Source organism: Carex rostrata, chromosome 29 (assembly GCF_964058835.1).
Source record: "Carex rostrata chromosome 29, lpCarRost1.2, whole genome shotgun sequence".
In the NCBI taxonomy this organism is placed as follows: Eukaryota; Viridiplantae; Streptophyta; class Magnoliopsida; order Poales; family Cyperaceae; genus Carex; species Carex rostrata.
Window position 1 is genome coordinate 3,113,776 of NC_135946.1, and position 265,746 is coordinate 3,379,521.

General features: G+C 32.9%; 13 protein-coding genes and 2 long non-coding RNA genes across 33 annotated transcripts; 6 read left to right on the forward strand and 9 right to left on the reverse strand.

Annotated features, from left to right (window-relative positions):
- Positions 1 to 9,346: 9,346 nt before the first annotated feature.
- LOC144546454 (oryzain alpha chain-like) lies at positions 9,347 to 14,905 on the forward strand. The gene is made up of 6 exons (XM_078294991.1): positions 9,347 to 9,674; positions 10,068 to 10,339; positions 10,681 to 10,916; positions 11,334 to 11,474; positions 13,579 to 14,028; positions 14,550 to 14,905. The coding sequence occupies exons 1-6, from the start codon at positions 9,496 to 9,498 to the stop codon at positions 14,655 to 14,657; spliced, it is 1,386 nt and encodes a 461-aa protein (XP_078151117.1). The 5' UTR covers positions 9,347 to 9,495; the 3' UTR covers positions 14,658 to 14,905.
- A 1,368-nt stretch (positions 14,906 to 16,273) lies between these two features.
- Positions 16,274 to 20,231, forward strand: LOC144546278 (putative arabinose 5-phosphate isomerase). Its single transcript, XM_078294838.1, has 4 exons — positions 16,274 to 16,803; positions 17,253 to 17,593; positions 18,150 to 18,373; positions 19,823 to 20,231. Exons 1-4 carry the CDS (start codon positions 16,509 to 16,511, stop codon positions 19,977 to 19,979), a joined length of 1,017 nt encoding a protein of 338 aa, XP_078150964.1. The 5' UTR covers positions 16,274 to 16,508; the 3' UTR covers positions 19,980 to 20,231.
- A 1,858-nt stretch (positions 20,232 to 22,089) lies between these two features.
- On the reverse strand, positions 22,090 to 24,144 carry LOC144546387 (protein IRX15-LIKE-like). The gene is made up of 3 exons (XM_078294923.1): positions 23,387 to 24,144; positions 23,084 to 23,295; positions 22,090 to 22,566 (listed from the first exon to the last, which is right to left on the reverse strand). Exons 1-3 carry the CDS (start codon positions 23,954 to 23,956, stop codon positions 22,317 to 22,319), a joined length of 1,032 nt encoding a protein of 343 aa, XP_078151049.1. The 5' UTR covers positions 23,957 to 24,144; the 3' UTR covers positions 22,090 to 22,316.
- Positions 24,145 to 31,424: 7,280 nt separating this feature from the next.
- LOC144546069 (uncharacterized) lies at positions 31,425 to 32,319 on the reverse strand. The gene is made up of 2 exons (XM_078294609.1): positions 31,963 to 32,319; positions 31,425 to 31,637 (listed from the first exon to the last, which is right to left on the reverse strand). Exons 1-2 carry the CDS (start codon positions 32,317 to 32,319, stop codon positions 31,452 to 31,454), a joined length of 543 nt encoding a protein of 180 aa, XP_078150735.1. The 3' UTR covers positions 31,425 to 31,451.
- A 2,979-nt stretch (positions 32,320 to 35,298) lies between these two features.
- Positions 35,299 to 65,664, reverse strand: LOC144546152 (putative disease resistance protein RGA4; the record flags this gene model as incomplete). The annotated part of the gene is made up of 2 exons (XM_078294678.1): positions 65,271 to 65,664; positions 35,299 to 38,424 (listed from the first exon to the last, which is right to left on the reverse strand). Coding segments are annotated over exons 1-2 (3,426 nt in total), but the record flags the coding sequence as incomplete, so codon positions are not given.
- A 1,862-nt stretch (positions 65,665 to 67,526) lies between these two features.
- On the forward strand, positions 67,527 to 68,195 carry LOC144546153 (uncharacterized). The gene has a single exon (XM_078294679.1). The coding sequence runs from the start codon at positions 67,527 to 67,529 to the stop codon at positions 68,193 to 68,195; it is 669 nt and encodes a 222-aa protein (XP_078150805.1).
- Positions 68,196 to 83,180: 14,985 nt separating this feature from the next.
- Positions 83,181 to 214,783, reverse strand: LOC144546455 (putative disease resistance protein RGA4). Of its 18 annotated transcripts, none has more exons than XM_078295011.1 (8): positions 214,346 to 214,783; positions 208,844 to 212,509; positions 208,682 to 208,755; positions 208,483 to 208,591; positions 207,262 to 207,449; positions 207,009 to 207,177; positions 206,779 to 206,895; positions 205,746 to 206,051 (listed from the first exon to the last, which is right to left on the reverse strand). In XM_078295011.1, exons 1-2 carry the CDS (start codon positions 214,643 to 214,645, stop codon positions 208,904 to 208,906), a joined length of 3,906 nt encoding a protein of 1,301 aa, XP_078151137.1. In that variant the 5' UTR covers positions 214,646 to 214,783; the 3' UTR covers positions 205,746 to 206,051; positions 206,779 to 206,895; positions 207,009 to 207,177; positions 207,262 to 207,449; positions 208,483 to 208,591; positions 208,682 to 208,755; positions 208,844 to 208,903. The 18 variants fall into 18 exon arrangements, with proteins under 18 accessions (XP_078151131.1, XP_078151129.1, XP_078151128.1 ...); XM_078294999.1 differs by having other exon boundaries at positions 207,262 to 207,434; positions 208,483 to 208,575; positions 208,844 to 212,515; positions 214,346 to 214,782; XM_078294997.1 differs by having other exon boundaries at positions 208,483 to 208,575; positions 208,844 to 212,515; positions 214,346 to 214,782.
- On the reverse strand, positions 88,299 to 96,417 carry LOC144546457 (disease resistance protein RGA2-like). Of its 2 annotated transcripts, none has more exons than XM_078295013.1 (2): positions 95,985 to 96,417; positions 88,299 to 91,528 (listed from the first exon to the last, which is right to left on the reverse strand). In XM_078295013.1, exons 1-2 carry the CDS (start codon positions 96,273 to 96,275, stop codon positions 88,304 to 88,306), a joined length of 3,516 nt encoding a protein of 1,171 aa, XP_078151139.1. In that variant the 5' UTR covers positions 96,276 to 96,417; the 3' UTR covers positions 88,299 to 88,303. The 2 variants fall into 2 exon arrangements, with proteins under 2 accessions (XP_078151139.1, XP_078151138.1); XM_078295012.1 differs by having other exon boundaries at positions 88,299 to 91,534.
- On the reverse strand, positions 106,686 to 107,976 carry LOC144546154 (putative F-box protein At4g22170). The gene is made up of 2 exons (XM_078294681.1): positions 107,855 to 107,976; positions 106,686 to 107,772 (listed from the first exon to the last, which is right to left on the reverse strand). Exons 1-2 carry the CDS (start codon positions 107,974 to 107,976, stop codon positions 106,686 to 106,688), a joined length of 1,209 nt encoding a protein of 402 aa, XP_078150807.1.
- Positions 114,850 to 117,937, forward strand: LOC144546380 (uncharacterized). Its single transcript, XR_013508757.1, has 3 exons — positions 114,850 to 116,233; positions 116,887 to 117,011; positions 117,801 to 117,937. It is a non-coding gene; the product is annotated as an uncharacterized LOC144546380 (long non-coding RNA).
- LOC144546084 (disease resistance protein RGA2-like) lies at positions 131,956 to 136,336 on the reverse strand. The gene is made up of 3 exons (XM_078294618.1): positions 135,973 to 136,336; positions 132,011 to 135,427; positions 131,956 to 131,967 (listed from the first exon to the last, which is right to left on the reverse strand). The coding sequence occupies exons 1-3, from the start codon at positions 136,261 to 136,263 to the stop codon at positions 131,956 to 131,958; spliced, it is 3,720 nt and encodes a 1,239-aa protein (XP_078150744.1). The 5' UTR covers positions 136,264 to 136,336.
- LOC144546490 (uncharacterized) lies at positions 140,265 to 142,437 on the forward strand. Its single transcript, XR_013508796.1, has 3 exons — positions 140,265 to 140,637; positions 141,291 to 141,415; positions 142,205 to 142,437. It is a non-coding gene; the product is annotated as an uncharacterized LOC144546490 (long non-coding RNA).
- Positions 167,353 to 171,146, reverse strand: LOC144546086 (putative disease resistance protein RGA4). The gene is made up of 3 exons (XM_078294619.1): positions 170,740 to 171,146; positions 167,534 to 170,342; positions 167,353 to 167,378 (listed from the first exon to the last, which is right to left on the reverse strand). Exons 1-3 carry the CDS (start codon positions 171,016 to 171,018, stop codon positions 167,353 to 167,355), a joined length of 3,114 nt encoding a protein of 1,037 aa, XP_078150745.1. The 5' UTR covers positions 171,019 to 171,146.
- A 20,949-nt stretch (positions 214,784 to 235,732) lies between the features above and the next one.
- Positions 235,733 to 237,894, reverse strand: LOC144546155 (heat shock 70 kDa protein 4-like). Its single transcript, XM_078294682.1, has 2 exons — positions 237,681 to 237,894; positions 235,733 to 237,369 (listed from the first exon to the last, which is right to left on the reverse strand). Exons 1-2 carry the CDS (start codon positions 237,892 to 237,894, stop codon positions 235,733 to 235,735), a joined length of 1,851 nt encoding a protein of 616 aa, XP_078150808.1.
- Positions 237,895 to 246,572: 8,678 nt separating this feature from the next.
- On the forward strand, positions 246,573 to 253,255 carry LOC144546156 (heat shock 70 kDa protein 4-like). The gene is made up of 4 exons (XM_078294683.1): positions 246,573 to 246,780; positions 249,831 to 251,330; positions 251,545 to 252,353; positions 252,491 to 253,255. Exons 1-4 carry the CDS (start codon positions 246,573 to 246,575, stop codon positions 253,253 to 253,255), a joined length of 3,282 nt encoding a protein of 1,093 aa, XP_078150809.1.
- The last annotated feature ends 12,491 nt before the right edge of the window (positions 253,256 to 265,746 follow it).

The window sequence follows — 265,746 nt, forward strand, 5'->3', positions numbered from 1 at the left end:
TGAGTTCATGTAATTAAATTAAGGAAGTCAACAAAAGGATAAAGCAACAACAAGCCAACAACCTAAAAACACTACTGGTTATATATATTTTTAGGAAGCGTCTAATTGTCCACAGCCTTTTGTCCACCATTTGTCCACAGCTTTGACTTGCGCGAATACTGTAAAATTACTTCTACATGTTGTATAATTATACAATATATCACATAAAATATATCAGTTAATCACAAAACATCTAGCAACTATTTGAAGTGGTCCCATGATAGTTAGAAAAAGATTGCAACTTGTACAACAGGACAAAATAAATGTACTTTCAAATTGTACTTTCGGAAATTACAGTTATAGGAAGTTATTGGCAGTTAGAGTTAGTTATTAGTGGTTATTAGCGGCTATTGGCAGTTAGAGTTAATTATTAGCTTCCGCACTGGGTTGAATCTTGTATACTGTAAAATTGAATCTTGTATATTGTAAAATTGAATCTTGTATACTCTAAAATTAAATCTTGTATACAGTAAAATTTTCAATTGAATCTTACATACTGTAAAATTGAATCATGTATACTGTAAAATTGATTCTGCATAGTAAAATTTACAATTGAATCTAGTATACTGTAAAATTGAATCAGCAGAACTGTAAAATTGAATATTGGATACAGTAGAAATTTCAATTGAATCTTGTATACTGTAAAATTGAATCTTGTATACAGTAGAATTTTCAATTGAATCTTGTATATTGTAAAATTACAAGATGATACTGTAAAATTACAAGATGAATATTGTAAAATTAACAGATCAATACTCCATATCACCTATCTATCATCTCTTTTCTCCATATTTCCACAAGATGAATACTGTAAAATTACAAGATGAATACTGTAAAATTAACAGGGGAAAAACTGTAAAATTAACAGATCAATACTCCATATCACCTCTCTATCATTTCTTTCCTCCAGATTTCCACAAGATGAATACTGTAAAATGACAAGATGAATACTGTAAAATTAACGGGACAATACTATAACATTAACAGATCAATACTCCATATCGCCTCTCTATCATCTCTTTCTTCCAGATTTCCACAAGATGAATACTGTAAAATGACAAGATGAATACTGTAAAATTAACGGGACAATACTGTAAAATTAACAGATCAATATTCCATATCGCCTCTCTATCATCTATTTCCTCCAGATTTCCACAAGATGAATACTGTAAAATTAACGGGGCAATATAGTAAAATTAACAGATCATTATTCCATATTGCCTCTCTTTCCTCCAGATTTCATTTGAAATGCTAGATCTGTTACTACATAGAATGAAAAACAACAAATTCAACAAAAATAACTTACTAGATTTGAATTTTGCCGTGCTCTTCAACAAAAACAATTTCTATTCGATCGCACTCCACGATTGAAGGTTCCATTGCGATCATGTATAAAAAACAAGATCGAGTCAGTAATCTCAATTAAAATTGACATTGCAAATGAAAAATGAATGACATAATCAAAATTTCAGTGACAAATCTAGCATTTCTTCAGTGACAAAATTTCAATGACAGAAGCCATCTTTCTCACCTTTCTTCAGTTTCTCTGTTGAGGATCTGAAGATTGTAGAGCAGGGAGGAGAGAAGCGATCGCGACTACTCCAAGCAGTACAGATCTGACCAGTGCCAGTTGTGCGCGTTCATCCCGTCGGGGCGGGCGCTCCTCCATGATCCATCCCTTGCCACCTTCGTCTAATCGCGTTCATCCCGTCGGGGCGGGTGCCTCCCGCTCTCTTTTTCTTTTTCGGTCAATCGAAAAAGAAGAGAGAAAGAGAGATCAGAAAGAGAGAAAGAAGAGAGATCAGAAAGAGAGAAAGAGAGATCAGAAAGAGGGAAAGAGAGATGAGAAAGAGAGAAAGAAGAGAGAAAGAGAGATCGGAAAGAGAGAAAGAGAGCTCGTTAGAAGAAAGTGGGGGACCGACAGTTAGAATGGAAGTTGGATAAGGTTGTGGACAGATGGTGGACAAAATCCAGTGGACAGAAACATTTTCTCATATTTTTATATATGCACTTGCTACATGCTATTCAATTACCAACTTGGTATAAATTAAAAAATTATAGAGTTCTGATTAACACCCTTAAATATTTAAGGTGATTTTTTAAAATGTGGAGATCATGCCTTCATATTCTATTAATATGGCCATCGATCATAAATGTCAGAAATTTACAAAATATTGAAAGAAAACAAAATCAAAGAAATGAAAAACAGACAAAAAAAATAAAGAAAGAAAGCAATGAAGAAAAGAAAAACAGGAAGCAATTTTTTTAATAAAAAGAACTTGGTGCCTTACAAGTTTTACAATGATTTAAATTCAATGACGATTTCATTTCTAATTTTTAATTATCATGGGAGACCATTTAATTTGTTATTACATGGAATTGGGTTATATATATTTTTTTAAAACCTTCGCAAAGACTGCGAAGTCATGGGTGATACTATTTATTTTATATTAAATGATCCAAAGAGAAGTTAGCACGTTACAAACATATAAGAAAAATTAAAATAATATCTACAATCATATTGATCTTAGTTTATATGATCTGAAATGAGCAAATAGAATTTGTCAAAAATAATGATCCAATGAAATTAGTACAATTGGAGAGGATGATAGAATTCACAGCATGTGGGATGGAATAAGATCACAATTACAATTATAATTATAATCAAGCAGTAGCAAATTACAATTTTGATTAGGAATTTAGAATAATGATAAGATTAGAAATCTTATCTCTCCACTTGTCATTGCTACTTTAAGATAGTTGTGATCTTCTATGGCGTTAAGTTTATAGTCACATGTGCAATGAGTTTGCTGCCAGCTTTCACAAAAGCATAGTGATAACTTCAGAATTCAGAAACAATTTGGCAAGATTTAAAATTGGTATATGAATATAATGTGGATATAATTCAAAAATAGTTTGTTTTAATAATGTATATAAATATATCAAATTTATGAAGTTTTGAGGAAACAAAACGAACTTTAAGAACAATTTGTTTAAAATTCGTCAAATTCGTAATTCAGAAAATTTCAAGAAAGGAAGTTCACAAATCCATTTAATTTATTCGAGAATATATATTATAATTATGCTCAGGAAAAGAAACAAAAACCTACTAAGAATTTGCAAAAATATAAGCAAGTCAAAAAGATTTAGACAATGGTGATATGTCATAATTAGAAGAAAAAATAATACATGTTGTAATTTGGTGACTTAACTTTTATGAGTTTATCCTCTTCATGACCCATGACATCAAATTTATATGAGCATATGCTGCAGAGAATCACAGCTCTGAATATTACAGATTAATACTATTACAGATCCACCGTACAAACTTTAGAGGCAATAATTTAATGGTGTCTCTCTAGTCTCTATGCTCATGAATCATTCATCTCATTCTCTCTCTGCAAGCAATAATATAAGTGGAAATGTCATTTATACCCTTCTCTGTCACCTCTTCAAACAGCAGAAATGGGTTCCCATTCATTATACCATCTAACATATGAATTTTTACTTTTTTATCTCATGCTTATATAGTCACACGTTATACTCACATATTTTTAGATTGAGAAGGGATCAAGTTACAACAACTATTTTTTACATTTTTAAAGTTCAAATTGTTGATCCAAATCGTTAGATGTGATCTTCATAATAAAATGTATTTCCATACCAAATTTTACATTTTTTGAAATTTTTTTACTATTTATTAAGATGGATACAAAATTCAATGGTCTGAATTTGACTAGTTTTTGTACTCATCTTAATAAATAGTAAAAAAAATTTCAAAAAATGTAAAATTTGGTCTCCAAGCATATTTTATTGTAGAGATCACATCTAACGGTTTAGATCGACGATTTGACTTTGAAAATGTAGAAAATAGTTGTTGTAACTTGATCCCTCCTCTTTTAGATTAAAAGTTTATTCCAATTTTTATTAGAATTTGCTCTATGAAAAACTATATTGTTACGGTTAGGATGTAATATTGGACTACATCATGTGGCATGTTAAATATTTATTGTCATTTATTATTTGTCTAGAAAAGAACATTAGTTGCCTTTTTATGTTGAATTGTAGGATGTAAATTTGTGTCATGTCTTCGTTTGAATTATGTGTTGTATCATGTTATTATCAAATTAAATTTTTGCATGTCGTGTCGTGATTAAAATTGCAAAAATAGTCACTACATGTTCATCACATTGTGATCAAATTTAACGTCTTTTTTCAAATTTTAAGTTTGTTTAAGGAAGAAAAAAATCAGAAAAAATGTCAAAAAATGCGAAATAACTATAAAAAAATTGTATAATAAAGAAAGAATGTTGTAAAAAAAAAATTTGTCCAAACTTAATTTGTTGGTTTGAATAAATAATGATGTAAATTTTACATTATTTTGGTCCCATACTGTGTCATGTCCCCTACAATGTCTCGCTTTGTCATTATTTTTAAAATATAATCATGATACACAAATAGACACAACACGTGACACATTACTATAATGTGTCATAACATGTTTGATCACGGTGTAACTTTTTATATCCTATCGACTTGGTTTCCATGTGGAGCCTACATGACAGTGAAATACCACAAAAATTCAAGGAAATTAAAGCCTCCTTATGTTCAAGGGAATCCAAAGAATTTCCTTTTGGAATTTTGCCAATGGATTTTGGTTTATTTTATTTTTTCAAAATGTGGGGCTTAATTGATTTTTTTGTGCTTCTTGCACTTAGGTCTAGGTTCCATATTTCTTGATAAAGACAGTATGATATAACCAAAAAAACAGACCAAATAAATAATTATTCATCAGTAAATACTCTTTACATGTTATTTTAAGCCGGGTTTATTTTTTCATTTGTCATCTTTTTATTAGTTCACTATTCATATCTTGTAAATTTTATTCTGATAAATATAAAATTAAGTGCATATAATCAGGGGCGGATTCAGTAAGAGCCAGAGATAGTTTCTCTGGGTCGATTTTAAATTTTTATGGGGACCTATAAATCTTCTTTGAAATTTTATTTGTATCCATTTTGGAATTTTGATTTGTAATTAGAGTGAAATTATAATAAATTTCTTGAATTCTCATTGTAATTATTAGGATTAGAATTTAGAGCATTGAAAATTAGAAGTCATAATATTGAAAATTATAACTCAAAGCATTTTTTTTTATCTAGTACCTGTTTAGCTAATGAGTTTGAATCCAATTCGCTATTTTTTTTAGCTTCTTTGACAAAAATCCTCGATAAATGTTTTTCTCAAATTATATGCATATAATATACAATTTTTTTTATCAAGTACGATCCACATGTTTAAATTTGTGCAAATTAACATTTCTACGCAAGAATGCGATGCTTTTTTTGTGATGACAAATTTAAAATGAAAATGTCTTTAACAATTGTTAGCAACACTCAACATTTTCAACCACATAATAAAACAATAACTCCGAATCTCATATTCTTTGTTTTTTTTTTTTGTCTTGTTTACTATAAAATATCTCAGTATGACAAAATTATACGCGATACGCTACCAGAAAAGGATAATTGGAAACTATTAAAATAATAAATATTTTTTTAAAAAAAGAAGTTGAATTTTGTGCAATGATTTGGTCAAAAAAATCAGGTAACCCAAACAGGAAAATTTATAAATAATTACAATAATGGGAGAATTTCATGTATACCCCTCAAATACATCAAAATTCCGTATCCCCTCTAAACTTCATAATATCATACTCACCCTCTTAAAATTCAAAAACTGACAAATTTATCTATTTTATTGTCTTTTCTATTAAAACTTATTTTAAATTTATAAGTTACCTATTTGACCCTTTATTAAAAAAAATATAAAAAATATGTAGTACGTTAAGAAAAATGTCAGTCTTTTATTTAATTGGTTTTTGAAGGTAAATTTTTTATTTTTCTATTTTTGACGCATACAGAAAGCGTATATCTATATGTCACCGTGTATACGTCAGAAGTAGTGAAATGAGCCATTTACGTCGGAAAATGGACCAATTATAAGATTGATATTTTTCTGCTACATATTTTTTATGTGTTAAATAAAAAGTAAAATGGATATTATACAAAATTAAAATGAATTTTAATAAAAAAGATAATAAATGGTTAAATTTGTGAGTTCTTAATATTTAGAACCGTAATGCGATATTATAAATTTTAGAGGACATAAAACGTAATTTCTAATTTTGAAGGGGTATACATGAAAATTCCCCATAAAATAATAAACCAATGAGAGGAAATGATGAAGGAATGGGAAAAGAGGTGAGAGAATGGACCCCTCGTGCTTGTCGCTTTCTCTTTTATTTTTTTCCTCTCTCTACATCGAGCCGAATCATTTATTTTATTTACGCTCTAACGGACCAATAGTGAGATGCCACGTAGCAGTGTGAGGTTCCGTCAAGATTCAGAACACTGAAGCACGGAGCAACTCCGGGAAGAATCTTTTTCCAATGAATTCTCATTTGAACCCGGTGCACGGATTCATGCAACATTTTTGTTACTTATTATATATTACAATTTATAGTTCAAGTAATTAATCTAATTAACAAAAAAAAATATTTTTCGAAGATAACTTCTAAATCCTTGAAGAATTTTGTTGAGTGAAATTGAAATTTTCAAATTATCTAGAGAATATTTTTAACAGCTTTATTTTTTTACTCTACTACTGATGTATGATCAAACGACTAAGTAAATAGTGAGAGTAGTTAAATTATATTGTGTTCTACTTCTAAAATCTCTTCACCATATAGAACAAGTTTTTAAAAAAAATTTTGTCACTTTTGCTATCTATAATGTATGTATCTGAAGGCCCGACTTCTACATATTTTTATATAAAAATCACAACTGCCCCAGTTTTACAAATTTATTTCATTTTCCAAGTTTGTTGGGACAGAGAAGAAGAAATGATGGAGAATTAATGTCAAGAATATATTAACAACTGTGACTTTAACGTCAAAAGTTAGTCAAAAATTAAGAAGTACAATCTTATCTTTGTTTTGACTGTGACCCATTCGTCTCATGCGAATACAATTTATTACAATAATAAAAATCAAAATATGAATACACAATCAATTCAAACTCAAATCTTTATTATCAAAACAAAATATACAGAAAATGCACATTTATGTCTAGTATCTCTTATTCAATCCAATTATTTTTGAAAAGTATATAACTAATTAAAGATTAATTCTTAGTTAATATGAACTCATAATCTTTTTATGGGGAAGATAAAAATATACATCACCATAAACCAAATCACTGAAAAATACATCTTGTAAATTTGATTCTAAATTATTAATTCAATTATTTGATTGTTTCATGAGAATTTGAATTCAAACAATTTGTGTATAAAATTGGAGAGGATGGTACACCATGTCCACGGAGATTCAAAGCTGGAGAGAAGACCTATCATCTAATCTAGTCCACCACTCAATCAGTAACAATTAATTAAAAAAAAAACTTTCTGATAATATTTTAATGAAATATAAGTTCTTTCTGTACAAACTGCACTTGTCAGAATAGTGGACCAGGAATTAATTTATCAAACTTTTTAACTTCAAAAAGTAAAATAAAAAATGTTTATTGAGGCAACGTGCAAACATGAATATATTTTCAATTTTTTTATTTTTAAAAATATAAAAGCAAAATATGAGAAAGCATATAGATTATTATTTTCCTACCACATCAATCTCATAATATTTGAATACAAAATAATAAAATTTATTTATTTATTGAATGTTCTAAACGGACCGAATCAATTATTTTTTTATTTTTTTATAAAATAATTCAGTTCCTTCCATGTGATATTTTATTTTTATATTTAGAAAATATTTTATTTGTGAATATCTCTTAAAATTATTTATATATATCATTGTCAGAGCAATTTTATATAAAAGGGCTAGGTTCATTTTGTGGTTGCATGTGGTTGGTTCACCTCTTTCCATGTCATTCCCTTCTCAGTTTCTCATCCTTTTCAAACCTTCATCTCATCTCCATTTCATTCATATTTATCCTCTCCATTTTCATCACATCGATTGACATCAAGATGCCGGCAGCATGTCTCCATTTTTAGGAGAAATGGACAGAAACAAGGGATATTTTTCTTTGCTTTAAAAAACTATTTAATTTTGTCAAACAAGGCACAATCATGTGGCAGCTCCATCTAACAAATTAATAAAATATCTCTGCATGTCTCCATTTCTTTTATTGGCTACTAATTATATTATATTATATTAATAATATAATTATTTGCTAAATGTATATATTTATTTTAAACATGTTTGGTTCTAAATAAAACCTCTCTCAGAAAAATTAATTAAATTAGTCAAGTAATTAATCAAAATAGCAGAGCCTGCTCAATTTCCCATAATAGTGTTACCATTAATTCATACCAATAATTTTTACCAATTTTGCATTGATTTGCTAAAAAGTTTAATTTTGTATTTTGGATGAGAATTTCTAAAGACTTGGTCCATAACACCTTCATAGGGGAAATTTGAAATTTCGTATTGTAATCTATAACAAAATAAATAAAAAAAATCTTAAACTTATTCAAGTCTCTCTTAACACTACTTAATTAATTTTTGTTTGAGAACATTTCAAATCAAATATAATCATGTTTTAATTTACAATGAATATTATATAATTAGGAGGTACCAATAATCTTGAAAATTGTCATAAATAGAGTATATCAAATTCGGATTGAATTGCAAAAGATTGTAAATAAATAGTTCCATTGTCATGATTAATTAATCCATACATTGTTCTTTTGAAATTTATTAATATGATTTTGAACAAATACATTGTTCCATACATTTTGATGATCTTGAAAATAAAATTTTAAAAGGTAAACAAAAGTTACAGAGATGTTGTGGAACTTTTGATTGGCTGTGTATCAATTTTCATAAAATTTAGTGTCATTTGATGAAAAGTAACAAACTTGCATCAAATCACGTTAAATATTATGTTTTTAAAAATAGAATTTTAAAATTGCAAATCATTTTTTAATACTACTCTTTAGAAATATTTGCCAATGATTCATTCTAAAAGAAAAAAAAAGTATCTTTGTAATAAATATCTACCTGTTATCACATGTTTTTAAGGGTAAATAGATTAGCAGAGCATCTTTAACTTCATGCAGCGCACGAACTATAGAACCAAGACGACACTACATATGGTTAGTGCGCTGCATAAAGTTGAAACTGCTTTGTTAAAATATTTACTATGTTTCTAACAGTACGCGTCTACAACGTGTAGTTGTAGACCAAGCACAGCAACAAAAAACCAACTCAGCCAGATTCATTGGTCATCCAGTGAACCAAAGAGAGAGAAAATCTTATCCTACCTCTCCTCCATTTTTCTATAAAAAGAAGCTCTCTTTCTTACTCCTGCAAACCTAACCCCCTCAAAAGTTTTCATCTTTTGATCTTCTTCTTCAAAGATCCAAGAAGGAAAAATGGGTTCTTCCCCATGGCTAGTTATCTCTTTGCTTCTCTCCCTAACTGTAGCATCTCTCTCTGACATGTCTATTGTGAGCTATGGAGAGAGAAGTGAAGAAGAGATCCAGCGTTTGTACCAAGCATGGAAAGCACAGCATGGAAAGTTGAACAATGCTCTAGGTCAAGATGACAAAAGGTATATATATTTATATAATTAGTTGTTAAATTCTTAGATCCTTTTTAATTTTTTTGTGGGTTTTTTTGGTTAATAAGAAAACCAAAGAAGAAGAAAGATAGACCATTTTATCTATTTCATGTGTTATAAATATAAAAATATTCTGGTAAAAAGAATTATTTTTTGTAAATATATTTTAATAATGGAAAATAAATAGTGCTAACTTTTTCTTTGCCACTTAGTATAGTAATTGTTCTAATGGCCTCTTTCATATTTTAAAAAGAAAATAGTGGTACCCCTTTTTTCTTTCTTTTGTAGAAAGAAGTACATGTGTTACTTTTCTCCATTTCTATTGATTTTTTTTTCATTTTTCAAGCTAATATGTAATAATTGATTTTTACAAATTGAAATTAGGTATGAGATATTCAAGGACAACTTGAAATATATCGACGAGCACAACGCAGCCGCTGATGCCGGTGTGCACTCATTCCATCTCGGGCTAAACCGGTTTGCTGATCTGACTAACGAAGAGTACCGGTCAACATACCTTGGTACAAAGCCAGCAGGTACACGTCGCGGTAAGGTCGGTGACCGGTACAAGGTGCGTGAAGGCGAGTCTCTACCCGACTCCATTGACTGGAGAGAGAAAGGGGCTGTTGCTGAGGTCAAGGACCAAGGCAGCTGTGGTTAGTAAACAACTTTGTTTTTCATTTCTTTGGAATAATTTTCTCTAAAGTAATCTAGTCTCTCTTGATTTAAACTGAAATAAGGTAGAAATTATGAAAATTGAAAAACAATAATGATCATAATTTCACCTTTTCTCAATTATTAGTAAGAATATCATCATTCATTAAACAATTGTACTGACATCCTTTGTAACAACCTTTTCGTAGCAAACTAATCCTTTCATGAAATAATTGGTAGGTAGGAGATCATATAAAATCAATATCAATGTCATAATAACTTGATTCTTTTGCAAATTAATCATTTATTTTGAATCTAGTTACTGATTGATTTTATGTTACAGGGAGTTGCTGGGCTTTCTCAACAATTGCATCGGTTGAGGGAATAAACCAAATCGTAACGGGTGATCTGATTTCGCTATCAGAACAGGAGCTTGTCGATTGTGATACTTCCTACAATCAGGGATGCAATGGTGGTCTCATGGACTATGCTTATGAGTTCATTATTAAAAATGAAGGTATCGATACCGAGGAAGACTACCCCTACACGGGTTATGATAACCGTTGTGATGCCAACCGGGTACCTTTCATTTTAACTTCATTTAATTTCTTTTCATTTTTTGATATACATTTAGATTAATGGTGTTTGAATTGAGAACCCTAAATACATAAATGTAGCGATCACTATTCTTCAAAATGATCCATGAGAATGTTATTATTAATTCAAATATAGAATCAAGATTAACACTAGAATGTTAAAATAGTCGATCTGATCTGTTCAACATGATTTTCATGTATTTGTAGATTAAATTTCACATTTCACATTTTCTACCTATCTAAAAATAGTACAAAAATTCTGATCTACAAGTACATTTTCATATGATGATCATATGGAACAATTTACATCGATTGTTTAAACCTTAAAAATAAAGATATTGATCATTACTCTTTTAAGTTGTAATGTCTTATCTTTGTTCTTTATGTTTGTTGTTAACAGAAAAATGCGAAGGTGGTTACGATCGATGACTATGAGGATGTCCCGATTAATTCCGAGGCTTCTTTACAAAAGGCCGTTGCAGGCCAACCCGTTGCGGTTGCCATTGAAGGTGGCGGTAGGGCATTCCAACTCTACTCTTCGGTGAGTCTCAACACTACAATTTTGTAAAATAATTATCTTACAAATTTTGCATCATTCATCTCTTTCATGATGAACTTGATATTAGAAAATTATTATCCTTTTAGTGGCCAAAGAAGATTAGGTCCCTTTTCAGATATTTTAGGTTTGTGAGATTCCATCTTTTTTAAAGAAAGAGGGGACCAGGACAAGTGGGGGGGTGTGACACTATCAACATGGGCCCACAAAGAATAACTCAATTATTGATATGAAACAAATATTTTTTAATTTAGATCCAAATAAAGTCATACCCGTCCTTGGATCTAGGGGTGCAAACGGATCGGATACGGATCGGATAGTGGTAAAACCATATCCGTATCCGTTTTTAATTTTCGGATATGGATACGGATCGGATATTAGACGGATACGGATCGGATAGCGGATATCCGTAGATATACACATAAATATTTTTATAATTTATGGTAAACTATATGGTATATATCTACTATTCAGATACGGATAATTAAAATTCAAAACCATATCCGTATCCGTATCCGCACGGATATTCGGATATCGGATATCCGTATCTAATTTTCGGATACGGATGCGGATACGGTCGGATAATATCCAACCCGTTTGCACCCCTACTTGGGTCCCACCTAGGGGTGTAAACGGTCGGATACGGATCGGATAATGGTCAAACCGTATCCGTATCCGTTATAACTTTTCGGATACGGATACGGATACAGATAGTCTCGGATACGGATACGGATACGGATACGGATCGGATGTTAAACGGATACGGATACGGATCGGATTTCGGATGGATACGGATACGGATATCAATATAATTCGGATAATTAAAAATAAAATACTAATGCACATTCTAGTAAAAAGTAATATCTAAATATAACTTTTTGCGAGATTTAATATTTTTCATAAGTTCGTTGGTTACAAAACATATATCATGTTAACAAAATAATAGGTACTAATCATGTCATATTGTTCATCAAAATGTACCAATCTAAGCTGAATAACATTCTTTTTATCCATGTAGGATAAACAAAAACTAAAAATGTTTTAAATCATCTGCATCAACAACGCCAATTTCAGACTTCTTCTTCTGAACCAACATCTTCTGCTTCTACTTCTTCAACAAAATCATATATTGATGCTGTGTGGCCTATATATATAAATAATCAATCAGAAATATACATGTAGATATAGTTTAATAAATCAATTTACTAAAAAAAAGAAATCATAATTTATGTACACATTATTTTTGAACCAGCAACAAGTATAGTTCTTTTATTCTAATTTATTATACAATTAACATAATTTATACATACCACTGTTTTTTTTTATTTGGCACAAATCGAACCTTTTGGTTTTGTTCAGAAATCATGCCCTATTAATCAATCTTAGTTGATTTCGAGATGAACCAAGCTGTTAGAATTCAAATGGAGTAAATATGAAGATGGTTTACCTTTCGAAGCTTGTAGAAGAAGAAAAAGTGAGGTCACAGTAAAAAGTAAAAAAAAAGGAAGGCTATAAGAAAACAAATATTAAAATATTATTTGTAGACCAAAAGTCTAAGGTTGTATACAGTAGAGAACCAAATTCAACCAATATTTGAAACCTTATTGTAATAGGCCGGTGGAGTTTGGGCCGAGTTGAGAAAATTCGGATATCCGAAATAAAGAAAATATCGGATACGGATAATTATCCGTATCCGGATCCGTATCCGACTTCATATTTGAAACCGTATCCGTATCCGTTAAAAAAGTATCCGAATCCGGATCCGTATCCGAAAATATCCGTATCCGAATATCCGAATCCGCTATTTTTCGGATTCGGATCCGGATAAATCCGGATAATATCCGATCCGTTTACACCCCTAGTCCCACCACAGTAGAAGTGTCCCCCATGATATTTTTTTCATTAATTATGATAGGTGTAGATAATTACTCAATAAAATATCAACATATCATACAAATAAATTATCTTCTTTCATTAATTATGACAGGTGTAGATAATTACTCAATAAAATATCATCATATCATACAAATAAATTATCTTGTACCTTTTACTGATTGACCAGTAAATTTTACATTTTTAATCCTTCCAGGGTATATTTACTGGGTCTTGCGGCACGGCACTTGACCATGGTGTGACCGCAGTCGGATACGGTAGCGAGAACGGCAAGGACTACTGGATTGTGAAGAACTCGTGGGGTTCATCGTGGGGTGAGTCAGGATACATCCGCATGGAGCGTAACATCAAGTCGGCCTCAGGCAAGTGTGGTATTACCATGGAAGCATCCTACCCGGTCAAGAACGGTGCCAACCCGCCTAACCCGGGCCCGTCTCCTCCTTCCCCGGTCATTCCCCCAAGCGTTTGTGACAACTATTATTCTTGCCCCGAGAGCACCACTTGCTGCTGCATTTATCCGTACGGTGGGTACTGCTTTGCTTGGGGATGCTGCCCATTGGAAGGTGCTACTTGCTGTGATGACCACTACAGTTGCTGCCCACATGACTACCCGGTTTGCGACCTCGAAGACGGGTTATGCCTTATGGTAAGTTTATATTATACTTTTTGAGTGAGGTTATGGTACTATATATGCATAGCGTGGATTGGTCGGTACTACGAATCCATATCTTCAATTTTAAAGTCTGAATCGATCTGAACCATTCATCGTGATCTTCATATGAATATTTTTTTAACCAAATTTTACATTTTTTGTATAATTTTTTTACTATAGTTTTAGATAGCTAGGTAGAGAAAATCACCACTTTTGAATGGTGTAAAATCTTTAAATCAGGTGATTTTGAACCTATTTAAAAAATAGTAAAAAGTTTCTAAAATATGTAAAATTTGCCAGCACATTTTGAAAGTACTTTGAAAGTGAAAACATGCCTCCATAATATGAACCAAAGTTCTCTGTATATAGCACCATAGCCTAACTCTTTATATTTCCTTTTAGCCATGGTACATACATTCTAATACAGGCCTTTTACCAGTATGTACATTTTGTATACTGGTATTGGTCAATTATTAAGATGTTTCAGTAACACTTTTATTTATCATGATAAACAGGGCAACAATAAGAACACCCCGCTTCGCACGAAGGCGATGACACGCATGCCGGCAAAACCGTTCTGGGCTTTCCGTCTAGGTGGAAACAAGAAGGTGAGCAGTGCTTGATCAAGTATAGCGACGGCACGATCAAGTCAAGTCGGGCAACTCGGTTCACGGTTTAATGCATATATACACCATTGATTTGTTGCAATTCTTTGGTGTATAGATTCAATTTGAAAAAGCCATAGACTTTGGTCGCTTTGTTGTTATTTATTTATTCAGGAAGTTTCATGTACATATAACTAAATTTGCCCTGAATTTAGAGGGGAACACAATTTGGTAAATTTGCTTTCAACAAAGATTATATTTATGTATATTAGTTCAGAATTTGCTTCTTCTATGCATCTCCATTTACACAAGTTGTGTTTGTTGTATCATTTGTGTTGATCCACATGTGGCTCTTGACATTAAAAAAATTTAATGGATTGGGGTAACAAAATATTTGAGTTTGTATTCCATCTCTCCAATTTAGGGCTGGCAACGAGTCGAGCTGAGTCTAGCTAGGGTTAGCTCGTGGCTACAAGCGAGCCACGAGAGAGTTTGTCACAGTTCGAACTAAAAAATTGCCTTGGGGCTCGTTTATTTTTGGGCTGAATCAGAAACGAACGAGTTTTTTACCGAGCGAGTCATGAGTCGTGTGCCCTTTTTCCATCCGGATGGCAACGAGCTAAGTTAGACGTAGATTGTGGCTCGCTCATTTCAAAATCAATGAGCTATAAAATAAGCGAGCTAGCGTCACAGCTCGAATAAAAAACGAACAAGTGTTTTTTCCGAACAAGTCATATGAGTCATGTGCCTTTTTGCCATCCGGATGGCAACGAACAAAGTTAGACATAGTTCGTGGCTCGCTTGTTTCAAAATCAGAGAGCTATGAGCAAGCTAACATTAAAATTCGAGTTAAAAAAAATGCCTTGTGGCTCGCTCGTTTTCGGACCGAGTTATGCTTTTAAATCGGAACGGGTTTGTCTCTGTATCATTATTGTGTAGCATTCAATATCAAATATAATGATCGATTTTCAAAATTCATATAGAGGAAATTTTTTGGTAGTAGTGACGAATTTTATAAATTTTTTTTTTTTTTGTAATCTAAGTTGGATTCTGAATTTTTGATAATTTAGTAATGATTTTTTAAAAAAATTCTCACGTGTATATGAAGATGATTCATGTTGTAATCAGGATAGCTACCCATTTGTTCCTAGATCCTACAAGATCAGACAAAATTGATAAAAATAAAATGATTGATTGTGAAAATGCAATAGCTACGTGTCCCAGCAAAACACGTGACTATATTATCTTTTAACAGAGAAGTTTTGACTTAATGCAGCGTATGAATCATATATATAGTGCTTTATTTTATAATATATGCGCTACATGAAGTTAAAAACACTCTGTACATAAATTTTACCCATGGCAGGCTTACTGTACCCTACCATGTGATCTCCACCGTTTGCCGGATGGCACCACACCTCAGACTTGTGGTCTCCAGCTACCAACACATTTTACTAATTTCTACCTACTATCTTATTCATCATCTGACGTGTCCAACGAGGCAACTTAAGATGAGGCAACGGCACTTCAGTAAAAAGTCGTAGAAATGATGCGTGCCTTCATGCATCCCATAAGATAACGAGAGACAGCGCGCTTTCACCTCTGCTGATCTCCGCCATTCGTACATCCATCCTGGTCCCTCCCCATTCCCTTTCAATGGAAAGCACCAATCCGAACCGACAGAAACCCAAACTCCAGCTCAGTGAGGCATTTCATCGAACACATCATGGGCTCCTTTAATGTTCGTGCGGATTCTGATCGGACGGTCCGGATCGAAACGGAAATGTTATATTAAATTCCTCATTCCCTCCATGGAAAGCAAGAATCCGTACCGGCACAAACTCATTGAGGCATTTCGTCGAACACATCATGGGCAGTCTCTCATCACCAATTCCCCCTCTGAAACAAACCGCCATTACCTCCTCCGACCTCTCCTTGCTGTTTGAGACGCAGCGGAGGCACCTCAATGACTTCTTTGATCGACTTGACCTCTCCCAAGCGGCATTCTTTGCCAATACCTTGTTGAATGCGCCTGGTGCCGTGTTCTTCACTGGAATTGGGAAATCTGGAATTGTTGCCCAGAAATTGGCTCAGACGCTGGCTTCTATTGGCCTCTCTCGTGCTTCTTTCTTGTCTCCTGTGGATGCATTACATGGAGACATAGGTACATTGCAAAAGAAATTTTGACCCAATTATAGCACCACCTTTTATTGCCTGGTAGTAATGAACTAATGATACAAGCTGGTACCAGTACATACCATTGTCTGACAAGGCCGGTACTGTATGTACTGGTACAGTACCAGTACATACCATTGTCATGGTGAAAATTGCATTTTTTTGTAACTCATCACTATTTAGTTCATAAAAGTTTGGGCTATAGTGTGATATTTGTAGGCCCAATTGGCCCTCATTTAACTTAAATTGTGCAAATTATACCAAACAGTCAAGATAAATCACCAACTGTCAAAATTATTTCTCTTTCTATCAGCATATGCTTAATGCTTTGTTTTAAGGTATAGATTTTGGATTCAAATTATACAGTGATACTCTTTTTAAATCCAGTATCTTTCTACACATTACTTAACTACCATAAAAAACTCGAATTTTTATCAGGTGCGATTTTTGAAGGCGATATTATAATCCTGATTTCAAAATCGGGCGCATCAGAAGAGCTTCTTGCGCTTGTTCCCTGTGCGAAAGCGAAAGGTGCCATTCTAATTTCTCTCACCTCAGTTGAAGGAAACCCTCTGTCAAAACTATGTGATACAAATGTGCACTTGCCGATACAAGGCGAAATATGCCCTTTCAACCTTGCACCGGTCACGTCTGCTGCTGTGCAGATGGTTTTCGGTGACACAATTGTGGCCGCTGTCATGGCTGCACGCAAGGTCACACGGGATCAGTACGCAAAGAATCATCCTGCTGGAAAGATCGGCAAGAGTCTGATTTTTAAGGTAAAAGTGGTTGCAAGCATTGATTACTGTCAACGATTTGCAATAACAGACAATAATTGGATGCAAGATCTGGTACTAATATAATTTTGGCATTTTTTATAAATATTAATTAAATTTAGAATTTCAGATTTTTGATGGGTTCGCTATTATTTATTCATAGTGCAATCTGATTGATTACTCTCTATGCTGTGAACCATGTACAGAAACTTCTTAGTTTTTTATTTTCTCTTGACTTGAATTTTAAATATTCTTCCAAGTTCTATAGATTGGCCATTTTCATTTCCATTCATATAATATTTTCTTTTGTCTTTAATTGCATTATTTATGTGACTTTATTAAATTCTAAACATAAGTTTCTGGTGCTGCTGGTAAGAAACCAGCTTTGCTACTCAAGCAATTAAGTCTTTTGCCAGAACTGGTTAGTATAGAGAAAATTAATCTGGAATTCCTTCTGGGAATGTGCTGTTTCAATACAGCCATGACACCAGCCAAACCTGTTATGTTACCAGTATTGACTGAGCAGTACTGAAAATAAATCAATACATAAATTGTACAGGTGAAAGATGTGATGAAGAGGAAAGAAGAGTTACCGATATGTAAAGAGGGAGATATGATAATGGATCAATTATCAGAGCTCACTAGCAAAGGATGCGGCTGTTTACTTATCATAGATGACTTGTACCGGTTGATCGGTACATTTACAGATGGTGATTTAAGGCGTGCACTAAAGGCCTATGGGGCCGACATTTTCAACCTCACTGTAGGTCAGATGTGCAACCGGTATGCTTAGCTGTGTTCCCTTTAAATTTAAACTTAGGTTTTGTGTGGCAAATCATATTTAACTGTATTTTAGTAGAAAAACAAAATGTATATACTTACAAGTGAGGCTATGGTATTATGCATAGCGCAAATTGGTCCGTACTATGCATTAATATCTCCATTTCCGAAGTTCAAACAATCAATCTGAACCGTTCAATATGATCTCCATATGAAAATGTACTTGCACAACATATTTTATATTTTAAAAAAAAATTACTATTTTTTTAGATATGTAAATATCACTAGACAATCTAAAGACCATTCAAAAATAGTGATTTTCTATCTATATAATAAAATAGTAAAAAAAATTCTAAAAAATATAAAATGTAGTATGCAATTACATTTACATATAGAGATCATGTTGAACGGTTTAGATCGACAATTTGGACTTACAAAACGAAAATATTGGTCCATAGTACGGAGCAATCTGTGCTATACATAGTACCATAGCCTCACTTTTTATTTACTATAAAATAGTCAGACCAATTATTTAATTTTTTTTTAAAGTATGATTATTAATTGATGGAATCTGAATAAGTGTAGAAGACTCATGAGTCAGTAAATTCTTGGTCGTACTTTTTAAGTTTTAAAAAACCAACTGCTTTACAAAATTAAATATGATTATGACAAAGATAAGTGCTAATATTTTGCAATGCTCTTTCATTTTCAAGTTAGTTGTTTGTGCATTTATACAAGCAATCATGAGAAAGAAAGAACAATACCAACTGATGTAGCAATAGTGGGTCATTAATGAATGTACCTTTCCCAAATTCATGTTTCAAAGGTTATATAATTATATGTTAGCAGATAACTTCTTGAAAGTTGGTTGAGTGAAAGATTAAAACCCAAAAGAGAAGTAAATGCACACATGTTCTAAGCTATGCAGCCTTAATTAACAATCTCCTTAGGTGAAAAGTTAGAGCAAGTAAAGAAAACAAGGGGAATTTCATGTATACCCCTCAAAAACCTCGAAATTACATATTCCCCCTCTAAAATTCATAATATCATGTCTTTGGAAACCAATCAGTTATAAGACAACCTATTTCTTACACAAACTACATATTTATTTTTTTTAATGAAGGTAAAATGGCTACTTTATGAATTTAAAATGAGTTTTAATAGAAAAGTTAATAAATTGGATAAATCTGTGTGTGTTTTAGATTTAGAAGGGTAAATATGATATTACGAACTTTAGTGGGGGAAATACATAATTTCGAGGTTTTTGAGGAGTATAGATAAAATCCTCCTAAAAATGAAAAAAAATAATTTGAACCAAAATAAACTTGTTATTGTTCAATCACAATACTATTGCAGTTTGTCTCTAATCCTTGATGAAATTCAAAAATGAGTTCCTTTCCACTTTATTTTTTTTTCCTCTAAATTTTGTTTTCATTTATTGTACCTTGATAGGAACCCGAGAACAATAACAGCAGATGCAATGGCTGTGGAGGCGATGCAAAGGATGGAGTCTCCCCCTTCGCCGGTGCAGTTTCTTCCAGTGATCGACTATCAAAATGTTGTCATTGGCATTATTACTTTGCATGGTCTCGTCTCTTCTGGCTTGTGAAGTAACCACCACCTCCCCCCCCGCCCCCCCCCCTCCCCTCATTCTTTGTAGGTTGATTGATTCTATTCATGTGTACTTTAGTTACTTTTTTGTATCATTTCTACGGTTTGTAAGTGAGATGACTGTTTCTTGTATTTTCATCATTGCCATTTCGGTTTCACCTTTGCTTGTTGTACATTAAAAGTCACTGTTGCCTTGTGTAGTATTTTCTTTATATTTGAAATCAAAATGTTCTGATAATAAAAACCAATGTTATATATGTTGTGTTCAAGTTTTCATTGTGTAAAACTTAATTACATCTCTATTTTATTTTTGGGAGTTGGGAATTGGGATGGAATTTGATTTGGTGAGTAGATTGAATTAGATATAACTAACCCATCAAACATAAAGAAATGAATAGATTGGGACCAACGTCACTAAATTTTCAAATGATTGTGACAAATTATAACACATCCTTAACTGCATGTCTGGTGGTACCAATCATGGAAAATGATACATGTCTACTTGAGTTAGATATTCTCTTTGGTAGGGATGCTAATTATGTTTCAAGCCCCTCAGAAAAACAGAGAGAATAATACAGAACAGTTGTCACCTAAATCTGACCTGAACCGGTACCGACACGCCCCTAGAGATAGGTACCAGCTGCGATAGTCCGGTTCAGGACAGTGTAACTTAGTTTGATGAGCTTCAGGACTGTCTGATCTGCTTTATGATCCGTGTGTTCTGCTTTAATATTTATGCATGATTGCATTTATTTTCGTGTGCACGGATCTTAAAGCAGATTAGACAGTCTGGAACCTGTCAGACCCAAAAGTAGGTCCAATGCTCATCGGATCAGACCAAGTAGAATGAGATCTGAGTTGTTAGTTTTAATCTAGCATGAATCTCAAAACAGATCCTAAATTTATAGGTGTGGAAGTGATAATTTGTGGAGATCCACATGATTTTATTTTTTTTTTTTTACTTTTTGTGGTGGATAGGTTAGCAATATTCCAACCATACAGACATTCACCTATGCAAGGCAGGTAATATGTTACTTACAATAATCCAAAGATACTGGTAAAAGATAGCTATCACATGTATTTAATATAATTAAAGAACTTGAAAGATGCTCCCAATAAAGAGAACCTTTTGTTTCAAGTTCAATCTATCCACCCCTCTAAGTCAATTCCTCTCCTCACCATTTCTCTCCATCACTTTCTTAGCAACTTCTCCGATTTGAAGTGTTCATAGGTTTGATTTGGTTAAAATAGAAATTAATAGGTAAATTAAACTTTTATTCGGTTCACAAAAACACAACGAACCAACCGAATTTAAATTATCAACTGAAATAAATATTTTTTGTTAATTTTTTTATTCTTTTTTTAAGATGGATTTCAAAATATTGTTTGGTTCGGTCTAACACGGTTTTACACCGAACCAAACAATATACATTATGTTGTAATTTTTGATTTTTTTAAAATGTTTTGTTCAGATGGATGACAGGTTTAAAAATTTCGGTCGATTCGATCTAACCAGTTTTAAAAGTTTTTAAACCGAATCAAACTATTAAACTAGTTTTAAAAATAAACCGAACCAATTTATTTAACCATAAATCCGAACCATTTAAACCGAACTCTCAGTTCGATTTAAAACCGATTAAATTGGACCCAATAAACACCCCAATGATCAACATAATTAATACTAAAAATATCTTAAAAGTACTTTTATTTTGGATTATTAATAGGAGCTACTAGACTACTATACAAGTCCAATACGCATCTCTAATTTAAGAGACAGCGCATGAAACAAACAGTTGTACAAAGTGTGGAAACCGGCCTAATTTCAACAAAAAAATTCTCATTTAATTTGATACTAAATGCCACTGCCAACTGTAAAATATATATATATATATATATATAATTCAACCAGACACACAGTACTTTTCCACTGAAAATGTGGCCCCACCCATGTAAGATCCTGACTGCACAACCACCTACTTGCTCTTGGGACCCACCACCCATGTTATCTCCACGTTTATTTTCTCCACAAATAAGCGACAACACTTTTCATATAAGCCCTCATAATTAGTATCTTTTGTTTTTTGGGAGAAAAATACAAGAAAATGTTCCTCATTTTCCAACCTTCTACTAAGAGAAAATCATGTATGCTATTAATATTTCATAGTGATACTCAAGAGAGCTTTCCTATATTTTGTACAGGGAAAGAGTGTTTCTAGATATATTTTTTCTTTTGGATAATATATGAAGTATTTTTTTAAGTTCATGGAACAATGTATAAACCATATTTTTCAAAAGAACAAAAATAATAAACTAACAAAAAAAAAACTAAACATTTTTACTTAGTAATAAGAGGATGCACATTGGTCTTGTCTCTTAATCGACCAATATTAGCACCGTCATCGGTTGTGTTGACACAAAATGCATCGCGAGACCCGCCACTCTGAATAATGAAGTGGCCGAGAGAATGTGTGCTACTCTCAGCCCTGTAGTTTTCTTCGCAAAGGAACTCACGAGCACATATTTGCTCTAACTCAAATTGATAGTCATGTATAACTACTTCTGTCTTACCACCGTCACGTCTCGATCTGTATTGTACAACATAATTGTTTTAATCTAAATTCAAAAGTATACAATGCATGTATGAAATAATTGATATTTGAAGGACCATAATGCAAACTTCATTTTTCTTTTTCTTAACTTTGATGCTTTCATCTTTGTGAACAAAATAAGAATATTCATACAGCAATAAAAACCCATAAAATGCAATTGTAAGATATATATATTTATACTAGACATGCGCCGGCATCTGAATTTGGTCAATGAACTCAATTTAGCTATCAAAATAGAGGTCCAAAATTTAAAAATGTGAATTGCATAACATGTGCATTTTTAAATAATGAAACAAAAGGCAGCACTTTGTCAATAAAAAACCTAACTAATCAAATCATCAATGTGCTAGCCACTAAACACCAACTAGTAGTTGTTCAATAATTGTACATTCTTTCTTTTAATTATGTTGAACCCACTGGTTGAAACCTAATTCTACACACGCTATCTACTAAATAATCAATGATTAATTTGTTTGAATAAATTGATACAAACCTTGCCATGACAGCAGATGAGAAGATGGATGCGGTACGGCCCGGCGATGTTTGCAACCAGCCGCTGGGACCGTCGATCAAAATTATGTCCCAATCGACGTCGTACAAATGATTTGGTAGATCATTAACGGCTAACCGGCATTCAGAGAAGAGAAGATGCTGAATCGGCCGACAGTCGGTCGCTCGTGTTGCACGTGCAGTAGAAAGCAGATCCTACAAACACCAAAACGATCTCTAATCAGAAACAAAATTTCTATGGCAGCATTTTAATTATTTTGATTTCAATACCAGTATATCAAATTACCTGGAGGTCGCGCACATGGGTTGTATATGTCACGTCATACGCCTCCATACCCGGATGCCGGGGCTCAAGATACGCGATATAGTATTGATTCTCATCTAAAAACACCGTTCGGCCGCCTGAATTCAAGGCGATCCATAGCGGTGTCTCAGTTGATACACCGAAAACCAACAAATTGCACGGGCCACGTCTACGTAGAATGTTTGCCACGGCTCTAATATCGGTCTCCGGCATGCGCACCGTGGAATTTGTGTTGGATGCATAATGAATGAGCGCTGCAATCACCGGTTCCGATAGAGGAGATGATTGTTGGGAAGCGGTGATTGTGTTTGTTGCGGTGGTGGTGGCGAAGATGTCGGTGGATTGAGATGAATTGTAGGGAGAGGAATTAGTGGTGGCGGTGGAGTAGAGGAAGGTGAATAGAGAAGCAAAGGTGAAACAAGTTATAAATAGCAAGATAAGGAGGCGGTGATGCGAAGCGAGGTACGAGAAGATGCCGTTTGACGAACCGGAAGACGGTTTATGGAATGGATGAAAGAGGATCAATTTTGGTGTGATGTTTGGATTTTTCATGCTTTGTTAGAGAAGAGAAGAGAATTGTGAGATTGGTGAGAGAGAGAGAGAGAGAGAGGGGGGTATATGATTGTTGGGTATGGATGAAATGTTGAAGTGGTTCTTTGTTTCTAATATCTCTTTCAAAGGAGAGAAGAAGAGGTGTGAGAAAGGAAAGGGGAGTTGAGACTTAGAGAGGGATAGACAAACCAAGGGGGCGAAGGCTGGGTCTATGAATCTATCAAATCATCATCGTTGCAGATTGTCTGAGATGCTTCTAGTGTGGCTACATGTGTGTCACAGTTTTTTTGAGATAAATACATGGATCTAATCTTCCAAATTGTAATGACCATGAGGATCTCCATTCATGTTTCGAATCCACAACTTTTCATACAGAGAATGTTGTTATTGTTTTTTTTTTAACAAGATAAATTTATTTATCTAATAGTATACACCATAAAATATTAACTAAAATATCTAAAATACATAAAATACAAAAACAATAGCGCCAGTAACATCAAAGCTTACCACTAACAAATTAATTACAACCAGAAAATACATATAATAAAATTGAAAATCAAAGCTCGGCATAATACATATCTGTATAAGAATAATTCGGTGGAATAAAAAGTTCCTAATTCGGATATAATTTGAAAATAATTTAGAATTATACATTGAGTATGGATCTGAAATTTTAGTCCCACAAAAGAGGAAAATAAATATTGAAAAAAGTTTATAAAATTCATGAATAATTATAAAAAAGTTTGAAAAAACAAATAATACACTGATTGATTCGCTAATAACTCAAATCCAAATTATTCGCAAATAATCTTGTTAATGTGTTGAAAAGACCTTTAGTTTGTATCTAGTGACAACATATGAGAGATAGAAGTCACACATTACAGGAAAAAAAAGAGACACAAAGGATCAGTAAAAATAAAATAGGTCTAACTAATTAGTTGGTTTTGCATTTATTGACTACACGGACATGCTGTTACCTAGTTCTCCATTTCATTAAACACTGTAACTATCCATTGCTAAATTGGGTACTAATATGGTGGGTCACTGGCCGTACATTTGGAATCAAATGGAGAAGAAAATGGATACAAAGTCAAGCACGAGTGCGACCTGTTCCAACTCGGATTGAGTCTTCCCCTGTATTTTGGATTTTTTAGGCGGTTTGGTTGACTCATTTCCTAATTCCTCTCCATTTCTATTATTTTTATTTAAATATTAATGTAACATTTAAGTCATTTTCCTTAAAATATATTCCTTATGTTAGGCCATTTTTTTTTTTAAAAGGAAAAAATAGTGTAAATTTTGTAATAATTAAATGATTATAAATCTTTATTTTAGATGTGGTTTTTTAGGCGGTTTGGTTGACTTATTTCATCTCCATTTGTGTTAATTTTATTTAAATATTAATGTAACATTTAAGTCATTTTCCTTAAAATATCTTTCTTATGTTAGGCCACTTTTTTTTTGGAAAAGGAAAAAAATAGTGTAAATTTTACAATAATTAAATGATTATAAATCTTTATTTTAGATGTGGTTTTTAGGCGGTTTGGTTGACTTATTTCATCTCAATTTCTGTTAATTTTTTTAAAATATTAATGTAACATCTAAGTCCTTTTCCTTAAAATATTTTTCTTATGTTAGTCCAACTTTTTTGAGAAGGGACAAAAATATTGTAAATTTTGCATTGTTTAAATGTATTATAAATCTTTTGGATTTGATTTTTTAGGCGGTTTGGTAGACTTATTTCATCTCCATTTCGGTTAAAGTTTTTTAAAATATTAATGTAACATCTAAGTCATTTTCCTTGACATATTTTTCCTTACCTTAGGCCAACTTTTATTTTAAAAGGAAAAACTATTGTAAATTTTGCAATACTTAAATGTGTTATAAACTTTTATTTTAGATGTGGTTTAGATAAAATAATTATGAAACATTAAAATAAAATTGTATATTATGCAATAGTTATTTGTGAATTTTGTAACAATTAAATGTTTATTGAGGGTTGAGGTTTTTGTCGAAATAGCTTTGGACAAAGTTTTATCCAAAATAGGGTATACGCAGACGATTTGGATTTACGGAATCATTTAAATTTATAAGTTTGAAATTTGTTCGCACAAATCTCAATGTAGATCCGACGGTCTAACTCCTTTACTTTTGGTCATTTTTTTAATAAGAAAAATCAACTGTGAATTTTGACATATCTAAGTGTATATTATTGTAATCAAATATGTATTTTTAGATGTTATTTAGACAATGAGTATGATAATTTAACATAAGAATTGTGCATTTTAAAAATAAGTATGAAATTTTAAATAATTGTTGACAATTGTGATGTGTTTTGACAGGATCGAAAAATAAGTCCTGAAAATTCACATTAATTGTTAAAAGCAATCAAATTATGTTTTGACATAATTAAAATGTGTGACAATTATCAATAATTATTTCAAAGTTTATTTTGCAATAGTAAAGTATGCATTTAAAATGTGTGAAAAAAGTTACAAATTTTTTTTTTAGTAAGTTTGTGAAAATATTTATTGAGTCCATAAAATATTTTTAAATGTGTAATGATATTTTCAAGTGATCTTTCATCTGAATTTAAAATATGTGATTTTTCATACATAATGAATTTTCTTTAGCTATGCACCAAAATCTAATTTAAAAAATATATATTTTTAAATGTGAATCATGATAAACCCTAAACCCTATACCGACAGTTTCTATTTATCCTGTTTGTTAGATGGAAATCCAACTAATTAATTTAAAATAGTACAATAAAATAATAAGACTGTTGGATTTGAATATTTATTTGGTGTAACAATTGAACTAATTAATTTAAAATAGTACAATAAAATACTTGATAATTATCAATTATTATTTCTAAGTTATTTCTAAGTTATTTCAAAGTTTGTATTTTGCAATAATAAAATATGCATTTAAAATGTGTGAAAAAAGTTACAAAAAAAATATATTAGAGTAAGTACTTGTGAAAATATTTATTGAGTCCATAAAATATTTTAAAATGTCCACAAACGATCTTTCATTCAAATTTAAAATCTAATTTAACAAAATAACATTTTTAAATGTGAATCTATGATATATACCGACAGTTTCTATCAATCCTGTTTGTTAGATGGAAATCCAACTAATTAATTTAAAATAGTACAATAAAATAATAAGACCGTTGGATTTGAATATTTATTTGGTGTAACACTTGAGAGCAGTGGGACCCACAAATTAGAAAAAAGCCTTAATTCAAGCAGAGAATCTCCTTTTCACTAACTAAAATTTAGAAAGCAAACAAAAATATTTGTTAGGAAGAAGAAAAAAGCTTTGCTAACACGCTATTTCCATCACAAGAAATGTAAAAACAAAGAAAAGAAAGCAAGCAAAATATTTGATTAGGAAGAACTTTATAATGAGCTGATAAATTTCATTTATACCCCTCAAAAACTTTGAAATTATGTATTTATTCCTCAAAAGTTCATAATATCATATTTATCCTTCTAAATTTTCAAAAACTCACAAAATATATCCATTTTATTGTCATTTTTATTAAAACTCACTTTAAGTTCATAAAATATCCAATTTATCTTTTATTGAAAAAAAGAAAAAAAAAATATGTAGTATGTTTCTGAAAATTACCACTTTTCTAATTGGCCGGTTTCGGAAGGTAAATGGGTAATTTCTCTACTTCTGATGCTTGCACAGTGACATCTAAGTATATGCTTATACTTGTGGAAGCATCAGAAGTAGATAAATTACTCATTTGCTCTTGAAAACCATCCAATTAGAAGACTAATTTATAAAATATTGTTCTTGAGTTTTTTTTAATTAAAAATATAAATTAAATTATGGTTATAGAGTAAAATTATTCAATAAGAGAAAACAATATACGGAAAAAATATATAATATAATTGGGTCATGATCGATTCAAAACAAGATATTTATTTTGTAAATATTTAAATTAATAAAAAACCTAATTTTTTATCTAAATAAAATTAGGTCATAGTCAAATGGTCTCAAACTCTCAATCCTCCACAAATCATGAGCTGCATAATACAACCTGAGCTCACCAAACCATGTCTAAATTAAAATATATATTTTTTTTTTATCTTTGTGTTTCCCCATTTGCAAATTAAAAGACAAATGGAATAAAATTTTACGGTACGGAATGCCCCAAAAGACGTGCAATATCAACATGAGATGGTGCTGCTTTTTGTATGGTGGGTCATTGGTGTAGTCAAAAGAAAAACAAATTATATTGCTTTCAAATATAAAGTGATATTTTTGAAATTTATTTATTCAGAACAATATTTTTTGTTTTGTTGTAAAATTTATTATTCTTAACAATATTATGCTTTCAACTATAAAGTATTATCCTTGCAATTTATTTATTCCTAACAATATTTTTATTTACTTGCAATTTTTATATATGTTGAAATACTTTTATTTTGTTGTAAAATTCGAAACAATGTTTATGTTTTGTTGTGATATCCTTGAAATTTATTTATTCGGAACAATATTTTTATTTTATTTTTTTGTCGTCAACCAACAACAAAAAAGGCAAAAAAATAAAAATAAAAATACAAAGGGGTTTAAAATTTATGAGAAAAAATGGTTGTTTGAAATATATCACCAACTATGACATAGAAAATCAAACTTATGAAAAGTGTAACATGAAACAAATTTGCTTAAAATAGAACGTGGAGTGCTGATTGGGGATGATGGCAACATGCTATCAGTCAAAATAAAATAAATAAAAAGCTTAGAATTGAAGACATGCAACTAAAAAAGTAAAAATTAATTTATCTCAAATGCAACAATCAAGGGGAGAAAAGCACTTTAAAATTGAACACACTCATTATATATACACCCACAACTTTTGCTAATTGATCCTTCCAATTTTCTCCTTTTTCTTTTATTGTGGTCCTTTGTTTCTTTTGATTGAAATATCATCTTTAATTAATTCCTTTTAGTTTCTTGTTAAAGGGTTGCATGATTGATATGAGAGATCTCTTGTGATGTTTATTGGTTTGGTTCGGTTAAAATTCATATAAAATAGACAAATTAAAATTTTATTTGGTTTTTAAAAATACAATCGAACTGACTGAAATAAACTTATCAACTGAATTAAAACCGAATCAAACAAACCGAACTAAATTTCAGTTTGTCCGGTTGAACCAAAATAAGAAAATTAATCATAAAATTTTTTTTTGTTAATTATTTTGAATTTTTTTACGATGAATTTAATAATTTTGTTCGGCTTAGTCTAACCTGTTTTAAACTGAACCAAGCAATATACATTATATCGTAATTTTTGATTTTTTTTTTAAATATTTGATTCGGATGGGGGACGGTATTAAAATTTCGATCAGTTCAGTTTAACCGGTTTAAAATTTCTAAACCGAACCTAACAATTAAACCGGTTCTTAAAAATAAACTGAGCCGGTCCATTTAGCCAGAAAACTGTTTAATTTAAACTTTCTCGGTTCAGTTTAAAACTAATTTGATGTAATGAATTCTCAATTTTAAGTGGTGGAATACCCACCTACCTAATTAATAAACAAAAAAAAGTTTCTTCATCAATTATGTCAAAGTCATCAAAAGTGGTACCTGACATAAACAATTCAAAAGCATATTTGATCCTCTTCAACTAATTAGTATAATTTAATTGAAAGCCTCAAAACAAATGACAAATTCAAATACAGTAAAGAAAAAAAGTGGAAAGATGTTGAACTTAAGGGGTTTTTTTTTTGTTTAAGTAAAAATGACATTAATTATACTTGATTTCTTCAAGATTTTTTTTCAATCTGACAACTTGTGGTCCATTTGTTCGGAGGAGAAAAATTGGTAGATATTTTTTTCTTGAGATCTGATGGCGATTGTTTAACTGATAATTATTTTGTTCAACAAATTTTATTTTATTATTATGAAATCTTTTTACCTTATTATTAATTATTTGATTGATTGTCTCATATTTGATTTGTTTTTTTTTTTTATCTAATTTAGTTAACTAAATAAATTAAGATTAAAGATTTGACGAAGACATAGTGACGCCTTAATATTTTTTTTATTAGATTTGCTTTTTGGAGTTCGCATGGGAAATATAATTGGTCTGATAGAAAAAAAAAAACTGAATTAGTACTAATTGATTATAACATTTTCTTAATATTTAAGTTCAATAAAAGGACATAAAAAATTATTAGATCATGAAATCAAATTCAAATAATTATTAATACTTGTCTTGCTTGTAAAGACAGATGAATATTTAAAAAACATACATGTTTAACTTGATGTAAAATTTTAAACAAAAGATGTATACATTTAAAAAAAAATTAGCATGTTATAATGAGATTTTTTATGAATAATTAAAGTTACAAAGATTAATATAATAGAACTGAATAATTATACAAGTCATGAGTTTATCATACCTAGTTTCTATGGTGTATTGATTTATCATTATTTATCAAAATTAATGATTTTAATTGTTAAAGAAAGTATGCCAAATAGCGGTGTAAACGTAGCGAATTCGGAGCGGATAATGCTAATACTGAATTCGTATCCATTATTCAATGAGAATATACGAATATGCGTAACAAATGTTACAATTTAAAATTAAATCTGCCTTAAATGGATACAGATATGGAGCGGATAATCCACAAATATAAATTCAAATACGAATATGAAACGTATAATTATCAGATAATCGAGTCATATGAATAATCCACTCAATAAATTCACTTATATAATATAATAGAAGTATTAAAATCAACACAAACTTTTTTTTTTAGCAATGCAAAAAAGAAAAATAAAATGCAAGACAAAGAGAAGCAAGATTGATCCGGACCCCGGAGTCAACTTAGTCCCACAAGGAGATTAAAATCTTAACATGAGGCCTTTACATGTTAGGCCTTTAAAGGGTATTATTATGATAATGGATTCTTTTTGTTCTGGATCCGCTTCGTTTTATTGTTTTTCTTGTTGATATTTTTGACCAAAAAAGATAAGAAATTTTAGCCGTTTGTTTGACACCGTATGCGTATGTTAATAAAAATTGAAAAACAAAGGAAAATGGGGAGAAAAATGCTGAGAAGTATGAATTTTCAATTAGTTTGATAGATAGATTGATTTTCAATTAGTCTGAATTTTCACTGTGGGCTTTCATTATGGGCCTTAGGCCCATATTTATTAAGTGTTATCGCCATCACTGGATTTACATCTTTTCTAATAATGAATTGGGTTTTGGTTTAGAAGAATTTTGGACAAATTTTATTTGAAGTCAGATCTAAACTGTCTGATTTGAGTTAAGATTCGTACAAACAGATTTAAAAACCGTGCGAATTTTAGGTAAACTTAACTTACCAGATTTTAAGAAAAAAAAATTGTATACACCAACGGCTATGTCCATATGCATACTGTACCTACAAGAGCTAGCAAAGGAAAATTTAATCTTTTATATATATCTTATCTATTTTATGTCTCAGTACAGCCTGATCAACTAATAATGTCCCTCATCGATCATCTGATACGCCAGATTTACGCAAAGCGAAATCTTCTGATTCAACTCCTTGTTCCTTCGCTTCAACAGAGACGACAACCTCCGGGTCGCGAACTCGTTATCACACGCGTCGGGTATTTTCCACACGTCACTAGCGGCCTGATATGCCTCCTCAAATGATGACACCTTTATATTTTGAGAAAACAGTCATTTTGTGCTCAGCTAAGCTATGTTTTGCTGATATATTGTAGAGCGGAGTAGGTCCGGTGACTTACATCAGATTTGATGGACTCCAACACTGTCTGATTCACTTTAAGATCCGTGCATCTTGCTTTAATATTTGTACGCACGAATCATAAAGCAAATTGGACGGTCATGAACTCCATCGAGCACAATAATAAGTCTGATGCCCATCAAACTTCAAACCTACTATGCTCTAGATATACAGAACTGTTGGGTTTTAGATATTATTACTTGTTAGGCAGAAAAACTGAAAAAATAATGATGATACCTTTAACATGGCCTTCACACTCTGCAAATCGATAACCAACATCAGATACAACTGTTCGCATTGCGCAAGCGGTTCGCCCTGAGGTGAACCTGAGTATTGCCCTGCCATGTATCCTGCATTTCTGTTTGCTGAAGTGGCCGCGGCAATCGTTGCATCAACCGCTACTATTGAGAGGTCTTTTCGGGTGTGGGATAGGACACCGCGTGGGTCCGCGAGGAGGATCGATTCACATGCGTCTGGAGATGGTGTCTCCTTGCATACGGTATGGATTAGTTGTTCGTCGGCCAAGGTGTTTCGGAGGGACTCGAGGAGGAAGATTAAGATGACGAGGCGTGTTAGGTGGATTGTGTTTATCATGGTAGAGATAGCTGGGGAAAGAGTACTAGGTTGCCTTTGTATTTTCATGCATGCTATAAATTGTTGGTTAATATTAGAGAATTTAGATCAATAAATTGCATGTTTGTGTTGGAATGTATATATATAAAAAGGTGCTCAAATTGTGTCATGTAAAATAGGTTCTATTTGGGTGAGCGACTTTATTTTATTGTAAGATCATACTTATGTTGTGATATGACCTAGCTGGAAAGCAGCAACCGCACCAATTCAATTCACAGTTTCTCTATTTTAAATAAATATGTCATTTGACTACAAGATTAGTTCCCTATTGAGGAATAAAAATTGTACTGTTATCAGTAAATCTTCGGCTGGTACAGAAGCTCACTGTCTACGATGCTCCACAGGGACCCTAATTTTGTACCAGAATACTCAAGTAACTTTCTGAAAGGTACAGTAAAAGTTTTTTGTAATATATAAAAACACTGAAATAAGCTTGTCAGAAAATGTAGAGGGTTTGGCCCAGATAATAACAATTTTTTGAGCAAGGGAAATATTGCCTGTAATAAGTAATAACTGGGTAAAAGGGGAGCATCCCTTTAGACATGGCACATGATAAAATCTCAGTCGAACAATTTTTTAAACGGGTTACATACAAAAGAGGATTCTGAAATCAGACCAGATTAAAGTAAATGGTCCGAATCAGTGACGAAGCTAGGAATTTTGCCAGAAGTAGGTGAACATACATAGAAGAACATACATACATGCAAAAAAAATTTCAACATAACAAAAATTACAACATCAATTAAAATAAACAAGAAGTAGAGCTAATATAATTGAACATCAAAGGTTTCAACTAAATCAAAAGTTTATAACAAATATTCTTTGACATAAAAAAACAAGAAATATATTAATGCTACATAATCAAGTCAATGGAGGAGCTCTACGTGTCTTCATATTTTGATATCGTTGCATAATTCGTTCATCATCTACCTCACCAAACAAATCTTTCTCAATATAAGTAACCAAACAATCATTCAAGAATTGATCTCCTATTGAATTCCTTACTCGGTTTTTCACATGATTCATTTCCGAAAATACCCCTTCAAACTTAAGTCCCTTCTTGTAGTATTTGTCCATTTTCTATTGACAAATTTAAAGAAAGAAAACCATAAATCAAAACATTTTATACATTACAAATAAAAAATCACAAATTGGTACATATTCAAGATGCTAAGCAAACAATTTCAGCAATAAAAAAAGTTGCTACAACAATTCAGGTTCAGATTTTCACCACATCTTAATTGGGGGTATTGATATGATCTTATTACTATTATTATTAAATCAGGGTTGGCTGTAAACATTAAGGCATTGTTTGCAAATAATACATAATACTACCATATTTGCCCTAAGATACAAAGATGTTTTAGAAACTTGCAAACAACAGGTGACCATTGAATCACTATACTGTAATATAAACATAATTCTTCTAATTCCAGTAACTCCTTGTTTCTTTGCAAGTGACCCCTTAAAAATGGCATGCAAAAATCATAATATCATAAATTACTAAATACCTCAGTGCAACTTACAAGAACACATCTACTAGTGGTTAGTTTTTGTTTTTGTTTTTTGATAGTTAATTTGAAATGTTTTTGAGATCTTTCTGAATTTTTTCTTTGCTGGTACATTTTAAACAATTCAAACAATTCCATGTAAACAATTCAAGCAATTCAGAACCTATCAAAAATGCTCTTAAAGCCTTAATTAATTGGGTTTAAAAACTGATTAGTTCCATATTTTATTGCAATTTATGAACATAAGAATCTTGTGTGACCAAATTGAAAATAAATTTGGTTTAACACAAAATTATGATTTGAATTTAAATTTCAATTGTTATGAATATTATACCTGTCCAAAATCTGTCTGACAGGGATGTGAGTTGGCCGATGAAGGGGCAACATGTGCTTTGCAACCTCGGCTCAAATCTAGCGTACTTCATGCTTCTGGCGCATGTGCACAAAACTATCTTGCCTATCGACCTCCACCTGTTCCTGACTGTCAATTTGATGCCTCAAGCAGGATTCTGTGTATATAATACCTAGAGCATGTAAAATGTCAATTTTATACTTATATTTACTTTAAAATTAATTTAAATGCTTACCATGCACGTTAATAGCATTGAAGAAAAGAAACAACTGGTAAATCTCCATCTCATATAGTATTAATCGAGGATCCTAGCAATAGCAAATCTGCAAGGTAGAGAATAAATTTATATGAACAAACTAACAATGTACAGAACAAATTTATAATTAACTTATTGTCGGAAGTAAATATCTACAGAAAAGAAACACTTTAAGATAAATTACTAGAGTGAAGTCAATTAATTGTTAACTCCATCAATCTAAGATTTGCGCCGATAAGATAAAAACTCGTGTTTCTATTAAGGAAAACATATCAGCAAACTAACAAATGAATGGGACGAACATGATTTTTTCTAGAACAATTATATTTATGACAAAGCGTACCGATGTTACCAATGCTTCAGTCCCTGCAGTTGATGAGTCACTCAACATCTCTCCACAAGACATGGGAAATCTTTGGCCAATCCTCCCCATCAGGTTCTTGGCATCGTTTACTCAACATAGGGCAATAATGTATTCTTAGTTCCCGCAGAGAATTTGGCAAAACTGGAAGTGATGCAATAGCAGGGCAGTTTCCCAAAGTGAGGTATTGCAAGATACCAGGCATGTCAGGCAATGATAGCAACTCATGACAATTCCACAAGCTTATCCTTCTCAGTGAGGAGAAGTTCTTCATAGAACAAGGCAAAGCTTTAACCTCACAATCATCTAAGACTAAGTTATCCAGTGAGGTGAGGCACTTGAATTCATCTTCATTGAAGAATGCTTCGTTTGACCTATAAATTCTTAAATCCTCCAAATTAACCAGTTGACCTCTCGAGGGCAACTTACCAAGCATGCTAAAGCTGCTAATTCCAATTTTCTTTAAGGATGCCCATGCCATATCACCACTGGAGAAGTTTTCCTGCAAGGCGAAGCATTTCTCAACATTCAGCGTCTCTAAGACCAGCATGTTTGGGTAAATCAATTCGAGCTCACGACAGCTTTTTATCTCTAGTTCTTTTAGTGATGGAAGATTTGTTAGTTCCATTGATTTTAGTTGTTCACAGTTACTGAAAGTGGCACGAGAAAGTGACTGCAAATCTATAACTTGAAAGTGTCTAATAGAATAACAATCAATGATTTCTACAAATTCCAGTGAAGAGGGAAGAGTGCCCCTGCCTCCTCCTGGAATCTCTAAGCAAGGGCAGTCCCGTATGTATAGTTCTTTTATGGAGACAAGAGCATGTAGACCTCCAAGCGAAATTAAATAGTCACAACTCTCAATAATTAGGCAATCGAGCACTGCCAGTTGACGTAAGACCTCCTTTGGAGGGAGGACTGTGATTGTTCTTATGCCATCTAAGTGGAGGGACTTGAGGCAAGTGAGCTGTGCAAGGCAATGCATTAAAGCCTCGTCAGTAATGTAACAAGAAGAAATCCTCAATATTTCAAGGCCTGGTGGTGCGACCAAAGGGTATTTCTCTTTCTTGCTATAAATATACTCCACTCTCAATTTTATTAATTGGAGATGTGCCTCCCAGATACCATCTGCGGTTATATCTGCTCTTTCTATGTTCATGGCAAGCACGCCAATATTGTTCACTTTGCCATGGCTCTCCCTTTCTATTAAACTCCTCAGCTGTGAGCACTCAATCGTTAATTTTCTCCTTGCACAATCCTTTATATCAGGTATGGTTTCTTGAATAAATTTAAACTGATAATCTTGCATTGCCTTCAGAATCCTCACTTCATAGTCACCTTTTTGCAGTTCTTCCTCATAGATGAACACAAGCGACCAGCACTCTCTTATATATAGTTCCTTAAGCCTCGAAGGAAACACAGGGAGTTTTGTTAGCTTGGGGAGTTTTTCTATGGTTATTTTGTCCAAACATGGAAACAAGGTGCTGATAGGTGGAAGCACTTCCAAGGAAGGACATTCCTTCAGTTCCAGAGATATCAAATTATCATGGGATCCTTGTTGAAACATCCAAGAAGGTGGCATTGGTGACTTGTAGCCTTCTATTTTTAACTCTTCTAAATTTGAATGTGGTTCAAGGCCCTCAAGGACTTCTAAGTGTGCATTCAAGTTTCCATCCATAGCATCATCATCACCCCATTCAAGTGAAAGATGCTGAAGATGTTTCTTATCCTTCAGATGGGCTTTGGTGGCTTCCCCCCTATTTTTTATATTCTTCAAATCAAGAATTTTGAACCATCCTGTGATCTCATTTAGGTGCTTCAGTTGTGAAATTTCGAACCCTTTCTCATTCTTCACCCTGAAATCGTGCAAGTTTTGAAGTGAGGTTAAATTGCCTATTTCAGGGAGTGTTGAGATTGCCTCTCTAGAAAACATATCACATTTTATGTGGCGTAAATTGGCAAGTTTGTTTACGCCTCTTGGTAAATGAGTAATCCAAAAATTCAGGCATAATGTTTGCAAGTTGTAAAGTTTTTGGACTGATGTTGGTAACTCCGCTAGTGATGTTCGAGAAAGATCCAAGTAGCGTAAAAGCACTAATTCTCCCACAGAGTTTGGAAGTTTTTTAATGCTGCACTGGCAGATTTGTAGTACACGAAGTTTTGAGAACTTTTTTATCTTCTTTAGAAAAGAATTTATAACATCATCCGTAACCGGGAAAATAAAGATAACACTACGCAGGTTCTTTAGTTGTTCAACACTTATGATATATTCATTGAAGCTTTCACCCTTAATGGATAAATGGCGAGCAACCAAAGGGATTTCTCTTAATTTACCATCTTCTATTCTGAAACAATCGTCCCTGGAAACTCTTTCAGCTAGATCATGAAATAAATCATGCATGCCAATGAACCCATATTCTCCTTCTTGAAAGAAAAAGACGGATAACAACTCCTGAAAATAATCATCTCCTACATCCTCCATCCTCATACTAGAATGAATAAAACCTTCAGCTACCCAGAGCAAAATCAGGTCTCTCTTGTAAAACCGATAACCTTTAGGAAATATGGCACAATAGGAGAAGCACCGCTGGATCGGTGCATCCAGGTTTTGGTAGCTCCATAAAAGTGATTGCATTGTATCACTTAACATGTCTCTTTCCAAGGCATCTCTCCAGAACCACTCATTCAAATTTTTACATAGACGACTGCCAACTGCTTTTGCTGCTAAAGGAGATCTGTTTAGCTTCTTGGCAATTTGCTTCCCTATTCTTTCTAGAGACTCTAGCGAGCGAGTACTATTTGGATCTAAACCACCAAAAGCATGATGCATAAAAAGTGAGATAAAATAATTCTCCTCAAGGTCTTTTAGAGGCATAATCTTTTGAGGGAGCAATGCACATGGCATATTTTTGGTACGGCTTGTTACAAGAATTTTGCTGCCCCTCTTTACACTTGCCAAAGGAGCAACAAATTGCTCCCATTTCTGCTCATTCATTGTTTCATCCCACCAAACATCATCCATTATAACCAAAATCTTCTTTGAATTAATTGAATCAATGAGAAATTCTTGCAGGATATCAAAATTATCTAAACATGGGCACTCTTTTTTCGAGGCACCTTCTACCAAGATCCGTGTATGATGAAAGAGATCAAGTCCACGGGTCATAGAAAGCCATATTCTAAGTTCAAATTCAGCAGTTACTCTTTCATGGTTGTAACATAACTGGGCAAGGGTAGTTTTACCTGCCCCTCCAACACCAACAATAGAATAAACCGAGTAACTCCTAACTTGACTGGACTCAGGTTCAAAAGTTACCGGCTCCAACAATTCTTGTAATAGATAGTCACAATCGGCATCTCGCCCGAAGATACGTAGGGGAGGTTTGGAGGTTGTCACCATGGGTTCTTTAATTGAGTTCTTGGGATTGATTTTGACTTGACTCTCTAATAAATCACGAAAATCCTTGGCCTCCAAAGCAATCTTTTCTAGTTTGTTGAGGCATTGTTTTAGCTTTTTCTCTTCGGTGGATAGGATATTCAAGCTGCTAAGCTTGTTTGAAATTTTCTTCATTGTGGTTCCATCATTCTTCACCTTATTAAAAAAAATTAAGCAAACTTCAATTCATAGAAGGAAAAATCGTAATCGGTCACTGGACCGTGGAATCGGAATTGGATGAAATGGTTAGAATCGGCCGAATCAGATCGAAAACTTGGATTTTTTGACAGAAGATTGTTTTCTTTTTGACCGAATCGGATCGAAAAATCCGATTGGAAACACAAGTATATTGACTTATAGTATTTTTGTGACAAAAACTGTGATCACAAATCGGTTGCTATGTTTAGACCTGAGCTTCATTGTTGAATTTTGGTGAAGTATTTTGGGTTTATCCTAATCAATTCACACTTCACCTTGCACAACAACTAATATAATTTCAAAAAATATAAATGTAAAATAATAATTAGAAAAAAATAATGTTAGGGCCACATCTACAAAAAAAAAAAAAAAAAAATCCACTAATATAATAAATATAAACATTTAAAATTGGCCGATTCAAAAATGTCACGTAACAGGCTCAATATTTATTAGTATTATATATTGTTGTTGTTGTTTTTTCTTTTTTTTTGCAATAAACAACTTGGTGTAACGGTTGTAGTAATTGGATATTATAATTGTATATATGTATACCTCACGCTAATAAGTGTTTATTTCAGAACTTTGTTTGTTAGAAATAGCGAAATTTTTCTTATGATATGGGAAACTAGAGAAGAAAATTAGTCACGTCTAGTAACGTTACGTCACGTCACGTGTGTCGATTACGTGACTTGACTCGCATGTCGCGTGATGTAACCATTCGTGTGATGTGACTGTATTCAAACGAGTATTACACATCACGTCACGTAAACCAATCACATCACGTCACGTGATCACATCATGTCACGTCACGGTATAAAACATGTAGTACTGGTTTCTTTTTTGTACGCTTAAGAGTATTTAGGTTTGTTTCTAGTGTATGTTGAATGATACTGGTACTCATATAATGCTGGTTTTTATTTTCTCTAGTTTAGTAAAATTAATATTTGTAATTTGAATTTTTAAAATAATGTCAAATACCCACACGACATTCCTAAAAAAAATAAACACTTTGCAATATTATTTACTCATTTTAGAATTTTTAGAATTTTTCATATTATTTGATATCTTTATTTTTCTGAGTTTTCAACAATTTAAATTAAAATATAAAAAAAAGTTTGACGCTACTAATTCATGTCACGTGTGGTTACGTCATGAGTGATCACGAGGTGACCATACTTGACATGACCATTCGTGTGACATGACTGTCCCCCACTATTTTAGTCACATCATGTCACATCATTTGAAAAAAAATAATCACGTCACGTGACCAAGTTACAATGTATTTACCATGTCACGTCACGGTGTGTCACATATTTCATTCTCTATTTGACACTTGAAATTTATTTGAAAATTTTGTGGTTGGAAATAGAGAAATTTTATTTTTGGTGAGGCCCACCCGGTAACTAATAGCAGATGGTTCGTCCGGATGTGGTTCACTGTGAATCAAGCAATATTCTCCATACAAAACAATAAATCACTTGTAGACCATGTTTATTTCATATTTTATAATACTTAAAACTTCTTTCTCTCCTGCACTATCTTTCTTCTCAAATCCCCTCAAGTTCGACCAGCCATGAAAAAAAAAGTGGAGAATAAGCCCATTTCCTTCAAATTGATCTGAAATCGTGAGAATCGGTCTGATTCGGACAGAACTCAGCTGATTCCTGTACGATTTCACTGATTTTCACGCAAAACTTGTCTAACCGTGTAACTCGGTAAAATATTGTCTCGGCTTGGTCTGATTCTGATCGAACTCGGCCAATTCCAGTCTGACTCGACCGAGTTTGCAGACTATGCTAAATTGTGTACTAATTGTTGTCCATAAGTGTAAAATAAAAAAATTTAATAATAACACTCTAATTTACTGGTTGAGGAAAGTACCTTTTGTTGGAGAAGACGGGACTTGTAAAAGTCGAGCGCATCCTCCGCCTCATACATGGCATCCTTCAGCCGTCTCAGCCACTTCTCCAAGTTGCTCTTGCAGCCGTGCTTCTCAGCAGCATCGATCACCTCTTGGAATTGAGGAAGGATGGTGGCCTCCAACTTTTCAATCCGAGCAGCCACGTCCATCTCAAGGTAGGAGAAACCCTGGTTGAGGAGCTTGCTTATGATTGGAGATGCCACCCATCCTGCGATGGACATCCCCCAGCTTGCTCCTCCCAGTGCCAACACCTCTGCCATTGGCAAGCGAGAGAGAGAGAGAGAGAAGAGATTGGGAAGTAAGGTGAGAGATTATGAGAAGAAAAAAGGTGGATGAAGATCACTGGAGTCTTTTGACTATTGAGCCGAGTAAGAAAAAGAGGTGATTGAAGATCTAAACAGTGTTCCAAACCAAAGGAGTTGACGATTAGAAGAGGAATTTTTTTCATAAACCATAATTAATTAATTCAATTTTACTGAACCAGTATGATTGCGTTTTTTTTTTCAAAAACCATAAAGACTGAATTGGCAATTCGGTCTGCCCCTTTTTTTCAGTTTTTTTAACTTTCCGCATGTGGCTGTTCGTGTAATAACTTTTTCCTACAGACCGAAATGGCTATTCGGTCTGTGAGATTTTTTTTCCTCCAGACCGAAATGGCCATTCGGTCTGGTTTTTTTTTGTTTTTTTTTTAAAATATAAATATTCTTCTCTCCCGGCGTCTAATAGAAACTCATAAACTTCTTCTTCTCAAACTCTTCTTCCATTTTCAGCTGAAAATCAAGTTTCAACGAAAGATTGTGTTTTTACAGATCAGCCTCTTCATTGTGTTGGTAGCTTTCATTTAAAGATTGTAGCAAGTTTTTTTTTTCAATTACGGTCATAATTTAGGTTGTAAAATTAAAAATAATATCGACGATTGATTGTGATTGAAATTGTTTGATCCACCTATAATTATCCTGCTCTTCATCGAGCATTCCTGTCAAATTGGTATTGATAGTGCAATAAGATGCACTTCTCCATTTTTATTTAGAACCCCCTCAGCAGTACTCGTATTTTTATACGAGGTCAATTAAAATATATCTAACTTTGAGGCAATTTAGATGGCAGCCACAACCCACTCTCTAATAGTATAAACATCAAACTTGTAAATATCAATGACAAGTGGGACCCACTTAGAATAAACAACACCCTTTGTAAACTTAATCCAGAATGTCAATATCAATCAATCTGTTAAAAAACTATGGCAGCCGGTCTGGAGAATTCAATTGTCAAGACGCTCTGCTACTTTCGGTCTTCAGAATTAAATTATCAGACCCCCTGCTCCATTCGGTCCCATGAGTTGTGGGATTTTCTGTGGCCGTCTCACATCAAAAGTTAAAAAATTAGTGAGACCGAATTGCCAATTCGGTCTGAGGGAAACGCATATGGGCAGACCGAATTGCCAATTCGGTCTTTATGGTTTTTGAAAAAAAAAAAACAATCATGCTGATTCGGTAAAATTGAATTAATTAATTATGGTTTATGAAAAAAATTCATTAGAAGAGCCACCGTAAGTTGGTACTGGAGTCTCCTGTTTTGTCTGAACTCGAGAGTATAAGAGACTAACGCGTGTGAACGGTAGAAAGTTGTTCGCATGGTCAAAAAACGGGCATGTGAATGAATCGGGATCCAACGGCTGATATTCGATATACACTTTGCTTTCTGAAGATTCGTGCATATAAGCGCATCTTTCGCAGTCGCACATTTCCGATGCTTATTTTTCCAATTTCTTAAAGGCGTAGTTGGCATCTTGTCAGAGCATTTATTAATAATATATTACATATGCATTACCCCTCAAAAACTTCAAATTTACTTATTTTATCCTCTAATGTTTAAAATGACATATTTTCCCCTCTAAACTTCAAAAACTCATAAATTTAACTATGTTATTATATTTTATATTGAAACTCATTCTAAAATTTTAAAATATCCATTTTACTCTTTATTTAAAGCATATAAAGTCCATCAAACTCAAATTTAAATTTAAATGGTTCATCTACCGCACGATCCGCGCGTATTGCATTAAGATATGTGCATAATGCTTCAATATTCGTGCTGATCTAGCATGCACGGATCTTAAAGAAATATTGATTCATGCGCATCGCATTAAGATATGTCACATCGCTTCAATATATGTGCGTGTTCGCATCAAGATTCGTGCTGATCTTGCGCATGTAAATTTAAAAGCAATTTGGACTATAGAAAAATTGTTCAGATATAAATTTGAGTTTGATGGGTTTTATATGCTTTTAACAAAGAATAAAATGGGTATTTTATAAATTTAGAATGAGTTTTAATATAAAAGATAATATGAGTATTTGAAGTTTAGAGAGGGAATATGTAATTTTGAAGTTTTTGAGAGGTATACGTGATATTCCCCTTGTATTTTTGTAACTAGTGGGTGATGCGCACCAAGGTTTGTATGTTGTGGTTTTTTTTTGAGGAAAGTATGTTGTGGTCAATTGTAAAAGGAGTCACTTGACTCGCTTTTTGCTACAATCAACAGTGATTTTCGTCATATGCATGTGACTCTAAGTCAAAATTTTGAATTTGATGCTATTTATATTTTTGTATCTAGTGGGTCATGGGCACCAAGGTTTGTAACTTTGTATGTTGTGGTCAATTGTAAAAGGAGTCACTTGACTCGCTTTTTGCTACAATCAACAGTGATTTTCGTCATATATTTCGAAATTTTAGGGAACTGATGACATGGCAGAAATTTTCATCTTTTTTTTTTATGTTATAGATAAAAAAATTTGGCGCAATTTGCAAGTTGCAAGACAGCAAGAGTTCAATTGTAATAGTGCTTGATATTCTGTATCCGAATCTGTCTTAGATTCTAATTTTTAATATCCTCCAAAAAAAATAAAAAATTACAAAGTTGCCCTCGATCAAAAAATTTGGTGGTCCTATTCCATTTAGTATTGCCAAAATTTTGGGCAGTTCTGAAGGTAATATGATTGCCAAATTTCTAGGGGTTTTGACTTCTATCAATACGTGGGTAGGGGTCGGAAATTTTACCGAAATTTTTATTAGTAGAAAAATATGTAAATTGTTATAAATTGTTAGATATTATTAGGAATTTTTATAAATTGTTCCAAAAATTTCAGACTTTGCTCAGATTTAACTATCTTCTTATTAAGTCAATTAAACATCAAAATTCAGGTTAAAAAAAATACCATATCTTTTTCAGATTTGCCGTGACTTATTATTAAGAGAATGAAATATCAAAAACCAGGTTCCAAAAATAGTATACTTTGTTAAGATTAACCGTATCTTGTTATTAATCCATCCAAACACCAAAATTTAGGTTCCAAAAACACCAAAATTCATGCTAATATTGGATATACACTTTGCTTTTTGAAAATTCATGCGGCATAGGCGCATCTTTCGCAGTCGCACATTTTCCTATGATTTTAGCTGTTATTTTTCCAATTTTTTTAGGGCGTAATTGGCATCTTGTCAGAGCACTTATTCATAATATATTAATAATATATTATATATGCATGTGACTCTGAGCCACAATTTTGAATTACATGCTATTTTTGTTTTCTTATGCAATCCAGTGGGTCATGGGCACTAGGGGTGATTAATGAGCGAGCATGAGCGAGTTAGGGTATGCTCATGCTCGCTCATTAAGTAAATGAGCGAGTTGTTAATGAGCGAGTTTAAATGAGCGGATAAATGAGCGAGTTGTAAATGAGCGAGCTTTTAATGAGCGAGTTATGAGCGGCTCACGAGTTATGACTTATGACTCATAACAAAATTATATAGTGTGCCCACGCATAATAAAATTTGTTAAAAGTCATCATAACAAAATCCAACAAATTGTCATAATTCATTTAAATGAACGAGTTGTTATGACTATTACTTGTTTTGGGATTTAGGCGGAGGTTTTGGTTCTGCCGATTTACAAAAAAAAAATGAATATGAAACTATGAATATTAGTATATTACACACGATTAAATGTTACATTGTGCTCACTATATTACACAGGATCAAATATGAAACTATGCTCACTATTTATCAATCTTAATGAGGCAAGGTTGATGTTACACAGAATTACATAGGATTAAATGTGGCAAGGATTAGATGTGGCAAATGCTTAATGAGCGAGTTATGAGCGAGTTGGGTCATGCTCATGCTCGCTCATTAAGTAAATGAGCGAGTTGTAAATGAGCGAGTTTAAATGAGCGGATAAATGAGCGAGTTTAGGCGAGCTTTTAATGAGCGAGTTATGAGCGGCTCACGAGTTATGAGCGATTTACTCACCCCTAATGGGCACCAAGGTTTGTATGTAATGGTCAATTGTAAAGCGGGTCACTTGACTCGCTTTTTGCTAATATCATAGTCACAAGATTCCTGAATAATTCGTTTTTTTCATAATGACTAATCAAACATCTAATTATTCGGTTTGACCAAACTTTGACTCAATTATTCGTGAATTTTACAAATATTTCTGAATTATATGAATTATTACCGAACTTTTCTCGAATTTTTCTCGAATTTTTTATTTTTATTTTTACTCCCTTGTGAATTATTCTCGAATCACGAAATTTTAATCTTGCCGAGCCGAACTCGAATTATTCAATTGTGATTATATTTGCTATAATCAACTGTGACTCTCCACCAATCACTACAACAGAATAATTTTTTAGCGACCGGTATCAGCGACCGGTGCTAACGCCGGTCTCTGATAGTCATTTTTCCCCAAAAAAAAAGAAAAGAGAAAAATCAGCGGCGACCAACACTTTTCAGCGACCGGCGCCATCGCCGGTCGCTGAAAGTTTTTTTTTTTTAAATCGCTGGAATTTTTCGCTGAAAAAAAAGGCGCCAGAACCCTTCTTCTTCTCCGCCAAAACCCTAGCCTCCCCAAAAATTTTCTCCTCCGCGCCGTCTCCTCCTCCTCGCCGTCTTCTGGACTCACGGAAAGAATCCAGCCTTCTTCTCCGTGCCGTCTTCTGGACTCCCGACCAGCACCGGCTGCAGCACCAGCCTTCTTCTCCGTGCCGTCTTCTGGACTCACGACCAGCACCACCAACGACTCGCCCAGACCGCACGCCGTGAACCGACGACACTGGTATCTTCTCTCTCTTTTCCTTGCTGATTTCTTTGTTTGTCGTGATGATTCGTAGAATTGGATTTGATAAATCGAGTGCGGATTGTTGATTTTTCCGACACGATTGAATTACTTGATTTTGGGTGTTACGCGGCTTTGATTCTTGTAACTCTGTCTCTAATTTTTGTTGCTGCCGTGTTGCTTGTGTGGTGGCAGTGTTGGTACCAATGGTACCCGTCCAGTATTGTAGATTGTATAAAGCAGTGGGTTTTGGTAGTTATAATTTTAGTCAAATAAATAGCTTTAATGCATGTAAGTAGGATTTTGTGTCAGTTCAATTGGATTTAAAATGAAGAATCGATGGTTAAATTGAAGAATCGATGGTTAAAATACATAAAAAAAACATAAATGATCCTAAAAACTCTAAAATTATAAAGAAAGGTCCAAAAGTCCATGAAGGAAGACTCGGATCGCGAATCTGAACCCACGATGGGTGAAACGAATCTATAGATTGGTTTCCTTTCGGCCTTTGGGCTGTGGAGTTCCTGTCAAAATTTCAGCTCAATCCGACGGACGGATCAAAAGTTACGCCCCTTTTTGTGAAGCATGCGCAGGACCATATTGCATCAATCGGCTTATCGTTTGAAGCTGAAATTTCTCGCAATAAGTCCTCCTTGATTGATACCCTTTATTAATTGGTGTTACTATCATTTGCATTTGTTAGATTCATGGCCGATCATCATGCTCGGAGAGAACTCAATGTGTGTATATGTATGTCATAATTTTTTATTTATGTTATATGATATCATGTTGTATGTCAATATTGAATTGTTGTACGATATTTGATATTAAATTCAAATCAAGCTATTATGTATGTTATGATTATTTGATATTATATTCGAATTGAGCTATTATTTGATATTATTGTTTGATCGATGTGAATGTGGAATTATATGTCATTTGTTGTCTTATTTATGTTATTTGATGTAATGTTGTATGTTGAAATGTCATGGAGAAATGTAAATAACAAAATATAAAAAAAAAAATGTTGATATAAGTATCAGCGGCCGGTATTTAGGTATCAGAGACCGGTTTCACCGGTCTCAGATACCTTTTCCTGACGTCAGTAAAAACAACTGCGACCAAAACATCTTGGTCGCAGAAAAATTATCAGCGACCGGTGACGTCATCAGGAGGGTATTTGCGACAATGCTTTCAGCGACCGGGGTATTAGCGACCGTTTTGATTTTCTGCGACCGGCGCCTATACTTTCTGCGACCGGAAAAACGGTCGCAGAAAGTGGGATTTGCTGTAGTGAATATTATAACCACTAGTGGACAAATTGTTGATTGTCTAATTGGAGGAGTACCCTCAATTAATGTTATCATAATAAGGCCAAATGCGAGCCTGACTTAATGGTCTACTTTCCCAAGGTAAAACATATAGTTACAAGGTGCTAATTAAATAGAATGTATATATTAAGGCTGCGTGAGAATTTCTCAGTATGTTTTTGTTGATGAAGAAATCTTCAATGCTGGTTGGCTCTTTTTCCAAACTAAATTTTAAAAAATAAATAAATCAAGTTATTTAGATTTTTTTTTTTAAATAGACAAAATTTTACGAGACACAGGAACATTGATACATTTATTGTATAGTTAATTATAATTGCTATATGATTATTCATGATTTGCAATAAAATTGATTGTGAAAGTCTTTTTCTTTATTTTTTTTACGATTATAAAATATAGCGTGAATTCAAACAATAACATAATAGACAAGCACTATAAAATGTCTTTTACATAGATCTTATAAATGCGGACTTTAAAAAAAATACACATCATCTCGAATTTATATTTTAATATAAAAAGTACTAATAAAACTATAAATTAATGTACTGAAAAAAAAATATAAAATATCAAGATACATTTCTGAAAAATATTGAATTTCTAGACCGTATAGGCTAAATTGTATCCAGAAACGACTTCTAACATAATTATTTTTTAGAAACAAATTTGATATTTGTACCGGAAAGTGTGGAGTGTCTTGAGAGACTTTAGGTAGGATATTTATAGATTGTGACAAGGATAACTTCTTAATTAATTTCATTGTGGGACTAAGGAAAATAAGCCACCAGATCAATATTATGTTAAGTCGTGAATTATAATTTGCTAATATTATATAATTGTATACACCATATCTTGTTCAATGTACCAAATCTTTTTAAATGAATCAAATAGAAATTTTTTTTTTGTAAAATACATTTTTACCCCTTTTTGTATTAAATTGAGTTAAAACTTTCTACTTTTGTTATATAAAAGCGTACGTTTTAATTATTTGTCTACATTCTTTGTTTTTCTTTTTTATTTATAAGTGAGTTGTGTAATGTAGAAATTATAAATAATAATAGTTGGCCCAACAAAATCCTAAATACCCAGGCCCAATAATAGGTTTCATTTCTTCAATTCAAAATTCGTGCTTATAGTCACATTTTCCGATGATTTTAGCTGTTATTTCCAATTTTTCAGGGTGTAGTTGGCATCTTGTCAGAGCACTTATTCATAATATATTAATAATATATTATATATGCATGTGACTAGGGGTGATTAATGAGCGAGCATGAGCGAGTTAGGGTATGCTCATGCTCGCTCATTAAGTAAATGAGTGAGTTGTTAATGAGCGAGTTTAAATGAGCGGATAAATGAGCGAGTTGTAAATGAGCGAGTTATGAGCGGCTCACGAGTTATGACTTATGACTCATAACAAAATTATATAGTGTGCCCATGCATAACAAAATTTGTTAAAAGTCATCATAACAAAATCCAACAAATTGTCATAATTTATTTAAATGAGCGAGTTGTTATGACTATTACTTGTTTTGGGATTTAGGCGGAGGTTTTGGTTCTACCGATTTACAAAAAAAAATGAATATGAAACTATGAATATTAGTATATTACACACGATTAAATGTTACATTATGCTCACTATATTACACAGGATCAAATATGAAACTATGCTTACTATTTATCAATCACTACTAGAATTTCCACTTTTTTCAAGGGTAGCATCTGTATTTTCAAGGGTAAGAAGGGCCCTTGGAAATAAAATTGAGTTTGCTGACACATTTAACTATTTTCAAGGGTAGTCCCTTGAAAATAATAGCGCATGAAAATCCCTGATGCCAACCCTTGAAAATGCTTATTATCCACCCTTGGAAATACTTTTGCACAACCCATAACCCACTAAACAGAACGAATACTATATTTTATTGAGAGCCCATATTATTTCCAAGGGACTACTCTTGAAAATGATTTGGTAAGTCTGTTTATACTATTTTATAGTGAGACCCTTGGAAATGCTGGAGCACAATACCCTTGGAAATATTTTATTGATTCAATTTATATTATTTTATAGTTAGACATATTATTTCAATGAGACTACCGTTGAAAAAGTTTAGTTCCTATAGACAATAATATTCCTGTTTATTTGAGATGCCGCTTTAAATGTTCAACAAAAGTAAATCATAGCAACAAGCAATATTTAATTATTATATGATCAACAAACCGTTTTGTGAGTATTTAATTCGAGTACGTCTTAAAATATGGCATTATTTTGCATTAGAGATATTTGAACTAATTGGTATAACAAAGTTTTGATCAGCTTTTCAATCTTATACAATGCTCCTCATAATGTACTTATAATATATATTGCCTGGTAAAAATCTCAAATAAATGAAGGTATTATAAAGCAACAATAATTCACATGGTGCTCCTATGCATACAAAATTTGCCCAATTATAAAAGAGCTGAGCACTTAATTATTTTTTAGTATTTGACCAGAAGAGAAATTCTAATCAATTAAAGACATGATATATTTGCTAAACATTCTTTTGTTCTAAACCAAATAAAACACATGACATTATAGTTACTACCATTTATAATGAATTCTCAAAGTCTGACCTCATGAAATGCAAAAACTGGTACAATAGTACGTGTTGCTGGTGCAGTACTTTCCTGTACAAAACCCCAAATTCAACTCATTTAGAAAATCCATAAAAATGTGAAATAAATCATGGTAAAAGATCTTAATATCCTGAGAATTTTGGTACCAAGAACACTCAATTTGGAGTTGTAGTTTGTCCTGTGAAAATTATACAAAACTGGTTGTCAGAAAATAAAAAAACTGGTACAGAACCAAAACTGGAACAAAACTGATATTGAGAAAAACTTAAGTTTGGCATAGCTCTAGGCAATACAATGAGTTCAAATAAATTGTGGGTGCAGATTATGACTTCCTGAAATTTTAGACACAAAAAACATCCAATTTGGGTCTATGGTTTGTTCTACACAAAAATAACAAAACAACATGTCAGAATGATCCAAACTGCACCTCACAAACTAAAAAGTGATGAAATAAATTATTAAAATTATTAAAAATATTAAAAAATTAAGGAAAACATGCACATGTGTTGTATGAAGGTCTTTGGATAAGTTGTGCATACATTTTTGTGATAAAATCATCAAATTGAGGATCAAGGACACTACAAACTGACCCATAGTACATGTTGCTTTTGCACTGTGTATTGACACATGAACTTAGTACGCGTCTCACGCTCAATCCAGTAGCATAGATGCAAAGATATTAGTTACTTCTTCTTGCTAACTTTTTGAAATTGGACAATTCAACTCTATCTTGAGGTATTCAAATCCAAGATTATTATCACTGTATACACTTATCTTCAACTAAGATACTTTTTTCCGGTAAGAGAAGAACAAAAAAATTACCTGCATGCGGCCAGCTGTATCAACAAGAACAACATCTGATTTATTATGAGCAGCTTCTTGAATAGCTTCTTTAGCAACAATTGCCGGATCCTTTTCATACCCCTTCTCGAATATAGGTATCTGTCAACTGTGCTATGGGATTGCTTTGTTATATAACAGTCTTAGAATATCTAGCTACTATCTAACAAAGCAATCCCATAGTACTGTTGCCTGCTGTGATATGCAATCCCATAGTACAGGCACCACTATGCCATGATAGCACAAGAGCAGAATTTGCCACTGTAACTGAAATAACAGAATGAGCTCAGTGTCACTTATTATCTCTAACAAGAGCTCAAGTTTGGTACCAGACATGGAAATGACCAGATCATTTTTAAAGCACCGATATCCTTTGTTTATTTCTGATAAATTTCAAGTTTTCAACCATCCAAACAAAGGGACAAATCAAACAAAGACATGACTCTCTGACTTCTTCATACCAACAGAACCAAAGCTGCGGAAGAGTTTGTAAACACGAATCAAGATTTAGTTCTATTAAATCTAGCTAGTTCGGTTTGATCTTATAAGAGGGGAGGAAAAACCATTATTACTTGCAAAGTTTTCATTACTTGCAAAGTTTTCAATACTTGACTTAGTATACCTACAAAGCAAGTTTTTTTTATCCATTAGACATATTATTGAGAAAAAAAAGGGGCAGGTGTTACAAGATAAAAGATGGGCATGCATCATCTGACGGGTGCTTTTCTGCTCTTTGATGATTCTTCCTTTTAGCATGAAAATATAAAATTTAGCTTTAATTAAATAATAAAAAATGCAATTCAAATGAAAATCTATGTTCCTTTATTGAAAATGACATATAACCTTACTGAAGAGATGCAAAAATTTACTATACATCCTGAATACCAGTACATACCAGTAATAGACCTGATTTTAGTTTCTGACCATCACATTGCACCAAGACATATGAGCAACTTATTGCAACAATTTCACTTAAACCAAATAACTTAGGCGCAACAGTAACTGTTCTTGCAAGTGACATCTCCAAAAAATAAAAGCAAAACCAACTTTTTCAAACTTCTCAGTTTAGATTGTATTGTGGCTGAGTTTGGATTAGGCCATGGTAACTAAATTTCTATAGGACCAATGTTTGCTAGATTTATTTTCTTAAGTGCTTGTAGCTCATTAACCAGTCATAATTTGTACAGGAGCAAATCTTGTACCAGGCCTACTCTTCAACATTAACATACTCATTGAGTTACAAATTGATTTCTTACCAATTTCAGTCTTGCTACTTGCCGAACTGAACTAAAAAAAAAACACCCCCCCTGGTGGTCCTTCACTGGCATTAGTTGGAATCAAGACTTGTTTAGAAAGCAAAAGAATTTCAAATCCTGAGTTGCTTATCTAGCCTCAGTACACAGTGGATTGTTTTAGTTGAACGAATTTGTCCAAAACATTCGACCTTCTAAAACAAGAAAGACACTTTCAAGATGATAAAAGGGTGTTTGCACAATTTATTTTGCCATTATTGCAAATAATGCCTTATATTTATTATATTTGCACTAAGAGCACTGTAAGAAGCAAAGACATTGACTTCACCAACCACAGAGTACTGTAAGAAGCAAAGACAAGTGGATTAAGACCTTGGACTACAAATTTGAAAGGGGATTGGTTCAGTTCATATGAAAAAAGGGAGAGCAATTAGTTATTTTCTGCTACATAGGAGTTATGTTTTTAGAAATTATTTTAAATGATTAAGTTTGTGGGCAATTAATTTGCAAATAGGTCAGATCGATTAGCAAAGATTTCATCGTAAGACCTAAAAAAAGATTAATTATAATTAGTAAATCTGAACTGTTCGGATTAAGACTCTCTCAATTCTTTTTTTAATGGCAGCATATAAATCTTCAGGTTTGATTTCTCCTTTTCCAATTGTCAACCCATCAATCGGTAATTTGTTCCGGTTACTCACAGGAGCTGCATTAAAATTAATAAACATAGATGATTATATTAAAAGAGAACGAATTGTCCTGATATATTTGAGATACCATTATCATCTAAGTTTATTTAGACAAACACGTAATAGGAAGTATTGAGGATTTACAAAACGCAAAATACAAGAGAGGATGGAACTAATCGGTACCTTTTTGCGATGGGGAATTAACGCTGAGAGGTGGGAAGGCGGGTGTCTAGGGTTTGGATCGGAGGCGGAATTTTAGAATTGGCGGGCACCAAAATTGTCTGGCGCACAGTGATACTAACTTTTAGCGCCGGGAGATGCATATTTCGTTGTAGTACACGGTGCTGAACAATGGGACATGATTGTCAGAGAAGGAAGAAAAGGTACTGAAATGAATTCTTCGGATGGTGGGACATTATTGTCAGAGACAGTAGAAAGAGCGCTGGAATGAAAAGTGTGGAGGGAGAAATGAAAATAAACCTAAGTACGGCACAGAAAAAATTCGGAGTCTTGTTAAACTAAAAATTGGGACCCAACTGTCATTGAAGTGATCTACATAAAAAATAGTGACTAGGATTGTTAAATGGAAATGTCCATTAATAATCAGGATGGCACAATTTTAATCAAACGGTTCAGATTTACATATGTTTATAACCCTTTGATGTTTTGATATTCCGTCGACTTGATGGATAGGTAAATAAAAATAAATTTTCATCAAAATTTGCTGCAGGAATGTATATGCAGTGCTCTTTAATTTCAACGGTTCCGATCGACCAACGGACGACGCGTTTACGTGCGCCTTCATTAACCCACAAAGCAAGAGTATATGTTTCATAAAACATATACTCTTGCTTTGTGGGTTAATGAAGGCGCACGTAAACGCGTCGTCCGTTGGTCGATCGGAACCGTTGAAATTAAAGAGCACTGCATATACATTCCTGCAGCAAATTTTGATGAAAATTTATTTTTATTTACCGATCCATCAAGTCGACGGAATATCAAAACATCAAAGGGTTATGAACACTTCACATTAGATCGAAGCTCAAACATAATAAAACTTCAGAATTTTTATGTTGGTTACGTTCAATTTTTCCCCTTGATCATTTTAAAACAAATATGGAATAATTTAATTACAGATCAACCGTTGATTTCTCACGTGAAAATGAACGGTTCATATATATTTGTTAAATATGGAGGGGTAAATAATAATAAAAGTTTATAAGATGGACAATTATAACTATGATTTGGTTATATAAGATGTAAATAATTTAATTTAATTTTTTTGGAATTTTTTTCATATTATTTGTTGTACATGTATTATCTAATTAGTAAGATCAAGTTTTGAGCCGTCAGATAAGTAATGAAGGGCCATGATGTCTTAATTTTAGATGTTGTGGGTAGGGAGTGCCTATTCTCCGAGGTAACATAATATTTCTGTTTAGATCCGACCTTAAGTGATGTACAAGATCTTTTAATATTTGTGCATAATAATGATCAGATGGCGCCGATCTAAACACAAAAATCACGTTACCTCAAAGTTTGTGATTTCTCCCAGTATATGCAGTACAAACTACTACTGTATGAACACTTATACTCTCTGGACTTAACGCCTCCTCTCCACTACTCTCTTTACTCTCAGTGAAAAACCGAGCACGAGCGCCAAAACCCTAAATTTTTGGCTTCCCTCCTTGAATTCCCTCTCAAAATTATCTCCTACTTTTAGAAAATATCAGGTCCTCTACAGCAAAGAACCTAAAACCCTCACTCCCAAATCACCCCGCTCAGTCGTCTCGCTTCCTTTCTTCTCCTTTTAGACCCAATCCTTCCAAACCCGCTCAGATCTCCCTCATCTCATTCAATCCGAACCTTCTCCCAGATTGCACCGAGACACCGCCTCCTCTCCAGCACAATAATCTCGCTTATTTCCTTTATTCTTGGTGCGGTGTAAATCAGGTAAAGGGTTTCATCAAGCCAACAGTAGCCGTGAAGAAAGTACCAGGTAAATTTTGGTCTTATCATGCATCTATTAGCACTTGTAAAATGGTGAAACTGACTAAAGGGTAGTGCATGATTTTGTTTCATGATGTGATTTTGGGAGCTTACGAGCCATACTATAGGAAGGAAGGAATTACTTTTGAACTGTCAGCTATTAATGGTAAATAGATAGTCCAAATAAATTTTCTTCATTTGCCCCTTTTCCAGAAAATTGAAGGCTATAAAGAGATGGTCCAAGTAAATTGCTTTAGGATTATAGTACATGTTAATTTTTGACAAGATTGTGACGGAGTAAGTATTCTCAGTTGGTCAACCCCCCACACCCAGAATTTCATATTAAAGCCTCCATTGAATCCAAAATAACTAAAAAAAACTATACAAGCGATTCAGTGGACTATTTTCAGAGAATGTCTCTCAACTTAGTTTTTATTTTTTTTGTCTTTCTCATATTATTTCCCTATTTCTCACATTGTATCAATTCCACATTGGTTTTCATTATTAGGCACTAAAAACTGAATAAATGGTGAATTGCAGTGCTGAGGGGCTAATGGAGGCTCAATTGGTCATAATTGAATATTATTGTAGCCTTTGCCATATTTGCTAATATGCTACTATAACTGCTTGATTTTAGCTCTGGTCGAGTTGTTGTGTGCAATATTCATCTCCTACATGGGGTACGTATTTTGGATTTACTTTTTTGTTGGTATCCTTGTTTCATCATGTCAATTAGGGCTGCAGTTTGCTTGTGGAAGAGATGAATGCACACTTGGTTTTACATGCTGGCCTTATACTTGACTTCTATATAGGTGGCAATAGAATTAAGAGTGAGGCTATGGTACTATATATGCATAGTGCATATTGGTCCGTCCTACGGATCAATATTTTCATTTTTAAAGTCCAAATGTCAATCTGAGTTATTCAACATGATTTCTATATAAGAATGTACTAGCATGCAAAATTTATATTTTAATCCTTGGGGGATTATCTTTTGTATTCTTGGCATTTGTTTGATTAACTAATGTTGAATTGAAAACTAACTAATATTTTGGTTTTAGCTGAAAAGCTTTAGTTCGATGATGACAAAAAGCAGTCCAGATTCATAAGCAAGTTAATGAACTTAAGGTACTTTCATATATACTTGTAGTTATTTATTCTATGCTTTTGGTGCTTGTAGTATTTATTTTTTTTATTTTTTAACAGGATCTTACCGATCTATTAAATTTTTCCACCTTTTCATACAATGACTTGCTTTTTGAAAATATTTTGCTAAATGACTTGCAAGGTAACCTTCCTCTCTCTTAAGTATTTTTTTTTTCGAAATTTTTGGCAAAGGTTGTTCCTCCATCTAAAGTAACTTCTCATTTTTTAGAAGTTAAAGCCTTAGTGATGTTTCACTTGTGCTGTTAATTCTCAATTGAAAAAATGCAGGTTTTGCTTTCTGACAATCCATAATTGTAGTTGTCAATTAATAGTAACTTATGCTTTTTTCATATTTATTATTTGGATAGGTAAACTTTATTTCATAGATTTGAGTATGGCTCATACAGTTACAGAGGATACGACATTGAGAATCATTTCAATGAATATGCTGGTTTTGATTGCGACTATATACAACCAGTAAGTTCAAAAATAATGATGAACTTTCTAGTCTTTAGCCCAAAATTAAGAGGCTTTATTTGACAATTAATGATATTTGTAACTCTGCTTTAGATATCCATATAAGGAGGATAGTTTTGTCCTTTTTCAAAAGGTATCATAGATTATATATCTTTTCAAGCCTGCTATTTTTTTATGATACTGGTATCAATATTGCTTGCCTTCTCTTCTATTTTCTATTATTTAGACATTGGTACAGTACAGGTACACTGATACAAATCACTTGATTAAAATTGTGAAAATGACGAGACATTGGTACAGTACCAGTACAGTACAGGTATGCCAATTTCTGAAAATGTTTCCTACTTTGGTTGCTTAATCAAGTTTAAACTAGTATTTCATTATACCTATCCTTGCTTGTATGACCATAATTATATGCAAAGCATTTTTTATTAATTCAAATTGCACCTCATATCATTATTGTATTTGCATTGATGCCTACTAATTGTGTTTGTGATCATCATCGAACATTGGTTTATCTTAGCAATTCTAGTTTTAAAATTGCATATAAAGTGGTTAATTTGCCTCAAACATGTTGAATTAATTGAAAACTAGCCTCTCCACAAGCAGTTGATGTAAAGAACAAAAAACTATTATTTGGTTGACATCTAGTTACTTTTTTTATCAAATTTACACTAGCAAGATGGTCAAGTTAAAAACACAACATGGAGTGATAATAATGAGATTCATTCTACCATAATTAGATACTACTTTGACAATTGACACACTGATCATTATAACCAAAGATACCCAACAAATTAACCTTGTCAATCTATTGTCTGTTTATAATGGTATGGCCATGTTAGTCCTGGGTACCAACATGTACTTTACATCCAATATTTTATTTATTATTATTTAATTTCAATTATTGAAATTTTAGCAACTGAGATTTAACTTATACCTTCTACAGTGAGGATAAGTCAAACTATATGTCCAGGCAAAACTTGCCATCGTCCATGATAAACAGCAGCAAGGTAGAGTACAATTTTTAGTAACTTATCACATTTTTGCAAAATACATTTCCAAGCTAATAATAATAATATAATTCTCATAATTTATTTTCTTAATATTGTAGGTAACAGACTCGATAATTTCACATGGATGCTCACATGGATGTTTTCTTAATATTGTAGGTGGCAATCTATCTTCAACTTTAACCAGACCTTTTAGTGTCCGAAAGTGCACATTTTGGTGAATTTACAACCTCTAACATATCAAGAAACTAGGTGGTAACTTATTATGTGAATTTTTGTTAACTCATAGCATAGTGGGTATATTTTGGGTATATTAGTAGTGTGCAAGTACACAATACTGTGTTGTAAAGGGTTTTTCACTTTCTTTTGATACAATGTGTTGATTATGCTATGTTAATGATTTATGCTTATTAAATGTTTTGCAATCTCTTTTCTCAATGTGTTTTTTATCGATTTGTAAGATGTGTTATCAGTTTGAATGAGAATTGGGGATTGTAAAGCAATATTGGGTTGGTACCGGGAGAATAATCCAATGAAAGCATTCTGGTACAAAAAAAAGGAGGCTAGTATTTTCAGAGGTATTTCCATGGAAAAAATGCACGAACCCATTCAAATAATAGCACCAACATCTGACCAGGTGGGGCCCACTTTTGTTGGCCATGAATTTGCTGGGGTGGGTCCTCCATAAACTGCCCTTGAAAATACTCAAGTGGGTCCCAGGGGTGTCACCCTTGGAAATGTTCAAGTGGGACCCATGTTCTCTCCCCTTGAAAATAATCTGGTGGGCTCCACGATGCTTCCCTTGAAAATAATCTAGTGGGCTCCACGATGCTCCCCTTGAAAATAATGTAGACAGAAGTCAAATTTGAAAGTATTTCCAACGGCCTTTTTTTCAAGGGTAGTCTCTTGAAAAAAGCTAGAAAATAGTATTTCCAACGGTCTCCTTGGAAATACTGACTATTTTCAAGGAGGGTATTATCAACGGTAGTATTTTCAAGGGTAGCGCTTGAAAATGGCGATTTTTGGGCTTTTTTCAAGGGTAATCTCTTGGAAAAAGCCATTTTCGGGAGCATGAAAAAAGAGTGAATTCTAGTAGTGAATCTTAATGAGGCAAGGTTGATGTTACACAGAATTACATAGGATTAAATGTGGCAAGGATTAGATGTGGCAAATGCTTAATGAGCGAGTTGGGTCATGTTCATGCTCGCTCATTAAGTAAATGAGCGAGTTTAGGCGAACTTTTAATGAGCGAGTTATGAGCGGCTCACGAGTTATGAGCGATTTACTCACCCCTACATGTGACTCTGAGCCAAATTTTTGAATTAGATGCTATTTATGTTTTCGTATCCAATCCAGTGGGTCATGGGCATTGGTCACAAAGGTTTGTATGTAGTGGTCAATTGTAAAGCGGGTCACTTGGCTCACTTTTTGCTATAATCAACGGTGACTCTCCACCAATTATATAACCACTACTTCACTAATTGTTGATTTTCTAATTGGAGAATTACCCTCAATTAATGTTGTCATACTGTTCTATATATATAGTGATATTAAAAGAGGAGGATCCACATACACCCTTTTTCGATAGCATCAAATTACAATCTATATTTTCAAAGTTTAAATAGTCAATCCAAACCGTTCAACATAATGGATATATTAAAATGTGCTTGCAGATCAAATTTTACATTTTTTTTGAACTTTTTTTACTATAGTCAATCCAAATTTTAGATGTTTTAAAATAGATATTTCTTTTTATGAGACACATGCACGTGTTTATACATTTCTTTTGTACCGTAAATTATAATTCAGACATGTTTATTCATGATACGAAAAATGTGATTGTGAAAAGTTTTCTTAACTTTTAATATTGATGATTACAAATTATAGTGTGAATTCAAATAATAACTGGATACACGAACAGTATACAATGTCTTTTACATACATCTTATAAGTGTGGAATTTTAATATTATGTAAAGTCATGAATTATAATTTCCTAATATTATATAATTGTATACACGATATCTTGTTCAATGTACCAAATCTTTTTAAATGAATAAAATATCTTGTTTCCACGATATATAATTGTATACACGATATCTTGTTCAATGTGCTATATAAATTTTTTTAGTAAAATACATTTTACCTTTTTTTGTATTAAATTGAGTTAAACTTTATACTTTTGTTAAAAGCGTACGTTTTAATTATTTGTCTACATTCTTTTAATTCTTTTTTATTTAGAAATGAGTTGTGTAATGTAGAAATTCCAAATAATAATATATAGTCAGCCCAACAAAATCCTAAATATCTAGGCCCAATAATAAGTTTCATTTCCTCAATTTATTACTCATCTTCTTTCTCGTTTTCAACCAACTAAAGTTACATAAATAGACACCACTGCAATGATATTTATCTCATCGTTTGTATTTTATATATGTTCATATAATCTTTTCATTTCACATTTGGTTTCACTTATTTATTATCTTTCACAAGATCTCAAAATGCAATCTATGTACGAATAGTCAAAAGAATAAACATTACACCTTGATGTCATGCTCTCTCTGAACCAATGAAATCTTACAATTGTTAACTGCTGAAGCAACACTGAAATGAATCTATTCATCCACTGAATGGAGAGGCTTTTAAGAGTCAGCACCAATAGCATGAGAGTTTTTATTAACGAGTCAAAACAGTAATAAATGTTTCGTTGATTTACCAAAATTATATTTAATATCATTTTGTTTTGTATTTTCAAGAAGATATTTTATATATATATTTTACAACAAACTCCAATAAGCCAAAACTAATTAATGGGCGGTGTCATATATTAGTATTTTAACAGAAAGCTAATTTGACTATGTAAACATATATTAGTATTTTAATAGAAAGCATCCAGGCTCTGTCCCACAATCATTAATAGATGGCCATGAAGCATACATTCCTTATTTAAACAGAGAAGGCCATACAAGGAAAACAATAAAGAAAAATGGCATCTACTCTAGAAGAAAAATTTGGTAGTACTGTTAAGCTCAAGTTCATCCAAACTGAGAGTGTTCAAGTTCTTGCATCCAATTTTGGTGCCTCATCTAGTAAGGTACCGGATCGGTACATCATGCCTGGATTGAGACCGATTCAGTTGCTGAAAAAGGCTTCTTTGAGCTGCCCATCATTCATCGACCTTGCTAAGCTGCGGGACCCCCAGTTTAGTTTGGCAGAGATTGCAAAGATTTTCTTAGATTATTTACTTTTGGAAAATTGATTCAGGGATTCGATCGGTGAGTATGTAGTATAATTTGTTTGTGCTCAACAAATTGACGGGCGAGCTATTAGAGGCCATGTCAAAAGATCTTGGGATTGCATCACACTTGCAATTTAATTTGTTCAAGGGGCAACCACAACTAATGAGGATGAACTACTATCCACCATGCCCACAATCCAACTTCTTGAGTCGATCTCTATAAAGCAAAGAAAATTTTCAATTAAAAAATGTTGAAAAGCAAGTAACACATATTGGCATCCGTAGCATCTTCAAAAAACTTAATTAGATGAACAATCTAGCTACCGATCGGTTTTCGCGGCATCTTAAAAAAAAAATTAATATTGGTATCGTTTTTAGAGAACTCAATCAATAGAAAAAAATGATACAAATTGAAGGCTTGATTGGTATGTGAAAACCATCGAGTGTTTGTCTTGCATGACCAAATTGAAAATAAATTTGGTTTAACACAAAATTATGATTTGAATTTAAATTTCAATTGTTATGAATATTATACCTGTCCAAAATCTGTCTGACAGGGATATGAGTTGGCCGATGAGGGCAATATGTGCTTTGCAACCTCTGCTTGAATCCAGTGTACTTCATGCTTCTGGCGCGTCAATCACCACCTGTTTCTGACCGTCAATTTGATGCCCAAGCCACACTCTTTAATATAGAACGTAAAGCATGTAAAATGTAACAATAAAAATATTAATTGTTACAGAACTATAATTTTTTTTGTACTTTTATTTACTTTAAAATTAATTTAAATACTTACCATGCACGTGAATAGCATTGAAGAAAAGAAACAACTGGTAAATCTCCATCTCATATAGCATTAATCGAGGATATTAGCAAATAGCAAATCTACAAGGTAGAGAATAAATTTATATCAACAAACTAACATAATAGAAATACAGAAAGAAACACTTTAAGATAAATTACCAGAGTGAAATCAATTAATTGTTCTCCATCTATAATTAACTCCATCAATCTAATATTTGCTCCAAAAAGATCAAAATTCGAGTTTCTTTTTAGGAAAACATATCAGCAAACTAACCAATGAATGGGACAAACATCATTTTTTCTACAACAATTATATTAATGACAAAATGTACCAATGTTACCAATGCTTCAATCCCTGCAATTGATGGGATCACTAATTTTGTCAATCAATCTTTCTCCTCCTGACATGGGAAATCTTTGGCCAATCCTCCCCATTGGGTTATTGGCATCGTTTACTCAATATAGAGCAATTACATATTCCTAGATACCGCAGAGACTTTGGCAAAACTGGAAGTGATGCAATCGAAGGGCAGTTTCCCAAAGTGAGGGATTGCAAGATATCAGGCATGTCAGGCAATGATAGCAACTCATGACAATCCCACAGACTTATCCTTCCCAGTGAGGAGAAGTTCTTCATAGAACATGGCAAAGCTTGAACCTCACAATTAAATAAGGAGAAGTGATACAGTGAGGTAAGGCACCCAAATTCATCTTCGTTGAAGAATGCTTCATTTGACCCGTTAATTATTAAATCTTCCAAATTAACCAGTTCACCCCTCGAGGGCAACTTACCAAGCATGCTAAAGCTGTTAATTTCAATCTTCTTCAAGGATGCCCATGCCATATTACAACTGGAGAAGGTTTTCTGCAAGGCGAAGCATTTCTCAACTACCAGCCTCTCCAAGACCGGTGTGTCAGAGTAAATCAGTTCAAGCTCACGACAGCTTCTTATCTCTACTTCTTTTAGTGATGAAAGATTTCTCAGTTCCATTGATTTTAGTTGTTCACAGTTAATGAAAGTGGCATGAGAAAGTGACTGCAAATCTATAACTTGAAAGTGTCTAATAGAATAACAATCCCTGATTCCTACATATTCCAGTGAAAAGGGAAGAGTGCCCCTGCCTCCTCCTGAAATCTCTAAGCAAGGGCAGTCCCATATGAATAGTTCTTTTATTGAGACGAGAGCATGTAGACCTCCAAGCGAAATTAAGTAGTCACACCTATCAATAGTTAGGTGATTGAGCACTGCCAGTTGACATAAGACCTCCTTTGGAGGGAGGACTGTGATTGTTCTTATGCCATCCAAATGGAGAGGGTCTTGAGGAAAGTGAGCTGTGCAAGGCAATGCATTAAATCCTCGTCAGTAATGTAACAAGAAGAAATCCTCAATTTTTCAAGGCCTGGTGGTACGATCAAAGGGTACTTATCTTTCTTTCTATAAATATACTCCATTGTTAGTTTTATTAATTGGAGATGTGCCTCCCAGATACCATCTGCGGTTATCTCAGCACTTTCTATATTCATGGCAAGCATGCTCATATCATTTACTTTGCCATGGCTCTCCCTTTCCATTAATATTCTTAGCTCTGAGAACTTTTCAAATAATTTTCTCAATGCACGATCCTTTATATCAGGTATGGTTTCAAGAATAAATTTAAATTGACAATCTTGCATTGCCTTCAGAAGCCTCACTTCATAGTCACCTTTTTGCAGTTCTTCCTCATAGATGAACACAAGAGACCAGCACTCTATTATAGTTAGGTCCTTAAGGATCGATGGAAACAGAGGGAGTTTTGTTATCTTGGGGAGTTTTTCTATGATTATTGAGGCCAAACATGGAAACAAGGTGGTGATAGGTGGAAGGACTTCCAAGGAAGGACATTTCCTCAGTTCCAGAGATATCAAATTATCATGGGATCCTTGTTGAAACAGCCAAGAGGGTAGCACTGGTGACTTGTAGCCATTTATATCTAATTTTTTTAGATTTGAATGTGATTCAAGGCCCTCCAGGATTTCTAAGTGTGCATTCAAGTTTCCATCCATAACATCATCATCACCCCATCTAAGTGAAAGATGCTGAAGATGTTTCTTATCCTTCAGATGGGCCTCTGTGGCTTCCCCCCTATTTTTTACATTCTTCAAATCACGAATTCTCAACAATCCTCTGATCTCATTTAGGTGCTTTAGTTGTGAAATTTCGAACCCTTTCTCATTCTTCACCCAAAAATCGACCAAGTTTTGAAGTGAGGTTAAATTGCCTATTTCAGAGAGTGTTGAGGTTGCCTGATATCCAAAACTTTTTAAGTGTCGTAAATTCACAAGTTTGTTTACGCCTCTTGATAAATGAGTAATCTTGGAATTCAGCCTTAATGTTTGCAGGTTGTAAAGTTTTTGTATTGATGTTGGCAACTCTGCTACATCTGTTTCAGAAAGACCCAAGTAGCGTAAAAGCACTAATTCTCCCACAGAGTTTGGAAGTTTTTTAATGCTGCAATTGCAAAAGTGCAGTACACGAAGTTTTGAGAACTTTCCTATCTTCTTTAGAAAAGTATTTATAACATCATCCCTAACCGGGTCAATAAAGATAACACTACGCAGGTTCTTTAGTTTTTCAACACTCGTGATATATTCATTAAAGCTTTCACCCTGAATGGATAAATGGCGAGCAACTAAAGGGATTTCTCTTAATTTACCGTCTTCTATTCTGAAACAATCGTCCCTAGAAACTCTTTCAGCTAGATCATGGAATAAATCATGCATGCCATATTCTTCACTATATTCTTCTTTGCCCACTTTTTGAAAGAAAAAGATAGATAACAACTCCTGAAAATAATCATCCCCTACATCCTCCATCCTCCTTGTACTAGAATGAATGAAACCTTCAGCTACCCAGAGCAAAATCAGGTCTCTCTTGTTAAACTGATAACCTTTCGGAAATATGGCACAATAGGAGAAGCACCGCTGGATTGGTGCATCTAGATTTTGGTAACTCCATAAAAGTGATTGCATTGTATCAGTTAACATGTCTCTTTCCAAGGTATCTCTCCAAAACCACTCATTCAAATTTTTACGTAGACGACTGCCAACTGCTTTTGCTGCTAAAGGAGATCTGCTTAGCTTCTTGGCAATTTGCTTCCCTAATCTTTCTAGAGACTCTAGTGAGTGAGTACTATTTGATTTTAAACCACCAAAAGCATGATGCATAAAAAGTGAGAAAAAATGATTCTCCTCAAGTTCTTTTAGAGGCATAATCTTTTGGGGGAGCAACGCACATGGCATCTTTTTTGTACGGCTTGTTACAAGAATTTTGCTGCCTCTCTTTACATATGCCAAAGGAGCAACAAATTGCTCCCATTGCTGCTCCCATTTCTGCTCATTCATTGTTTCATCCCACCAAACATCATCCATCATAACCAAAATCTTCTTTGAATTAACCGAATCAATGAGAACTCCTTGTAGGAAACCAAAATTATCTGAACGTGGGCACTCTTTATTTGAGGCACCTTCTAGAAAGATCTGTGTATGACGAACAAGATCAAGTCCACGGGTCATAGAGAGCCATATTCTAAGATCAAATTCAGCAGTTACTCTTTCATGGTTATAAAATAACTGGGCAAGGGTAGTTTTACCTGCCCCTCCAACACCAACAATAGAATAAACCGAGTAACTCCTAACTTGAATGGACTCAGGTTCAAAAGTTACCGGCTCCAACAATTCTTGTAATAGATAGTCACAATCGGCATCTCGCCCGAAGATATGTAGGGGAGGTATGGAGGTTGTCACCATGGGTTCTTTAATTGAGTTGGTGGGATTGATTTTGACTTGCCTCTCTATTAATTCACGAAAATCCTTGGCCTCCAGAGCAGTCTTTTCTAGTTTGTTGAGGCATTGTTTTAGGTTTTTCTCTTCAGTGGATAGGATATTTAAGTTGCTACTGAGCTTGTTTGTAATTTTCTTCATTGTGGTTCCATCATTCTTCACCTTATTAAAAAAAAAATTAGACAAACTTCATTTAACATTTACGATGAATAAAAATTGAGCAAATCCAAATAGAAAACAAATTACCAAATTTAAACTAAAAGGTCTGTATGATTTTTAGCATGGTTTCGAACCAATGATGTTAATCTGGAGCTGCTGCTCAAACCATACATTACAGATCTCGGAAAAAAAAAAAAAAAAACTCGGTCTAAAATTGCTTGAATCGGCTGGTTCAACACTGTTCAATGTGGTTTTTCGATGGAAACTTGCAATCCGCATAAGTCGGTTGAAAATCGGCTTGGTTAGGTTCAATTCTGGTCTGACTCGGCCAAGTTTGCAGACTATTACTCCAGTTGTAAATATTAAAAAAAAAATTAATATAACACTCTAAGTACCTTTTGTTGGAGAAGACGGTACTTGTACAAGTCGAGTGCATCCTCTGCCTCATACATGGCATCCTTCAGTCGTCTCAGCCACTTCTCCAAGTTGGTCTTGCAGCTGTGCTTCTCAGCAGCGTCGATCACCTCCTGGAATTGAGGAAGGATGGTGGCCTCCAACTTTTCAATCCGAGCAGCCACGTCCATCCCGAGGTAGGAGAAACCCTGGTTGAGGAGCTTGCTGATGATTGGAGATGCCACCCATCCTGCGATGGACATCCCCCATCTTGCTCCTGCTAGTGCCAACGCCTCAGCCATTGTAGTACAATGTTACGTTTATTTCTTTTCTTTCAATTGGCAAGAGAGAGAGAGAGATAAGAGGTTAAGAAGTAGTGATAGATTATGAGAAAAGAGGTGACTGAAGTTGTGAGAGATTATGAGATAATGAACCTGTAACTGTAGATAGATGATAGATCAATCAAAATGTTTTACTATGTATTCAAGTAAAAACATAGTGTACCTTTTGGTATCAGGTGAAAAAATGTTTTAATTTATGCAACGAATAAATGTCTTGCATTCTCTGTATCCGAATCTGTGTTAGAGACTTAAATGGTCGGTCCACCTGACTGGATCTAAATTCGTAAATGTGAGGCTTGGTCCACGCTTTTGAGCAATGTTATTTGAATCAGACTAGATATTCACCTAATAAAAGTTTTAAATCAAAGATTCACTGGTTGAATCAATGAGTTAATAGGTTCGACCGTTGATTTTTAAATACTTGTAATAGAAATATGTTTTAATATTAAAAAACTAAGATAGATAAAAAAAAATGAAGTCTATTTACATTCTTAATTTAAAACTTAATTATTATTCCTAGATATATTCTAGAAAGAGAGGGACCCAACATCAAAATGGTCCAAAAAAGGACCACGAAACATGAAACCCAATTCAAAAATGAAGTCTCAATCATTTTAAGACGGGGGAGAAGGGGCACAATCCAAGCCATACACATGTCTGTGGTCTCAATGTAGTTTGGACAGGAACAAAAAAGACAAAACCTCATATTTATGTCATGTAAGAGACAACCTTACTTGCAACCTCTTACAACCACCTTTCTCTCTCTCTCTCAAAATCACACATACATATGAAATAGTTATTATACATTTATATATTAATTGAAAGTTTATCCTCCACAATTAGCATTCCACCATTTTATTTGTTTATATGATAAGTTTACTATATTATACAGATATATGAATTTAGGATTTTTCAGTACCAAGTTTAATAAAAATGTAAATAATATATTAACACTATTTTATTTGTTTATCCGTGATTGACTATTTTATAATATCTAAAACATATATAAGGGTCTTTTATAAATATATATATATATATATATTAGATGAAGTAGTATTAATTTTTGGTGACATATGACTAAAAATCACACCCCTGTACAAATTTGATAATTTTTTTACTGTTCATCGAATGACTTAATTTGTTTACGGGGTACATTTAAAGATATTTGGTGAAAAATGGAATGATTTTCAAATTACACGAAGAATCCACAATCAATCTATAACGAAAATAAAAATACAATATATATTTTTTTAATTTTTTTTGTACTTTATTTGAGAAAGCAAAATTAAAATTGTCAATTTAGTCCAATTTTAATTAATTGATCCTAATACTATTTCTAATATATAAGAACAAAAACATAAAATACAAAATAGTTATTTTTGTTGAAATTAAACTACTACAAGTTGAAAACCAAATAAATGTGTTGAAGTCAGCACCAAAGAGGCCCAAGCCCAATTAGATAATTACAAGATTGATCTAGAAACTACTAAAGAAAATATCTTGTAGTGTAAGATGTAGGAAAATCTAGAAGAGCCCAAAAATATCTTAGGTCTAGATGTTTCTTTGGCTCTCATGGAGCAAGTATAAATAGGGTGCCTTGCTCCTCATTTTCACCATCCAAGCAAGAAAACAATCTTGGATCATATAAGTAGTAGAGTGTTGTAGTAGTTTGGAGGTGTAGGATAATATAAGTAGTAGAGGGTGTAATCTTGGATGTTAGATTATTAAGTAGTAGAGTTGTAAGAATATCTTGAGAGAGTAATAAAGTTAGTTTCAATATAGTGTCCCTACTCAACAAAGTGGTATCAGAGCCAGGTTAGATCCTGTTGGCAAGAAGGTTCGGATAATCCGTTGTTGTGTCGAAGGTCCTGCTGATTAGGAGGTTTGTGTAACCCCTTAGTACGTCGTGGTGCCGAAATGTCAGATTTGAGTGGCATGAGTGGTTTGATTGAGAAACTGAATAATTATAATTATAGAGACTGGCGTACGTGTATTAAGTCATATCTGCAGGGGCAAGATCTGTGGGAGATTGTCGGTGGCGATGAGATCGAACCACCACCAAATTCGATCCGAGCTTATAAGAAGTGGAAGGTGAAGGCGGGTCGAGCGTTATTTGTGCTGAAGGCTACGGTGGACAAGAGCCTGCTATCTCACATTGAAGATGTGGAGACACCAAAAGAGGCATGGGATGTTTTTGCCGCGTTGTTTTCAAGGAAGAACACAAGTCGGCTGCAACTGCTCGAGAGGGAGCTGATGAATATCTCCCAAGGTGACAAGACTGTAAGTGAGTATTTTCTTAAAGTAAAGAATTTGTGTAGGGAGATTGAGCAGCTAGACGCCAATGCGAAAATTGGCGAGGACAGAATGCGGCGGATAATCCTAAATGACATGAGGCCGGAGTACAGCGCCTTCATCACGACAATTCAAGGATGGGCGACACAACCAACTCTGTTGGAACTGGAGAATTTGTTGGCCAGTCAGGAAGCTCTTGCCAAACAGCTGGCAGGTTTGACGGTAAAGCACGAAGAGGAGAAGGCTTTGTATAGTGGTCGACATGGAGAATCGAGCAGAGACCGGTATCGATGACAACCTGAGACGGAGAAGGTTTGTCATGAACAATGCAAGAGGTGTTCATGTTCAGGGGGAGCTCCTAGAGGCTAAGAGGATAAAGGAGCCGATAGCGGTGAATACCGGAGTAGAATAGTGGAGTGCTACAATTGCGGACGACGAGGGCACTATGCGAGAGAGTGTCAGTTCAGGAAGAATGAAGGAAGCTTTGCTGTGACCACGAAGGAGAAGGCAACAGAATAGGTCCCAAGTGAAGAAGAGTGGGACACAGTGGCGGCTGTTGCGATGCAGTCGGTGGCCGACGTAGAGGACGTCGAAGAGGCTGGTGAGCCTGAGGATGAGGAGATCGATTTTGAGTCATGGTTCTTTGAAGAACCAGTTGAAGAATCGGTCAAGAAGGAGACTGAAGTTGTGAGGTGCGCAGTGGCTGATGAGGAGAAGCCACAAGAGAGCACTGAACTGGAGGCCATCACCAAGGAGAGTGATGATGACAAGACGACACAGAGGAGTGTTGTTGTTGCAGAGAAGACTGCAGTACAAGAGTTTGTGCAAAAAGATGGAGCTTGTCAGGTGAACCGTCGAGAGAAGAGAATTCAACGACGACTTGTGCCAAGGCAGCGTGAGAAGAAGATTTCAGAAACTTCTTTTGTGAAGATGACTATTCTGGAAGATCGACTGCATATGTATGAACAACTTCAAGTTCAGAAAATTAAAAGAAACGACAAGAACTATGATGATCCAGATAAACGGGGAGTACCGAAAAATAAGACAACATCAAGTTGGTGCTGAGGGGGAGTGTTGAAGTCAGCACCAAAGAGGCCCAAGCCCAATTAGATAATTACAAGATTGATCTAGAAACTACTAAAGAAAATATCTTGTAGTGTAAGATGTAGGAAAATCTAGAAGAGCCCAAAAATATCTTAGGTCTAGATGTTTCTTTGGCTCTCATGGAGCAACTATAAATAGGGTGCCTTGCTCCTCATTTTCACCATCCAAGCAAGAAAACAATCTTGGATCATATAAGTAGTAGAGTGTTGTAGTAGTTTGGAGGTGTAGGATAATATAAGTAGTAGAGGGTGTAATCTTGGATGTTAGATTATTAAGTAGTAGAGTTGTAAGAATATCTTGAGAGAGTAATAAAATTAGTTTCAATATAGTGTCCCTACTCAACAAAATGTCCCTGGAAATCTTGTACTGTTTCCAATTAATAGACTATGTAGGTTTTGAAATTTTCATGAATCCAAGTTTATTTTATCAATGGTTATAACATGAACTCAGAAGTTAATAGAACTAATGATAAGATACAAATGGACACATCCATTGTTACAACCAATGGACAGCAGCCTCACAAGGCATAACGGATGACTCAGGAAATAAATCAGAAAAAGATACTCACTGCCTAGATAGCGCATTAGAAATAAATGTAAATTAGATTTTCATAATAACTCAGATTGTTATATAAAGGTAGGAACAATCTCTTGTAAATCAATAAATTACAATGAGTGAATAAAATCAAATTTCAAACTTATCTTTCTGTTTCTTTCTATTTCTTTCTGGTACAAAATTTGGAGTCCTTGGGGAGCATATATATTTCATAGACAGCGAGCTTCTGTACAAACCGGAGATTTACTGGTAACCATGTCATTTCAGTTCCTGAACTTGTTGATATGCTTAATCTTATCAAAATATATTTCAAAAATATACATGGTTATAGTAATACTATTTGTACAATTTGCCATATGTTTGGTTTTATAAGACCGAAGCTCATCTATTTAAGGCCCACTGTTGTTCCTTTCTAATATAACATTTGGCCCAATTAACCAATTCATCAGGAGGCCCAACTAATTGATGAAAGGAAACCTATTATATGAGCCTGGATATTTTGGATTTTGTTGGGCCGACCATTATTATTTATATAATTTTTCTACTTAATTGGACTATGACCTGAATTATTGAATAACCTGATATTTAGAATTTGAACACAGCCTTATATAAACAACTCCTTTCCAAATAAAAAAAAAACAAAGAAATGCTACTAGACAAATAATTAACATGTACGCTTTTAACTAAAGTGGAAAGTTTTAACTTTAATATTAAAAAAAAGATGAAAATGTATTATACTGAAAAGTATTTATTTTATTCTTTTAAAAAAAATTGGTAAATTGAACAAAATCTGGTGTATATAATTATATAATATTAGCAATTTATATTTCATGACTAAACATAATATTGATCAGGTGGATTGTAATTTTCCTTAATTAGTCCCACAATAAAATTAATAAAGGAGTTATCCTTGTCACAATCTATAAATATCCCACTTCAAGTCTCTCAAGACAGTCCACACTTTCTCATACAAATATCAATATTATGCTTAAAAATAATTGTTTGAAGTTTTTTCTAAATACAATTTTGCATGAACAGTCTAGGAATTCAATATTTTTCAGGTTTTCCATCTCTAGAAAGGTATCATGATAGTTTATATTTTTGTTTTCTTTTCATTTATTCTTAGTTTTATTATTTATACTATTCTAAAAAATCAATTCGAGATGATGTATAATATTTTAAATTTTCACACTTATAAGATATATGTAAAAGACATTCTATAGTGTTTGTGTATTCTCTTATTGTTTGAATTCACACTATATATATAGTTTACAATCATAAAAAAAGTATTAAGAAAACCTTTCACAATCATGTTTTTCATATCACAAAAAAAATATATCTGAATTATAATTAATGGTACAAAATAAATGTATAAACGTGCATGTGTCCATAAAAAATTATCTATTTTAAAATATCTAAATAAGTTGTTTTTTTTTAATTTAGTTTGAAAAGACTCCACTAACTATACAAAAACATAAATTGCATCTAATTCAAAATTTGGGCTCAGAATAACAAGCATATACAATATATTATTAATATATTATGAATAAGTGCTCTGACAAGATATGTTAAGGAAAATGTGCAACTGCGAAAGATGCTATATCCCGATTCATTCACATGCGAACATGCTAAGGAAAAGGACAAACAACTTTTCTACCGTTCACACTTCACAGTTCACACGCGTTTATCTTTTATACTCTCCAGTCTACAACAAACAGGACACTCCAGTAGTACAAACTTACGGTGTCTCTTCCAAATTCCAATCGTCACCATCTTGACCGTTAATTTGTCCGTGTATATGATATCCAGATGCTACGATCTAAAAGGGATTATAGGGTCCTATGATTCTAAATCCAACCTTTTTTTTGTTTTGAGATTTGTGCATAAAAAATAATTTTTATGGAGATTCGTAATACTTAAAAAATGAAAGGTTGGATTTGGAATTGTAGGACCCTACAATCCCTTAGTATCGTAGCAGATTTATTTCCATGGAGAATTGAAAAAAATATCAATTTCCACTTCCAGGGTCCCTCTCATATTGGAATTTTGGATCAAAGAAGACTAAGAGTCAAAAAGGAGAAATTAAATTTAAATTATCGAGATGCTCGGGTCCCTCGTAATGCGAATTGGATCATGAATGCTACGCTTTTCATTTCTACTGAGTCATGTAAACCTTTGATAAATAAAATAATTTTGGTTTCATGAAAATTTAAAAACTTTGGTTACTCTATTAATTGGAAACTATACCACTTTATTAAATTTCAAATACACATTACTTTTATCTTTCGTAGAGATGACTCCAATCTGCGATTCAAACTTAATCTTCATCTTTTATCCATAGTGTTGTGCTTTTATGAAGGTGAAATTGTTGGTTATTGTTCCTGATACAGTAAATAGATAACAAATAATTACGGCTGACAACACTTGAGGTCAGGATTTCTTAATTTGTTTGTTGTTTAGGTCGTTTAGGCATGCTAGCCAGTCTAGTCATGATTTGGAAATATGTTTTATGTGAATTATCAGTATTGTGTATATATTTGTTCAGTACTTACAAGTTACAACAGTAGTCATGATCTGATTTGATGACTTTGGTTATTGGGTTTAGGGTTTAGGGTTTAGGGTTTAATTGAGACAAAATGATTACCTGAAACCAGCTAAATATATTATGAAATAAGATTTTCTTGCAAAGGATAACTTAACAAGTGAGAAACAATTGTGCCAGCAAAAAAGGTTACGGCATTTACATAACTAATTGGAATCCAATGGTTATTATGCAAACAACTCCTCTGTAATACATTTCTGAAAATCACAACCAATAATGATAAACAATATGAAGATACTAACAATTCTCAAACGTGCCGACCCTGTGTCAAGGATTAGGAGCTAGCCACATTGGGGCAACATATTCAAAGGGGGAATTTTTGAATGAATAATATCTAGCCAAGTTTTCTGTAACCAAGTTATAGATTTCTATACAATTCCATTGAACCCAATCACCGCTGGAAACACTGAGTGTGAAGTAGATAGGATTTGGGGTAAGTCCTGAAAATTGTCTAGGATCAATAACCACCGGAGAATTCTGACCAATAAATAATGCAAGAAACAGAACATTTCAGAAGGTATTGACGAAATAATTGCTTTCATACTTCATAGTCCAATTAAATAGAAAATATATAAATAAATAATAATAGTAGGCCCAACAAAATCCTAAATATCCAGGCCCATAAACGCACGAAGATTAGTTAGTTGGGCCCAATTTTATATTAGAAAGGAACAACAGTGTGCCTTAGATAGATGGGCTTCATAACAACTGGCGAATTTTGGCCTATAAAGAATGCATGGTTACTAATATGCTTACACTTGGAATAAGTTTCCAGGCGCCAACATTTCTGTTACACATTCCTTCCACCTTCTCTCTCTCCCATTGTAAGAGCAACAATTCTCCATTGAAGTCCACTAGAGACTTGTAAGTACCTTCAATTATTGGAACATGATGCTGAAAGTGAACAGTCTCTATAGATTTAAATTGGTCGGCGCCGCTGTTCTTTGTGATCACCTGTTTGCTTAAACCTTCCTTTTAGATTTAAATTCCCCACATACCTGTTGTTGTTATTGTAACGGTGTGTGGGAGATTGATATGAGTTGTTAGCAGGTTTGTTGTTGTGTTGGCATACCACCGTCATCCAGCCTTATTCGGTTGGAATCACCCTTTTTCTACCCATTTTTTCACTAGCTCTTGTATCAATTATACCGCTTTGAGAAGAGTTTCCAATATCATAAATAAAGTTCTTGATAAGAAATAAAAGCCACATTACTTATAATTAAAACTCTCAATAATAATTTTATTAATGTAATAACAAACTAGTAAAATATTCTAAACAAAACAAAATATAAATAAATTGAATGATTTATCAACATTATTTGGTCTAGTGGCAAAGGCACATCGCTTCTATGTGAGAGGCTGTGTTTGAAACCCGGATGGGATAATAACAAGGATATTAAATAGTTTGGTGGCTTGACTTTGAACTTTACTAAACAAAACAAAATATGAATACATTGAATGATTCATCAAAATAATTTGTTTTCAAAATTATGTTTATTCAACGCATAATTGAATACTCTTTAAAATGTGGGTGCATGGACATGTCAAATCAATTATATATGATACCATTGTTTTGGACATATTTACAATTCATAATCAACATTTATTTAGCACGATTTATAATTTAACTTGTATAAAAAAAAAAAAGTGAAATTAAAGCTAACAGGAAAAACGAACTCCTATAACTAACAAAAAAAATGAGAATTTAAGGCTAGTCACCAACCTTTTGTGAGGGAACAAGAGTGTAGCTGGTGCCGATCGGAGAGATTTTTGAATCAATTGGTGGAGATAAGTGAGAATTGTAAATCAGTTACGCCGAATAGAGAAGTGTGTGAAAACAGAATAGTCTTAAATTCAACACAATAGTTGTTATCCAAAAAAAAAATGTCTGAAAGGCTAGAAACCAATACCATAGAATTTAGCCTAAAAATTTGCGCGAACTGTAAAAAAATTGTGATGAATATATAAAAGACGTTTACAAATGTTCCTCTAATGAATATGTAATTGATCAGAATAAATTAATTTGGAAACACTTATTATTGACTATACTATTGATCATTAATAATACATTAAATTGTTTTATTGTCATCTGTGCATTGCTGCATTGGAAAAAATGTAGCTAGCAATAAACATTATTATTACTCTTTGGAATCGAATTCTGGACATCTTTTGAGGCGTCTGTTCGTTTAAATTCAACCAATTTTATCTTCCACAGAGAGTGTATATAGATTAGATTAGAGATTAAAATTGTCTATTGTCTACCACAGAATCATTTTCTTTTCAAATAGGATTTTGATTTATAGAATAAAAATTAAGGGAAATTTTTTGGTGTACCGATCAAAACTTTCAAAATAGCCAATTTCCCCATAAAAACATCTTAATATCCAATATACCCATATAGATTAAACATTTTTTTCTTCTATACTCATTTATTCATTAAATCTATTATTTAGTTATTTAAAAATTAAATAGATAAATATACCCCTTCTTTTAAAATGGAGATGTCCTTTTGAGGCAAGGTTGAATTGAACATGAGAAAAAAGTGAATAGACTCTTCATCTTATTTTTTAGGGTATGGTATTTTTAAAAATTTCGAGAATGAGGATAGGCAATCTAATTTTTTGAAGCAGACCAATATATTTATACTACTTCATACCCAATTTTAAAATTTCAGGTCCCCACTGAGCGGAAGCATATAGTATATTGTTTTTTTGTTTTGTTTCGTGTATGAAATAGTAAGGAATATTATTATTTACAAATCTCGGATAGTTTAATTCAGGAAGAAATACAATCATAACATCATATCAAAACATATTTAATATTGGGTTCATTATACTTGCAACAACGAACGATCATATTTGAAAATAAAATAAAATAAAAAAAGCAGCAAGAAATGTGTACATTTTTTGTTATATTTTAAAACCGAAATTTTTTCATAAAACTATAAGTTGAAAATAAAAATTATCAAACATTCCACCATCAAAAAGGTCATAAATTATAATTAATATACTACTAATAATTTTCCATCATATCACTACAGAACACAGTTTTGTAACTACAAATTCTCATACAAAAGTAAAAGGGATACATGACATTATTAATATATAATAAGTCAGTTCGTCAAAATTCTATGAAATATTAAACCATGCATAATTTACATTTTTGGAAAATAGAAATGCATGCAATCCAAATAATTATAAATTGACATCCTAACTATCTCTCACGCTTGATTTATTGTGACATTTATAGGGAGCTTGAAACGACAGAGTGAGCACGTGTTGTTCCTGCTGAGCCACAACACGATCGAATTTCTGTGAAAGAGTTTGTCGCAAGGCAGCTTTGTAATCTCTGCGTCATCTTGCATAACCATCTCGTTCAAACAGGAGGAGATTTTGGTGAAGATGGTGGAGGAGGAGGAGGAGGTGCTGAGGATGGTGAAGGTGAGATTTTATCTACTATAGTCTTTATAGTATCATTTATGCTATAATCTTTAGTTTTTATCATCAAAACAGGAGGTGCTACTAAAGAAGATTCTATCCACAGTATTGATCCAACGGAGCTGCATGGTGGGGGTGGAGATAATGAAGAATTCTATCCACAGTATTGATCAAACGAAGCTGTGTGGTGGAGGTGGCGATGATGAAGAAAATTCTATCCACAATATTGATCAAACGGAGCAAACTGTTCTGCCACAGGAGGCACCATGGCTCCATTTTCGACAGCCTCAAGTTCGCATTTCTGATCCACAATTTAAAAGAAACTAATATCCTCAAATCAGCAATGCGAACTGGAGGCCGTCGGAAACGGAGCCATGGTGCCTCCTGTAGCGGAACAGTTTGCTCTGTTTGATCAATATTGTGGATAGAATCTTCTTTATCATCCCCACCCCCACCACGCAGCTCTGTTTGTTCAATATTGTGGATAGAATCTTCTTCATCATCCCCACCTCTACCACACAGCTTCGCTTGATCAATACTGTGGATAGAATCTTCTTCATCATCCCCACCCCCACCATGCAGCTTCGTTGAATCAATACTGTGAATAGAATCTTTTTTCAGTAGCACCTCCTGGTTTGATAATAAAAACTAACGATTATAGCATAAATGATACCATAAAGACTATAGTAGATAAAATCTTACCTTCACCATCCTCAGCACCTCCTCCTCCACCATCTTCACCAAAATCTCCTCCTGTTTCGGTTGCATCGGCTTCATCACCTCCTCTTCGAGCGGCACCTCTAATACGAGCCATACCTAACATTCGCAAAACACATACGCTTGGTAGTAAGAAAATAGTGCTATGAATAATTTAAAAAACACTTTCAATCAAAAATCCTAAACCTATAGCAAATGGCTAAAGAGCTAGTTCACCATGCAAAGTTCATCTTTAAATCCAAAAACCTATATCTCAAGGAAGTTCAACATGCCAATGTACATAGAGCTTATAATATATATTAGAGAAACAAATTCCAACTTACTTGTGTGCGATATGATAAATCCTTCATGTTTTTCTTTTATCACTCTAACAATAATAGCTCATGAGCTCCTGAACTTTATTCACTTCAACCTGAAACAAGGTATTACATATAAGAAACTCAGAACAATCAAAAGAAATTAAAAAATTAAATTGTCTTAGTATAAATATAGAAGAAATAAAAATGTAATATACAAGACTATGATGTTGTACCAGTTAATAACATTTCACCTTTCTTTCAGATTCCTAATTTGTACGTAAACTAAATTCTTTCAGACTATAATAATATACAAGACTTCTACATTGCTTTATTGACCCTTGCGCTGAACATCTTTTTCTTAGAAAATTGCACAGTCTGGTATATCTATGTCGTACGAGGATATATAATATAAAATTTGTACGATGATATCTGATATAAAATTCAGAAAAGAACAGAGAAACATTTACGAGCCATGAAGGTGACAATCTAACAAATCAGAACAGAAATCAGAAAAAAATAACTGAAATTCTTTCAAAAGGCTAAAGATTCTGAGATGAAATCTTACATATGAGAGTCTCAACGGTGTCATAAGGAAACACAAATATGGAGAACTAGATAAAGCACAAAGGAGAAACGATGCTCGAAGTGTGAAGTGTGCAGCAAAAGGGATTTTTCTCGAATCTCAGAATTTTTTTGGAACTTAACTGTGAAGTGTGCAGCAAGGGCTTTGGCCTTTTTATAACCTGATGCATTTATTATATTTATGGTTGAATGCTGTGGAACTCACAATTTTTTATTTTTTTATTAATGACAAGTCAAATCTCCAGCTTCATTGTATATTTTATTGTATATTATCACTAGACAATATTTGTAATTCCCAATTATAAAATTATTACTGGAATTGAACATAACACGTTGAATTACACTAAATGATGAAATTAAACTATAATTATATTTTTATCAACCATTTTAACACCTCCAACCTGACAAAATTCAAAACTGAAAGTGATTAGTCATAAATATATATAGCACTAGCTAAAAGTAAGATTTTTCATAATGTAAAAACGTTTACAAATGTTCCTCTAATGAATATGTAATTGATCAGAATAAATTAATTTGGAAACACTTATTATTGACTATACTATGGATCATTAATAATACATTAAATTATTTTATTGTGATCTGTGCAGCGCTGCATTGGAAAAATTGAAGCTAGCAATAAATATTATTACTCTTTGGAAAAGATGAAGAATATGAGTGGGTTTCAATTAAGGACGATATATTTTCTCTGTTTATTGGAAAAGATCGAGAGGAATTGAATCCTGGACATCTTTTGAGGCGTTTGTTCGTTTAAATTCAACCAATTTATCTTCCACATAGAGTGTATATATATTAGATTATATTATATTAGACTAGATTAGATTAGAGATTAAAATTATTTATGATCTACCGCACAATCATTTTGTTTTTAAATAGGATGTTGATTTATAGAATAATAATTAATATTGCCCATTCGAAAGGTCACCTATGAAATTGTGACCGCTAGTGTGAGCACATTAATTTAATTGCAGGGATTATTGACCGTTCATTGCTTTATTTTCCAAAGCTTTTCGTTTTTATATTCTTTTTTTTTTCTAATTATGCGTGCCAATTGCATATGGAAAAGGCAAATTGCTTTTAATGGGATATAATTACTTGTTAAGTTCAATTATTTCAACCATTCTACTTTGTTGATTTCTATACATAAAGAATATACGAGCCCCAGCAAATATTTTGTAATAATAATTAAGTTACGTTGCTCCACGTACGCCTAATTTTGTGACAAATTCTTAAGAGGAAAAAAAAAATAACTCAGAGCAACAAATAGTTCACCACGAAGTTGGTTATTATATTGCTATGTCTTTTATTTATCATAATATTTTATGGGTCAAACTGAAACACATGATGTAAACTCTTGTATTTATCATAATATGGGTGTTTTATTGATCATAATATGGGCCAAGGCCCAAAATTCACTTTCTAGATTATTCATGAAATTACCCAACCAACTTATATTGACGGTAACAAAGAAAATAGTAGAATATTCCATGTAAACTCTAGATGAAGCATTAGTAAAGTCGGTAGAACAATAGGAAGAATCTAGATAATTCACCCCACGGTAAGAGCATTTTCTTTTCCACTATACAAAAAAGGAAATAAATCTGTTTTTTATTCCTTGGAAATAACAAGAACTGTTATTCAGATCCACGTTGATCCTCGTTGAGATTTGTGTACGAAAAATTTCCTTCATTCAGATCCACGCATGAAAAAGTTTGAAGAAACAATTGGAATAGTGACAACAGATTTATTTCCATACCAAAAGTTTGTTCTCCGAAGGAATAATTAATATTTTCATACAATAGTTTATCGTTTTCATATTTTTAGAAAGAAATTGTTTAGTAACAACATTTTAATGTGCTAAATATATAGCCTAGCTAGTCTATTTTAGAATTCTACGAGTTGGAAATAATAGAGATGTGTATATATTTCCGTACATATAAACAAAAATGATCCACATCTATCGGTTTTAATCCATTTACAGAACAAGAGTATATATGGAAATTTACAAAATTAGATAACAACTTGTGTTTTATTAAATATAAAGACGTGCATCTTTAATAATTTTGAGAGCTGAGAGAATTAAAAAATGTTAATAAAAAAAGTTATTTTTCCCTTCCAAAATGAAATAACGCTTCTGATAGTGTTTCCTAATTTACTAAATAATCAATTCTTTACAAAGAAAGTTATTTAATAGAGCTGAATATTCGAAAATAAGCACTGGAAAGGCTGAGTGCATGAAATTAAAAAGAAATACTAGTAATTACATCTACATTTGTAAAATTTCATTTGTTCTAAACTCCTTGGTAAATAAAAATTTCATCTGTTCTGAACTTAATTAATTCTCGTACCCTTTGCATCCTAATTTTCATTACTCTTTATTAACAGGTCTATTGAGCCGAACAATAATCGAGAATATATATACACTCTCAACAATATAGGTAATATTACTTAATAATATTGAGATCATGTTGGTTAGATCAATTGTTGGATCAAATTCACCTAAAAAAAATGGCACGCGAAAATATTTATTCATTTGCATATAATTTGATCTTTATTTTTGTATATGTACGCTACAGGTGAAAATGACCCCTAAAAAATGTACAGTAAAATTACATTTCAAAATTGAGATTTCATATAAGGAAAGGATCACCTGTTCTCTTTATAATGCACTCAATATTTAATCATTTCAAAATTGGCAGCCTAGGGCCAACATACTTACATGGAAAGATCGTGCCCGCATGTCAGTTTTGCAGGGTTATCGGTATGGTGATCCAACTCCACTTTCGTATGTTGATAGAGTGCAACCAGAGCCATCAGATGAGGCTGAGGTTCTGATTGTTTATCATACAGAACCACTTTCGTATGTTGATCCCTAACACTAACAGAGTAATTCAGAGTGGTGGCCCTCCTGCAGCCCAACATACGCTCGAGTTCGTGACTTGTGTCCTTTTTTTGGATGATGATGTGAAAGAATGTGTGATCTGTATGAACGAGATGGTTACGCAAGATGAGGCAGAGATAACAAAGCTGCCTTGCGATCAACTCTTTCACAGAAATTGCATCGTGTTGTGGCTCAGCAGGAACAACAAGTGCCCACTCTGTCGCATCAAGCTATATATAGATGTGACAATAAATCAAGCGTGAGAGATATATAGGCAGGATGTCAATTTATAATTATTTGGATTGCATGCATTTCTATTTTCCAAAAATGTAAATTATTCATTGTTTAATATTTCATAGAATTTTGACGAACTGACTTATATATTAATAATGTCATGTATATATCCCTTTTACTTTTGTATGAGAATTTGTAGTTACAAAACTTTCTTCTGTAGTGATATGATGGAAAAATAGTAGTTTCATTATGAATTGTAGATAAATTATTAACCAGCTATTTTTGTTGTGATTAGTAATTGGGTGAAATTTTGTTCACTTTTTAAAATACATATTAACTCAATACCAGTTCATTGAAATAACCAAGAGAGTACAAAAGATATTGATGGAGTATCCAAAATTAGATGATGAAAATAGAAATGACATGACAACCAAATGGGATGAAGTTTTGGCAATTAAATTACGATAGCAATTGTTCCTGTAGATATCAGCTTTGTCAAAACATTACCTCAACTGTAAAAATACCAAGAACTCGGATTTTTCTATAATTGAATAATTTGGACAATACAAACTAAACTAATGCTTACTGTTTTATGCCATTTCAAACAACTCTATGCTGTTTTTGATTTACTCCAATATCACAAGAAAATTTAGTCTTTCTTGGAAAATAATATTATTTATTATTAATTAATATTTAGTTGCATATATTATATGCACTTGAGCTCTATTAGTAAAATTTTATGTAAGCGATTGCATTAATGATTAGGGTTTATAAAGTAGAATGGAGTCATCTAATTGGGAAGCCTAACCTAACAAATAAATCATGCATTTGTTGTCTTCTACGTGCCTCATAAATTTTGTGATTAGTTGTTGCTTCTATTATTTTGGTTGGTATATATCATGCATATTTCACGACGACTTCAAAATATTGAAAAATATTAGTGTCGGAAGATGAAACTTGCCCTTCCTGACTTCATTTTTTTTTAAATATGGTTCTTTCTATATATTTTGTAAAATCATTATATTTAATATTAGAAAAATTGTAGAATCGATCATGTCTCACCCTAATTTTTTTTTCTATGATATACTTCTATTTCTTTGCTTTTCTCAGAAAAAAAAATATAACAATATACTAATATTTAAATTAAATATTAAATTATATCACTTGAAAGGATACCTCCATTGTTTTAAGAAATGGAGTGCATTCTCGGAGAGAAAAAAGATAACATATTTGATATTTAGATCCAAATAATGTGGATTCAGATCAAGATCTTGTGACATTAAATTGGTAATCAACAATATATACATTAACTTCAAATGAATCTTTTGGAATATGTCAGGTATTGTTGTAATAAAATGACAGGTCTTTGTATATGTCATTTTTGGAATAAATTAAATGACAGGACTTTGTATATGCCATTTTTGGAATAAAATAAGAGGTATTGTTGTCTTACGTACATGCATTTTTTGATTTCGGTAATCTTTATTTGGGTAAGTCAATAGATAAGATAGAATTGGACAAAAATTAGAGCAATCTGGCGTCTGGGGTCATGCCCAATTTTATATTTTTTGTATGACAAATTAAGTTTGGAAATAATTGCTATTTTCCACCCGCTAAAAGTTGGCTATACTATTTTTTTTATCAAAAGTTCGTCAAAAATGAATTGAAAATGGTTTCTATATTTAGAGTATAAAGTCATATATAAGTAGAGATAATACTAAAGTAGTCTTGTGTTCGTGATACATCGAGTGAATCTGTGAAGAAAGGTGATTTTGATTCTTGTCTCATAAGAACACTGTTACTATTCGCAGGTGATCAGTTCTTCCATAATTTTTATTGTTTTACTTTTTAGTCATAATTGTTCGTGTCCTCCATTTTGAACCTTGTTATATCAAATTAAAATGATAGGTACTTCTATGTTTGATTATTTTCAACAATAATTCTTCTCTTTTATCTACATAAAAAAAGTTGTTTATAATATTTATAGTTTGATGTCCGGAAATTTGCCTTTTTATTCAAAAAAGGAGATCAATATTTAAATCTGTCCGTAGTTGCAAAAAAAATAAAAATAAAAGAAATTATGCAAAAACATGCAAAATATAAAAACTGTATTAATTAGTTTATTTGAAAACAAAGGTTTCTCTATAGATCTAGCTTTCGAAAATTATCAAGTGTCTCATTCATTCTAATTCTAAAACACATTTCTAGTTTTGAGACGATGCAGAACCACACTACCACCTACAAAGTCCATACTGTTTGGTTCTTCTACCGAACCCATCATCTGTTGTAATATTTCAATGGTTCTATACGGAAATATGGAACAACAATCTGAAAAATTTATGTAGTATAGTTTTATTTTTTAAAATAGTATTAAAATATGTTGAAATTTGTAATATAATATGGAAAATTCATTTAACTCACAAAACAAAAAATTGTGGTTTACTTGATATTAAACAATATTATTATTTTATTTTTGCATTTCTAACAAAAAATAATTGCTTTCATCAAGTTTGTAAGAAAAAGAACATTTCAGATGGTAATTAATGACGAAATAATTGCTTTCATAGATCATAAATTGGTACTTGCTAATCCACTAAATATCAGGTCATACTCCAATTAAATAGAAAATGTATAAATAATAATAGTAGGCCCAACAAAATACTAAATATCCAGGCCCACATAAACGCACGAAGATTAGTTAGTTGGGCCCAATTTTATATTAGAAAGGAACAACAGTGTGCCTTAGATAGATGGGCTTCGATCCTATAAAATTAAAGCAGGGTCCCATTGTCAGATGGCTGACAAAAAAAAAAATAATTAAAATACAGGGTACATTTTATCATTATTAAAATCAACTGGTTTATTCAAAGGTCCCCAAATTATCAATTTAGCTCACATCAGTGACTTTTAATAACGGCACTCACATTAACAACAACCACAAAACATTAAAGAAAACATCATATTTATATAAAACAATAATACCATTTGCATAAAAACAAAACAAAACAAAACAAATTGGGGCATATAACATCATCGAATAACTGGTTTTCAGCTTGTATACACACATGCTGTATAACTATAAGTTCAGTTGCGAAACATCATCGAGGAAGGAAATCACGCTGTCACGAGCCTATTTGTTGCCAGTGAATGTGAAGCAAGTAATTATTTATCCATTATTTCTCTCAGTATCATCTGCTACATGTCCGTATGGTTGTTCTTGCTGAAAAATCAATCAAAAAATTCAGGTGAAAATCGGAGAAAAATTAAAGAGGAGAGAGTGTTACTGAGATAATTGGAGAAATATTAAAGTCAGATGCATCTATAAAGTTAGTATCAAAATTGACATAATACATACGTCAGGAGAACCAATTTCCTACGACATAGAAAAAGTGTTGACACTGCAACAAAGTAGATATTTTTTGTGAGGGAAAAAGCGCATTTACGACGGTCGTCTGTCGCAAAAAGAAAAAAAACAAAAAATGAGAGTAGTCCGTCGCAAAAAGTCACTTTTTTATCCTCGCGAAAAGTGTCTCATTCTTGTAGTGTGAAAAGCAACACATAGTGGCATCCGTAGCATCTTCAAAAAAACTTAATTAAATGAACAATCACGCTACCGATCGGTTTTCTGTAGCATCTTAAAAAACCAAACTAATTAATAGTGGCATCGTTTTTAGAGAACTTGATCAATAGAAAAAAATGATACAAATTGAAGGCTTAATTGGCACGTAAAAACTGCCGCATGTTTATCTTTCGTGACCAAATTGACAATAAATTTGGTTTAACACAAAATTATGATTCGAATTTAATTTTCAATTGTTATGAATATTATACCTGTCCAAAATCACGCACAGGGTCTCCTCTGGGATGGAAATAAAAAAAATTCTACGTCAAGAGTAGGCAAGACCATTTTCCAGAGATAGGCAAGACCAAAAAATAACCTGACCCAAAAAAAAAAATGGCCTCCTCTTGACCGGGCTGTTGTGGCGTCACCTTGAAGATCTGTGAGGCATAATTTGACTAATCAAATTCCTGTTGTGATGACTGCCTCAGATACATGTCAGGTGGCAAAACCAAATGCGAAGGCTTGATTGGTATGTGAAAATTCGCCACGTGTTTGTCTTGCGTGACCAAATTGAAAATAAATTTGGTTTAACACAAAATTATAATTTGAATTTAAATTTCAATTGTTATGAATATTATACCTGTCCAAAATCTTTCTGACAGGGATGTGAGTTGGCCGATGAAGGGGCAACATGTGCTTTGCAACCTTGCCTCGAATCCAGCGTACTTCATGCTTCTGGCGAATGTGCACAAAACTTGATGCCAAGCAAGACTCTGTATATATAGCACCTAGAGCATGTTACATGCCCGAATTTTTTATAAATATCCAAAAAATAATTAAATGTCAAAAACTAACCAAAGTTGCGTAGAATTTTGAAATTTATCCAAACCGCAAATTTTTTTTGTGGTAATTCAGTCTAAAACCGCAAAAAAAATTGCATTTTATAAAAAAAAAGCCAATTTTTTTTTTCATTTTTCATATTTTTTATTTAAATAGAAATATTTAAAATTTATTTTTTTTGTACTGAAATATTAGATATATTTATTTGAAAATAAATGAAATACTATATAATTTGATTTATTAGAAATACTGCTACAAATAAACCGGATCAACATTTTTCATGCCGAATTTTTTTGCGGCTGTAAGAAAAATTAATATATAAATTTCTTTATGAGTTATTGGAAAAAAATAAAAATGCTTGGATTCGGAGTTATTGATCCCAGTTTAAAAGTCACTTCTAGGTAATACATAAAATATTGCGATCCTTCTAGTATATTTAATTTATAAAGATTTGTATCTATTTTGAGAATTCTTTTTAATAACAATAATTAAATAACTAAATTTTTATTTTTCTTTCAAAATAGATACAACTTTTTATAAATTAAATGTACTAGATGGATGACAATATTTTTTATATTTACTTAGAAGTGATTTTTGAATTGGGATCAATAACTGAGAATCCAAACTTTTTTTTTCCAATAACACATAAAGAAATATATTAATTTTTCTTACAGCTGCAAAAAATCCGGCATGAAAAATGTTGATCCGAGTTATTTGTAGCAGTCTTTCTAATAAATCAAATGATATAGTATTCCATCTATTTTCAAATAATATATTAAATATTTCTAATATTTTAATACACAAAATAAATAAATTATAAATATTTCTATTTAAATAAAAAGAAAATCTGAAAAATGAAAAAAATTGAAACCGTAAAATTTTTTTGTAGTTTTTTTTTCTTTGAAAAAAACCGGAATTCCAAAACTGCAATTTTTTTTTGCGGTATTAGACTGAATTACTGCAAATTTTTTTTGCGGTTTGGATAGATTTCGAAATCCTGCGTAACTTTGGTTAGTTTTTGAAATTTAATTATTATTTTTTGGATATTTAAAAAAAATTCGGTAAAATGTAACAATAAGAAAATTAATTGTTACAGGACTGTAAATTTTTTTTGTACTTTTATTTAATTTAAAATTAATTTAAATGCTTACCAGGCACGTGAATAGCATTGAAGAAAAAAAACAACTGCAACACATAGTGGCATCCGTAGCATCTTCAAAAAAACTTAATTAAATGAACAATCACGCTACCGATCGGTTTTCCGTAGCATCTTAAAAAACCAAATTAATTAATAGTGGCATCGTTTTTAGAGAACTTGATCAATAGAAAAAAATGATACAAATTGAAGCCTTGGTTGGCACGTAAAAACTGCCGCGTGTTTGTCTTTCGTGACCAAATTAAAAATAAATTTGGTCTAACACAAAATTATAATTCGAATGTAATTTTCAATTGTTATGAATATATATTATACCTGTCCAAAATCACGCACAAGGTCTCCTCTGGGATGGAAATAACAAAAGTTCTGCGTCAGAAGTAGGCAAGACCAAATTAAAAATAACCTGACCCAAAAAAAAAAAAAATTAGGGGTAGGCATTTTTACATACTGTCTTCGCCTCTAGTCTGAATCTAACCTTATCCTGTGTATATTTAACGCATGGCCTCCTCTTGACCGGGCTGTTGTGGCGTCACCTCGAAGATATGTGAGGCATAATTTGACTAATCAAATTCTTGTTGTGATGACTGCCTCAGAAACATGTCAGGTGGCAAAACCAAATGCGAAGGCTTGATTGGTATGTGAAAATTCGCCACGTGTTTGTCTTGCGTGACCAAATTGAAAATAAATTTGGTTTAACACAAAATTATGATTTGAATTTAAATTTCAATTGTTATGAATATTATACCTGTCCAAAATCTTTCTGACAGGGATGTGAGTTGGCCGATGAAGGGGCAACATGTGCTTTGCAACCTCGGCTTGAATCCAACGTACTTCATGCTTCTGGCACATGTGCACAAAACTTGATGCCAAGTAGGACTCTGCATATATAGCACCTAGTGCATGTTACATGCCCGAATTTTTTATAAATATCCAAAAAATAATTAAATGTCAAAAACTAACCAAAGTTGCGTAGAATTTTGAAATCTATCCAAACCGAAATTTTTTTTTTGTGGTAATTTAGTCCAAAAGCGCAAAAAAAAATTGCGGTTTATAAAAAAAAAAAACCAATTTTTTTTTTCATTTTTCATATTTTTTATTTAAATAGAAATATTATATTTTTTTTATTGAAATATTAGATATATTTAATATATTTTTTTAAAAATAGATGATATACTATATAATTTGATTTTTTAGAAATAGTGCTACAAATAATCCGGATCAACATTTTTCATGCTGGATTTTTTTGCAGCTGTAAGAAAAATTAATATATAAATTTTTTTATGAGTTATTGAAAAAAAAATAAAAATGCTTTGATTCTGAGTTATTGATCCCGGTTTAAAAGTCACTTCTAGGTAATACAAAAAAATATTGTGATCCTTCTAGTACATTTAATTTATAAAAGTTGTATCTATTTTGATAATTCTTTTTAATAACAATAATTAAATAACTTCAATTTTTTTTTTCAAAAATAGATACAACTTTTTATAAATTAAATGTTTTACTTAGAAGTGATTTTTGAACTGACATCAATAATTGAGAATCCAAATAATTTTTTTTTTTCCAATAACACATAAAGAAATATATTAATTTTTCTTACAGCTGCTAAAAATCCGGCATGAAAAATGTTGATCCTAGTTATTTGTAGCAGTCTTTCTAATAAATCAAATGATATAGTATTCCATTTATTTTGAAAGAATATATTAAATATTTCTAATATTTCAATACACAAAATAAATAAATTATAAATATTTCTATTTAAATAAAAAGAAAATCTGAAAAATGAAAAAAAATTGAAACCGATATTTTTTTTTTGTGGTTTTAGACTAAATTACCGTAAATTTTTTTTTTGTGGTTTGGGTAGATTTCGAAATCCTACGCATCTTTGGTTAGTCTTTGAAATTTAATTATTTGTTTGGATATCTATAAAAAATTTGGTAAAATGTAACAATAAGAAAATTAATTGTTACAGAACTATAAATTTTTTTGTACTTTTATTTAATTTAAAATTAATTTAAATGCTTACCAGGCACGTGAATAGCATTGAAGAAAGACAACTAGTAAATCTTTGACCAATATTCCTTGTTACCCGTGAATCTCCACCTCATATAGCACTAATCGAGGATCCTAGCAAATAGCAAATCTACAAATTAGAGAATAAATTTATATGAACAAACTAAATTTATATTGTCGCAAATAAATATCTACAGAAAATAAACACTTTAAGATAAATTACCAAAGTGAAGTCAATTAATTGTTACTCCATCTATAATTCACTCCATCGATCTAAGATTTGCTCCAAAAAGATAAAAACTCGAGTTTCTGTTAAGGAAAAGATATCAGAAAACTAAAAAATGAATGGGATGAACATGATTTTTTCTAGAGCAGTTATATTAATGACGAGAAAACGTACCGATGTTACAAATATATAGGGGTTTCATATATATGTCTCTTCCGGACATGGGAAATCTTTGGCCAATCCTCCCCATTGGGTTCTTGGCATCGTTTACTCAATATAGGGCAATTAGATATTTCTAGATCCTGCAGAGACTTTGGCAAAACTGGTAGCGATGCAATAGCAGGGCAGCATGACAAGGTGAGGGATTGTAAGGTATCAGGCATGTCTGAGTAAATAGTTTCGAGCTTACAACAGTTACTTATGCCTAGGAATTTTAGTGATGAAAGATTTCTCAGTTCCATTGATTTTAGTTGTACACAGCCACTGAAAGTTGCACGAGAAAGTGACTGCAAATCTATAACTTGAAAGTCTCTAATAGAATAACTGTTGAAGATTTCTACATTTTCCAGTGAAGATGGAAGAGTGCCCCTGCCTCCTTCTCCTGGAATCTCTAACCAAGGGCAGTTACATATGTGTAGTTCTTTTATTGAGACAAGAGCATGTAGACCTCCAAGCGAAATTAAAAAGTCACAACTATTAATAATTAGGCAATCGAGCACCGCCAGTTGACATAAGATCTCCTTTGGAGGGAGGGTTGTGATTGTTCTTATGCCATCTAAACGGAGGGACTTGAGGCAAGTGAGCTGCGCAAGGCAATGCATTAAAGCCTCATCAGTAATGTAACAAGAAGAAATCATCAATTTTTCAAGGCCTGGTGGTACAATCAAAGGGTACTTCTCTTTCTTGCTATAAATATACTCCATTCTCAGTTTTATTAATTGGAGATGTGCCTCCCAGATACCATCTGTGGTTATCTCAGCTCTTTTTATATTCATGGCAAGCACCCTCATATTTTTTACTTTGCCATGGCTCTTCCATTCCATTAACCTTCTTAGCTCTGAGCACTCTTCCAATAATTTTCTCCATGCAGGATACTTTATATCAGGTATGGTTTCCAGAATAAATTTAAATTGACAATCTTGCATTGCCTTCAGAAGCCTCACTTCATAGTCACCTTTTTGCAGTTCTTCCTCATAGATGAACACAAGAGACCCACACTCTCTTATACATAGTTCCTTAAGGCTCGATGGAAACAGAGGGAGTTTTGTTATCTTGGGGAGTTTTTCTATGGTTATTTTGCCCAAACAAGGAAACAAGGTGACGATAGGTGGAAGGACTTCCAAGGAAGGACATTTCCTCAGTTTCAGAGATATCAAATTATCATGGGATCCTTGTTGAAACTTCCAAGAAGGTAGCATTGGTGACTTGTAGCCTTCTATTTCTAGTTTTTCTAGATTTGAATGTGGTTCAAGGCCCTCAAGGACGTCTAAGTGTGCATTCAAGTTTCCATCCATAGCATCATCATCACCCCAATCAAGTGAAAGATGCTGAAGATGTTTCTTATCCTTCAGATGGGCTTCGGTGGCTTCCCCCCTATTTTTTATATTCTTCAAATCAAGAATTTCCAACGAACCTCTGATCTCATTTAGATGCTTCAGTTGTGAAATTTCGAACCCTATCTCACTCTTCACCCTGAAATCGTCCAAGTTTTGAAGTGAGGTTAAATTGCCTATTTCAGGAAGTGAGCTAAAACATTCAAAGTGTCGTAAATTCACAAGTTTGTTTAGGCCTCTTGGTAAATGAGTAATCTCCCAACTCAGCCTTAATGTTTGCAAGTTGTAAAGTTTTTCTACTGATGTTGGCAACTCTGCTACATCTGTTCCAGAAAGACCCAAGTAGCGTAAAAGCACTAATTCTCCCACAGAGTTTGGAAGTTTTTCAATGCTGCATTTGCAAAAGTCCAGTACCCGAAGTTTTGAGAACTTTTCTATCTTCTTTAGAAAAGAATTTATAACATCGTCCGTAACAGGGTAAATAAAGATAACACTACGCAGGTTCTTTAGTTTTTCAACACTCGTGATATATTCATTGAAGTTTTCACCCTGAATGGATAAATGGCGAGCAAATACCGGGATTTCTCTTACTTTACCATCTTCTATTTTGAAACAATCGTCCCTGGAAACTCTTTCAGCTAGATCATGGAACAAATCATGCATGCCAATGATGCCATATTCTCCTTCTTGAAAGAAAAAGACAGATAACAACTCCTTAAAATAATCATCCCCTACATCCTCTATCCTCCTTGTACTAGAATGAATAAAACCTTCAGCTACCCAGAGCAAAATCAGGTCTCTCTTGTCAAACCGATAACCTTTCGGAAATATGGCACAATAGGAGAAGCACCGCTGGATCGGTGCATCTAGGTTTTGGTAACTCCATAAAAGTGATTGCATTGTATCGGTTAACATGTCTCTTTCCAAGGTATCTCTCCAAAACCACTCATTCAAATTTTTAAATAGACGACTGCCAACTGCTTTTGCTGCCAAAGGAGATCTGCTTAACTTCTTGGCAATTTGCTTCCCTATTCTTTCTAGAGACTCTAGCGAGTGAGTACTATTTGGTTCTAAATCACCAAAAGCATGATGCATAAAAAGTGAGAAAAATTGATTCTCCTCAAGGTTTTTTAGAGGCATAATCTTTCGGGGGAGCAAAGTACATGGCATATTTTCGGTACGGCTTGTTACAAGAATTTGGCTACCCCTCTTTGCATTTGCCAAAGGAGCAACAAATTGCTCCCATTTCTGCTCATTCATTGTTTCATCCCACCAAACATCATCCATCATAACCAAAATCTTCTTTGACTTAATTGAATCAATGAGAAAACCTTGCAGGGTATCAAAATTATCTAAACACGGGCACTCTTTTTTCGAGGCACCTTCTATCAAGATCCGTGTATGACGAAAGAGATCAAGTCCACGGGTCATAGAAAGCCATATTCTAAGATCAAATTCAGCAGTTACTCTTTCATGGTTGTAAAATAACTGCGCAAGGGTAGTTTTACCTGCCCCTCCAACACCAACAATAGAATAAACCGAGTAACTCCTAACTTGACTGGACTCAGGTTCAGTTACCGGCTCCAACAATTCTTTTAATAGATAGTCACAATCGGCGTCTCGCCCAAAGATACGTAGGGGAGGTATGGAGGTTGTCACCATGGGTTCTTTAATTGAGTTGCTGGGATTGATTTTGACTTGCCTCTCTAATAAATCACGAAAATCCTTGGCCTCCAAAGCAATCTTTTCTAGTTTGTTGAGGCATTGTTTTAGGTTTTTCTCTTCAGTGGATAGGATATTCAACTTGCTAATGAGCTTGTTTGAAATTTTCTTCACTGTGGTTCCATGATTCTTCACCTTATTAAAAAAAATTAAGCAAACTTCAATTCAAAGAAGGAAAAATCTTAATCGGTCACTTGATCGTGGAATCAAAATCGGATGAAATGGTTAGAATCGGCCGAATCGGATTGGAAACTCGGATTTTTTTGACAGAAGCTTGTTTTCTTTTTGACCGAATTGGATCGGAAACGCAAGTATTGACTTATAGTATTTTTGGGACACAACTGTGATGACAGATCGGTTGCTATGCCTCATTGTTAAATTTTGGTGAAGTATTTTGGGTTTATCCCAATCAATTTACGTTTCACCTCGCACAACAACTAATATAATTTCACAAGTGTTGAATGCTCAAGTTCTTTGGTGCTTATCCAAAATTTGTATCAGAAAAATAGAAATGTAAAATAATAATTAGTCAAAAAAGAATGTTAGGGTCACATGGCCCACATCTTACAAAAAAAAAAAATCCACTAATATAATAAATATAAACATTTAAAATTGGCCGATTCAAAAATGTCACGTAAAAGGCTCAATATTTATTAGTATTATTGTTGTCGTTTTACAATAAACAACTCGGTGTAATTGGATATTATAATTGTTTATATGTATACCCTCACTCTAATATAGTTAATTAGATGGTCATAGTTCATATCTGACACTTGAGTGTTTATTTTAAAACTTTGTTTGTTAGAAATAGCGAAAATTTTCTTTTGATATTTGACACTAGAGAAAAAATTAATCACGATGTGATCAGTCACATCACGTTACGTGTGTCGATAACGTGACATGACTCGCGTGTCGCATGACATGACTGTATTTGAACGAATATTACACATCACGTCATGCCATTTCACGGTATAAAACATGTAGTACTAGTTTCTTTTTTTGTACACTTAAGAGTATTTAGGTTTTTTTTTAGTGTAGGTTCAATGATACTGGTACTCATATAGTACCGATTTTATTTTCTCTAGTTTAGTACATAATTTGAAGTTTTAAAGTAATGTTAGATACCCACTGGCCATTCCTAATAAAAAATAAACACTTTGCAATATTATTTATTCATTTTAGAATTTTTAGAATTTTTCATATTTTTTTATATCTTCTTTTTTGAGCTTTCAACAATTTAAATTAAAATATAAAAAAAAAGTTTGACGTGACTAATTGACGTCACATGTGGTCACATCACGAGTGATCACGGGGTAATCATACGTGACGTGACCATTAGCATGACGTGACCATCTGCCACTATTTTGGTCACATCACGCCACGTCATGTGAAAAAAATTTAATCACGTCACGTGACCAAGTCACAGCGTGTTTAATTATCATGTCACGTCATGGTATGTCCCGTATTTCCTTTTCTATCTGACACTTGAAATTTATTTGAAAAATTTGTGGTTGAAAATAGAGAATTTTTTTTGCTGCTAAAGTCCACCTAGTAACTAATTGCAGATAGTTCGTTAGGACGTGGTTCATTGTGTGAATCAAGCAATATTCTCCACACAAAACAATAAACCACTTGTAGACCATGTTTAATTACCTGCACTATCTTTCTTCTTAAATCCCCTCAAGTTCGATTAGCCATGAAAAAAAGGCCAGAATCGGCCCACGTCCTTCAAATCGATCTGAAATCGTGAGAATCGATCTAATTCGGACATAAACTTGGTCAATTCCTGTACGATTTCAGCGATTTTCACTGCAAAACTCATCCAACCGCATAACTCGGTAAAAAAATTGGCTCGGCTTGGTCTGATTCTGATCCAATTCAGCCGATTTCGGTCTGACTCGACCGAGTTTGCAGACTATGCTAAATTGTGTATCTAATTGCTGTGAGGACCTCCGTGCGACGGCTAAATATTTGAGTTTTTAAAATTCTAATGATTGATCCGAGTCATTCAACATGATCGCCATATGAATATATACTGTAAACCAAATTTTACATTTTTTAAAACTTTTTTACTTTTTTTTAGATAGGTAGAAAATCACTTGATACAAAAATTATGTACTATTTAGATCGAGTGATTTTCTACCTATCTTAAAAAATAGTAATAAAATTCTAAAAAATATAAAATTTGGTTTGCAAGTACATATTCATATTCCCCATGTTTGGTTGTGGCCTAAAGCTAAGGAGGCCTAAATTGGTTATTTCAAGTTAGGCCGGTCTAAATTATTCATATTTGGTTGAGGCCTAAAATTAAATCATAGCTTAAACTATTCCTTGTTTGTTTAGAGTTGATGGAGATATAAAGTTTTGAAAACCTAAATTGGTTAATTATTTATAATAAGATACTAAATATATAATATTAATGTATTAATAATAACTGTAATATATTATATATTATTATATAATTTATTTAATATATTAATAATAATTATTAATAAAAAATACTAATTATATATTTATAAATTAATAATAATTATTAATAAAAATATACTAATTATATAATCTTATTAAAATAATTATTTAATATACTAACAATATAAAATATTAATTATATAATTATACATTAATAATAATTATTAATAATAAGATACTAATTATATAATATTAATATATCAATAACAACTATAATATATTTAATATTATTATAATAATAATTTACTATATTAACAATATTAATTATTATTTATATAATATTAATATATTATAATATTATTATAATAATTATTTAATATATTAACAATATAAGACATTAATTATATAATTATATATTAATAATAATTATTAATAATAAGATACTAATTATATAATATTAATATATATTAATAATAACTATAAAATATTATAATATTATTATAATAATTATTTAATATATTAATAATATAACATATTAATTATATAGTTATATATCGTTAATAAGATACTAATTACACAATATTAATAATAACTATAATATATTACAATATTATATAATAATTATTTAATATATTAACAATATAACATAATAATTATATAATTATTTATTAATAATAATTATTAATAAAAAATATTAATTATATAATATTATTTAATATATTAACAATATAAGATATTAATTATATAATTATATACTAATAATAATATACTAATTATATACAAATAAAATATTATTATAGTCATTCAAGTTAGGCCACGAGGTGGAATAAAAATTAAAACACTATGTGAGGTGGTTTAATTTAGACCGGCCTAAAGATCAGCTTATGCCATCTTAGTCCGTCTCAATGAAGGCACATTTGGTGGAATAACGAGACCTAAACTCCTTATTCCACCGTTTAGGCCACAACCAAACATGGTGATAGAGATCATGTTGAACGGTTCGGATCGATCGTTAGGATTTTGAAAACTCAAATATTGAGCTATTGTAAGAAGGCGCTCTATGTTACAGGTAGCACCATAGCCAACTCCTATATATATATATATATATATATATCAGGACATGGTGAACGGTTCGGATCGACCGTTAGGATTTTGAAAACTCAAATATTGAGCTATTGCAAGAAGGCCCTCTATGTTACGGATAGCACCATAGCCAACTCCTATATATATATATATATCAGGAGGGATCAAGTTACAACAATTTTTGAGTTACAACAAGTTATAACAACCATTTTTTACATTTTCAAAGTCCAAATCATCGATCCAAACCGTTAGAAGTGATCTCTACAATAAAATATGCTTGGAGACCAAATTTTACATTTTTTTAAATTTTTTTAATATTTATTAAGATGGGTACAAAATTCAATGGTCTGAATTTGACTAGTTTTTGTACCCATCTTAGTAAATAGTAAAAAAATTCCAAAAAATATAAAATTTGGTCTCCAAGCACATTTTATTGTAGAGATCATATCTAACAGTTTGGATCGACGATTTGGACTTTAAAAATGTAGAAAATAGTTGTTGTAACTCAAAAATTGTTATAACTTGATCCCTCCTCTCTCTCTATATATATGGGTAAGACTAAGGTGTTATGGGTTGTATAGAGAGCTACGGTGCTACGGCTCAATATTCCAGTTTTCACAACCCAAACGGTCGATCCGAACCGTTCATCTTGTTCTCCATATTAATATGTGTTTGGAGACCAAATTTTACATTTTTTGAGAATTTTTTACTATTTTTTTAGATAGATAAAAAATCAGTTGATCTAAAAAATTCTGCACCATTCAGATATTTTATATTCTACCTATCTAAAAAAATAGTAAATTTTTTTTTAAAAATATAAAATTTGGTCTCCAAACACGTATTAATACGGAGAACAAGATGAACGGTTCGGATCGACCGTTTGAATTTTAAAAACTCGAATATTGAGCCGTAGTACCGTTGCCCTCTATGCAACCCATAGCACCTTGGCCTTACCCTATATATATATATTTTCTTGAAAGCCCACCTGCTAAAGCCCCACCGCAGCTTATCTTTATTTTTTACTATATTCCATTTGTAAAATATTAAAAAAAAGTTAATAGTAACACTCTAATCTACTGGTTGAGGAAAGTACCTTTTGTTGGAGAAGACGGGACTTGTAAAAGTCGAGCGCATCCTCTGCCTCATACATGGCATCCTTCAGTCGTCTCAGCCACTTCTCCATATTGCTCTTGTGGCCGTGCTTCTCAGCAGCATCGATCACCTCCTGTAACTGGGGAAGGATGGTAGCTTCCAACTTGTCAATCCGAGCAGCCACATCCATCTCGAGGTAGGAGTAGCCCTCTTTGAGGAGCTTGCTGATGATTGGAGATGCCACCCATTTTGCCATGGTCAACGCGCACCTTGCTGCCACCACCTCTGCCATTGGAGTACAATGTTACGTTTTTTTTCTTTTCTTTCAATTGGCAAGGGAGAGAGAGAGAGAGAGATTGGGAAGTAAGGTGAGAGATTATGAGAAGAAAAAGAGGTGACCGAAGTCTATTGACTATTGAGCCGATTAGGAATGAACTAGAGGGAGTTAATTAGGTGAGATATAATGAAAAATGTTTTAATTTATGCAACGAATTAATACTTTAGTGGTTGGTCCACTTGTAACAGTGCTTGATTTTCTGTATCCAGGTCTTTGTTAGAGACTTTGTTGCTCCTCTGAAAAAGAGAATCAAGAATTTCTTGATCATGAGAAATCCCTTTAGATACGGCAGATACATGATGTCTTAGATGCACGGAAGGCTTTTGAGATTTGGACCAGATTAACATAAACGCTCCGGATCTCACTCTACTAGATACCTGACTGGATCTCACACTCCGGATCACATAGACACACATCTTTTTGAATTTGAATTTGAGTAGTAGCAGCGTAGCAGAGAGGGACCCGAGCATCAATAATTTGAGTAGTAGCAGTATGCTTTAATCAAACACGCACATGCATTTCTTTGTTGCTAATTGAAATCAAGGGCCCGCTATCAACATCATGGTGTCCTTTCTTGCTACTTGGTGAGCATCATGGTGTCCTCTTCCGTTAAAAGCATAAATACATTATTTCATAAAAGGATTGCTGTTTATCATGTGGCAATTAGGAAGTATTTAATTTTGATTTTTCCTTTCTAAGTCAATCTAAAAATCAGACTCAACCAACTGTCAACTTGGAAGGAAATTTTTTTATGGGTAATAAAAACAGAATTCTGCTAGTAGTAAAAAAATATCTATTTAGAAATTTGGTTTATATTTTCTTTAATTCTAACTGAATAGGTACTATCAACTTTGTTAAAATACATAATATGCTTATTCAGAAACTGATTTACATAATTTTTTGTATCACATGGCAAGTATAATACAGACAAAAGTGATATTTTGGAGCAAGCTAATAAATCTAAACTTAGCTATAGATAGAGACCAGCAAATAATATGATGCAAAGCGATCTCATTACAATCTTGCCTGTTAAACTTACGTATCAATTCAGAAGTCTGTAAGTAAACAACAAATAAAACTTTCTATAATTCATTCACTGCCCCAACAGAGAGGTTGACATACATATTATAAGTAAAAGAAAAAGAAAAAGAGATAAATGCTCTCTTTGAAAATGCAAAACAAAAAATGATAATAAATCCAAGTTTAGTAAATCAACAAAACATTTATTACTATTTTGACTCTTTAGTAAAACTCATACGGTCTCCCAAGCAGTTAAAGTATTTAAACTGCTTAATTATTTCTTAGAAGTCCACCATGCAGCCATGCAGGTCCTTCGATTTCCACCCATACATTTAACAAAAGTGTGCTCTTACTAAAAAAAAATAAAAAAAAATTCAGTCAAACTTGTTGAATTAATTCAAAAGTTTTCTTGGAAATAGTAAGGCCATGTCATTAAATATGTGAATCAAATTTCAAGTTGTATATACAAGTCCTTAATCAGTCTAGATCTGGTGTGACCATTGTTTATGTCCAAATCTAAATTATATAATTCTTCAATACGTATCGCGTCATAATGTTTGCGAGTAGAGAACGGCTTTGACCCGCTAAATTTGTTGACGGGTGGGTCGAGTCTGGCCTATTGACCTTATTACCGCTTATAGTATATTTCTCATTTTAGGAAACTGATGATATGGGTGAAATTTTGATTTTGATTTTTTGATTTTTTATGTTATAGATAAAAATTTTGTTGCAAATTACAAGAGATCCAATTGTAATAGTGCTTGATTTTCTCTATCTGAATTTGTGTTAGATCTAGTGTTACGGCTCAGAATAATAAAATATCATTACTAAACGCTAAGCATACACTATTATAAATAAAAAAGGATTTCAAGTATTATATTTGTAATTAAGTTGCTTGAATACAAGAAATGAGTTTTGTCTGATTATTGTAAAGAAAAAAGAAGAACAAAGAGAAAAAAATGATTAAAGTCCTATACAATGAATTTGCATTAATGCACTATCCGAGTTAATTCAAAGGACTGTTTGATTAAAATCCGAGTCAATACTGCCCACACCTGTAGCACAAGGAATCCTTTAATATTCGTGAATTTAAATTGGACGGCCGTGATCTGAACTCAACATATGAGTTAGCTCGAGGATTCGAATTCCTATACTATGGTATAAGAAGCCACACAACAACCAATCCGTGATGTGCCATAGTAGATCCTAAAACACATGAACTGAAAAGGCATACTTTTTTTTTTTCTTTTGTATTTGATAATTGAGACTGCATCACTGCAGACTCCAGTGCAGAGACACACCACGCGGCAGGACTCCATAGACACACAGTCTGAAAAAGCATTAATAAATGTACCACATGCGGAATTATTGACAATTATTTTCATCTACTAATCATCATCGATACTATTTTGCGAGAATTTTTTATTCATAGAAATTTTTAAATTTAGAGTTACGGAAATAAAAAAAATATTGTTTTCAAACAAATATAGAAATATAAAATAATATCTTGTTTCAAATAAATATAGAAAAATGTACTCAATGATCCTGATATATTTGTTTTTTTAAATTGGTAGAAAATGAGAATATAGCTGTCACATTTTATTAAGTGAGAATTTGATCAGACTTAGAAAGAGTACCTTATTTTCAACAAATACAGAAAGACCAAACTCAATGGTTCTAATCCAAAATTTTTATTTTTAAATCGGTATAAAAGGTATATATGGCTGCCACATTTCATCGAACCATAATTGGATCGGACTCAATATATATATATATATATATATAGAGAGAGAGAGAGAGAGTTAGGCTGGGGTGCTATGGATAGCATAGAGGCCTCTATGCTACGGCTCAATATTTGAGTTTTCAAAATCCAAACAGTCGATCCGAACCGTTCATCTTATTCTCCATATTAATATCTGCTTGGAGACCAAATTTTACATTTTTCTGAATTTTTTTACTATTTATTAAGTATTTTACAAAATTGTTGATCCAACGGTGGCTGCACAAAACAGTAAAACCGTTGGATTAGCGATTTTCAAAGTGGCTTAATAAATAGTAAAAAAATTCAGAAAATTATAAAATTTGGTCTCCAAGCAGATATTAATATGGAGAATAAGATGAATGGTTCGGATCGACCGTTTGGATTTTGAAAACTTGAATATTGAGCCGTAGCACGGGAGGCCACTATGCTATCCATAGCACCCCAGCCTAACTCTATATATATATATATAGAGTAAGGCTACGCTACTTCGCGAATTAAACATGTTGTTTTAATTCACACTCATATCTCTAGTTTTGAAGTCCGAATAGCCGATCCAAACCGTTAGATGTTTAATCTATATTAAAATGTGCTTGGAGACCAAATTTTACATTTTTTGGAATTTTTTTACTATTTATTAAGATGGTTTGAAAATCACTGTTTTTTAATGGTGCAGAATTTTAATAAAAACAGCAATTTTCAAACCATCTTAATAAATAGTAAAAAAATTCCAAAAAATGTAACATTTGGTCTCCAAGCACATTTTAATATAGATTAAACATCTAACGGTTTGGATCGGCTATTTGGACTTCAAAACTAGAGATATGAGCGCGAATTAAAACAACATGTTTAATTCGCGAAGTAGCGTAGCCTTACTCTATATATATATATATATATTTTTTTTTTTTTAAATTCAATACAAAAGGAGAATATGGATGTCACATTTCATTAAGTCAAAATTAGATCAGACTCATTGAGTCCGAGCAAATCATTTTTTTTTAATAATTCGGTAGAAAAGAAGAATTGAGCATCCTCATTCTAAATTGTTGAAAGTTTCTTCAAGTCATAGATAAGTAGACCTATACTTCAAAACTGATCTAGTTCTTGTATTTACTATTCTAATGTATAACTTGCTCTCATCTAATCTTTCATTCATGTTACAAATGTTAATTGAATGCTACAGAAAGGATTTGTCATGTATGAATGGTGGGAATGTGATATCATGTAGATTTGCTTTAATCTAAATATATATAACTTGCTTTTATTCTAGGGTTAATTTTCTATATACCCCTAAAAACTTTTTCAGTTTTCTATTTGCCCTTGTACACTTGTACACTTGATTATATCTAATACATCCTTCAACTCTAATTTTTTTTTTATTTATCCTTTGATTTAATAACCCACAATTACATAGCATCTAACTTATTTTTTTCCCATTATACCCTTGTCATATTTATGTCCTTTTAATATTCGTGTGAGAACACAAAATATTGATTAAGGTCCTGTACTATATATAAATCTGTATTAATGCACTGTTTGAGATAATTCAGAGAACCATTCGATTAAAATCCGAATAAATACTGCCTACATCTGGATCAATTTAATCCACAAGGAATTCTTTAATATTCGTGTGAATTTAAATCGGATGGCCGTTATTTTAACTCAAAATATGAGTTAGCTCGAGGATACAAATTCCTATACTATGGTATAAGAGGTCATGCACACAAGACACCACCACCAATCCGTGATATGCCACATAGTAGATCCTGAAAACACATGATGCCACATAGTCTGAAAAGGCATACAAGTTGGTCTTTGATAATTGAGAGTTGAGACTGTAGGCTGCAGGGAAGAGACACACCACGAGCCGATTTTTTTATTTATATTCAAAAATTAAATCAAATTACAAAAAATAACCCAAGCAACGTTGAATTTCGATAACTACCCAATCCGGTTATTCAATAACTGGATTTGGAATAAATGTCCGGTTATCCAATAACCGAACACAAGAAATATAATAACCGAACACAAGAAATATAACCGGTTATTCACTAACTGGAAAGTTATGTTTTTATTTTATTTTATTATTATTTTTTTTTTAAAACAGAAATTTCGAATTTTTTTTATTTTTTATATTAAAATATTAGAAATATTGAATATATTTCTTTAAAAATAGATGAAATACAATATAATTTGATTTATTAGAAAAACTACAACAAATAACCCGGATCAATATTTTTCAGGCCGGATTTTTCGCGGCTGTAAGAAAAATTAATATATTTCTTTATGTGCTATTGGAAAAAAATAAAAATGCTCAGATTCTAAGTTATTGATCCCGGTTCAAAAGTCACTTCTAGGTAATCTAGAAAATATTGTGATCCATCTAGTAAATTTAATTAATAAAAAGTTGTTTCTATTTTGAGAATTCTTTTTGAAAAATAATTATTAAATAAATTAAAGTTTTTATTTTTTTTCAAAAATAGAAACAAATTTTTAGTTACTTTAGAGGATTCAGGCCTAGTCAGTGATTACAAGCTGTCTGGATAGAGTTTGGATCCAGGGAGGTACCATATCCTGTTGAATTAGATTCAAAGTGTTATTTTTAATCGGCCATAATCTGAAATAATCGATCGATTAGTTGAAAAAATCTGTAACGGTTTGATCACTGCCAACGACTAATGGCCCGAGTAATCGGTCTAAACATATGTCTTTTACAACACTGAAGGTAACTGCACTACATACAGTACTGCAGGGAATATGCACACCTATGACTGTGGCCAAAAATAGTTAGGTAGTTTTTCTTTTCTTTTCCAACTATTAATATTTTCATCAGGGAAACTTTCTGTATTTACTGACTTTTTTGTACTGGTATTGATTGAATCCAATTTTTCCTCCTTTTTTTCTTTTCTGATTTTCTTTGTTATTAATTCTCTTGGGTGCTCAGTTTCCTCTGCTTTTAAACTAGTGAAATTTATAAATTAGTTAGGGTATATATACAATAATGTTTCAAGCTCTTACAACTGGAGTTGTATATTGTTTGTTGCCACTTACATCTCATCTGTTTTCCTTATTTTATTTATTTATTTTTTTCTCAAGGACTTTGAAATCCATTGATTAAGAGATGTATCAAAAGTAGGTATGCCTTTTTTCAATATTAAAGTCCTAATTAATTTAATCCTTTGAAGAATTCAAAGAGACATTTGCTAAAGATCACATTCAATATTTCTCTCTTTCTTTTCCTTCCGGCTACTTGTTGTGGAAATTATAAATGAATTTGGGTGAAATAAGCTAGTAAAAAAAAAATACACCAATACAAAAATAAATTCCATTATGCTTGATACTTGCATGGAGTGAAAAGAAAGAAAAAAAAGTTAAATATGACAAATACTTAAACAAATTAATCTTTTTCATCATATATACATTACCCAAAAAAAAAAATACTACAACAAACCAATTTTATTTGGTGGCCGTGTGAGAATTTCGCAGTATGTTTTTGTTGCTGAAGAACTCTTCGATGCCGATTCGTTCTTTTTCTGAATTATCCTTGCTTTCAAGAGTCTTTCCAAACTAAATTTAAAAAAAAAAATCATGTTATTTATATTTTTTTCAAAAATTTAAGAATTAAATTTTACGAGACACATGAACGTTGATACATTTATTGTACCGTTAATTATAATTATGACATGATTTTCCATGATGCCGAAAAAAGTGATTGCAAAAGGTTTTCTTATTTTCTTGACGATTATAAAATAGAGTGTGAAGTCAAACAATAACATGATACGTACACAAGCACTATAAAATGTCTTTTGATCCTTATAGATGTGGAATTTAGAAAAAAATAGACATAATTTCCAATTTGTATTTTATTATAGTAAATAATAAAACTAAGAAACGATACAAGAAAAATAAAATAAAAGAGCATGATACCTTTGTAGAGATGGAAAACCTGAAAAATATTGAATTTCTTGACCGTTGATGCTAGATTGTATTCAGAAAAAATTTCTAACATAATTATTTTTGAGAAGCATATTGATATTTGTATGAGAAAGTGTAGAGTGTCTTGAGAGACTTCAAGTGGGATATCTATAGATTGTGACAATGATAACTCCTTTATTAATTTTACTGTGGGGCTAAGGAAAATTACCATCCATCTGATCAATATTATCTTTAGTCATAAAATATAAATTGCTAATATTATATAGTTATATACACCAGATTTTGTTCAATGTATCAATTTTTTTTTAAAAGAATAAAATAGAAATATTTTAGTATAATACATTTTTATTTTAATATTAAATTAACTTAAAACTTTATACTTTAGTTAAAAGCGTACATGTTAATCTTTTAGTTGTTTATTGTAGGCTGTGTTGAAATTCTAAATATCAGGTCATAGTCCAATTAAATAGAAAAATTATATTAAATAATAATGGTTGGCCCAACAAAACCTTAAATATGCAGGCCCATATAATAGGTTTCCTTTCATCAATTAGTTGGGCTGCCCGACGAATTGGTTTATTGGGCCGAATGTTATTAGAAAGGAACAACAGTGGGCCTTATATAGATGAGCAAATTGTATTACTACAACCATGCCTATTTTTGAAATATATTTTGATAAGATCAAGCATATCAACAAGTTGAGGAACAGAAATCAGAAATGACACGGTTAGCAGTAAATCTCCGGCTTGTACAGAAGACTCCAAAATTTGTACCAGAAAAATCAATTAACTTTCTGAAATGTATAGTACCAGGACTGATATGGATCCCTTGTAACAAACACAGGCCATGTACCAGTTCTGATTTTTAGACGAACAACAAAACAACACAACATTTATGCATGACAACAGATTAAGCGTTTCTGGAGTAATTTAGTTTTACAATAAAAGAGAGATTGGCATTAATGTTGTGATCATTGTCAATAAGTTTATATTCGGATTGTACGATCTGCATTGACACAAATATTAAAGGAGTCCCGTGCATTCCACCTAAGACCGGATTGGGTCATATTCTGATCGGACGGTCTGAATCTAAACTCAAAGTTTTGGTTACCTCAGAGGAAGCAAACTCATGAGAAAGGGGAAATGCTAGTTGTGTGATTGCAGAAAGTTCCCTATTTAAAATAAACAATAATAATATAAGATTAAATTAAATAATAAATTTTGTTATTTAACATTATATTCAGTTTGAATTTGTTATTTGAACTTAGTTTCTTTTTCGCTCTGAATTATGCTTTTGGTGTCATCACCAGTTAGTGACACCCAACATTTTAAAAACTTTTGCTAACTATATATTTCTTTGCTTGATTAAATAACTGTTGGCTTATACTTGTCAACTGTTTTCTTAACTGTATCCTCACAGTGCATCGTTATATTCGGCTAATGTAACTTATTTCACATCATTATATAATCAGTGCAAATTAAAACACCCACATAAGTTTGACTAATTACACTACAATTAAACACAACCCACCATAATTTACAAACAAGAGAGAAGAACAATTTACCTGAGACAAAATCTATCTTCTAGGCTGACATGGAGTCCCGTCATATTTTGGCCATGTTTTTTCTCTCGACCATATTTCTGGGGGTCTTCACATCAAATTGTTCAGGGCAAGTTCTGGATTGTGACCATGGCAGAAAGTGCTGGAATAGATGCATAAGGAGGCATTGGGTAATCTATTGCAATGATTTTTGCCCGCCCGATTGCGACACACCATGGATTCCTTTGTGGGGACATCAAGGTTTACTTGATCTATACATCTATTATTTTTTCAAGTCTTTAATCTTTAAGGTATACTTATTTGATAATTTTTAATGTAATTGTTATTTTGCAAAAATAAATATTTTTCAATTACATGACAAGGTGAGTATAAAATTTCATGCAATACAAAGATGCAGCAGGGTGATTGCATGATTTTTAATGATTGACCAAAGAAATTTCGGATCTGACAAAAAAAAATATACATTACTAATGTACAATTATGAAAAAAAAAAATGATTTTGAAATGTAAAAAAAAAATGGCAAGAATATTACATATAACGCACTACAAATATGTATTTCAAAATAATATTTTATTGTTGGTCCTTGTGTATTTTTATTGTGATGATAATAATTTTAAAATATCCAATTGCACAACAATTGAATCTAACATATTTAACAGAAAATGATGCTTCCGTTTAAATTTTCAGATAAAATTGGAGGGAGGGCTGGCGATGCCCCGGCTCCAGCTCCTTAGCCATACATCAACAATAAAAATGAGGTAAATATTTCATCAATTAAATGGAATTAGTTAAGTGTATGGAGTTGCATCCTGAATCCTCCAAATTTTATATATGAACTAGATTTTTATGATTCTGTTATATATGCAATGACGATTAAAAAAAAAAGGCTTGAAGTGTTGTATGCATGATCTGTTTTGAGAGAATTTCTAATGAAATCTTGCTATACATTGTAATTTTTTTTTAATTTATTATTTGAACGAGAATTTCCATATACTGCCTATGTTGAGTTTACTAAATTTTTTTTTTGGGAGTATAGTGCCTATTTTTAGGTCCAAAATATAAGCTTGGTTGGTACAATAATAGATTTTTATACATGAAACAAAACTTTAAATTCAGTCGTTGAATTTTTTTCTACTTCAATCTCCTTAAATTCAGCCCAGTTCGAAACTTAATTAGGCTGATTCAAGTGTTGAATGTTCATTCTTGAATTAAATTAAGATAGCTTGATTTGAACAAATTAGGTTGAGTCCATAAAAAATCAAAATAAAGCTAGCTTATAAATTTGAAAATTCAATTTTGATCTGAACTAGCACGATTTCATAAAATTACGAATCAAAATCAATCTCTAAACCCTAAAAGTCAAACTCTGGAGAAAATTAAATAATCATTCATGCGTCTTTTCTCTCCCATAGAATCTATTATAATTAAGAAACTTAAAACTTAAACACAATACGTATCAGTATAATTAATATTAAAATTAAACAAATTGAAAGTTCCGAAGAATTAATATTCAGAAGATTTTGGACACTATTTAAAAAACAGTGATTTTGTATTTATCTACAAAAATAGTAAAAAAGTTTATAAATAACTCAAATTTTGGTCTCCAAACACATTTAAATATGGCAATCATGTTGAGCTAGAAGATTATGGCATTGTCATAACTAATTAAATTTTATATAATAAAAGTTATTTTGGAAATAAAATGACTAAATTACCTTCCTAAAAGATTTTGTTGAATCCTCTGAAGAGAAGTCACCACACTAACATGTAAAGTCTGTCTATTATGTCGATGTTTTGTCACTGAGCCTCATCTATTCTTTCATATTATATTTACAATAAGCATCTAACATTTGCAACAAGAACATAATCCATTGTCGTTTATGAGTGGTTGAAATTTCTATTTTGTTATTATATCTTTGGTAGATTGGTATATCACATATCAAAATAACCACTCTAATATATATATTAAATTTCTTATAAAAAATTAATTTCATGCCACAACATTTATTTTATATATTTGAAAAAATAAATTCAAACAGTGATAACAATATGAAGATACTCTTAATTCTCAAACGTGTCGACTCAGTGTCAAGGATTAGGAGCTAGCCAGATTGGGGCACCATATCCAGAGACGAAATTTTTGAATGAATAATATCGAGTCGAGTTTTGTGTAACCAGGAAATTGACTATACATTTCCATCCAATCCTGTAATCGCTCGAAAATTCATGTGTGAAATAAATAGCATTTTGTGTGTATCCAGAAAATTGGCTACTATCAATAACCAAGGACGAACTCTGACCAATGAAGAATGCATGGTTATTAATATGGTTACACTCAGAATAAGTTCCCTCCTCAAAATCAAGCTTGCGGATTGAAACAAATGTGGTGACTACAACCTCCTCCTCGTCTATCTTCCACTGTAAGAGCAATAATTCTCCATTGAGGTCCAACAGCATAGACTTGGACCTGTAAGTATCATCAATCATTGGAACATAATGCTGAAGTGGTATGAGTTTTGAATCTGGGCCAACATCAACAATAAAAATTTCAAGTTGATATCGACCAGCAAATCCAACAGCATAGAATTGTCCCTTAAAATATATTATGCTGTAAACTATAGCATAGGGCAATATAGCTGATGTCCAACTTGGATCACCCTGCCTCCAAAAGGCTACCTTGTCAAAAGTGCCATGGATTACCATCACTGTAAAATTTGACCTCTCATTCGGATCATGATCCAAGATAACATTACGCACCGACCATTTATTATCACAATCAAGAGGAGGTAGGTTGTAACTTTTCCGGGTAAATGGATTCAACATACGGATGTTCAAAGTGTCATCTACACTGAAGAGCCAACCAAATGAAGAACCACACACGAATTGCCCGGACAATTCGGGTATGTCTATGTAGTATTTTTTGTCATCAAAAAGGTTGAAGAAAATATGCTTTTTGGTGATAATATCTTCACCGAGCACCAACCATGGCAGTTGCTGAGCTGGACAATGATGTTTTTCTCTTGCCACCATGCACCAATTTCGACATACAGCGCCAAATCGGTAATAATCAGGTATGGGTAAGAAGCCAATTAAATACCCAAGCACATCATTGGGGAGCTCCGACCAGTTTGCTGTCGACATTAGATGCAACACCTGCCGTTCCCTCCCTCTCCCTCTGCATTATAATTAATAAAGGGATTATAGTTTTCATGAAATAAATTATAACACATCCCTTTAGATTTAAATTTCCCACATACCTTTTGTTGTTACTGTCGTGACATGTGGGAGGTTGATAGGAGTTCTTAGCCGGTTTGTTGCTGTGTTGGCGTACCACCGTCATCCAGCCTTCGCCAGTTGGAATCGCCCTTTGTCTCCCCATTTTCCCTCCAAGTCTTTTATCAATTACACCTCTATGAGAAAACTTTCCCAATAGACAATATCATAAATAAAGTACTTGATAAAAATTAAAAGGTACTTTATCTATGTACACAAACCAACACATCACATATAATTATAACTATCAATAATAATCGCTATTAATGTACTAAATTGAATGTTGCATCAGCATATATAATTTCTTTTCAAAATTATGTTTAACACATAATTTAAAACTCTTTATAAATTTTGTGGACAAGTAATTTCAATTATATATGTTACGCTTTTTGGACATGTTTTACAATTCATAATCAGCATTTATTTAGCACATGAGTTAAGACTAGACATACCAACATGAGAAAATATGTGAAATTAAGTCTAACAGGAAAAACAAACTCGTATAGCTAACAAAAAACATGAGAAATTAAGGCTAGACACACCAACCTTTGGTAACAGAACAAAAGCGTAGCTGGTGCCGATCGGAGAGATTTTTAATCAATTGGTGAAGATCAGCGAGAATTATAAACTTGTCAATCCTATTTTAGAGAAGATATTTGTCAAAACAGAAATAGTTCAGTGGTGAATTATTGAATTGTGAATCTATACTGCAATACAATTTTATGTATATTTGTTTCTCTATTTACATGAGCTGTAGTGAAATTAAAAGGCAGAAAATATAAACATATAAGGTATGCTAGTAAGATCTGATATGATGAAGAAATGGAAAGAATCTACACTTGATTTTCAGTATAAGGTATGGACCGAATTAAATAGGTTTCTTATATGATGAATAAATAAAATTTTCTTCAAAACCAAATTCAACACAATAATAGTTGTCACCCAAAATCAAAATAATATATGTCCTGAAAAGCTAGAGAGCAATACCATAGAATGTAACCTAAAAGTTTGCGCGAACTATATATAAATTGGATGATGAAAGAATAAACAAGAGAAAGGATCGACCGACCATCCTTTTGTTAGGGAACAACAGCGGCTGTCATATCACCAGTTTTCTGACCTTTTTTATTGCCACCAATTTTAACGATAGTAAGTTTTTCTGATCTAACTATTAAAATCTGAAAAATCACTATCGCGATCAATATTCTATATTAATATCGGGCCGGACTTTAAAAATATAAGGTCTCACGGATTTATGGATTGTTTATAAATTTAAACATTTAATTTGCTCGAGATGAGTGTTCTATATTTAAACTATTTGTATTAAATGGGGTAAAATTTGGGTTCTCTCTCTCATAGACAGATCCCTCTTTTCTATTAATACATTTTTACATGCATGATTTACCTAAAAGTCAAACTAGCTAGGGTGATAAGAATGAGAAATAAATATTAATCATTAATAATGACTAGATTTGGAGATGTTTTGAAAAATTGCCAGATTAAAGATTCACTAAATTAATTTGCATTGCGGTTTTAATCTGCATGTTCTGTTCTTACAAAAGGGATTTTTAATTTCATAATTTTACATGTGCTCGTTTATGTATAAAACCTATTTACAAATTCTGTGTTGACCACTTTAAAAACACCATGTGATAATTACAAATCCCTTGTTATAATTATTAAAGAAATAAAATTAATCCACAAAATAATCCCAAATTCAATGTGTAGAGAATGGCTTGGCAATGCTTCATCTAGAGATGTGTTTAATAAAATGGACATGTTAATTCAATTATATATGTTACGCTTTTTGGACATATTAACAATTCGTAATCACCATTTATTAAGCACATGAGTTAAAATATAATTTGTATCAAGTTCTGTTGTTTGTAGACTAGTCACAACAACACGAGAAAATAAGTGAAATTAAGGCTAACATGATAAACAAACTCGTATAGCTAAGAAAAAGCATGAGAAAAAAACCTTTTGTTAGGAAACAAGAGCGTAGCTGGTGCCAATCGGAGAGATTTTTTAATAAATTGGTGCAGATCAGTGACAATTATAAACTTGCCAGGCCAATTTTAGAGAGGATATGTGTGAAAACAGAAATAGTTGAATCCGTGAATTATTGAATTGTTCATTTATTCTGCAATACAATTTTATGTATATTTGTTTCTCTATATACTTGAGCTATAGTCAAATAACAGGCAGAAAATATACATATAAAGTATGGTGCAAAATCTGATATGGAGAAGAAATGGAAATAATCTACACTTGATTTTCAGAGTCAACCAAATTAGACAGGTTTCTTCTTCGTCCCCATTGTTAAAGATACCACCAATAATTTGATTGAGTTATTCTTCAAAAACAAATTCAACACAATAAGAGTTGTTACCCAAGATCAAAATAAGAATTTTCCTGAAAATTAGTTATAAGTCAATACCGTAGAAGGTAAACTAAATATTTGCTCGAACTATAAATAAATTGTGACGAAAGAGTAAACATGAGAAAGGTTAGACCTACCAACCTTTTGTTAGGGAATAAAAGCGTCGTAGGTGCCAATAGAAGATACTTTTTGAACCAATTGATAGATCTATGAAAATTGTAAATTTTTAGGTCAAATATATATATATATAAAAAACGAGAGTTTCCCAATGGCGGCTGTCACATACCCATTTCTTCAATATTATTTTCCATATAATTTGATTACACGGTTTTTCCTTATTGTATATCTCTTCATTCGAGTACTTTTTTTTTTCTTATTATAGCCGCTAGATACAGCCCCATATCTCTCCTAATTACTACTTTCTATTTCCTTCCTTATTTTGTATTATTCTCTCTTTAATACAATTTCTCTAAACAAGGAAATAAATCCAACTAACCTAAGCCCCTGCCGGTGCATAGGTGAGAATCCTGAATTGATTGTGATGCATTTTCATTTGTATTCCAACAACACAACAGTTTCATGGTCGCCTCTTGAGTAAAAATACCTCAACTGCAAAAAATACCTCAACTGTAAAAATACAAAGAACTCAAGTTTTTTTATAATTGAATAATTTGAACAACATAAATTAAATTAATACTTCAATAATTTACGCCATTTCAATCAACTCTTTGTTCTTTTTTATTTACTCCACTACTAGAATCTGGGTTTGTTGCATGGATAAAAATAATTGTTGCATGGTTAAGTAGTGTTCATGCAACAAGTATTGACATTTCTGACACAATTAAATTTGTTGCATGGACAGTCCCATGCAACTATTACTCATGCAACAAATGTGATAGTTAACCATGCAACTGTTTCTTATTTATCCATGCAACAAATATTTGATGACCCATGACCCATCAGCAGAAATAGAAAGTATATTTTAATAAATGTCCATGCAACAACTCATTTCATATCCATGCAACAAGTCTTCCAAATTTAGACTAAACTGTTGCATGGGTAACCCATGCAACAATTATTTGAGAACTATTTGTTGCATGGACTTGTCCATGCAACAAATCTCTAAAATCTAGACTAAACAGTTGCATGAGTAACCCATGCAACAAGTCTGGAGGATTATTTGCGAACTATTTGTTGCATGGATTACCCATGCAACAAGTTTTGACGATTTTTTTGAACTATTTGTTGCATGAGACTACCCATGCAACAATTATTGAATTTCTGGACATTAACTTTTATATATATATTTGATCTCTTCTTTCAAATTGAATATATTCTTATAAATTACAACAAGTGATAAATTACAGCAGTATATTAATTTGTTCACATCCTACTTAAAAAGTAAATGAGATACACATAATTCACCAAATTGCCACAACACATACATGTATTGATTTACCAATTAAAAACCATCTTATTGTTCTGAATAAATTTGATTTTCTTTTTGTTGAGTACCCACTATGTATGAAATTAATGTATTGTACACAACCCAGAGATTAATAGAATAGTTCCCCATGATTATCTTCATTTGAATCAACAGTAAATTCACCATACTTTCATATTAATAGAATAGGCCTCCATGATGTTCTTGAAAGCTAAGCTTCTCATCCTTCTTTTTATCTCTCCTTGAATTTATACAAAAATATGAGAAAATAATAAGAAATAAAAGTTATTACTAATCAGTCATATAGAAGTACTAGTGAAGTGCCCACGCATTGCGGTAGGGATTGACAATATTAATTTTGTACAAATTTTAATTTGTGTTAGATTCATGAAAATATTTTTCTAAGTAATTTTTGTTGAATATGTTTTTTAAAATGGCAAAATTAATTTTAGTAAAATTTACATAAATCATACAAGGGGCAAAATTGTCCAGAACACTACAAAATTATTTTCTCCCAATCAGTGGGGAATTTGGAAATAATATTTATAAATAGTTTTAATTGCCAAAATTAAAGTGGCACTCTAGTTAAGGTATTGTTACACTTGAAGCATACAACTAGGAAGAGAACTTATACTTGTTCTTATCAACTAATCACTCACATAATCGCACTAATTATTTTGATTTCTCAATTTTCATGACAGTAAAAAATATCATCTCAGCTTTAACGTTAAATCGAGGGATCTTGATTTTCATCCCAATTTTCATGACAATACAAGGGATCTGGATAGCTTCACGTGAAATTTTCATGAAAACAATTAGGCAGTAGAACATTCATACTGGACATGAAAACCAGTAGCACTGATGCTTTCGTACCATGGTAGCATAGTTATATTCTATTGCCTAATATGGTTGTTTTAAGCAAAGTTACTCCGTTGCTCCATTTATTGGTAAAAAGAGATAAATCAGGAGTACTTTTAATTTACTGGTAAATGGGATGGATTCTCAAGAATTCAGTCATCAAATGCAAATCATAGAGACAATTGATGAACGGTTGTTCAATCTAGAAACAAGATTAGCAAATCATAGAGACAGCTTGGGGTCAAAATTGCCAACATCTATTAAATTGTTGGTAATCTTTTGGTATACGACTGCTATAATAACAGGTGGTACTGTGGTTCTCATTTGCAACCGTGCTAATACCTCAAACGAATCTCTTAATCAGGTAAATTAAATTGACCATCAATTAAATTTTGCAATTCTTTAAAGATAATACTTCAAACGAACCAGATGATGCCTCAAACGAACACAAAGATAATACTTCAATTAAATTTTGCAATTCTTTAAAGATAATACCTCAAATGAACACAAAGATAATACTTTGGTTTTAAAGAAAAAAAATGCTCTCTACACCTATACCAGATGAATCTCTGAGGTTGAGAAAGGTGAGACCTCCATGGACCCTGTGTAAGGCGACCCAGCCACACAACCTTACCCGCTTGCCTATATCGCTCACCCCAAGATCACCGCAATTTGCAGTTCTGTTCACCCAGTTCAATGGAGAGAGCAGGCGGTGGTAGGAGGAAGAAAATTATGAGCGAGAGTGAGAGAGGGACAAAATTAAAGGGCACAATTAATGAAATTGCAATTGGCGGGAGAAAAAATTAGCAAATTGGCGGGAGCTAAAATTTGCAATTGGCGCCTTGGTGGGGAGAAGAGAAGATATGAGGATACTTAGCCAGAAAGAGGAGAAAGGTGGGAGCTTCTCTGAGAAGGAACCCAGGAGAAAAAAAAAAAAAAAACTTAGAGCTGACAGGTGGTACCCCGTTGTTATGGAAATTATTTTTTGTCATGAAAATTTTTATTAGCAAATTTGTCATGCATATAGGATAGGAAAAATATCCAAAATAAATATATTTGAATTTATTGGTAAAATTTTCATGCATATAGGATGTGAAAATGAATGCATTTAGATTTATTGGCAAACTTTTCATGCAAAATTGCACAATTATATTTAGATTTATTGCAAATTTCTAAAAGACCAAGAAGTATATATAGTAAGAGAAATATATACCACTAAATTAGAGAAAGAGCACAATTACTTAAATATGGAAATAAAGATTAGCAAAGTCTGTATATTAATTTTTAGTTCAAAGACTTAAATATTTAAATTTTGCCATAATTTGTCCCTTCAACATGTGTCAATATTTGCGAAAATATTTAATGAAATTCAATCAATTAATATCAAAATTCGACTTTAATTGTAAAAATATTTTGTAATGGAAATTATATTAATTAAATTTGTGCAATAATTAATATTATAATATATTTATTGCTTGATTAAATGAGTTTGATATGTTAATTATATAGCATTACATGCATGAACATCAAACACAAACTCTTGTTCCGTGAGTTAATGAAGATGTACGGGAATATGTCACCCATTGGTCGATCGGAACCGTTCAAATTAAAGAGCACTGTATTTATTATCTTGCATCCGAGTTTGATCAGATTTTGTTTTTATTTACCCATCCATCTAGTTGATCAAAAATTGAAGTATCGTATGGTCATGAACATTTCGTGTTGGATCGAAGTTCATACATAATAAAACTTTCAAACTTTTATGTTGGTTATGTCCAGTATTCTCCCTTGATCATTTTAAAACATATTTGGAAAGTTTTTATCACAGATCGACCGTTGATTTCCCGCGTGAAAATGAAAGGTCCAAAAATGTTTTATAAATTTGAAGGGACATATAATAATGAAAGTCTATCAAAATGATATGTATAAGTATTATTTGACTATATAAGATGTAAAAAAAATAAAACTATTTTTTCTAAAAATTTTTGACATGTGTTTCTGTACATCTATCATAAATATCAAGCTTTTATACCGTCTGATAAGAGAATAACGGTTCTGATTTATTCGTTCTGAATAGATGGGGATGGGAAGTCCTTATACTCTCATGTAACATAATATTTATGTTTAGATCTGACGGTAAGTGATGCACATGATCCTTTGATATTAGTGCACAAAGATAATCACACGGTCCAGTCTAAACAAAAATATCATGTTACCTTAGAGTAAATGAATTCTTTGATTGCCTCTTTAACTTTTCATTTTCCCTTCTCTCTGTGCGCAGCTGCCTTGGTAACTTAGGTTTTCATTTCTCCTCCTAATTTTTTACATTCCCTCCAATTTTATCTGCTTTTTCCATCTTCTTTTTTTCGGAAATTCCAAATGGCGCCGCTACTATCACCAAACCTAATTCCTTAAATTTGCCGATCTTTTTCACTTACGATCTAACCACTAAACCTTCACCCAATCCCACGATCAAACCCTTGTGCTCCTAACGCCGACGCTGGAGGCGATTCCGTCGAGATTCTACGATGCCTTCGTTTTGCAAGACCTGAAGGTGGTGGTCACCGAGCCACGCCTCGTACTAGATTCTCCTGAATGTGGTGTCGTCAGGCAGCGCCATGCCAGGTCCAGAGGATACACGGTCCTTCCCACCTCCCATCATTGGCTCGTGCGGTTGTTTCCTCTTTGACTTACAAATTTCAATTAGCCTATAAATTGCTCACAAGTGACTAATTTTGATATTTTCGTGTGCTAGTTTGATTCATGCATTTTTTAAATAACTGAATCACGATTTTGGAGTTAGCTTATCAAACCTAATCAATCCCCTAATTGATATAAAATTCCAAATAAACACAATTGACACAAAAACAACCAGGTGAATACATAGCAGTGAGTTACTGTACCGATATGGTGACACAAAAGCAACCAGGTGAATACATAGCAGTTAGCAGTAAACAATAAGAACACTATTGATTTTGTGAAATTAATTTTGGCATTGGTGGTTTAGAAAACTAATTCAGCCTTTTCAGCTAGGCCTAACATCTTCACAAAATCATGTAATTGCAGGGTGCTGAGTGCTTGTGTAAATGTTGTATGGATATTGCAAATGTTGTATAAATGTTGTTAGGAAACTAACTCAGCTTTTTTGTGTACATGTTGTATTTAAATATTGCAAATGTTAGTGTAAATGTGGCAATTCTTGCAAATGTTATTGTATAAATATTGTGAAGTTGCAAATATTATATATCATTTCTGTTATGCTCCAGTTTGCTTTCTTCTAAAGAACATTAAGGGTGTACATGCTCCACAAATCTATTAAGAGGGGAAAGGAGAGAGGAAAGATTGTGGGGTAACTTGACATTTAATTTGTATACTTTTTAGATATGACTATTTTGTCCTTGTATGATTTCTGAACCATGAAACAGAAACAGAAACAGAAACATAATTTACTCAAGTCTTTCACTCTTGCAAGGCAGGTGCCGACGTGCAGCAAGGCTGGTTGTCTCATCGCCGCCACATGTGCACAATACGGGAAAAGAAGAAGAAATTTGGATTGCCGCTTCGCAAAGGAGATCGTCGCTGTACCTGTGGCTGCCTCCGCCTGTGACCACCTCGGAAAGGAGATCGGAAGACCACCTGAGTCGAACTGTCGAACACCACTTTGAGATGATATTGAGGGTAATTGATAATTGAATGTGCTAAATTTTATGTTTTGTTGAAGTAGCTTTATATAATCTTATTTCTTTTCAAGTCTTGAGGATTATACCGTGGGATTTAGGGCAGTAGATGCTCCATTTATCTTGCTTGGGTAGCTATTCTCAAAAAAAAAAAAGTGGTTTCCAGTTTTAATTTGAGGAGAAAACATCAGACCGTCCATAGAAAATTGATCTAAAGGAAAATATCAAAATGAGGTTTTATGGCAGCGTCAGTTTCAGCAGGAGTGACACAGACAAAAAATAGAAAAACCAAGGACTAAGATGCATAAATTTCTCAAATGAGTTACTGACAGATTGTGGTAATTTTCTTTAACCGTAAATTAAAACAAGTACCTCAGTATTTAATAAATCTGCACCTGATGGGTATAATGTTTGCATATTTGCATATGGCCAGACTGGAATTGGTAAAACCTATACTATGGTAAGTTTTTCATATGACATAATAACCCACCTTTTCTATTTAAATTCTGAAACTGAATTCAAAGAACTCACTACCATGAAATTCTGCCAATATTCAATTTAATCATTTTTTGTATTCAAATATGACACAAAATACCAGAACTTGTTATTATGAGTGTACTAATTTTTGGTGCCATGATGTCCAAATCCATGCAGGGTGGTATATATCAAAGTGTAGCCATTTACAATATTAACTGGATTATATAAAATCTATCAGTTCTTCGTCTCCTCCAACGGTGGCCTAGTGGTCTACATCGTTCTCCTCATTCTTCCCTTCATCAGTTCTGTATTTCTCCTCTCTTTTTATACAAATAATTAAGTCTTTAATTGAGTAATGAAAAATTGGGTTGTTTTCCTTAATGGGTCCAGTCTATAATATATAGTTCGCTGTTGCAAAGGACTTGTTTTCTAATTTCAATAATTGGAATTAGATATGGTTGTGCTGAAAATTAAGAAGGAAAACGATTTTAATAAGTACCCGGTTAAGGGAAATTAAGCAGAAATGGAAAAAGTGAAACCACCAAATTTTTGTAGCCATTGATGCAAAGGTTATATTTCTGAATTGTAATTCCAGGTCAATTCTGATCTTAGTCCTTCCTAAACCAAAATTTTGATTTTAAGGGTAGCAATTTTCAAAACCAATTAGGAAGTGCCTAATAAAAGGAAGTTAATCAGAAATGAGAAAATGAATCCACCAAATTTTATACCCATTCACACATGCTATATTTCTGAATTGGACCATGTCAATGAATTTAAATGTTGATGAATCTTCTCTCAGTCATTCCTTTCAATTGATTTTTTGTTATAATAGCTTAATTGTTAATCTGTGCAGTAATGTGCCCACTGTATTACTACCACCATAAACATCCTATTAATTTTTATTGGTTGGACTTTTTATCGCCTCCATCAGTTTTGCTTTGAGAATGTCTTGTATAAACTTTGGTAATTATCAAATTTTTCCTTCAAGGAATCAAGGACTAATTAATTCGAATATATTGTTGTGATCTTTGTTGATTCTGAATTTAAAATTTAACAGTGACTAATTCACTGTTGGTGAATTTTTGTTTCAGGATGAAGGTAGTGCAATTAGCAGAAGAACAATTTGACTGGTATTTCGAGCTTAGAAGACATGGTACTGTTAAGCATGTTGGTTTTCAAATCAATTTTGATCAACTCGCTATGTTTTTAACAGGTTTTGGTTATAGAAACAAGTTATTTATAGTGCTTTGGTTGCAATCCTGTTTGGTCTGATGTTTCAAGAAAAACTTGAATTTATTATAATGATAATTAAAATGTTACTCTCCATGTTTTATTGTGTTGTTCTTCTTATTATGTTTCAATGTGTAATGTAAAAGATTTTTTGGTTGCTTATGGGTTGGTACCAAATCGGTACAGGTACTAAATTTGTACGAGGTGAATTATAGAATTGGGCCTGGATTTTTTTTTTGGTAACAACAATTTTTTGCATCGTAAAATCTATACAAATATGAGGACCAGACAATATCTTAGCAAATAACCTGGTGGGGCCCACCTTCTTTGTCCATGGAACTAATAGGTTAATTATCCATGCAACAAACCATGTGGGGCCCACGACATTTAACCATGCAACTACTCAATGCTATATCGTTGCAACTAATCCATGGGATCCACACACTTTATCCATGCAACTACTCAATGCTATATCGTTGCAACTAATCCATGAGACCCACACACTTCATCCATGCAACTAATCAATGCTATATCGTTGCAATTACTTCCTGCAACTGATTTGTTGCATGGGTACTTATTGCATGGACACACCGTTGCAACAAGTATTCCAGAAGTTATTGCATGGTAAACCCATGCAACAAGTCCAAAATTTATTAGTTGCAACGGGGGTTGTTGCAACGGTATTTTTTGGGGCTTGTTGCATGAGTAACCCATGCAATTGACATTTTTAGGGATTGTTGCATGGGTAAGCCGTTGCAACAAGCCAAATTTTATCCATGTAACAAACCGAGATTCTAGTAGTGCTCCAATATCACAAGAAAATTTAGTATTTCTTGGAAAATAATATTATTTAATATTAATATTTAGTTCCATGTACTATATGCAGTTGAGCTGTATTAGTAATATTTTATGTAAGCGATGACAATATTAGGGTTTATAAAGTGTCACGGGGTCATCTAATTGGAAAGACTCACCTAACAAAGAAATCATGCATTTGTTGCCTTTTATATGCCACATAAATTTTGTATTGGTTGATGTTTCTATTGTTTTAGTTGGTATCATGCATATTTCACAATGGCGGAACACAGAGAGTCTTTCCTGACATCATTTAAAAAAAAATTATTCTATTTCTATATTATTTGAAAAGAATTATATTTGACTAAAAAAAAATATGAAATCATGTCTCACCCTAAATTTATTTTTAGAATATACTTCTATTTCTATGTTTTTCCCAGAAATATTAAAAAGAATTGTACTAATATTTAAAATAAACATAAACTACGTCAATTTCAAAGGATACCTCCATTGTTTTATGAAATAGAGTGAATACTTGGAGAGAATGAAGATAACCAATTTGGATATTTAGATCATCATCGAATTATAGATCTTCTAAACATTAATTCGGGCTTACATAAAAAATCAACAATTTTATATGGCCATGACCACTTGTCATTTCTAGTCAATTTAGATCACCTGATTTTTTATGGATACCCTCTAGTTTTTTATACTGTTTGTTAATGATCGTCTTCAATATTTCTATCTCATTCTTTTACTTCAAGCTATTTGTTCTAATTTGTGGAAATTATGATTGATTTTCGGTGAAATAACTAGTAAAAGAAAAGTTAGTACAAATGAATTTCATTTTGTGCACCACCATTGTATACAGAATCCGGCTAGTATGACATTGGTGTAACATGACATTAACTTCAAAATTGATTGACTAGAGTTCAAACGACTAATCCAAACCGGTCAAACTAATTTACTTTATGAGTGATGCGTTTACATGCAAACTTTTTATATTTTCGAGTTATTTTAGTATCAAATCAAGCGGTAAAAAAATTGAAAAATGAATGTATTAGAATTGACATAAAAACTCACACATTTGACCGCTTGACTTGATACCAAATAAATTCAAAAAGTTATAAATTTTACATGTAAACGCACAACTATTGAAGTAGATCGGTTTGAACGGTTTGGATTTACTGTTTGAAGTCAATTCGATAAGTTTTAGAGTTGGTGTTATATAGACTGAAATGACACTGATGTTATACTAGCCAGACTCTTGTATACATACAGATTCATCCAGAAAATAGAGAAAACATAATTATTTTTTTTTTAAAGAGAAGAAAACATAATTATTTGATGTTCTATTAAAGGAAATACCTTTTTCTATTGCTTCCGGTGACATGGGAATTCAAGATAATACACATATCTTAATTGTAGAATTACCACCATAAATAGTCACTCTTTATTGGTCCCCAAATTCAACAAAATTTGTTATTCAAAATTGTATAATAGATCAGTCTATTTAGTAGCCCAAATTGATCTTTATAAAGACCACTAAAATATATTTACAAAATAAAGAAAATTATCATTTCAGCTTTGCATTTTGTTTGTTGAGCGCTCCAATGCCCATATAGCTGATGAATGGCTACCAGATTATGCTAATTTATAAATTAAATTTTCAATAAATAATACCATCCAGTCAATCCATTAATCCTAATAAATTAATAATCGAACGTTAAGACGGTCGATGAAACTGCTCATTGTCCAATGGGCATTGTATTCCCTCAGCTTTCAAATTGTTGGTGTTAGTGGTAAGATTTAAAATGGGTAATATAGTTCCATCTCTACTGAAGTCTTTTAATTTTGAACTAAACATAATAAATGCATAATATAGTTCTATCAATGAAAACTCGTGTTAATATTTTTATAGGGTAAAAAAAGAGTATGCGAACAAAATGACCAAAACTAGATATGATGCTGTCGGTTCTTCTGTCGGTTCTTTCAATAGCAAGTCATGCATAAAAATTAAATTACTTTAATAAATACTAAATCTTTCAAATATTCTAGCATTCAGCATTCAGATAAATTCAACTCTAGAAGCTAGATTAAGTACCATATATAGAGTATAACTAGGGTGTTCCTATGTTCACGAAGTCTCTTTGTGATGCGTCTACATGCAAAGCTGCCTCAAACGAGGAATCTGAACTGTTGAAACCAATCTACCTTAGAAGTGATGCGTCTACATGGAAAAAATTTAATCCTACTTCAAGGTACTTTACTCCATCTGTTGGAATCAATTTTGTTATCGACTTTGTTTCTTTCTAGTTGAATTATCTAAGATAGGTAGGTTTGTCAGAAGTTCTTCTCTGTTCGAATCAATTAAAACTTTTCCTTTTTCCGATTTTGGTATTATATATTTTCGATATATAGCTCAAATATAATAATTAAATTCACTGCAATTTTCAAGTTCTTCGAGTCTTCGGATTTTTCATTTTACCCATTGTGCACTGGCATGTCACCACAACAAGATGGTGATGATACACTTTTTATGTTTTTAGGTAAAGACACAGAATGCGGTTTAGGGTTCTTTACTTCTTTATAAGGAACAAGGATTTGTTATGATATCTAAAAAATGACAGCTTGACAATCGGCTGCACATTGCCTGCTTTGACATCTTTGATCAATCAGCTTGTGTGACCCTCCTTTCCTGAGCCCCTATATGGAAAATATGCTCAGATCTTGGTAAGCTCCTAGAGAGAGGAGAAGGGGCCGAAAACCGACCAAAAGACAATCGGCATATGAAAATCGCCAAGTACAGAAGACCTGTGCAGTTAACCTGGAGAGAGCATGTTGATCCCAACCGTAGAAACAACTGCTGCTATAGTTTCAGCAGTTTTTTATGTTACTTGGTCTCCAAGCCCCAGAACACAATGGACAAATCAGGACTCATCTCTTCATCCCTGCAGAACTATGATATCCTATGGAAGGTTGAGATCGATTGTTTCAAGAGTCTTGTGCTGAATCCACGTGAGGCACTCTATGCCTGGAGAGAGCAATGTTGGTATTGTTCAATAATCGCCTATATGAAATTAACCAATTACCAAGATAATGAGTATTGTAAATATTAATAATCTTTATATATTGTGCAAGGATTTCTAATATCAGTTTTTTCAAAACACTACCTCAACTGTAAAAATAAAATGAACTCTGATTTGTTTATAATTCAAAAATTTGAACAATATAAATTAAACTATATAATACTTACTCCAATAATTTACGCCATTTCAATCAATTCTGTTCTTTTTGATTTACTCCAATATCACAAGAAAATTTAGACTTTCTTGAAAAATAATATTAATATTTAGTTCCATATACTATATGCACTTGAGCTCTATTAGTAAATTTTATATGTAAGCGATGACATTATTAGGGTTTATAAAGTGTCACGGGGTCATCTAATTGGAAAGACTCACCTAACAAAGAAATCATTCATTTGTTGTCTTCTGTATGCCTCATGAATTTTGTGATTAGTCGTTTCTACAGTTTTAGTTGGTATATATCATGCATATTTTGCAACGACGGAGTACATAGAGTTATGCATACTTGCTTTCCTGACTTCTATTTCTATGTTTTTCTTTGTTTTTCCAAGAAAAATTTAAAAAATATACTTATATGTAAAATAAACATAAAATTACGTCACTTGAAAGAATACCTCCATTGTTTTATGAAATCACTTTACTTCGGGCCCACCTAAAAGAATACCTCCAGATTCTCGTAGTGTTTGTTAATGATTGTAATTTGTGGAAATTATGATTGAATTTCGGTGAAATAAGCCATTTAAAAAAAATACAGCAATAACAAAATAAATTCCATTATCTCATTTAATACACCATCCTACTTTCTTTTTCCGAGTTAGTAAAATGATCGCAAACTAAATATTTCAAAAACATAAATAAAACATAAATAAAACATAAATAAAACATAAATAAAACATAAAACAATTCAAGTTATTTAATTTTTAAAAAAATTAATAGACACAATTTTATAAGACCCATGAACGTTTAAATGTTTATTGTAAGTTAATTATAATTGTGACATGATCCCCAAAAAGTGATTGAGAAAGGTCTTCTCAATTTTATTTCATGATTATAAAATATAATGTGAATTCAAACAATAACATGTGGATCTATGTAAATGAGGAATTTTCAAAAGATTGTACTCAATACTTCTATGAATGTATTTCTTTGACTCAGGCTACGTACTTGTTGTCATTTGTGGAAAATATGAATGAATTTCGGTGAAATAAGCTATTAAAAAAAAAATACAGCAATAGGAAAATAAATTCCATTATGCTTGATGCTTGCATAGAGTGACCAGAAGGAAAAAAGTGCACACGTTAAACAAGACAACTAGTTCAACAAATGTATCTATTTCGTCATATATACGTTATTAAAAAAAAAAAAAAATCTATTTCATCATCCATTACAATAAGATGTTGGTAGAAATCAATTTCATTTGGTGCACCACCATTGCATACATGCAGATTCATCCAGAAAATAGAAAAAACAGTATCATTTGCTGTCTATTTCTTTCGGTGACATGGGAAATCAAGGTAATTATATGCTAATCTAAATTGTAGAATTACAACAACAATCCTAATTAACCCATTACTACCATAAAAATAGACTCCCTTCATTGGGTTTATTGGAACCCAAGTTCAACCAAAATTAGAGAATAGATCAGGCTGATCAGAAGAACTGGCAAACCTTGTTGTTTTATATAATTAAATCACCAACTCGGTAAACTACATGTAAAAGCCTGCAGTTATCCTTCTTCACGCAATCCAAAGCCTCCTCTTTGCTTGTTAAGGTGCTTGATTGTACAGCTTCTCCAGTGGCCAGAACAATAATACTCTTCATTTTCTGTGGGGCTCTTGAATGCTTTAAACCATATAACTAACTTCAAAAAGCCACTGATCCAATAAGACAACACAAAAGAAAACAGAAGCTGCATATTAAATAGCAAATAAAAACTCGATGTTTACCTTAACAAACTAACAAGCATGTAATATATATGTGTTTCTCATGTATAATATTAGCATAAGCTCAAGAATACATGCATGATATCATTTTATATATTAGTATAATTTTTCTTTTAAGCAGACTCGCACTTAGCCTTAAAAAGTTGTACCTTAATTATGAATATATAAAAAACGGCTCACTAAATTGCAATTCTTGTCACTTAGTTAAAGTCCTTCATTTTAATCCATAGCCATATTACAATCGTATTCTCTTTCCCGTTAAATTTGTTTCTTAATTTGTTTGATTTTTTATAGAGACACAAAGTTACAACCAGGTCGGGATAGATCACAGAATTGGCGACGTGTCAATATATATCAAATTTTAATGATAGGTTGAAATCTCAGTATGTTTAATTGTTTATATATATCAATTATGTTTTTATATCATTTTTCTATGCCTACATAAAAAATATTCAATTTATTCAGATTTGTTTTCAAAACTAGACAAAATTTAATGAGACACTCAGACACATGCTCATTATACATTTATCGGACCGTTAATTGTAATCGTGACATTCTACAAGATCCGCAAAAAGCGATTGTGAAAGATTTTTTTTCTTTTTGTGAAAATAAAATATAGTGTGAATTTTAATAACAACAGGATACTCAAGCACTATAAATATCTTTATAATAGATCCTATTAGAATTTTCAGTAAAATATACATCATCTAGAATTTATATTTTAATATAGTAAAGAATAATAAAAATAAGAAGTATTGAAAAGAAAAAAAAATATAAAGGATCATGATACCATTCTGGAGAGGAGTACCAGAGAAATATTGAATTTCTAGACCATCCATGCTAAATTAAGTGTTTCCAGAAAAGACATCAAGCATATTGATTTTTAAGAGCATATTGATTTTTAGTTGGTTTCATTGTGGGACTAAGGAAGAGAATCTGCCACATTAATATTATGTTTAGTAACATAATATTGTTTAGTAACATAATATTAAAGTACCAAATCTTTGACAAGAATCAAATAGAAACTTTTAGTAACATCCATTTTTACCTTTTTATATTAAATTGAGTTATAAACTTTCTACTTTAGTTAAAAGCGTACGTTTTAATTATTTGTCTAGTAACATTCTTGTTTTGTTAAAATTCTAAATACCAGGCCGATATAATAGGTTTTTTTCATCAATTTATTAACCATATCCGTTTCCTCCTTAATTAAGTTACATACTTCAAAGTCTCCATGGAATTTAATGAAATTTCCTATGGTAGCCCAGTCAAAAAAGGAACTGTTGATAAGGTGCAAAATGATGTTGAATCCTTTATTTTGAGTGATTTAGTAGATAAGAAAAACTATTTTTGATATTGTTGAAATACCAGCTATTGAAATATATTTCAGATAATGTTTTGTATGGATTGTATGAAATCTAAGTACATTTTGTAAAATGTAACATAGAAATAAATTTAATTAAATATCACTGCGTTTCTTCTTCGAGAAAGATAACAATATATATAACATCCGTGCTGAATATCGGGTGCAAAGAATTCACATCCTCTGAGATATCTCAAACTTTGTGTGAGTTTTTGAAATCTCTCAACCGTTTAAATAGTTTTGCACGAATCTAAAAGCAAAAATAATACTGGCCCCCTGCGCTATTCCGAATAGGCACCGGACACGTCGGTCAAGCAAAAATTGAGATATCTCAGGGGATACGCACTCGGGTGCAAACGCTGCTGTGGAATAGGAATTCGCATCCTTTGAGATATCTCATATGTTGTGTGACTTTTTGGAAAATATGAATCGTTCAAATACGTTCTGCACGAATCTCAAAGCTAAAATAATATTGGCTCCCTGCTATATATGATAGGCAGCGGACACGTCGGTCAGACAAAATATGAGATATCTCAGAGGATACGCACTCGTGGAATAGAGGGACAGCCACATGGCATGACCTCACTCGACGGGCTATTAATTGCAGTTATGATGTGAAGGTCCACTCCAAGTTTGTGGTCCTCTCCAAGTTTACATGTGTGCATCTTCGTTTTTTGAAACTATTACGTGTACGTTGCATTAAAAGAAATACTGCATCACTAGCCCCACAGGTTGCGCATCAGATATGATTCTCCCGATCAACCAGCATGTTTGTTTCTCTTCCGATTGACCATTGACCAGTAAGTACATCACATTGTTTGTCTCTCAAAGCCCAGCATACGTTTCTTTTAAATTTTCACTTGTTTTGTCTGTTTTCGGTTCTTGGTGAGCCACACAGAGGGTTAAACGTGGCGTATAGAGCGCCTGGCGCACGGAAATCCAGTGGATTGGACTACGCAGCTGCGCTGAGTTTGATTTAGGTGCAGATTTTGGAAAGACTAGGTCTTATGTGAATCGTTTGACCGACTGTTTGGTGCACACCATCTAAATGATCTGAAACAAGTTCATCCACCTTCTGATTTCAGCGAAATGCTTTGTGAGCCTGACTGGTAGGTCCCTGTCTCTCAAGGCTGGTTTGCGTACCCTGAATGCGTACCTAAATGTCTTTGTCTAATGCTAGGCGTACCTAGGCCTGCTAATGGGCTCAACTCAGTCCAAAACTCAGCCCGACTCGGTCATGTAACAAAGCAAGCTCAGCTCGGACTCAACCCAAATTCAAAAGAAAAAGCCCGACTCAGTTTAATGAGTTTGAGCCTTCGGCTCGGCTCGAACTCGCAAGCGCTACTACATTTCATTTTTTGTTTAGTGATACGTGGCTGCCTGATAGAAGTTTAGAACTATTCTCAAAAATTTTAGTGATACGTGTCGAGCATGCTGTTGTTCAAAAATTTTAGTAATTTTTTTTTTAGTGATACGTGTCGAGCATGCTATTGTTCAATGGCAAATAAAGTAGAGCCGAATAGCTGACTATTCCTGTTTATCTTTTTTTTTTCTTATCTTATTTCTTATCGTTATAAAAGAGGAACAATTTCTATATTCATCAATCATATCACTCAAATTAATACCATATTTTTGAATCACAAATAAATTTCAAAATAAATTAAAATTATCAAGATGGAAACTATGCAAGAAATGCAAAAAATATAAATAAAAAAATTACTTCCTCAACATATCATTTAGAAATATTCAAATTAATACCAAGCATTAGAAAAAAAAATACAAACAACATATGATCAGCCAATCAACTAGAATCAAACACTCAAGCATGTTGCTCCATTTTCCTCATAGCTTTGAGCTCTAGCCACCTGTTGATTTGACCTATATAATATATTATAACAGCAAATAGTAAACATTTCCAGCAGGTGTGATCAAAAGATAGTTGGGTTTTCAGAGTTTCGATGATCTTTTGGTTCCATTACCAGAATCTTGCTATGACAACTAAAACAACAAAAATTTCCTAATTAAGCTCAAAAGATCATGGTATAACCTTAATGGGCTGCATTCAAAATCAAGTTGAAATTTGAAATCCTATCATGGTGTAACCTGTTTGCTTACCAGATTTTTCACTCTATTAATAGCACCGACCTCTTTTTTTTTTAAGTAGGTTTGTATACTGAACTGGAATTTTCAGGATCCAAGCAAATAAATGTGGATAAGTATACTACAATTACCTTAGCGAACACTGGGCCTCAGATATTGCTACTTTATATGCGAATCAGATGTCTGATTGAGGAACTTAACAGGACAAGTGGCAGACACAGAGGCACTGCAACCCCTCGCTCTCCTGCAAAAATTTAGCTGATTGAGTTAACAAAGCAACTTCATTGTGTAAAAAATATGAAAATTTGGCTGCTTTTATTTGAAAGCATAAGAACCTTTTGCTAGGAAAGATAACCGTTATAGATGTCAATAGTATCAGTTAATCTCTGTACCAGTACAGGGAACCTAGCTGGAACTGGGATCATTTATTTTATTTCATTGTTGAAGGCTAATTTGAATCTTAAACCATTACTCAATTATATTTTCTAAGGCTAATTTGAATCTTAAATCTTCTTTGACAATGATGCAGGTGTATCATAAGCTGTGAAGAAATATTATACTATATATCATCATATAAGTAGCATGAAGCAAGAAAAGTTCCCACGGAAAATCAAAGTATCATGAAAAATTTATTCAGTTAAAGCTACTGACCTCGTAAAAGTCCACAAGGGCTATATTGTCATATTCGTAAAAGTCCACAAGGGCTATATTGTCTTACACAATAAGCTGCCCCCCCGCCCCCCGCCTCCACTGTTTCTATAAGAGATTCTTCCTCTAGTTCTTCAAAATAATGCTTGAATACCTGCAAAAAGAAAATCACAACTAAATACTCCTTAAGTCATAACAATACCAGTAGGCTTGCCATTACACTTGAAGTCCAAATATAAGAATTGGGTCTGATCTGAATCTATTACTGGTTCCGGTTCGGTACTGGTATGTACATTATTTTTTTTCCCTTTCAGATGATTGCACAAGTGATGGTAAGCTATTTTTAAAATTTAGGCCAAATACCAACATCTAGGTCAACTAAGGCAAACTGGAGCATAGGAATTGCTTAATTGCACGGTGAGAATAGATTGTGATGAAATTGAGATCAGTTTTTTTCTTTCTTACAACTTCAGGTGAGAATAGATTGTGATGAAATTGAGATCAGTATTACTCACTCAATTATATAACTTCAGGTGAGTATTACATGTATATAACTACTGGTAGTCTGGTACAGTACTACTACTACTGGTACCTCTAGAATAACTACTGGTACATCTACTACTACTGTTGAATTTTGTTTAACCTACTGAGTTGCTTTTCTCTTTCAAAATTTACTGCAAAACCCACAAAAATAAACACAGTACCAGTGATAAAACAATAGGTCAATTTACCGCAACTCAGAGATTTTTGATTTAACCTAAATACAAACAACTTAGCAACTCAGAGAGAGAGAGAGAGGAGAGGAAAGGAGAGAGAGAACGCACCTAAGAGAAGAGAGAAGATGAAAACTGGAGAGCGACGGAGCAAGAAAGCAGATGGAGGCTGGAAAGCGAGAGAGCGATGAAGCCACAGAGCTTCGACAGGGAGAAGCGAAGGAGAAGCAAAGGAATGGTTCGATCCAATGGGTAGCTCGGCTCGGATCGACTCGCTAAGGAAAACAGAGATTTATTTCGAGTTCGGGCCGAGCTCGGGCTCAAACTCGAATTGAGCTCAGCTCAATTTGACTCATTCGAGAGTCCAGCTCAAAGCCCACGAGCCGGCCCGGCTCATTTAGCAGGCCTAGGCATACCCTGTGACATGTGGAACCAATCAGAACCCTAGATTTTGTAAAAATTATAATTCTTCAACCATTTTGAGTTAGAAGGTGCATTTTATATCAAAATTCATGACTTTTTGTGTATGATTTAATCATTAATTTAATTTTATGGAATTTGCCTCCTATTTTGTGGTCTTGTACAAAATTAAAATATGGTTGATATTTTATTGGCAAATTTGTCAATTAAAATGGCATCTTTGTCCAAATTAATTAAATCACAACTAATTGGGATTACTTTTAAATTATGTAAACATTTTGTAGTAGAATACTCAAGTAACTTTCGGAAAGGTATATATAAAACACTGAAATAAGCTTGTCAGAAAATTGTACGAGGGTTTGGCTCAGATAATAAGAAATTGTTGATAAAGGGAAATATTGTCTGTAATAACTAGGTAACGGTGGAGCATCCCTTAGATATGGCACATACATGAGAAAATCTCAGCAGATTAAATAAATGGTTCCAATCAGTGTGAAGCCAGAAATTTTGCCAGACAGGTGAATATATATAGTTGCAAAAAAAATTTCAACATGACAAAAATTACAACATCAATCAAAATAAACAAGAAGTCGAGATAATATAAATGAACATCAAAGGTTTCAACTAAATCAAAAGTTTATATATAACAAATATTTTTTTAATATAAAAAGAAAGAAATATTTTAATGTTACCTAGTCAAGTCAATGGAGGAAGCATTGCTCTACGGGTCTTCATATTTTGATATCGTTGTATAATCGTTCATCTCATCAAAATGATATTTCTCAATATAAGTAACCAAACATTCATTCAAGAATTGATCTCCCATTGAATTCATTACTTGGTTTTTCATATAATTCATTGCCGAAAATACCCTTTCAAATTGAAGTCCCTTCTTGTAGTATTTGTCCATTCTCTATTGACAAATTTAAAGAAAGAAAATCATAAATCAAAACACTTTATAAATTACAAATAAAAAATCACAAATTGGTACATATTTGAGATGCTAAGCAAACAATTTCAGCAATCAAAGAGTTGCGACAACAATTCAAGTTCAGATTTTCACCACATCTTAATTGAGGGTGTTGATATGATCTTATTACTATTAATTATTATTAAATCAGGTTTGGCTGTAAATATTGAGGCATTGTTAGCAAATAACACATAATACTACCATATTTGCCCTAATAAGATACAAAGATGTTTTAGAAACTTGCAAACAACAGGTGACCATTGAATCACTATACTGTAATATAAACATAATTCTTCTAATTCCAGTAACTCCTTGTTTCTTTGCATGTGACCCCTTAAAAATGGCATGATGCAAAATCATAATATCATAGAGGCACAAAAACATGGAGGTATTTGAACCCTCCTCATTACTAAATACCTCCGTGCAACTTGCAAGAACACATCTACTAGTGTGTTTTTTTTTTGATAGTTAATTTGAAATGTTTTCGACATCTTTTTGAATTCTTTCTTTGCTGGTAATATTTAAACAATTCAATCAATTCCATGTAAACAATTCAGAACCTATAAATATGCTATTAAAGCCTTAATTAATTGGGTTTAGAAACTGATTAGTTCCATATTTTATTGCAATTTAGGAACATAACAAATTCGGTACTAAAATTAGGTTTAACAATTACATGTAGGCAGTAGGCGGCTAGGCGTATTTTCCTCTCCAGGCACAAGCGATCTGGTTCCTTTTCTCCTTCACGCACAGGTGGCGATGGAGATCGAAGTTTTTTTTCGATCACAGAATCGAGCACAGTGTCTCCTCTGTGCTGAGGCAGAGTTTTTTTTTTGATTGATCTCTGGGCTCTGGGATGGAAATAACAAAAGTTCTGTGTCAGGGGTATGCAAGGCCAAAAAATACCTGATCCCAAACAAAAAAAAAAAAAAAAATTAACGCGTGGCCTCTGGTCTGAATCTAACCTTAGCTGACCCGGTGTATATTTAACGCATGGCCTCCTCTTGACCGGGCTGCTGTGGCGTCACCTCAAAGATCTGTGAAGGCTCGATTGGTATGTGAAAACCCGCCATGTGTTTAAATTTAAATTTGGTTCAACACAAAGTTGTGATTTGGATTTAAATTGCAATTGTTATGAATATTATACCTGTCCAAAATCTGTCTAATAGGGATGTGGGTCTATGTTACTTGGAGCATCCAGTCTAGAGGTGGACATGCATTGGGTCTCCACTCACCTCTGAGGAGGCCGATGAAGGGGCAACATGTGCACAAAACTTTCTTGCCTATCGACCTTCACCTATTCCTGACTGTCAATTTGATGACCCAAATAGGACTCTTTATATATAGCACGTAGAGCATGTAAAATGTAATAATAAAAAAATTAATTGTTACAGAACTACAATTTTTTTGTACTTTTATTTACTTTAAAATTAATTTAAATACTTACCTTGCACGTGAATAGCATTGAAGAAAAGAAACAACTGGTAAATCTCCATCTCATACAGCATTAATTGAGGATCCTAGCAAATAGCAAATCTACAAGGTAGAGAATAAATTTATATCAACAAACTAACAGTGTACTGTTTAATTAACTAATTATTGTCACAAGTGAATATCTACATAATAGAAATACAGAAAATAAACACTTTAAGATGAATTACCAGAGTGAATCAATTAATTGTTACTCCATCTGTAATTAAGTCCATCGATTTAAGATTTGCTCCAAAAAGATCAAAATTCGAGTTTCTGTTAAGGAAAACATATCAGCAAACTAACAAATGAATTGAATGGGACGAATATGATTTTTTTTAGAACAATTATATTAATGACAAAACGTACCAATGTTACCAATGCTTCAGTCCGTGAAGTTGATGGGATCACTAACATAAATATCTGGGATGTGGCAAATCATTGGCCAATCCTCCCCATCAGGTTCTTGGCATCGTATACTCAATATAGGGCAATTATGTATTACTCAATTTAGGGACTAAACAGGACGCCATGTATTGCAAGAAATCAGGCATGTCAGCCAATGATAGCCGCAACTCATCACAATTACTCATATCGAATCTTCTCAGTGAGGGGAGGTTCTTCATTGAACATGGCAAAGCTTGAACCTTACAATCAATTAAGGACAACCCCTGCAGTGAAGTGAGGCACCCAAATTCATCTTCATTGAAGAATGCTTCGTTTGACCCATTAATACTTAAATTCTCCAAATTAACCAGTTCACCCCTCGAGGGCAACTTACCAAGCATGCTAAAGTTGCTAATTTCAATCTCCTTCAAGGATGCCCATGCCATAGTACAACTGGAGAAGCTTTTCTGCAAGGCAAAGCATTCCTTAACTTCCAGCCTCTCTAAGACCGGTGTGTCTGAGTAAATCAATTCGAGCTCATGACAGCTTCTTATCTCTAGTTCTTTTAGTGATGAAAGATTTCTCAGCACCATTGATTTTAGTTGTTCACAGTTACTGAAAGTGGCACGAGAAAGTGACTGCAAATCTATAACTTGAAAGTGTCTAATAGAATAACAATCACTGATTTCTACAAATTCCAGTGAAGAGGGAAGAGTGCCCCTGCCTCCTCCTGGAATCTCTAACCAAGGGCAGTCCCGTATGTATAGTTCTTTTATTGAGACAAGAGTATGTAGACCTCCAAGCGAAATTAAATAGTCACAACTCTCAATAATTAGGCAATCGAGCACCGCCAGTTGACGTAAGACCTCCTTTGGTGGGAGGACTGTGATTGTTCTTATGCCATCTAAATGGAGGGACTTGAGGCAAGTGAGCTGTGCAAGGCAATGCATTAAAGCCTCGTCAGTAATGTAACAAGAAGAAATCCTCAATATTTCAAGGCCTGGTGGTGCGATCAAAGGGTATTTCTCTTTCTTGCTATAAATATACTCCATTCTCAGTTTTATTAATTGGAGATGTGCCTCCCAGATACCATCTGCAGTTATCTCTGTTCTTTCTATGTTCATGGCAAGCACGCTCATATTGTTTACTTTGTCATGGCTCTCCAATTCCATTAACCTTCTTAGCTCATGGCACTGTTCCAATAATTTTCTCCTTGCACGATCCTTTGTATCAGGTATGGTTTCAATAATAAATTTAAATTGACAATCTTCGATTGCCTTCAGAAGCCTCACTTCATAGTCACCTTTTTGCAGTTCTTCCTCATAGATGAACACAAGAGAGTAGCACTCTGTTATATCTAGTTCCTTAAGGCTCGAAGGAAACAGAGGGAGTTTTGTTATCTTGGGGAGTTTTTCTATGATTATTGTGCCCAAACATGGAAACAAGGTGCTGATAGGTGGAAGGACTTCCAAGGAAGGACATTCCATCAATTCCAGAGATATCAAATTCACATGGGATCCTTGTTGAAACCTCCAAGAAGGTAGCATTGATGACTTGTAGCCATGTATTTCTAACTCTTTTAGATTTGAATGTGGTTCAAGGCCCTCAAGGACTTCTAAGTGTGCATTCAAGTTTCCATCCATAGCATCATCATCACCCCATTCAAGTGAAAGATGCTGAAGATGTTTCTTATCCTTCATATGGGCTTCGGTGGCTTCCCCCGTATTTTTTATATTCTTCAAATCAAGAATTTCCAACGACCCACTGATCTCATTTAGGTGCTTTAGTTGTGAAATTTTGAACCCTTTCTCTTTCTTCACCCTGAAATGGTCCAAGTTTTGAAGGGAGGTTAATTTGCCTATTTCAGGGAGTGTTGAGGTTGCCTCTGTAAAACATTCTAAGTGTCGTAAATTGACAAGTTTGTTTATGCCTCCTGGTAAATGAGTAGTCTCGGAATTCAGCAGTAATGTTTGCAAGTTGTAAAGTTTTTGTACTGATGTTGGTAACTCCGCTACTTTTGTTTCAGAAAGGCCCAAGTAGCGTAAAAGCACTAATTCTCCCAGAGAGTTTGGAAGTTTTTCAATGGTGCACAAGCAGAATTCCAGTGCACGAAGTTTTGAGAACTTTTCTATCTTCTTTAGAAAAGAATTTATAACATCATCGCTAACTGGGAAAATAAAGATAACACTACGCAGGTTCTTTAGTTTTTCAACACTTGTGATATATTCATTGAAGCTTTCACCCTGAATGGATAAATGGCGAGCAACTAAAGGGATTTCTCTTAATTTACCGTCTTCTATTCTGAAACAATCATCCCTGGAAACTCTTTCAGCTAGATCATGGAATAAATCATGCATGCCATATTCTTCGGCATATTCTTCGTCATATTCTTCGTCATATTCTTCGTTTTCCACTTTTTGAAAGAAAAAGATAGATAACAACTCCTGAAAATAATCATCCCCTACATCCTCCATCCTTCTTGTACTAGAATGAATAAAACCTTCAGCTACCCAGAGCAAAATCAGGTCTCTCTTGTTAAACTGATAACCTTTCGGAAATATGGCACAATAGGAGAAGCACCGCTGGATCGGTGCATCTAGGTTTTGGTAACTCCATAAAAGTGATTGCATTGTATCAGTTAACATGTCTCTTTCCAAGGTATCTCTCCAGAACCACTCATTCAAATTTTTACATAGACGACTGCCAACTGCTTTTGCTGTTAAAGGAGATCTACTTAGCTTGTTGGCAATTTGCTTCCCTATCCTTTCTAGAGACTCTAGCGAGTGAGTACTATTTGGTTCTAAACTACCAAAAGCATGATGCATAAAAAGTGAGAAAAAGTGATTCTCCTCAAGTTCTTTTAGAGGCATAATCTTTTGGGGGAGCAACGCACATGGCATATTTTCGGTACGGCTTGTTACAAGAATTTTGCTGCCCCTCTTTACCCTTGCCAAAGGACCAACAAATTGCTCCCATTTCTGCTCATTCATAGTTTCATCCCACCAAACATCATCCATCATAACCAAAATCTTCTTTGAATTAACTGAAACATTGAGATATTTTTGCAGGATATCAAAATTATCTAACTGTGGGCACTTCTTTTGTGTGGCACCTTCTACCAAGATCCGTGTATGATGATCGAGATCAAGTCCACGGGTCATAGAAAGCCATATTCTAAGATCAAATTCAGCAGTTACTCTTTCATGGTTATAAAATAACTGGGCAAGGGTAGTTTTACCTGCCCCTCCAACACCAACAATTGAATAAACCGAGTAACTCCTAACTTGACTGGGCTCAGGTTCAAAAGTTACCGGCTCCAACAATTCTTGTAATAGATAGTCACAATCGGCATCTCGCCCGAAGATACGTAAGGGAGGTATGGAGGTTGTCACCATGGGTTCTTTAATTGAGTTGCTGGGATTGATTTTGGCTTGCCTCTCTATTAATTCACGAAAATCCTTGGCCTCTAGAGCAATCTTTTCTAGTTCCTTGAGGCATTGTTTTAGGTTTTTCTCTTCAGTGGATAGGATATTCAAGCTGCTACTGAGCTTGTTTGAAATTTTTTTCATTGTAGTTCCATCATTCTTCACCTTATTAAAAAATTTACGCAAAATTCAATTAATATTTAAGATGAATAAAAATTGAAGAAATAAAAATAGAAAACAAATTACCAAATTAAAATTAAAAAGTCTAAAATCATTTTTAGGAAGGTTTCGAAATCAGAATCAGAATCATAATCGGGTAGTTGACCCTTGACCAAGAATCGGTCGGAATTGGCAGAGTTAACTCGGATTTTTTTATTAAAACGCTTGTTTTGTATAATAAAATAGAAAAAAATTGTAAAAAAATAATTAGCCTAAAAATGATGTTAAGCTAGAGCTGCTCGAACCAAAAATTACAGATCTCGGAAAAAAAGAAGGCAGAATCGGCCCATCTAGTAAAAACTCGATCTAAAATCGCTTGAATCTGCTGGTTCAACACTGTTCACTGTGGTTTTTCGACGGAAACTTGCAATCCGTGTAACTCGGTTGAAAATCGGCTTGGTTAGGTCCGATTCCGGTCTGACTCGGCCAGGTTTGCAGACAATTACTCCATTTGTATATATTACAAAAAAATAATATACCACTCTAAGTACCTTTTGTTGGAGAAGACGGTACTTGTAAAAGTCGAGCGCATCCTCCGCCTCATACATTGCATTCTTCAGTCGTCTCAGCCACTTCTCCATTTTGCTCTTGTCACCGTGCTTCTCAGCAGCGTCGATCACCTCCTGTAATTGGGGAAAGATGGTAGCTTCCAACTTGTCGATCCCATCAGCCACGTCTATCCCAAGGTAGGAGAAACCCTCGTTGAGGAGTTTGCTGATTATTGGAGATAACACCCATTTTGCCACGGACAACGCCAAGCTTGCTGCCCCTGCCTCTGCCATTGGAGTTCAATATTACGTTTTTTTTTTTTTTTTTTTCTTTTCTTTCAATTGACAAGAGAGAGAGAGAAGAGGTTGGGAAGGTGAGAGATTATGAGAAGAAAAGAGGTGACTGAAGTCTATTGACTATTAAGCCGATTAGGAATGGACTAGTGGGTGAAGTTCGGTGATGTATCTTTAGTTGTTGGTCTTGCATTTTCTGAACAGGAGACCTAAAAAGCATCCGAATCTATGTTAGAGCCACTATTGTTGCTCAGAAAAATAAGATATGAAATATGATTTATAAAGTACTAATAAATTATAATATTGGAACCGGAGTAGGAATGGACTATTTTTTTTATATGATAAGTTTACCATATTATAAATATATAAGAATTTAGGATTTTTCTGTACCAAATTTCATAAAAATATCAATCAGGTAATAACACTTCTAAATGGTACATAGACTCAGGTGCATCAAATCACATGTCTGGGGTCCCCAGTAATTTTCTATCTCTGACACCTTATGAGGGTACTGAGAAAATTTCTACTGCTGATGGTACTAACCTACCAATTACGGGTGTTGGTGCAGTGTTACTAGACAACAAACCATTGAATGATGTTTTATTGGTACCAAAACTATCTTCAAATCTGATTTCTGTTGGACAATTGGTTGAAAATAATTGTCATGTGCTCTTTACCCCTAATGGTTGTATGATACAGGACCAGGAAACTGGGAAGGTGAACAGGATGGCGCATAGAAGTGGCCGACTCTTTCTTATTGATGATAAACAAAATCTGTCAAATTCAATTGGATCTGCTTTGGTTGTCTCTCAAACACATGACCCTTGGGTCTTGTGGCATAGGAAATTAGGTCATTTAAATTCTAATAGTTTATCTTTAATGTTTCAAAAAGGTTGTATTCCTAATAAAAGTGTTAGTTCCAGTCCTTGTTCTGCTTGTTCTCTAGGGAAAAGTAAAACTCTCCCATTTTCAGTTAGTACAAATAAAAGCACAAGTCCATTTGAACTTATTCATTCTGATTTGTGGGGTCCGTCTCCTGTCTTATCGGCTGTCGGATACAAGTATTTTGTACTTTTTATTGATGATTATACTAGATTTACATGGGTGTACATGTTAAAGAGAAAATCAGAAGTTTCACAGATGTTCAAATATTATGTTGCCATGATTAAAAATCAATTTGATTGTGACATTAAAAAATTGAGATCAGATTCTGGAGGGGAATATATGTCAAATGACTTTCAAGCATTTCTATTAGACAAAGGGATTCTTCATGAAAGGTCTTGTCCAGGTACTCCTCAACAAAATGGAGTACCTGAACGGAAAAATCGACATATTTTAGACACTGTGAGAACAATTCTTTTAGAATCTGCTGTTCCTCCTACTTTTTGGGATGAGGCAGTTCGTACCTCTGTATTTCTAATTAATCGTCAATTATCAAAGAATTTGCAAAATGAATCACCGTATTTCCGACTTTATAAAAGACAACCTAACTATGATGTCCTTCATACATTTGGTTGTGTTTGTTATGTTCACCTTCTTCCATCTGAAAGGACAAAACTGACCCCACAGTCAGCTGAATGTGTTTTTCTAGGTTATGCTATAGGTCAGAAGGGATATCGATGTTATGATCCAAAATCAAGAAAAATTTGTATTTCTCGCAATGTTCTGTTTCGTGAGTCTGTTTTCTACTATCATAATTGCCCCTCTCTATCACCAAATATCTCAACATCTGTTTTGCACTTATTCCAACCCTTAATTGAACAACAACTGTCTTCTGTTACCAGTAACCGTTTCAAACCAGGTTTTGTTTATACTCGACAAAGAAAGAAGGTACCCACTACTATGCTACAGCCTGAGCACAAGCCACACAACCAAACCCTGTGTCCTCAACTGCTAAGGGAATTAGAGACAGAAGAAAACTCTGAACTAATGTCAGAACCTGTTCCTGCTGAGGTAGAACCCAACACAAGCCCTCAAGTCGGGCCTGATTCATGTGATACACTTGAACCTGATTCAGATAGACCACATGCGCCTGATTTACTAAACCCTGGGTTAAACCCAGTTTTGAACAATGAAGTTGAGTGGGTTAGACGGTCAACTCGTCCCGTTCAAGCTCCACAAAGGTATGGTTTTCTGGCTGCTATTCCTGTGAATTCTATTCCTGGGTCATTTAATGAGGCAATGACACAAGAATGCTGGAAAAATGCGATGAAGGAAGAGTTAGATGCTTTGCACAAAAATGAAACATGGGATTTGGTTACTTGTCCGGAAAATGTGAAACCCATTGGGTGTAAATGGGTATACACTGTCAAATTAAAATCAGATGGTACGTTAGACCGGTACAAGGTTCGTTTAGTGGCTCTCGGTTATAGTCAAGAATATGGAATTGATTATTTGCAAACCTTTGCACCGGTAGCCAAAATGACCACAGTTCGAATTATTCTTGCTATTGCGGCTGCAAAGAATTGGTCTATTAAGCAGATGGATGTGAAAAATGCATTTCTGCATGGTGAATTGAAAGAGACAATTTACATGAAGGCACCTCCAGGTCTGCCCCTCTCTAAGCCTAATGAGGTTTGTAGGCTAAGGAAATCTTTGTACGGGCTTAAGCAAGCTCCACGAGAATGGTTTCAAACTTTCAGAAATGTTGTTCTATCTGCTGGATTTCAGCAGAGCCCGTATGATCCTTCTATGTTCATCTTTAAGTCTCCGAAAGGTATTGCATTGGCACTTGTTTATGTTGATGATATACTAATCACAGGTGATGATTTGCAAAGCATATCTAGGCTTCGAAATACCTTAACAGCTGCCTTTCAAATGAAAGATCTTGGAGAAGCACAATACTTTCTTGGTTTAGAAGTACATCACACCACAAAAGGGTTGTTTGTGAATCAACACAAGTACCTCTGTGAGATTATAGAGAAGGCACAACAACAACATTCTGCTACTGCCAGAACTCCGATGGAAGTGAACCTCAAGCTCAGCAAAGAAGATGGGGACTTATTACCTAACCCAGAGATGTACAGGAGCATAGTTGGGAGCCTGGTGTACCTTACAATTACAAGACCAGATATTTCTTATGCTGTACATGTGGTAAGCCAGTTTATGCATGCTCCTCGACATTTGCATCTAGCTGCTGTTCAGCGCATTATTCGGTATTTGAAAGGTACACCAGAAAGAGGCTTATTCTTTTCATCTGAAAATGATCTCCAACTTTCAGCCTATGCTGACGCCGATTGGGCTGGATGCCCAGACACAAGAAAATCCACTTCAGGATGGTGTGTCTTTCTAGGACATGCTCTTCTAGCTTGGAAATGCAAGAAACAAGATCGTGTCTCCAAATCCTCAACTGAAGCAGAGTATCGAGCAATGTCATTAGCGTGCTCTGAGGTTGTATGGCTTAGAGGGATACTAGAAGAACTGGGATGTGCACAGACCTCACCTACACTTCTCCACGCCGACAACACCAGTGCCATTCAAATTTCAGTAAACCCAGTCTTCCATGAACGCACGAAGCATATTGAGGTCGATTGCCACTACATTAGAGATGCATTCGAGCAAGGATTGATATCACTTGCTCATGTGCCCACCAATCTTCAAACAGCAGATATTTTTACGAAGGCGCTAACCACTACCCGACATGATTTCTTCGTAAACAAATTGATGCTGGTTTCCTTACCATCATCAATTTGAGGGAGGGTGTTAAGAATCCTACCTAAATCTGTCAATAATCCTATCAATCCTCTAAGGATTTCTATCTATCTATGGCGTCTCCTCTCTTCTCTACTTTGGAAATTTAATCAATTAAATTATCCTTGTAAATATTGTTCCTTATTTAGAAAAGCTAGGTTACAGTTGTGTATATAAATAGATGTATATGGCTCAGAAACAGATATCAGTTTTCAGAGAGAAATTAACTTCTTTATTATATCATCTATTTTTCTGTCACTGTTATGCTCCAGTTTGCTTTCTTCTAAAGAACATTAAGGGTGTACATGCTCCACAAATCTATTAAGAGGGGAAAGGAGAGAGGAAAGATTGTGGGGTAACTTGACATTTAATTTGTATACTTTTTAGATATGACTATTTTGTCCTTGTATGATTTCTGAACCATGAAACAGAAACAGAAACAGAAACATAATTTACTCAAGTCTTTCACTCTTGCAAGGCAGGTGCCGACGTGCAGCAAGGCTGGTTGTCTCATCGCCGCCACATGTGCACAATACGGGAAAAGAAGAAGAAATTTGGATTGCCGCTTCGCAAAGGAGATCGTCGCTGTACCTGTGGCTGCCTCCGCCTGTGACCACCTCGGAAAGGAGATCGGAAGACCACCTGAGTCGAACTGTCGAACATCACTTTGAGATGATATTGAGGGTAATTGATAATTGAATGTGCTAAATTTTATGTTTTGTTGAAGTAGCTTTATATAATCTTATTTCTTTTCAAGTCTTGAGGATTATACCGTGGGATTTAGGGCAGTAGATGCTCCATTTATCTTGCTTGGGTAGCTATTCTCAAAAAAAAAAAAGTGGTTTCCAGTTTTAATTTGAGGAGAAAACATCAGACCGTCCATAGAAAATTGATCTAAAGGAAAATATCAAAATGAGATTTTATGGCAGCGTCAGTTTCAGCAGGAGTGACACAGACAAAAAATAGAAAAACCAAGGACTAAGATGCATAAATTTCTCAAATGAGTTACTGACAGATTGTGGTAATTTTCTTTAACCGTAAATTAAAACAAGTACCTCAGTATTTAATAAATCTGCACCTGATGGGTATAATGTTTGCATATTTGCATATGGCCAGACTGGAATTGGTAAAACCTATACTATGGTAAGTTTTTCATATGACATAATAACCCACCTTTTCTATTTAAATTCTGAAACTGAATTCAAAGAACTCACTACCATGAAATTCTGCCAATATTCAATTTAATCATTTTTTGTATTCAAATATGACACAAAATACCAGAACTTGTTATTATGAGTGTACTAATTTTTGGTGCCATGATGTCCAAATCCATGCAGGGTGGTATATATCAAAGTGTAGCCATTTACAATATTAACTGGATTATATAAAATCTATCAGTTCTTCGTCTCCTCCAACGGTGGCCTAGTGGTCTACATCGTTCTCCTCATTCTTCCCTTCATCAGTTCTGTATTTCTCCTCTCTTTTTATACAAATAATTAAGTCTTTAATTGAGTAATGAAAAATTGGGTTGTTTTCCTTAATGGGTCCAGTCTATAATATATAGTTCGCTGTTGCAAAGGACTTGTTTTCTAATTTCAATAATTGGAATTAGATATGGTTGTGCTGAAAATTAAGAAGGAAAACGATTTTAATAATTACCCGATTAAGGGAAATTAAGCAGAAATGGAAAAAGTGAAACCACCAAATTTTTGTAGCCATTGATGCAAAGGTTATATTTCTGAATTGTAATTCCAGGTCAATTCTGATCTTAGTCCTTCCTAAACCAAAATTTTGATTTTAAGGGTAGCAATTTTCAAAACCAATTAGGAAGTGCCTAATAAAAGGAAGTTAATCAGAAATGAGAAAATGAATCCACCAAATTTTATACCCATTCACACATGCTATATTTCTGAATTGGACCATGTCAATGAATTTAAATGTTGATGAATCTTCTCTCAGTCATTCCTTTCAATTGATTTTTTGTTATAATAGCTTAATTGTTAATCTGTGCAGTAATGTGCCCACTGTATTACTACCACCATAAACATCCTATTAATTTTTATTGGTTGGACTTTTTATCGCCTCCATCAGTTTTGCTTTGAGAATGTCTTGTATAAACTTTGGTAATTATCAAATTTTTCCTTCAAGGAATCATGGACTAATTAATTCGAATATATTGTTGTGATCTTTGTTGATTCTGAATTTAAAATTTAACAGTGACTAATTCACTGTTGGTGAATTTTTGTTTCAGGATGAAGGTAGTGCAATTAGCAGAAGAACAATTTGACTGGTATTTCGAGCTTAGAAGACATGGTACTGTTAAGCATGTTGGTTTTCAAATCAATTTTGATCAACTCGCTATGTTTTTAACGGGTTTTGGTTATAGAAACAAGTTATTTATAGTGCTTTGGTTGCAATCCTGTTTGGTCTGATGTTTCAAGAAAAACTTGAATTTATTATAATGATAATTAAAATGTTACTCTCCATGTTTTATTGTGTTGTTCTTCTTATTATGTTTCAATGTGTAATGTAAAAGATTTTTTGGTTGCTTATGGGTTGGTACCAAATCGGTACAGGTACCAAATTTGTACGAGGTGAATTATAGAATTGGGCCTGGATTTTTTTTTTGGTAACAACAATTTTTTGCATCGTAAAATCTATACAAATATGAGGACCAGACAATATCTTAGCAAATAACCTGGTGGGGCCCACCTTCTTTGTCCATGCAACTAATAGGTTAATTATCCATGCAACAAACCATGTGGGGCCCACGACATTTAACCATGCAACTACTCAATGCTATATCGTTGCAACTAATCCATGGGACCCACACACTTTATCCATGCAACTACTCAATGCTATATCGTTGCAACTAATCCATGGGACCCACACACTTCATCCATGCAACTAATCAATGCTATATCGTTGCAATTACTTCCTGCAACTGATTTGTTGCATGGGTACTTATTGCATGGACACACCGTTGCAACAAGTATTCCATAAGTTATTGCATGGTAAACCCATGCAACAAGTCCGAAATTTATTAGTTGCAACGGGGGTTGTTGCAACGGTATTTTTTGGGACTTGTTGCATGGGTAACCCATGCAACTGACATTTTTAGGGATTGTTGCATGGGTAAGCCGTTGCAACAAGCCAAATTTTATCCATGCAACAAACCGAGATTCTAGTAGTGCTCCAATATCACAAGAAAATTTAGTATTTCTTGGAAAATAATATTATTTAATATTAATATTTTATGTAAGCGATGACAATATTAGGGTTTATAAAGTGTCACGGGGTCATCTAATTGGAAAGACTCACCTAACAAAGAAATCATGCATTTGTTGCCTTTTATATGCCACATAAATTTTGTATTGGTTGATGTTTCTATTGTTTTAGTTGGTATCATGCATATTTCACAATGGCGGAACACAGAGAGTCTTTCCTGACATCATTTAAAAAAAAATTATTCTATTTCTATATTATTTGAAAAAAATTATATTTGACTAAAAAAAATTATGAAATCATGTCTCACCCTAAATTTATTTTTAGAATATACTTCTATTTCTATGTTTTTCCCAGAAATATTAAAAAGAATTGTACTAATATTTAAAATAAACATAAACTACGTCAATTTCAAAGGATACCTCCATTGTTTTATGAAATAGAGTGAATACTTGGAGAGAATGAAGATAACCAATTTGGATATTTAGATCATCATCGAATTATAGATCTTCTAAACATTACACTACTAGAATTCACTCTTTTTTCATGCTCCCGAAAATGGCTATTTCCAAGAGATTACCCTTGAAAAAAGCCCAAAAATCGCTATTTTCAAGCGCTACCCTTGAAAATACTACCGTTGATAATACCCTCCTTGCAAATAGTCAGTATTTCCAAGGGTACCGTTGGAAATACTCTTTTCTAACTTTTTTCAAGAGAATACCCTTGAAAAAAGGGCCGTTGGAAATACTTTCAAACTTGGCCACTGTCTACATTATTTTCAAGGGGAGCATCGTGGGGCCCATCAGATTATTTTCAAGGGGAGCATCGTGGAGCCCATCAGATTATTTTCAAGGGGAGGGAACATGGGTCCCACTTGAACATTTCCAAGGGTGACACCCCTGGGACCCACTAGAGTATTTTCAAGGGTAGTTTACGAGGGACCCACCCCAGCATATCCATGACCAGCGAAAGTGGGCCCCACCTGATCAGATATTGGTGCTATTATTTAAATGGGTCCATGCATTTTTTTTCCATTGATATACCCCTGGAAATACTAGCCTCCTTTTTTTTTGTACCAGAATGCTTTCATTGGATTATTCTCCCGGCACCAACCCAATATTCCTTTACAATTCCCAATTCTCATTCAAACTGATAACACATCTTACAAATCGATAAAAAACACATTGAGAAAAGAGATTGCAAAGCATTTAATAAGCATAAATCATTAACATAGCATAATCAACACATTGTATCAAAAGAAAGTGAAAAACCCTTTACAACACAGTATTGTGTACTTGCACACTACTAATATACCCAAAATATACCCACTATGCTATGAGTTAACAAAAATTCACATAATAAGTTACCACCTAGTTTGTTGATATGTTAGAGGTTGTAAATTCACCAAAATGTGCACTTTCGGACACTAAAAGGTCTGGTTAAAGTTGAAGGTAGATTGCCACCTACAATATTAAGAAAACATCCATGTGAGCATCCATGTGAAATTATCGAGTCTGTTACCTACAATATTAAGAAAATAAATTATGAGAATTATATTATTATTATTAGCTTGGAAATGCATTTTGCAAAAATGTGATAAGTTACTAAAAATTGTACTCTACCTTGCTGCTGTTTATCATGGACGATGGTAAGTTTTGCCTGGACATATAGTTTGACTTATCCTCACTGTAGAAGGTATAAGTTAAATCTCAGTTGCTAAAATTTCAATAATTAAAATTAAATAATAATAAATAAAATCTTGGATGTAAAGTACATGTTGGTACCCAGGACTAACATGGCCATACCATTATAAACAGACAATAGATTGACAAGGTTAATTTGTTGGGTATCTTTGGTTATAATGATCAGTGTGTCAATTGTCAAAGTAGTATCTAATTATGGTAGAATGAATCTCATTATTATCACTCCATGTTGTGTTTTTAACTTGACCATCTTGCTAGTGTAAATTTGATAAAAAAGTAACCAGATGTCAACAAAATAATAGTTTTTTGTTCTTTACATCAACTGCTTGTGGAGAGGCTAGTTTTCAATTAATTCAAAATGTTTGAGGCAAATTAACCACTTTATATGCAATTTTAAAACTAGAATTGCTAAGATAAACCAATGTTCGATGATGATCACAAACACAATTAGTAGGCATCAATGCAAATACAATAATGATATGAGGTGCAATTTGAATTAATAAAAAATGCTTTGCATATAATTATGGTCATACAAGCAAGGATAGGTATAATGAAATACTAGTTTAAACTTGATTAAGCAACCAAAGCAGGAAACATTTTCAGAAATTGGCATACCTGTACTGTACTGGTACTGTACCAATGTCTCGTCATTTTCACAATTTTAATCAAGTGATTTGTATCAGTGTACCTGTACTGTACCAATGTCTAAATAATAGAAAATAGAAGAGAAGGCAAGCAATATTGATACCAGTATCATAAAAAAATAGCAGACTTGAAAAGATATATAATCTCTGATACCTTTTGAAAAAGGACAAAACTATCCTCCTTATATGGATATCTAAAGCAGAGTTACAAATATCATTAATTGTCAAATAAAGCCTCTTAATTTTGGGCTATAGACTAGAAAGTTCATCATTATTTTTGAACTTACTGGTTGTATATAGTCGAAATCAAAACCAGCATATTCATTGAAATGATTCTCAATGTCGTATCCTCTGTAACTGTATGAGCCATACTCAAATCTATGAAATAAAGTTTACCTATCCAAATAATAAATATGAAAAAAGCATAAGTTACTATTAATTGACAACTACAATTATGGATTGTCAGAAAGCAAAACCTGCATTTTTTCAATTGAGAATTAAAAGCACAAGTGAAACATCACTAAGGCTTTAACTTCTAAAAAATGAGAAGTTACTTTAGATGGAGGAACAACCTTTGCCAAAAATTTCGAAAAAAAAAATACTTAAGAGAGAGGAAGGTTACCTTGCAAGTCATTTAGCAAAATATTTTCAAAAAGCAAGTCATTGTATGAAAAGAAGGTGGAAAAATTTAATAGATCGGTAAGATCCTGTTAAAAAATAAAAAAACAAATACTACAAGCACCAAAAGCATAGAATAAATAACTACAAGTATATATGAAAGTACCTTAAGTTCATTAACTTGCTTATGAATCTGGACTGCTTTTTGTCATCATCGAACTAAAGTTTTTCAGCTAAAACCAAAATATTAGTTAGTTTTCAATTCAACATTAGTTAATCAAACAAATGCCAAGAATACAAAAGATAATCCCCCAAGGATTAAAATATAAATTTTGCATGTACATTCTTATATAGAAATCATGTTGAATAACTCAGATTGACATTTGGACTTTAAAAATGAAAATATTGATCCGTAGGACGGACCAATATGCACTATGCATATATAGTACCATAGCCTCACTCTTAATGCTATTGCCACCTATATAGAAGTCAAGTATAAGGCCAGCATGTAAAACCAAGTGTGCATTCATCTCTTCCACAAGCAAACTGCAGGCCTAATTGACATGATGAAACAAGGATACCAACAAAAAAGTAAATCCAAAATACGTACCCCATGTAGGAGATGAATATTGCACACAACAACTCGACCAGAGCTAAAATCAAGCAGTTATAGTAGCATATTAGCAAATATGGCAAAGGCTACAATAATATTCAATTATGACCAATTGAGCCTCCATTAGCCCCTCAGCACTGCAATTCACCATTTATTCAGTTTTTAGTGCCTAATAATGAAAACCAATGTGGAATTGATACAATGTGAGAAATAGGGAAATAATATGAGAAAGAACAGTTACTATTGCGCCTAAGTTATTTTTTTTCTCTCTAAAAGTAACTGTTCTTGCCCGTTATAATTTTTTGGAAATAATATGAGAAAGAACAGTTACTGTTGCGCCTAATAAAGTAACTGTTCTTCCAGCTTATCACATAAACCCGATGTGCTCTAGTAGCTAGTTTTATGAAAACTAGACTAAACATATTAATATCATCATTCTTTCACTAGAGGTTCATATGGGCCTCCATTAAGGTATTTTTTTTTCTTAAACAAAGATTTTCATTACCTCTCCTCAATCTTTCCCAGCACCAAAGGCTCCTGAAAAGTTAAAAAAAAGTGAAATGCATGAGAGGGAAATGTACTTTGCATTCAACATTATCATTTAACTAATGCATGCATTATGAAATTGTTTTACCTATGTAGCCTAGAGTCAATGGCAGAACACTCAATGTACAAGGGGATAAGCTGGTTACTAATCCAGCACCAAAAATAACAGCCAAACTGTAAATCATGAAGAAGATCTAATAAAGTTTGTCAAAAAATTTAGTAAAAAACTGTCAATTTTGCATAAGCAAGCAAAAGAGGCATTTCATCAAACAGTTGAAGTGCACCACAAGAAAGACAATAATAACTAATCAACTCATCAGTTCCCCGTAGCATACCTGCCATGCTACTAAACTTGTTGTCACTGAAGGAAGCGAGATTTTCTGTGCTGACACGACTAATTTGGGCCTCTTCAGAGTTCCTATTAGGCAGAAGGAGGTCAATTGCGTTAGAATTCTATGTGCGCATATGTGTGCGTGTGTGTGAGAGAGAGAGACTTGTGTTAATTTAAATTGTAATCAGATGCGTAAATTCACAAATTCAGCCACTGCTCATCGCGGCCATCTTAGTCGCCACCTCTGCTACCTCGTCGCGGCGGCTGCATTGTAGAAGATGGAGAGCACAGATGGAAGTTTGCGTGTGCACAAGGGTTTGGTGGTGGGATTGGGCGAAGGTAAGGTCTAGTGGTTAGATCGTAAGTGAAAAAGATCGGCATTAGGTTTGGTGATAGCGGCAACTCCATTTGAAATTTCCAAAAAAGAAGAGGAAAATGGCGGATAAAATTGGAGGGAATGGAAAATTTTAGAGAGAGTAGGTGCCTAAAAATCTTCTCTGGATGAAATGGGAGAACAAAAAATTTGAGAAGTATAGATTTTAACAGAGCAGTTTTAGCTTCAAGCAGTGTATCAGATATTTTAGAAGCTCCTTAAATTATATAGGTTGTGCGCTGCATAATTTAAAACTGCTTTGCTAATAAAATCACCTCAAATAAGTACATCATCACCATTTATTATTTATCAGACGGCTTGGAGGTTGATATTTGCTAATTATGTAATGCATATACATCAAATAATATGAAAAAAATTAAAATTAAAATTACTTATGTTTTTTAGGGCCAAATTATACTTATAAGTGTCAATTTTAAAGACTTTCATCATTATTTGCCCCTTCAAATTTAGCAAATATTTGCGGACCGTTCATTTTCACGTAAATGATCGACGGTTGATTTTCAATGAAATGATTCTAAATTTGTTTTGAAATGATCAAGGAGATATATTAAACACAACCAACATAAAAGTTTTGAAGTTTTGTTGTATCTGAGCCTTGATCCAACGTGAAGTATTTATAGCCCTTCGATGTTTTGATATTCCGTCGACTTGATGGATAGGTAAATAAATATAAAATTTCATCAAAATTTTCTGCAATAATATATATGCAGTGCTCTTTGATTTCAACGGTTTCGATCGACCAACGGACGACATGTATACATGTGCCTTCATTAACTCACAAAGCAAGAGTATATGTTTCATAGAACATAAACTCTTGCTCTGTGAGTTAATGAAGACGCACGTAAACACATTGTTCGTTGGTCGATCGGAACCGTTGAAATTAAAGAGCACTGCATTTATTTCCTTATAGCAAAGTTTGATCTGATTTCATGTTCATTTACTTATCCATCTGGCTGATGGAATATCGAGATATCGAAGGGCTATGAACATTTGTAAATCTAAGCCGTTCGATTAAAAATGTGTCATCCTGATTGTCAATGGACATCTCCATTATCTCAGGAGATCCGGACCAATCTATACTATGTATCTAATCCTTGATGATTGCTACAGTATAATGAATTAAACAGCGTCTCTGACAAATGGGTCCCTTTCTTCGAATTCGTATCCTCTGCATTAACTCAAAAATGAATCTTTTGAGTTAAGTATCTAGACCGTCTGATTTGTTTTGATAGTCGTGAAAATTAGATCCGCACTAAAAGTAAAGACCCCTATGTTTTAGGGGAGGGTCGGATGGACTCCGTTTATAATCGGACGGCTGGTATCGATTCTTTCTTTTTTTGAGTTATTGCAGACGATGCAGACTCCCTTTCTTCAGCGATATCGATTCTTTTTTTTCTTCTTTTTCCGCATTTCCCTTCTCTCTACTCCCCTCCGATCCTCATTCCCACCACCCCTTCTCCTCCCTTTGCCTCCTCTCCTCCTCCACCGCCACCTTTTTTTCCCTTCCCCTTCCTCCGACGAATCCCAGCCTGAAACCCAAGGTCGACACCATGCGCTCTGTCCCCTCCCTGCTGTCTTCCCCCTCTCCGTCGGTCCCATCCTTCGCCGCCGCAGCTCTGTTACACCGCCCCCTCCGAGATTGCTTTCACTCACCTCCTCCGCAACTGGTACTCTCTTCTCTCTATTTTTTTAACCATTTTTTGTTATACACTGATATTGATTAATTTTTGTTTAATTGGGGCTTTTTAATTGAATTAGGGTTTTACCAGTAAAAGAGAAAAATGGAAATGAGCAGTAAAAGAGGAGAGAGGTGGAAACACCCCAACTCGGTTTTGTGAGAAGAAAAAAGAGAGAGAGGGAGGGAGAGGTCTCAGCCGAGAGAGAGAAACTGTCATTAAGAAGTTTGACACAGAGGTAAATATACGCGAACTATATGTTGATGATTTTTACCTGGTTTTCAGTGTTGTCTGCTCTGCTGGTGTGGAGGAGCTGCCTATCTCCAACACTGGTTTCCATAGCTGCTACCAGATACCCTCTCCAGTGTTTGCTTGCGACACGATTGTAAAGGTGGAGATCAGCACCTATAGGCTGGTGGTGCCATCAGAATTAACCGGCATTCGTTCTGTCAAATCACTGGTGCTCATGAATGTTACAGTGGCTGATGACGACCTACAAAGGATGATTTCATGGTGCTATGGTACATTTTGAAATTGTGGCACGTGTTAATATCCTTGCTTCTGAAGGGTAATCTCTCTCTCTCTCTCAAAACATATTTGAGAAAAGAAATACTTTGGTAATAAAGTAATCTAAAGTTTGTTTTACTTACACCAGTGTATATAAATTGCAAGGGTTGTAACATTTCGTGTTTACACAAATTTGAGAAGAAATAGGGGTTTCTCTTTCAAATAGGATATACCTTGCCAGTACTTGTAATATATTTAATTACCCTGCCTACCAAGTAAAATATGTAAATTACAGTTTTGCAAATGGTGCCTAGATTATCAAATGGTCTGCCATCTTTTTTAATATTTGCAAAGAAGGGTTAAGGAAGAAACTGGAAGTTGCCATGAATATTACTGTAATGCTTTGAATTGAATTTATATAGGATATGGAGAGATTACTGAACTTAGTAGATATTATACATTCATCACAAGAAACCAAAATGAATGCTGTTATGAAGTCTCAGCTAGAGGAGTTTTGGCGAGGCTCTTGTTACTACCTGCAAGAGGATGCCTCAAGGACAAGTTGGTCATTTTCACTTTATCACAAATTATCCTTGGTCCATTTGACAGATCAGCTGTCATTTGATTCATCTGAGAAACTTGAAGAGAAACACAAGACAAGTTTATTTTATTATATATTCTTTTTTATTATTTTACTTTTGACAAGGAAGAAAATTTTGGTATAGAACAGAATCTCAAACTTGCCATTTGCACAAATAAAGATATAAAAGGAGAGACAACTAAGGAGCCAGTACCAGTACTGTCTCATTGGTTATTTACAAGTCACTATGCACTAAACAAATAGAAAAGCATAGCTCTAATTCAAATATGTTCAAACTGCTACATCTACATGTGGAGGACATTCATATGAATATATTGAAAAATGAATTTCTTGATTTGGAATTTTCTGTGATTTATGATCGATTTTAGAAGTTCATCTTTTGAAATTGGGACTGGTTCAGAAAAATTGCTACCAGCCTGAAATTTGTCAGTTAGAAAACCACCTGTTCATCATAGTCCCTGAGCCATAAACATTCTGAAATTAATTAGGCATAAAGTTCAAGTATTGATGGTCATTTCCATATAAAAAACTCCAAATTTGGCCCAGCCAATTGCTCTCAGCAAAAATCACAAATCAGACTGTCAGAATAGAGAACTGCAGTTTACCAACAAACAGATTTTGTCATTTTGAAAGGAGAATTGTGCAAAATCAATTGAATTACTTGTATGAAATTTTGTAGATTTGACCATTTCCAAAGAAGGTAAACTAGTGTCTTACTAATTTAAGTCTTCTTCTTATTATCTTGTACATGGTGAAATAACTTATCTTATCCATGACCTCATTTTATTCAAAAAAGAGAGAGAGCTGACATTGCTTTTTTTTTTTTTTTTGCCTCTTAGTCTAGTAATTGGAGATGGAAGCATACAAGGAAATGAACAAATGATCAGATTACGAAGAAAAATTGTAGTGGATTTTTTTACACTTTTTATTGTTTTGAGAAAAATTGTAGGTGGATTTTTTCTAATCATATATACATGAAATTGTGTGTTGAATAATGAGGTACTTTGATTTTGTAAATATGATACTTGGATAATATGATATTATTATCGTGTTATTTAGTAATCTTTTTATATAATTTAGTATTATTAATTGGAATTGTGGGTGTTTATTGTACTAGTTTTATTGTTGTGATTTATTATTTTCATCATTCAAAGGGGCATCTCAAATAAACAAAAATGTTTCTGTCTCTAGGAGCTAAACATTTTCAAGGGTAGTCTCTTGGAAATATTATGTCCAACTATAAAATAATATAAACTGAATCAATAAAACATTTCCAAGGGTGTGCTCCAGCATTTTCATGGGCCTCAACATAAAATAATATAAACTGAATCAACAAAGTATTTTCAAGGGTATTGTGCTTCAGCATTTCCATGAGCCTCACTATAAAATAGTATAAACAGACTTACCAAAACATTTTCAAGGGTAGTCCCTTGAAAATAATATGGGCTCTCAATAAAATATAGTATTCGTTCTGTTTAGCGGGTCATGGGTCATGCAAAAGTATTTCCAAGGGTGGATAGCAAGCATTTTCAAGGGTTGGCATCAGGGATTTCCATGCGCTACTATTTCCAATGGCCTACCCTTGAAAATAGTTAAATGTGTCAGCAAACTCAATTTCATTTCCAAGGGCCCTTCTTATCCTTGAAAATACAGATGCTACCCTTGAAAAAAACGGAAATTCTAGTAGTGTTAATTCGGGCTTACATAAAAAATCAACAATTTTATATGGCCATGACCACTTGTCATTTCTAGTCAATTTAGATCACCTGATTTTTTATGGATACCCTCTAGTTTTTTATACTGTTTGTTAATGATCGTCTTCAATATTTCTATCTCATTCTTTTACTTCAAGCTATTTGTTCTAATTTGTGGAAATTATGATTGATTTTCGGTGAAATAACTAGTAAAAGAAAAGTTAGTACAAATGAATTTCATTTTGTGCACCACCATTGTATACAGAATCCGGCTAGTATGACATTGGTGTAACATGACATTAACTTCAAAATTGATTGACTAGAGTTCAAACGACTAATCCAAACCGGTCAAACTAATTTACTTTATGAGTGATGCGTTTACATGCAAACTTTTTATATTTTCGAGTTATTTTAGTATCAAATCAAGCGGTAAAAAAATTGAAAAATGAATGTATTAGAATTGACATAAAAACTCACACATTTGACCGCTTGACTTGATACCAAATAAATTCAAAAAGTTATAAATTTTACATGTAAACGCACAACTATTGAAGTAGATCGGTTTGAACGGTTTGGATTTACTGTTTGAAGTCAATTCGATAAGTTTTAGAGTTGGTGTTATATAGACTGAAATGACACTGATGTTATACTAGCCAGACTCTTGTATACATACAGATTCATCCAGAAAATAGAGAAAACATAATTTTTTTTTTTTTAAAGAGAAGAAAACATAATTATTTGATGTTCTATTAAAGGAAATACCTTTTTCTATTGCTTCCGGTGACATGGGAATTCAAGATAATACACATATCTTAATTGTAGAATTACCACCATAAATAGTCACTCTTTATTGGTCCCCAAATTCAACAAAATTTGTTATTCAAAATTGTATAATAGATCAGTCTATTTAGTAGCCCAAATTGATCTTTATAAAGACCACTAAAATATATTTACAAAATAAAGAAAATTATCATTTCAGCTTTGCATTTTGTTTGTTGAGCGCTCCAATGCCCATATAGCTGATGAATGGCTACCAGATTATGCTAATTTATAAATTAAATTTTCAATAAATAATACCATCCAGTCAATCCATTAATCCTAATAAATTAATAATCGAACGTTAAGACGGTCGATGAAACTGCTCATTGTCCAATGGGCATTGTATTCCCTCAGCTTTCAAATTGTTGGTGTTAGTGGTAAGATTTAAAATGGGTAATATAGTTCCATCTCTACTGAAGTCTTTTAATTTTGAAATAAACATAATAAATGCATAATATAGTTCTATCAATGAAAACTCGTGTTAATATTTTTATAGGGTAAAAAAAGAGTATGCGAACAAAATGACCAAAACTAGATATGATGCTGTCGGTTCTTCTGTCGGTTCTTTCAATAGCAAGTCATGCATAAAAATTAAATTACTTTAATAAATACTAAATCTTTCAAATATTCTAGCATTCAGCATTCAGATAAATTCAACTCTAGAAGATAGATTAAGTACCATATATAGAGTATAACTAGGGTGTTCCTATGTTCACCAAGTCTCTTTGTGATGCGTCTACATGCAAAGCTGCCTCAAACGAGGAATCTGAACTGTTGAAACCAATCTACCTTAGAAGTGATGCGTCTACATGGAAAAAATTTAATCCTACTTCAAGGTACTTTACTCCATCTGTTGGAATCAATTTTGTTATCGACTTTGTTTCTTTCTAGTTGAATTATCTAAGATAGGTAGGTTTGTCAGAAGTTCTTCTCTGTTCGAATCAATTAAAACTTTTCCTTTTTCCGATTTTGGTATTATATATTTTCGATATATAGCTCAAATATAATAATTAAATTCACTGCAATTTTCATGTTCTTGGAGTCTTCAGATTTTGCATTTTACCCATTGTGCACTGGCATGTCACCACAACAAGATGGTGATGATACACTTTTTATGTTTTTAGGTAAAGACACAGAATGCGGTTATGGGTTCTTTACTTCTTTATAAGGAACAAGGATTTGTTATCATATCTAAAAAATGACAGCTTGATAATCAGCTGCACATTGCCTGCTTTGACATCTTTGATCAATCAGCTTGTGTGACCCTCCTTTCCTGAGCCCCTATATGGAAAATATGCTCAGATCTTGGTAAGCTCCTAGAGAGAGGAGAAGGTGGCCGACTTTATTTAAGATGTCAAGGGGGATTGGTCACAAACAACATGCAGTTTGGAGCCGAAAACCAACCAAAAGACAATCGGCATTTGAAAATCGCTAAGTATAGAAGACCTGTGCGGTTAACCTGGAGAGCGCATGTCGATCCCAACCACAGATACAACTGCTGCTATAGTTTCAGCAGTTTTTTAAGTTACTTGGTCTCCAAGCCCCAGAACACAATGGACAAATCAGGACTCATCTCTTCATCCCTGCAGAACTATGATATCCTATGGCAGATTGAGATCGATTGTTTGAAAAGTCTTGTGCTAAATCCACTTGGGGCACTCTATGCCTGGAGAGAGCAACGTTGGTAGTGTTCAATAATCACCTATATGAAATTAACCAATTACCAAGATAATGAGTATTAATTGTAAATATTAATAATCTTTATATAGTGTGCAAGGATTTCTAATATCAGTTTTTCTCAAAACACTACCTCAACTGTAAAAATACATTGAACTATGATTTTTGTATAATTCAAAAATTTGAACAATATAAATTAAACTAATACTTACTCCAATAATTTTTGCCATTTCAATCAATTTTGTTCTTTTTTATTTACTCCAATATCACAAGCAAATTTAGCCTTTCTTGGAAAGTAATATTAATATTTAGTTCCAGATACTATATGCACTTGAGCTCTATTAGTTAACTTTTATGTAAGCGATGACATTATTAGGGTTTATAAAGTGTCACGGGGTCATCTAATTGAAAAGACTCACCTAACAAATAAATCATACATTATTGTCTTCTGCATGCCTCACAAATTTTGTGATTGGTAGTTTCTATTGTTTTAGTTGATATATATCATGCATATTTTACAATGACGGAGCACATAGAGTCATGCATACTTACCTTTCCTGACTTCAACTTTTTTTAATAATATGGTGCTATTTCTATATTTTTTTTAAAAGAATCATACTTGATGTTAAAAATATATATATAATTATGTCTCACCGTAAATTTCTTTTATAGAATAAACTTATATTTCTATGTTTTTCCCAGAAAAATTTAAAAAATATACTAATATTTAAAATAAACATAAAATTACGTTACTTGAAAGAATACCTCCATCGTTTTATGAAATCACTTTACATCGGGCCCACCTAAACGAATACCTCCAAAATTACAACAACAATCCTAATTAACCCATTACTACCATAAAAAGAGACTCTTCATTGGGTTTATTGGGTCCCAAGTTCAACCAAAATTATAGAATAGATCAGTCTGATCAAAAGAACATGCAAACCTTATTGTTTTGTATAATTACAAGAATGGGAGGGTATCCGCGAGGATATACCGACATAAAGGTATTTTTTCTATTAACGACGGTAATATTCACGCACTAGTGGAGAATATACAATTAGTGTCGCCTTAAAAAACCGACACTAATACTTTAGTATCGGTCGTTTACAAAAAACCGACACTAATAATATTAGTGTCGGCTATTTATATGTAGGCGACACTAATAACTGAGAATTAGTGTCGGCTGTTTATAAAAAGGCGACACTAATGTATTAGTGTCGGCTATTTATAAACAACCGACACTAATACTTAACAATTAGTGTCGGCTATTTATAAACAGCCGACACTAATTCTCAGTTATTAGTGTCGCCTATTTATAAACAGCCGACACTAAAGCTAAAAAAATTTCATTTTAAGTCCCGCGCACCTCTTTCAAACGCACGCCTAGGGTTTAAAACATAGCCTTCACTTCGCTTCACGCTTCTCTCCGATCTGATCTTCTCAAACCTAGCCGCTTCTTCTAGGCGAATACCAGAAGATGTGATGCAATATGGTCCTGCGCATGCTTCACGAAAAGGGGCGTAACTTTTGATCCGTCCGTCAGATCGGGCTGAAATTTTGACAGGAACTCCACAGCCCAAAACCGGATTCGAAATCAATCTAAGATTGGTTTCGCCATTTTGCTGGCTCAGATTCGCGATCCGAGTCTTCCTTCATGGACTTTTGGACCTTTCTTTATAATTTTAGAGTTTTTAGGGTCTTTTATGTATCTTTTATGTATTTTCTGTTTTAGGGTTTGTATTTAAACAGACGTCGTGTCTTTTATGTATTTTCTGTTTTAGGGTTTGCACAAACCATTTATAAGAATAACAATAAATGAGCAATTTGGATGATATTTTATTTTCTGTTTTAGTGTTATTTGTAAATTATGATGAATTATTTGATATCTTTGTTTTATATATAGTTCAGCAAAAATATATGAGCATTCCAGAACAAAAAATTTTATTTTTAAAATTTTCTATGATTTATAGTGAATTTTTGAAATTTATTTTTTTAAAAAAAAAACATTAGTGTCGGCTATTTATTAAAAAGCCGACACTAATAAGTATTAGTGTCGGCTATTTATTAAATGGCCGACACTAATACTTATTAGTGTCGGCTTTTTAATAAATAGCCGACACTAATGTCTTACTTTTAGTGTCGGCTATTTACAAAGTATTAGTATCAGCCTGATTAGTGTCGCCTAATGTCCGACACTAATACCCATAAACAACCGACACTAATTCCAAGTTCTCCACTAGTGACGACAGTGTAAGAAAATAATGTGGCCCAAATAAAACTAATGGGCTTAATTAAGTGGCGTGATTTAATTAGGCCTTGATTATCACATATAGGCGTGATTTGAATGGTGCATACTGACTCATGTTGACTAAAGGGTGCATGCATATGGTGCATATCCATCCTTTGGCTTGATTAAATTAACAGATGCATGTGTTAACTTAATAGGCGCTATTAAAAGGCGCTATTGTATCTGACTTATTAACATATGCATCCAAGGTTAATTGAGCAGGTGCATATTAACATATCAGACTGCTTAATAAAAGATGCGCAAGTCAACAGGTGCGTTGACCAATGCATAGTTGATTAAATAGAGGGTGTGTTATTATCCACACGTTGATAGATCAAATAAAGGGTGCATTGATGCATTGGCTGAATTCATTGCATAGTAATTAAAAGGCGCTATTAAGGATGCATACTGATATATAACGCAAGATACAGTGTATCTCATAACCGACATGATTAAATAAAGATGCACTATTAATCCAGAGACTATTATCAGTTGATGAAAGGGTGTGTATCAGATTATTATCCACCAATTCGTTGGATGCACTGACTGTGCCATATTCATCTTCCCTATAAATATTGCTTTAATGACATGCAATTAAAAAGAAAATTCTAATAGTAAGGTCGATCCTTTCTTCATCGATATTTCATAAAGAATAAGTTATCACTGCTTAGAAAGGGAAAGACGAGAGAAATCGCTTTACGGTTCTTCTGACGGTTTGCGAATAACGTTTCAAGTATTAAATAGCAAATAAAAATAATTATGTCGAATATTAGACTTTTTATTAACTATATTGAAGAATAATAACTCAATGTTTAACTCAACAAACTAACAAGTATGTAATATATATGTGTTTATCATGTATAATATTAGCATAAGCTAAAGAATACATGCATCATTTTATATATTAGTATAATTTTTCTTTTAAGCAGACTCGCACTTAGCCTTAAAAAGTTGTACCTTAATTAGGAATATATAAATAACGGCTCACTAAATTGCAATTCTTGTCACTTAGTTAAAGTCCTTGATTTTAATCCATAGCCATATTACAATCGTATTCTCTTTCCCGTTACAACCAGGTCGGTATAGATCACAGAATTCACATGTCGGTATATCTCAAATTTTAATTATAGGTTGAAATCTCAGTTTTATATCAATTATTTTTTTATACCATTTTTCAATGCCTATATAAAAAATATTCAATTTATTCAGATTATTTTTTTCAAAACTAGAAAAATTTAATGAGACACTCAGACACATGCACATTTATACATGTATTGGACAGTTAATAATAATCGTGACATTCTACATGATTCGCAAAAAGCGATTGCGAAAGATTTATTTTTTATTTTTGTGAAAATAAAATATAGTGTGAATTTTAATAACAACAGGATACTCAAGCACTATATATATCTTTTACATAGATCATATTGGAATTGGGATCCACTAACAGTCCCCCTACTTCAGTCCCCTATCTGTCCCCCGCACTAAAAGACAAAAAAAATAGTTAAAACGTGCTAACTACCACCAAAGATCAAGATTAATGTTATTTTATTAATAATCAAAACGTATAGATTTCATACATACGAATTTATAGTATTCATACTTATTATCATAACCATTCATCATATGTAAACACAAGCTGGAGGGGACCAGTAACGACCAGGGGGACCATTGACGTCTTGTGACAGCCTGGATTGGGGACCGCAATCGTCTGAAAGCGACATTTGCCAAGATTGGGGACCACTACAGCGAAACTATATATTATTCATATCTAAATAAAGAAGTATTCATATCTAAACAAATGAAGTATTCATACTGACGATTACGAAGTATTCATACATATGTTTGAAATAATTTATACAATTCAAAATTCAAAGTCAGATTCATCTCTCACCCCACCTCTTCCAAGAAGTATTCATACTGACGATTACGAAGTATTCATACATGTTCAAAATAATTTATACAATTCAAAATTCATCTCTCTCACCCATCTCTTCCAAGAAGTATTCATATCTAACATGAAGTATGCCTATCTAACAAATGAAGTATTCATATCTAACTAATGAAGTACTCAATATCTAACAAATAAAAATATTCATATATATAATTATTCATATCTAACTAATGAAGTATTCACACATGACACTAACAATATTCATATCTGACACTAATAATATTCACACCTGCCCAGATTGGGACCAAGAAATATTCTCAACAGACTAGTATGCATATCTAAAACAATAAAGTATTCATATCTAACTAAAGAATTATTCATACTGACGATTACAAAATATTCATACATTTTCAAAATAATTTATACAATTCAAAATTCAAAGTCAGATTCATCTCTCTCATCCCACCTCTTCCAAGAAGTATTCATATGTAACATGAAGTATGCATATCTAAGAACTGAAGTATTCATATCTAACTAATGAAGTATTCATATGTTGCACTGTGACAACCTTCGCTGGGCTAGCATGAACCCCCTCCAATGGTGCACCACGCTCTCCCCGCCGAATCTTGACGGTGCACCATGCTCTCCTCGTTGGATCTCGACGGTGCACCACGCTCTCCTCGCCGGATCTCGACGGTGCACCACTCTCTCCTCACCGGATCTCGACGGTGCACCACTCTCTTCTCACCGGATCTCGACGGTGCACCACGCTCGCCTCGCCGGATCTCGACCGCCATCACAACTGTCGGCGTGGGTAGATGATGGCGAGCAGTAGGGGAGAAGAACAGGGTGAGTTTTGAGTTGTGTTGAATTTTTTTTCTTTCTTTCTAAGAGAAGATTAAAAAGGGTGGGTTTTGACCATGTGAGGGAACAAAAAAGGAAGGTTGTTAGGGGGACAGATAGGGGACAGATTCAAGGGGGACAACATCTTTACTCATTGGAATTTTCAATAAAATATACATCATCAAGAATTTATATTTTAATATAGTAAAGAATAACAAAAATAAGAAGTATTGAAAAGAAAAGAAAAAAATAATATAAAAGATCATGATACCTTTCTAGAGAGGAGAACCTGAAAAATATTGAATTCCTAGACCATCCATGCTAAATTAATTGTTTCCAGAAAAGACATCAAACATAATTATTTTTGAGAAGCATATTGATATTTGTATGAGAAAGTGGGGATGTCTTGGGTGACTTCAAGAATTAAATTTGTAGATTGTAACAAGGATAACTTCTTATTTAGTTTCATTGTGGGACTAAGGAAGAGAATCTACCACATTAATATTGTGTTTAGTAACATAATATTGTTCAAAGTACCAAATCTTTGATAAGAATTAAATTGAAACTTTTAGTAACATCCATTTTTACCTTTTTATATTAAATTGAGTTACGAACTTTCTACTTTAGTTAAAAAGCGTACGTTTTAATTATTTGTCTAGTAACATTCTTGTTTTGTTAAAATTCTAAATACCAGGCCGATATAATTGGTTTTTTTTTTCATCAATTTATTAACCAGATCCTTTTCCTCCTTAATTAAGTTACATACTTCAAAGTCTCCCAGTCATAAAAGGAACTGTTGATATGGTACAAAATGATGTTGTTAAAATATTTGAGTGATTTAGTATATAGATAAACAAAACTATTTTTGATATTGTTGAAATACCAGCTATTGAAATATATTTCAGATAATGTTTTGTATGGATTGTATGAAATCTAAGTACATTTTGAAAAATGCAACATAGAAATCAATTTAATTAAATACCACTGCGTTTATTCTTCGGGAAAGATAACAATTAATATAGAGTTAGGCTAATATGACACTAGTGTTATATCAAACTAAATAACACCACATCTTAAACCCTTAGATATGCTTTAAGATTGGTACAAAATGAAGTGCTTGAACAGTAAAAGCGGATAGTACGAATCTTAAAGCATATCTAAGAATTTAAGATGTGGTGTTATTTAGTTTGATATAACACTAGTGTCATATTAGCCTAACTCATTAATATAACATCCGTGCTGAATATCGGGTGCAAAGAATTTGCATATATCTCAAACTTCGCGACTTTTTGGAATCTCTCAACCGTTTAAATAGTTTTGCACGACTCTAAAAGCAAAAATAATACTGGCCCCCTGCGCTATCCCCGAATAGGCACCGGACACGTCGTCGGTCACGCAAAAATTGAGATATCTCAGAGGATACGCACTCGGGTGCAAACGATCCCTCTACAAAAAGCTGCTGTACGTGGAATGGGAATTCGCATCCTCTGAGATATCTCATATGTTGTGTGACTTTTTGGAAAATCTGAATCGTTCAAATAGTTCTACACGAATCTCAAAGCTAAAACAATATTGGCTCCGTGTGGTATATCCGAATAGGCACCGGACACGTCCATCACGTAAAATATGAGATATCTCAGAGGATACACACTCGTGGCATAGAGAGAGCCACATGGTATGACCTCACTCGACAAGCTATTGCAATTATGATGTGATGGTCCACGTTAATAAAACGAGATATATTGTGGTCCTCTCCAAGTTTACATGTGTGCATCTTCGTTTTTTGAAACTATTACGTTGCATTGAAAGAAATACTGCATAGCTAGCCTCACAGGTTGCGCATCAGATATGATTCTCTCTCAATCAACCAGTATGTTTGTTTCTCTTTCGATTGACCATTGACCAGTAAGTACATCACATTGAAGTTTGAACGCTTGAGATTTCTCTTAAGTAATCAAGTCTACCACGCGTTGCATCCCTAGCTCATCTTGGGGGTGTGTCAGTGGGTGGGGCTAGGCCACCACTTGCGAATTTGACTCAATTCCACCGATTCATGTAAAATTATTTCAGAGACAAATTCATTTTTGAATTTAAATTCTTCATCTCTCGGTAACCGGAAATTATATGCGGTTACTCATTTTTTTTTTAAGTATATATTAATTGGAATTTAGTTTAGAGTTTAGGGTTTAGGGTCTAAAAAAAAAAGGTCGGTCATGTTTGCCTGTTTTAAATTTTCACTTGTTTTCTGTTTTCGGTTCTTGGTGAGCCATGCAGAGGGTTAAACGTGGCGTATAGAGCGCCTGGCGCACGGAAATCCAGGGGTTCGGACCGCGCAGCTGCGCTGAGTTTGATTTAAGTGCAGATTTTGGACAGACTAGGTCTTAAATGAATCGTCTGACTGGCTGTTTGGTGCGCACCATCTAAATGATCTGAAACAAGTTCATCCACCTTCTGATTTCAGCGAAATGCTTCCTGAGGCTGACTGGTGGGTCCCAGTCTCTCAAGGCTGGTTTGCGTCCATGAATGCGTACCTAGCTAAATGTCTAGGCCCAATGCTAGACATACTCCGTGATATGTGGCACCAATCATAACCTTGGATTTTGTAAAACATATAATTTCTTAACCATTTTGAGTTAGGAGGTGCATTTTATATCAAAATTCATGACTTTTTGTGTACGGTTTAATCATGAAATTTAATTTTATTGAATTTGCCTCATATTTTGTTGTCTTGTACAAAATTAAAATATGGTTGAGATTTTAATTGGCAAATTTGTTAATTAAATAACATCTTTGTCCAAATTAATTAAATCCCAACTAACTGGGATCACTTTTAAATTCTAGAAACATTTTCTTTGAATTCTACAAATAGATAATTTTTTTTCAATTTTTTTTTTCAAATCTACATACTTTCAATTGTTTTGAATTTTGTAAACTTTAGAGAGTTAATACTTCAAATTATTTTGAATTATGTAAACCTTACAGCATAACTCTAAAGACAGTTTTGTACTGGTAAAAAATATTCAAATTATAATTTTTCAAAATTTTATTTTATTTTCCAAAATTTATTTTTGTTAATTCTGCATTTTTTTTCAATTATTTAAATTATTTTGAATTATGTAAATCTTATCCAGCGCATATCCTATCTAACATGACTTGTTTTTTCCTAATTTATTGCTTGAGACAAATTTCAAAATATTTTTTTCTTTTTCTGTTAATTAGGCCATAGGCGCAATGATTTGTGACGCCTATCCGGATTTAATGTGGAGCGTTTACTTTTAACAAGTGAGGCTCCGTCATTTTTATCAATATCCAAAGTTAATTAGAAATTAATAAATATACCCAGTTCGGCTGGGGAAAGAGTACTAGGATGAATTTGTATTTGCATGCATGCTATAAATTGTTGGTTAATTTTAGAGAATTTAGAACAATAAATTACATCTTTGTGTTGGGAGTGTATATATATAAAAAGAAGGTGCTCAGATTGTGACATGTAAAATAGGTTCTATTTGGGTGAGCGACTTTATTTTATTGTAAGATCATACTTATGTTGTGATATCATGAGCTAGCTAGAAAGCAGCAACCGCACCAATTCCATTCACAGTTTCTCTATTTTAAATAAATATGTCATTTGACTACAGGATTAGTTCCCTATTGAGGAATAAAAATTGTACTGTTACCAGTAAATCTTCGGCTGGTACAGAAGCTCACTGTCTACGATGCTCCACAGGGACCCTAATTTTGTACCAGAATACTCAAGTAACTTTCTGAAAGGTACAGTAAAAGTTTTTTGTAATATATAAAAACACTAAAATAAGCTTGTCAGAAAATGTATTGCCTGTAATAAGTAATAACTGGGTAAAGGGGGAGCATACCTTTAGACATGGCACATACATGATAAAATCTCAGTAGAACAATTTTTTAAACGGGTTACATACAAAAGAGGTTTCTGAAATCAAACCAGATTAAAGTAAACGGTCCGAATCAGTGGCGAAGTTAGGAATTTTGTCAGAAGCAGGTGAGCATATATAGAAGAACATATATATATACTTACAAAAAAATTTCAACATAACAAAAAGTAGAGCTAATATAATTGAACATCAAAGGTTTCAACTAAATAAAAAGTTTATAACAAATATTCTTTTACATATAAAAAAACAAGAAATATATTAATGCTACATAATCAAATCAATGGAGGAGCTCTACATGTCTTCATATTTTGATATCATTGCATAATTCGTTCATCATCTACCTCATTAAAAAAATCTTTCTCAATATAAGTAACTAAACAATCATTCAAGAATTAAATCTCCCATTGAATTCCTTGCTCAGTTTTTCGCATAATTCATTGCCGAAAATACCACTTCAAATTTGAGTCCCTTCTTGTAGTATTTGTCCATTCTCTATTGACAAATTTAAAGAAAGAAAATCATAAATCAAAACATTTTATAAATTACAAATAAAAAATCACAAATTGGTACATATTATAGATGCTGAGCAAACGATTTCAGCAATCAAAAGAGTTGTGACAACAATTCAAGAAGTTCAGATTTTACGACATCTTAATTGGGGGTGTTGATATATATGATCTTATTTCTGTTATTATTAAATCAGGTTTGGCTGTAAACCACTTCTTAATTGGAGGCATTGTTTGCAAATAACACATAATACTACCATATTTGCCCTAAGATACAAAGATGTTTTAGAAACTTCCAAACAACAGGTGACCATTGAATCACTATACTGTAATATAAACATAATTCTTCTAATTCCAGTAAGTGACCCCTTAAAATTGGCATGATGCAAACATCATAATATCATAAATTACTAAATACCTCAGTACAACCTGAAAGGACACATCTACTAGTGGTTTGTTTTTTGATAGTTAATTTGAAATGTACTTTTTTGACATCGTTTTGAATTCTTTCTTTGCTGGTACATTTTAAACAATTCAAGCAATTAAAACAATTCAGAACCTATCAAAATGCTCTTAAAGACTTAATTAATTGGGTTTAAAAACTGATTAGTTCCATATTTTATTGCATTTTATGAACATAAGATATTCGGTACTAAAATTAGGCTTAAAAATTACATGTAGGCAGTAGGTGGCTAGACGTCTTACAAGATGTGAGTTGGCTGATGAAGGGGCAACATGTGCTTTGCAACCTTGGCTCGAATCCAGCGTACTTCATGACCTCCACCTGTTCCTGACTGTGAATTTGATATCAAGCAAGACTCTGTATATATGCACCTAGAGCATGTTACATGCCCGAATTTTTTATAAATATTCAAAAAAATAATTAAATTTCAAAAACTAACTAAAGTTGCGTAGGATTTCGAAATCTACCCAACCCGCAAATTTTTTTTTGAGGTAATTCAATCTAAAACCGCAAAAAATAATTGCGGTTTAAAAAAAATGCAAATTTTTTTCGGTTTTCTTTTTCATTTTTCATATTTTTTTTATTTAAATATAAATATTTATAATTTATTTATTTTTTGTATTGAAATATTAGAAATATTTAATATATTTCTTTAAAAATAGATGTCATACTATGTAATTTGATTTATTAGAAATATTGCTACAAATAACTCGTCAACATTTTTCATGCTGGTTTTTTGCGGCTGTAATAAAAATTCATATATTTCTTTATAAGTTATTGGAAAAAAAATGAAAATGCTTCGATTCTGAGTAATTGATCCTGGTTTAAAAGTCACTTCTAGGTAATACAAAAAATATTGTGATCCTTTTAGTACATTTAATTTATAAAAAGTTGTATCTATTTTGAGAATTCTTTTTAATAACAATCATTAAATAACTTAAAATTTTTGTTTTTTTTCCTTCAAAAATAGATACAACTTTTTATAAATTAAATGTACTAGAAGGATGACAATATTTTTTGTATTTACAAAGAAGTGATTTTTGAACTAGGATCAATAACTGACAATCTAAGCATTTTTATTTTTATCCAATAACACATAAAGAAATATTTTAATTTTTCGTACAGATGCAGAAAATCCGGCATGAAAAATGTTGATTTGGGTTATTTGTACCAGTCTTTCTAATAAATCAAATTATATAGTATTCCATCATTTTTAAAGAAACATATTAAATATTTTTAATATTTCAATACAAAAATAAATAAATTATAAATATTTATATTTAAATATAAAGAAAATCTGAAAAATGAAAAAAATTGAAACCACAAATTTTTTTTGCGATTTTCGACTGAATTACTGCAAAACTTTTTTGCGGTTTGGGTAGATTTCAAAATAATGCGCAACTTTGGTTAGTTTTTGAAATTTAATTGTTTTGGATATTTATAAAAAATCCAGTAAAATATAACAATAAGAAAATTAATTGAAATGCTTACCAAGCACGTGAATAGCATTGAAGAAAGAAAACAACTGGTAAATCTTTGACCAATATTCCTTGTTACCGGTGAATCTCCACCTCATATAGCACTAATCGAGGATTCTAGCAAATAGCAAATCTACAAGTAGAGAATAAATTTATATGAACAAACTAAATTTATATTGTCGCAATTAAATATCTACAGAAGAAATACAGAAAATAAACACTTTAAGATAAATTACCAGAGTGAAGTCAATTAATTGTTACTCCATCTATAATTAACTCCATCAATATAAGATTTGCTCCAAAAAGATAAAAACTCGAGTTTCTGTTAAGGAAAACATATCAGCAAACTAACAAATGAATGGGACGAACCTGATTTTTTCTGGAACAAATTATATTAATGACAAAACGTACAGATGTTACCAATGCTTCAGTCCCTGCAGTTGATGAGTCACTCAACCTTTCTCGACAAGACATGGGAAATCTTTGGCCAATCCTCCCCATTGGGTTCTTGGCATCGTTTACTCAATATAGGGCAATTAGATATATATAGATACCACAGAGACTTTGGCAAAACTGGAAGCGATGCAATAGCAGGGCAGTTTCTCAGATCGAGCAATTCCAAGGTATCAGGCATGTCAGGCAATGACAGCAACTCATGACAATTCCAGAAAGTTATTATTCTCAGTGAGGAGAGGTTCTTCATAGAGCATGGCAAAGCTTGAACCTTACAATCTTGTAAGTCCAAGTGCCTCAGTGAGGTGAGCCACCCGAATTCATCTTCGTTGAAGAATGCTTCGTTTGACCCTTTAATAATTAAAATCTTCAAATTAACCAGTTCACCCCTCGAGGGCAACTTACCAAGCATGCTAAAGCTGCTAATTCCAATCTTCTCCAAGGATGCCCATGCCATATTACCACTGGAGAAGTTTTCCTGCAAGACAAAGCATGTATGAGTAAATCAGTTCGAGCTCATGATAGCTTCTTATCTTTAGTTCCTTTAGTGATGAAAGATTTATCAGTACAATTGATTTTTGTTGTTCACAGTTACTGAAAGTGGCACGAGAAAGTGACTGCAAATTTATAACTTGAAAGTGTCTAACAGAATAACAGTTGATGATTCGTACCAATTCCAGTGTAGAGGGATTCGTACCAATTCCGGAAATCTCTAAGCAAGTGCAGTCCCGTATGACTAGTTCTTTTATTGAGACGAGAGCATGTAGACCTCCAAGCGAAATTAAGTAGTCACACCTATCAATAGTTATGTGATTGAGCACTGCCAGTTGACAAAATACCTCCTTTGGGGGGAGGACTGTGATTGTTCTTATGCCAACCAAATGGAGAGACTTGAGGCAAGTGAGCTGTGCAAGGCAATGCATTAAAGCCTCGTCAGTAATGTAACAAGAAGAAATCCTCAATTTTTCAAGGCCTGGTGGTACGATCAAAGGGTACTTCTCTTTATTGCTATAAATATACTCCATTCTCAGTTTTATTAATTGGAGATGTGCCTCCCAGATACCATCTGCGCTTATCTCAGCTCTTTCTATGTTCTTGGCAAGCATGCTGATATCGTTTACTTTGCCATGGCTCTCCCATTCCATTAACCTTCTTAGCTCTGAACACTCTTCCAATAATTTTCTACTTGCACGATCCTTTATATCAGGTATGGTTTCAAGAATAAGTTTAAATTGACAATCTTGCATTGCCTTCAGAAGCCTCACTTCATAGTCACCTTTTTGCAGTTCTTCCTCATATATGAACACAAGAGACCAGCACTCTGTTATATTTAGTTCCTTAAGGCTCGATGGAAACAGAGGGAGTTTTGTTATCTTGGGGAGTTTTTCTATGGTTATTTTGCCCAAATAAGGAAACAAGGTGCTGATAGGTGGAAGGACTTCCAAAGAAGGACATTCATTTAGTTCCAGAGATATCAAATTATCATGGGATCCTTGTTCATTCATCCAAGAAGGTGGATTTGGTGACTTGTAGCCACGTATTTCTAACTCTTTTAGATTTGAATGTGGTTCAAGGCCCTCAAGGACTTCTAAGTGTGCATTCAAGTTTCCATCCATAGCATCATCATCACCCCATTCAAGTGAAAGATGCTGAAGATGTTTCTTATCCTTCAGATGGGCTTCGGTGGCATCACCCCTATTTTTTATATTATTCAAATCAAGAATTGTCAACCATCCTCTGATCTCATTTAGGTGCTTCAGTTGTGAAATTTGGAACCCTTTCTCATTCTTCACCCTGAAATGGTCCAAGTTTTGGAGTGAGCTTAGTTTGCCTATTTCAGGGAGTGTTTGGGTTACACCTATTATGTGTCGTAAATTGACAAGTTTGTTTAGGCCTCTTGGTAAATGAGTAATCTCGTAACTCAGCCTTAATGTTTGCAAGTTGTAAAGTTTTTGGACTGATGTTGGTAACTCCGCTACTTTTGTTCCATAAAGACCCAAGTAGCGTAAAAGCACTAATTCTCCCACAGAGTTTGGAAGTTTTTTAATGGTGCAATGGCAGAATTCCAGTACACGAAGTTTTGAGAACTTTTCTATCTTCTTTAGAAAAGAATTTATAACATTGTCCGTAACTGGGTAAATAAAGATAACACTACGCAGGTTCTTTAGTTTTTCAACACTCGTGATATATTCATTGAAGTTTTCACCCTGAATGGATAAATGGCGAGCATCTAATGGGATATCTTTATCGTTCTCTATTCTGAAACAATCGTCCCTGGAAACTCTTTCAGCTAGATCATGGAACAAATCATGCATGCCAATGTTGCCATATTCATCTTTTTGAAAGAAAAAGACAGATAACAACTCCTGAAAAAAATCATCCCCTACATCCTCCATCCTCCTTGTACTAGAATGAATAAAACCTTCAACTACCCATAGCAAAATCAGGTCTTCCTTGTCAAACCGATAACCTTTCGGAAATATGGCACAATAGGAGAAGCACCGCTGGATCGGTGCATCTAGGTTTTGGTAACTCCATAAAAGAGATTGCATTGTATCAGTTAACATGTCTCTTTCCAAGGTATCTCTCCAGAACCACTCATTCAAATTTTTACATAGACGACTGCCAACTGCTTTTGCTGCTAAAGGAGATCTGCTTAGCTTCTTGGCAATTTGCTCCCCTATTCTTTTTAGAGACTCTAGCGAGTGACTTTTTGGATCTAAACCACCAAAAGCATGATGCATAAAAAGTGACAAAAAATGATTCTCCTCAAGTTCTTTTAGAGGTATAATCTTTCGGGGGCGCAACGCACATGGCATATTTTCGGTACGGCTTGTTACAAGAATTTTGCTGCCCCTCTTTACCCTTGCCAAAGGAGCAACAAATTTCTCCCATTTCTGCTCATTCATTGTTTCATCCCACCAAACATCATCCATCATAACCAAAATCTTCTTCGAATTAATCGAATCAATGAGAACTTCTTGTAGGAAATCAAAATTATCTAAACGCGGGCACTCTTTTTTTGAGGCACCTTCTACCAAGATCCGTGTATGATGAAAGAGATCAAGTCCACGGGTCATAGAAAGCCATATTCTAAGATCAAATTCAGCAGTTACTCTTTCATGGTTGTAAAATAACTGTGCAAGGGTAGTTTTACCTGCCCCTCCAACACCAACAATAGAATAAACCGAGTAACTCCTAACTTGACTGGACTCAGGTTCAGTTACCGGCTCCAACAATTCGTTTAATAGATAGTCACAATCGGCATCTCGCCCGAAGATGCGTAGGGGAGGTATGGAGGTTGTCATCATGGATTCTTTAATTGAGTTGCTGGGATTGATTTTGACTTGCCTCTCTAAAAAATTACGAAAATCCTTAGCCTCCAAAGCAATCTTTTCTAGTTTGTTGAGGCATTGTTTTAGGTTTTTCTCTTCAGTGGATAGGATATTTAAGCTGCTACTGAACTTGTTTGAAATTTTCTTCATTGTGGTTCCATCATTCTTCACCTTATTAAGAAAAAAATTAGTCAAACTTCATTTAACATTTACAATGTACAAAAATTGAACAAATACCAATAGAAAACGAATTTCCAAATTAAAATTAAAAGGTCTGAATCATATTTAGCACAGTTTCGAACCAATGGTGTTAATCTAGACTGCTGCTCGAACCAAAAATTATGGATCTCGGAAAAAAAAAACACAAAATCGGCCATCTAGTAAAAACTCGGTCTAAAATCTCTTGAATTGGCTGGTTCAACACTCTTCAATGTGGTTTTTCGATGGAAACTTGCAATCCGAGTAACTCGGTTGAAAATCGGCTTGGTTAGGTCTGACTTGGCCAAGTATGCAGACTATTACTGCATTTGTAAGTATTAAAAAAAATTAATATAACACTCTTAAGTACCTTTTGTTGGAGAAGACGGTACTTGTAGAAGTCGAGCGCATCCTCTGCCTCATACATGGCATCCTTCAGTCGTCTCAGCCACTTCTCTTTTTTGCTCTTGTCGCCGTGTTTCTCAGCAGCATCGATCACCTCCTGTAATTGGGGAAAGATGGTAGCTTCCAACTTGTTGATCCCATCAGCCATGTCCATCCCGAGGTAGGAGAAGCCCTCGTTGAGGAGCTTGCTGATGATTGGAGATGCCACCCATTTTGCCATGGACAGTGCCAACGCCTCTGCCATTGGAGTACAATGTTACGTTTTTTTTTTTTTCAGTTTTCGTTTCTTTTAATTGGCAAGAGAGATAGAGATAAGAGGTGGGGAAGTATGGTGAGAGATTATGAGAAGAAAAAATGGTGGTTGAAGATCACTGGAGTCTTTTGACTATTGAGCCGAGTAAGAAAAAGAGGTGATTGAAAGTCTTAACATTGTTCCAAACCAAAGGAATTGGTGAGGATGGGAAGAGACATCGTAATTTTTTACTGGAGTGTCCTGTTTTGTGTGGACTGGAGAGTATAAAAGATAAACGCGTGTGAACAGTAGAAAAGTTGTTTGTATTTTTCCTTGGCATGTTCGCATGATCAGAAAACGGGCATGTGAATGAATCGGGATCCAACGGCTGATATTCGATATACACTTTGCTTTCTGAAGATTCGTGCATATAAGCGCATCTTTCGCAGTCGCACATTTTCTGATGCCTATTTTTCCATTTTTTAAAAGGCATAGTTGGCATCTTGTTAGAGCACTTATTAATAATATATTACATATGCATGTGACTCTAAGTCAAAATTTTGAATTTGATACTATTTATATTTTTGTATCTAGTGGGTCATGGGCACCAAGGTTTGTAACTTTGTATGTTGTGGTCAATTGTAAAAGGAGTCACTTGACTCGCTTTTTGCTACAATCAACAGTGATTTTCGTCATATATTTCCTTTGAATTTCAGGGAACTGATGATATGGCTTAAATTTCCGGGAACTGAACAGTTAACTTTTATATTTTTATTGAAGAACTAGACAGATCCATTACATCTATTCTAAGGAAATTAAAAATAAAAAATAATAATTTCAAATAATTTAAGAAAAGGAAAGTTAAAAAAAAAAATATACAAGTAACATTACGTTTTGTATCTTAAAGAGAAAAAAAATATTACAGTGAAACTAAGAATTTGCGTATAAGAATTTTGATGTGCCGAAAAGAGTGGACCTTATTTATTTTAGTGCATTAATATTTATATAGGTTAATCTTTCAGAAGTATAATTTCATGTAACTCTGTTGAAAATTTTTAATTGTTTGTGCTTCCATTCATTCCTCAATTATCTGTTCTAAGAATACTATTTTATCAATTTCAACTCTATCTATAAGCATATTAAAAATATAAAAATAATTTTGTAAGTAATAGGTTATATGAGGGTAACTAATAAGAATAAATCAAATTAAGAATGAGAGATCAATTGTTGCTCTACAATCAATCAAGAGGCAACTTTAGTTTATTAATAAAAATTATTAACTATTTATTACATGTTTTCTGTTGGTTAATTGAGAATTAAAATAGCATATAATGTTGAGCAAATTATAATTACTGAAAGAATAAAGAAACAATCAACACAAGTTAGATTTTTTTTTTAAGGTTCACAAGTTAGATTTTTTATTTCTTATCTTCATCTTTATATTTATTTTTAAATTAAAATTGTCACAGATTAACATATGATTTTATAATAAAAAAGGAGAATTTGAGAGGTAATGGAAGCGTCCATTTGTTTAGTATGCAGCTTAGTGTTTAAAAAATAAATAAATAGTTGCCTTGTTTGATTTAAACTGGCCTAAAAATTTAATTTCTTATTATCACATGTTTACTCATTTGGACAATTAACGAGCGCTATGGACAAGATGTGGTCCAAAGGCCATCGCACATAAATAGCATATTTTTGTGCTGAGGGAAACAATCATATCTTTCCAATATAGAGAGAAAATAAAAAATATTTAAAACTTTTATGTAGAGAAATTTGCACTGTTAAAATAATTTTCATTAAGAATATATATATAGAAAAAATTCTTACTTGAATCATTTAATTATATCTTTCTTAATTTTGTTTCTTTACAAATTATTTATCCTCTAAATTGTTTAATAAGCTGTTTTACTTGTGGAGAAAATTAGATATTGAACTACAATTATACTTCAACAAAATAAAAAATATTTAAAACTTTTATGTAGAGAAATTTGCATTGTGAAAATAATTTCCATTAAGAATATATACATAGAAAAAATCTTAATTGAATCATTTAATTATATCTTTCTTAATTTTATTTCTTTATAGATTATTTCTCCTCTAAATTATTTAATAATCTGTCTTACTTGTGGAGAAAATTAGATATTAAACTACAATTATATTTGATTTCTTTTTTTATTTGTTGTTGTTTCTTTATTATTTGGATTTTCATCTATTTTTTCTTATTTGTGTCTTTTATATTCATTTAAATATATATTTTTTTATTAATTTTGTGTAAATATCAAACAAAAATGTCTCTTCATATTCTATTTTCAATCTTATAATATGTCTCCGTTGCAACGCACGGTCACGATACTAGTATTATATATGCATGTGACTCCGAGCCAAAATTTTGAATTACATGCTATTTTTGTTTTTTTATGCAATCCAGTGGGTCATGGGCACCAAGGTTTGTATGTAATGGTCAATTGTAAAGCGGGTCACATGACTCGCTATTTGCTATAATCAACCGTGACTCTCCCCAAATTATATAACCACTAGTTGACTAATTGTTGATATAACGCAATTACACTTTAATGGTTGGTCCACTTATAACAGTACTTGATTTTCTGTATCCGAATCTATGTTAGAGCCACTATTGTTGCTCAGAAAAATAAGATTTGGAATATGATCCAATAAAGTTCTAATAAATTATAATGAAACCGGATTAAGAATGGACTAGTGGGTGAAGTGCTTATTTTTTTAAGATATAATCCACTAAAAGTACATACAAAACAGGAGACAAGTTGTAAGCCCTCTGAGCCCACGGCTTATTTATTTATTTATAAACTTGGGAACGGAAGAAAAGTTGTTTGTATTTTTCCTTGGCATGTTCGCATGGTCAGAAAACAGGAATGTGAATGAATCGCACTAGTACAAAAAACCCCTTCACTGACTGTTAAAATACCCCTACACCGACTGTTATAGCGGCGTCAGTAAAACCAGCGCCAGTGAAGAATACCTTTTACTGACTCTCTAAAAACAGTTAGTGTTGGGTTCAACACTGACTGTTTTAAAGCGTCAGTGTTGAGCACCAACACCGACTCTTTTAAAAAACAGTCAGTGTTGACACCAACACCGACTCTTTTCAAAAAGAGTCAGTGTTGAGAACCAACACCGACTCTTTTCAAAAAGAGTCAGTGATGAGCACCAACACCGACTCTTTTCAAAAAGAGTCAGTGATGAGCACCAACACCGACTCTTTTCAAAACAGTCAGTGTTGTGCATCAACACCGACTGTTTTTCTGTGTTGACATGATTCTGTTTTGCTAGCCATATATTACCATTCAACATTTATTGACATTAAAAAATTAATATGCCACAATCACAAACAAAAGACAACAAAAAAGTTAATTGCCATTAAAAATTATCAAATTTCATGTTATCCAAATTACATGCCATATATCCAAATAGTCGGTGATTAAGGGTCGGTGAAGGAGTTTTTTGTACTAGTGTCGGGATCCAACGGGTGATATACATTTTGTTTTTTGACAATTCGTGCAGACAAAAACAATATTAATATAAAACTGTAAGAGGCGTACCACGAATATTAATTTAGCATTTGGAATCGAAAATTTCAATTGTTAACGCAAAAGAAGAGTTGTTGTGATGTTTAGAAAAGAAGTAATATATTGATAAATAGAGAAAGATCAAATTGAATTGCTCTCCTAGAAGCTACTCTGGCATTGTTATATCAATATAAGTCAACATTAGTTCATTTGTCATAATCATGCTAACCTAAGGGCTATCTTAATTAAACCCATTGATGTACCTGCTTGAGGGTGGTTATTAGCATATAAAGATAAAAAATAGTACATCATCCAAGATTATTTCCACAAGAATGATTGCACTAGTTAGCTTTTCCCAAGTTCTTTATTTGTATAAACATAAAATAAACCCATAGTTTCTAGCTACCTAATAAGATTAAAGAATTGGTAGGACAGCTATCGGTTAGTTGTTATGACCGTAGTGACAAACAAAAAGTTTGGGTTTGGTTCGGCAAGTTCAAATATTCGTGATTTGAGTATAATTCGGGTGTAATTTGGAAATGATTTGGTACAATAAGTAAGCCAATAAAACCCCAGCAGAAAACAAAATTTCAAAAAAAATCAAAAAAATATTAAAAAAAGTATACATCATTTCGAATAGATTTTTTAAAATGGTATAGAATAATAAAACTAAGAATGAATGGAAAGAAAAGAAAAATATAAAAGATCATGATACCTTTCTAGAGATGGAGAACCTGGAAAATATTGAATTGCTAGACCGTTTATGCTAAATTGTATTCACAAATTTTTTTTAACATAATTATTTTTGAGAAGCATATTGATATTTGTATGAGAAAGTGTGGAGTATCTTGGAGACTACTAGTAGGATATTTATAGATTGTGACATCTTTATTTAATTTCATTGTGGGACTAAGGAAAATAAGCCACCGATCAATATTATATTAAGTCATGAAATATAATTTGCTAATATTCACCATATCTTGTTCAATGTACCAAATCTTTTAAAAGAATCAAATGAAAACTTTTTAGTATAATACATTTTTATCCTTTTTTTATATATTAAATTAAGTTAAAACATTCTACTTTAGTTAAAAGCGTACATGTTAATTATTTGTTTAGTAACATTTCTTTGTTTTTTTTTTTTTTTTTTTGAAAGGAGTGTTGTATTAGGTCAGAGTCCAATTAAATAGCAAAATTAGATGCCTAATAGTGGTCGGCCCAACAAAACCCGAAATATCCAGGCCCATATAATAGGTTTTTCATCAATTAGTTGGGCTGCCCGACGAATTGGCTAATTGGGCCCAATGTTATATTAGAAAGGAACAACAGTGGGCCTTATATAGATGAGCTTCGGTCTTAAAACCGAAAAAGCAGATTCATTCCATATGGCAAATTGTATTACTACAACCATGTATATTTTCGAAATATATTATGATAAGATTAAGCATATCAACAAGTTGAGGAACAGGAATAATACGATTACCAGTAAATCTCCAGCTTGTACAGAAGCTCGCTGTCTATGATATATATGCTCCCCAAGGACTCCAAATTTTGTACCAGAAAAATCAATTAAACTTCTGAGATGTATAGTACCAGGACTGATATGGATTCCTTGTAACAAACACAGGCCATGTACCAGTTCTGATTTTTAGACGAACAACAAAAAAACACAACATTTATGCATGACAACAGATTAAGCGTTTCTGGAGTAATTTAATTTTGCAATAAAAGAGAGATTGGCATTAATGTTGTGATCATTGTCCATAAGTTTATATTTGGATTGTACGATCTGCATTGACACAAATATTAAAGGAGTCCCGTGCATTCCACCTAAGGCCGGATTGGGTCATATTCTGATCGGACGGTCTGAATCAAAACTCAAAGTTTTGGTTACCTCAGAGGATGAAAACTCATGACAAAGGCGAAATGCTGGTTGTGTGGTTGCAGCAAGTTCCCTATTTAAAAATAAAAATAATAATATAAAATAAAAATAAATAATAAATTCTGTTATTTAACTCCATATACAGTTTGAATTTGTTGTCTGAACTTAGTTTCTTTTTCTCTTTGAATTCTGTTTTGGTTTCATCACCAGTTTGAATTTGTTGTCCCAACATTTTTAAGAACTTTTACTAACTATAGATTTCTTTGCTTTATAAAATAACTGTGGGCTTATACTTGTCAACTGTTTTCTTAACTGTATCTTCACAGTACATTGTTACATTCTGCTAATGTAACTTATTCACATCATTATATAATCAGTGCAAATTAAAACACCCAAATAAATTAGATTGATTACACTACAATTCACCCGAGACAAAATCTATCTTCTAGGCCAACATGGAGTCCCGTCATGTTTTGGCTGTGTTTTTTCTCTCGACCATATTTCTGGGGGTCTTCATATCAAATTGTTCAGGGCAAGTTCTGGATTGCGACCATGGTAGAAAGTGCTGGAACAGATGCATAAGGAGGCATTGGGTAATCTATTGCAATCTTTTATGCCCGCCCGATTGCGACACACCATGGATTCCTTTGTGGGGACATCAAGGTTTACTTGATCTATACATCTATTATTTTTTCAAGTCTTTAATCTTTAAGGTATATTTATTTGATAATTTTTAATATAATTATTATTGTGAAAAAATAAAATATTTTTCATCACATGATAAGGTGATTATAAAATTTCATGCAATACAATGCATAATTTTTAATGATTGACCAAAAAATTTCGGATCTGACAATTATGAATTTTTTAACAGAATTGGCAAGAATATTACATATAACGCACTATAAATACCTATTTCAATACAATATTTTATTGTTGGTCCTTGTGTATTTTGATTGTGATGATAATAATTTTAAAATATCCAATACCACAACAATTTCGGATATTCTTAAAATTTATACTTTTAATAAAATAAAATTGAATCTAACATATTTAACAGTAAATGATGCTTCTGTTTAAATTTTCAGATAAAATTCGAGGGAGGGCTGGTGGTGCCCCGGCTCCAGCTCCTTAGTCATACTTAGCAGATCCTTTACCAATAGATTCCTGAAGATGAGGCAAATATTTCATCAATGAAGGAAATATATCAAGGAATTAGTTAAGCGTATGGAGTTGCATCTTGAATCCTCCAAATTTTATATATGAACTAGATTTTTATGATTTTGTTATATATGCAATGACGAAATAAAAAAAAAAAGGCTTGTGAAGTTGTATGTATGATCTGTTTTGAGAGAATTTCTAATGAAATATTGCTATACATTGTAATTTTTTTTAATTTATTATTATAACGAGAATTTCCATATACTGCCTATGTTCAGTTTACTAAATATTTATTTTGGGAGTATAGTGCCTATTTTTAGGTCCAAAATATAAACTTGGTCGGTACAATAATAGATATTTTATACATGAAACAAAACTTTAAATTCAGTCCTTGAATTTTTTTCTACTTCTATCTCCTTAAATTCAGCCCAGGTCAAAACTTAATTAGGATGATTCAAGTGTTGAATGTTCGTTCTTGAATTAATTTAAGATAGCTTGATTTGAACAAATTAGCTTGCAGTCCATGAAAAATGAAAATGAAGCTAGCTTATAAATTTGAAACTTCAATTTTGATTTGAACTAGCACGATTTCATAAAATTACGAATCAAATCAATCTCTAAACCCTAGAAGTCAAACTCAGGAGAACTTAACACAATACATATCACTATAATTAATATTAAAATTAAACAAATTGAATAAGTTCCGAAGAATTAATATTCAGAAGATTTTGGACACTATTTCAAAAACAGTGATTTTGTATCTATCTACAAAAATAATAAAAAAAAATTATAAATAATTTATAATTTGGTCTCCAAGCACCTTTAAATATGGCAATCATGTTGAGCTAGAAGATTACGGCATTGTCATAACTAATTAAATTTTATATAATAAAAGTTATTTCGGAAATAAAATGACTGAATTGCCTTCCGAAAAGATTTAGTTGAATCCTCTGAAGAGAAGTCACCATACTGACATGTAAAGTCCGTCTATTATGTCGATGTTTTGTCACTGAGCTCATATATTCTTTCATATTATATTTTACAATGAGCATCTAACATTTGCAATAAGTACATAATCCATTGTCGTTTATGAGTGTTTGAAATTTCTATTTTGTTATTATTTTTTTCGTAGATTGGTATTTCACATATCAAAATAACCACTCTGCTAAATATATTAAATAAGAACTTTTTCTTATCAAAAATTAATTTCATGCAACAACATTTAATTTATATATTTATAAAAATAAAATCGAATAATGATAAACAATACGAAGATACTCTTAATTCTCAAACGTGTCGACTCTGTACGTGTCAAGGATTAGGAGCTAGCCAGATTGGGGCAACATATTCAAAGAAGAAATTTTTGAATGAATAATATCTAGTCGAGTTTTGTGTCACCAGAAAATTGGCTATACAATTCCATCCAACCCTGTAACGGCTCAGAAATTGATGTGTGAAGTAGATAGCATTTTCGGTGCATCCAGAAAATTGGGTTGGATCAATAACCAACGACGAATTCTGACCAATGAAGAATGCATGGTTATTAATATGCTTACACTCAGAATAAGTTTCCCCCTCAAAATCAAGCTTGCGTATAGAAACAAATGTGGTGACTGCAACCTCCTTCTCGTCTATCTTCCATTGTAAGAGCAACAATTTTCCTTTGAGATCCACTAGAGATTTGTTAGTATTTACAATCATTGGAACATGATGCTGAAGTGGTACGAGTTTTGAATCCAGGCCGACATCAACAATAAAAATTTCAAGTTGATGTCGACTAACATATCCAACAGCGTAGAATTTTCCTTTAGAAAATATAATGTCGCAAATTTTACCATTGGGTAATATAACTGGTGTCCAAGTTGGATCACCCCGTCTCCAAAAGGCTACCTCTCGACGACAGTCACTGCCGATTAGCATCAAAGTAAAATTTGACCTCTCACTAGGATCATGATCTGAGATAATTTTGCGAACCAATCTTTTGTAATTAGAGAAATATTCGGTGACAAAAACAAGAGGAGGTAGGTCATAACTTTTTCGTGTAAATGGATTAAGCATGCGGATTTTTAAAGCGATGTCTACAGTGAAGAGCCACCCAAATGAAGAACCACACACAAATTGCCCGTGGAGCTCGGGTATGTCTATGTAGTAATGTTTGTTCTCAGAAAGTATGTAGAAAATACGCTTTTCTGTGGCAATATCTTCACCCAGCACCAACCATGGCAGTTGTTGAGCTGAACGATAATGTTTTTCTCTTGCCACCATGAACCAATTCCGACATACAGCGCCGAATCGATAGTAATCAGGTAAGGGTAAGAAGCCAATTAGATACTCGAGCATGTCATTGGGGAGCTCCGACCAGTTTGCTGTCGACATTAGGTGCAACACCTGCCGTTCCCTCCCTCTGCATTATAATTAATAAAATCATTGTCAGTCTCTATAGATTTAAATTGGGAAGCTCTGACTGGTCGGCACTGCTGTTCTTTGTGATCTCCTGTTTGGTTAGACCTTCCTTTTAGATTTATGTTCCCCACATACCTTTTGTTGTTACTACAGAGGCGCGTGTGAGAAGGTTTGTTGTTGCGATGGCGTTCCACCTTCATCCAGCCTTCTCCGGTAGGAATCGCCCTTCGTCTCCCCATTTCCCTTACAGCTCTGTATCAATTACACCTCTTTGAGAAGATTGACCCAATAAATAATATCATAAATAAATTTCTTGAAAAAAAAATAATAGTCACTTTTATCATTGTACAGAAACCAACACATCACATATAATTAAAACTATCAATAATAATCGTTATTAATGTAATAATAAACATAATTTGTTATCCTAAGCAAAACAAAATTTAAATAAATTGAATGATGCATCAACATAATTTGATTGTTTATTCAACGCATGATTTAATACTCTTTTAAAAAGTGTGTGCGGACATATGTAAATTCAATAATATATGTTCCGCTTGTTTTGGACATATTTTACAATTCAAAACCAACATTTATTTTTCTGAAGAGTTAAAATCTAACGTGTATTAAAAATAAATAACATCTAGTTCTGTTGTTTTTTGACTAGACACAACAACATGAGAAAATTTGTGAAACTAAGGCTAACAGGAAAAACAAACTCGTATATCTAACAAAAAACAGAAGAAAATAAGGCTAGACTCACCAACCTTTGGTAATAGAACAAGAGCGTAGCTGGTGCCGATCGAAGAGATTTTCTAATCAAATGGTGAAGATCAGCGAGAATTACAAACCTGTCACACCTATTTTAGAGAAGATATTTGTGAAACAGAAATAGTTTAATGGTGAATTATTGAATTGTGAATTTATTCAGCAATAGATTTGATGTATATTTGTTTCTCTATATAAATGAGCGATAGTCAAATTAAAAGGCAAAAAATAAACATATAAGGTATGGTAGGAAGATCTTATATGGTAAAGAAATGGAAAGAATCTACAATTGATTTTCAGTATAAGGTATGGACCGAATTAAATGGGTTTCTTATATGGTGAATAAATGAAATTTTCTTCAAAAACAAATTCAACACAATAATAGTTGTCACCCAAAATCAAAATAAGATATATGTCCTGAAAAGCTAGACAGCAATACCATAGAATGTAACTTAAAAGTTTGTGCGAACTATATATAAATTGGGTGATGAAAGAATAAACAAGAGAAAGGTTCGACCCACCATCCTTTTGTTAGGGAAAAACAGCGTAGCAGATCTTTTGAGAATTGTAAAAAAAAATTGTCGCAAATATAAAAGAGTTTTCCAATTTTGAAGTTGAAAGAAGCCAAGCATCAATGGCGAGTCATATCACCATTTTTCTTACCTTTTTCATTTCCACCAATTTTAACTATAGTAAAATTTTCTGATCTGACTATTAAAATCTAAAAAATCTGAAAATCACTAACGCGATCAATATTCTATATTAAGATCGGCTGTCTCCAGGATTTTTGGATTGTATATAAATTTAAACATTTAATTTGCTCGAAATGAGTGTTCTATATTTAAACTATTTGTATTAAATGAGCTAAAATTTGGGTTGCCTCTCTCAGAGAGAGATCCCTCTTTTCTATTAACGCATTTTTACATGCATGATTTACCTAAAAGTTAAACTAGCTAGGGTGATAAGAATGACAAATAAATATTAATCATTAATAAAGACAAGATTTGGAGGTGTTTTACAAAAAATGCTAGACGCGACAAATTAAAGTTTAACAGATTGAATTTATTTGCATGTATAAAACCTATATGCAAATTCTGTGTTGACCACTTTAAAACCGCATGATTGCAAATTCATGAGTATTCTCTAGTAATTAATAAGCTAGCTTATATAGCTAGTGATATATACGTTATTCTTGATTACTCTTGATTATGAACTTTTGTGTTAAAAAAAATATAACACAAAAGTTTCAAGATCTACTTAATTCTTAATTAGTTAATTAGACATTATTGAGTTGGAATTATGTATGTTATTAAATAATTATCTCATTATAATGATTAAATGAGATAAATATAGTAATGAAATGTTTTTTTTGTAGTAGAAACTGATGTCTCGTTATTTGACCTATAATTCCGACCAATTTCTATACCAAAATCTGTGTTTTAAACCACCAAATCGTGTCTATTTCACTAAATATCTATAAAATGTGGTACTGCTGTGCTTTTATTCTTATTTTGCAGAAAACAGATGAAATAAGGGAAGATGATGAATTATGAAGTTTTTAACGCGGGCTGTGTCACATACGAAGTGGGCCGCATCATAACCTGACGCGACCACAAACGCGATCACTCATCATTCACGCGAGAGACACAGACATGCGGGTCGCGTCAGCCTATTTCAGAAACAAAACAGAAAAGGAAACAAAGACTTAATGAAGGAAAGGTCAGCAAGAATAGCTATATTACGGGATTCCTTGCTACAAACCAATCATTATGCATTTTCTAAAGCAAAAGAACAATTCCTAGAATTTGGACTTGACGGCTAGCTGGGAGACAAAGTTGAGAAGCGAAAGACGCAAGTTCTTCACGTATTTTCTTTGTTCTATGGGTTTTGTCATGAATAATTTTTTTATCACTTGTTTTATTTGCTTTTTAACTATGTCTGAGTAGTTTATTTAGTTTCTAGGGTTACAATGTAGTCGGATACTCTGTTTTATTATGCATGTTGTTTGAATCTGTGTTGATGTTTGTGTTTATTTGTTTGAGAACTACTTTAATTGCTTTATTGAAATTGATTGAATGATTCTTGTTGTTTATTGTTAGATGTCTATAGCATCTTTTCTAGTACTTTGGCCTTGATGTTTCTTTCGACCAAACTAAGTATCTGAGGTAGGTTTTTAAGCCGTGAGGCGAGACTAAATAGTAACTGAGGGGTGAATTTTTCCATTTATCAAGAGATGATGGATACCTTTAGTAAACCGGACAAATAACTTAGGTTGAATACCAATAAATGAGAGTTTAGACTTGAAAACCTAAGAAGGTGAAACTGCATTTCCGTTACCAAGTTTATTAAGCCAATAAACGAGAGTTCAGGTCTAGGAACACTAGGTACGGTCAGTAGAACCTTACACAAAGAAACAACACAGAAACAGGCAACTGTATTCACTCAAGGCCGACGTGGGCCACCTATGAGAGTATGCGGGTCGCGTCTGGTGTTGAGAGGCAGAGTTGAAAATGAAATAAGAAATCCTGGAAACGTCTTTTTATATCTGATTTAAAACCAAACTTTACTTTTTGTCATTTAATTATTGCAATTGAATTTGGGAAATTAAACAAACCAAATCAATCTTTTCTCACTTCTAATTTTTAAGTAATTTAGGTAAAATTAGTTGATACCTGAACCGTCCCTTGGATCGATACCTGATTATACTAAACGATAGGACTGTGCACTTGCAGTCTAAATCGGAAGTAAAAGTCGAGGTTTAAAAGGTACAGCTTGCTGTACTGAAACTTTGTAGGATACACTTTTGTGTGAACAGTAACACCATTAGTTAAATTGATGCATGTACCTGCATAGCCAATATTCCAATTATTTAATTATCACCGCTGCCAATCAAAAATACAACATCCGTTCAGTAAGAATACCAGACAGTGTTGATTAATCTGACACCAACGGATCATGTACACAACGGATGGTAAAAGTAACCCCCTTAGTTCCATCGTCCATTTAGCCAAACCGATATTGAAGAGATGATCAATACTAACCGTTCGTAAAATTTAACCAATGAAAAATGAGGGGGTCCATCAACGCTATCGGTTATTTTTACCGAACAGACGGTAAAAAGTTCAAAGCAATTATAGCGCTGCCACTCTTGACGTACACCATCTGTGCAGAAACACATCCGCTCGTAAATGGATGATAGTAAAAATATTTTTTTGTAGTAGTGGGGTGAGTCTTTAAACTGTCATTGTAATAGTTAAATGCATGATTTCTTTTTCTCTTTTTAGACAAGCGGTAAAAGGGTTTTGGATATTAATTGATGGTTTAATTTATTCATACTTTGGAATTTGGACACAATCGAAGTTTTGCCCTCCATTTGAAACGAGTGTGACCGTGTGAGCAAAATATCAGGAATAACTCACTTGTCAATTATAAAAAAAAAAAACTCCATCTGGCATCAAGCGTGCTCTCCATTTCGTGTTGAAATTTCATCAATATGTTAATGCATTGAACTTAAAATTCTAAATATTCTTCTATATAATCTCTCATCCAGATTTAGTTATTCTGAAAGTTGAAAAAAAATGACACAAATTCGAGATACAAAACGCTGTAAATCTCATTTAATATTCAACTGAAAGCTGATTATTTGAACAATTATAAATTTCAAATCATGTTCCCGTAACATTTAGTTAACAAAAAAACATAGAAAAATAATCATGCCTGCATGTTTCCTGTGCCATAGAGTCTATTATAATTAAATTTTTTTTTAAAACTTAACATAATATACATTAATATTAAAATGAAATAAATTTAAAAATATTGGAAAAATTAATATTCAGAAGATTCTGGACTATCCAAAAACATTGATTTTGTACATTTCATTATGGTGTCTAAGCACATTTTATACAAAAAAAAAAGTTAATTTGGAAAAGAGAAGTCACCACACTAAAATGTAAAGTCCGTCAATTATTTTAACATATTTTGAAGCTGAGTAATGAGCACCATATCGTCATTCCTATATAAATGCAGTATTTGGGATTTCATTTTTATTTCGATGCTTTCTCATTGACCCTTATACTGTTCGATATTTGCAATGAGCATCCACCATATCTCTAATATTTGAAATGAGTACTGAGTACTTGAAATTTCTATTTTTTTTTTTTTTAATTCTGCTCTTGTTAATCGGATACATCACAAATCAAAATTGCCATTCCGATATATTAAATTGAATGTTTGTCTAAATATCTTATCTAATATGACTTTTATGTAAAGGATAACATAACAAGTTAGAAACAATTGTACCAGCAAAAAAGGTTACGGCATTTACGCAACTAATTGGAATCCAATAGTTTTTATGCAAGCAAATTCTCTGTAATATATTTCTCAAAATAAAAACCAATAATGATAAACAATACCAAGATACTCTCTATTCTCAAACGTTCCGACTCTGTGTCAAGGATTAGGAGCTAGCCAGATTGGAGCAGCATATTCATAGGGGGACTTTTTGAATGAATAATATCTAGCCAACTTTTTTGTAACTAGGTTATAGATTTCTATACAATTCCATCGAACCCAGTCACGGCTGGAAACACTGAGACTGAGTGTGAAGTAGATAGAATTTTGGGTAAGTCCTGAAAATTGGCTAGCATCAATAACCATGGGAGAGTTCTGACCAATAAATAATGCAAGGTTATTAATATGCTTACACTCACACCAAATTCCCTCCTCAAAATCAAGTTTCCAGGCGCCAACGTTTCTGTTATACATTCCTTCCACCATCTCTCTCTCCCATTGTAAGAGCAACAATTCTCCATTGAGATCCACTAGAGACATGTAAAAACAATTCTCCATTTGAACATGATGCTGAAATGGTTTGAGTTTTGAATCCGGGCCAACATCAACAATAAAAATTTGAAGTTGATTTCGACCAACAATTCCAACAGCATAGAATTGTCCTTTAATATATGTTATGTTGGTAATGCAACCATAGCGCAATATAACTGATGCCCAAGTTGAATCACCCTGTCTCCAAAAGGCTACCTTGCGATAACTGCCAAGGATTACCATCACCGTAAAATTTGACCTCTCACTCGGATCATTATCCAAGATTACTTCGTGCACTAATCTGTCTTGGTCACATTCAATACGGAAATCTTCATGGCCAAAATCAAGAGGAGGTAGGTTGTAACTTTTCCGGGTAAATGGATTCAGCATACGGATGTTCGAAGCAATGTCAACAGTGAAGAGCCAACCAAATGAAGAACCACACACGAATTGCCCGTGTAGCTCAGGTATGTCTATGTAGTAATGTTTGTTATCAGAAAGGTTGAAGAAAATACGCTTTTTGGTGATAATATCTTCACCAAGTACCAACCATGGCAGTTGCTGAGCTGGACGATGATGTTTTTCTCTTGCCACCATGCACCAATTCCGACATACAGCGCCGAATCGGTAATAATCAGGTAAGGGTAATAAGCCAATTAGATACCCAAGCACGTCATTGGGGAGCTCCGACCAGTTTGCTGTCGACATTAATTAGATGCAACACCTGCCGTTTTCTCCCTCTGCATTATAATTAATAAAGGGGTTATAGTTTTCATGAAATAAATTATAACTAATAAAGGGGCTAGCATCAATTCCCCACATACCTTTTGTTGTTACTGTCGTGGCATGTGTTGGCGTATCACCATCATCCAGTCTTCGCCGGTTGGAATTACCCTCCAAGTCTTTTATCAATTACACCTCTATGAGAAAACTTTCTCAATAGACAATATCATAAATAATGTACTTGATAAAAATTAAAAGGTACTTTATCTATGTACACAAACCAACACATCACATATAATTATAACTATCAATAATAATCGCTATTAATGTACTAGATTGAATGTTGCATTAGCATATATAATTTCTTTCCAAAATTATATTTAACACATAATTTAAAACTCTTTATAAATTGTGTGGACAAGTAAATTCAATTATATATGTTACGCTTTTTGGACATATTTTACAATTCATAATCAACATTTATTTAGCACATGAGTTAAGACTAGAAATCTAGTTCTGTTGTGTTAAGACCAGACATACCAACATGAGAAATATGTGAAATTAAGTTTAATAGGAAAAACGAGAAATTAAGGCTAGACACACCAACCTTTTGTAACAGAACAAAAGCATAGCTGGTGCCGATCGGAGAGATTTTGAATCAATTGGTGAAGATCAGCGAGAATTATAAACTTGTCAATCCTATTTTAGAGAAGATATTTGTCAAAACAGAAATAATTCAATGCTCGGTGAATTATTGAATTGTGAATTTATACTGCAATACAATTTTATGTATATTTGTTTCTCTATATAAATGAGCTATAGTAAAATTCAAAGGCAGAAAATAAACATATAAGGTATGGTAGGAAGATCTTATACGGTGAAGAAATGGAAAAAATCTACAATTGATTTTCAGTATAAGGTATATGGACCGAATTAAATGGGTTTCTTATATGATGAATACATGAAATTTTCTTTAACAAAAATTCAGCACATGCAATAACTGTTACCCAAAATCAAAAGAAGATATATCCTGAAAAGCTAGACAGCAATACCATAGAATGTAATCTAAAAGTTTGCGCGAAATATATATAAATTGGATGATGAAATAATAAACAAGCGAAAGGATCAACCCACCATCCTTTTGTTAGGGAACAACAGCGGCTGTCATATCACCAGTTTTGTTTACCTTTTTTATTGCCACCAATTTTATGATTTTACTATTCAAATCTGAAAATCACTTTCACGATTAATATTCTATATTAACGTTGGGCCGGACTTTAAAAATATAAGGTCTCCCGGATTTATGGCTTGTATATAAATTTAAACATTTAATTTGCTAAAAATTGATTGAAACCAAGCTTCATATCACCATTTTTAGTTCGTTTTTAATTCCACCAAATTTAGCAAGTAAAATTTTCTGATCTGACTATTAAAATTCAAAAATCACTATGGAGATATTCTAAATTAAGTACCGGACTCTAAAATTACTTGGAAAATTTGCACTCTGCTGTATAACTTGAAAATTTTGATATTAATAAAATATTTCTAAATTCATAGCTTTTTTCCAAAACTTTTTTGTGTCATTTTTATTTTTAAATCACCAGAATTGATGAAGCTATATTAAAGATGACATAAAATATGACATTAAATTGTTGTATCATTGAATGTTCGGTTGTACTATGGGATTGGAATAGTTGTGGGTAATTCTAATTAGAAAGAAAATTAAATAATCATGCATGCGTGTTTCCTATCCCATAGTCTTTTATAATTAAGAAACTTAAAACTTAGCACTATACTAATTAATATTAAAATGAAAAAAAAATTAAAATAGTGTAACAGTTAATATTCAGAAGATTCTGAACTATCCGAAAGCATCGATTTTGTATATCTAAAAATATAGTAAAAATGTTTTAGAAAGTATAAAATTGGTCTTCAATCACATTAATTATGGAGATCATGTTGAAATAATAAAATTGTATATAAAAAAAAAATTACTTTGGAAAGAGAATGACTGAATTGTCTTTCAAAAAGATTTTGTTGGATCCTCTAAAGAGAAGTCACCACACTAACACATAAAGCCCGTCTAATGTATTGAAGCTGGGTAATGAGTACCATATCATCATTGATTCATTCCTATATTAATGCAGAATTTACGATTTCATTTCTAAATTTATTTTCAATTTTGTGTCGATGTTTGGTCACTGAGCCTTATTTATTGTTTGATATTTGCAATGAACATCCAACATATATCTAATTTTTGCATGACTATATAATCATTGTAGTTTATGAGTGCTTGAAATTTCTATTTTTTAACTCTGCCCTTGTTAGATATAAATATCACATATCAAAATAACCACTCTGATATATCAAATAGGACTTTGTCTAAATGTCTAATCTAATATGATTTTCATCCAAAGAATAACATAAGAATTAACAAGTTAGACGTAACAAATCAGAATCCAATGTCATTTATGCAAGCAACAATTATGGTACATATTTCTAACATTAAGAACCCAATAATGATAAACAACATGGAGATACTCTCAATTCTCAAATGTGTCGACTCTGTGTCAAGGATTAGGGGCTAGCCAGATTGGGGCAACATATTCAGAGGGTGAATTTTTGAATGGATAATATATAGCTGAGTTATTTTTAACCAGGTTATAGATTTCTATAGAATTCCCTCGAACCCAGTAATAGCTGCGAACAGCGTGTGTGAAGTAGATAGCATTTTCGGTACATCCAGAAATTTGTCTAGGATCAATAACCACTGGCGAATTTTGGCCAATAAAGAATGCATGGTTACTAATATGCTTACACTTGGAATAAACTCGCTCATCAAAATTAAGTTTCCAGGCGCCAACATTTCCGTTACACATTCCTTCCACCTCCTCTCTCTCCCATTGTAAGAGCAACAATTCTCCATTGAAGTCCACTAGAGACTTGTAAGTACCTTCAATTATTGGAATATGATGCTGAAAGTGAAATGGTATGAGTTTTGAATCCGGGCCAACATCAACAATAAAAATTTTAAGTTGATATCGACCAGCAAATCCAACAGCATAGAATTGTCCCTTGAAATATATTATGTTGCAAACTATAGCATAGGGCAATATAGCTGATGTCCAACTTGAATCACCCTGCCTCCAAAAGGCTACCTTGTAAAAATTGCCATCGATTACCATCACTGTAAAATTTGACCTCTCATTCGGATCATGATCCAAGATGACATTGTGCACCAACGATTTTTTGTCACATTTAAAAGAGAAACATTCACGGCCAAAATCAAAAGGAGGTAGGTTGTAGCTTTTCTGAGTAAATGGATTCAGCATACGGATGTTCAAAGCATTGTCTACAGTGAAGAGCCAACCAAATGAAGAACCACACACGAATTGCCCATGCAATTCGGGTATGTCTATGTAGTAATGTTTGTTATCAGAAATGTTGAAGAAAATACGCTTTTTGGTGGATATATCTTCACCCAGCACCAACCATGGCAGTTGTTGAGCTGGACGATGATGTTTTTCTCTTGCCACCGTGTACCAATTCCGACATACAGCGCCAAATCGATAATAATCAGGTAAGAGTAAGAAGCCAATTAGATACCCAAGCACGTCATTGGGGAGCTCCGACCAGTTTGGTGTCGAAATTTGGTGCAACACCTGCTGTTCCCTCGCTCTGCATTATAATTAAAAAATCATTATTGTAACTGTCTCTATAGATTTAAATTGGTCGGCGCCGCTGTTCTTTGTGATCACCACATACCTGTTGTTGTTATTGTAGCGGAGTGTGGGAGGTTGATAAGAGTTGTTAGCAGGTTTGTTGTTGTGTTGGCGTACCACCATCATCCAGCCTTCTCCAGTTGGAATTGTCCTTTGTCTCCCCATTTTTTCTCCAGCTCTTGTATCAATTACACCACTTTGAGAAGAGTTTCCAATATCATAAATAAAGTCCTTGATAAGTAAAAGCCATATTATTAATACAATATGATTGTTCACAAACCAACACATTAACATTCTCAATAATAACCGTTATTAATATAATAATAAACAAGTAAAATGTTCTAAACAAAACAGAATATAAATAGATTGAATGATTCATCAACATAATTTGTTTTTCAAAATTATGTTTATTCAACGCATAATTTAATACTCTCTAAAAAGTATGCATGGACATGTCAATTCAATTATATATATTACCCTTGTTTTGGACATATTTGCAATTCATAATCAACATTTATTTAGCACCTGACTTATAATCAAATTTGTATCAAAATAAATATGTACAATTAAGGCTAACAGGAAAAACATACTCGTATAGCTAACATAAAACATGACAAATTAAGGCTAGACACCAACCTTTTGAAGGGACAGAGAGAGTTTCTGGTGCCAATTGGAGAGATTTTTTAATAAATTGGTGGAGATCAGAGAGAACTGTAAATCTGTCACGCCGATTGGAGAACTGTGTGAAAACATAATAGTCTTAAATACAACACAATAATAGTTGTTACCCAAAATAAAAAAAAATATGTCTGAAAGGCTAGAAGCAATACCATAGAATGTAATTAACCTAAAAATTTGCGCGAACTACAAAATTTTTGACGAAAGAATATACATGAGAAATGTTACACTTACCAACGTTTTATTAGGGAACTAAATCATAGCAGAATACCCGGTGCCAATAGAAATACTTACCAATAATTGGTAAAGATCTATGAACTTTTTTTGTGTGGCATATATAAAAGCCAAGCATCAATGGTGCGCGGCTGTCATATCACCATTTTTTCCATCCTTTTTATTTTCACAAATATAAAAGCCAAGCATTGAAAATAGAATTTAACCAAAATATTTTCGAGAACTACAAATAAATTGCATTGAAAGAACAAACATAAGAAAGGTTAGACATACCAATCTTTTGTTAGGGAACAACAACGTAACAGACTAGTAGGCGCCAATAGAAATTAATACTTAACAATAATTGTTAAAGATCTATGAGGATTGAAAAAAGCCAAGCATCAATGGCGGCTGCCATATCACCATTTCCCCTTCCTTTTTATATCCACTAATTTTAACGATATAAAAAAATTCTCGTCTGATTAAAATCTGAAAATGATCACTATCGATATATTCTATAGTAAGAACGGTCCGGACTCTATAAATATAACTCTCTACAATTTATGGCTAGTATATAAAATTTAAACATTTAATATGCTATAAATAAGTTTTCTTTCTTTAAACTATATTAGGGATGATATTCTATATTAAGTTTTCTATTTTAGAGAAGATACGTGTGAAAACATAAATAGTTGAATCGTTATTTTTTTGTGCAATACTTTTATGTATATTTGTTTCTCTATATACATGAGCTATAGTCAAATAACATGCACAAAATAAACATATAAGGTATGGTAGTATGATCTGATATGGTGAAGAAATGGAAAGAATCTACACTTGATTTTCAGTATAAGGTATGGACCGAATTATATGGGTTTCTTATATGGTCAAGGAATGAATTTTCTTCAAAAACAAATTCAAAATAAGGTATGGTAGTAACATCTGATGTGGTGAAGAAATGGAAAAAAAATCTACATTTTGTTTTCAGTACAAGTTAAGTCATTATTAAGTTTTTGAAAAGAATCATGTATATTTCGCAATGGCGGAGCACAAAGAGTCTTTCCTGACATCACTTAAAAAAAAATATGATTCTATTTCTATATTATTTTAAAAGAACTATATTTGATATTAAAAAAAATTATAGAATCATGTCTCACCCTAAATTTATTTTTAGAATATAATTCTATTTCTATGTTTCCCCCAGAAATATTAAAAAAAAGTACTAATATTTAAAATAAACATAAATTACGTCACTTGAAAGGATATCTCCATTGTTTTATGAAATGGAGTGAATACTCCGAGAGAAAGAATATAACCAATTTGGATATTTAGATCATGATCAAATTATAGATCTTCTAAACATTAATTCGGGCCCACATAAAAAATCAACAATTTTATATGGCCACTTGCCCACTTGTCATTTCTTGTCAATCTTGATCACCTGATTTTTTATGGATACCCTCCAGTTTTTTATAGTGTTTAATTGTTGATGATCGTCTTCAATACTTCTATCTCATTCTTTTACCTCAGGCTAGCTATTTGTTCTAATTTGTGGAAATTATGATTGAATTTTGGTGAAATAACTAGTAAAAGAAAAGTAAGTACAAATGAATTTCATTTTGTGCACCACCATTTGCATATATACATGCAGATTCGTCCAGAAAATAGAGAAAAAACATAATCATTTGCTGTTCTATTAAAGAAAATCCCTTTTTCTATTGCTTTCAAGATAATTTCGGTGACAAGATAATACACAAATCTTATTGGGCCCCAATTTCAACAAAATTTGTTACTCAAAATTGTATAATAGATCAGTCTATTTAGTAGCCCAGATTGATCTTTATAGAGACAACTAAAATATATTTACAAAATCAAGAAAATTATCATTTCAGCTTTGAATTTTGTTTGTTAGAGAGCGCTCCAATGCGCTCTAATTTCTAAATGGAAAGCTCAATAAATAATATCATCCAATCAATCCTTCAATTATAACAAATTAATTAATAATCGAACGTTAAGATGGTCGATGAAATTGGTCATTGTATTCCCTCAGCTTTCAAATTGTTGGTGTTAGTGGTAATAAGTTTATAGGGCAAAAAAATAATACCCGAACAAAATATAATGACTAAAACTAGATATGATGCGGTCGATTCTGTCAACAGCAAGTCATGCATAAAAAGAATATCCTTTCAACTATTCCAGCATTTAGATACATTCAACACAAATAAAATGAAAATGAAATAAAAGTAACAATCAACTTCCGCTTCATATAGTAACAATCAACAAAAGTAAATGCCAAACCAGCTATATACTCTTTGATTCCATAAATCATTATCAAGGAATTATCAATGATATGATGATGTTCTATTTTGATTAATGGGATGTTTTTAGTGAGTAACAACTCAACCAGGTCCTCAATGTATAGTTAGATCAGATAATTAATATACTTTCTATTTTCATACAACCATGACATTATGAAATGGAAATTTTAGTATGATTATTGTTGTAAATTGTAATTTGTGATTGAAACACTGCATTCCTGACAAGTAATTATTTGATATTAGATTCGAATCGAGCTATTATTTGATATCATTGGTATAGAATCATCACATAATCAAATTATTATCAGAGATCAAGGTTCAAGGTAATTAAAATTACCTAATCATATAAATTCTCTATTAACATGTCCCCCAATTTTTGAATAATTATTATTTTCATTGGTATTTTTTTTTATTAAAATTTTTTTTTCCTCTTATAATATGTCCATGTTGCAACACACAGGCACGATACTTGAAGCAAAATTTTTTGGTGTAGTATTACAAGAGAACAAAAAAGTATTCCGGGAGATCTTGAGCGAGGAATAAGGTATGAACCATATTAATTTAACCTTTCTAATTTTATTATATGTTTTCAATTTGAACAATTATAATCTACTTTTTCATATTTTATTTGTTAATTTTCAGAAATGTTAGATTACATCGAAGAGGATAAATGGCAATGATACTTCAAAAAAAAATTCATGTTATAGTTGATCCTTTTTTTTCATTTATTGTTATTTTTTTACTTTTCTTTATTATTTGTCTAATCTTTTGTTTTTTTTATTCTTAATTCTATATGAATATCAATAACAAAATCTTTTCATATTTTATTCAATTTTATAATATGTCTCCGTCGTAACGCACGGGCACAATACTAGTTTGTCTACTAACATTTTTGGTTTTTTTTTATTTGAAAAGGAGTTGGTTTTTTATATTAAATTAAGTTAAAAACTTTCCACTTTAGTTAAAATCGTACGTAGTGGTGTGAATTTTTTTGCTAATTAATATGTTTCCGGAAATAAATAGCTTGTCTAATTACATAATATTGTGGAATTATGAACCTACTTTTTTCGCATAACCCTCACAATTAACCAACATGACCCTGATATGAGCAAATAATAAGAACAAAAAATACTAACAATTTGAACTATTTTTTCCAGTTGAATTATTAGATCAGCATCATCTCCCTGGAGACTGTTGCATACAAATAGAGTATCTTCAATTAAAGTGTAAATATATTAGCTTATAAATGAACGAATCACTTTTAATTAGCATTTTTGTTCAAATCAAATTAATACAATTTTCATAAATCACTATTAGTAATAATACATGTATTTTTATTTATATTAGAAAGTTCACAAATTCAAAATTCGCAATAGTCGGTTTTTGTCTAAAACAAGGTGATAAGATACTCTTGGTATGCATAAAGGTATAAAATTGAATTCTAATTTTGAAAATATTTTGATACACTTGAAAAAAGAAACAAAAATTACCATATTCTCAAATAAAATTCTCAAATTAAGCAAACATATTTTCTTGAATCATATATAAACTGGGATAAGCTAAAAAAAGGACAATCGAGTTATATAATAGTTGGCATATTGTGTATATATCTATATAGAATCTAATATCTTTTTTTTTCTATCTTAACTGGATATTATTTTTCTCAAATTTTTCTTTTTTGAATATGGAATACTCCATATTCAAAAAAGAAAAATTCGACTTTGAAATAGATTTAGAAAAAGTAACTCAATTCACTTAGGATTTTATTTCATTTTCTTTTTTGGATTTTAATATGTGATCAACAATACCGTAATCTTGGATTATTTCTATAATTTATTGCTTTACAACTTAATTTAAATTTTTCAATAATATCAGTAATGGTGTTAGACTGTAATCAACGAATAAGATTACTTTTTTTTATTTAGTATAAATTTTCATATTTAGTTCTCACCAATATCAAAAAATAATAAACATTAAAAATAGTATGCTCTATCATAAAAACAAAATAATAATAAGAGACGATTAACAATGTCTATAAATCAGTATGAAATGAAGGAATCTTAGAATATATTCTGCATGTCTTTCAAACTTTTATGAAAGATGGACATCGCACTTGGAATTCCATGACAAATCATTAGAAAAGTATGATTCTGTCCTTTTGACTTTTACTATAATGTTGAACAAATTAGTTCTGGTCCCACCCAAGTGATATATATATAAGGCAGCGCAGTGTAAGGATTGCAATGGGCTAGGATGGGCCAGATTTATTACATCCATCATATGGGGCCAGTGCTGAACCTATGTCCTCACAGCATTATTTTGCCTTTTTGAAGCCCGGTCAGCCCGTCTCAATCTTGGCTATTTTGTTCAAGTCCGGCCCAATCGACTGGGGCCAATGCTGAACATGTCTTCACTTCAAGATTTTGTCGTGTTCAAGCCTGATCAGCCCGTCTCAACTGAGCTATTTTGTTCAAGTCCGCTCCAATCGAACACACAAATTGTTTTCAATGTAATCATCTTCGCATTTAATGAATTAACTAAAGCTTGTAAAGTAACAAGTTACTATGCATAATGGAATGATATATAGGAATATTCTGTAGCAATATATAAACTCTACAAGTCTCTTTTAGAATAGAAATGACAATTAAGCAGTCTGAATGAATGATAATTTCTTTCAGTGCGTAAATTGAAGGTAGAGAACTTGCTTTTACTGGCATAGAAATCAACATGAAATATATATTATAAGTTTATAACGTCTCCAACAAAACAAATGTCAATACCACAGGAGCGCTAATAAAAGTTTATACAAAATAAAGTCGATCAGAATGTTTGAGATACTGTTGATCTATTTCATGCTCTAAACAAAAGACCAATTTCATATTTTCTATTATATCATAGAAAATCATTCAACAAAGACAATTTCGGCAATCTTTGATAACCTTGGAAAACTCGCCAGTTTCTTCAAGAATGACCTCCTTTCTCTTGTAACATCCCTTTTTCTCATAATCAGCTTCTCTAATACAGGTGCAGTGCGCAGAAAGAATTTTGCAAACTTTAGAATTGACTCAGGATATTCAACAGAATAAGTTATCTTCACAATTTGAAGGCAGTTGAACAAGTTAGATTCTATTCCTTCCACCTCCCAAAAAGATTGAGCAAATGACAAAGGGTAAGCCTCATCCTCCTACTCCTCTGGAAGCTGGAAATAAGATAAATACAATGGGAAAATGTGATCAAATAAGATAAAATTAATTGTAATAAACAAGATAGTACGTAGCAGATAGCCAATTAGGGATAGTTTTACTGTTAACATAATTGAAGTGAGTCGATTAAATATCCAGTTTCTAGGACGCACCTTCAAAGATATCAACTTTAAGTTGGGGGCACTTTTGAACAAACAAAAAGCAGTTGCACCCTCTCTCGTGTATATATAATAGAAATTGATATGAAGCTCTGTCAATTGGTAGAAAGGTATCAGGAGCACTTCTGGTTTAAGCCTCTTGGGGAAATACTAAAACAAGTCAAATAATAGATTATCCTTAACATCTAGGCATATAATACAAGCTATAGAGAACTTAATCACCTTTAAAGGTAATTGATGGAAAAAAATTTCAATTATGGATCTCTTACCCTTAAAAAATTAGAGCATAGTTGAAGTTCTTCAATCGCAAAAAGATTATCAAGTACTAGCAAAATATCACAATAAAATCCTTGCTTGACAGATTCCCATAGTTCAAGATAGTCACCATCGTAATAAATCTGTGCAAAAAGTAACTTAGGGGTTTCCAAACAGAGATCAACAAAATCCCCTGTGATACTCAGCCATCTGAGGTTGGGTGCATGGATGATGAAATGTCCAAAGATAACTATGTCAGATAACTCCAAGATCTCAAGTATAGGACAACTTGAAATGATTTTTTCTACATCAATCCCGGCTACCCTGTGATCAGAAAACCTTAAAGTACGAAGAAATTTGAAGCCTAGAAAAGATGGAGGAACATGTATGGTGCCGCAAACTGCATGCAAATGTTCCAATGAAAGACAAGAGAACAAGCTGGAAGGAATCATGAATCTTTTAGAAAAAGATCCCCACAATTTTATATGAAGATTCTTAATTCCATTCTAGGACAAGATAAGCATCCATCAACAAATTGCCTCATCACACACATGTCTACTGATGAGTTTAAATTGTACAATTGGACCGTGATGCACTAATAATACTTGGTCAACCAGCCTAATTAGCTCTGACTGTGTACAGTCTTCTGTGAACACCAAATTTGGAGTTGACATCCATGCATATTTCCATTTGGTTGATAGAATGCTTGTCCTAACCGCCTCTTTGATTGAAACATGCATAAGAACTTCCTCTTTGACATTTGGGGGCAAGTCACTGATATAATCCCGTTCTAAATTGATATCAACACAACGCCTTCGGGGCTGAAAGTTATCCATCATGTACTGTATTTTTAGACCTGGACAAAGCATTGATTAATTCTTAAGAAATTATTAGAAAATAGCACATTCATAAGATTGAAACTGGTTTTTGGCAAAGAATAGCAACAACTAATAAAGCAAGGAAAGGGATCATTTAGTTTAGGTTATAAATGATCACTGGAAATGTTATTATCATTCATAAAAGTGGTCACATAGAGTCTAACCAGAAATGAGTGGAATTTCTAGGTAAAATTGCAAATAGTACAGCTTTTTCAAATCAGGATAGCAATTATTCCTGTAGTGCTAGTTTTTCTGAACAAAAGAATGAAGTTCTGATAATTAAATTAGGATAGCAATTATTCCTGTAGTGCTAGTTTTTCTAATATCAGCTTTTCCAAAACATTACCTCAACTGAGAAAATAGCAAGAACTCTGGTTTTTCTATAATTGATTAATTTGGACAATATAAATTAAACTAATAGTACTTACTGATTTACGCCATTTCAAACAACTCTCTGCTGTTTTTGATTTACTCCAATATCACAAGCAAATTTAGTCTTTCTTGGAAAATAATATTATTTATTATTAATATTTAGTTCCATATACTATATGTAGTTAATCCTTATTAGTAAAATTTTATGTAAGTGATGACATTAATTATTAGGGTTTATAAAGTGGAATGGGGTCATCTAATTGGGAAGCCTAACCTAACAAAGAAATCATGCATTTGTTGTCTTCTATATGCCTCACAAATTTTGTGATTAGTTGTTTGTTTCTATAATTTTAGTTGGTATCATGCATATTTCACAATGACTTCAACTTTTTAATTTAAAATATTAGACGGAAGATGACATTTGCCCTTCCTGACTTCAATTTTTTTAATAGTACGGTTCTATTTCTATATATATATTTTGTGGAAAAATTATATATAATATTAGACAAGTTGTAGAATCATGTCTCACCCTATTTATTTTTTCTAGAATATATTTCTATTTCTTTTCTTTTCTCAGAAAAAAATATAAAAAATACTAATATGTAAAATAAATATAAAATTATGTCACTTGATAGGATACCTCCATTGTTTTAAGAAATGGAGTGCACTCTCAGAGAGAGAAAATAACAAATTTGATATTTAGATCAAAATAATGAGGATTCAGATCAAGATCTTCTGAAATTAAATTGGTAACCACCTAAAAAAAATCAACAATATATACATTAACTTCAAGTGATTTTTTTTTTAATATGTCTGGTATTGTTGGAATAAAATGACAGGTCTTTCTATATGTCATTTTTGGAATAAAATGACAGGACTTTGTATATGTCATTTTTGGAATAAAATGACAGGTATTGTTGTCTCACATGCATTTTGTGTTTTCGGTAATCTTATTTGGATAACTCAATAGATAAGATAGAATTGGACAAATTTTAGAGCAATATATATGGCATCTGGGATCATGCTCAATTTGATATTTGTTGTATGACAAATTAATTTTGGAAATAATTTTTATTGTCCACCCGCATAAAGTTGTCTATACTATTTTTTTATCAAAGGTTCGTCAAAAATGAATTGAAAATGGTTTCTATATTTAGGGTATAAAGTCATATATAAGTATAAAGTAGTATTGTATTCGTGATACCTCTAGTGAATCTGTGAAGAAAGGTGATTTTGATTCTTGTCTCATAAGAACACCGTTGCTATTCACAGGTGATCAGTTCTTCCATAATTTTTATTGTTTTACTTTTTAGTCATAATTGCTCGTGTCCTCCATTTGAACCTTGTTATATCAAATTAAAATGATAGGTACTTCTATGTTTGATTATTTTCAACAATAATTCTTCTCTTTTATCTACATAAATATTGTTGTTTATAATATATTTTTTTTTTGTCAGGAAATTTGTCTTTTAATTCTCAAAAAGAGATCAATATCCAAATCTATTCATAGTTGCAAAAGAAAAAATAAATAAAAGAAATTATGCATAAACATGCAAAATATAAAAAAAAACTGTATTAATTAGTTTGTTTGAAAACTAAGGTCTCTCTTCAGATCTGGCTTTCGAAAATTATCAAGTGTCACATTCATTCTAATTCTAAATTAATATATTGCTTGATAAAACTATCAAAAGTGAAATCCATTTATTAAAAATTTAGAATGCGGGATTGCTAATGGTTAGGATAGCCGTAGAAACTTTTGCAACAATGCATGCAATTGGAATTATGAGCATATTGCTCTATGCAAGGAGATGTGAAGCAATAATTACATATTTTTTTAATAATATAATTTAGTTGCTATAAATACTTTTATTATAAATTTTTATCTTTTAGATGTTCTATTTTTATAAGATGAATTGATTATTTTGTAATAGTGATTTCTGTTATAACTCTAGTACTCATAATTTTATGTTTAATGATTTTCGTGGTTAACTAAATGATGATTTGATGTTAAATTAAATCATCGATTTTGGGTTTTTATTGAGCATCAGTATTGTTTAACAAAATATTTTACAAAAGTTGAGCTATTAATTAGTACACACAATACATCAAAATTTTGGACTGGAACCGTGGCTTGCTTATCATTTGAAAAAAAAAAGAATCTTTTTGTCAATTTCTGAAACTTTGTAGCAGTTATAAAACTAAAACCGGTAGAAGATTTGCCTCCTCTGCAAGCGATTTGAAAAGTTCTTGTTCTAGCGTGTTGATCACTAACGGTAGCAAAACCGTTATTAAAGGTTATTTTGAAGAGATCATCTTTTTGGAAAGGTCACATCTGATCAATGTTAAAAATAAACAAGAATATTACTTGAAGGATAGAAAAAGAAAGTCCTGTTGCAAGTAGTAGGTACCTCGGTGCTCTTGTCCTATGGGCTGGCTTAATTAGTGATCATAACAATTCTATAGAATACAATATCAACGTTGCACCACGTATAGATATGTTATTACATTCTAGAGAATGCAAAATGAACGTTGCACCACTTTTGGATGTAGTTACTTGTTACAAGTATATATAACTAAAATATACCATATATATCTGTTCAATTTTCCTGAAAATCAACTAAACCGAAAGTTAGATAAAACCGAATCCGATTAACCTGAACGTATATGAACTCTAGAAGCTAAATTAAGTACCATATATAGAGTATAACTAGGGTGTTCCTAAGTTCACCAAGCCTCTTTGTGATGCGTCTACATGCGAAGCTGCCTCAGACGAGGAATCTGAATTGTTGAAACCAACCTACCTTAGAAGTGATGCGTCTACATGGAAAAAATTTAATCCTACTTCAAGGTACTTTACTCCATCTGTTGGAATCAATTTTGTTATCGACTTTGTTTCTTTCTAGTTGAATTATCTAAGATAGGTAGGTTTGTCAGAAGTTCTTCTCTGTTCGAATCAATTAAAACTTTTCCTTTTTCTGATTTTGGTATTATATATTTTCGATATATAGCTCAAATATAATAATTAAATTCACTGCAATTTTCAAGTTCTTCGAATCTTCGGATTTTGCATTTTACCCATTGTGCACTGGCATGTCACCACAACAAGATGGTGATGATACACTTTTTATGTTTTTAGGTAAAGACACAGAATGCGGTTATGGCCTTATGGGTTCTTTACTTCTTTATAAGGAACAAGGATTTGTTATCATATCTAAAAAATGACTGCTTGACAATCGGCTGCACATTGCCTGCTTTGACATCTTTGATCAATCAGCTTGTGTGACCCTCCTTTCCTGAGCCCCTATATGGAAAATATGCTCAGATCTTGGTAAGCTCCTAGAGAGAGGAGAAGGGGCCGAAAACCGACCAAAAGACAATCGGCATATGAAAATCGCTAAGTACAGAAGACCTGTACAGTTAACCTGGACAGAGCATGTTGATCCCAACCGCAGAAACAACTGCTGCTATAGTTTCAGCAGTTTTTTATGTTACTTGGTCTCCAAGACCCAGAACACAATGGACAAAGCAGGACTCATCTCTTCATCCCTGCAGAATTATGATATCCTATGGCAGATTGAGATCGATTGTTTGAAAAGTCTTGTGCTAAATCCACTTGGGGCACTCTATGCCTGGAGAGACATTGGTAGTGTTCAATAATCACCTATATGAAATTAACCAATTACCAAGATAATAAGTATTGTAAATATTAATAATCTTTATATATTGTGCAAGCATTTCTAATATCAGTTTTTTAAAAACACTACCTCAACTGTAAAAATACAATTGAACTCTGATTTTTTTATAATTCAAAATTTTGAACAATATAAATTAAACTAATACTTACTCCAATAATTTATGCCATTTCAATCAATTTTGTTCTTTTTGATTTACTCCAATATCACAAGAAAATTTAGACTTTCTTGAAAAATAATATTAATATTTAGTTCCATATACTATATGCACTTGAGCTCTACTAGTAAATTTTATATGTAAGCGATGACATTATTAGGGTTTATAAAGTGTCACGGGGTCATCTAATTGGAAAGACTCACCTAACAAAGAAATCATTCATTTGTTGTCTTCTGTATGCCTCATGAATTTTGTGATTAGTCGTTTCTACAGTTTTAGTTGGTATATATCATGCATATTTTGCAACGACGGAGTACATAGAGTTATGCATACTTGCTTTCCTGACTTCTATTTCTATGTTTTTCTTTGTTTTTCCAAGAAAAATTAAAAAAATATACTTATATTTAAAATAAACATAAAATTACGTCACTTGAAAGAATACCTCCATTGTTTTATGAAATCACTTTACTCCGGGCCCACCTAAAAGAATACCTCCAGATTCTCGTAGTGTTTGTTAATGATTGTAATTTGTGGAAATTATGATTGAATTTCGGTGAAATAAGCCATTTAAAAAAAATACAGCAATAACAAAATAAATTCCATTATCTCATTTAATACACCATCCTATATACTTTCTTTTTCCGAGTTAGTAAAATGATCGCAAACTAAATATTTCAAAAACATAAATAAAACATAAACAAAGCATAAAACAATTCAAGTTATTTAATTTTCAGATAATGTTTTGTATGGATTGTATGAAATCTAAGTACATTTTGTAAAATGCAACATAGAAATCAATTTAATTAAATAGCACTGCTTTTATTCTTCGGGAAAGATAACAATATAACATCCGCGCGTGCTGAATATCAGGTGCAAATAATTCGCATCCTCTGAGATATCTCAAAGTTTGTGTGACATTTTGGAATCTCTCAACTGTACGTTTAAATAGTTTTGCACGAATCTCAAAGCAAATATAATACTGGCCCCCCTGCGCTATTCCGAATAGGCACCGGACACGTCGGTCACGCAAAAATTGAGATATCTCAGAGGATACACACTCGGGTGCAAACGATCCCTCTACAAAAAGCTGCTGTGGAATAGGAATTCGCATCCTCTGAGATATCTCATATGTTGTGCGACTTTTTGGAAAATATGAATCGTTCAAATACGTTCTACATGAATCTCAAAGCCAAACTAATATTGGCTCCCTGTGCTATATCCGAATAGGCACCGGACACGTCGGTCACGTAAAATATGAGATATCTCAAAGGATATGCACTCGTGGCATAGAGGGATAGCCACATGGCATGACCTCACAATAAAACGAGATATATTGTGGTCCTATCCGAGTTTACATGTGTGCATCTTCAGTTTTTGAAACCATTACGTTGCATTAAAAGAAATACTGCATAGCTAGCCTAGCCCCACAGGTTGCGCATCAGATATGATTCAACCGATCTACCAGCATGTTTGTTTCTCTTCCGATTGACCATTGACCAGTACATCACATTGAAGTTTGAACGCTTGGGATTGCTCTTAAGTAATCAAGTCTGCCACGCATTGCATCCCTAGCGCATCTTGGGGGTGTGTCAGTGGGTGGGGCTGGGCCACCACTTGCGAATTCGACTCAATTCCACCGTTTCATGCAAAAGAATTTCAGAGAAATTCATTTTTAAACCGATGAACACATATTGAAGAGAAATTCAGAGAAATTTCAGAGAAATTCGACTCAATTCCACCGTTTCATGCAAAAGAGTTTCGTACTGGTAACAAAAATTCAATTTTTAATTTTATCCAAAATTTTATTTTAATTTTCCAAAATTTATTTTTGTTAATTCTGCATTTTCTTTCATTTATTTTAATTATATTGAATTATATAAATCTTATCAAACCGATGAACACATATCCTATCTAAAATGACTTGTCATTTCCTAATTTATTGCTTGAGACAAATTTCGAAATATTTTTTTCTGTTTTCTGTGAATTAGGCCATAGGCGCAATGATTTCTGTCGCCTATCCGAATTTAATGCGGAGCGTTTACTTTTAACAAGTGAAGCTCCATCATTTTTATTAATATCCACAGTTAATTAGAAATTAATAAATATATTCAGTTCGACTGGGTTTTGATAAAAATATTCAAACTGGCCATTAAATGGCCAGTACCTATTTTAATCCAAAACCGGTCATTTAATGGCCGGAACCAATTTTTAATCGAAACAGGCCATTTAATGGCCGGCACCGTGTTTTATATATGTGTGGGCACCCTTGCGTTTTTCTCAAAATTCATTTCATCAAATTTTACACTATCTCTCCTCGCTTGAGCTCTTTCTCCCAAATTTCTCCATTTCTTCCCAGATTTGCAAGTAAGTCCCTCTATTTTTTTTAAAATTCATTTTTAGTGCAAAATGGTTGTAAAATGTTAGAATTTGTTAGTAATATACCAAAATTAGAATAATTTAGTTGTAATTAGTGTCCAATCCGTTGTGGTTAGTTTTAATTATTTAATTTAGTAAAATTTAGAATAATTAGTTAAATTTATTTCCCAATTAATTTATAAAATATGAACATGTCCATTAATCCAAATAAACAATGGAAGGATCAATGGGGCTGTACCAGTACTTGATATACTCTACTCCTCAAATCCAGATTGTTTCAGAAAAAAGTGAACTATTTCATTAAGGCCTTCACTTAAAGGTCATTCTTGGAAATAAATCTGCTGTTATTCCATGAACCTGTTTTTCCGATTCCAGTTATTGATCTTCATTGAAATTCACGCATGGAAAAATTTGAACGGTGTTGGGATCAGAATAATAGATTCCTGTTGGAATAAGAGATTTATTTCCGTCGTTCTATAGACATACAAAAGTACAGAACACAAATATAGAATTGAGTGCTGAACAAAAATTTCATCCATCATAAATTGGCACTTGCTAATCCACTAAATATCTGGTCATTACAATTAAATAGAAAATTTATAAATAATATCCAAGCCCACATAAACACGCGAAGAGTAGTTGGGCTCCTTGAGGAATTGGTTGGGCCCAATTTTATATTAGAAAGAAACAACAGTGGGCCTTAGATGGGCTTCAATCCTATAAAATTAAACCAGGTTCCGTTATGGAAGAAAGATAATAGGTTCTATATGGGTGAGCAAATTTTAAGTTTATTGTAAGATCATACTTTTGCAGTGGTCACCTAGAATGCAGCAACCGCTTCAATTAATTTACAATTTCTCTATTTGATTCCTTTTTAAATAAATAGGTCATTTGACTACTGGATTAGTTCCCTTTGAGGAACAGAAATTGTACCGTTACCAGTAAATTTTCGGCTGGTACAGAAGCTTACTGTCTACGATGCTCCACAAGGACCCTAATTTTGTACCAGAATACCAAACTAACTTTCTGAAAGGTATAGTAGAAGTTTTTTGTAATATATAAAAAACATGGAAATAAGCTTGTCAGAAAATGGTACAAGGGTTTGGCTCAAGTAATAAGAATTTGTTGATCAAGGGGAATATTGTCTGTAATAACTGGGTAAAGGTGGAGCATCCCTTTATAAATGGCACATACATGAAAAAATCTCAGAAGAACAATTTTTAAACGGGTTCACATACACAACAGGTTTTTGAAATCCAGACCAGATTAAAATAAATGGTCCGAATCAGTGGGAAGCCATGAATTTTGTCAGGCATAAGTGAACATACATAGTTGCAAAAAAAAAAAAAAATTCAAGATAACAAAATTTACAATATCAGTGAAAATAAACAAGAAGTCAAGATAATATAAATTAACATCAAACGTTTCAACTAAATCAAAAGTTCATAACAAAAATTCTGTTACATATCAAAAAACAAGAGATATATTAATGCTACCTAGTCAAGTTAATGGAGGGAGCATTGCTCTATAGGTCTTCATATTTTGATATCGTTGCATAATCGTTCATCTCATTCAAAATATCTTTCTCAATATAAGTAACCAAACAATCATTCAAGAATTGATCTCCCATTGAATTCCTTGCTCGATTTTTCGCATAATTCATTGCCGAAAATACCACTTCAAATTTAATTCCCTTCTTGTAGTATTTATCCATTCTCTATTGACAAATTTAAAGAAAGAAAATCATAAATCAAAACATTTTATAAATTACAAATAAAAAATCACAAATTGGTACATATTCTAGATGCTAAGAAAACAATTTCAGCAATCAAAAGAGTTGTGACAACAATTCAAGAAGTTCAGATTCTCACCATATCTTAATTGGGGGTGTTGATATGATCTTATTACTGTTATTATTAAATCAGGTTTGGCTGTAAACCACATCTTAATTGGAGGCATTGTTTGCAAATAACACATAATACTACCATATTTGCCCTAAGATACAAAGATGTTTTAGAAATTTGCAAACAACAGGTGAGCATTGAATCACTATACTGTAATATAAACATAATTCTTCTAATTCCAGTAACTCCTTGTTTCTTTGCAAGTCACCCCTTAAAAATGGCATGATGCAAAAATCATAATATCATAAATTACTAAATAGCTCAGTGCAACTTGAAAGGACACATCTACTAGTGGTTTGTTTTTTGATAGTTAATTTGAAATGTACGTTTTTGACATCTTTTTGAATTCTTTCTTTGCTGGTACATTTTAAACAATTCAAGCAATTCCATGTAAACAATTCAAACAATTAAAACAATTTAGAACCTATCAAAATGCTCTTAAAGTCTTAATTAATTGGGTTTAAAAACTGATTAGTTCCATATTTTATTGCAATTTATGAACATAAGATATTCAGTACTAAAATTAGGTTTAAGAATTACATGTAGGCAGTAGGCGTCTTCTCCTCCACGGGCATAGGCGTTTTCTTCATCACGCACAGGATCCCCTTTGTGCTGAGGTGGAGTTTTATTTTTATTTTTTTGATTGATCTCTAGGCTCTGGGATGAAAAAAACAAAAGTTCTGAGTCAGGCAAGCTCAAAAAATAACCTATTTAAAATTTTTTTTCCTACCCCTGTTACATACTGTCTTCACCTCTTGTCCGAATCTAACCTTAGCTGGGCTCCTCTTGACCGAGCTGCTGTGACGTCACCTCGAAGATCTGTGAGGCATAATTTGACTCATCAAATTCCTGTTGTGATGACTGCCTCAGATACATGTCGGGTGGCAAAAACCAATTGCGAAGGCTTGATTGGTATGTGAAAATCCGCCACGTATTTGTCTTGCGTGACCAAATTGAAAATAAATTTGGTTTAACATTAAATTATGATTTGAATTTAAATTTCAATTGTTATGAATATTATACCTATCCAAAATCTTTCTGACAGGAATGCGAGTTTGCCGATGAAGGGGCAACATGTGCTTTGCAACTTCGGCTCAAATCCAGTGTACTTCATGCTTCTGGTGCATGTGCACAAAACTATCTTGCCTATTGACCTCCACCTGTTCCTGACTGTGAATTTGATGCCAAGCAAGACTCTGTATATGTAGCACCTAGAGCATGTTACATGCCCAAATTTTTTATAAATATCCAAAAAAATAATTAAATTTCAAAAACTATCCAAAGTTGCGTAGGATTTTGAAATTTACTCAAACCGCAAAATATTTTTACAGTAATTCAATCTAAAACCACAAAAAAAATTTGCGGTTTAAAAAAAAACGCAATTTTTTTTTGCGGTTTTTTTTTTCATTTTTCATATATTTTTATTTAAATAGAAATATTTATAATTTATTTAATTTTTGTACTGAAATATTATATATATTTAATATATTTCTTTGAAAATATATGGAATACTATATAATTTTATTTATTAGAAATACTGCTACAAATAAGCCGGATCAATATTTTTCATGCCAGATTTTTTTGCGGTTGTAAGAAAAAATTAATATATAAATTTCTTTTTATAAATTAAATGTATTATAAGGATGACAATATTTTCTGTATTTACTTAGAAGCAATTTTTGAACTGGGATCAATAACTGAGAATCAAAACAATTTTTATTTTTTACCAATAACACATAAAGAAATATATTAATTTTTCTTACAGCTGCAAAATGTCCGGCATGAAAACTGTTGATCCGGATTATTTGTATCAGTCTTTCTAATAAATCAAATGATATAGTATTCCATCTATTTTCAAAGAATATATTAAATATTTATAATATTTAAATACAATAAATAAATAAATTATAAATATTTTCTATTTAAATAAAAAGAAAATCTGAAAAATGAAAAAAATTGAAACTGCAAAAAAATTTTGCAGTTATTTTTTTTTTTTTGAAAAAAATCGGAATTCCAAAACTGCAAATTTTTTTGCGGTTTTAGACTAAATTACCGCAATTTTTTTGTGTGGTTTGGGTAGATTTCGACATCCTGTGCAACTTTGGTTAGTTTTTGAAATTTAATTATTATTTTTTGGATATTTAAAAAAAATTGGGTAAAATGTTACCATAAGAAAATTAATTGTTACAGAACTATAAATTTTTTTGTACTTTTATTTAATTTAAAATTAATTTAAATGCTTACCAGGCACGTGAATAGCATTGAAGAAAAAAAATCTTTGACCAATATTCCTTGTTACTCGTCAATCTCCACCTCATATAGCACTAATCGAGGATCCTAGCAAATAGCCAATCTACAAATTAGAGAATAAATTTATATGAACAAACTAAATTTATATTGTCGCAAATAAATATCATAAAAGAAACACTTTAAGATAAATTACCAGAGTGAAGTCAATTAGCTGTAATTAACTTCATCGATCTAAGATTTGCTCCAAAAAGATAAAAACCCGAGTTTCTGTTAAGGAAAACATATCAGCAAACTAACAAATGAATGGGACGAACATGATTTTTTCTAGAACAATTATATTAATAACAAAACGTACCGATGTTACCAATGCTTCAGTCCCTGCAAAGTGATGTGATGGGATCACTAACTTGGTCAGTCACTCAACATTTCTCCACGGGACAGGGATGTGGGAAATCTTTGGCCAATCCTCCCCATTGGGTTCTTGGCATCGTTTACTCAATATAGGGCAATTAGTTATATATAGATTCACCAGAGACTTTGGCAAAACAGGAAGCGATGCAATAGCAGGGCAGTTTACCAAGAGAAGGTATTGCAAGGCATCAGGCATGTCAGGCAACGATAGTGACTCATGACAATCCAACAGACTTATGATTCCCAGTGAGGAGAGGTTCTTTATAGAACATGGCAAAGCTTGAACCTTACAATCAATTAAGGAGAACCCCTGCAGTGAGGTGAGGCACCCAAATTCATCTTCGTTGAAGAATGCCTCGTTTGACCCCCGAATAATTAAATTCTTCAAATTAACCAGTTCACCTCTCGAGGGCAACTTACCAAGCATGCTAAAGCTGCTAATTTCAATCTTCTTCAAGGATGCCCATGCCATATTACAACTGGAGAAGTTTTCCTGCAAGGCTAAGCATTTCTCAACATTCAGCCTCTCTAAGACCGGTGTGTCTGAGTAAATAGTTTCGAGCTCACAACAGCTACTTATGTGTAGGAATTTTAGTGATGAAAGATTTCTCAGTTCCATTGATTTTAGTTGTACACAGTTACTGAAAGTTGCACGAAAAAGTGACTGCAAATCTATAACTTGAAAGTGTCTAATAGAATAACAATCCCTGATTCCTACATATTCCAGTGAAAAGGGAAGAGTGCCCCTGCCTCCTCCTGAAATCTCTAAGCAAGGGCAGTCCCGTATGGATAGGTTCTTTATTGAGACAAGAGCATGTAGACCTCCAAGCGAAATTAAAAAGTCACAACTCTCAATAATTAGTTCATTGAGCACTGCCAGTTGACATAAGGCCTCTTTTTGAGGGAGGATTGTGATAGTTCTTATGTGATCCAAATGGAGGGACTTGAGGCAAGTGAGCTGTGCAAGGCAATGCATTAGAGCCTCATCAGTAATGTAACAAGAAGAAATCCTCAATTTTTCAAGGCCTGGTGGTACAATCAAAGGGTACTTCTCTTTCTTGCTATAAATATACTCCATTCTCAGTTTTATTAATTGGAGATGTGCCTCCCAGATACCATCTGTGGTTATCTCTGCTCTTTCTATATTCATGCCAAGCACCCTCATATCGTTTACTTTGCCATGGCTCTCCCATTCCATTAACCTTCTTAGCTCTGAGCACTCTTCAAATAATTTTCTCCTTGCACGATCCTTTATATCAGGTATGGTTTCAAGAATAAATTTAAATTGACAATCTTGCATTGCCTTCAGAAGCCTCACTTCATAGTCACCTTTTTGCAGTTCTTCCTCATAGATGAACACAAGAGAGCAGCACTCTCTTATACATAGTTCCTTAAGGCTCAAAGGAAACAGAGGGAGTTTTGTTATCTTGGGGAGTTTTTCTATGGTTATTTTGCCCAAACAGGGGAACAAGGTGATGATAGGTGGAAGGACTTCCAAGGAAGGACATTTCCTCAGTTTCAGGGATATCAAATTATCATGGGATCCTTGTTGAAACATCCAAGAAGGTGGCATTGGTGACTTGTAGCCTTCTATTTGTAACTCTTTTAGATTTGAATGTGGTTCAAGGCCCTCAAGGACTTCTAAGTGTGCATTCAAGTTTCCATCCATAGCATCATCATCACCCCATTCAAGTGAAAGACCCTGAAGATGTTTCTTATCCTTCAGATGGGCTTCGGTGGCTCCCCCCCTATTTTTTATATTCTTCAAATCAAGAATTTTCAACGATCCTCTGATCTCATTTAGGTGCTTCAGTTGTGAAATTTCGGACCCTTTCTCATTCTTCACCCTGAAATGGTCCATGTTTTGAAGTGAGGTTAAATTGCCTATTTCAGGGAGTGTTGAGGTTGCCTGAAATCCAGGACATTCTAAGTGGCGTAAATTGGCAAGTTTGTTTATGCCTCTTGGTAAATGAGTAATCTTGGAATTCAGCCTTAATGTTTGCAAGTTGTAAAGTTTTTGTACTGATGTTGGTAACTCTGCTACTTGTGTTTCAGAAAGACCCAAGTAGCGTAAAAGCACTAATTCTCCCACAGAGTTTGGAAGTTCTTTAATGTTGCACCAGTAGAATTCCAGTACACGAAGTTTTGAGAACTTTTCTATCTTCTTTAGAAAAGAATTTATAACATCATCCCTGACCAGGTCAATAAAGATAACACTACGCAGGTTCTTTAGTTTTTCAACACTTTTGATATATTCATTGAAGCTTTCACCCTGAATGGATAAATGGCGAGCACCTAATGGGATTTCTCTTAATTTACCATCTTCTATTCTGAAACAATCGTCCCCGGAAACTCTTTCAGCTAGATCATGGAATAAATCATGCATGCCATATTCTCCGGCATATTCTTCATCATATTCTTCGTTTTCCAATTTTTGAAAGAAAAATACAGATAACAACTCCTGAAAATAATCATCCCCTACATCCTCCATCCTCCTTGTACTAGAATGAATGAAACCTTCAGCTACCCAGAGCAAAATCAGATCTCTCTTAATAAACGGATAACCTTTCGGAAATATGGCACAATAAGAGAAGCACCGCTGAATCGGTGCATCTAGGTTTTGGTAACTCCATAAAAGTGATTGCATTGTATCAGTTAACATGTCTCTTTCCAAGGTATCTTTCCAGAACCACTCATTCAAATTTTTACGTAGACGACTGCCAACTGCTTTTGCTGCTAAAGGAGATCTGCTTAGCTTCTTGGCAATTTGCTTCCCTATTCTTTCTAGAGACTCTAGCGATTTAGTACTATTTGGTTCTAAACCACCAAATGCATGATGCATAAAAAGTGAGATAAAATGATTCTCCTCAAGTTCTTTTAGAGGCACAATCTTTCGGGGGTGTAACGCACATGGCATATTTTCGGTACGGCTTGTTACAAGAATTTTGCTGCCCCTCTTTACACTTGCCAATGGAGCAACAAATTGTTCCCATTTCTGCTCCCATTTATGATCATTCATTGTTTGATCCCACCAAACATCATCCATCATAACCAAAATCTTCTTTGAATTAACTGAATCATTGAGAAATTTTTGCAGGATATCAAAATTATCTAAACGTGGGCACTTCTTTTGTGTGGCACCTTCTACCAAGATCCGTGTATGATGATCGAGATCAAGTTCACGGGTCATAGAAAGCCATATTCGAAGATCAAATTCAGCAGTTACTCTTTCATGGTTATAAAATAACTGGGCAAGGGTAGTTTTACCTGCCCCTCCAACACCAACAATAGAATAAACCGAATAACTCCTAACCTGACTGGACTCAGGTTTAGTTACCGGCTCCAACAATTCTTGTAATAGATAGTCACAATCGGCATCTCGCCCAAAGATACGTAGGGGAGGTATGGAGGTTGTCCTCATGGGTTCTTTAATTGAGTTCTTGGGATTGATTTTGACTTGCCTCTCTAATAAATCACGAAAATCCTTGGCCTCCAAAGCAATCTTTTCTAGTTTGTTGAGGCATTGTTTTAGGTTTTTCTCTTCAGTGGATAGGATATTTAAGCTGGTACTGAGCTTGTTTGAAATTTTCTTCATTGTGGTTCCATCATTCTTCACCTTATTAAAAAAAATTAAGCAAACTTCAATTCATAGAAGGAAAAATCGTAATTAGTCACTTCACCGTGGAATCAGCCGAATCGGATTGAAAATTCGGATCGGAAATGCAAGTATTGACTTATAGTATTTTTGGGACACAATTGTGATGACAAATCGGTTGCTATATTTGGACCTAAGCTTCATTGTTCAATTCACGCTGCACCTCGCACAGCAACTAATATAATTTCTTTGGTGTTTATCCAAAATTTTTATTAGAAAATAGAAATGTAAAATAATAATTAGTCAAAAAATAATATTAGGGCCACATCGTACAAAAAAATAAAATTCACTAATATAACCAATATAAACATTTAAAATTGGCCGATTAAAAAATGTCACGTAAAAGACTCAATATTTATTAGTATTATTTTTTTTTTTACAATAAATAACTCAGTGTAACGGTTGTAGGCTAGTAATTGGATATTATAATTGTTTATATGTATACCCTCGCTCTAATATAGTTAATTGGATGGTCATTGTTGATATCGACACTTGAGTGTTTATTTCAAAACTTTGTTTGTTAGAAATAGTGAAATTTTTCTTGTCATATCTGACACTACAGATTAGTCATGACGTGATCAGTCACGTCATGTTATATTCTGTGACGTCACGTGTGTCGATTACATTACGTGACTCGCATGTCGCGTGACGTGACCATTCGTGTGATGTGAATGTATTCGAACGAATATTACACATCACGTTACGTCGCGTCAGGTAATCACATCATGTCACGTCACAGTATAAAACATGTAGTACTGGTTTCTTTTTTGTACGCTTAAGAGTATTTAGGTTTCTTTTTAGTGTAGATTCAATAATACTAGTACTCATATAGTAATGGTTTTTTTTTCCTCTAGCTTAGTACAATGAATATTTATAATTTGAATTTTTAAAGTAATGTCAGATACCCACCGGCTATTCCTAAAAAAAAATAAACACTTTGCAATATTATTTACTCATTTTAGAATTTTAGAAGTTTTCATATTTTTTTAGATTTTTTTTTTAGTTTTTAACAATTTAAATTAAAATATAAAAAAAGAGTTTGATGTGACTAATTCATGTCACGTGTGGTCACATCGCTAGTGATCACAGGGTGAGTGTAGTGACGTGACCGTCACCACTATTTTGGTCAGATCACGTCACGTCATGTGAAAAAAAATTAATCACATCACGTGAATAAGTCACAGCATGCTTATCATATGTCACGTCACAGTGTGTCACTTATTTCCTTCTCTATTTGACACTTGAAATTTATTTGAAAATTTTGTGGTTGGAAATAGAGAAAAAAAAAATTTGGTGAGGCCCACCCAGTTCCTAGTAGTAGATAGTTCGTCTGGACGTGATTCACTGTGAATCAAGCAATATTCTCTACGCAAAACAATAAACCACTTGTAGACCATGTTCATTTCACATTTTATAATACTTAAACTTCTTTCTCTCCTATTCTATCTTTTTTCTCAAATCCCCTCAAGTTCGACCAGCCATGAAAAAGAAAGTGGAGAATAAGCCCATTTCCTTCAAATTGATCTGAAATCGTGAGAATCGGTCTGATTCGGACAGAACTCAGCCGATTCCTGTACGATTTAACTGATTTTCACGCAAAACTTGTCTAACCGTGTAACTCGGTAAAATATTGTCTCGGCTTGGTCTGATTCTGATCGAACTCGGCCAATTCCAGTCTGACTCGACCGAGTTTGCAAACTATGCTAAATTGTGTACTAATTGTTGTCCATAAGTGTAAAATAAATAAAAAAATTAATAATAACACTCTAATTTACTGGTTGAGGAAAGTACCTTTTGTTGGAAAAGACGGGACTTGTAAAAGTCGAGTGCATCCTCCGCCTCATACATGGCATCCTTCAGCCGTCTCAGCCACTTCTCCAAGTTGCTCTTGCAGCCGTGCTTCTCAGCAGCATCGATCACCTCTTGGAATTGAGGAAGGATGGTGGCTTCCAACTTTTCAATCCGAGCAGCCACGTCCATCTCAAGGTAGGAGAAACCCTGGTTTAGGAGCTTGCTGATGATTGGAGATGCCACCCATCCTGCGATGGACATCCCCCAGCTTGCTCCTCCCAGTGCCAACGCCTCTGCCATTGGCAAGCGAAAGAGAGAGAGAGAAGAGAGATTGGGAAGTAAGGTGAGAGATTATGAGAAGAAAAAAGGTGGATGAAGATCACTGGAGTCTTTTGACTATTGAGCCGAGTAAGAAAAAGAGGTGATTGAAGATCTAAACAGTGTTCCAAACCAAAGGAGTTGGTGACGATTGGAGGAGCCACCGTAAGTTGGTACTGGAGTCTCCTGTTTTGTCTGAACTCGAGAGTATAAAAGACTAACGCGTGTGAACGGTAGAAAGTTGTTTGTATTTTTCCCAAGCATGTTCGCATGGTCAGAAAACGGGCATGTGAATGAATCCGGATCGAACGGCTGATATTCGATATACACTTTGCTTTCTGAAGATTCGTGCATATAAGCGCATCTTTCGCAGTCGCACTTCCGATGCTTATTTTTCCAACTTTTTAAATGGCATCTTGTCAGAGCATTTATTAATAATATATTACATATGCATGTAACTCTGAGCCTAAATTTTGAAATAGATGCTATTTATATTTTGGGGGAATTTCATGTATACCCCTCAAAAACTTCAAAATTACGTATTTTATCCTCTAAAATTTAAAATTACATATTTTCTCCACTAAACTTCAAAAACTCATAAATTTAACTATGTTATTGTATTTTATATTAAAACTCATTCTAAAATTTTAAAATACCCAGTTTACTCTTTATTTAAAGCATATAAAGTCCATCAAACTCAAATTTAAATTTAAAGGGTTCATCTACTGTTCAATCCGCGCGCATTGCATTAAGATCTGTGCATAGTGCTTTAATATTCGTGCTAATCTAGCATGCACTGATCTTAAAGTAATATTGATTCGTGCGCATCGCATTAAGATCTGTCATGTCGCTTCAATATACGTGCATGTTCGCATCAAGATTCGTGCTGATCTTGCGCACACAAATTTAAAAGCAGTTTGGATGGTAGAAAAACTGTTCAAATTCAAATTTGAGTTTGATGAGCTTTATATGTTTTTAACAAAGAATAAAATAGATATTTTATAAATTTATAATGAGTTTTAATATAAAAGATAATATGAGTATTTGAAATTTAGAGGGGAAAATATGTAATTTTAAACTTTAGATGCGAAATATGTAATTTTGAAGTTTTGGAGAGTATACGTGATATTCCCCCTTGTATTTTTCTAACTAGTGGGTCATGCGCACCAAGGTTTGTATGTTGTGGTCAATTGTAAAAGGAGTCACTTGACTCGCTTTTTGCTACAATCAACAGTGATTTTCGTCATATATTTCGAAATTTCAGGGAACTGATGATATGGCTTAAATTTTCATTTTTTTTTTATGTTATAGATAAAAAAATTTGGCGCAATTTGCAAGTTGCAAGACAGCAAGAGTTCAATTGTAACCATGCTTGATATTCTGTATCCGAATCTGTCTTAGATTCTGATTTTTAATATCCTTCAAGAAAAATAAAAATTACAAAGTTGCCCTCGATCAAAAAATTTGGTGGTCCTATTCCATTTAGTATTGCCAAAATTTTGGGCAGTTCTGAAGGTAATATGATTGCCAAATTTGTAGGGGTTTTGACTTCTATCAATACGTGGGTAGGGGTCGGAAATTTTACCGAAATTTTTATTAGTAGAAAAATATGTAAATTGTTATAAATTGTTAGATATTATTAGGAATTTTTATAAATTGTTCCAAAAATTTCAGACTTTGCTCAGATTTAACTATCTTCTTATTAAGTCAATTAAACATCAAAATTCAGGTTAAAAAAAATACCATATCTTTTTCAGATTTGCCGTGACTTATTATTAAGAGAATGAAATATCAAAAACCAGGTTCCAAAAATAGCATACTTTGTTAAGATTAACCGTATCTTGTTTTTAATCCATCCAAACACCAAAATTTAGGTTCCAAAAACACCAAAATTCAGGCTAATATTGGATATACACTTTGCTTTTTGAAAATTCGTGCGGCATAGGCGCATCTTTCGCAGTCGCACATTTTCCTATGATTTTAGCTGTTATATTTCCATTTTTTTAGGGCGTAATTGGCATCTTGTCAGAGCACTTATTCATAACATATTAATAATATCTCCATTCTTATATTATGTATATAGTTGTCCTGATTCGTCAACAGCTGAGATTGAAAGATCAACTTTCGAATTGAATATCAACCCTCTAATTATATAATTTGTCTTCTTTTGATTAAATACATATGTTTTATATGTAGAAATCTAAATTTAGTTAAAAACATATTCGTCACATAAACTGCTACATAATTTGTCACAATCAAAATTGAATGAATACTAGATCTATTTTCTTATTTCTCCTTACATCTACCTCTGATTCCTACAATTAAATTATTTCCCTATTTTTCCGTTTTCTTCATTTTATTTTTCCTCTTCCTCTATAGTTTTGACTATAAAAATAGGAACAATCGTATCTTTTCGATGGTGTTTGGATTGATCTCGTGTCCGAAGGATATTTTATATTATTCAAATTCTGACACTTTATATAGTTCAATTTAGCGACTTAGACAGATGTGGTAAGAAATAAAATTTTATACTATTTGTACTGAACAATTAATTTTTATATTTTTATTGAAGAACTAGACAGGTCCATTACATCTATTCAAAGGAAAGTAAAAATAAAAAATAATAATTTCAAATAATTTAAGAAAAGGAAAGAAAAAAAATATTACAGTGAAACTGAGAATTTGCGTATAAGAATTTTGATGTGCCAAAAAGAGTGGACCTTATTTATTTTAGTGCATTAATATTTATATAGGTTAATCTTTCAGAAGTATAATTTCATGTAACTCTGTTGAAAATTTTTAATTGTTTGTGCTTCCATTCATTCCTCAATTATCTCTTCTAAAAATACTATTTTATCAATTTCAACTCTATCTATAAGTATATTAAAAATATAAAAACAATTTTGTAAGTAATAGATTATATGAGGGTAACTAATAAGAATAAATCAAATTAAGAATGAGAGATCAATTGTTGCTCTACAATCAATCAAGAGGCAACTTTAGTTTATTAATAAAAATTATTAACTATTTATTACATGCTTTCTGTCGGTTAATTGAGAATTAAAATAGCATATAATGTTGAGCAAATTATAATTACTAAAAGAATAAAGAAACAATCAACACAAGTTAGATTTTTTTTTTTTAAGGTTCACAAGTTAGATTTTTTATTTCTTATCTTCATCTTTATATTTATTTTTAAATTAAAATTGTCACAGATTAACATATAATTTTATAATAAAAAAGGAGAATTTGAGAGGTAATGGAAGCGTCCATTTGTTTAGTATGCAGCTTAGTGTTTAAAAAATAAATAAATAGTTGCCTTGTTTGATTTAAACGGGCCTAAAAATTTAATTTCTTATTATCACATGTTTACTCAATTGGACAATTAACGAGCGCTATGGACAAGATGTGGTCCAAAGGCCATCGCACATAAATAGCAGATTTTTGTGCTGAGGGAAACAATCATATCTTTCCAATATAGAGAGAAAATAAAAAATATTTAAAACTTTTATGTAGAGAAATTTGCACTGTTAAAATAATTTTCATTAAGAATATATATATAGAAAAAATTCTTACTTGAATCATTTAATTATATCTTTCTTAATTTTGTTTCTTTACAAATTATTTATCCTCTAAATTGTTTAATAAGCTGTTTTACTTGTGGAGAAAATTAGATATTGAACTACAATTATACTTCAACAAAATAAAAAATATTTAAAACTTTTATGTAGAGAAATTTGCATTGTGAAAATAATTTCCATTAAGAATATATACATAGAAAAAATTCTTACTTGAATCATTTAATTATATCTTTCTTAATTTTATTTCTTTATAGATTATTTCTCCTCTAAATTATTTAATAATCTGTCTTACTTGTGGAGAAAATTAGATATTAAACTACAATTATATTTGATTCCTTTTTTTTTTTCATTTGTTGTTGTTTCTTTTATTATTTGGATTTTCATCTATTTTTTTCCTATTTGTGTCTTTTATATTCATTTAAATATATTTTTTTTCTTAATTTTGTGTGAATATCAAATAAAAATGTCTCTTCATATTCAATTTTCAATCTTCACGATAAAGTATTATATATGCATGTGACTCCGAGCCAAAATTTTGAATTACATGCTATTTTTGTTTTTTTGTGCAATCCAGTGGGTCATGGGCACCAAGGTTTGTATGTAATGGTCAATTGTAAAGCGGGTCACATGACTCGCTATTTGCTATAATTAACCGTGACTCTCCCCAAATTATATAACCACTAGTTGACTAATTGTTGATATAACGCAATTACACTTTAATGGTTTGGTCCACTTATAACAGTACTTGATTTTCTGTATCCGAATCTATGTTAGAGCTACTATTGTTGCTCAGAAAAATAAGATTTGGAATATGATCCAATAAAGTTCTAATAAATTATAATGGAACCGGATTAAGAATGGACTAGTGGGTGAAGTGCTTATTTTTTTAAGATATAATCCACTAAAAGTACATACAAAACAGGAGACAAGTTGTAAGCTCTCTGAGCCCACGGGTTATTTATTTATTTATGAACTTGGTAACGGAAGAAAAGTTGTTTGTATTTTTCCATGGCATGTTCGCATGGTCAGAAAACAGGAATGTGAATGAATCGGGATCCAACGGGTGATATACATTTTGTTTTTTGACAATTCGTGCAGACAAAAACAATATTAATATAAAACTGTAAGAGGCGTACCACGAATATTAATTTAGCATTTGGAATCGAAAATTTCAATTGTTAACGCAAAAGAAGAGTTGTTGTGATGTTTAGAAAAGAAGTAATATATTGATAAATAGAGAAAGATCAAATTGAATTGCTCTCCTAGAAGCTACTCTGGCATTGTTGTATCAATAAGTCAACATTAGTTCATTTGTCATAATCATGCTAACCTAAGGGCTATCTTAATTAAACCCATTGATGTACCTGCTTGAGGGTGGTTATTAGCATATAAAGATAAAAAAATAGTACATCATCCAAGATTATTTCCACAAGAATGATTGCACTAGTTAGCTTTTCCCCAGTTCTTTATTTGTATAAACATAAAATAAACCCATAGTTTCTAGCTACCTAATAACATTAAAGAATTGGTAGGACAGCTATCGGTTAGTTGTCATGACCATAGTGACAAACAAAAAGTTTGGGTTTGGTTCGGCAAGTTCAAATATTCGTGATTTGAGTATAATTCAGATGTAATTCGGAAATAATTTGGTACAATAAATAAGCAAAAAAAAAAAAATTCTCCAAAAAAATCCCAGCAAAAAACAAAATTTCAAAAAATTTCAAAAAAATATTAAAAAAAATATACATCATTTCGAATAGATTTTTTTAAAATGGTATAGAATAATAAAACTAAGAATGAATGAAAAGAAAACAAAAATATAAAAGATCATGATACCTTTCTAGAGATGGAGAACTTGGAAAATATTGAATTCCTAGACCGTTTATGCTAAATTGTATTCACAAAAAATTTCTAATATAATTATTTTTGGGAAGCTGATATGAGTACCTGCGCTACAGTACTCGCACCTAAACTGCCATAACTGTTTGTGGGGACCAAACTGCCATAACTGCACTTCAGATCTGTAACTTTTTTTTTTAATATTAATAGTCAAATCTTGAAGTATGTAGTCCAAAGAACACAAGTATTTATATCTATATAGTAAACAATGTAAATGATAAATTAATTATTTTTAAATAATCGTACCCGCACTTTTTTTAAAAAATTTTGATGTCGTACCCACACCCAAACTGCTATAATTACTTGTGGGGACCGCAACTGTTCCAGATCTGTAACTTTATTTTAAAATATTAATAGTCAAATCTTGAAGTATATAGTTCAAAGAACACAAGTATTTATATCTATATAGTAAACAATGTAAATGATAAATTAATTACTTTAAATAATCGTACCCGCACCTTTTTTTGAAATTTCTTATGTCGTACCCGCACCTAAACTGCCGTAACTGTTTGTGGGGACCGCAACCGTTCCAGATCTATAACTTTTTTTTAATATTAATAGTCAAATCTTGAAGTATATAGTTCAAAGAATACAAGTATTTATATGTATATAGTAAACAATGTTGTAATTTTTACATAACTACTTGTGAGGACCTAAACTGCCATAATGTTGTAATTAGATCCCTCCTCTTTTTACATATGATACTGAAAGTATTAATATCTAAGTATTGAAAGTATTTATATCTATGCACTGAAGTATTTATTTTTATGAGTTCAACTATTTTTGTTAGAGAAATATTGACACGGAATTAGTGCCGAGGCTTTGAAAGAGTGCTGCTGGAATTTTAGAATAATAATTAGTTGAGACTATATAATATCTTTTAAGAATAATAATTAGTGGACACAATATAATTAGTGGGGACCATAATACATTATTCCTCTAAATGCGGGTACTGTAGCGCGAGTACTGTGCGGGTACTATGCGGGTACTGTAGCGCGGGTACAGAAATAATTATTCTTATTTTTGAGAAGCATATTGATATTTGTATGAGAAAGTGTGGAGTGTCTTGGGAAACTTCTAGTAGGATATTTATAGATTGTGACAAGGATAACTCCTTATTTAATTTCATTGTGGGACTAAGGAAAATAAGTCCCCAGATCAATATTATGTTAAGTCATAAATTATAATTTGCTAATATTATATAATTGTATACACCATATCTTGTTCAATGTACCAAATCTTTTTTAAAAAATTAAATAGAAACTTTTTAGTATAATAAATTTTTATCTTTTTTTATATTGAATTAAATTAAAACTTTCTACTTTAGTTAAAAGCGTACATGTTAATTATTTGTCTAGTAACATTTCTTTATATTTGTTTTTATTTGGAAAGGAGTGTTGTATTAGGTCATAGTCAATTAAATAAAAAAATAGATAAATAATAATGGTCGGCCCAACAAAAACCCTAAATATCCAGGCCCATATAATAGGTTTCCTTTGATCAATTAGTTGCGCTGCCCGATGAATTGGTTAATTGGGCCAAATGTTATATTAGAAAGGAACAACAATGAGCCTTAAATAGATGAGCTTCGGTCTTATCAAAACCAAACAAGCAGATTCATTCCATATGCCAAATTGTATTACTACAACCATGTATATTTTTGAAATATATTTTTATAAGACTAAGCATATCTACAAGTTGAGGAACAGGAATGATACGATTACCAGTAAATCTCCAGCTTGTACAGAAGCTCGCTGTCTATGATATATATGCTCCCCAAGGACTCCAAATTTTGTACCAGAAAAATCAATTAACCTTCTGAAATGTATAGTACCAGGACTGATATGGATCCCTTGTAACAGACACAGGCCATGTACCAGTTCTGATTTTTAGACGAACAACAAAAACAACACAACATTTATGCATGAGAACAGATTAAGTGTTTCTGGAGTAATTTAATTTTGCAATAAAAGAGAGATAGGCATTAATGTTGTGATCGTTGTCAATAAGTTTATATTCGGATTGTACGATCTGCATTGACACAAATATTAAAGGAGTCCCGTGCATTCCATCTAAGGCCAGATTGGGTCATATTCTGATGGGACGGTCTGGATCAAAACTCAAAGTTTTGATTACTTCAGAGGATGCAAACTCATGACAAAGGCGAAATGCTGGTTGTGGTTGCAGCAAATTCCTTATTTAAAATTAATAATAATAATATAAGATTTAAATAAATAAAAATTATGTTATTTAACATCATATACAGTTTGAATTTGTTATTTGAACTTAGTTTCTTTTTCAATCTGAATTCTGTTTTTGGTGTCATCACCGGTTAGTAACACCCAACATTTTAAGAACTTTTGCTAACTATAGATTTCTTTGCTTGATAAAATAACTGTTGGCTTATACTTGTCAACTGTTTTCTTAACTGTATCTTGTGCATTGTTACATTATGCTAATGTAACTTATTTCGCATCATTATATAATTAGTGCAAATTAAAACACCCAAATAAATTAGACTGATTACACTACAATTAAACACAACCCACCATAATTTACAAACAAGAGATCGAGAAGAACAATTCACTCTAGACAAAATCTATCTTCTAGGCCGACATGGAGTCCCGTCATGTTTTGGCTGTGTTTTTTCTCTGGACCATATTTCTAGGGGTCTTCATATCAAATTGTTCAGGGCAAGTTCTGGATTGCGACCATGGCAGAAAGTGCTGGAATAGATGCATAAGGAGGCATTGGGTAATCTATTGCAATCTTTTATGCCCGCCCGATTGCGACACACCATGGATTCCTTTGTGGGGACATCAAGGTTTACTTGATCTATACATCTATTATTTTTTCAAGTCTTTAATCTTTAAGATATATTTATTTGATAATTTTTAATGTAATTGTTATTGTGCAAAAATAAATATTTTTCAATTACATGAAAAGGTGAGTATAAAATTTCATGCAATACCAAGATGCAGCAGGGTGATTGCATGATTTTTAATGATTGACCAAAGAAGTTTCGGATCTGACAAAAAAAGATATACATTACTAATGTACAATTATGAAAAAAAAATGTTTTTGAAATTTTTAAAAAAATTGTCAAGAATATTACATATAACGCACTACAAATATGTATTTCAAAATAATATTTTATTGTTAGTCCTTGTGTATTTTTATTGTGATGATAATAATTTTAAAATATCCATTGCCACAACAATTTTGGATATTCTTGAAATTTCTACTTTTAATAAAATAAAATTGAATCTAACATATTTAACAGAAAATGATGCTTCCGTTTAAATTTTCAGATAAAATTGGAGGGAGGGCTGGCGGTGCCCGGGCTCCATCTCCTTAGCCATACTTAGCAGATCCTTTACCAATAGATTCCTGAAGATGAGGCAAATATTACATCAATGAAGGAAATATATCAAGGAATTAGTTAAGTGTATGGAGTTGCATCCTGGATCCTCCAAATTTTATATATGAATTAGATTTTTATGATTATGTTATATATGCAATGACAAATAAAAAAGGCTTGTGACGTTGTATGTACATATGATATGTTTTGAGAGAATTTCTAATGAAATCTTGCTATACATTGTAATTTTTTTTAATTTATTTTTTGAACGAAAATTTCCATATACTACGTACCTATGTTGAGTTTATTAAATTTTTTCTTTTTTGGAGTATATTGTCTATTTTTAGGTCCAAAATATAAACTTGGTCGGTACAATAATATTTGTTTATACATGAAACAAAACTTTAAATATACTGTTAGCCATGCTTGATTACTATTTGGAATGGTGTATGCTGACTTGTACCTTCTATGACACTATTCTGGTAACATGCTATAAAAGAAACAGGAGTCAAACTTGAATTTGTGAGTGTAATAACTATATTTTTCCTTTTCTTACAGCTAAAGAGAAAGATAAGAAATGATAAAGAAAAAGCACTCTTAACAAGGATTTGCTTTACAAAGACTGACTTGACAATTTCAAGATGAAGCAAAAATTATTAGCACTCTTAGCAAGGGACGCATCGAGAGCGAGGGAGAGATGAAAAGTCAGAGGGAGAACTGTGGTGGAGTTGTGCGCGTGAGAGGGAGCAAGCGACGCGTAGAGAGCGAGGGAGAGGTGAAAAGTCAGATCGAGAGCAACGGAGACATAGATTTAATTCGGGGATGGAAAGACTGACATAAATGAATTTATTGGTATAGTGGGTTTGGAAATATGAATCCGTATCATTAAGCAATATTGCTTCATTAATCAAAACGTAGATCTGATTTGACTTAGACGGCTCCAACTGCTCATCGAACCAGTTTTTGTTCGATGGCCATCGGACACCCCCCTCTTCCTTCCTAGAACTGCAAAATGACTGGTGCTTTGGTACTCACCTGAAAACTGAATAAAAATAATTGGGTTATTTTTGAATTAAATTTAAAGAATGGAAATATAAATTAAATAGAAAAATTCAGTGGAATGGGCCTAGAATTAGACTTTACAAGAACATGAAATATTAAAATATAATTGGCTGGATCTTGTTGACTGAATTTGTTTTTGATAGTTGGACTTGGACCGAAATATAAATTGGACTTGACTTTTAACAAATATTGAAACTAAATTAGGAAGGTTATTAATTATTAATGAAAATGAAAATTAGGAAGGCTAAGGATAGCGGCAAGACTAAATATATGAATAGTATTGCTATAGATATATTTGGAAACTATTTTTTATTTGTTTTTAAATCAACCAAAAAATATTTAACACCCCGACCATCTTTTGATATTTCATTCATATATATATATTTTTTTATTATTCCATAATTGATTCATGTGCTTATCAAAATTAGTTAATATATACAAAATTATTGTAAATTATATACTTCTAACTTAAAGAAATATTGGAATATATATATTAAAGTGATGCATTTGTTTCATGTGCTTATCAAAATTAAAGAAATTAGTTAAAACAAAAATTATATTATTGTAAATTATATACTTCTAACTTAAAGAAATTAGTTAATTCATGTGCTTATCAAAATTCATGTGCCATAATTGATGCATTTGTTTATTAAAGTGAGTTAACACAAAATTATTGGAAATATATATATATATATATATATATATATATAGTTGAATGATGCGCCATTAGCATGCATTAATTCATGTGGATATTGTTATTTAACATGTTTAGGATGTGAATATTCATGTAGTTAGTGTTAATGTGAATATTCATATAGAAAGTGTGAAGAGGTCAAATTGGAGAGAGAAGAGACCACAAATTATTTTTAAATGTTGGGAAAAATTTAAATAGATCAAACTCTTACCAGTATATGTAATTCATCTTATCTCTTTTCAAAATCATAGTAAAGAAAAAAAAGAAGTACATTGAACAGTCCGAGAGCTTGCAGAGACTGCAATTTATAATCAGCCAGGCATATAAGCTGATATGTCATATACCTGCAAAGTTTTTTTAACAAAAAAAATATCAATTTTAATAATAAGCTGCTATAATAAGTTTTAATATCAAATCCACATAAGTTTGCGTCATATTATATATCAAATCCAAGAGCTGATTTAGAATTAAAAAACCACCGAGGAATATTTAGAAATAAAATTTTCAGTGAGGGAGTAGTTGTAGTCAAATAGATTTGTATAATATTCAAACCACTAACCAAGATCAACAAAATAAGCAAAAATTAAGTTAAATAATAATAATAATAATAATAATAATAATAATTTCCATTAGCGAATTATTTAATGCAAATAGATATGTCAAAATCAAATGAAAAGGCTTCGTCACAACCCAATACCAATATCAAAATAAATCAAATCAAGTGAGTAATCCAAATGCAGGATCTTGATTGTCAAATCCAGACGCAAATATTAACTTCTACTTTTAATTTGGGATATAAGACAATTAATGTGATCCATACATTTAAACATAATATATCAAATATAAATGGAGAACTATTAGAATTTGAAGAAAGAAATATATTACATTTTTTATAAGGTTCATATTAAAATATATTTGCAGACAAAATTTTATATTTGATAGAATTGTTTCTCTTTTTAGATAGGTAGAGAATCACTTGACCTAATAATTATGAACATTCAAAAACAATGATTTCCTATCGATCTTTAAAATAGTAAAAAAAAAAAGAAATTAAAATTATAAAATTTGTTCTCAATAATATTTAACAGTTCAGATTAACTAGGTAGTTGAACTTTGAAAATAAAGATAAAAAAAACCATAGCACTATTCGATTCATAATATGCATATCACCATAATCTCACTCGTATAACAATATGCTCAAAAATATCAATGGAGATTCAGAAGCAGCTATCAGCAACATTTTAATTTGTCAATCAAACAATTGCTTGGATAATTAATTATCTGGAAATTTTCAGTTTAACCGTGGATGTTGAATATTTGATCCCCTTATCACCGTAGTGAAACTTTATCATTTCAAATTTCATAACTTAATTAAAATTAGAAATTGCATCATTTTAGTGATTTAAAATTGGAAAGTTTTTATTCATAGAAATTAATAAAATATGAGAGAGAAATAGAAAGAGTACTATAGTTGTTAGAGTGGTAGAAAGATCAGATTTAATGATACTAATTCAAAAGTTTGAATTAGATTCAATGGTCCAGATCAAATCTTTTTTCTTTTTCTTTTTTAATTTAAACGAATTCACATGGACCACAAAAGATCTAAAATACATTCAAACTGAAAATTTTATATGCCGTTTTTTGTGTAACCTTCTGTGTTGCTGAGGCAAAAATGCCAAAAAAGAGAAAAAATTTGAATCGAAAGCATTGAATCCAATCCAAACTTTTGAATCAGAAACATTAGATTTGTTTAATGGGCTTTAGAACTGTCTGATCAAATTTTATAAATATATGAGGAGGGATCGGATGACACCCTTTTTTGGTGACATCGGATGACACCGTGCATTTTCAAAATCCAAACAGTTGATCCAAACCGTTCAACTTGATGGATATGTTAAAATGTGCTTGCAGATCAAATTTTATATTTTTCTGAATTTTTTTACTATTTATTAAGGTGGGTACAAAAATTCAACGGTCTGAGTATAGCGATTTTGTTAAATACTTAATAAATAGTAAAAAAAATTCAGAAAAAATATAAAATTTGATCAGAAAGTACATTTTAACATATCCATCAAGTTGAACGGTTTAGATCGACTGTTTGGACTTTAAAAACTTTAAAAATGTACGATGTTATTCAATGTCACCAAAAAAGGGTGTCATCCGATCCCTCCTCTAAATATATATATAGCTCGAATCGATCTGTAAAATATATATTATCATAGCCACACTAAAAAAAATGAATATAAAAAGTGATCCATAATTTTAATATAAATAAAATATTAAAGATATTGGAAATTTATAATTTTGATAGATGCACATAGTGATTAGTCATACGATGAACTCTAATTTTTGTGCAATCCGAAGAAGTCACGTGATAATTGGGACCCGCACATCAGTATCCTGCTTAGTGCTTACACATATCTACAACACATTCTGAAGTATCTCAAATTTTGAGATTAGATCCGGACCGTCTGATAAGAATCCGGATCGATCCTATACAACGTGGAATGCATGGGGTCCCTTTAATATTCGTGCTGAAACATATCTGACCGTTCATATTCTTCAAAATTCACAAATTTTGGGTTATTGAGTAAATATATTAACAGAGTAATTTTGGCTTCAAGCAGCGCATGAACCATATGTAGCGTTCTTTTAATTCTATAGTCTATGCACTGTGTTAAGGCACAATTCTGAATTCGTTTTTAATAAAATCCAACACTCCAAGCCACCAAGCAACCCAAAACCGGACCGGACACCTCCAGTCAGAATGGGGAAGCTCCTAAACAGTGTCGATAAATTAAGAGGTTCTAGTAGACATTGTGTCTCTTGGATTCTCCTGTCATTCTCAGCATATTGATTTCAATAACTGAAGTAACTCAAAATTTTGAGTTTGCATCCTAATCGTCCGATCAGAATTAGGGTCAACCTGGCCGGAGGTGGAATTAGGGGTGTTCATTGGGTCCGGTTTGTTCGGTTTTGGACTGAACTGAATTAGTTCGATTCAAACGGTTCGGTTTGTTATGTTTAATGGTTCAGTTCGGTTTGCTTTTTAAAACTGAATTATAACTTAGGTTCAGTTTGGTTTGAAAAATTTCAAAACCGAAATAACCGAACCGACCGAACTTTTATATAATAATGAATTTGGTCCGAACCGTCCCGGTTTATTTCTTAATGCTCCGGTTTATTTCTTAATCATTGCTTTAAATACTTGGTTTATTTCTAAATATCTTAATTTATTTCTTAATACTCCGGTTTATTTCTTAATATACTTCGGTTTATTATAAATCAATTGTTTTAAATAAAAAAAATTAATATATTTCGGTTTGAACCGAACAAACCGAAATAAAACTTCAGTTCGGTTCTATTTTTAAAATCGAATTATAACTTTGGTTTGCCAAGTTCGGTTCGGTTTCAACCAAAGTGAACTGAGCCGATGAGCACCCCTAGGTGGAATGGAGTTGAGAGCAAGAGGAGTGCGAGTAGTTGAGAGATGGCTAAGTGGCTCGATGGCTTGAGGGAGGGAGCGACTAAAAATTTAGGAATGGATTTAGTATTAAGTAATTAGGAAACGACTAAAAAGGTTTTTCTCACTAAAAATTTAGGATTTAGTTGGTATCGCAAAAAGGCTAATTTAGGACTTTGAAGTCAAAACCCTAATTGATTTGTGGGGCTAGTTGCGTTGAATCTAAACCCTTGAACCTGCAAAATGGCTAGAGCTCTGGGGCTAGATCAGCTGAAACTTGAATAAAAGCAATTCGGCTATTTTTGTAAATGGATTCGCAATTATAATATTTATATCAATATACTTTCAAACTAATGATGCACAAGAAATATAGAGAGAAAAAAGGGGCTCAACGATTTATTTCTACTATAGTATAAAAATAATTAAATACATGACTTCAAAATTGACAAATTTGAAAATATATATAGTACTGATGAGCAGCTCTCATTTACTAAGCCTCTACAATGACAATGTACTTGGCGGATGAAGACTGCAGGGGCTACATATATAATGTCACAACAAACCAGCCTGATTTAACTAGTTTGTTGTTAAATTAATACTTAATAACATCCATCGATCGCTGTCAAACAATTGCTTTTATGACTTTTTACTTCTAATGATGTAAACTCTGGAATAAATTAATTTTTCCAATGCGACTTTACAATTATTTTAGAGCTAATACTTTGCAAAACAAACAATTACCTCTCCCCCTCACACCGTTTTTTGATCTTTTCATTCATATTTTTTTATTTATTTGTTTTCAAATCAATCCATCAGCACAATATATTCTCCAAACTGCAACGTACTCACGTTCAACACCCCCACCATCTTTTGATATTTTATTAATATTTCTTTTTTTTTTAAATTATTTCATAATTGATGCATGTGTTTATCAAAATGGGTTAATACAAAATTATTTAAAATTATACACTTATCAGTTAAACCAATATTGGAAATATATATATATATTGGAAATATATTGGAAATATATATATATGAATATTCACATCCTAAAATGAGCTTTCTTGCTTAAATTAGATAGCCATAATTGATGCATGTGTTTATCATAGTGAGTTAACACAAAATTATTGTAAAGTATACATCTATCAGTGAAATCAATATTGGAAAAAAAAGAATATATAGAGTTGAATGATGCGCCATTAGCATGCATTAATTTTAACATGTTTAGGATGTGAATATTCATGTAGATAGTGTGTGAATGTGAATATTCATATAGATAGTGTGAAGAGGTCAAATTGGAGAGACAAGAGACCACAAATTATTTTGAAATGGTGGAAAAAATGTAAATAGATCAAAATCTTACTAGTTTATATAAATCTTATCTCTTTTCAAAATCATAGTAAAGAAAAAAAAAAGTACATTGAACAGTCCAAGAGCTTGCAGAGGCTGCAATTTATAATCAGCCAGGCATAAATGATATGTCATATACCTGCAAAGTTTTTTTAACAAAACAATTTATAATTTTAATAATAAGTTTTAATATCAAATCCACGTAAGTTTGCGTCATATTATATATCAAATCTAAGAGCTGACTTATAACTAGGAAACCACCGAGGAATATTTAGAAATAAAATTTTCACTTAGGGAGTATCAAATAGATTTGTATAATTAATATTCAAGCCACTAACCAATATCAACAAAATGAGCAAAAATTAATATTTTTGTTTTTTTTTTTAAATTAAAAGAATTCAAATGGACCACAAAAGATCTAAAATACATTCAAACTGAAAATTTTATATGCCGTTTTTTGTGTAACCTTCTGTGTTGCTGAGGCAAAATGCCAAAAAAGAGAAAAAATTTGAATCCAAAGCATTGAATCCAATCCAAACTTTTGAATCAGAAACATTAGATTTGTTCTTTCTATTAGTTTAAGAAAGTTTATACTCTTTCTATTTTTCTGTCTCATTTTTTATTGATTTCTATGAATAAAGAATTCTCTTTAAAATTCCATGTGCCTGATATTCCAACTAAGTTGGGTAAATTAAAAAAAAAAAAAACTCATTTGTAAAGTACTATCTCACAAAAGTTGGTCACTAATATAACAAACCAAATCATCTTTGCATTCAAGTATTTAGTCCTTGATAGCAGTTAATTGTGAGAAGAAGGTTGCAAAATAAATGAACTACTGGAGAGTATATATATATGACGTTGGAAGGATGAGTTAGACACAGAAAATAGTGTAGGTATGGATATTTCAAAACAAGATTAATTTGTGGGGCTAGATCAGCTGAAACTTGAATAAAAGGAATTCGGCTATTTTTGTAAATGGATTCGCAATTATAATATTTATATCAATATATTTTCAAACTAATGAGGCACAAGAAATATAGAGAGCAAAAAGGGGCTCAACGATTTATTTCTACTATAGTATAAAAATAATTAAATACATGACATCAAAATCATCAAATTTGAAAATATATATAGTACTGATGAGCAGCTCTCATTTACTAAGCCTCTACAATGACAATGTACTTGGCGGACGAAAACTGCAGGGTGTACATATATAATGTCATAACAATCCAGCCTGATCTAACTAGTTTGTTGTTAAATTAATACTTAATAGCATCCATCGCTGTCAAACAATTGCTTCTATGACTTTTTGCATCTAATGATGTGAACTCTGGAATAAATTAATTTTTTCAATGCACTTTACAATTATTTTAGAGCTAATACTTTGCAAAACAGACAATTACCCCCCCCCCCCCCCCCCCCCCCCCCCCACACACACACACACCGTTTTTTGATCTTTTCATTCATATTTTATTTATTTATTTGTTTACCCCTCCATGATTTCTTGTTAACAGTTTATTGTGTTTTTCAATATATTTTGTTTATAGGTGTTTATCATCACTTGAAATAATTCTTGTGGAAACTTTGTAATGTTTGCTCATATAACTGAAATATATTTCAAAATAATAAACAAATTAACCTTTGTGGTTTTTTTTTCAGAAATTTACCTGAAGGGGTGCGGAGTTGTTATATATTAATATTACACTTCTTTGTCATATACAAATTAGTAGGAAAGATGGACAGATCTTGAAATGTTTGTTTTATTTTGAATTTTTTCGTTCCCTACATTTCTAGGATTTTATATGACATTATGTTCTCATGGAAATTTGTGTGCAATATTACCTGGAACTTTTGCACTCTGTTGTATAACTTACATAAAATTGATATTAAGAAAATATTTCCAAATAATTAAAACAAAAAAAAAATCACATCAGAGCAGATAAAATTGTAAACGGAGCGGATTCGGAGAGGATAATGCCGATACCATATTTGTATCTATATTTCAATGAGCAGATACAAATATGGATACGGATAGTAAACGGATATCAAAATTCAAAATCAAATCTGCCTTAAACAAATACAGATTCGGAGCAGATAATTTTCTAATACAGATACAAAATGAATAATTGTCGGATAATTAAGTTATGTGAACAATCCATTAAAAAATTCACTTATATAATATATAATAGAAGTATTAGGATCAAACCAATTATTTTTTAAATTACATTATCCTTTTTTCTAATTTCTATTGCGATACATGACGTATTTGTGAAACAAAACCTTGTCTGGCGAAATGATTCATAAGTTAATAAACTGCTTTCACACTGAATATTACATGTAGAAAGTTCGAGAAGATCCTATGCACAAGTAGACAAAAGGATTTTCAAATCTCACGTGAAGTGTAGGCTGTAGCTCTGTAGCTGCATTAATGATATAAAAAATATTGGAAAAGTTGGCTCCGGACTTCAGTAAAATTAATCCCACAAGGAAGAATCAAAATATAACATACACCTTTATATATAAGCACTCACATAACACGTGAAGTTGGGATCCTCTTTAGAAATCTAAGCGGATTTGTTCCCGGATCCGTTCTATTGCCTGATTTGTTTCAGGTTCCAATTATTTTGTTTCGGATATCCGCTCCGTTTGTATATCATTAAATATATCCGAATCTGTATTCGTTACTGTTCTTCATACTTATAAAATTATCCCGATTCGTATATTATCCGATCCGTTTAATTCAGATTCGGACCGGATAATTCGGATCCGTTTACACCCCTACCTTGGGGTCATATTAACTTGCTTTTTGCAACCCGTACAGAAGTTTTTAATATTATTTTTTTTGGAAGAAAGTAGGTGTAACCTACCGATTTCATTAGAAACTATAAAACAGTTTATCTAAAAAGAGTTCCAAATAGCTAAAACTCCATCAGAATGATTACAAAACACATTCAGATAAAAACAGCACCTAACCAAAACAAAAGTTTCTATATAACCAACCTGCAAGAAACTCAAGACTGTTACACCTATTGGTCAGTAACTATGAATCAGAAAAGCACTAAGTAACAAGCCTATTACATCAAAACAACAGAAACCAGCATAATTAAGCTGTCATACAAGGCAGAAATAAGTAAACACAGAAATAAAAGGCATGGCCATGGCTGACTTAATTAGTAAGCAAATGGGTTGTGCTCAATTCCCATAAACTGAACTCTTCCTCTGCTTCTTCCAAATCCTCATCGACTCCCACAGTAACTAAATTCTGAAAACGAAGATCAGCAACATCCAAAGGCATAAGTAATGATAACTTAAGTAATTGATTAGTTCCCAAAGACTTACACCAGAATATTGTAGCTAAAAAAAAAATTTGGCACCTACTGAATGCAGAGATGGAATGGAACTGTTTTGAAAGCAAAGTTTGTTCCTTTCCAACCATACAGTCCAAGGGATGGTTCCTCTAACTAATTATTCTATCATGCATTTGTCTTTGAGAGGGATTAAAGTATCAATCCACCACAAATTAGCAATATCAACACACTCAAAATTAAAATTGTTATAAGTAGCGATCCAAATCCAAATTGAAGGAATAAATGAGGTCAATTTACCCCTATGCATTGCTTGATTGAGTTCCTTGTTTTTGGTTGCAGGGTTGTTCTTAAGTTGGTTTTTGTTTTAGGCTTAGTGGCTGTGTTTTGTCAAGCCTTTATAGCCTTGTTTCATCTTTTGTAGGTTTATTGTGGTGCTCTGTAGTCGATACTGGCATGGTACCAGTATCCTTTTGTTGCTAGTTTATTTGAGCTTATATATACTTTGTTTCTGACTCCAGTTGTTTGAAGTTGCCAACACAACAATTTAGTTTCTAATGAAATTGGTGGGGCAACCACTTTTTTTAAAAATAAAATTTACCCCTATGCATTGAGTCTGCACTTTTTTTCATAAAGATCAACCTTTAAAGATAATGTGAACCATGACATTAGATAATCTACGCTCAATTATAAGTAGTTAATTGCACGTCTTTCAGTGCACGTCTTCCACCTGAAGTGTAGTTGCATCCATACGATGTACAATTGGAGAAGAGATGCCCAATTAAGGAGCTTAACCAAAATGTTCACAAATGACATTATTATCTATATAGGATTATTGATATAGGAAAGTGATCCCCTGTTACCTCAACATAGGGAGGAAAACTGATCGGATAGTATTTGACCGAATCCGGATCCGTATTCGAAAATTAGATACGAATATCTGATATCCGAATATCCGTGCGGATAGTGGTACCAGTATGGTTTTGAATTTTAATTATCCGTATCCATATAGCAGATATATACCATATAGTTTAATATATATTATGAAAATATGTATGTATATATCTACGGATATCTGATATCCGATCCATATCCGTATATTTCTGTCTAATATCCTATTTGTATCCATATCAAAAAAAAAAAAACAGATACGGATATGGTTTTAACACCATCCGATCCGTCTCTGGTCCGTTTTCACCCCTACGTACCTTCACAAGTCACCCGTCCTTTAAAAAAAAAATCAATATGATCAAAATATATACACCATCCTAACAGTCTTGATCATGCATGACTTGAATGACCACGTACTTAATTTGCCGTGTCATATCACATGTTGTTCTATATCGTTATCAGATTACTTCACGTGACGTGTAGTATGTGTGTCATTATTTGTGAATTTAATATGATCACCACAATAATATTAATGGACTCGACACGAATATCATGACATGGTGTACGGTACCGTGACATGTTGTATCATGCTTTGTCATCAGACTAGAGATCGATATAGAGATATGTATGGTGTAACTTTTTTTTCCCTTCTGCCTTCAAATCTTCAAGCTTTCCTATTCCTACTGTAGAATGGTTTCAAACCATATTCATATTCATATTTCGTTTCGCATATATATACTAATAGGAATATCAATTCAAACTAAATTTCCCAGGACTGGGTATGGATAGTTACTGCTTTGAATATGAAACATATAATTATATATATTACGAAATATATACATATATAATAAATATTAGTATTCTATAATTATAAAATTGATAATAAAACATGCATATAATTATTGATGTTCATATATAGTATATAATATAATATATAATACTATATAAAAAATTTGTGAATATTGCAAATAGACATGGTAAAGTATAAAAATTAAATGTGGAGAACCACAAATAGAAAATTTGACAATTTAATATTGTTTTATAAGTAAGAAATACATATTGTTATATTTTTGGATTCGGATAATTTAAATATCGGCATTATATTGATAAGTAAAAATAATATTTTATATGTATTAGTATATATTATTCTTTCTAATACAAAATGAACATAAATAATAATAATTTATTTAAAGACATAAATAATATATTTATGAATAATTTACGAATACTAATATGCACAAAACGAATAAATTAATATCCTTTCCATTCACTAGCTATAGCAATACACATATTGGTCTACAGACCGAGTAAACGTTTTACAAATAATGTAATTAAGAGAGCATACATTCAGAGAGGAAATAATGAAACAAATTAAAGAAAAGAAAAGAAAAACGGTACCATATATAGCAGATTTTCTCACAATACAAAAAAAAAAAATTATAATAAGAACACAGAACCGGAACCTACTTGTCAATTGGTTTGCAAATGTTCTTTAGCTCTTTCATCTTAGATTTAGACTCCCAAACTTGGGGTAGAGGATTCTGTTCGATCCAGCTAATAATCTTACCAATTGCTTCCTCAATTTCCTTTTTTGTCGAAACTTTCAGCTTTTCAGCAATTTTATCATTCCGTAAAGCCTTCTTCATTTCATACGAATATTTCTCAAGCGAATTCCATGCATCATACTTCCTTGTGTACTCCTTATCCTCGGCCTTATACTTGGCAGCATCCTGGATCATCTTCTCAATATCTTTCATGCTCAATCTTCCTCTTTCATTGTTAATTGTGATCATATTCTTATTACCGCTCGATCTATCTTCGGCGGAGACATTTAGTATACCATTGGCATCGATCTCAAAGCATACATCAATCCTAGGAACATCTTTTGGTTTCGGGTCAATGCCTTCAAGCTCAAAGTCGCCCAGCAGATTGTTGTGCTTGGTTTCGGCTCTCTCACCCTCATATATAGGTAGTGACATAATAATTTGGTTATCGGAAACTGTGGTAAGAACATAGTTCTTTACGGTCGGTATTGGGGTGTTTCTTGGGACCACGACCGTCATCTTTCCTCCTCGAGTCTCTACGCCTAAAGATAGAGGTGTGACATCAACAATAACTAAATTTTGCACCTCCTTACTTCCTTGCCCGTTCAACTTGGCTGCCTGAACAGCAGCACCATAAGCTACAGCTTCATCTGGATTGATCCTCTTACTGAGTTCCTTTCCTCCGAAGAAGTCTTGGAGCAGTTCACGTACCTTTGGGATCCGGGTTGATCCTCCAGAAAGTACCACATCATCAACCATTGTCTTCTCTATCTTGGCATCACTCAAGCACTCTTCGATAAGATCTGTACACCTTGTAAAGAGATCTATATTAAGTTCTTCAAATAGACCTTGGCTAATGCGAGTCTTGAAATCAATGCCATCGTAGAGACAAGGAACTTCAATCATGGTCGGTGTTGGAAGAGCAAAAGATAGTTTTTTTTTTGCTTCCTCGCATGCTGTCCTCAGCCTCCGAAGAGCCTTCGGATCTCCGGTGATGTCTTTATTATGCTTACTCTTGAACAATTTAGTACAATGGTCAACTAGACGGTCATCAAAGTCTTCGCCACCGAGGTGAGTGTCTCCAGAAGTAGCCTTAACCTCAAATTTACCATGCCCGATGAAAAGCAGGGCGACGTCAAAAGTGCCCCCACCGAGATCGAAAATAAGAACATTTTTCCCATTACTGCTGTGTACTTTTGTATCAAAACCATAAGCTATTGCGGCGGCCGTGGGTTCATCCATGATACGCAAGACATCGAGGCCAGCAATGGCACCGGCTTCTTTTGTTGATCGCCGTTGGGAATCATTAAAGTATGCAGGAACCGTAATGACTGCTTTTTCGATAGTGCAACCGAGATAGTCCTCTGCAATCTTCTTCATCTTAGCAAGGACCATTGATGCTATTTGCTCGGTAAAAAATAGCTTCTCCTCACTTCGATAGTTGACTTTGATTTTAGGCCAGTCATTGGGCCCGGCAACCACCTCGAAGGGCCAATGCTTAATGTCATTTTGGACGCATGTATCATAGAAGCGCCTTCCGATCAAACGCTTGACAGCTGTCAAATTAATTATTGTAACAGTTAAAAATAATATATTCTATCAAAACAATAATAAATTAGAAAGTAGATCCAAAGTAAATGAAGAACAAAAATAATTTACTTATTGAAAACAGTTTGGGAGCATCCATCAAGGCTAGATTTTAGATATGACGATATAGTGTTCTATGACTCAATTGTTTTTCATTTACTTATTAAAAACAGTTTGCTACCACTCAATTAGTTCAGAACAAAACATCAAATAAAATGACCAAAAAGGTAAGAATTGAGAATAAATTACACAAAACACGATGCCACAATCAGAAAAGTACCGAAAATAGTGTTGGTAGGGTTCAAGTCAGTATCGTTCTTAGCGGCATCCCCCACGAGCATCGTATTCTCAGTAAAAGCGACACATGACGGAGTGATGCGGATGCCCTGGTCATTGGCGATGACCTCCACGTGGTTGTTCCTCCACACGGCCACGCATGAGTAGGTGGTGCCAAGATCGATCCCAATGGCAGGAGCAGCTTCATTAGAAGCCATCAGCACAAACTATACTTAGTGTGATCTATAATAAGAATGTCAACTATGGTGGGGTACTTATTTGGGTTGGTTAGGTTCGTTTGTTTTCAGAAAAAACTTTTCGTTTGTGGAGAAAAATACAATGCCTAACTGTAATTGATTTTTTCTGAGTCAGAGGGAAGATGAAATCACAGATAATAATCACAATTATGTAGAGGAAGAGGAGTGGGTCCCCTCCTAAAAAAAATTAATAGAAATTTTTTAGTGTACCCATCTACAATAATATCTCCATACAAATTTAACATTCTTTCTTTTATCCTCTTTTAACTATTTAATATTATACTTGATTGTTTTAAAAATTAAATTGACCAATATGCCCTCATGTTCTTCCCTTCTTCCTTAAAATCCATCTTTCTCCTTCTCGCCATCTCTCTCCTAAATATTTTCATGCATCAAATATTGTGCTACCACACTAGATCAACAGAGGATTTTTCGTGGATAAGCATTCGAATTCCCCATTTCTTAAAGAGGAAATAATTCTTTAAGCAGTTGCGGTTATGATAGATCAGATGCGTTAGAAGTGTGACCTTTTTAATGAATTAAATTCAAACAAAATAAAAGTGAGAACCTTTCAGTCTTTAATTAAATGTTATTTTACAAATCCGACAGTATAAATCATTGTTCGACAGGTTGGGTGGGCGCATAGACGATTCTTATTTACATCTTCAACATTGAAAATTTGGAAAAAAAAAAAAAAAAACAGCATTAATCATACCAACTGTTGCAGATGGTGTATGCATAACACATATCAAATGGTACTGTAGTGATAAATGACCCATCATAAAATTGGCTTTCAATTGAACATCTTAGAGCCACTTAGCTTGGTAATTAGTTGCTTACTGACCTCTCAATGGCATGCAGATACCCACAACAAAATAAACACGCACATGTAAACTTAGACAAGAAGTACAGAGAACAGGTAGTTAAACATGAATAAAAAGTAGTAAACTATTTTTTTCCCTCACAAAGAAAGTAATCGACCTTTTTTCATTAATTCTATTGATCGGACTATATTAGAATTCAAAACCAATTGAGTACTATTTCAAATTTTCTGAAAATAGATTATCCTAGTAGCTTGCATGAACCAATCAAACGAAAATATGAACAATATTGAAACATCTCGTTAATAAGGAGAACGGGTAGATGAAAATTGGTAGAGATAGAAGGGAGAAAGATAAGGGCATATTGGTCAATTTATTTATTTTTAAATAATTTAGTAAAATGTTAAATAGTAGAATGGGGATAGAAGAAAGAATATTAAATTTGTATGGGGATATTGGATAATGTGGTGTTTGATGGAAAAATTGGCTATTTCAAAAGTTTAGATTGCTACACTAGAAATTTTCCCAAAATTTAAATATTCAAAATTGAATGGCAAAAACAACTCAAGGAATGTTAACTATGATGTTATTTCCATGACTAATTCAATGGTATATTTTTTTTAAGAATACTAATACATTGTCATTTGATTTGGCCCCAATTTCCTCCACCATAGTATTCATAGCACACCCAAGTTGAAATGAGGGGAATATGTTGGAGGTCACCATCTTGGGTACTCATAGCACACCCAAGTTGTCTTTTTGCAAATAATACCCTCCTCTTTCTTTATTTTTTATTTCTTCTGATATTTACTTAATACAGGCTAATTGCTCATGACAGTACTACGTACAAAATTTAGATGGAGGGACTGAAATTTAAAATGCATAATACATAGCATTCAAGTCTCCACTAAAACAAATTGGAATTCTAACCATTATACTAGAAACACACATATAATAATTTATGAGGTTAAATTATACAAATATTTTAAAAAAACATCAATTAAATTATAATGTACATGATTAAAGAAATTAATCATAGCGATAGAATTTTATAATGTACATGACTAAATTTTATGTATAATTGTAGAATGAAAAAGATAATCGAAAATTCAGACAAATTCAACAAATTATATAAAATTGAGACAAATTCCATACGACCAATAGCTGGATGCTCTTTGTGCACCAATATTTTTTTTAATTAGAGAAGACAATAGCAGAGGAGAAAGGCGTACATGGAATAAATTTTTGGTCCCATTAATTAACTTGATAAGAAAAAGAAAAAAAATATGCATTTTTTTGTTTATTTCATCTAGGTATTTCATCCTTTGAATTTGCTGATCTCATTGTGCCCATGCAGTGTCTCGATCGGAGATATAGTCTTACATGTATAATATAATAAAATAATAATATAATTACGTTCGCAAAAGTTCTCCAGATTAAATTTGCAGCCTACTGAAATCATCAATTTTTTTTTTTTAAAAATGAGATTTATTTTAGATGTTTGTAATGGTCAATTAATTGGAACACAAGAAACTGTCAATAGATGTTTGTAATGGTCAATTAATTCCACACGACCAATAGCTGGATGCTCTTTGTGCGTCATTACATTTTTTAATTAGAGAAGACAATATCAGAGGAGAAGGGCGTACATGGTATAAATTTTTTGTCCCATTAATTAACTTGATAAGAAAAAGAAAAGAAAAATGCATCTTGCATGAATATCATTTTTCTTGGTAAACCATTCTCTTAATTTGATGAAAGTTCTATTTGTGCGCAAAAGTTCTCCAGATTGGATTTCCAGCCTAATTAAATTATCAGATTACTTTAAGAATGAGATTTATTCTACAAGTTTGGAATGGTCAATTAATTTATTGTACAAGTTTGGAATGGTCCATGTTACAGTTGGATTTTGGTTGCATATATGAATAAAAATATACTCTTGGCCTTGTAAATTTGCTCCTCACCACGAATATAGAGAGAAGAGATGGATTGGTTTTAAACCCATGACCTATCTGGGTTTTAAACCCATGACCTCCCACATAGAGACTATTATCTTTGTTACTAGACTAATGACTAGTTCTTAGCCGGGACGATTTTTGAACTTTGTAAACCGTCTGACAAACTTGGCTAAGTACCTTCTCATTCGTTTATCGGTTCTGCCTAAGGCACCAATATAGGAAGGTTCTCATAACGGAGTACTGATGCAAACCGATAGATCGAAGAGGGTAATTAAGTACTTGATTTGTTATCTGATATAAACATCTGAACAAATTTAAGTTCAAAATTAAACTTATTCTTAAATAACTTTTTGTAACTTGCATGTTTTATGTTAAATTGAGTCATTCACATTCTCCAAGATTGAATTATATTTACACTTTTTATATCAAATTAACGTGCATGCATGTTAGTATTGAGTGAGTCACCTTCTTCAAAATTCAATATTATCCATATAAATTGAGACAAATTCCACACGACCAATAGCTGGATGCTCTTTCTGCGTCTTTACATTTTTTAGTTAGAGAAGACAATAGCAGAGGAGAGAGGCGTACATAGAATAAATTTTTTGGTCCCATTAATTAACTTGATAAGAAAAAGAAAAGAAAAATCCATCTTGCATGAATGTCATTTTTCTTGGTAAACCATCCTCTTAATTTGATCAAAGTTCTATTTCGTCAAATATAAGAGAATGGTTGATATTCAATTTAAAAATTCATCTTGCAATCTGATATATATATATACATATACATATATATATTATACATATACATATATATATAGGGTCTGTCTAAATTGCTGCTGGCAGCATTTCAGCAGAGGTGCTGTCGGGGCTATATTTAGCCGTGTGATGTCCAAACAACAAATCCAAACCGTTAGATGTTTAATCTATATTATAATCTACTTGGACACCAAATTTTACATTTTTTGGAATTTTTTTACTATATATTAAGCTGGTTTGAAAACCGCTGATTTCAGTAAATTTCTGCAGCATTGAAATCAGCGGTTTTCAAACCAGCTTAATATATAGTAAAAAAATTCCAAAAAATATAAAATTTCGTCTCCAAGTAGATTATAATATAGATTAAACATCTAATGGTTTTGATTTATTGTTTGGACATCACAAAATAAAAAAAACAGCGGCAGCAAATTAGCCACAGCCTATATATATATATATATATAGAGTTAGGCTGGGGTGCTATGGATAGCATAGTGGCCTCTATGCTACGGTTTAATATTCGAGTTTTCAAAATCCAAACGGTCGATCCGAACCGTTCATCTTATTCTCCATATTAATATCTGCTTGGAGACCAAATTTTACATTTTTCTAAATTTTTTTACTATTTATTAAGTATTTTACAAAATTGTTGATCCAACGGTGGCTGCACAAAACAGCAAAACCGTTGGATTAGCGATTTTCAAAGTGGCTTAATAAATAGTAAAAAAATTCAGAAAATTATAAAATTTGGTCTCCAAGCAGATATTAATATGGAGAATAAGATGAACGGTTCGGATCGACCGTTTGGATTTTGAAAACTCGAATATTGAGCCGTAGCATAGAGGCCACTATGCTATCCATAGCACCCCAGCCTAACTCTATATATATATATATATATATATATATATATATATTATACATATACATATACATATACATATACATATACATATACATATATTATACATATACATATACATATACATATATATATATACATACATATATATATATATATAGAGAGAGAGAGAGAGAGAGAGAGAGAGAGATGGGCTATGGTGCATTGAAAGATGAATTTTTTTTGTTAACCTGATCCGCCAACGGTTGAGATTGAAAGATGAATTTTCAAATTGAATATCAACCCTCCAATTACATAATCTGTTTTTTTTTATTAAGTACATCTATTTTATTTGTAGAAGTCTAAATTTAGTTAAAATCATACTCCCCACACAAACTGCTTCATAATTTGTCACATTAAAATTGAATAAATTCCTAACAATCTGTTTCCTTATTTCTCTTTACAGCTATTTTGGATTCTTACATTTTCACCCCATAATCATTCCATTTGTAACTAATTAATTTGATTTGCATTAATTGCTCCATGTCATTAATAATAAAACTCCATTATTGTTATAAATGGAAGTTTCCATTATTTTCTCAAATCCTCCATGTCTCACAAACATAAAAAAAACACAAATTTAAAAGAAACAACGACATAAAAATAACTTTAATTTAATACTTAAGTAACTAACTATTTCAAAAAAATACTTAAGTAAATAAAATTTTCAATTTCATCAATTATTATTTCTTTTGCTGTTTTGAATCCCTTAGCAACTAATTACATATAAAATATATAGTTGTCAACTCTAAAGAGCACGAACATTATATATATTGTTCAAATTTTAATTTTTTCTTTTAACTTCTTAAGAAATATGATATGAAAATTCTTATAAACTTTTAAAATATATTTAATGTGAAGATAGAAATTTTTGAAAATTAACAATGCAAAATAAAAAAAATTAAAAAAGCAAGAGTCATAAGTAAAAGAGGTGTTATTATAATCGCTCAAAAAATTTATGCTTCTTTCTCTTAGAAAAATATAGAAATTAAAAAAGCAAGAGTCATAAGTAAAAGATGTGTTATTATATTTTTTTAATGCTTCTTTCTCTTAGAAAAATATAGGCACGTGATACTTTTTATCAATTTTTCCTTTTAATGATTGTATGGAGAAAAAAAAAGATACCAGAGACATCCAGTACATTTTTCACTTTTCATAATAAAACAAAACTTATGTTATTTTCTTTTCAAATTTCAAATATAGATAAATATATCATTAATTAAATTTTAATCGAACTGTCAAGACACCCTTTGGACGGTGATGCAATCCAAAGGGCTTTTAATTTGGATATACCCCGCTCCTATTATTTACCTATTTCTCTATTTTTCCTATTTCATTTCTCATTTTTCTCTATAATTTCGATAATGAAAAGGAAAACAATCATATTTTTTTGGATTTTGTTTAGGGTTACTGTATCTTTGTGAATAGATAAATAGTAGATCTTATGCTGATGGAAACAATCATATCTTTCTGATCTCGAGAGAAAAATGAAGAATATCTAAAAACTTTCGTGTCGATAAATGATATGTAAAGAAATTTTCATTGTTAAAATAATTTTGCACCACGAATATATATGTAGAAAAAATTCTTATTTGAATCATTTAATCATATTTTTTTTAAATTTGTTTCTTTATATATCATTTCTATTCTAAATCGTTTAATGATCGGTCTTGCTTGTGGAGAAAATTAGATATTAAATTGTAATAATATAATTATATACATGCAAACTAAAAAATTCTATAATTAATAATTACACTACAAAAACATAAATGATACTAAACAAAATACCGATCGTTGTATGCCTACCATCGTACGAAAACTTAAATTGCATTTTTGAGGCACTAAACGACGTTTTTTTTTTAATTCTTATGCTTCCGATGCGACGATGCTTGGTGTTCCACCGGGGCAAATCGCATTCGTCTCATCCCTCCCTTTCCGAAAAGTCATCATACACGTGAATCCAACTCTCGTAGCCAAAGTTATGGCTGTTTGAAGTTTTTCCGAAAAACTAAACTTTGAAAATTCATAACTAACTGTAGAAAAATCCAAAAAAGTTAAAATTTGTATCAATTCTGTGTATTTTTCAATGCTCTACATGCTGGTGTAATCACTTTTGTAGACCCTGTATCAGTCCAGACTTGCTGATTTACTAGCAGGGGTCAAATTTGATGTACATATACACATATATATACATATATACATATACATATATTATATTATGTATAGATATACATATATTATACATATACACATATACATATATTATACATATACACATATATATACATATATACATATACACATATATACATATATACATATACATATATTATATTATATATACATAATATATTATACATATATTATACATATATTAAAAAAAAAAACCAAACCATGGATATTTTCTTTCTCCAAACTCCAAACTCCAAAAAAAAAAAAAATCTGGGCCGCGGAAAAAATCCGCACCCTGAAATAAAAATTCTAAATAAATAAAATAAAAAATTTCCAGGCGCGGATATTTTCTACAGCCCGGAATAAAAATTTCGGGTCGCGAAAAAAATCCGCAGTCTAAATATTTTTAAAAATTCCGCCGAACCTTGATTATTTTTAATAAAATATTTTTTTCTTTGGGTAAAAATAAAAATCTCGGCTCGCTCTCTCACTCTCTTCTATATCGAATTATCTATGTTACAGTTGGATATTGGTTGCATAATCAAATAAAGAAAATGTTTATATCTCAGTAAAAATATACTCTTGACCTTCTAAATTTGCTCCTCACCACGAATAGAGAGAGAAGAGTTGGATTGGTCAACTGCATCTAGACAATGACAATTGACAGTTTCTCGTGTTACAATTAATTGACCATTACAAACATCTAAAATAAATCTCATTTTTTTTTTAAATCTGATAATTTCATTAGGCTGCAAATTTAATCTGGAGAACTTTTGCGAACGTAATTATATTATTATTTTATTATATTATACATGTAAGACTATATCTCCGATCGAGAGAGTGCATGGGCACAATGAGATCAGCAAATTAAAAGGATGAAATACCTAGATGAAAGAAAAAAAAAATGCATATTTTTTTTCTTTTTCTTATCAAGTTAATTAATGGGACCAAAAATTCATTCCATGTACGCCTCTCTCCTCTGCTATTGTCTTCTCTAATTAAAAATAATAATGGTGCACAAAGACCATCCAGCCCTTGGTCGTATGGAATGTGTCTCAATTTTATATAATTTGTTGAATTTGTCTGAATTTTCGGTGATGTTTTTCATTCTACAATTATACATAAAATTTAGTCAATTTCACAAATTACAAATTGTTTTAAACAATCACATTCAACTGCGAATATGTATTTGTCTACATTGGATAACAGGTACAAAATAGTCTTTACCTATACTCTCACCTATTTAATTAATAAAAAAAAAAAAATTTTACCCATACCATTCGATAAGCTAATGAAAAAAAACTTACTCATATTCACCTTATCGAATAGGGTAGTCAGATAAACGGTTGAAAGGGTATCAATTAACGGATAAAAGATTATCACTGACCCCTACCCCATACCCCCCCCCCCCCCCCCCCCTCCTCTCTCTCTCTCTTCTCTCACACATTATGCCATTTATATTGTAAAATTAAAATAAAGTTGCAACAAAAGTAAAGTAAATAATAAGAGAGAACAATAATAAAATTTTATTCTCTTTTATTGTGTATTTTATGTGTTTACAAAGTCTCTATTTATAAGATATAAATTATACATGAAGAGTCATTACAATAGTTAATAAGAGCATGAATATCCATAGTAGAGTAGTGGAGCGATGAACATTAGAATTAATGTTGGGAGTTACATATTGAATATCTACATAAATCAATTTTAATTTGATTTACAACAGTTTAATGATACTTATTTGTTGACAATTGAATGGAGATCTCCATTCAGCTGACAAATGGACACAAGACGTAAGAGATGCCTCTCCTTCCTAAAAGCTTATCCGTTTATATTCCTTTAAGTTAACTCGAGGTAACTCTTGTAATCATAGTTAATATCATCTGTTAGATATGAGCTACTCTATATAAACACCTTCTCTCTCACGTTAAATATAACGTTTAATTATTATCCCGTTCAAAAAGAAAACAAGAGCGCATCACCAAGATCTTAGCTTTGACAAAGTTTACTTGCCGATTTGAGGATCAAATCTCCAATGCAGCAGAACAAGCATTTCATCGGAATCGACCTGGGAACCGCCTGCACTCGTGTCGCTTTCTTCGATGGCATCAAGTTGGAAATGATCCCGGATGACCATGGTAACTTTGCCATGCCGTCTTACGTGGCTTTCACCGACTCAAGGGTACTTGTCGGCAGATCTGCCAGAAAGCAGGCTATAGAGAATCCAACTAACACCATTTTTGGTTAGCTGTTTTTTTTCTGTTATCATGCACCTTAATTACTAGTTTACTTGTTTGTCTCTGTTTTCCAGTACCATGCTTCATGGTTCTGAAAATCGGCCGATTCCGAGTCAACTCGGAATTGGACGGGACCGAGCCGAGTTTTACCAGAGTCTTGCACCTATGCAAGTTTTGCTAAAAAACACGGATGAACAGTACTTGACTCGGCCAAGTTTTCCGAGTTTCCAATCGAGTCAAACCAAGTTAACCGAGTTTTACTCCGAGTTCAGCAGATTCAAAGCAAAAATGACAGATTCTCACTAACCTGGACCGAGTCTTAGCTGGCTATACTGTCGTAGGGGTGACTTGGACCACACGGAGGCTTGACCTGGACCGTGTCTCAACCGGCTGTGCTGTTTTAGATTGAGCAAACAATTGACGGGTTTTACAAATTATTTTTATCAATTTTTTCCTACTTTTCAGCTACAAAACTAGCTTTTGCTAGAAAAACCCGAGTTACCGATCTGATTCTTTCGATTCCAATTCTACAATCAAAAACCCGATTCCGATTCTGATTCCGAGTTTCAAAACCATGCCATGCATACCATTTAAAGTGTATGTTAGAAAGCATAATTTTAGTATGATTACTATCTATTTTACTTGCATATCTATGTTTTGGATTACCTTTATATTCATACCATTCCAAGAGCTACTTCATATTTAGGAAAGAATGGGTTTGCAACATCACGTTAATCAACTGTTCAATAGAGATTGCAACTTGTACATTTGATTCAATAACTGATACCAGCATTTCAATTTACGGAAGAAAGGAATAAACCCCCATTGCACAGAAAAAACAAACTATTTCATAACATGGTGAATTGAATATTGATCCTCTTGTGCCTGTTCCGCGAGGCTCCTTTAGCTTCCTTTTCTCCTTAATCCGCACTAATCCATCCGAACAGATGTGCCTTAGCAAAATTTAATCCTGATCGGCCCCCCCCCCCCCCCCCCCCCTTAAGACCAGAGCTCCTTAGATGCCTCCTTAAGGCCTTTTCCAGCTACTTTTTAGATGACTTTGCCCTCAAGGAGCTCTCATTTATTTATTGCTATTTATTATTTCTCTCTCCCATGAATACAGAACCCTAGGCATTAGAAAAGGGAAGTTTTCTCATCTCTCCAACGTAGCTCATCGGTTCTCCGGTGACAACCACTCTAATCGAAGGTCACAGAGAGCTTCGCATAGAGATGCTCTATCTATTGACATCTCATTTGATATGAGTTCTTTCTTTCTTCTTGTTTTCTCATCTCTCTGACGTAGTTCATCGGTTCTCTGGCGACAACCGCTCTAATCGAAGGTCACAGAGAGCTTCGCATAGAGATGCTCTATCTATTGACATCTCATTTGATATGAGTTCTTTCTTTCTTCTTGTTTTCGACTTGCAAATTCTTCGTTTTGTGTTGCTGAGATATCTCCAAAGAAATTGCCTTCGATAGATGTGAAACAATTTTGGAGTTCAGCTCAAATTCATATTTGATCTCCTTTGCTTTATTTTATTTTTTTTGTTGAGTCATCAAACAACTCTTGACACTTGTTTGACCCCCGTCCCCCAACCACACTAATCCTCCTTTTTATTTTCCGAGCAACTGAAGTAGATATGGATGGTTTGTTTGAAAAGCAAGTGCAAAATCTCAGGGTTATGGATAGAAGTATTAATTAACTAATGGTGTGTTTTATTTGCATGTATTTTGCATAATTTTCAGTTGATTTATAATAATTTTAGGGAAATTGCAGCAATTTTGATTTTCTTAGTTTTGGGATTTCATCAATGTTTTTTTAATTTCTTTTAGTTTTTGGATTTCGTCCAACTTACATCCGAATTATATTATTTTCTGAATTTTAGATACTTCACTGTGAACCTTATTCTTTTGAAACTTATTTTTAATAATTTCATCTACTGGTTTTTGTCTTTAGTTAATTTATTTTCATTACTTGGAGATTAATTACTTGACTTTGCTTTGTTATTGCATATTGGCACGAAACATAATTTTGTTTTAGTTTAAAAAAAAAATGAATACTAACATGTTTATGAGCAACACTCATATTAACAAATTGTTGTTCTTATATTTGTGGATACTGGTACGTTATTTCCAAAAAAAAGAGCAACACATTTTCAGAGATACTGGCACGTAACTAGTGTTCTTATATTTGTGGATTAAGTATAATAAAAAGATAACTAATTATGACCAGCACTTAAATTATGTACAATAATGTGAGGGACATGTACATTATGATCTTTAACTTCTTCTCTAGTACTATAATAGTTTTACTGACACTAATCTTATATTCTTAATCCTTTATACTTGCCGAACATGAGCTCCTTAGCAGAGCTTATATTCTTAATCTTTTGTCCCTTAAGGAGGGCTGCCGAACACCCCCTTGAGTAGAACTAGAAGCAGATTCACTCATAATACTTTATGGTTGGTTTGTTAGAAATGTAACTTCGATTGTGAATGTTAAAGACAAAAGTAAACATTCTTTTATTATAATTTATAAAGAAGAGTAGAAGACGTGGATGACAATATCTTTACTTTATATCATTCTCACTATCATATGCATCTACAACCAGAGCCCTTTGATCCTATTTATACCCATCATAGGATAGTTTTAGAATATGGATCCATCTCCTATACAATCTAGCATATTTCTAAATATACATACCGTAGAATATTCAAGATACATTTAGAATATATATTTATACATATATATCTACTATTATACTCTTCAATCTAGAGAATATATTTACCTACTAGAGAATTCAATATTATTCTAGTATACTCTACAATACTATAGAATAATCTAAAATAATCTTATATTGGTGCTGCAAACTTCAACATGGTTGCTTACGAGGGAGATTTATTTTTTTTAAAAAGTTTTTCTTCTTTGATTAAATTTGGATTTTAAATAAAACATTCCTCACCTTAGAGCCTTATATCGAAATTGTAAAATTTTAACAATAACACAGATATTCACAAGTCGTAACTGAAGATATTTTTTTATCTTAATGCAACAGACGTTGTTCGCTTAATTGGAAGGCGTTACTCTGATCCTTCAGTCCAAAATGACAAGAGGTTGTGGCCATTCCAAGTTAGTGCCAGTCCAGATGATAGGTTGCTGGTGGATGTAAGCTACCAAAGCAAGTTATGTAATTTCACCCCAGTGCAAATATGCTCATCCATACTGACTCAAGTGAAACAAAATGCTGAGAGATATCTTAAACACACAATTATAGATGCTGTCATAACCGTTCCAGTTCAATACAACTGTGAACAACGAGAAGCAATCAGAGAAGCTGGTAAGATTGCCGGCCTTAATTTCATGCAAATTATTAGTGCTCCAGCAGCTACTTCTATGTTCTATGGCTTCAAGAGGTGGCTGTCTCAAAACTCGGGTCTAATAAATAATGTGGTGCCTTTTTTAAATTCTCTATACCAAAGTAAGCATGACATGATTATTGATGTCGGGGCAGGAACTGTTGATGTCGCTCTAGTCACCATCACGAAGGACACATGCACAGTCCTAGCCACTGCAGGGACCATTCACCTCGGTGGATCTGACTTCCACAACACCATGGTTGATTATTTTGTTAATCGGATTGAGAAAAAACGACGTGAATATATTAGCAACAATCCAAGGACTGTAAGTGAGCTTAGAGCAGAGTGCGAGCGGGCAAAGATTGCCTTGTCCTCTGGTACCGATACGGTACCCATGCGGCTCGGCATCAACCCTAACAATGAAAAACTCAATTTTTCCATTAATGTAAAAAAGTTCAATACACTCAACAGTAAGCTCTACGAAGAGTGTATAAGTATAATTGCTACGTGCCTTAGAAATGCCCAAAAGGGACCAAAAATGGTAAATGATATCATCCTTCTGGGTGGCTCCACAAAGATTCCTTTGTTAAAAGATCAAATATGTAAGTATTTCAACCGCGAGTTTGACAGAAGCAACCACTTAGAAGCATCTACAGCATATGGAGCAGCCATTCAAGCATTCTTTTACAGCGATCAAAGAGCTCATCCTTTGTCTCTGCTTGATGATACATGGCAGAAGATGACTCTCTGTGAACCGGAACTGATCATTGAGAAAAATGATAGACGGGGAAAGATGATTGTCTCTGAGGAGATTTCTGGTGGAATGAAGAAAAACATAATCATAAATGATAATAGCATTGAGGATTCTGAAATGCCAGTGGGGGAAGCCTTCCATTACAATGAAAGTGAAGTAAAAGACAAACCCGACGAATATGCTATCGGGATCGATTTCGGCACAACCTACTCATGTGTAGCAGTGTGGCAACACAATTATGTCAGGATCATTGAAAACGAGTACAACAACCGCTTAACCTGTTCAGTAGTGGCTTTCGCCGATAGTGGTCGGCTGATTGGTGATGCAGTGCACAAGGAGCAAGTCATGACAAACCCTGCAAACACCATTCCCAGTAAGACCTCTACCACTCTCATAGATTTTTCTTATTCTAAAATTCCCTTGAAATACACTCATGCATTAGGCGGTACTGAGCTCAATCACAAGATTGTTTTAAGTTGTTGTGGATAAAAAAAAAAAAAATGATTTTCTACCTTCAGCTTCTTAATTATTCACAGTACCATTGTTATTCGTTTTGGATCTAAGACTGACACATGCTCAATTATTATTACAAGATTAAGATTTTGTAGATCATTCAGTGCATTCTTTTAGACTTATATTACTTGAGTTTTTTTTTGCAGATATCAAGCGTTTGATCAGTAGATGCTGCAATCAGTCAGTCACAAATGATAGGTCCATGTTCTCTGTCAGTCATGAGGAGAAGCTCTTCGCACCAGAGGAAATTGCTGCTATGATACTTTCAAAGATGAAAGAGATTGCTGAGGCCCACCTTGGCTGTAAGGTGACAAAGGCTGTTGTCAGTGTCCCTGCTTGCTTCAGTGATTCTCAGAGACAAGCAATCAAGGATGCTGGAGTCATTGCAGGCCTTGATGTGATGCAACTACTCAATGAACCGACTGCCGCAGCAATTGCTTACTTTTTTCAAAAAGTTAGTGCCCAAAGCTCCAGGGAGAAAACCTTGCTAATTTTTGACCTTGGTGGTGGAAATCTTGATGTGTCAATTGTTACAATTAATGAGGGCACCATTAGAGTCCAGGCTGTTGCTGGTGCCACTAACCTGGGTGGTGAAGATTTTGATGAAAATATGGTGTCTCACTTTGTTAAAAAAATCATGAAGGAGATGAATAGAGACATTACCAATAAACCAAGGTCTCTGAGAAAGCTAAGAGAAGCTTGTGAGAAGGCCAAAAGAGTCCTCTCAACTAATGCCCAAACTGTCGTCGAAATTGATGACTTAGATGAAGGATTTGATTTTAGGAGTTATATAACAAGGGACGATTTTGAGCAACTTAACATAAGTCTCTTCATCGACTGCATTGGCTGTGTGGAGAGATGCTTAGAAGATGCAAAAATAGACCGCAGCCGCATAAATGAGGTTGTTTTGGTTGGTGGATCCACAAGAATTCCTATGATGCAGCAGCTTCTACAGGTAAGGATTTGTTCATGATTTTTTTACACATTAATTCGTCACTAGGTGAATCTATTGTGCAAAGTAAAACGAATAAAAGCAATAATATCTGCACTGTATAGTGAAGCTAATGTGATTATTGGTTGTTACAATTGCAGGAGTTCTTTAAAAGGGAAGATATCTGCAAGATCATGAATGCTGATGAGGCAGTTGTTTACGGTGCTGCTGTTCAAGCTGCCATTTTAAGCGGCAGCAAAGATTCTGAGAAGTTTAACAAATTAGAGCTCCAAGATGTCACATCTTGGTCCTTTGGGTTCGAAAGCAAAGATGGAGCAACAACCGATGTACTCATTCCGAAGCATACCCCAATCCCAACAAAAATTGAGCGGCTTTATACCACCCGATCAGACAACCTGACGAACTTCAAGATAGAAGTACAAGAGTGTGGATTAGCATTGTTGGCAGTGTTTAACATATCTGGCATCATACCAAAACCGAGGGTAAATTCTAATATTATTGTAACTTTTGAGGTTGATTTCAGTGGCATTTTAAATCTCACGGCTAAAGACATAAGCACGGGAGAGACTTGTGAAAATATTGTGATTAGTAAGGAGAATGTTAACCTGACAAGAGAGGAGATTGATAAAATGATCGAAGCAGCAAGCTGTTATAAAGCACAGGAGAAGGAGCACATGAAGAGGGTTGCGGAATTGAATGATTTGGAGAATTATGCCTATAAGATGAGAACCAGAGCTAGAGACAGTTTGAGTTTGTCTGCTTCGGACAAGGAATCAGTGCAGAAAGCTGCAGACGAGGTCATTGCATGGGTCGACATAAATCAACATGCCAGAATTGATCAAATTAGTGCTCTGAAAGACCCGTTTATTAAATTTATCGAAAGCAAAATAAATACCATAGTGTGATCATGATGTGTGTATTGTATTCTATTGTTATTTCTACTTATTAAGCATTTTCTTATCAAAGTTTCGTACTTGTGTACTTGTTTGTATGTTTTCTGATCCGATTGCAAGTTATGAAGTTGCAGTTGCAATTCCAACTAGGGATAGCAACAATTCGAATTATCTTTTTCTAAATAAATGCTCACTGTCCAAGTAAGCTTACAATGCGAAATGCCGCCAACAGATATATTGATACTAGAAATTGTATTTAGAGAATTTGTGCACTTACCATGTTACATGAATATTTTATAAGTGAACTTACTTTTTTCTAGCAGGTTAGGTTCTCATTGGGGTCTGTTTATGCTAGTTGATTATTACAGTTTGTGGATTGTTTCTTTGGAATGTCTATTATTTTTATTAGTTTCACTATTTATGCTCAGTGTTGTTTTGGTTTTTATTGGTCGAATCTAAGGATTCGACTGGAACTGAGAGGTTTTCAATGGTCTCTCACCTTTCCACTTCGGTTGGTTCCAAGTACAAAGCGCGAGATTAGGAAACGAGGTGTAGAACTTGATGATTGTGGATTTGCTGCAAAGAGAATTATTTGTTTATTTCAAATAAATCTGCTATTATATTTCATTTGTACATTTTTATACCGTAACAAGTTTATTTCGATTTATTTATTACATGTAAATTATGAAATTAGATTTGAAAGAAAATTTCTTCATGCTTTGTGGCTCTTGTATATGTCATTGTTAATGTATGTGTATATATATGATTGACCATGATAATTGAATCGCCTTGTGTGGATGAGCACGACGGGTTTTCAGTCCTGTTGTCAGGACGTAAAATTGTGTTTATGGTTGAGTTCAATTTTGCTCGAGCACCTCCTCCCTTTACACATTGTTAATTTGAATTTTTATCCCATTCATGTATGATATGTTGTGTATGGTTGACAGAAAGTAGAAACTCTAATCTAGTCTCTTTCATGCAGGAATCAAACTCTCTCTTGGCTTCTCCTATCGTTCAAAGCAGATTGATTTCAATAACTAAAGTAACTCAAAATTTGAGTTTGCATCCTGACCATCCGATCAGAATTAGGGTCAATCTGGCTGGAGGTGGAAAGGAGTTGAGAGATGGCTAAGCAGCTCGACGGCTCAAGGGAGCGAGTGATGAGAACAAAGGGTAGGTTTTTGGAGAGGTCGACATATGGATGAGGGAAAGAGCTAACAGGGAGAGATGGCAACTGGAGGTGTAAGAAGAGAACTGAATGAAACTTTTATTTCGCTTTTATTTCAGAAAACCCTTTTCCTAGAGCTTTGAACGAGTGAAATGCAAAATGGCCATAGCTTTGGGGCGAAGCTGAAACTTTAATAAAATAAATTCGGCTATTTTAGAATTATATTTAAAGAATCGAAATGTAAATTAAATTGGAATTAGAGCTAAATTGACAAATTAAATAGAAAAATTTAGTGAAATGTTCTTATTACAATTACACTATAATAAAATTTAGCTGAATTTGTTTTTGATTGGTTGACTTGGACTCAAAATATAAATTGTACTCAACTTTTCACATATATTGAAACTTTTACATATTATTATTACCTATATTTGGAACATATTTTAATTTGTTTCTAAATTAACCGATCACCACAACCTTATATTCTTTCATTATTCTATAATAGCAAACCCTTCCGCACACAGTTTTTTCTATTTTTTCATTCATATTTGTTTTGTTATTTCTTTATCCGTCCATAATTTCTTCTTTCTTTGCACATATCTTTTGTGCTTATCCTGATCTGCATATGTTAATTATTTATTTGGTTTGTCAATATATTATATTTATTGTTATTTATCATCACCTGAAATAATTCTTTAAGTAATCTTTGTAGTATTTGCTCATATATCTGAAATATTTCATATAATCAACAAATTAACTTTTGTGGTTTCTTTCATATAATCTTTGTAGTATTTTCAGACAAATCTGGACAATAAAAAAAGCGATATTCAATAAATCTAAAAAAATAGTAAAAAATTTCCAAAAATATAAAATTTGGTCTCCAAGCACATATTAATATGGAGAACAAGATGAACGGTTCGGATCGACCGTTAGGATTTTGAAAACTCAAATATTGAGCTGTAACACGGGAGGCCTCTATGCAACCCATAGCATATTAGCCAAATCCTAAATATATATATGAGTATGGCTAAATATCTATATATAAACATATATATATGAGTATGGCTAAATTGCTACTGGTAGCACTTCAACCTAAGTGCTTACGGGGTCAAATTTTAGCATTTGATGTTCAAATAACAAATCCAAACCGTTAAATATTCAATCTATATTAAAATATGCTTGAAGACCAAATTTTAAATTTTTTGGAATTTTTTTACTATTTATTAAGCTGGTTTGAAAACCGTTGTTTTTCAATGCTGCAGAAATTTAATAAAAACAGCAGTTTTCAAACCAGCTTAATCAATAGTAAAAAAAATTTCAAAAAATGTAAAATTTGGCCTCCAAGCACATTTTAATATAAATTGAATATCTAATGGTTTGGATTTGTTGTTTGAACATCAAACACTAAAATTTGACCCCGTAAGCACTTGGGTCGAAGTGCTACCGGTAGCAATTTAGCCATACTATATATATATATAGAGAGAGAGAGAGATGGGCTATGGTGCATTGCAATGCATGGGCACCCTTGTACATTGGACTATAAATCACAGATTCAAAGTCCAAATGACCGATCCAAACCGTTTATCTTGTTCTCCATATTAATATGTGCTTGGAGACCAAATTTTACATTTTTTGAAATTTTTTTACTATTTATTAAGCCACTTTGAAAATCGCTGATCCAACGGTAACAGTAAAATCAAAAGGCACCATTGGATCAGCGATTTTCAATAAATCTAAAAAAATAGTAAAAAAATTTCAAAAAATGTAAAATTTGGTCTCCAAGCACATATTAATATGGAGAACAAGATGAATGGTTTGAATCGGTCATTTGGACTTTGAATCCGGTGATTTATGGTCCAATGTACAAAAATGCCTATGCATTGCAATGTACCATAGCCCTGTTGTTCGTACAATAATCTTTTACGTCTATTTGACTAATTTGCAAAAACATACAATTATTGAATTTTACGATTTCTTCTATTTTTGAGAATATGTAGGTCCAAGAAGAGTAAGAACTGCTGTATAATATGCTTGGACTGAAGAAATCGGGAAGACTTTTATCAAGAATACTAATTGTAAAATCAAAAGCTTGGTAAAGTATATATGAGGTTGATTAAATTGAGATAAAACGTTATGAACGTTTTCAAAACGTTGGTAACGTTTTATAATGATCAGAAGCTTCAAAAGAATCAAGTTATAACGTTATAACGATTATACAACCGTTGTAACGTTTTTACAAACGTTATAACGGTTCACAAACGTTGTAACGTTTAACAGATACAGAACAACTGAAGAACTGCTGTTCAGTTCAAGTTATAACGTTATAACGATTATAGAACCGTTGTAACGTTTTACAAACGTTATAACGGTTCACAAACGTTGTAACGTTTAACAGATACAGAACAACTAAAGAACTGTTGTTCAGTACAAACTATAAACGGTGTAACGTTTATAAATCGTTATAACGTTTTGGAAACGTTGTAACGATTATAAAACGTTATGTAACGTTTTACTAAGCTGTCAGAGAATTAAAACCCTAAAACGCATTTGAATAAAACGTTAGTAACGTTTTACAAAACGTTGGTAACGTTTTATATCAAACAGCTCATTTGAATAAAACGTTGGTAACGTTTTACAAAACGTTGGTAACGTTTTATATCAAACAGCTCATTTTTGAGCTGCCACTATAAATAGACTGAGGGGATCACTTTTCAAACCACCTCAGCCGACCCTAATTAATTCAAAAGTGATTTTCTGAGAGCTTAGCATACTCCATTGTTGTGAGAGCCTAAAACTTCAAAATCTCTCAAGCAACCTCAAACCTACTTCACTAATCTTGATATAGATTAGGTTAGAGTGATCTATTGAGTGTTTCTGTTATGTTTCTAGACAATCGAGACCTTGTTCTCACCTTTTTGAGTTGGCCGTTTGATTTCCCGCTTGGTGTGTAAGGGCTCAACGGTTCACAAGTTGTAATCCTTTCGTATTGGGTAATAGGAAGGCGCACCTCACAAGGTTGCGAAGCCCCGGAGACGTAGGCCTTTGTTTTGCCGAACTCCGTTATCACCCCGCGTGTCAAATTTCTCTAAACTCATCTCTTTACTTTCAATTGCAATTTAATTTCAGTTTTTGAGCAATTAAAGGTGCCCCTAAGTGCAACAAAGTGGTATCAGAGCAAGTTACTCGAATTAAGACACACTTAATTGGAGATTAGATCAACTTGACAAATGGCACCTTATAGATCCGTGAAAGAACCCCTAATTTTTGGTACTACTACCAAAAATTTCATGCATTGGAAGAAAACCATGATTAATTACTTGAATATCCTTGAGGTATGGTATGTGGTTGAAAAAGGGTATACACCAACATACTCAAGTGTAGCTACCGATAGTTCAACCGATGCCAAAATTGAGACCGTTGATTCCAAACAAACCAAGAAAGACAATGACCTAGCAACCAATGCCATATTCAATTTGGTTAGTGAATCGGTAGCCTGACTCTTTGGTAGTGCATCAAGTGCGAAAGAAATGTGGGATGCTCTTGTAAATCGGTATGAAGGCAATACCCAAATCAAACGAACCAAAATAACCGGTTTAGAAGCAAAATTTGAAACCTTTAAGGTTGAAGATGGTGAAAGCATTGAGGATATGTATAATAGACTTATGCATATCCAAAATGAGTTTACCGAATTGGGAGAACCACTTTCTAACAATAAACTTGTAGGAAAGCTATTGAGGGTGATGCTCATGAGGGATAAATGGTCCGGGTTGGTGAGTGCTCTAGAGGCAATCCAAGGCACACATGACACATTCACACCGGATGACCTCTATGCTCATTTTAGGAGTTTTGAAGAAAAACTTCGACAATCCGGTGATTTGAAGCAAAGCTCAAAGTCCAAAACCGTAGCTTTTTCGGCACAAAACCGAAACTTTCCAAGCTCGTCAAACACCCGTCTTTCAAATGATCAATTTATCAACAAAATTGATCATGAAACATCCAAGGATGCCCTTCTCTTATCCAAAATGTTTCAAGGAATGCTTGACTTTGAAAGAAAATACAACAAAGAACGAGAAGAGAAGAACAAAAGGCTAATGTGTTTCGCTTGCCATAGAGAGGGGCATTCCATTCAAACATGCTTCAAGCTATTTCCACAATTGAAGAACACGGATGGGGAAGCACAACAAGATCGAAAACCAAGACAAAAGTATGATGGGTACAAGAAGAAGAAAGCCAAAGCTATGCAAGCTTTGTTCTCGGATAGTGAGACGGAACAATCCGATACGGAATCGGAGAATGAAGAGGAGATCAACCTTGCATTGATGGAAAGTGTAGATGAAGGTCCCTCGAAAATTGACATAGACTCAATTATAGCTAGCAAAAACATCACCGATGAAACAACCATCAACTTTCTCATGGAGCTTGTTAAATCAAGGAATGCCAAGGAGAGAGATGATGGAGTCAACACCTCAACAAACTTCGCTAGTGAGGTACACTCAACACTTAGTCTTGATGGTTATGAGACCGAACTTGAATGTATAAATGAAGGTGGTGAAGAATATAGTGGTGAAATTGATATTGAAAATTGCATAATCACAAATGAGACCAACAATGATTTGTGTACCAATAGATTAGACACCAATGATGCAAGCACTTTCAAAAATGAAATTCTAACGCATGATGATCATGAATCTAGGTTGAAATCACTCCTTGATGAGTCCAATAGAACCTTGGTTGAGAAGGAAGGTATCATTCAAAAATTAATTGCTAAAAATGACATGTTAGAACTTGAAAATAAAAAGGTAAAAGCATCACACTTAGGTGAAATAGGCATTTTAAAAGTTAAAGTTCAAACCTTAGAAACCGAAATTCGGGCATTGAGATCTCCTAGTGAATTATCAAAAGTCACTAGTCTAGATCCCTATTATGTGAGCAAGTTGATACACGATCAATCCTATTATAAAAATGATAGAGTTGGTCTTGGATTTGAGAAGGGTAAATCCTCACTTAAATCTAATCACATGCAAGGCCCTAAAGGAAAAGGGGAACATTCTCAAACTTCAAGTATTCCAAATGCCAAACTAAAGTTTAATTGTGAACAATATTCAACTTATCAATTTTTTACTAAAAAGGGTTTAACTCCTTTGAACAAGGAGTCATCTAAATTGAAGTCTTCTCATGTTTCAAATGCTAAACAAGATCAAAAGTCACCAAATTATGCATTTAGGTATAAGTACAATAAAAGAATATCTAAGAACAAAAATGCTTCTAAAGATAGTGATAGGAACACTCTTAATCCAAAAGGGTCAAACAAAACATATTTTAAAGGACCCGATGGATGGTTTTATGAATTCAAAAATAAAATTGCTTTACAAAACCAAACTCAAAGAAATGGTTTAGCTAGAGATGTTCCCCAACATCACAATAGATTTGATTCTAATAAAACCAAGAGCATTGCATCTAAAGTTGCAAATAGGTCACATTGTAGTCATAAGAGGAGTTTGCATGAAGTGAAGTACCAACCCATTCTCAAACAAGGCTCTACTACTCAAAAGCAATCAACTACAATATGCAACTATTGTTGCAAACTTGGCCACACTTCCTTAGAATGTAGCTTTAGGAATGTAAACAACAAACATAATGTTGTTTGGGTTCCTAAAGCTATACTAGCTTAGGTTCACACTTAATCTCCCCTAAAAAGAATTATAATTGCCAAACATAAAGGGGGAGATTAAAAACAAGGTATATGTTAGTTACTAACTCAATAATAACTAATATATACTTTGTAGGTATGTTTGATTTCATCTCAAAAGGAAAGTGCTTGGATCATTGATAGTGGATACTCACACCATATGACCGGTGACAAATCTAATTTCAAACTCTTAGAACCATATGATGGAGGTACGGTTACCTTTGGAAATAATCAAAGAAAGAGCTCTATTATTGGTATAGGCTCAATTGGTAACCAACACTTGACCATATCTAATGTATATCTTGTTGATGGATTAGATTATAACTTACTTAGTGTGAGTAAGCTATGTGATTCGGGATATTATACCAAATTTGATACTAATGCTTGTCACATAGTTAGGTCTTCGGATGATGCTCTAATTTATTCGGGTAAACGAAAGAAAAATGTTTATTACTTATATTTTACTCACTTTGATTCCGGTGAAACATGCCTAAGTGTCATATCTAATGGATCATGGTTATGGCATCGTAGATTAGGTCATGTTTCAATTGATACCATTAGGAAATTGGTGAAATTAGATCTTGTGCGTGGTTTACCAACACATAAACTAGAACTTGACGGATTATGTGAGGCATGTGTTCAAGGTAAACAAACCAAAAGTAGCTTTAAATCCAAGGATATGGTTTCAACCGATCAACCTTTGCAATTATTACATATGGACTTATTTGGACCAATAAGTGTACCAAGTTTAGCAAAGAAGAAATATGCATATGTAATTGTAGATGACTATAGTCGCTTTACTTGGGTTTTGTTCCTACAACACAAGGATGAAGCAATTAGCAACTTCATTGAATTTTGCAAACGTGTTGAAAATGAAAAGGGATCAAAAATCATTAGGATTAGAAGCGACCATGGGGGGGAATTTGAAAATGCAAAATTTGACCAACTATGCCCTAAAAGGGGATATAAACATGAGTATTCGGCTCCTCGCACACCTCAACAAAATGGGGTGGTTGAGAGAAAGAACCGAACCTTAGTTGAGCTTGCCCGAACCATGCTAAATGATTACTCCTTACCCAAACACTTGTGGGCCGAGGCGGTAAATACGGCATGCTACGTGGTAAATCGCGTAAGCATAAGGACCATATTGAATAAAACACCATATGAGCTATGGAAAGGGTACAAGCCTAAGATATCTCATTTTAAAGTATTTGGTTCAAAATGCTTTGTTCTTGATGAATCTCCCAAAGTAACCAAATTTGATTCTAAATCAATTGAGGGAATGTTTGTAGGATACTCAAACTCAAGTAAAGCCTATAGAATTTACATTCTATCTCAAAGAATCGTAATTGAATCCGTACATGTTAAATTTGATGAAAATGCTAATCAAAAGATCGAGAAAGGTATTGAAATTGTAGGTGTTGAAGTGCCAATTCTCGATCAAGATGAAGTTGAGACAAGAACCGACATAATTGAGAATCAACCCGAGCAAACTCAACCCGAAATGGATACAATCAAAAATATTGAGACAGATCAACAAATTGAAGATGAAACCAATAAGGAGATGGATCCAATAGTTGAAGGAATGCAAACCGAAGAGATACAACCTACAAGAATTGAGTACCAAATCTCTCAAGACCTAAGGGAAGTACCATCTCATCCTCTTTCTAATGTTATTGGTGATCCTAGGGAAAGAGTTAAAACAAGATCCAAATTAACTCAAATGATAGGTCATTGTGCGTTTGTATCTCATATCGAACCTAAAAATTTCAAAGATGCAAATGTAGATCCTAATTGGATTTGTGCCATGCAAGAAGAACTTGCTCAATTTGAAAGGAACAAAGTTTGGGAACTCGTACCTAAGCCAAATGATAGAATGATTATTGGAACCAAATGGGTCTTTAGAAATAAAAAGGATGAAGATGGAAATGTAATTCGCAACAAAGCTAGGTTGGTAGCTCAAGGGTACAAACAACAAGAAGGTATTGACTTTGAAGAAACCTTTGCACCCGTAGCTCGTCTTGAATCCATTAGAATGCTTTTAGCATATGCCTCAAACAAAAATTTCAAATTATTTCAAATGGATGTTAAAAGTGCATTTTTGAATGGATTCATAGATGAGGAGGTGTATGTCAATCAACCTCAAGGCTTTGTTGATCCAACATTTCCTAATCATGTGTATAGACTCACCAAAGCACTCTATGGACTCAAACAAGCCCCTAGGGCATGGTATGGTAGATTAAGTTCCTTTCTAATTGACAATGAATTCATTAGAGGCAAAAATGATACAACTCTTTTCACCAAGAAGAGAGATGGATCACTTTTGGTGGTGCAAATTTATGTAGATGATATAATTTTTGGTTCACCTAATGCGGCACTTGCCGAGGAATTTTCTTCTCTTATGTGTAGTGAATTCGAGATGAGCATGATGGGTGAATTGAATTTCTTCTTGGGACTCCAAATCAAGCAACTCATGGATGACACCTTCGTTAGTCAAACCAAGTATGCGAAGGAGTTGATCAAGAAATTTGGAATGACCGAAAGCAATACAAGCAAGACACCAATGGCTACGAATGCAAATCTTGACTCGAATCCAAATGGCACATCGGTGGACATCACTCAATACCGAGCTATGATAGGTAGCCTACTCTATTTAACTGCTAGTAGACCCGATATAATGTTTGCGGTATGTCTATGTGCTAGGTATCAAGCAAATCCCAAAGAATTGCACTTGAAAGCCGTTAAAAGAATTCTTAAATATGTCAAGGGTAGTTTAAATTTTGGATTATGGTATGGCAAACAATCGGATTTAGACTTGATAGGATATGCCGATGTCGATTTTGCCGGAGACCGTATGGATAGAAAAAGCACAAGTGGTACATGCCAATTTCTTGGTGGTTCACTTGTATCTTGGTCAAGTCGCAAACAAACCTCGGTTGCCCTTTCCACAACGGAAGCCGAGTATGTAGCGGCCGGTAGTTGTTGCACACAAATTCTTTGGATGATTCAATCCCTAAATGATTATGAAATTCGCTTCCGCAACGTACCAATTATGTGTGATAATACTAGTGCCATTATGATATCCAAAAATCCGGTTCTTCATTCTAGAACCAAGCACATAGAGATAAGGCATCATTTTATTAGGGATCATATAGAAAAAGGTGAAATTGAGCTCATACATATCGATACCAAAGAACAAATTGCCGATATATTCACAAAACCCCTAAATACTCAACAACACAATGAATTGAGATTTAAATTAGGCATGCTTGTACTTAGAGAATAAACATATTCATAACTCATTTCAAAATAAACCTTTGCAATCAAAATAATTCATTCAATGAGTGTTTTACAGAAATAAAACGTTATAACGTTTTTGAAAACGTTGGTAACGTTTTAGGAAACTTCAAAAAAAGTCCGAAAGGAGAATTAAAACGTTGGACAAACGTTATAAAAACGTCATAACGTTTGACAAACGTCACAATATTTTTACAAACGTTGCAACGCTTGTCTGACAAGGGGCTAACATTGTAAAAGTTCCATTCAAAACGTTGGTAACGTTTGTAAAGCGTTATAACGGTTACCTGACAAGGGACCAAAACTGCAAAAATTACCTGTGAAAACGTTGGTAACGCTTTGTGAGATTTCAAAAGTCCGAAAGGAGAATTAAAACGTTGGACAAACGTTACAAAAACGTCATAACGTTTTAATTAAAAACCATGTATTTTTAACAAACGTTGGTAACGTTTATAAATCGTTGGTAACGGTTTATAGCGAAAAGGTGTTATATTGGTTCTAAACCCGTCCCTTCCTCTTACCTTCTTCATTCTCTCTTCATTTCTTCTCCTTCTTCCTCTATTCCGCCTCTTTCTCTCTCTCTCTCTCTCTCTCTACCCATTCTAGTCATTTTCTTCACCAAATCAAGAGATTCTTCTTGATTTCTCTTCTCCTCTCTTCTCTCTACTCTATTCACCTCTCCAAATCTCATTTCTCTCTCTCTATCTCTCTCTCTCTCAAAACCCTAGCCAAAACCCTAGGCGCAAATCCGGCAATCCGACCGTTAGATTGACGATCCGTCTTCACCACTGCACTTCTACGATCCTCCTCTTCTCGGTTTAGCGCTTTACTTCTTAATCGGTAAACTTTCTCTCTAAACCTAATCTAATGGCTCCAAAGAAAGATGCGGTGGCTAAGGGTAGTAAGAAAAGACGTATGGAATCGGAAACTGGTCAAGGAAGTGGGGTGAATCTAGAACCAAATTGGACCATTCACCGGTCAAATAGATACCTATTCCGGGATATTGTGGCCTATGAGAACTATGTGGGTTCTTTCATGAATAGGAAGATAACCGAATGCTACCGGTTTGACAAATCCGTAGTCACCTTCTCACAACCCGAGGATGACAAGGTAATTGCTTATGTGAATCATTGGGGTTGGGAACCTATTATGACATGTTTTGAACCCTACACTCAACTTCTTACCCGCACGTTTTATGCAAACATCAAAACTAGTGATGAACCATTCATGATTACCTCTTGGGTTGGCGGGAAAGAAATCGTGCTTTCTCTGAATAATGTGGCTCAATGGCTTGGGGTTGAGAATGACGGGGAGGAAACCTACCCCTTGAGGAGTTGGCATCTTTATGCCGATGGAACCTCAAATGATTATAAGAAATGGTTTGACCGAAATTACATATCCGGGTCTTCAATCTATGTTTCTCACCTTCCGTCTCTACATCGGTTGCTTTTTCTTTTCATCAACAACATCCTCATGCCCAAAGCCACAATCAAAACCAATCTTGAGTGGGGACCCATGTACTTTTTTCGTCATCTCATTCAAATGGATGGAAAAAGGATCAACATACCCTACTTCTTCCTTCGACACATTAATGGTGCATTTTCAACCACAAACCACTCTCTACCTTATGCCCATCTCATTCACAAAATCATCCGCCTCAACGATATCCAATTACCTGAAGATGCAGAAGTAACCTTCCCGACCAATTTGGTTGACCACTTGACAAGGATCGGGTGGGTTTATGGTCATTCAGACTCGGGTCTGAGGCGCTACGAACCCGATGCAAGACCCATCAACCAATGGATAAACTATCAAGAGGCCCTACCCAATCAATATTGGGATCCGGAAGAAGAAGTGGCACCGGCTCAACCTCAACCACAACCTCAACCACAATACGTGCCACAAGCGGGTGAGTTTGTTCCTCCTCAAGGCCAAGAAGCGCAAATGATGTGGCTTTGTCAACAAATGTATGCTCAAAGTCTTGAGATTCAACGGAATCATCAAGCCACGCAAAAGAGGTTCGATAATTTGGAAAAGGGGCAAATGAGTATAAGGAAACAAATGCTAGCACATGCTCGAGCTCTCAATGTGCTTGATGAAGCACAATCCAGTCTCTCAAATCGCTTCATTAAGCAATATGGTCCCTCGGGAAGCCCGGCACGAGCACGTGAGAATCTGGTTGAGGAAGAGGATCTAGATGATGTGGAAGAGGAGCTTGAAGGTAATGGAGGCGAAGAAGTGCCCGACGCACCAAACGACCCCATGAATGACGAATAGACCGCACTAGTTTCAAAATTAAAAACTTGCTAATTTAAAATTGTGTGTTAATTGCATGAATTGTTTGTTGAT

Excerpts from the sequence above, each read along its gene's own strand:
- LOC144546155 (XM_078294682.1), bottom strand. The coding sequence starts at position 237,894 with ATGGCTTCTAATGAAGCTGCTCCTGCCATTGGGATCGATCTTGGCACC. Across the intron at positions 237,370-237,680 it reads CCCTACCAACACTATTTTCG|CTGTCAAGCGTTTGATCGGA; the intron begins GTACTTTTCTGA and ends TTAATTTGACAG.
- LOC144546278 (XM_078294838.1), top strand. The coding sequence starts at position 16,509 with ATGGGCAGTCTCTCATCACCAATTCCCCCTCTGAAACAAACCGCCATT. Across the intron at positions 16,804-17,252 it reads TGCATTACATGGAGACATAG|GTGCGATTTTTGAAGGCGAT; the intron begins GTACATTGCAAA and ends AATTTTTATCAG. Across the intron at positions 18,374-19,822 it reads GTAGGTCAGATGTGCAACCG|GAACCCGAGAACAATAACAG; the intron begins GTATGCTTAGCT and ends GTACCTTGATAG.
- LOC144546156 (XM_078294683.1), top strand. The coding sequence starts at position 246,573 with ATGCAGCAGAACAAGCATTTCATCGGAATCGACCTGGGAACCGCCTGC. Across the intron at positions 251,331-251,544 it reads ATACACTCATGCATTAGGCG|ATATCAAGCGTTTGATCAGT; the intron begins GTACTGAGCTCA and ends TTTTTTTTGCAG. Across the intron at positions 252,354-252,490 it reads TGATGCAGCAGCTTCTACAG|GAGTTCTTTAAAAGGGAAGA; the intron begins GTAAGGATTTGT and ends TTACAATTGCAG.
- LOC144546387 (XM_078294923.1), bottom strand. The coding sequence starts at position 23,956 with ATGAAAAATCCAAACATCACACCAAAATTGATCCTCTTTCATCCATTC. Across the intron at positions 23,296-23,386 it reads CCCATGTGCGCGACCTCCAG|GATCTGCTTTCTACTGCACG; the intron begins GTAATTTGATAT and ends TGGTGTTTGTAG. Across the intron at positions 22,567-23,083 it reads TCATCTGCTGTCATGGCAAG|ATCGAGACGTGACGGTGGTA; the intron begins GTTTGTATCAAT and ends TGTACAATACAG.
- LOC144546154 (XM_078294681.1), bottom strand. The coding sequence starts at position 107,976 with ATGGGGAGACAAAGGGCGATTCCAACTGGCGAAGGCTGGATGACGGTG. Across the intron at positions 107,773-107,854 it reads CACGACAGTAACAACAAAAG|AGGGAGAGGGAGGGAACGGC; the intron begins GTATGTGGGAAA and ends ATTATAATGCAG.
- LOC144546084 (XM_078294618.1), bottom strand. The coding sequence starts at position 136,263 with ATGGCAGAGGCAGGGGCAGCAAGCTTGGCGTTGTCCGTGGCAAAATGG. Across the intron at positions 135,428-135,972 it reads ACCGTCTTCTCCAACAAAAG|GTGAAGAATGATGGAACTAC; the intron begins GTACTTAGAGTG and ends TTTTTTAATAAG.
- LOC144546457 (XM_078295012.1), bottom strand. The coding sequence starts at position 96,275 with ATGGCAGAGGTGGTGGCAGCAAGGTGCGCGTTGACCATGGCAAAATGG. Across the intron at positions 91,535-95,984 it reads CCCGTCTTCTCCAACAAAAG|GTGAAGAATCATGGAACCAC; the intron begins GTACTTTCCTCA and ends TTTTTTAATAAG.
- LOC144546455 (XM_078295005.1), bottom strand. The coding sequence starts at position 214,645 with ATGGCAGAGGCGTTGGCACTGGGAGGAGCAAGCTGGGGGATGTCCATC. Across the intron at positions 212,516-214,345 it reads CCCGTCTTTTCCAACAAAAG|GTGAAGAATGATGGAACCAC; the intron begins GTACTTTCCTCA and ends TTTTTTAATAAG.
- LOC144546069 (XM_078294609.1), bottom strand. The coding sequence starts at position 32,319 with ATGATAAACACAATCCACCTAACACGCCTCGTCATCTTAATCTTCCTC. Across the intron at positions 31,638-31,962 it reads GTGTGAAGGCCATGTTAAAG|GTGTCATCATTTGAGGAGGC; the intron begins GTATCATCATTA and ends CAAAATATAAAG.
- LOC144546086 (XM_078294619.1), bottom strand. The coding sequence starts at position 171,018 with ATGGCAGAGGCGTTGGCACTGTCCATGGCAAAATGGGTGGCATCTCCA. Across the intron at positions 170,343-170,739 it reads ACCGTCTTCTCCAACAAAAG|GTGAAGAATGATGGAACCAC; the intron begins GTACTTAAGAGT and ends TTTCTTAATAAG. Across the intron at positions 167,379-167,533 it reads CTTAGAGATTTCCGGAATTG|GAACTAAAGATAAGAAGCTA; the intron begins GTACGAATCCCT and ends TCATCACTAAAG.
- LOC144546153 (XM_078294679.1), top strand. The coding sequence starts at position 67,527 with ATGTCAGATTTGAGTGGCATGAGTGGTTTGATTGAGAAACTGAATAAT.
- LOC144546454 (XM_078294991.1), top strand. The coding sequence starts at position 9,496 with ATGGGTTCTTCCCCATGGCTAGTTATCTCTTTGCTTCTCTCCCTAACT. Across the intron at positions 11,475-13,578 it reads CATTCCAACTCTACTCTTCG|GGTATATTTACTGGGTCTTG; the intron begins GTGAGTCTCAAC and ends TAATCCTTCCAG. Across the intron at positions 14,029-14,549 it reads AAGACGGGTTATGCCTTATG|GGCAACAATAAGAACACCCC; the intron begins GTAAGTTTATAT and ends CATGATAAACAG.